Below are 261,239 nucleotides of genomic sequence, written 5' to 3'. Positions count from 1 at the left end.
ATTTTATGCACAATTATTTAAAAACATTTTCTCGCTAAACTGAAGCTGGATCGTTTCAGTCCTTTGCAAACATCCGACATTTCTCTCCCATAGATTTTGCTCTCTCTCTTTCATATTCTGTAGGTATCCCTGACTCCAGAGCTGCAGGATCCAGATTTGACACCACACAACTATTATTATTATTATTATCAACTGGTGCAATTTCATCTATCCCACTTATTTTCATAATAACCAGTCTGACAGAAGTTACACAACTGTTCCTGGTCTCTCTCTCCTCTCCTCTCCCCTCCACCCCTCTCTCTCTCTCTCTCTCTTTTCCACCCTCCTCTCTTCTCTTCCCACACTTTTCTCCGTCAAGGCAGATGGACGCCCTTGTTGAGTTTGGTTCTTCTCCAGGTTTTTTCCTTTGAAAGGGGAGTTTTTTCTCACCAAAGTCACCAGAGTGCTGCTTGTTTTGGGAACTGTTGGGTTTCTCTACAATCTTGTAAGGTCTCGACCTTACCATGAGATGCTTTGTATGATGCGATTTGGTGCCATACAAATAAAATTGGAATTTACTTGTACTTTAATCTGTCACATGTATGTTATTTGTGAAACCACAACTTACGCAGGATAAAGCTGGAAAACTCAAATATGTTTTAACATTATTTACTGTAGGTCTCTCTGGTCGCCAGGTTGGAGATGTGAAAGTTATTTATTGTGTTGAAAAGTCCCCCTGTCAGTAGAAGCTGTAATCTGAGTTTATTAGAAAGAAAGGAAAAAACACTCGTAAATATAATCAGAAGAAAAAAACATGAAACAATCGGCCAACAAAACAGCCAAATATTACATTTCCTTTTTATTATTACATTTTCTACATTCCTCAACTGTATGAGTAGCTCTCGTCATCATACTCCATCTCAATGTCATCTTCGTCCAAGAGTCCGTACTTAAACTTCCGATACACTGTCCCATCTTGTCCCATGTATATGATATCATCATCCTCTTCTTCGTCATCCTCCTTACATTCAACGATTTTGTCACTGTAGTCCCCAAACGCAGAGGCGGTGGGTTCTGGGTTGACGCCTCCATTGGAATCCAGTTTCTCATATCCTCCAGAATTGGTTTTGGGTGCAATTGCGAGGGATCTAGCTCGGGCACTGAGGAAGAGGAAGACCCCTCCACCCAAGGAGACAATAAGTAGAACACAAACCGTGATGAAGAGTTTGGGGGTTCGGCCTTGAGCCTCAGCTGCCTCCATCACAAAGTTCACGCCCATGATGCACTCGTCTGAGAAGAAGGAGATGGAGCAGAGCATTAGGTCACATTAGACAAGTGTAATTTGTGTACAGGCTTTGTTTTGCCTCTGTGAATACGACAGCCAGTGTCCACAGGCATCATGTTTTCAGGTTGTCCATCTGTCCGACCCATTCTTGTGAGAATTTTTTTTGTTGGACTCAAGGATGAACTGATTAGAATTTGTTAATCAAAGCTTAAAGGCATGTAACCACAGTGCGTTTTTCCAGTTTTTCCAGTTTTTCTTCCTTGTATGAGGAACATTATCTTTCTTAAATATTGGAAAAACCCCATGAGCCAGGAAGATGTTGACACAGTTGGAAAGCTTTCAATAAGATCATTTATAGGGAAACCATTTCTAATGGCAGAAGTCCTGAAGGCCTGTGACCAAAGACTCACATGCATGAATGCTTTATTCCAGGGAAAGGAATGAATACAGTTTGTATTCTTATGAAGAGCAAGTTGCATCAGTGAGATGACGCAACACGCCTCAGGGATCTGTGTGTTACCTCGTGAGGCCTCGCAGTCACAGCACTGCCTGGATATCGGCATGTCATCCTGGCGTTTCTCATTTCCACAGCAACTCAAGCAGCGGCCGTCGTCGGACAAGATCTGGAGTGCAGGGCACACGGTGCAATTCCACATGCTGGGACCTCGACAGTCCACGCAGGAGTCGTCACACGCCCTGCAGCTGGGCTCATCCCGCTTGGAGTCAGAGCCCTGGAGCAACAGAAGAACTAGTTATACAGCTGACTGAGCAGTGTCAACTCCACACATCTATCTCAGTGCAGCCTTTTCCAACTGCAGCTGAAGTTATACTTATAATATAGTTTGGTTTTCATGAGGTTAATGTGCAAGGTTAGTTGAATGTAAACAAAAGCACTATAGCTGTCTGTCACCTGTGAAGCATAGAGGCCTATAAGACACTGGGATTCACAGATTCCACCCATGAAAGTGTAGCCGTCATAACAGGACAGACAGGCCAGAGCGCCCTCATCTGGTGGAAAAGAGAGACGGAGAGGAATCACACGACAGGAAATAGTTTCATATGCAATCACAAGACTTAACCTGAATTTCAAAATGGTGAACAACCACAAAAACAACAGCAGACGTGTGCCATGACTTATATATGATAAACAAGACAAATAATATTATTTTGAAAGGTCTTATCAATAAGACATTATATTTATAAAAGGATACAATTATTCATTCATTAAATAAATAATAATGTAGAGTAGTAATAAAGAAAATATTAATGTTCCTAAAGTCAAATGTATTTTACCTGTGACCGTGAACCTTGGAGGGTAAATAACATTAATTCAGAGGAAATAAATGTGCATTTGTCCAGTGTGCTGTGTGAATGATGTAGAAAATGAGTTTCACTTTGTTTTCTACTGTCCACCCTATTGTGAACTGTGTGATGCTCTATTTTGTAAAATGTAACATAATCAAGAATATTTATTTTGAAAATACGAATGTATTACATATAAAATATTATCAGGAGAAAGCCTTAATTTATAGCTATGTAATAGTTCTATGTGTGATAAGTTTGTTTGGGATTTCTTTCGATCTTCTTGTGCCGTTACGTTTTGCATGCATTGGTATGACTGAGATAAAAATATCTGTTTTATGTATTTATATTATTAAAATAACAGAGATGTGATGTAACTTATTTGATTCTCCTGGTTGTCAAATGGTGACTGTGTAATTCCAGCATCTCCGTTTTGAGTCCAGACACGGACCTTTCCTACATCTCTATCTCTTAGTCCTGTGGTTTTGATTTAATGTTCATTATTATCACCGAGATCGCAACTGGGACTGAACCATGAACGTTCACTCATAAGAAATCACACAAAGCCTTTCGTTACCGTTGCAGCTCTTGCACGTTGGGTGACACTTGTAACAGTGGTTGGACCTGTTCTCTTGGTAGTAGGTTGGAGGGCAGCTCTGCAGGCACTGTCCCCACTGCCTCAGGTAGACGTAGTCCTGCCGACAACTCAGACAGTTCCTGCTACCACGACCCCAACACTGGCTACAGGAGGGGTCGCAGCGCTCGCAGACCATCGTGGTGGTGTTGCCAAAGTGACTGAAAAGGAGAGCGGATACCTGTTCAGTTTGTGATGTAGAGGAGAGTGAGAGTGAGTAACTGTAAAAGCAACTTCCAAGGTGCACAGAGGAGGAGTAAATTCTCCAGCAACACTTACTCACACCTATCTCTACATCTATCTTAGAAACACCTCAGGGCCATTATTGACTCAAAACTGAACTGTGAAGCAAACTGTGTGGAAAAAGGGAAGCTGCCCGTTTTTCCACATTGACAAAACCATGTTTCTTGTTCCATCGTACTTTCATTGAACTGTGTCTTTTTGTCTTGTGTCATAGTTTAGTAACCTTTAGTATCCATAACATTTTATTGGTATGTTTTAATGCATTTTATCATGTCTTGTCTGTGCAGTCTGTAAGTTGTCAGTCAAACGAATGCGTCTTTCCTCGACTGCAAACCAAATCTACATACGGATACAAATCACGTAACCTGAAACACTTCCGGTGTCCAGGACAACTTTGTCGTCAGGCCAATGCATTTCGACTTGTGGCCTTCATCAGGGTCCAACCTGCGTGTTCTTACCTTTCGGAGCAGGTTTCCACGCAGCTGCTTCCCTGCCTGAAGAATCCAGGTCTGCAGGTGCGACACTCCACACTGTGGCGGCCAACACACGACTTACAGCTGAAGTGGCAGCGCTCGCACACACGTTCATCCTTGTCCTCGGCATAGTAACCCACGGGACACTGCTGCACACACGTGCTGTCTGATGGACACAAAGTCAAAACACTGAAGGAGAAGTTTGCACAACATTTAATGGGAAATTTAAATGTTAGGGCTTACGGACACTTGGATGACACCACAGGAGCAGTATTGTGTGTTGTGTATTTTTTCTGTTGTTTTTATAGGTTTAAAGAAGTGGTCACCATTTACTTCAATTGTATTGGATTTGGCTGCTACACTGTTTACCCCTGAAACTCCAAGAGTGTTTTGTGGACTGAAACACTTCACCCACCACCTCCGTCGACAAAGTGGTGAGTAGAAAATGAGTGAAGTTTCATTTTTGGGTACATCTGAATGTTTGTATCATTAACGACAGATTGTTATTATAACTCACCAAAGAACAGACAAAACAAAACATAACACCAAAATCACACTAAACAATACCAATACAGAAATTACGACAACCTTGGCAACAGGCCCAAAAAACCTAATTAGGTAGCAAAGGGAAAAATAAACGAATAAACAAACAAAATAAATGGATGAATAGATGAATAAATAGCTTCAAGTAAGTTTCTTTGTTTATTATGGAGAGAAAGAAAGAGGAGAAAACTACTCTGATTCAGTTTGGTTACTTACTCAATAGGAAGTTTGGCTCTTTGCAGTTGAGGCAGTCGTCTTTGCTCGGGCCAGAACAGCGATGACAGACTTTGTGACACTGTTGACACTCCCCATTCTGGTCCATGTATGAAACCAGAGAGCACTGGTTGAACCACACACAGTGTCCACTGGCATCTGTGCGTCTGTCGGTGTCACAGCTGAGGCAGGACGAGGGCTCATGGCCTGAGCAGGTCAAACAGGACCTGTCACAGTCTGAGACAATTACCAAAAACAAACACAAACATGAGACTCAGCCCACTGGAATCCTGGGAAAGGGCAGAGAAGTTCCCAGCTTCCTTACCTCTGCATTCATTTGTGGACTTATCATAATAAGTGCTGCTGACACACTTGGCCAGACACTCTCCTTTGTAACGGACGGCTCTCGGGTTGCGACACACATCGCAGTCGTCCGAACCCGGTCCGTCGCACGAGGCGCATTCAGCATGGCAGCGCACACAGTCCTGCTGCGTCTCACTGGCAAAGTAGCCGTCAGGACAATCGTCCACACACTTGGCCTCATGGAGGAAGTAGTACTGGTCACACTCTGGGAGAGAGAGGTTCAAACATAAGGCAAGATGAGAAAAGCCAGTGATAAAAACTCAATATTCCAATCTGCACTTAAAAAAACGTTTTCTCTCATGCAGCCCAGTTACATGTCTGGTTGTGGTTTCCAACATGAAAGCCTGGATGCATTTTTATATTTCACCTTTTTTTAAATTGATTCCTCTTTCCCTGGGTCATTACTCACTTCCTGTTCATCACACCTATTCTTCATATTATTCTACACTGATATTACACTTACACATACATATTATTCTCATGCTTATTCTTCTTATCCACTTTTTACCTCTATAGCGTGATGCATTAAAATGTTATATGTGATTAACCTCAGAGGAAATAATAATAATATATCATTGCAGGATATGGACAGGTAGGTTTGGGCCAAGGAAGAACTCATTAACTTTTGGAGTAGAGGGGAGATACAGGAACAAAAAATTAACTTTCTTTAGAACAGAAAAGTTTTTCAACGATTCTGTGTATTTTCTAAGAAATTTTGCAGAGATCTTTATGGAGCCATATGTAGAGTGCTAATATCTATGATCCGATGGAATTTGGAGAGAATCCAGATAATGAAACAGCCACCAATATGTAGCTAAGATAATAGTGAGTGTCAGTATAGGTATAAGCAGTTATGACACATGTCTAATAGTTACAAATGAATATCAAGATACATTTTGAACCAGGACCAAATAGAGTGGAGGGTCCAGAATATTTTCCACCTACAATAAGATGTAGTGTTTACATTGCATTTCAGTCATAAAGATCTACATGGCTTCAGTGAAAACATTATTATTGGGCACTCAATAGTACCGTTATTAAATCTTCTATCATTAACCCTGCTCCACCCTGTGCACTTACTGTTACAGAGGCCGTCCTGATTGCACTCGTTGCAGTGAGCTGGACAGTGACGGCACTCTGCGTCTGTGGTGTAAAACCCCTTTGGACAGCTTGACCTGCAGGAACGGTCCAGCAGGAAGTAGTGACCCTCACAACTCAGACAGTGGGAAGAATTCCCACGGCAGGATGCACACTCTGGGGCGCACGGCTGGCATTCACCACCTTGGGGGAACCCTCTGGAAAAGAGGCAGTGAGGTGAGAGGATGAGATGTGTCTGACGTCTTAGGACGGTGCCTCTTCACATGCAACCAAGAGATAAAACACGACAAGCACCTTTGACACTCCACAACACACAATCCACTTTGCAGGTAAAGCCCACTCCGACAGCGCTGGCATTGCTGTGAGTCCTGGCACATGACACACCCTTCTGAGCAGTCCTCGCACAGGCTGGTCTCCTCGTTGGAAAACGTGCCGGCTGGACAGTGAGATGTGCAGGTTTGTCGAGCAGTCAGAAATGTGCCTGAAGACATTAAAAGCAAATTACACCACTGATGAAAAAAAAGTGACACCAAATTTGTCATGAGCCAACAACTTCCTCAAGTGTCCCCCCAATCTAAGACAGAGACAGAAGAGGCTTTACCTGAGGAGCAGCTCCTGCAGTCCTCCTTCCCTGCAGCAGAGCAAGTCTTACAGGAGGAGTGGCACTGCTCACACTCACCATTACCTGATGACACAAAGGAAAACAAACCACTTACTGAAAGCTCATCAGATGTGAGATTCTACCATGTGTTCCTTGTTATTTCCATGCCCCCTCTCCCCTACTATTTTTTGTACATGCATGAAAAAAATTCCCTGTGATAAAATAATAATAACATCTATTTCAAAAGGAAAACAGACTAAAGGATGAGAAGTTGAACACCTTGCAAATCACTTGCAGTATACTGTCACTTTTTATTGTTTGTGCGCTGGACGCTGTGTACAGAGCTTTTATAAACAGTCCATGGTGAACGGTGAAGTTAGAAAAGTTTGTGTTCATTCTACCTGGTTTATCTGCAATGAAGATCTTGTAGTCAATGTTTTTTAAAAGATGAAACTGAATTAGCTTTTACCTAACTGCTCTTATTTTGTAATACAGTGTGTGTTGGCTATTTCAGAAGTCTGTTAACAATACTATACACTTATCTTTATTAATATTGAACACATCGTATGTCCAAATTGCACCAAAGAATACACATGCCAAGTGTGAAGTCGGTAAAATGAATGGTTCTTGAGATATGCGTTCAAACAGACGTGTGTGGAATTAGAGGGTAGATCAACATTTCTCGTACTATTTCTGAAGTGTCTCTCGGGGCAGGTGGCCGTCTTTCTTCCCTCCGAACACTCCCCATTCTCCAGCGTGAATCCGTCCTCACAGGAGTCACAGTCGTCGTATTGTGGCCCTCCGCAGGTACGACAGGTGCGGTGGCACGGCTCACATTCCCGGCTCTCCTCATCCACAAAGAAACCTTCGTTACAGCGATCCACACATTCTCCATCTGGACAGACCAACACAGTTCATCTGTTTGCTCTTACACATATAATTCTTTTAATAGAAGACATTTTTTTGGTTGAAACTCGTACTTGGATGTTTGTGATCACATGGATCTGGGCCACTTTAAGCAATCATGCAACACCTTTGACCTTGGACAAAATGGATGTAAGCCTAGAGTGGCCCACTTGTAAAATAGCAAATGAGGCTCAAATATCCCAAAAGAAATGTGGGCCTTTTTTGGCAAACATGCTGCGCTCTAGGTACTGTGTAATCTGGATGAAAGGCTAAAGTGGCCCATGTGGTAAGTGGTGAATATGGCCCAAATAACTCAAAACAAATTCAGGCCACTTTTGGCACCTTTGGTTGACATGTGGTATTGCTATGTCTTACTTGTGGCCCAAGTGCCATTATTCCAGGCTGTATTTGGGCAGGATGTAGGACTTGTGGGATGTGAACCAAATCAGGGGCAAAACAATTTTGCCATGTAGGGGGCAAACAGATCAGGGACTTTTACAATGACAAATTCTTACCCAAATAAAATATTTTATATGAAAAATAAGATGCAGATCAGTGAAATAGTGGACGAGTCTGAAAACAACAGTGACATTAAAACAACAGACCCACCCTGTTACCAAATGTGAAGGATGATGAGTCACCCAGTAGTTACACCATAACTCCACCCAAAATTACAAACGGATCAAACGTTACCAGAGATGTAGTGTCCTTCCTCGCACCAGTAGCACTGGGACTGGTCGCAGATTACACATTGTTTGTCCTCACAGGGAGCGCACACCATGTTGCCGTCTGAACTGTAGGTCCCATCTGGACAAGACTGATGGCAGTCTGTGTTTAATCTGACAGACGTACGGACAGTTTGTCAGTATTAGGACCAATAAATATGTGTAACATGGGGAAATTCTCAACCAAAGAGACTTACTTGTAGTAGTCATCTTCACATTTGAGGCAAACAGTCTCCTGCTCTCCTGAATCCTCTGTTGTAAAGATCAGAAGTCAAGATCAGATCATGCATGTTGTGAAATCTGGATTAAATGCACAAGATGTTTAAAATCTCAAAGAAAGACAAGAAAGGGAGAGTCTACTTCATCAGATGTTGTTCCAGCGTCTGTTTAAATCAGATTAAAATATGATGCTGTAGGGTTTTACTGCATCATATTTTGTGAAGCAGCATCACAGGGATAATAATGATACATAATCCCATTTTACTGTATACCCCAGTTTATGCTCTCTACGCGCCCAAAGGCAACACAGTGATGCTCCTAATCCAGCTTCACCAGCAGGAGGCGCTCTGACAACACATAATAACTGTGTCCAGTTCAGTGCAGAGTTGAAGGGCACACTCGGATTAATCATCAACAACTGAGACCAGTGAACTGGCAAACAAATCTAGCGCAAACGTGGAAATCAATGAGTTTCTGTGGTTATTTCGGTTCACAGCCACAATGTTTCTCTGGTTTTTAAAGAGTCATAGCTGCTGGATTGTGTATGCATGTTGTACTGCAGGTGTGTGTGTGTGTGTGTGTGTGTGTGTGTGTGTGTGTGTGTGTGTGTGTGTGTGTGTGTGTGTGTGTGTGTGTGTGTGTGTGTGTGTGTGTGTACCTGTGTTGTCAGCTTGTACTGCAGGTGTGTGTTTATAAAAAATCTGCATCATGTGAGTGACAGGTTACAATATGTAAAACACTTGGATTTTTTGCCCCAGGTGTGTGTGTGTCTGTGTGTGTGAGAAATAAAGTCGTATACACTTGCAAAAGGAGAAAGTACATTTTTTTTTGTAATTCATTCCTGCAGTCAATCCAACTGGTTCCTGAGGAAGAGCCACTCTGTCATCCCTTAGTTCAACAATGTCAAAACAGGACAGAGAGCATGAGAGAGGGTTTCGACAGGAAACAGAGGGAGAGAGAAAGAGAGGGAGGAGAGAGGCAAGGGAGAGATAGAAAAGAGAGAAGGAGGTGGAAATAACTTCTAAAAAAGCCCCTTCTGCAGACTTTCCCCGGGGACTTTCATCCTCTCCAGAACAACCTCTGTCGGCCCCCACACCCCATTCCTCTCTGTCTCCTTCCAGCACCCACAACTTAACACTGCAACGGTTTGCACTTCAATGCAGTCAACAAGCCACTACCTGTGAAAGCAATTACTCATACAGAGAGGGACTGGGAGAAAGAAGAAGGTGGGAGGGACTGAGGTATAGAACAAGGGAGAGGGAGCCAGGAGCCGGAAATCATGCCTCCAGGCTGTGTCTGAAGTGAAGACAGAAAATAGCGCCCGCATAAATATTAACTGTACAAGCCAGGGAATGGAGGGGGGGGGCTCAGCAGAATTTAAACTGGCATACACATCCTGAGGTATGCACTTGTGGAATGTGCAAGCGCTCACACATTTACAGGCACTCACAAGCTATACGTTACATTAGCACCTATATATCTGATGCACATGCACATACATGCAATCACATTAAAGTGATTCACCCTTATTTCCAGTTAAATAAAAAGGAGCTGGTGTATATAGACATCATAGGGGGATGGATTTCCTCCTCAAACCGTCACTTGAGTGGGAAACGCTGATGCAGTGCATTTATCAAGAAGTGATTTCTGAAACAGATGTGAGAATATAGTGAAGCGACATATGTTCTAAAGAGCTCCGGTCAGGGACAGAAGAGCAGTGGTAGAGGTACTTAAACCGTTTACTGAGGTAAAAGTATGACAAAAATGTACTCAAGTAAAAGTAAAAGTACCACATTAACTTTTCTACTAGAGTAAAAGTAAGTAAGTACTTGCTTTCAAACACACCCAAAGTGTTAAAAGTAAAAGTACTTGTCAAACGTATCCTATTCCCTATTGCATGTCAGGTGTCTCTTCTACAACAGTGATGCTGCTGCAGCAGGAGGAAGATTCTGATGTTACCTGTCCACTCTGATTGGATCAGTGGAACCAATCACCTTTCAATATTGGGTACTTATAGAAATCTATAAAATCAGTGTGAACATGTGAAATTTTAGCGGAGTAGAAAGTACATATATTTGTTGATATAATGTATGTAGTGGAGTGAAAGTGAAATGTAAATGAATTATAGATTCATGAAAAATATACTTATGTACAGTAACAAAGTAAAATATGATTAATTATGTGATATTTTTCAAAGCTCTAGTCCATGATTAATGTGTAAAGTACGCACAGAGGCTTAAAAGCCTCTGATGACGAGATACGACTGACATGCTGCTGCATCTTATCACACACGGTCAGACTGGAGAGCTCTTTGATAGATCTCCCACTATAACACACAATCACTTCCAAAGTTCTTCTACTAACTGCTGAGTCCAACTTAAAAAAAAACCGCTGGCGACCTGTCCAGGGTGTTCCCCTCTTGGGCCATGTCAGCTGGGATCGGCTCCAGCCACCACAACCCTCAAAGGATAAACAACATATAATGAATAGGTGAAGGGGGTCTAGTTGCCATTTTAAAACCAGCAACCAGCCTGTTCAGTGTTTTCACAAACATTTAAAATGATAGTTAATGTCACATCAAATGTCTTGAATCTAATTTATATCCTCACTCTGATTTAAGACTTAGTCCCAAATTATCCAACAAAACAATGAAGACCCATCAAAACAACCTCACATTCCAGAGAGATCCTTGTTACTGTAAATGTCTGACGTGCTTTCCTTGCATTAGAAGTGCAGGGTGACGCATAGTGTAAGCATGCACGCCCACATATCAGATGCCAGTCTCAGACACCGCACGCTCTGTCTCATCTTCACTTTTGCCTGTAGCATCGCGTCAAAGGGCCAATCATCTCCCAACTCTAATTGTTCAGCCTGCAGAGTTGTGATTACTGAGAACTAGTGGCTGACAGGGAGGTTGTGGTGAGGGTGAGAGCGAAGAATGATATTCCACCCAGAATTCATAATGACTTAATAGCAGCCCATCTCCACCTCAGACTAGTTTAGCACAACAACAACTTTCTATGGTATGTCGGTAATCATCTCTGGGAGACGGATATGCTCTTGTCTTTATGACTTGTACTGACGGGGTGAGGTGAAGTGGCGCGAGGAATGAGAGTTAGGGACGACTTCAATTCTAAGTTTGAACCATTGACTGCACATAAAGACGGACGACACGTCTCTGCTTCCTCACAGAAATGAAGCCAAAATATCCCAGACAGGAACGCTGCCATCTTGCACCAATGATGTCATTTGGAGCCAGGGTCTGTGCAGTAGCAAATGGGGGATGGTCCCACCAATACAGGTGCTCAACCAACCACGAGACAGTCTCAGCTGTCAATCATGACGTTTCAACATGTTTTTAAAGAATCAAATAACTGATTAAAACCAAACTTACTGGGAAAAAATGAGCACATACATCAGAAAAAGAAAGCTTGAGATGATATGGGGGCTCAGGAGATAAAGAGGGTCATCCACTAAGCAGATGGTTGATGGGTTGATCCCTGGCACATTCAGTCTGCATTCCCAAGTGTCCTGGGGCAAGATACTGAACCAAATTGCCCCTGACAGCTGTGCTGACAGTGTATGAATGGTTTGTTATGAAAAAAGCGTGAGGCATAGAGGCGCTGTATGAATCCGTGCGTGAATGGGTGAATGCACTTTGAGGGGTTGATAAGACTGGAAAAGAGCTATATAAAAAGAGTCAATTAACCATTTGAACATTTTCAAGAAAATATATTTAACATGTACTTTTAAGTTTGGTCCATGTTCCATCTGCTAACATGGAGGAGGCTGGGTTTACAGCAGCCACCCGTCAGGGCACGATTGCGATTTTGGGGAGCCATCATGTGGTTTATCTTTATGCACAAGCTGTGTCTCGATTCAGGGGCCGCATCCTTCAGAGGCTGCATTTGAAGACCGATCCTCTCAAAGCCAACCTATCCCAGAACTTATCACTTCTCTTTGATTACAAACCATTTTTCAAAGAGGTAATGGCACCAGCAAGTGAGGAGGCGTATGATCAGGTTAAAAAATTCCTACGTTAAAAAAAACAATGGACATTAAAACTTGTCGTCTACTTGTCGTCTGTTGCTAGATCTCGGTGTGTACGGCTTTTTGTTGCTAGACGACAACAGTAAAGGCGGAACAAGCTGGTGACGTCTCATTTTCGGTTTTGGCCTCCTTCTGGGGCTGCATATTCTCCAGAAGGAGACGGACCCTGAATTTGGACACTGCTACAATCAATGGTTTTAACTTTTCATGGTGCTGAGGAAAATAACAGCAAATCTCTCTCAAAACATCATTTAGAAGTTTGGAGTTTTCGAACCCTTTGTCAGATAAATACAGTCTACATCAACAATCAACATCACTCCTGGGAAATGTGAAAAATCTTAGATGTATTCCAAATACTACAATTAAGCAAATACAGTGAAGTTTAGGTCTAAGACGGTCTATGTTGGAGTAAACACAATGTTCATTAACTATTTAACCTCTCAAATCATAATTACTTCAGTGCAGTTGTTCATTTAGGTTCATAGTATATGATGATTCATCTGCAGCAATAGAGAATATACAGCGAAGAGTGATGTGCAGCAACAATCAATGGCAGAAACATTGGTAAACACACACACACACACACACACACACACACACACACACACACACACACACAGTCAAACACCTCAAGTAGATAAATCTCTTATTAGGCGTCATGTTATGGTTACAAGCTTTTCCCAACATATCACTGTTTCTCAGTCCTGATGAAACTCACTTTGACTGCCAGATACTGTGGTGCAGCTACAGTATATATACAGTAGCTGCTACTGCATTTTGATCAATGAAGAAGGTGGAAGAGGAAGAGAGAAAGCGAGAGGTGAGAAAAAGACATCTACTCACTGCGTTCACATTGTTTACAGCCCTCGTCACAGTGGAGACAGTCCTCATCGTCTGCAACTTCACCTGATGAAGACAAAGGATGAAAGAGTGGAATGAAAAATAAATAAGACACAAGGAAGGGAAGAGAACATTAAAGAATACACAAACTAGGATGACTGCGGCTGTATGCCTCTACCAAACAGTGCAGTTTCAGGCCTAATACAACTATGACCACTGAAATCTAATCAGGTCATCTGAGAGTCTAAATGAACATTTGTGCTAAATTTGAAAGGGTTCTCTCAAAATGTTCTTCAGATAACATGTTCACAAGGGGAACAAACATTTTTCATTGAGGTCACAGTGAATTTGACCTTTTACCTCCAAATTCTAATCAGTTCATCTTTGAGTCCAAGTGAATATTTGTACCAAATTTGATAAAACTTCCTTTGAGGTTTTCCTGAGTTGTTGCGTTCACAAGACTAAAAATGTGAGGCCACTATGACCTTGATTTTTGACCTTTTTGACCTTTGACCTTTGAGATGAGCCAGATCCTCTTTTTTGTTCGTGCTATCAGGAAATGAACATGTGACACGTGTGTGTCGCGTAAGTGCGTGCTATTTAAATTAAATCAAATTATTAGCAAAGCCGGTCAAAGAAGCCCAAATCCAACCTCTGTCCACGACATCAGTTTTACCTGCTCCAGAGTCCAAGCCTGTGTCTGTGAGGCCTGTTGAGACCTGCCGACCACATGTGATATGAATTTCGTCTCATCCTCCCACTCATACAAGTTTAAATCCTCACATACATCGTTAATCTGCGTCTCACATTCAGTGAAGTCGCAGCTCCACACCTGCACCTCTCTTATCTCAAACAGTAAAAAAAAACATCTAAAACCGTTTCAGCTTTTTTCTCGCTCCTTCTTTGACAGGCATTGTCATTTTGACCTTGAACGATGATATATCCGTGCACGCCTTGCACAACACATATGCCGACATTTAGCAGGTTGTCTAATACATTTTGAATTATAATTAATACAATTCAAATTGATGTCAGTATCTTCCTTTAAATCAAAGCTTAAAACATACTTTTATCATATTGTATTCCCTGATTTGACCTTACTCTAATTTTTATTATTGTAATGGGTGATCTTGCTTGAATGTTAGAGTTAGAGTTTATGTATTTTTACTTGTCTGTTTTATTTGTGGATCACTTTGTTTTGAAAGTGCTTTATAAATAAAGATATCATTATTTTCATTCTGTGCAATATTGTTTTCCTTCTTCTAATAGTACGAAGATTCTTTCATGATAAAGTCACAATAAGAAATGATCTGAATCTCCTCTTGGATGCAGAGTTTTACAAATGAAACTTCCTGAACTTTCCAACACACTTTGATTCATTTATGAAATATTACTGGTTCCTCCAGAAGCTGAAAACTCCTCCAGTGAACTGCACATTTTTCACACCTGACACTGAAATAAAAAAAAATCTTTCAGTAGCGTAGTGGACTAGTTTAGTGAAGCCAGAGCCACAGAACAGTTTCCAGTTCTTTGGTTAGCGTGTGATTAGAGTTCTGTAAAGCTGTGGCTCGGAGCCCTGCGTGTTGGCATATTTTCTGAGAGCGTTTGAATTTTAATACTAGCTGTAAAATGAGGTCAGTGTGCTACATGTGTGTTCCCTTAGGTGACGTTTGCCATATTCAGGCCAGCTGTGTGACAGTGGGGCTGAGAAGCAGCTATTCAAAAATCCTCCTCAAACTTCTTCATGAATTCAAATTGTAAGTGGTCTGTATTTATATGGATATATATATTAACACTCTTTAGTCTTGATACCCACTCAGAATGCTTCACAGTTTTGCCACTCACCCGTTCACCCACATTCATGCAGTTTATCTATGAGCAGGACTTTCTCCATAATCCATCACTTACAGACTGAAAGGCAAAGCCGTCAGGGGCCATTTGGAGTTCGGTGTCTTGCCCAAGGACACTTGACATGCGAAATGGGGGAGACTGGGATCGAACCCGGTCGAGGACGACCCGCTCTACTCTCTAATGCATTGTCTTATTACCTTCTTCAAGGAGGTTATGTTTTCACCCCTGCATGTTTGTTTGCAGGTTGGTCTTATGTTTTTACTGTGCACTATTATTCAGGGTGGTAAATGGAGATATTCCATTTATTTCTCTCACCTGCGCTGCACTCCAGCGGGACGCACAGGCCGTTCCTGGGCTTGTGTCCTGGGCTGCAGTAGAGGCAGTGGTTTACTGCAGTACAGATGAGGCAGTCTTCAGGACAGGGCTCACACCGCTTCCATGCAGAGTGGAAGAAGCCCTCAGGACAGACATCCCGACACTGACCCTGAAAGAAGTATCTGGTCCCACCAAACTTATCTGGAAGATCAAAGGAAAATATATCCACGGTCAAAACTCTGATGCACAAAACAAATATTCGGGGAACAGCCTTGTTGGTTTGTCTGTAATTCAATATATATGATTATTGAATGATGAAACATTAACGATAACGAGGAGGTTATGTTTTCACCTCTGTCCATTTGTTTGTTTGTTTGTTTGTCTGTAAGAAATATTACACAGGTCTGGGCTGGTGTGTATCTGCTTTTTTAAATGGACACTTTCATATTTTTTATTAGCAACATCTTGTTCTTCATCACCCTCCTTGTTCACGGTTATACTCACTTCTGCAGCTCTTTCACTTTTTCGCTCTCCACAGACAGCAGGGGTGTAAAAACTCTCTGAGGTCAGTCTCAAAGATTATCTGCTCAGCATGTGTCAGTGTGTGTGTGTGCGTGTGTGTGTGTGTGTGTGACTGGCCAAGATAAGAGTGCTTGTTTTGAGAGAGAAATGACACGGGGAGAGACAGATGGAGGATCTCTTCATGTTATTTTTGTTATGTCTCATTGAACCTCAGACAGACCTGCAATTAAATGGAACCACATTTGCAAACACAGTCTGACAAACTTGCTGGCTAATTGAGAGTGGGGGAGCATGTGTGTGTGTGTGTGTGTGTGTGTGTGTGTGTGTGTGTGTGTGTGTGTGTGTGTGTGTGTGTGTAACAGAATCTCCCCAGTGTAAATACATTCGTTCTGACAGCCATAACACTGTCTGTGACGCCGTGATAAACATAGTTGTTACTACCACCTTTAGGCTGATATTTCTTCAGCTGTGAGCCTCTAATGACATCCGGGATTTATCACGTTGTTTTTTTACACGGATGAACAATGATTAAGGTTTTCTTTTTTTTTTAATGGTCTTTGGAACGGCCGATCCTTAGATTGTTAAACGTACCATCAGGTTCGATTTTTCGATCATCAAAGGGAGGAAACAACAAGTAAACAACAAACAAATGGTTGATTGCCTCCTTACACACATCTGTCAGCAGGCCCTGGCTGAATTACTGCTTTAATTAGATTCATTTACCTTTAGAGGACTGATTGGTGCAGTCTGGCACAAATGAGCCTTAGCTTGATCCATGTCGTGCTATGAAGAAGCACGATTTCACTTACATCCCAGTCAGAGCCTGATAGATGAGTTTTTAAAGGAAAACACCAGCTCACCTCTGCAAAAAGCAAGAAGCTACCTGTGCCAGCTCAGAGCATGTAGGCTTTATACTGAGGGAACACATAAGAAAGTATTAATTATTTATCTACACTAACTGGTCTCGCTTTAGCTTGTTGCAGTGGTTCCTAAACTAGTGGTCTGGTCCCCCTGGACGTTGAGTCACGGGAAGCAGGGGGGTTGTCGTGTTATTTCAATAAATCAAATACAATGTAAAACCAATTAAAATAGGCACATTTCAGCCATAATTGTTACCAACGATTTTTTTTAAATTAAGATAAATCCAAGCTAATAAAAATACTTCATTAACCTCTTTGTGATTTTTGTCCCCACATAACCCCTGAGGTGACAGTTACCGCAGGTGAATCTATTGCAAGGATGCAATACAATTTGAAAGCTTTTGGAACTCCTGCATGGCTTAAAGCAATTTGATTTAAACTATGAGCAAATTAATATTTTACCAAAATATATATTATTTTCATTTAAATGCCAGTGTACCTCTGTCACAGCTGGTGCAGTTGTCTGGTCCGTCGTCGTTACACTCGTGGCAGGAGTGGTGACAGAGGTAGCACTGCCTCCCCATGGAGTAGCGCCCTGTCTGGCAGCGGATGTTGCAGTGTCCGTCATCGAAGAACCTGTGAGGGAGTCGGGTTTGGTTCAGAATCAACGTGCAACCACAGCCTTACAGTCACTATACGTCATGCACATAATGACAGGGCTCCTTTAAAATACGCAGTAATACAAACCGGCCAAATGAAAAGTTTGAGTAATTTTTATAGCTTAAAACAAACAAACAGTTCAAAGCTATTCAACGTGTGTATGTTTGACTCCATGGCGACTAGTTAGTATCAGTGTTTGTAGAAAGCTTGAGGACGACAATCGAGAGGATTTGGTTCAATTGGATTCAGGGTCTACTGTATGTTTAGACTGTACATGAAGATGGACGACATAACGGCTCCGCTAAAGTGAAGCCAAAGCATTCTGGAGGCTGACATCAGTATAGGTCATAAACCCTGCCTACTCCATGTTAGTAGATGGGACACGGATCAAACTAAAAAGTCAAAGTGCACGTCAAATATTGAAATATGTTCAAGTTTTTCCTTTTCCTATAAGAAGCTATAAAATAGGGTGAAACGTCATGTTTGACGATTGGTCGAGCACTTTTATTGGTGGGACCTCGCAACGCCAGGCTGTGATCGCTACTGCCCAGACTCCTGCTCCAAATAAAGCCATCGGCACAAGAAGGCAGCGTTTTAATCCAGGATATTTCGGCTTGATTTCTGGATAGTGGGAGGAAGTGGACACGCGCCGTCCATCTTTACATACAGTCTATAGTGTATTGGAGTGCTGTTTGTGCACCTCCAGTGTCACTGCACCCGGTGTCAGCGTGTCAGGGGTCCTCACCGTGATGCGGGGCAGCTGGTGCAGTCGTCTCTCTCCGGACCTGTGCACTGCAGACAGGTCACATCACACAGGTGGCACTGCTTGTGTTTGCTCAGGTACTCGCCTGCAGACAGGAGTGAACAACATGACCTCACACCCGCTGACTGACAACTTCCCTCAACGACTTCTCCATGTTTGTTTTTATTTGTGTCCCAGATTCCTAATGCTTCCTACTGCTCTCATATGTCTGTTTTTTTTTTTTCTTCTCTTACTTGATTGACTTGACTTGATGCCACGATGTTATAGTTACACCAATTATAACCACCAGTCATTTCTTGTTGTTTTCACGTCACTGAAGATCTAGCTCATTATCCTCTGGCTCCCGACATCTCCTGCACAATAACAACTATATTATCCCATTTTTTTTCAGTTGTTTTCCTCCCTGTCTTGTCATCTTATATAATGTGCAAATTCATTTCACAGGTTTGAAAACATTACTCTCAGACCTTCTTTCTAATTACTGTGTGCTTTTACTAAAAACAGAGAGACCTCAAGTGGGAGTGAAGACACAGAGGAAACAAAAAAACACAAGATTTGTTTAGAGTTGCGTATGTGTACGTACGTAACTAGACCTTTACATCGGGGGAAACAAAACAACTCCTACACAAATGGCACAACATAAGAGAGTGAGTTCATCGGGCCAGGAAACAAAAGTCGACTTTTGATAATGGTGATGTACGTACTTTGTCCGGATGGTTTGACCAACGATCAACCACCTACAATGCTGTCCTCCCCTATCTGCACCACAAATCATGTGGCCCTAACAAGGTTCCCAGCTGAGAGAAATGACCCGGAAGTATTTCACTGGCCGCTATAGTTGGTGCTGTTTGACTTCTCTAAATGATGAGGAAAGGAGCTTCAGTGCTTCCTAACTTATCTCCTTTAGCGTAGGAAAAACTGGACCAAACTTTAAAAAAGAAAAGGAGAACATTTCTCAGAATTCATTGTGGCAGCCGTATTTAAAGTGATGCAACATCGTAGTTGCACCTGAGCAGAACCACGTAAATATATATATATTTTAATGGAACAGCTGTTTTATTCTCTTAGCCTGATCAAAAACTGATGTACATGCTTTTGTGAGCACCTGGTTTCTTCAGTCAGGAGTCACAGTGAACAACGAGCATATTATACAATTTAATATTTACAATATCATCATCAGAACTGAATACCACTGAAAAATATTTTCCACTCAACAGATATATAAAAGGGTCAAAAGCACCATTCAAGGAAACTCTACATATGTAAGGGTATCATTTAAATTTGTTCATTTAATTCCTTTTTATTCAATTATAGAGCTGTCAGGGAGAGTTTGGGGTTCAGTATCTCGCCCAAAGTCACTTTGGCACCTAGAATGGTGGAAATCGATTTTGTTGTTACTCCAGATGGTTAAATGTTGTCTCTATATAAACTGATAGCATCTTTTCTCAGGACGAGTAATTCTGTTATGGACACGAAACTTTTCTTGAATTGTAGTTGTACAGCACAGAGTTTGTCACTTTACCATTAAGTCTGTACATATCTTCTGTCATAAAAAAAGTTGGTTTAAAAAGTCAGTCAGAGTTTTTTCACATTATGGTTCTCTTCTCCAAACTCGAGGTCAAGAACTAGTGGTTAGGAGAGGAGATTTGTTTTTGGCTCTTCGATTGTACAACAGCCGTAGGTGGTTATATAACTTAAAGGTATCAACAGCCATTCCCACACCCTGACCCACGGGACCCCGATGAGCCAAGCTTCTTGGATGAGAGGTGACAGGTCCAGTTGTGTACGTACACATATACAACTCAAGAACCTTCAGAGATACAGATCCTCATCGTCTCACCAGCACAAACTGATTTTTATGAATGAAGCGTGAAGTTACAAAACCTACACTCAAACAGTTTGTGTGCTCGCTCCAGGACTGGGTTCTTTTCCTGCCACACTCCAAAGACATGTGGACTTGAAACTAAGTTACCCACAAATGTATTTCCTCTGGTTCACCACTGACGACTCTCTGGAGACTTTTCAGACCGTGAGCACGACAAGGTGATAAAAGATGGTTGGAAAATACTTCTCAGCATTTTACCAGATTCAAGCTTAAAAGGAGGCATTTTTATAAGCGATTACTTTTAATGGGCTGTATTAGTGACCAGGTGATGGAAACATCAGCAGATCATCAGCTCAGCTCCACGAAGGAGAAGTGAGCTTAGAGCAGAATTATCTGTTGCACATTGAAGAAACATTTTAACACTTTCAGTTGCTTACTTATCCCCTGAGAATAAAAGGACTCAGAGTCACATCCTCCTCTGTTCAATACGCTGAGATTGTGCACAGTTTTTGGAAGGTCGGAAAGTTTTTGTTGCAACATGGAGCACAGGCTGGAAATGAAGTGAGTTGGGTGCCAGAAATCTCAACACCTGGAAAAGCCATTGTTGAGTTACTGGCACTGATGAAATCGTGATCCCACTCCAGGTGGATATCTTACTAAGCTTTGCAGCAGTAAAAATCATTTTAGTAATGCGTGAAATTACAAATAAATAAATGTCGAACAAATTATATTTTTGCTTGACTTTGTCTGCATTAACTCAGGACACTAAAAGTTCCCAAAAAAAAACTCCCCAACCTTGTGCTTCACACTTGGCAGCAGTGAAAACATTGTCTCCTATCCTACCTTTGTGTTAGACAAAGGTGACAGACACTGGCTCAGGCATGAGGATTGAGCGGTGTGTGTGTGTGTGTGTGTGTGTGTGTGTGTGTGTGTGTGTGTGTGTGTGTGTGTGTGTATATCCTTTAAGGCAGCCGCGAGGTTGTCTGTTCTCTCTGCTTTCTGTGAAAAGCTCAATTGTTCCTTTCAAAACAAAAGAGCTTCTTTGTGTACAAACACAACGGGCGGTGGCTTCCCATTCAGCAGAGCTCCGCAGAAACCATTCAAACAGCTCCCAATAAACGCCGACACTCTCCTTCACGCACACAGACACATTCTTGTGCTTCTATCTTAGAGAGGACACTCTACATTTGGCAGCCCCTAACCCTAACCATCAAAACTAACTGCTTAACCCTCACCTTTACCCTAACCCTAAAACCAAGTCCTCACCCTCAAACAACCCTTTGAACAAGTGAGGACCGGCCAAAATGTCCTCACTTTCCAGAAATTCCCTCACTCCATAAGGTACAAGTACAAGTGTACACACACACACACACACACACACACACACACACACACACACACACACACACACACACACACACACACACACACACACACACAGTCTCCCCATCTTTCTGTTTGTCTCCCCCTCACTCACGCACAACAAACAAACAGGGAGCCTGTTCTCAAGGGATGTAAAGCTGCTCAGCAAAAGCAGACACTTTGGACTCCCACTGCCAGACGGGGAGAAGAATGGAGCCGAGAAGAAAGAGAGACTGTCACTCAAGGGAGTAAAAGTTTTCTGCTGTTATGGACTCGGCCGACCTTGTGAGATATCAACAGTCTACTCTCCCAGGAGAGAGAGAGGGAGAGAGGTAGAGCCCTGTTGGCAGATACCACACTGACACCCACCATACCTGGTCCCAATGCCCCCCCAGCTCCTGATGCCGTCACACAAACATGTTTACTACACATCACAGGTCGCCAAGAGACAATTCAAGTAAGCTTGGGTGGAATGATGCCTGAGACTCCACCCCAAGTGTCCCTCCGCCCAGTCACCAGTGCATCCTCCCAGACCAGCCTGACAGACACACCTTCACCTCAATTCTTTTTCTCCTCAACATCCAACATTTCAATTTCTATTCACACTTTTAAATCACGCGTTTCTCTGCCGTGGGCACAGCTAGAGACAGATTTTGGCATAATTCGTTCTGGTCCTGCTGTAACACGTGTTTCAGTCTTATTGACAATATCTCAGTTGGTTTAGAGTTTTAAAACATCTCCTATATAATGCAGGTGTATCAAGACTGATCACTGGAAGTGACAGATTTCACAGATGGCTGTTAGATAGCAACAAATAACTTGTAGATTGAAACACAACTAATGACGGTGTGGATGTTTCTTATCTGCTTCCTCCTCTAACAGAGTTGATTTTGTACATGCTGACATTTGAATTAGGCTTTTATCTCGTCCAGACTCAATTACTGCAATGCACTCCACTCCGGTATCAGCAGAGAAACATACAAAGATTACAACTTTGAGACCAAAACTCCACATTAGACCAGAACTCGCTGCCCTTCACCGGTTACCTAGAGGGTCAGGCTCCCGTCTATGGGCCTGGTCATATATTGCGATATTGGATGAAATGATACGCATGTCAACATAATCAATGAAAACTGTAAAGAAAACAAAAACATGAACAGATTAAACATTTTAATAAAGAACACTTAAGTAAAAAAAAAAGATTTTCAAAACTAGGACTTTGAGTAACATTAATAATGCATTGTCACAGATATGTCACAGGTACACAATAAAAACAGCTTTTATACGAGGGGTGTGTGTGTGTGTGCGCATGTGTTCGAGTGTGTATGTGCGTGTGTGTCTCTAATATCACACAATCTAAAGTCAATTCAAGTCATCTTAAACAATGACCCGGAATAAGATTTTGTTAAACAAAACAGGGGATTCATCAAGCTTTATTACAAATCATCAAGAACCATAACCAGTTGACAGTACAACAAATCATCTAATACTGTAAATGCTCGAGCTGCAGGTGTGAGGACCCACACAGAAGAAGAATCTTAAACATTTTGTCTTTGCCGTTCTTGGTGAGGAATCAGCAACACCAGGATGACCTCGGACTTCTCACGGGGGAAAGGCTCAGAGACAGACGGGTGGAGGAACCCGGTGTCTGAAGGGTGCCAGGCTCAACACGAGGAGAGTTTGGATTTGTGCAGAATGAATTAACATTACCAACACACTGATTGCCTCTTTGTTGGTTTTCTATTGTTTTTCTCTTAGGTTGACGGAGCACAGGTTCTACCGACAAACGTTTTTTACATCTACATTTTGGACATTCAGATTTGCACCACAACAGATTGCTTACCGTCTGACTGTCAGAGACCTTCACCTGCAGATGAAACATGATAACAACACAACACTGTCTGTGCCAATCACTGACCTTCTGTGTTGAAAGTGTGAGACAATACTTCAGTTGATATGCAATGGCATTAAAATGGAATGACGTCTAAAACCATTTCATTTAGAGAACCGTAACATGAAGGGATGCACCATTCAGATTACAAATAATTAATAGGCAAATTTCAGCACCTGGAAGGTCACAAACCAACTCACAGAAAAGATCCCTATAATACACGCAAGTTATATTTCAATTGTTTTTCCCAGTGACAGCAAGATAATGGAGCTTTAAATTGTTCAGTCACAGTAATGGATGGAATCAATACTGTTTTGTTTTTTATTTGGGTAAAGGTTTCCTTTCCAGAATCTGCACTATGGTGTGAAAAATAGACATCGGTGCATCCCCAGAACCACAAATTCATTATACCTCGCTGCAGCGTTTCCTTCCGCTGCAGAAAACTCCGGAAGGAATGACTATCGACTCGTCTTGTAGTACCTCTGGAATGAATCAATGCTGTCTGGGCTTACATCAAGAATTAATAGCATTCCTCCACACACACACACACACACACACACACACACACACACACACACACACACACACACACACACACACACACACACACACACACACACACACACACACACACACACACACACACACACACACACACACACACACACACACACACACACACACACACACACACACAGACACACACACACAAAAAACACACAAACAATTCAGAGAGGGCAGGTTCATGTTTTAAAATAAATGAAATGAGGTGATTTTGGTCAGTAACACGTGTCAGTCTTGCGATAAAGAGACACTGCGGCGTACGCAACTTCAAGTGATGGCTGATTTACGATCAATGTGTCTGAGTTCATGTTTATAAGTGTGTGAGTGGGTGTGTGTGTTTATATACTGTGTATATATATATATATATATAAAATTGTGTGAATTTCTCTTCCCTCCCCTAAACAGCCAGAATCAGCCCAGACAGACATTATTATTTTCACATTACAGTGAGCTTCTTTTTTCCTCAGACGTATATTTACAGGCGGAAAACCAGGGCCTTTCCTACTGTATGTTCACTTTCCATCTGTTTAGCGTTATCACTGGAAAGAGAGGAGGAAGAGGAGCCAAACTAAAAAACGCACACGGATGTTTTCAGAGCTTCGCAGGCTGAGTGGCTCCCGCTTTAAGCAATGCTTCCTACACTGGCAACAAGAAAAGAAGGTTCAACTATTTTGGCATCGATGCTTTGGTCACAAAATACCGACACTTTTATTTTGTTTTTCACTTTTGTTTTCATTTGCTCGTTTGTTCTTGAAATAAGTCCCAGTCATTTTACACCCCGACGACGTGTGTGTCCCAGTACAGAAAAAAAGGTAGGTTTGTTGTAGTCCTGTCATCGCACCTCCGATGCAGTCCCTTTAAGAGGCACAGATTCTCTTATAAATTATGTGACTGTGAATGAGTGGGCAGGGGGAGGGGGGCTTGAGAAGGAGGAGTGCCCCCTGTGCCCCTGCAATCCCCCCTGCACTCCCTGTACGCCCGGCGAGTGCGTCCCGTCACCCCTTCTGCGAGCACGTTCTGCAGCACAGTTGCTGCAGCACTTTCCTCTGGCAAAGATTGTTCTTTTTAACAAGCACGCAGAAACTGCCTTCCGCCCAAGATTCTTCATTTGCTTTCCACAGACCAGGAAGAAGAGATACGGGGGGGGGAGTTTGGAAGGAGGGGTGAGGGAAAACATGTGGAAACACACACACGCACAGACAAACACGGTAGAACCATCAGAAATGGTTGAATGGCAGGCAGAGCCATGTGATTGGTCAGGAGAGGATTCAGGTAACAGGAAGAGTTTTTTTTTTTTTTTAAATCCAATCACAGGTGTCGTTCATCAAGGTGGAAAATGATTGTAGTCCAGTGGAGAGATTGGATCCATGTCAGGAGAGACGGAAAACAGATTCGGGAGGGGGAAAAAAAACAGAGAGAGAGAGAAAACAAACGTCACACAATTAGCAAATTGAAGGTTTTTAAAATTCACAACTTGCTTTCATTTTGCATCACAGAAAACTTAAAGTGGACCACCGTCTGTTCACAATACCGTCTGCCAATTCTTTCATTTATCAACAGCAATTTGAGCTGCCAATCACCACCCCCACCCCCAAATATGAGCCCGGTTATGAAGGTTGGGAACAGACTGAGGGTGCACTTTGAGCAAAGTAGTCATCAACAGAAAGGTCACACATTTAAGACATTTATCTCCTCAGAACTTTCTCTCTTCATGCACTGGGGTAAATTCTCCACCACAGGTTTGTTTAAACTAGAAAGATCAGGGAAAGAGCAGCGAATCACAGGAAACTGATCAGACCCTAGCGTCGGCCGGGGAGTGGAAAAACATGCACAGATTGAAAAGGCCAGAACATAAAGCAGAGCAAATAGAACACGGGGAGGACACGTGAAAAAAATGCAAAATGTGTGAGTGTTATATGAAAATAAGAAAAGGAAAAGTAGCAGCTTCAATAAACCTTTCAGCCTCGGCAGTGGGTGACGTAAACCAGGAAAGGGGTGAGTTTATGTTAAAATAAAAAAGGTAAGAATGTGTGCGAAGGTAAATCCTGAGACAGCTTTTAGTAGTGTTACGCAGAACATGAATGAGAACTTTAGAAGGAAAACTCAAAAAGGCAAAAGCAAGGACAGAGCGCCTTCCTGCTCTGAAGCCACAGCAGATCTCTTTGAGGCATTTTAGTCCAGAAGTTAGTACAAAGCTCTGGGAGATGAAAAAGAAAAACCTCAGCTTTTACTTAATAAAGAAACCCTTTTGCATTCATTCTATTCCCTGTGGCTTGGAACACAATTTAATTTAAGTAGAGATGCAAAATAGCCCGAGTGTCACAGAGAGAGCGGAGATGTAAATCTACACCTCTGAGGATTCTGGTGCTTTGATTAGCTCGGATTGTTTAAACCACAATTTGTGAACTTTTGCCTTTAACACTTTGCAAAAAAAATACTGATGTGAATTAACTACATTATAAATTGAGAAAAAAATTCTTGCTGCAACTCGGTCCAATTAAGTGCTTGAGAAAATTCATTGAAGACCATACGAGAATGTCAATGCATAAACAATATATTCCCTCAGAGAGAGAGAGAGAGAGAGAGAGAGAGAGACTGCAACAAGTATAAAATAAACACATCGGGAGCCTTATTTTATAGATGAGAAAGCTGACAACTCACCATCTTTGCAGATGGTGCTGACCACGCAGGCTCCTGCCTCCAGATTGTAACCACTGACGCAGCTGCTGCAGTTTCTCTCTCCGGACCCCGAGCACTCGTAGCAGCTATGGTCACACCTGTCGATGGTTGGGTAGAAGAATTAGATGCTGTTCTGCTGAACTGTGATCACATATCCTCGCTGAAAGTTCTTTGAGGATAAATCTTTCACTGACTGAGCTCCATTGTTTTGGCCTGTTCAGCGTGTGTGCGCTTGTGTGAGCAACAATCAAGAAAGACCTGGAAGTTTTCAAGTTAGGTGAGAGAGTGAATTTTGAACACGTTATCACAACAAAAAGTAGGGAAGAGAAAAAATATTTGAAATAAAACTTTATGCACCAAAGGCCAAAATTTGGCATTTACCGCCCCGCTGGTGTGAAAATGGGGTATGGAAATGATCTGGTGTCAGTCTCTGAGGCCGAGGGGAGCCGACAGTGAAGCGAGGATTCGAGCGAGGTAAGGGGTCAAGCGAGCAATAAATAATTCATGGCAGGAGAGAAAAATAGCAGGGAGGCAAGTCTACCACAGGGAGCGATAAGAGCAGCAGCCAAGACGTCTGACTCTGTGGAGGAGTTTGACTGTGGGTGTGATAGGAGGCAAAGTAGTCATCAAACTGTCATCAGACATATAAAAGAAAATGAGTATGTTTGAATGAGTATGTCTGTCTCCTCACCCAGGTTCATGTTAGTGAAGCAGAAGAACTGTTTGGACAACATGTTTATTCAATAATACAGGTTCACACATGCAGTTTCATGCTTCTACAGTCAACTTCAAATGGATCAAATTCACTAGAGTAGGTTTGCTGCTTACATTTCCTCTAATTGTTACAGTCAATACCACCTCTGTTACGTTTTGAACAGAGTTACACAAAAACTACGGGACGGATTTACCACAAAACCTGTTGGAATGATGCGACATGGGTCAGGGAAGGATCCATTCAATATTGGTTTGGATCCAGATCAGAGGGCAGATGCAGGAATTTATTTCCACTTACAAACATTGCAACATTTCTCAAATAATAATGGAGCTTTCTTTAGCTAACAAATTTAGGCATGAGTGCCAATATCTATGAACAGGTGACATTTTGTGAGAATCCAGATAATGATCTTGATTTTGTGAATCAAATTAACTGTTTTTAGGAGGGTCATCTTTCCTCTGTTACTGTACAGTAACAAATATTCCTTCCACTTTTTTATAGAATGGATATTCTTTTATGGAAGACGTTTGCAGAAACCTTCCGTGCACATGGGTTATGTCTCCCATCTCAATAGATGATTAAGTGGCCAATCAGCCTTGACAGAGGTATGTGCTCCCTGAGTGTCCTTCTAGTTATTATTTGAGTCCCGGCTGTAAAAACAGGTATAAATTGTCCGTTTTATTGGAAATGTCAGCGTCTGAATCATCTTCTGAAAACTCTCTCAGAATGTTAAATTATAAAATGGACTACTGGGAAATGCAGAGTTTGTGCACTGCAGACAGGACAAGTTGTGCTAGGAGAAGGTTAAACTGGAGTTTGGAAATTTGCACAATCTCAAGATTTCTTCAATCATCTCTTGGGACTTGAGATGTAAAGGTTTTATCCCTGCGGTGCGGACGTGCTGACTCACTTCTTACAGGACCTCTGCACCTGCCCATTGTCTGAGGTCTGCTCTGACAGGTAGTAGCCGGTGCTGCATGTTGACACACACCGCCAGTCCTCAAGTAAGTAGCCCTCTGCACACTTAGTGCATGCCTCTATACCTGTGCCTGGAAGACAAGAAACACGCACTTCAGGAGATGTTGTAAAGGCATTTCAAATCAGATGATACACAAAACATGTTCTTTTATCCTTGTGGCTGCAAAACCGTTCAAGTACAAGCTGTCTGAGAGCAAATGTAACTCTATGTAACCCTAACCCCTAACCCTAACTTTTCTGGAGGGGCTGTATGTGAGAACGCAAATGTCCAAGTCACTTGCTCTGGACATTTTCAGTAACTATTCCTATCAGCCCCTTAGTAAAAATTCAGGAGGTGTGTGGGTGTGTTAATGACGAATCTAACAAGCAACAGATACAAAACTGAAACAAATAAATAAAAATAACTCGCGAAAAGAAGCGTCGAACACGTAGAAAACTCAGACAAAGATTCAAATTCAAAAGCTGTTGATGAAAAGGGCCAAAGCCATTTTCCATGTGTCATAAACAAAAGCATGATTTCCGCAGTGGGATATATACGTCATGTCCTGCCTCCAGCTTGCTCTACCCAGACGACACCCCTCGACTGAATGTTCCGGACAGTTTCCTGTTTTTGTGAACTTGTCTGACCCCCCCCCCCGATCTCCTGCTGGGCTCTATATGTGAAAGGCAAACTGTGCTTTATCGCTGGCTTTCGACTTCCTACCTGCACAGGTGGCACAGGCCCGATGGCAGGGCTCACAAGTCCGCCTGTGGCCGTTGTAGTAAGTCCCTTGGTCACAGGTCATCTGACACTTGTTTCCTTGAAGACTGGGAGGAGAAAGATAAAAAAAAGACACATTCGTTACGTCATAGTAAAACTAGTAAAGTCTTTTAAGCAGCAACATAAAGCAAACACAAGTAAGTTTAAGAGAAAACAGAAGAAAACAACCAGTTAAAGTTTGCCTGTGACACACGGCCAGCTGCTGATGTACAATGTCAAATATTTCGTAAGAATGACAGAACACTGCAGCACCGGTAACACTGTGTGGGTGTGGACGTTAGCAGCTGAACTTCAGCTCACTCTCTGACTCTTGAACAGGAATCTGACGTCTTCTAGATTCAAGTGCAATCAGAGGAAATCCTTTGCTCTCTGACAAAGACAGATCTTAGGAGTGCCAGATGTGAGGGGTCAGAGGTCAGTAAGGAAGTAGGTGCCGAGCTTCTAAAGTCACTTGTGTGAAATCCCAGCGAGGACAGGTTGGTGAGCTCGCTGCACTGAACTGAAAAACAGCTGGTCTCTGTTAGCGAACGTTTCCCAGAAACAAACTCGCCTGCTCCTCTCTTCCTCCCTGGCTCCTAACCGACCTTGAATGGTGAAATGAATGGGAGACGGGAGAGTTGTGTGAGAATGTGCGTGTCTCACTGTGGTCTCACATGGAGTACGCAGGAAATTATGGCTTACAAGTGTCTCTGCCTAAACCTCTGGCTACACTGAACGACTGAAGCCAGGTTCAAGACCACAATATGTTTTAAACGCTTCACAAGTGTTTCCTTCACAACCTATTAGAATTCCAGCACTTTGAAACGCCCGATCCTCTGTCAGGTCAAGTGTAGTTGGAGCGGTTTTAAAAAGGGCTGTTATGGAAGTGGCCAGAAAGTGAACTGGAACCTGTCTGCATGGATAACTAAACGGCTTAGATCTGAAGGCTCTTCAAAGTAGCACAACCCAAAATGGGCAACGGCTCCGCTTCTTGTGGGTCTCCGCATGACACGAGTATATGTGGGCTTTAATAAGCGAGGGTCACAGGGTGAAACTCGGTTTACTCAATTGGGTCCCGAGAGTAAAAGAGTTGGGAGGCCCCGGCCCCACTGGTTCATGCTGCAAATCCAAACCACAATGTAACACAAAGTGCTGGTCTACATTAGCAGCACCGCATTCCTGCAACGCTAAAATGTTTTCTTTTATCCACAAACCACAACAATGACAAACGCACAAAACCTGAGCTGTGTGTCCTTGTATGACAGTTAGCTGACTGTAATGATAAACCTACTGGAGGAAAGCTGTGATTTATACCAGCGGGTCTGGATGTTAAGAGGATTTTTCCAATCAGGCTACATCCACACTACGTATTCATTTGAAAATAGCATTTTCAAACTAAAACTATCTCTGTCCACACTGGCTTAGTGTCAGTGTTAATCCACATACTAACTACGCCTGAAAACACATAACACGGGACCACTCACGCACACTGGGCATGTGCACGCCAACAGTCAAATGAAAGAAAAAAAACACAAAAAAGCACCCTGAGCAACATAGACCTCCTGCTTACTCTCTCACATCCTCACACCTGGAGAGATTTGCTGCGTGAAGTGGCTGCAAAATGTCTCATTGTTAATTTCACACAGTTACAAAACCACCAGATGCAGCAGCCTCCTTTTCTAACATCAGAGAGGTGCAGGGAGAAGCTGTTTCCGACATTGAACAACCATCCCAAAAGCACTTCCTTCAACACCTGTAGAGTTCAAGCGGTTCAAACGGGGCCACCGAACAACTTTCATTTCAAAATAGCATTGAGGCAAATCCTCCAAACAAATGCTCTTAAGATGGAATGCAGAGTGATTTTAAATGTTTCTGCAGTATTTCCAGCTAAAGCATTACAACTTAAAGCACAGGCATTTCGTAAGATGTATAGTTGCAAGTTATATAGGCACAGTCAACTAAAATCAGCAAAATGTTTCTAACTTATCAGGCACTGTTCAGTGTGACTTCCAGTTTACCTCATCCCAGGTTTACATTCCGTGCAGATATTGGAGCTGTTGCACCTCTTGCAGTTCTCCGGACATCTCCTGCAAATGTTGGAATCTGGAAGACACAGGGTGAGCCGGTCACAAACAGAGGCTAATAAGATCCAGAAGTCTGGTTGCATTCGAGACGAAGAGGGGGAGCAGATGAGTAAGACAATGATGAAGAGGAGGAGAAGCGATTGAGAAAGAGCAGCGAGAAAGGTGGAGGAGGAATAAAAGACGGGAATGAGTGGGAGAACGGGGCTTATGAGGAAAACAGGAGGACAAAAGGCAGGAGGTGGGGAGAGAGATGGGGGGAGAGCGGAAATGTCAAAAGGCTAGAGCTGCGGGGATGAAAAAGAAGATTGTAGTGTTGGAGAGGGAGGATGGAATGTAGATGAATATTTCAAAAGGCAATGACCAGCTTTGACACAACGCAAATGGACACGTCTGAGTTCAGCAGCAATAAGGGTGGACGAAAAGATGCGTGAACATGATTTATTACTCGTGGGAAACTGTCTAAGAGTAGACTCTGACTATTGAGCTAAACCTTCCCAAAATATTGTTAAAACAACCTTGATGGTTTTGTATAGAAAGCTTAATGATCAGAGCTGAGAGGGGAGGAGAGTAATTTGAGGGATTGAGGGTTAAATGTTCAGGAATCTGAAAATCCTTTAGGGTGGATTCAGGACAGGTCACAGACAGACCTCCCAGGCCATATTTCCTACACCAGTCAAGAACTGGAGGCCGGAATTAGGGCTGACAGGGTAAGTTACTCATATATTTGACATGTTCACCCATTTTCCAGGGAATAACTCATGGATGTTTAGGGGGCTGATATTGAAAAGTGTGTGAAACCTGGTGCAGATCCATTTCAATTTAGATCCATTCTCTCAGAAATCTGTGAAAATGTTTTGAAATGGCTTGCTATGTTAGAGAAACAAAAATCCTGGATGCGCCCCCTAATGCGAATCCAAGCCAGAATCTAATGTGTTCTTCTTTGGGTCATGCCCCATCCCTGCACAAACTTTCATGGTGGAGTAGTTTTTGTGAGACCCTGCACACTAACAAACAAACAAACACAGATGAAAACATAGCGGAGCTAATAATCAATAAGGAAACCATGACGGAATACCAAATATAATTTTTTACTTTTTGACACAAAAGTCGGATTTAACACTTAATAATGTTGATGGCAGCACATGACCTACATCCTGCAGCCAACAGGACCCAGTGTATCATCATGTTAGCTTCTCTTAAAAAAGTTTATCTGGACCAGTAACAAACGAGTCCGTGTGTTGATAGCGGCAGGAGTTCAGCGCAGACTGACAAAGACAAAATAGACTCTCGATAGCTCATTTAACGCAACACAAAGCTCAGCAGCGCCAACATTTCAAAGGAAAGAAGTATCCACTACATCTTGGCCTGCTGAAATGTTATGATTGAACTTGGATCAAATCACATCAGATCTGCTGCCAGAAACTCTCCGAGCTGCCGGGACTCACACTGTCTTGGCTGCAAACCAATATATAGACATAATTATAAGATATACATAGTTCCAGTCTCTCATTCCTGCTTCACTTTCATCCAGGCTGGATCTCCAACACAAGACATACATTTAGTCGTGTGTGTGCGTTTCCAACATTGCACTGTGCTCATTATAAACACATGACTTCCCGTAAACAGAATTCAAAAAAAGATCCTCCTATAGATCTGCTTTATTTCACGTTAATCTGGTGAAGAAAAAAAACATCTCATTACGCCGTGGCCATGGGATACGTGAGCATGCATTTTAATGAGGTCCCCCATGTTACCAGGTTAGAGCGGACACACTGCTGGCGTGCGACACACCTCTCTGCTCTTCTAGAGAGTCGGGGTCTCTACCATTTTCTCAACGTACCGCACACTGCTCACAGCAAAATAGAATCAGAATCTGGTTTTATTCCCAAGTAGGTTTACACATACAAGGGATTTGCTGTGGTGTGTTTAGTGCAAGCATAAATATAAAAATGTAAACAGTAGCAAACAATATAAAATATATTATAGACACTAGAAAAAGGATTGTGCAATGAAGTGAAGTGTGTACAGTATGACCGATACTGGCCATGGAAAATGATCTTTCACCAGTTCAATGTTCATCTGTCCAATATGTCACAAACATAAACATTTGCAACACTTCCTGTATCTGTTTCATAGTAAAAGCACTCTTGTTTTTCTGTTCACGGAATCGATTAATTTGTTTAAACAAGGTTTTTATTGTTATTGCGGCACCTGAAGATGCACGGCTTCTTACTGTAGAGTCCTGGCAGGCAGTTTACTTGTGTATATAGCTGCACTTTTATTCAAGGAAATACAGTGATTATATCAGAAATCATATCCTCAAGTAGCAGCTCCACAGCAAACACTCTAAAATCCCAGTTTGTTTGAAATGTTGACATTGTCCTATTTATAAATGACCTCCCTCAATCTGAGTAATACACTCTGTAACACCCTCATTTGAGGGAGTTCAGACCTTGACAATATAATCGATGGACAGCAGAGTGACAATGGACTCACTAGGACAAATCAGTGTCCTTGGGTACAATGGGCAATCATGAGGGAGCCTCTGTTTTGGCTGCAGGTGCCGAGATCATTAAAGTCTGGTTTGTTGTTTGTTAAATTATAAGAAAACAGGTGCAAAGGAGAAAATTGCTATTGAAGTCAGAATAAGCTAATAAAACCCCCAAAGATGGTGTCAAGGAATGAGGAAAGAAAACAAACGGAATGGAAAGTAATTCCTGACTGCATGCTGCACAATCATGTGCACTCATTTAGATAAGAGCTCGTGCATTGTATAGAGCCAGTGCAGCCGGCAGTGAAAACGTACCGTGGTCGAGGTAGAAGCCGTCACCGCAGTTGGCCACACACGCGTTGGATCCCTCGTTCAGGTGGAAGCCGCTCCTGCATGTGGTGCACTGGTCACTACGGCTCCCGACGCAGGTCTCGCACAACGAGGAGCACTTCTTGCAGCGCTTCCTATCGTCACGGAAAAAGCCGCTGGGGCACTCAGACACACACATCCTGGAGGAAAAGAGAGAAACGAGTGTCACAAATGTGAAACACAAGACAGGGAAGATTTGTACTTTTTATAGATTTGTTCAGGTGGTAGATTACTCCGACTTCAGTCTACTCCAGCCACATTATAATAAAGACTAAATCGGCCTCTTTGTTCCACAGTTAACAACCTCGATCACACAGCTTGAATGAGCTTATGTTAAGAGGCTCAAAATGTAAAACATATGCCAGAGACCAAAACACATGTCTCTTGTGTGAGAGCATTGTGAGGTGACTCCGCTGTGTGTTATTATTAACAACAGCTCAAGTAAAACTCTGTTGAATTAAAGATGATATATTTTTTATAATAAGCTATTGAAAATGTAAATGTATTTTCCCCTGTATCAATGCACATAATTGGGAAGAGCTACAGACATGTAGGGGAGAGTGTGTGTGCCTGCCTGTGTGTGTATGCGTGCTATATGGTGAACAGGTGTAACATCTGTTGGATAAATCCACAGGCCTCCGTCACCCCACGTTTCACCCTAAGGCTCCTTTTCTAAGGTGAAAGGATCTCCGAAATCCTCAAGAGCACAAAACACACACATACAGACACACTCAAACACACACACGCACCTTAAGCCGTATTCACACACTGCAGAGTTTTCTGCCAAGAAACACATATGGCGCGTTTGAAACACATAATCCACATGTGCAGTACACACTGTGTTTGTCATCCAGTTTCCACGCAGCTCTCTGCTACACTGAAATGATTGAACTATGATTATTTCAACAACACAATGTAACGCCTACACCAGGGACAACGCTACATGTGAGAAGAGAAATTCCCTGACCATGCTGTCAGGGCAAACAGATGATTGAGACCTTGAAATTGTGGTAAAAGCTATTTAAAGCTGAATTACATTTTTTTACAATGCAACTCTGCAAGCTGCGATACTCATTTGTATTTTGCGCCATAATTTCCATAAACTCTGATTACATTTCAGTCGACAAATGAATTACTTAAATCTGAGGATGTGGCGACATTTGCTTCACAAGGATTGTAAAAAGACTTATTTAGTTGGAGGTGAAAAAGTGAGTACACCCAAAATGTCAGTTACATTCCCTGCGCATAAAGCACTGATTCAAAATGCAGCTACTTTACAAATGCGTTAAATAGACTGATACACACCCTTCCACGGTTACTGCGTGCTACTCAAAGGGCTTTCACAGTTTCACAATGACTTGTCCTTGCTGCTTCTTGAAAAAATTTATCTTTTCTTTACTCTCTTTAAATTATAAACATTCTCGTAATATGACAACTTTTTTCTCTTAATATTACGACTTCATTGTCAAAATATCCGATTTTTTTTCCTTCATCATGGTCATCGTGGTTTTTAGAACCAATGTTGCTGGTTAAATTGGAACATTTTTATTCATGAAAATAAGTTCCTTAACATTCATCTCATCACCTGAGTGTTCCTAAAATTCTGGCTGCTGTCCTCACAGGCAAACACACTCACACCTTCCAGAGTCTTTCTCACCTCTTGAGTCTAGACCATCAAACACATATGTGGGGATGTAATTATCTGAACATTAAACACCCCCACTGCCCCTCCTCTTCCCCTCCACCACTCCCCACAATCCTCACTCATCAATTGCTCCCTGCGGTGGCAGAAAAGGGCAGCGCACCTCTGAAGTGGGCTAATGATAAGGCAGCACCTAAGCTTGCACATTCACATGCACCTGCACTGGTTTGCCTTTTATTAGTGCAGAGACCCGCTGACACAAAGGCAATTACAGCAGACTTTGATCCTAATGGGCTCCGACGGGCGCACACCCACAAACACGCACACACACACACACACACACACACACGTATAGACACATCATTAACAGGGGGGAAGGGACAGACTAAACATATTACAAGCCACAGGAAACAACGTCTCTGTTATCAGACTGAAAAGGTGAGATTAATCAGGCCACCGCCTGCACGGCTTCTTTTCCTTATTCACATTACAAGCTTATCAAATAACAGGAACGAGCTGCAACCTTTGACCTTACATGGTGGAAAATGTGTCGCGGTCTGCAGGAAACAGAGCGATCCTGATGAGACGGCAGTTTTACGGGGATTTAAAATGCAAGTCTGCTGAGTTGATCCATATAAGAACCTCAGTCAAACACCCTCCTTTTATTTTTCAGTGTTTCTTTCACACGGTTCAAAAGTCTTGCTGGGATCCTGATTAATAAATCCATTCATGTAAAGTGGGCGTTTGCACTAATGTTTCTTTGAAGCACAATCAAAACTTTTGCCTTCAGCTGATTAAATCCACTTCACAGGTTGAGACCAATCAGCTCGTATTGATCCCTCTCTTCGTTCTTTAAACCATCACATGTGGTTTAAAAAAAACCGACCAGATGTACCTTCTTCAATCTGTAGATTTGTATCTCAAACACAACCTTTAGATTGAGCGAAACCATATTATAAATCATATGTACTATAAGGAAAGTCAGTTTATTTTCAACCTATTTAATTTTCATTATATCTCCTAAGATCTGGTTATCCTTACACTTCAACTGCTATAAAATAAAAAGGGATTTATTCCCTCACAAAGCACGAACACCAATTACTTTATTTCTTGCTTCTTTTTTGTTACTGGTCCAGAATAAAAACACAAAGCAAAACATAGAAATAACAATATAGACGTATTTAGAAGTTAATGTTATGGCCACAACACAGGCACAATGTTGCCTTTTTCCATCTGGGATTTTGAATAAAAATATTTCCAGAACAAAGATAATGATACAAGATCAATATTGATTTGAATTGATTAAGCAGTCTGACCTGGTGTTGTTCTTGAACTTGAGGAAGTAGTGGAGGCAGTTAATGCAGTGATGGGGTCCAGGACCCTCACAGCCGTTCTCATTGCACTCAGAGTCACAGGGGCCTGAAGACACAAAAAGAATTTAAACAGCTTAAAACTGAAAACTTTACCAATTTTAAGACTGAATGGAAACAATACGTTTCCTGACAGTGCTCTTAAATAAATGTTACAGCACAATAATTAGCCATAATCACAGGGCAGTAAAAAAACATATGCTGAGAAAAGTTATGCTATTTTACGACAAAGGAGAACATGGCTGCTGCGGCGGACATGTCTGAGTATGGCTCTGTATTTATCACTTACCATTGTACTCCTCTGTGAACTCCTCATCGGTGGGCGTCAGCATGTCTGTGGAGCGAGGCTTATCGTTGCGCAGAGATGAGTATGGGTGCACAGAGGTGCCGTACAGCACCAGCGACCACTCCTTCAGCTTGCCTGAGGAGACGGAAGAAGGAAGAATTTGATTTGTACATTTGATATGTAGCGCTCCCCTTTTCATCAAGTCAGGTCTGTGTTTTCAGGAAATATCTGTAGATCACATTACATGAAAAACCCTTAGAACTAGGCACGAGTTACCTGGGATCGACCTTTTTAGAAACTGCTGCTCTCCATTAGAGACTTTATTATGTTGTTTAATTAGTGCGTCATTCTCGGCAGATAAGTTCATTGTGTGTGTGTGTATTTATATGTGTGTATTTAACATTAAATAAGGGTGTGGGTAAACTCATGATTTTTTTTCATTAAATAAATAATGATGTTGTCGTACCAGGCACTTTCTGGCTGCGGAGTTGAGAAGGGGAGTCATAGATCTCTAGGACCCAGTCGCCTGCTGCCTTCTCTCCCCAGCAGTGGGTGGTCATAAACTCCCAGTTCTTAAAACCCTCCATGGAGTGATCAAACAACCTGCATATCAGGAATACACACACACACACACACGTAAACAAACACACACACACACGTAAACACACACACAGTATTATCCCACAATGATATCAGATGAGGAAACGGCTCAAGTGTCGCAATTGCCAGAACAAACCGTTTCAACCACTCAACCAAGAAAATCACAGCCTCTAATGAGCTGGGGACAAACACTGAAGAGGACTGTGGTTTATCTGGAGTCAACCGGGCCTGTGCACATACAGTGCTTACACCGCTTTCAGTTTGCAATCCCCTGGAGGAGGATGTATTTTGAGGAGTTTTAGCAAATCAAAATTATTGTTTAGAAAGCATAGACTAGTGAATCCACATAATGATGCTTCATTTATTTAAATGTGATACAGAAAGCTTTCATTTATCTAATTATTCAACCCTTTAATTCATCACCTCTTCTTCGATGTCACTGCAGAGAAACTGAGTTCTGAGCTACTTAAACTGACAATATAAGAACAAATACAAAATCCAGACAAACACAAATCGGTTTTATTGTCTGGTGATGTGATATGACGATTACCTGTTGGCGAGCAGCTGAGACTTGGTCCCTGAGGGTGAGGTCAGGTTGATGGACAGGTCTCCACGGCGAGGGTGTGTGATTGTAATACGCACAACCACATGCTCCAGGTAGATCACGTGGTGGTTGGGGTTGTCGGTGCATCCTGTCGCCTTGTACACAGACCGAACCACGTGCTCTGGTCGGATGGTTCTGCAGGACAGGATGGAAACCAACGAAGAAGGTAGACATTAGTAGAAAATACTAGAATGCTACTAGAATCAGCGGCTGAATATTCCTTTACTGTGTTTGCCCTTTTTCGGGGCATGAGGCTGGGGGGGACTGTGGTGGTCTCACTACATCCAGACATTCTGTCCTGTCAGCTCCTGCCAAACACGCAGTTACTGAATAACATAACACTCAATAACATGTTTCACTACACCCAGGCCCCCCTCAAAGCAATCACACGCATTTCTTTTTTGATCTAACCTAATCCAAAAACAAAAGAGCACGCACAAAAGCCCATGTCAAGGTTTTTCCATTTGTTAAACCTCAACCAGTCAAAGAAACCAAGAAGCATGAGGACGATAAGAAAGACAAAGAGCATGATTTATTCAGTCTGCTATGCAGAGCTCAGCAGTAGAACGATCGCCCAACAGCCAACGCAAACATCCAACCAGCCCTTGAATAACATCTGCACTATGATCTAATATAACAATGATACAATACCCCAAAAAAAGTCTAAACGTGGACAGGTCCGGTGCAGGGGACAATGAATACCATCTTGCCAGAGTGAGGCTTTAGAGAGTCGTACGTTACTGCTGCATGGCCGCTGAGCCAACTCGACACATTATTCACTGCAGCACTGGATTACACTCAGAGGTTATTCACTGGAGACTAGAGCAGAGCTGCTGAATTATACTTGCTGGCAATATTACCCATTAATGGATCACTATTATTCATTCTATTTCTTTCTTTGGTAGAGACTTGAAAGATAATTATCACCAGTGGCTGTTTGATCCTCTATAGGAAACTGTTATTAGATTCCCCGTTGTCAGGGATACAATCAAAGTATGATGACATGTTTAGGGACTAAGTGATAAAACGCCAAGATAATTACCAACTGGTAAAGACCATTTTGTGCATCAACTTTCTTTTTCTTAGAAATTATTCCTCACACTTTGGTCAAGGATTGAGACCAAGAGTAAAGGTGAGGGGTGGACCTATGAGGACATGACCTATTAATTCCACTGTAGAGACCACATGTTTTTGTTTACACATCGACACCAGGTCAGACCTTATTACCAAACGCTTGCTTGACATCTTTTTCGTTTTTTTACAGAAGCCTGGCAGGAGAAACTCGAGAGCTTCTTACTCGGACATTTGCGTTCTCTCAAGCAGACCCCCGAAGAAGATTACCTGGAGTTCAGTACCGGTCTGAAAGCAGTTTAAGTTTAGAAAATCATAAACAGCAGCTTTAAACATAAAGCTGATTCCTTCTAGCATGAATGCATCCATCTGAAATGATGGTTAAGCGATTGCCTCGATAGTGAGATCATTCCATGAATTATTAATTCCTGCTAAAAATACATTTTGTTTGTGAAAAACCCCAAACCCAAAATTAGCCATCGAGAAAAAAGCAATTTCCATTGGGAAATGTTGATTAAATTAGCAACACTAGTGCATCAAATTCACCTGTCAATCATCAATCAGATCAGTGAGTCAGTGTGTGAGGAGAGAAAGTGATTCATTGTTGGAAGCAGTGGGTTATGAATTGTTTCTCCATAACGCCGGCAGATAAACAATCCAAGCCACTTTCTCCATTTCTGATTATTATATAATAGAAGGTCGACCAGCCAGTTCTCGAGTGAAAAAACTGTCCATATAAACAATTTACATGAAAACCATTGAAAAAGAAAAAAATACACAAGAAAATGACACGAGCTCAAGCAGACCTGATGGAATGAATAACAGATTTTTCCTGGAGGTGGTCGAGGACTGTTTGGAGAGCGGACAGCAGTGACGGCTGGGGGAGTCTGGGGCTGATATCACAGCTCTGGCTTCTCTATGACACAACACAGATAACTGCACCGTACGCATGGGACGGAGCAGCGCAGATGCACAGCTGATTACCAGCAGTCTGATTGCACACACACACACACACACACACACACACACACACACACACACACACACACACACACACACACACACACACACACACACACACACACACACACACACACACACACACACACACACACACACACACACACACTTTTTTTTTTTCCGGTGCGTGCCCCAAGTGGAGTGAGGCGAGCGATTGCAGACAGACATTACCAAACGCAGGCCGAGGGGCCAGCCAGAGGGTGTGGAAACACTGCAGCGAGGTGACGGCTGCACTCGTGTAACGGGTTACAGTGGAGGTGGACAGCACAGGGAAATCGACGCACAATGACCTGATTCCAAAACACTTTCGTACAATCTATCTTACGATCATAAGCACGATTATACATAAATTAATGCTGGACTAAGTGGTCCATTTAGGGAGAAGATTCCGCTTTCTTACAAGCAATTTTAAAAAGTGTTACACATAAAACTTTTGACTTTTTCGCTGTTGTCACAAAAATAAAACAAAACAAAAAGCCCTCGGTCTTCCCTCTCTGTAAATATTTTTCAAGCTATTCCATGGCCATTCCTTATATCACTTCCTTAGTCTAATAAACACAGTGGAGGCTGAAATGACAAGGTTGTTTTTAAAAATGTCTTTCACGCAACAACTTTGTGAATCTCTCTGTAATCCAGCACACATTACAGTTGGAGTACGGAGCCTGACTGCCTCTGATACAAGCCGGACTTTACATAAGCCTCGTGCAGGCTGACTAGAGGGTTGGAGCAGAACAGACTGAATAACGCTGATAAATGCTGCAGTCACTGGACACCGAGCCTTCGACTGAAAGCAAACCAGTTCAGGGCCCGAGTTCAACCAACCAGCCTAACACAGAACAGTGCTCCAGCTTCCAGCTGCATCCAGAATAACAAGTTGTGAAGCCCTGGCTCTCTCTCTCTCTCGCTGTGTGTGTGTGTGTGTGTGTGTGTGTGTGTGTGTGTGTGTGTGTGTGTGTGTGTGTGTGTGTGTGTGTGTGTGTGTGTGTGTGTGTGTGTGTGTGTGTGTGTATAGTAAAGGTCTTATGTGAGAACCACCCTGCCAGAACTAATGCTTGGCCCCTATCAAGGTACAGCTTGCACAACTGCATTCTCAAACACACGCCGGTGCATAAGACACCAGGGAGAGAAAAAATGAGAAAGAAAGACAGTACAACAGAGAGAGAGAGACAGACAGACAGACAGAGAGAGAAAGAGAGAGTGAGAGATAGAGGAGCAGACTGAGACAGAAAGGGGGGGGGCGGTAGTGGTTGTAAGAGAGATCTACTAAAACCAACATATTTCATCTGTTTCTTCTCTTGCATTTTACTTAACACTGTGTTGACACGAGACAGTTTCACATTCCATCGTGTTTAAGCAGAGTCTACTACACAATATGCTTGTTCAACCACAGTCCCGTTGGAGTCCCAAAGGAAATCTTCATGTCCCGGCAGAAAATTGTATTCTTGACATACAGAGTGTTTTCAAAGTGCAGAAATAGTTTGTTAAAAGGTCTTGTCCCCGTGAACAAAGTGAGGACAGTGATGAAATAGTTTGGTGTTGAAGAACTTGACCAGCCTGCACAGATGCCTGATCCCATTCCTATCAAACATCTTTAGGATGAACTGCAAGGCCGGCCCTGTGTCACATCTCATCACACACCCTCAGTGGCTGACCTCACTGGAGCACATGTTGCTCTTGATGTGGGCAAACTGCGGCAGCCTTGTTCTCAAATGTTATCAGAGTGGAGACTGGAGGCCGTTGCAGCAGAAACTAGAATGTCACTCAGTAGAGCACATACCTCCACCAAGGCCCAACTGTCCCCTAATTTAGCCACATTTAAATTCACTAGATTTACCCAATTGCATCAGCCCCCTGAACCCGCTTGATTCTTTTCATCAAGCTCCATGACTTATTCCCTTAGAATCAACAAAATAATTTGGAAAAACACACTTTCTCGCAATGTTAAAGAAAGCAACAAAATAATTCCTAGATCTGCCCCCAAATCCACATTTAATGGGTTCTTCCTTGGGTCACCCCCCACCCCTCCACAAACTTCCATGGAAATCAGTGATATTTTTTGCATATACTGCTCGATAACAATGAAACACAGATGAAAACATAACCTGGTAATTAAAGCGAGCACATATGGGAGCTGTGTCCACATACTTGGTGAATGTGAGAAATGTCACCGCGTGTGTGCACGTGCATGTGCGTGTGCGTGTGTTCTACCTGATCTGTCGGTCTGCGCTCTCCACACACACGTGCTGAGAGGGGACCTGCCTCCATCGCTCTGCCTCCTTCACCATGGCCTCAGCGTCCATCAGACCAAAGCCGTACAAATGGCTGACTGTAGGAAACAGAGTGAAGTTGCAGCTCATCACAAGAGCCCAGAAATGATTCTATAGTGTCTGTGTAACATTAAAGGCTTTATTAAAAAATTTAACCAAGATAAAATGTTAAGAAAACAGATTAAGAATCAGGTACAAGAGCTTTGAACAAGTCTGTAATGAATCTACTATCATACCGATTTTGGTTCCTTTAGGTTATTTGGAAGTCTAAATGCGTCCAGGAAATTGTGTTTTGTAAGGTAGTTGTGTAAAGATGTAAATTTAAGGTTACGGTACAGTTCATCTAATATGAATTCCTTCCATACTTCCCACAGCCCCCCCTCAGTCCTGTTTCCCTTTAGTTCCTCTTTGAAAAAACAGTCACTTGGATAATGTCCAGGCACACTGGGCCTGCAGCCTGGCTGACCCTTAGTTCTCACTCTCTCCTTCTCTGCATACGGATTTCTCTGTGACTGTTTTGTAGTTTTCATTTAAACACACTACATCCCACCATGAATAAATGCAACTGATGATGAACTGATGTGTGTTGATGCCCAGAACCCACAGCAACATCTACGAGTTGGCACCACATTCAAATTAGTAAGTTGTGAAAACACAGAGTTTCAACATCTCTTTTATTCATTGTTGTGACAGTTTGTGTTTCCTTCACCTAAAAAACACCATCAGAACAAATATATTTTGGGTGGTTTTATTATAAAGTCTTACGTTTTTACACCTTTGTTTAATGAATTGTTTTTCTAGTGGAATAAAAAGATGTGATTCACCGCTTAATATCTGTACAAGGTCTAAAGACATTGACATATCTTAAAAATGACTTGACAAATTTACATGAGGGAAATTTATTCAGATTAAGTTAAATCAAGTTGCTGGAAAATAGTGATAAAAAAACACTTTATATTGATTAGCAGTAGTCTTAACTGCAGTAAAAACAAGAAAGGATGGCAGTTAAATCTCAGCCTCTTCGTGCATTGAACTTTAAACAGATTAAAATATATTGTCATTGTGTAGATTTACTGATTAGATATTGAACAGTGGTAAAAAGCCTAAGATATGTTAAACTGGTGTCTCTTTACAATCTCAAAAATATTTCTGGTTTTACAGCCTCAACAGCATTATAGCCACAGCAACAAATACATGTTTGCATGCATGTTCCAGGCATTACTCTATTCTGTCATATTATGGGGACTGGTCTTCCTTATGAGGACAAAAATCAAGACCACGCAATAAAAATCGTTAATTTAAAGGTGAACACATGTTTGCAGTTTAAACTAAAGTAAGGTTGGGTTCAAAGTTAGGTTTGTAATAACTATTGTTTCGAGGTTAGAGTGAATTTCCAGGAAAGAAATGTAATGTAATGTCCTCAAGGAAAGACAACTGAGTGCGTGCGTGCGTACCATTGTAACCAGCGGCGTTGGTCTTCCAGTCAGGGGCGCTGAGATGTCCGGCTCTAGAGGTCTTCACGATGATGTGCTGCACATCTCTCCATGACAGAAGAGGACTAGAAGATGAAACACATGATACATGAATTGAAATATGTCATTTATTTAACATGTGCTTAAAGCAACATATGCAAAGATTTCAAATAAACATCCACTCACACAGATTCAGTCTAAAGTCTGGGATCACTTTCCCTTTCAAGTGAACAACGAGGTCGGGTAGCACGAGAATAATGAGGAGGAAAAAATGCTTTGAATGATTTATTGTGTTGTGGAAGAACACGCAGAACCGGAGGAGAACAAAGAAAATAAAAGGAGGGGAATGGACATTAAGACATGTCTTGGTTACTCGTGTAATTATTGGGTAGAGGGAGAATAGGTGGATAGATGAAAAGGTTCAGATAAAAAGGGGAAGGGGGCTAAAAACAAAGCACACGGATCAAGATGCAGGATGAAATGTAAAACAGGGTAAAGACAACACAGCGATATACAGTAGGTGGAAGATTACTGAGAGAAAATTACAGAGAGGCAGAGGTGGAGAGCGTAGATGCCCGTTCATCTGTTTGTTTCTCTGATCTCACGTGAGATCCATTACGAGATGGCAGCCATGTGTCTCCACTGCTTTGATGTCCAAACACTACATTAAAGGGGAAAAACCAGGAAGAAGTGGGTCACCAAGTTTCCTGGGATTCCCTTCCATCTCATATGTCGGCCAGATGCTCCGCTCCCTCCCCTCGTGTCCCTCCCTCGTGTCCCTCCCTCGCCATCTGAGACCTCCAGAATCTGCACCACTCCGAATCAGTTAACCTAGAACTAACATTTTAAGTTTGCAGCCCAACACTCTGATTTAAAAATTTAAGCTGATCCACAAAGATAAGGGAGAAGTCGAGCATCAAGAAACAAGATCTGATTGGAACGCTCTGCTGAGCTGCTTCTATGAGAGCAGGTTCTTTCACAGCGTCCTCTTAAAACCAAAACACGCACGAGAGGACGTTTAAAATCCACAACATCTGGGAGAAATCTCAGAATCACACATTTATCCACTGACTTTTACAGATGACAGTTAAAAGCTCAAACATGCACTTTATTCTGTGAAGCCGTTTTCAGGCGTGAACTTGAAACCAGAGTTCGCATTTCACGTATAAAGAACAGAGCAGGAGATTGTCCGGGTCAGACATGCTCACAGCAAGTGGAAGATATCCGGAACATTTAGGCGAGAGGTGATGATTCCACAGCAGAATGCTCTGTGTTTTTGTTTGTAGCACATTAACACCGGCTCCAACTCTTATCGGCAAAAGCTCTTGAATCTCTCTGTCTTTTCAAGTTCACATCTTCGTCATGCGTCTTCTACATATTTGTATTATTATAGCTTTGTGTTTGTTGAGTGTTAGAAACTTCCTCAGCAAGGCCACTCACTTGCTGTGAATTTGCTAGAAATGTTCCTGCTGTTCTCACACGAGTGGACATTCGAGGACATTTACATTCTCACATACAGCCCCTCCGGAAAATGTCAATACTCTAGTGCGCGTCTGAAAGCAGCTTTAATGTTCTGACAACTTAATATGTACTGTGGAGTAGTACACTTACATGTGTGATATGAGTGTTAAGGGCAGGAGTTTGTCTTTTCTCCTATTTTTATCTTGTCCGTTGTACATTTTTCTGTCAAATATGTGTTTTACTTGTACGTAAGAAAAAAACATTTATTCAATACAAACTGTGATTTGACATAAAAAAAAACCTCCACTCATTAAATCCAATTGAAGAAAATACCCTGAAAATAAAGTAAAAAGCCATTTAAAGGATGGTAGCAGAGATAAGAGCTATGAAAAGTCCGAATAAATAATGTTTAGATCAATATTAATGGGCTTAGCTGTCACTGTGTAATTATGGTCCCATAAATGTTTTATGGTCATTAATTAAAAGTGGCTTTGGCATCACTATCTAGGCCATGACAGCCTACCCATAAACAAGCCAATACTAATTAATGGAGTAGCTAACATACCGAGGAAAACCAGCAGCAGATCAGGATGTCTAATGTTGGCTTTTCACTGCTCCTCTTCAGTGTAATTATGGATGAAAACACACAAAGATAAACCTCAAGGGGAGAAAGCAAATATCGCCTCAGCCTCACCTTGGTTCGAGACTTTAATCTGCATTTTCCGTTCTACAATCTGCCACCTAGGCATGAATTTTAACTCAGATGAATGGAGGAGAAGAAAAAAAAAAAATCTCCTCTCCCATCTGTCCCCGCTTTGATCGCTTAAAACCTCCCAGTAGATGAGGTTCGTATGGTGGGTTATCCTCGCTCATCTCGAGCTTATCCCTCCAAATTTCCTCACTGATGCCTCCCGTCTCCGTGTTCCCTCGCTTATTTATTTCTTTGCCTCCAAGGACACAAGCAAAAGGGGAAAGAAATAAAAGTTTGCGAAGCCCTTACTATGCTGCTCCTTGCCGTGTTAGGACTCTAGCCCATGAAGAGATAAATCACATGCTCACTTGAACATCTTAAAGTTGGCAAAATCAACAGAGAACAGAGCGCGGGGCCGTTTTCTGGCACCAAAAAAAATGACCTTACAACAGAGAGTTCTGTGAAGTCTGGCGTAATGGCTTCTTGACATGTTTATCACAGAAAGTTTGCTCGCTTTCATTCACCAGATAAGAGCAGATATGATCGGCGCTGCAGTTTGTCTAAACTGCTCCCCTCTCCCTCTTTGATGCTGTCCTCTCTTCATCTGCGTGTGCATGCATGCTTGCACGCTGATCCATGTGAGAAACTGAATGAATGGATAGAAAGAAACTGAGCATTTTTCTGGGAGAAGGGAGGAAAAGACCATTGTGACAGTGGTGGAGGCACAGCATGCAGGACAGTGAGTGAGAGGAGAGCGGGCAGGCGAGGGGCGGTGTGTGATAATCTTGTTGAGGAAACAGGCTTATTTGCCCGGCACAGCCTGGAAACCGAGAATATTTTCTACTTCGAGGATTTGAATTGGATTATCCAGGTTAAATGAAGTGACCTGGTCTAACTGAGCTGCTCGACATGTGATGATGGGGTAAAGCCCAGTTCTCTGCACCAGCACGGCACCGAGTCCAATTCATGAATTTATCACAAATTAATCACCTCAACAGGTTTCAAAGAGGAGTGGGGAGTCATCTGCTGAGCCGGACACAAAAACAGCAGAAGGGCCAGAAATGTTAGAAACCAACTGAAAAAAAATTCTCTGTCTATCTTTTCTCTTCCTACTTTCTGTCTCCTCTAGGAGAAATATTTGGCATGAAAACACCTGGCCCAGAAAAGTCTGTGCTTGTTGTAGACATTAGCTTTAAATCAAACACATCCATAGACCTGAACTTATTCTTCAGAAGATATTGTGAAACTGAGATCTAAATATTTTATTCTTGTTGCTTTAAAGCAACAAAGAATATATCATATCCCAGCGCATTGGCCACGATGGCAAATAAAAAACGGATTTTTCACAGTTTCTGAAGAGACATATGCTCTGAAACACAGTTATTATTAATATTATTAACTATGAAGAGTAAACAGGATCTTGTCTCTTGACATGATTGTGTCATTTGTGCCAAAGTAATCATGATCACTGCAGCTACATGTGGTGCGTTTTCTCTTCTCAATGGAGAGTTTAATCCTGTTTAGGTTCAAGCACAGTTCACCACTGAAGGAGGCTGATGACAATCCATCGTATCTGAAAATCTCAGGTGGAAAACACTTATTGTTTAGCAAAAGAAGGACTCAGTCTAGTGATTATCTTATTTCAAATCCACTGAAAACCCCTCTCAGACAGGTCTTGGTGCTGGAAGTCAAAACAGTCCACTGTTGATATCGTACTGGTGTGAAGAGATATAGATTTGAATAAGCTTTCTAACTTCAGCACCCGAGTGCAGATTTTGCTTTTAAAGAAACATTTGTGAGACCCACACCTGCTTTGGAAGAACCAGCAGGAGTCCTGCTTTAATGCTGACCTTTAACACTTGTTCTGAGCTGCAGATGTAAAAGCAGTAAATGACCACATCACTACACAGCTGTCCTCACTACATCACTACACAGAGTCAGAACTGACTGGAAACAGGTGTATAATGGATTATATTTAGATGCTGTGCTTTACAGACCCACAATCAAGAAGTGCATTTAAGATATGAATGTAAAAACAAGAAGTTGATCTATGAGCATGTACATGCATGTGTCCATGTACAGCACAGTCTGTAGCTCCTCTGTACATTTTCAGTGCATCCCTGCACACACGACTGAAACTAGAATTAAATGCCTCCCCACCGCAAACCTGACCATGATGTATTTTGGTAAGAAATGCTTGTCATGCTCCACTCATAGAGCAACGAGTCCAAAAGGGCAACAGGGCAAGAGGGCATTAGAAGGTAAGCGAGGGGCGAAGGGATGAAGAGAAGGGATGAGGTTAAAAGGATCTTACTTTGCCTCCAGGGCCAGAGCAATAATGGCAGCAGCCATGGGAGCCGAGGCCGATGTCCCTGTGTGGCTGTCTGTGCACCGGTGTCTCAGGTCTGTTGTGATCTGTGGATAGAGGAGAAGGGGAGAGAGTCAGAAGGGATGAAGGAGAGATGGAGATAAAAAAGGGCAGAGAAGAAACAGGAGAGGAAGGAGGAGGAGTTGGTGTCCACGATGAAAGAGGGGGAAATATTCATAAAGGCCTAAATAGATGAAAGGAGAAACGTTAAAGAGGAGAAGAGAAACAGCGACAATGACGGCAGGAGGAGAAAGAGAAATCGACTGTCAAAGGGAGACTGAAATCATGAGGATCAGGAGGATTTAGACGCAACTAACTCACATTCCAGCTTTGACACACTGCCTCACGAGCGATAACACACACACACACAAACAAACAAACACACACACGCGCACAAATCATCAGTTTACCGCAAAAATAAATGCCCCAAGGAGAGAGAAAGGACGAAGAGAAAGAAGCAAAAAGACGTAGTAAAACGTGTTGTTAGAGAGCTGTGTGTTCACTGTGTTCACTTTGACTCTGCAGACTTTAGTCGGCCAACTAGTCAAACAGCTTAACAGTCAGTCAGCCAAGAAAAGCTTAGCTAAGTTCCAGTCTGAGCCCTCATCAAAGAACCTTTCCTGGACCGAAAAGTTTGAGGGATTATCCAAAGACACACACACACAGTTTAGTAAGTGAAAGTGGTCCAATAGCATAAGAGTAGACAGGCCAGTTTGGTTTGTGCTGAAGTAGATTACACTTTATTGTTGTACTGTGTACAGAATCAGAGGGAAAGTGTGTGTGTGTGTGTGTGTGTGTGTGTGTGTGTGTGTGTGTGTGTGTGTGTGTGTGTGTGTGTGTGTGTGTGTGTGTGTGTGTGTGGTTTATTTTTTACGCCGCACTACAGTGCCTGTAATCGGGGGAAAACATCAACCTCGACTGTAGGTTCGGACATAAAGAAACAGATGCCTGTCAGGTTCAGACTGGGCTCGGTTAAATCCAGACAGAAAAATGCACCCCAGGACGCACTAACACACAAAAGACCCAGTTAATGCCACGGTGTAGGATGCTGTGCTCTTATTTGAAATTATATATCAAATATGCAACGTTTAAAAATTTTCCAGGCTCCAAATCAAAACATGGACTGTATTCAGTGTAAATGAATGGTTACCGAGGACATGGAGACGCAGAGTGGTGTCCAGGGGACCTCAGCTGAAAGTCTCTTTGTCACATATTTAAAGCTGAAAACAGGAATTTTACCAATCTGATTTCAATTAAGCACAAAATATTACAGATACGACTTGTCATGTTTAAGTGTTCTGGTTTGCGGTAAAATAATGCCACTGGTACTTTCAAGAATTCATGTGTTTAGCAGGGATCCTGGAAATCTACAACAGACGCACATAGACACACACACACACACACACACAACAATCCTCACAATCTTTCGGTCGTAGTTCTCCCCGCTGCTGTAGGTGGTGGTCAGCGTGGACGAGCACTCCTCCAGATACCAGGGCTTCCGTCCACTCTCGGCCGTGCTGGAGATGGAGATGGTGTAGATGGAGTTGGTGTAGCCGTCACAGGAGCAGTGGTCTCTGCTGCGCCCGCCGTTGCCTGAAGCCCAAACAAAGATGGAGCCACGGCCTTTCCTCCCCTGATCAGAGAAGATGCAGAGAGGACTGATGAGTAAATACGTCAGCTGCAAGACAAACATGACATCATGCACACGCAGACTGCCCAAAATAAGCTCATCTGGAAATGTGACGCATTTTCTAAATCTCAATTTTCTTTCAGTGAGAGGAGAAATTATTAAATTTCATTTCCATTAGCTTTCAGATGAAACAGGTTGAAAGGGTTCAAATAATCTCAGTGGCTTTATATGCTTGAAATGAGTCAATAAGAAAAATAGCGACTGTGTGAACTCAGGTTTTTAGAGAGGTTCGGGTTCAGATTGATGAAGCTGCATCATATTTTTAAAAACTCTATTTGAACTTTCTTTTACTGTAAGGCCATTTTCAGATCTTCGACTCCTATTTGTTTATCTTTTGTCATCTTCCTGCCTTTCTGTCTTTCTTCCAAAATTCTCAATTACTTACATCCTTGTGGTTATTGTCCTTATGCTGTATTTTATGTAACAGCTTTATACAGATAGTTCAGTCTTTCAGACTTTATTTTAAATATCATGCCCGTATCTGCCTTTGACGACTGAAAGTAAAGAGCAGCATTAGAGTCGACTTGATTGTGCACATCCATGAAAGGAAGCAAAGCATTAAAACCACAAAGGTGACATGACACAACTTACAGTGTGCATACAAACAAATAAAGTTTGTGCATTTTAACACTAGATAAGAATATGAGAATTTTTATGTACATGATTTTTACAAAGTTTTGGCTAAATCCTGCAGACGTGGACATTGTTTTAACTGAGACCAATGACACGTGCAGCCGGGCAGCTGTTTAATATTCAAATATTCCATAGACATACAGACTAATTCCAGATGTATTTTGAGGATCTTGCTAATTGGAAGGCCAGAGCCAACCCAGAGCTCTGCATCGATTTAAAGTGTGATTAAAGACACCAGTTAATTTACTAATAGAGAGTTTTAGTTTTCTTTTCCACTGGAAACCTCTCAGTCAAAATCCTATTAACTTTTTTTTTGACTTTGTACTTCAGGAATTGGCTGAGCTGAAAATGATCTACACCCTGCTCCTGGTGGAGACACACTGAGGGAATCACTGTGCTGCTGATGACCAGCTGAGTTATGAAGGCAAAGTTCAGCCAGAAGTCAGCAGAAAAGATATCTGACGATGGACTGACACTGCGAGTGACACACACACGCACACGCGCGCGCACACGCACACACGCGTAAAAGATAGAATGTAGTTCTTCAAAAGGGGCTTCTGTCAGGCAGCGATAAGTAAGTGGAGCCCCTCTGACTGAGAGGGGGATCAGACAAGAGCAAACGCTGACAGATGAGAGAAATGGAGAGCGTTTTGAAGGGCAGTTCCAGAGAAAGGACGGGACAAAGACAGAGGAAGAGGGAACTGTGAAGGACAGATGAAACACAATGTGAAACTGATTGACAGCAGTCATCAGCAAGAGATCGAGAAGAGCAAAAGGAAATGTAGAGACATGATTTATTACTCCAACAAACTGCCTATTAATACCTTTATCAATTGTCAGAAAAGTACAATGTCCATGACTGGTTAACTATTTAGGTCATTTATCAAAAGAAATGCAGATTTTCTATCCCCTCAAATGTGAGCTGCTTTTCACTAATATTATATTGTATGAATACATTTTAATTAACATTTTTCTATAAGACAGAAAGCCTAAAGAAATGTGGTGATGGAAATCACTCTTATAGTTGAGCTGCTTTCAGACATGCACTGAACTCCACATATTTAGCTGCCATTCCTCTACAAAATTGTGGGGAGAATATTTGAGTGAGCCCGTGTGAGGATACAGAAACTAAATTCACAGCGAGTGAGTGGGCGTGTTGATGACGTTTCTAACACGTGATGGATGAAAACTGGAAGAATGCCAATATCTCCATGCATGTAGAAGACACAGAGGGAGATGTCAACATGGAAAAACAACAGGATTTGAGAGCTTTTAGCGATGATGGTTGATGTGCTGTAAACAGCTAAATAATGTCATACTCTAACCATACTCCCCCCCCCTCGCTGGAATGTTCTGGTAATTTTGCTGTAGTTATGAAAACGTCTGACACGGACAATCTCCTGCTGTGTTTTTCATATATGAAAGACAAACTTAGGTCCAATTTCCAGACATACTCTGGAGTTTATGTCTGAAAAGCTATCGTTAACCTAACTCAAAAATATTCTGAATAAGGAACATAAAGATGAATAATTTCTTCTTTCCTATACAGCAGATATAGCCAGGAATCACAAAACACACCCACGAGAAAATGTTTGACAATTTCCCTGGTAAAGAAACACGAGCCCGAGTGCAGCCCTCTCCACAGCTGTCAGCGGTATCTAACACCTCTGCTGTTTGTGTCTCTGACACCGCGTGTCACATAGGTACATGTTACCCTCACATACAAACCACTCAGCTTCACAAACACACACTCACTAAACACAGGAGGACGTGCCAGCGCACACACATGCCTCACTCGCAGCCGTTGGACAGATATCTCCCTCGCCTCTGTCATCTTAAAAGGTCCGGCCTGTCAGGAGCGCTGGGGACTCTCTTCGACTCACACTACCGACCTGTCAGTCCCCTTTTCTCTTCGCTCTCTTTTTCGTCACATGCCACAGGCTCTCAGCCTCCCAGTCAAAGTGTTCAGTCTGAAAACTCAAGAGATCCATATATCGCCCACCACCTCCTCCTCCTCTTCCTCCTCCTCCAAGGTCTACATCTGCTTAATCGATCGGTAGAAAGCCAGTCGCAGCGAACTTTGCGAATGTGTAGATGTAAGCATGTGTGTGCGCATGACTTGTGACCAATAAATGACTTCACCCCTGTTAACCTCCATTATAGCTTTTCCATTCTGCCCTGCCAACAACACAGCGCCAGCTTGTCGTTATGCAAAATGAGCTATGAATATGCAAATGGGAATATCCAATATAGATTGGAGGTGCTCTCCAATGTCCAGAGGAGCTTCACGGGTAGAGATAGCCACAGAGGAGTTTGTTAGTATATAAGGGTGAAACACAGACGTCTGCTTTGAGTGTGTGTTAGCGTTTGAGCATGTGAATACTAATGTTTATTTCTATACGTGTCTGTATGTAAATGTGTGTGTATTAGTGTGTTTGTGTGCGCCCACCATGCGGATGCCATTCTCGAAGGCCTGCCTGGCCAGAGACGCTGGCCCATCCACAGTCTTTCCGTCGTCATCGGGTCCCCAGCTGGCACTGTAGATGTCGATGTGCTGCGGCTGGAGGCTCAGAGACTTGGCCTCCACCATGTCTGTTACATCTCCATCCAGCATTCGCACACCTGGTACACAAACACAGACATAATTCATGATCCAAAGTTGAATGTGTCTTCTACATGTTTCCGCAGGACTCGCTGAAAAGGTTTGACAAGTAGCCACTGGAGCTGCCTAATGCCTTGTCATAATTACTATAATAAATTCTAAACAAGCAGATTAAGTCGATAATTAGGCTAATTAATAGTTTAAGTACAAGTGTCCCACACATCTATCCATTGGATTCCAGAAATGTCTGTCTGTCAGCGAAACGCATATCTCAAGAACTGTTCATCTTATCAGCTTCACACTTGTATTGATAAGGGCCCAAGGAACCAGAGCTCTGTGGCAGCCGCGGCTAGGACTCATCAACATTAGTAATGTTGTCGATGACAATAACAGCGAGTTCATGACAACAGCAACGACAAGTGACTCTCCACTTTGGGGTTCTCCGAACTTTGAATAAACAGGTGCACAGCTGTTTGTGCAGCAGCACTGGTGCAGCTTCAGGGTTCTGTGGTCCAGCAGTCCGTCTCTAGTTGCCGCAGCTCAATTACTGCAGGTCACTTTTATACTTTCAGAAAGAAATCTGCAACCAGCATCACCAAGAAAACAGCCCATTCCAAAGGCCTGTTTGCTGCACTAGTAACACTAATATCAATACAGGTATTCAAGCATTCAGACTTAAACTTAAAATATGTCATTCCTCTTTAATGAGTACATTTGTGTAACAATGTCCTTTGAAATCTAAGCAAATTAATTTCTCTAACATGAGGTTCTTTCAATAAAGCTTCTATCACACTCAATACAAGCAGGTGGAGGCAGTCAGACATCACCATGACAACATGTCATCACAGCCTGACGGTGTGTGGGACACGATCGAATGATAGTTCTACACAGGCCGAAGAAGATCGAAGTTTTACGAACGCCAGGAAATCCAATGTTCAACAATGACAGTTCAGCGGATAATGTCAGTGTCATTTCAGATGTCATGTGATTATCATGGTTATTGAGCCGACACATATACTGTTGTGTTTACATCCTCAATCACTTACCCCCTATTCTGGCATTGTAGGCAATTCCCACAATGCAGTGGGAGTTGTTTGCAGCTGCAGCAACTTCGCCCGCACACCGTGTCCCGTGTCTGAGGAAAGAGTGAGAATGAACAGTTTACTACACATATCTGAACACACACGTTTATACTTCTATCTTAGTGAGGACACTCATTGACATAATACGCTCCCTAGCCCCTTACCGTAACCATCCAAACTGTATGCCTAACCCTAACCCTAAAACCAAGCCGTAACCCTTAAACAGTCTATTGAAAAAGTGAGGACCAGTCAAAATGTCCTCACTTTCCCAAAATGTCCCAATGCTTAAAATGGTCCTCACAAAGAAATAAGCACACACACGACAGACAACATGTGCTCGGGTGAGACGATGTCATGGACAAGGTCAACACAGGCAAATGTATACACAAGCAGTAGAGCACACACAAACCACCAGATAAAGATGCACCTTTTGAAGTGGAAAGCAAGGACACGTAAACACATCTCCACAGATAAACGTGTGCATTCCTGCTCCCAAACTAAACAGGTTAAGTGTTACAAATGTTGCAAACACTGTAAATATTCCAGCTTTTTCCTCACGGACCTGACAGAGAACGGAGGAAGAGGTAGTTCAACATTTGTGTCAGGACAAATATGTTTGGAGTTCATTAATGCCAACTGGTCCCCACATGTACAAACACACACACAAGCAGCAGCGCAGTTTGGACCTCGTTTGTAATGCGAGTGTAGCATGCAAGCAGTGTGCCCCCCCCAAGAGGACACAGACATAAACACAGAAAAACAAAGACAGAGGGGACGTCGAACATCAGTGACGAGTTAGAGTACTCACACTACTTTAACAACTAAATCTCTCTCACACACACACACACACACACACACACACACACACACACACACACACACACACACACACACACACACACACACACACACACACACACACACACACACACACACACACACACACACACACACACACACCAGGGTAACATTCCAGCAGTGGTGACAATCGGCCCGGGTCAGTGACCAGCGTAAACAAACACGAGTATGTTTGCGTCCTCCGCCTCCTCAAAAACACCACTTTCTGGATCGGAACAAACACACTCACACATGCACGCACCTCCTGCAGAGAACATCTGCATCACAACACCCCCTGGAAACAGCTCTGACCGCTGCCATGGAAACCCAGCATCTAGCTAGCGAAACCCCCCCAGGGAACACAACCACACACACAGGGAAGTTTTTGAGTCCAGGGAAGCGCTCAGACAGAGGAGAATCCATTTCAAAGTAACCTGATGGGTTCGGGTCAACATCGACTGAACAACATGATAAAAAGGTTTAAAAAGAAAATCCATCTATCAAAAAAAATTGAAGAAGTATAAGTTTCACTTGAGTAGTTCTTGCGTGATCCTTCTAACAAATTGGCAAATGCTGATGAAAACATAAGCTCATTGGCAGAGGTAAATATTCAAATTAGATTTGACATAACCCAAAGATCACAGGCATGTGGTCCCCCCCCCACCCACTTGATCCAATCAAGCACCAACCATGAAGTTTTATACCAAATCAGAGTTAATCCAGCCCGGACTGTCTGCTAGTACACGTGGGTGCTTGGGCCCCGGGGCAGCCACTGAGTGAGCGCCTACATTTGTACAGATGTGTCAACCTTCCGTTTATCCTCCGTCGGATTGGAACGACAGAAAAGCTAACACAAATCTAACTGTCTTTCAGTGTAACATATGAAATGGTTGCAAATATGTGATGGGCCCCTTCATCACGGTTAATGAGCCAAACTGCTGACTCTCTCTTTTGAAATGCTTCAGCGGTCTTCGTTCAGTTCACTTCACTCCACTAATCCATAAAATCGTCAGTCTGGCCGTCTTTTCCCTCTGTTCGTCTGTATTTTCCATTTTCTACACATCTGTGTCACAGTCACCCGGGGATCTCTGTGTTTCAGCCAGAAACCATTTAATGTTTGTGCAACACACAATAGTCAGTGGGAACAATATACACTCACACAATCTTTCAAACCCTTTGTGGTCCACATTTGTTTTTTTATAACCCAACTTATTTTGACCCAGCTTCAGCAAAGTCAAGTCTATTTTTTGAGTGCGCCTGGTATTTCTTCTTTATCTGTATTTTTACCCTGGTTGTTAATATGGTGGCCCTCTGGAGGAACATTCATAGCTGCCCAAATCTTTGAGGAGACCAACATTAAGTACCGCCCTGCAGTTGTATGTCTCCACCGTCCAGTGCAGTTTCACCACACATACTTATTTTCCCGACATATATGAGGTCACTGTGACCTTTGTCCACTGAATCTAATCAGTTTCTCTTTGAGTCCAAGTGCTACAAAATTGTAAGGAATTGAAGAAATTCACTATAGGCAGATTTGAGATATTGTATTCAAGAAGACAAAAACATGTGTTGTGAGGTCACCCTGATCTTGACTTGGACTCACAGATGAACTGAATAGATTTGGGAGGTCAAAGTGAACATTTGCACTGAATTTGAAAGGATTCCCTGGAGGTGTTCCTGAGATACTGCGTTCACAAGGCAAAACCTTTGTTTTGTGAGACCACAGCGACCAAAATCAAATCAGTTCATCCTTCAGTCAAACTGAACTGTCTCTAGATATCCTAGTAAATCTATTAGTTTGCATTTAAAACAAAACAAAGATGTCAAACACACAAACAAAGCTGTCAGAAGTTCTGTAATCCCTTTCTCTCCTATCACATGGACACCTGACTCGGACATTACAGAACGTAACACAATCCAATTTGTCATATTGTCCTTTTAAAATCTGGGGTGGGTAGGTTTGATTATCAGCAGACAAAAGGAACTTCCCTGTTAAAGGAATAGACACAGATTCATCCAAATGTGTCATTTGAAAACCACATGAGAGAAGATTTTCTTTCCTCCTGCTTCCATTCAAATTACACATAGCCAGCAACAGATTAAAATCCACAAGCATTACGTCATTCTTGTTGCCATACAACAGAAAGTTTGACAACAAACCACATTTGTCAGATGTGGCCCTGGATGGTGCTATACCTCGGAAATCTAACACACGGTGCTTCTCACCTTTCAGGCATGATGACCAGTTTTAACTTGCAGGCCACTTCACGCAAACCGGTTAACATCTATTCAGCTCCCATGAGAAACATGACCTCAGTGTTTTGATGAAACTAATATGACTTTTGTTAAAGAAGGATAATTGGTTTTAAAAAGAAACAGTGATATGAAAAGTCAAGGAAGACAAACCACACACACGTCAGAACCAGCTCATTCAGCTGCATCTGGAGGCCTCGTGTCTCTTTAAGACAATGTATTACCAGCAGGGACTGAACCACGGCCAAGACACTCGGGCTGCTGCTGCCAAACACACACCAAAAAAAAAAATCACTCACAGAGCCAAACTGGCACAAGACAAGTGCTCTCTCACACACACACACACACACACACACACACACACACACACACACACACACACACACACACACACACACACACACACACACACACACACACACACACACACACACACACACACACACACACACACACACACACACACACACACACACACAGTCTTCCAAACAGAAAAACCACAACTCGCCCACAAATGTCACAATCAAATACACTAATGTCACTCATCGCACCAACAACAAGGTCAGGGCTCAGCAAATACAAACATATTGAAGCAGCTTCTGGTAGCGGAGCATTCTGTCCGCAATCTGTGTTCATTCTGTCCAAAGTTGTGCAAGTAATCTGAAAGCTAACGGATATGGACGAAACGGACGAAACGAAGCAGTACCACCTAAAATCATAAGGGGGAGCGGTGTGGACGATAATGAGACACGAGGAAGAATTTTCAACAATGATGGAACTTTTTAAAGGAGCTATTTTAAGAATTGGTAAGAAACTACAGGAGTCTACTTAACTTCACCCGCTGTATTTACAGACCAACGCCATTTACAATGTGGCCACTTTTACCTCGTTCTTAGGAGGTACACGTTTGTTGTAGTCAGAAACTCTCAACTCTGTGCTGCCCTCTAGTGGATGTATCACTTAGCAACCATGCCGAAGTAAAGGATGCATGGAAGTTTGTGGGCAGCAGCGTTTACATCGGAAGAAACGGACATATCTCTTTTCATTCACAAGGGCAGCAAAAATTTGCCATAAAGCCTCAATTCCTAAATGAACCCCACTGTCATTAGGTCTGGAAAATATGCTTTTTCTTACTTGTTCTCATTGGTTGCGTCATATCGAGGCATTGGATCCATGTCGTTGCCATTGACATCGAAGCTCGCTTGAGGGTCCTGGAGGAGACATCGAGTTCAGCAGTGAGAATTATCAGAGGAGAGAGAACATCAGGTAAACAAGTCAATTCGCTTCAACACTACCCCTCTGCGCGCGCGCGTGCGTGCGTGTAATAGACTTGTAGAACAACAAGAAGCTTCTCTAACCCAATCAAACAGTTCACATTAGTATCACTCACAACAGTTTTGTAAATCGAATGCAATCAGGGCTAACTCAATCTGCCACAGCGCTCGCCCTCAGCATAAACAAATCCAGGCATTAAGACTGGCTAATAACAGCAGCGCCGGGGCTGCCAAACAGGGTGTGAATCGTTTTATCTGCACGGCTGATTGATGGCCTTCCCTGCAGCCTGAGGCCAAGAAGTTACTCTGACTATCTGGCCCTGGTCGGAGGCAGACGTACCTCAGCATGCTCATGAAGTTTGTAACCACAGACAAATAAACACGTAAACACAGCACACCTGCACGCCCACACGTTTAACGAAGCTTCCCCTCAGTATGTAATCCATGAGGCACGATTAAACTACAATCCCCACAGGCGCCTGGCTGGTTTTCCAAACGGGAAAGATATATAATTGGCAGCGCGTCGGGGGGGGGATCCTCCCCCAGAAAAAGCATATGTGATGTAAATCAAATTTCCTGCATTTCAACGCCATTTTACCTTTTGGACTAAGTCAAGATACATCAACATCATATGTTAGACTAGTCTACATTATTTATATTGAGGCTGCTATGAAAACCAATAATGCATCAAGACCAGTATAAAACTGGGTGGATTAGGTCAGGATATGATTATTAGAGGAATGGTTATTTCCATTTAACCCCCAGAAGTCCTGGGCTTTTTTGACCATTTTCTAAAGCCTTGGATTTCTCATTTATAATATTCCACATAAAAAATGTTTACCATGCAATTGTTATTGTTTGGCATATTTCCCCCCCCCGCACGATACTGCCTATATAAACAGACAATTCTACCTTTGACAACGTATGTCAACATATTGGACCCAAAACCTCACAAGAAACTAAATCCGATTTGGAAAATGATGTCTTTTTTTACAATAAAAACCACAAACATGCTCAACAAAGCATTTTAAAAGTTGAAAATGTAAACACAGGTGCCAAATGTGAAGATTGAATTGTAAATGTAAATTTCAGAGTGGTGTGTGTACGTGGTGTGTGTACGTGCGTACGTACGTACGTACGTACATACATACATACATGCGTGCCTGCTGCAGCACATTGTTGCTGTTGAGCTGTGTCACTCTGTCTCAGTCCGTTGACAATACAGACCTATGAACATCCCATCTCCACAGAACCTTGTGCGAACAGCGAGCTAAAGTTCGGTGGGCAGTCTGACAAAGTTATCCAACACTGAGTCACAGTTCATCACAATGTTACATACGCTGGCCTATCGATTCATATGTTAGATTTTTAGTCAGTGATCCCAGTCAAGTTAAATATCTGTTTCTCACCTCTGTAAACAAACTCCTGTGTGTACTGACAGGCTTATATATTAATCAATAATTGGAATAATTGTTAGCTACAGCCCATCCCAACATACGCGCACGTTCACACGCTCATAGCCGCCCCTACACACACATACATACACACTCACGTAGTTCTGAAAGAGGTCTGGATGGTTCCTCTCGATGCCGTCATCCAGTATGGTCACCACTACGTCTTTTCCTGTGTAGCCCCTCTTCCAAGCCCCCATGATGTTCATGTCCGACTGGCAGTTGTGGACGTCATCGTTACAGTGCTGGAGAGGCGGAGGCAGGAGGTGAGATGGAGAGAAGGTGAGCAGAGGAGAGAGAGGAGAGGGTGTGATGATTAGGTTTTAGCAGGTGTTATTCAAGGGCAGTGCATGAGTGAAAAGAAGTGACATTTAGATAAAGTAATTGCCGACATTAAATATGGATTGACTGCTGACTTTTCTCAAGTCACTAAAATCTGAGTCAAGTGCTAGAATTGGTATCCCTGTGAAAATCAATCATCTGTCTAAAGCGGTGATACTCGCTGGTGTTACATTTTCTTCGTGATTCCCATATGAGGGAATTCATGCTCCTGAATAAGTCTCTGTAATCAATAAAATTTGATTAATTTACAAAACTTACTGCTGGACAAACTAACAGAGATGTTCAACTACGGGCTATGTCAGGTAACTTTGTTAGAAATAACCAGAGGAAGCTTTTTTTTTTCTCTTCTATTTACACATCACACACACCAAGTTCAGAGAGTTCTGTCCTGAAGCTCGAAAAATATGTTTATAACGGCTGGTCAAAGTATTAGGATTTATCTGCAGTCAGTTAACAATTGACAGAGATGAGGACACTCAACCACACAGACACGCACGCACAAAGGCATAACTAAAAGAGCAATGATCTGAGGGTGTAAGCAAACACTTGTGATAAGCCTGCAAATCTCTGTTGTAGAGTAGTAGAATTTGAGAGTAACGTGTGTGTGTGTGTATGCGTGTGTGTGTGTGCAGGTTAAAACTATTTGCACAAGCTGAAATGTAGGGACACGTATATTCTTAGCAGCATAAACTTCCCTGTGACAAATACTTAGAAAGTGTCTTACCTTGACCCTAAATTGTGTTTTGTTTAAATGAAGCAATCGCAAAAATTGCATCACTTTGGCTTTTCCACTCTTTTATTCAGTAAAACACACAAATCCCTGAGCTGCACTGACCCTGCAGTAATCAGAACCATGACATGACCTCAGCCGACCTTTGACCCACAAACTGGATAAATGTGGGCAAAGAACGACACGCAACCCTCTGAAGAGGAATGGACGAGCGCAGCGCAGCACGGACAGTTTGTCTCGGACTTTGTGATATTCTTGTTTTGGTGCAGTTAACGCAAACAGAGTTTACAGTGTACTCACGATGTACCACATACTGCTCCACTTGGCGTCGTTATAGAATATGTTGCTCTGGGCCAGACTGCTGTGGGCGGGGCTTGACAAAGAAAGGGGTGGGGATGGTTTGTAATCCCTCTTGATCCTCCTCTTCACCACCTGCTGCTGTATCCACTCCACCTGAAACACAAACAGGAAACTGAGGACGCATCGAATAACAACACACACCAGTAGAATCACTTCAGAGGACGACACTCGGTCGACAGGAGGAATTACAACTAATAATGTGTTCAAGGTAACCCTATGATTAAGGTAAATACAAGGTGCTGGAAAAACCTGGGATCTCATTGAATTGTTGGTGCTGCATCTTGCTGCAACGCAAACCTCCACCACAAAATCACAATCACAATCCAGAGCCACACCGTACTTCACCTGATCACATTAGCACTTCACATTAGATTATTTTAAATCAAATTTTAAAATGCTACCCTTTTGATCTTGCTTATCATTGAGGCTGATTCTGTCTTATAAGTCTTTTCTTTTTCTTATTTAATTTTATCTAATTAACTTTTATAGCATCTTTCTCTCGCACAGTTTTTTACGTTGGTTGCTATCCATACTTGTATTGTTTTTCCTTCACCGTGTTTTTAAAGCGCGTTGGCTCAACTCTTGGTTTTAACGTGCTATATAATTATATTTGACTTGACTACATATGCCTGATTTCTTTCATTGAGATCTCTGCATTACTTCTTGAGAAAAATGTTGAAAACACTGTATCTGTCAATGTTAAAGAAAGTGAAAAACTAATTTTTGAATCCTCCTCCTTAATAGAATCAACTGTAGAGGTTAATGGTTTCTTCATTGGCTCATACCTCACCCTTCAACCAAGTTTCAAGGAAAATGCTGCAGTAGTTTCTGTGTAATCCTGATAAATATACACAAATGGACAAACAGCAGTGAAAACATTACGTCCTGGGCGTAGGTAATAAGTGAAAATATAAATGCTGTATTTCCTCTTCTTTGCCTTATGTGATGACTCACACACTAAGATAAAGACCATTCGGTGTGATTATCAGTAAATCACTGTAACAGTGTTTCACACACGAAGACTACTGAATAAAAAAAACACTGGGAGAAATGACAGCATATGAAGTACATGTGGAAGGATAAAGACGAATTGCCAGATACCTCCATCCAGAAGGTTATGCTTTCACTCCCGTTCCTTTGTTGGTTTGCAAGCAAGATTATGCAAATATGACTGAACAGATAATCATGAAACTATGGGTCAGGGCAGAACCCATTAAATGTTGCTGCAGATCTGGACCAGGGGGCGGATTCAAGATAGTTTTTTCACTTTTGTTAACACTGAGGGATTTTTCAACATTTTCACAGATTCACTGAGAAAAATTCATGGACCTTGATGGAAAAGAAAATCCGGCAGGACTCATATTTGTGAGTGTGTGCAATTTGGGGCAGATCCAGATAAAAATCCAAATCTAGCCTTGGCAGAGGTATGCGCTCTACTGAGTGCCATTCTAGTTTCCAACCAAAAGGCGCACTTCAAGTATTTTACCCTTTCCCTAATAGAGTTTTGTTTTGTTTGAGTTTCTTTCGCTTTGTCTTGTGTCTTTTCAGACACACAAACACACACATACAGACAAATGTCTCTAAGGTAACATCAGTATCTCAAATGTTATGAGCTCGTGCTTCAAGGTGCAAGACATTCTTTGGCAGGACTCTCGCTCCACTTTCAGACGGATTTCACTGTTGGAGCTGAACAAGATGGTTGGACCCATGTGCTTGGCCCAGTCAACACCCTGAAAATCGTGTGTTTAGTCTAGCAGACGTTCTGCAGACTTCATGAGAAGTACCAGCAAAGATGAAAAACTAAAATATGAGCAGGCGTGAGACTGGCACAGGAAACATGTGTTACACTGTATACGAGCAGCTGGAGAAATATTTCTGTGATGAATGACTTGGGGATTCTTCAAAAGTTTGATCATGATAACGTGAGAGTTTTACGCATTCACTTTAAATACAGTGGATGTTGAGATTAACTTCTTTTCAAAGTGTGAGTAAAACAATCACCACTCTGAATGTAAAGTGACCAGCTGCACTCACGATGAACAGACAAACTCTGCACATAAGAGATAATCAATAGAATCATTTTCAAACCGCAAAAGTGTTTTCTGCCCGTGGCTCGGTTTGCCAGACAATCTAAAGCTTTACTGAACAATGTCCGACTGCAAAGACCGAGCGATTCTTCACATCAATGCGGCTCCAGCAGACAGAGGAGAGGAGAAGAGAGAGAGGGAAAAAAGAAAAGAATATAGCTGACATAATGACTGCAGAGTGATTATCTGGTCTCATGCACTGAAACAATCTGCCAGGCTCTCCAGAGAGTTGGAGAGTGAGGCAACGAGACAAGATAAGACGGGAGAAGGAGAGGCAATGAAGAGCTGAAGTGAACGAGTCCCGGGAGAGGCATTAAAAAAAGGCTGAGCTGGAAGAGGAGGGAAGTGAAAACAAATAGCAAGAGAGGCCGAGAGAGACAGCGGGTGAAGGGAGGATAATTGATTTTATAAATAACATTGATTTAATAACTCAAGTATGTGGCTGCTTATAGATCATGAAGGAGGGAGAGAAAAATGTCTGTGGGTGTCGTAATTTAACATCCCGAGAGTGTGGAGGGGAAAAAAAGAAAGCGGAGGTAAAGTGAGAGATTAGGAGTTAAAACCCAGTGAGATGTTTTGTTTAAGCCCGAAGCTCCTCTGTGCACCGAGGTCTCAGCTCATTTCTCTCCTTGTTTTGTCAGGACCATCCGCTTCAAAGCAGCCCTTTACACACGCTATTAGCCTCAAAACAACGCCGTCATCAGGAATTGTGCGGTGAGTGTGTCGGCGCACAACCACTGGTGTGTCATTACGATTTGCATACATTATCATCGCATCAAGCACAAACTTTGATCAGCAGCATAACTCTTAACTGCTCTTGTCTGCAGTTGGATCCAAACTTGTGAGCGGTGTCTCTGGAGGAGGTGTAAGTGTGAATGCAAATGTCAGAGTGAGAGCCTACGGAATATCTGTGATATATAAATCTGATGTGAACACAGCAGAAGACCCCCCCCCACCACCACTGGATTCACTGCGAGCTAGTGGTGGGTTGATGACGATTCTAACGGAGTACATCAGGATTAAAAAGCGGAGCCACACACGTAGTAAGCAGACTTAAGTGTTCAAGAGAGTTTGTGGTGATAAGAGCCTGTGTCGATGTGTTGTTAACAAAAACATGTGATCTCTGCAGCAGATTTATTTCGTGACTTCCTAATTATTAACCATCAATACGTGGCCTCCGCCTGCTGCTCCACCCCTCACCTGTATCCTGCGGAGGATTTGGAAGCTGTTGTGAACGCGTCTGAGCAGAGAACCTCCCGCTGTGTTGTGCATGTGCGAAAGAAAAACTGCGGAGAAAGTCCGGACCCAATTCCTCAGAGTTCTTCTGCAGGACATGTCTGAAAATGGCTCAAGTCTCATGCATTCACCATTTAACAAATGTCAACACTACGGAAGTGAGGCTGCAAGACGCTGAATCTGAACCACCTGATATCTGTCCTGCTCTGCAGAGGATTAAGACCTCTATCCTTCCTGAGGGGGTGTGAAGGGATTTAGAATCAAGTATCAGAATATCGTGATCACCAAGGAGGTTGTTTTCATCTGCACTTGTTTGTGTGTTTGGTAGTTAGCAATTTCCATGACATTTTGTGGAGGGGCGGAGGTACAACCCAAGGTAGAACTTGAACTGAAGTCCCAATATTTTTCAGAAATTTTTCTTGGGGGCTGTAGGTAATGATCCGGACCTTTTCTAAAACTTTTCCTCCCTGCACAGCACAGATTATAGAAAAGAAAATCTGGTAAATGTCCCATGTGTAAGTGAGACCATGTGAGAATAGAGCAGGAAGAATGTCAAGAGAATTCACAACCAGTTAGTGGTGACATTGATGACATTCCTAACACGCACTTTTTGATAAATGAAATGTTTCTCTTCAGCCCTATTCATCTGATTACTTTCAATAGTTTTCATTCTAAAAAAGTAGAATATACTTTTGTAGAGCAGAAATACCTTGTTGTTATCAACATACATTGTATCAAAAAGTAGTCTGGAGCAGATCAGTAGCAGTAGATGCTGTACACGTGAACATAAATGTCTCATTTTCAGAATAGAAAAATGACTTTAAGCCAAAAAAATAAATTCCACCAAACTGTGGCTGATAATGTCAATAAAAATATGAAGGCAGAGGAAGTAACAAAGTCCAGAGATCAGAGAATGTGGGCAGTGTTGACATTATTATCAATACATCCTGTCAACTCAGCCAGTGTTAAATATAAATAACTCCGACTTTCTATTGATTTTTTTACTTATTCAACCATAATCTAATGATGATACAGGAACAACTGCATGAACACACACACACACACACACACACACACACACACACACACACACACACACACACACACACACACACACACACACACACACACACACACACACACACACACACACACACACACACACACACACACACAAAATATCTGTGTATGTCAAGTGTGCATGTGTTTTACTGTTCACTGTAATGTTTAAAAATTTTATCAAAAAGTTCTGGCACTATTAGTCGAAATTAATCAATTTCTTTTTGCTTATAAAGGTGGTTTCCGATTCTTACCTTTAATTTTCATACTGCTGCTTACACAGGTGGCTTTGTATTACTTTGCATGGATTCACCTTTAAATACTCTTCGTCCTCCATTTGTAGGATGACCCGAGGCCGATAAATGATATTCAACATTTTTTAGATTAATCCATCAATGAGCAATGCTATCCTTTGTAACCACTGACTGATAACAGCCCGCAGTTATCCACATCAACCCATGTCAAACCTTTGCCAATCGCTATCCAAACAAAGACAATATTGCCCTTCTATTATTGCCTATAAAACTTGCCCATGTATCACCACCTTTGTTTCGGTCCCAGTTCGCTGGCAGGCTCCGGGGCATGACGTTTGGATCAGCGCCTTTCTTTTAACTCCAGCTTGGAGGAGCGGAGGAATCATCTGCTCGCACCTGTACCTCTCTGTCGCCATCTTTTTTTTTTTTCTTCCTTTTCTCGCACTCCGGCTCCCTCTCCTATCGCTGCTTTTTTACTTTTCTTATCCCTCTCCCTCATCCGCTGCTTTCCTCGCTGCATTTCAGGTCTTTGTAGATGCCCATTTCCCTCAGAGATTGCCTGTCTCTCTCCCCTTCTCTCCTTCTCATTCCCACTCAAACCCCCTTCCTCCCTCCTTCTCTCTCTCTCTCTCTCTCATTCGCTCTCTGTGTAAGGGTTTGCAGGTGGCTCTCGCTGGCTGGGTCAGTAACCAGGGAAAACTGGGGAAGAGTTCACTTCAGTAGAACAAACGGGAACAAATTGATCCACTTTCACTGCCGTTTTAGAGACGCTGTTTTGAGCCGCGGGCAAAAGGACAGAGAGCCTGGCGTTTTAAAAGAAAAAGGTCAAAGGCTGATGTAGCAGAACACCCGACACAACCTTTGGACTGACATGAGACGCTGGCTCTTCTGCTCTCTTTAGTGCGATTCAGAGCCTCGGCCCAAAAGCGCAGCACACGGTCTTGCATCTTTCCACAGATGGTTCGGGCTCTGTGGTGCTGTGCTGGCCAGCTGTAGGTGTTCGTCTCAGGGCGTCCACTCTTAATGGTTCATCTGTTAAACTCGCTCAAGGAAAAGGAGTCAAAGGCAGAATGTAACACGTGTATCCAGGCTTTATGGAAATGTGTACCTGGGACTAAGTGGAGTCTCATAATACCTGCATGTGCACAGATTACCCCCTAAGGTCCTGACAGGTACACAAGCTCCATCTGTGTTGTCTCCTTGATGCTGCGAGTGTCCTTGTCTTCCGCACATGTTCATGGATACAGTGAACTCCAAAGGCAGTCAGATGATGGTGAAATAATTCAAAGAGCTTCAGTCAGACTTTGAGTGTTTTAACTGAATAATAATTGGATCTGAGCTCAAGTAGTTTTACTGTTACTAGCAGCTGAGGCTGGGAGGTAGAGAGGGTCGTCCACTAACCAGAAGGTTGGTGGTTCGATCCCCAGCTCCTCCAGTCTAGATTCTAAAAGTTTCCTTGTGTGAGATACTGAACCCCAAAATACTGGTGACTCTGCGGACAGTCCGCTGCACATAGAAGCACTTTATGAATGTGACCTGCTTTGAGTGGACGATAAGACTAGAAAAGCACTCAAATTTCTAAAAGCTTTCACCTCGTATAAAAATCTAAAAAAAAATTGTCATCATAGCTATGTAATCATAGAGTATTCCGGCGAAGATTCAGCTCCGGATCACACCTGGCTCTTAGTTTCCATGTGTGGCGGTAAAAAAAAAAAATTAAACAGGACGCCGTGAACAGACATTCTCGGAGGAGTTCTGCAGTCGTTTCTCTCTACTAATCTCTGCACGGACTTCAAAAAGGATATTATGAAAAAGGAGAAACAACCATTGTCTTACTCTAATTGTTGTTTACAGAAAACTTGGAAGAGGCTGGAAACAGAATTCAATCAAAGCCGACTGAGGGTACTTGAGCTCATGTCACACCAATAACTAATAACAGCGCAGAGCAACAATGAAGAAAATTAGAAAGTCAGCGGCTGTTGAAAGTCTCTTGGAACTCCCAGTTTCAATGAGTCACGGCTGTACGTCAGCAAAGCTGTGCAAGGTGCAAGCTGCTTAAGACACAAAGAGAAGATCTCCTCACTCACTGGTTTGTATGAGCAGTGATCCTCACTTGTCTTTCTCAGATTGATATGCAGGGTTTTCTGTCTTAGTCAGCCTAACAATGGTTAGTTAGACCTTCAGTGTTTGTTCAGATGCTGATTAACATCTGTCATAACTTGGACTTTGAATTCAATCTTTGAAAAAGTCTTTGAGCGGCTCATCAAGGTGAGAATGCTCGCTTTCTCCAGTGGCCTTCATAGTCATTCCCCAGCCTGGAGAGATAACTGGTCTTTGACACCAGAAGCAAGTGACTCTGCAGTTAGGTAAATGCCATAAAGCAGTAATCTGTGCTGCGCTGCATCGCCATGGTAACGTGTGTGCCAATGAGCACTGTGGATGGCAGGGTGCGCCTTTCATGGCACCGCTACACCCATCTGACTCACTCGCAAACGGCTGTCATCGTTACAAAACCTGATTGCAAAACATCATTAGCAGTGTGCGAGACTGTGCAGGTGCCAAACCGGCCGTCATGTCGATCCCAGACCCACAGACGGGTCGCGCAGATTACACTTAAAGGATAGCGACCCAGGGGGAAAAAATCAGTGACAGCTCCATTCCTCTCCATTCCGCTTTTCCCTTCCTTGGTTTCTCTAATCCATCTTTACCCTCTTCAGCTCCTCTTCACTCTCCTTCTGCTCCTTTTCCCCTTTCTTTCTTTCATTTAACCTCTCTTCTCTGATCTAGTCCTCTGAAATCTCCGTCTCGCAGCCAGCTGGCATCGGCACACAAACCTTCCACCACCATGGCACAGTGTCAGGCCTGAGAGAGCAAGGGAACCAAAGACAGGGGGGGAGCACACTGAATGCAACAGTGAGAGGGAAAAAAAGGTGGGAGAGGGACGGAAGAGGGACGGAAGAGGGGAGAAAGGGATGACAGGTAAGGACAGTGGGTGGACAAAACGAGCTGACTGGACCAAAACAAGAAAGGACAGATATTTGAAAAGCACAGTGAGCCAGAGGACAGTAACGGTGTCAGGCACCGTTTTGCTCACTCGCTGTTTTCTTCTTCCCATTTTCCCCCCTTCTTTATATAATCACAGCGATACATCATTATCATTCCTCTGCAGTCAGCATGCACAGATACAAACACATGCACCTGAATGCAGTTTTCAAACACACACACAATAAACCAGTGCTGCTGAAAGAAAGCCCTGAATGTCCAAAAAGTCAGCATTTTTCAAAATTGACATAAACGGGATATTTTAAGCTATACGGTAACAGGGTTTCGACAAAAATACATTAAGAACATTCACATGTCAAGAATGAGGCATTTCCCCAAACAAAACCATCTGAACCCATTTAACTTTAACACTCTATGTACATACAAATATACACAGTAAAGAAAAGTCTGGTGAAAACACTGTGTGCTGCTATCGAACACCATTCCCACCCCCATGATTCATTTATTTATTTTGATTAAGTTGCGGGTGGTGTGGAGTTCAGGCTTCATTAATAATGCAGCCGGGGTTTGATGATCTGGTGCAGTGACATGTGGAGCACCGACAGGACCAGAGTGAGGGTTTACCTTAGGTCACGAGCTCCTGTTTAAAGGGCCGGTTCACCCAAACTAGCACCAGAGGCTCCCCGTCACGTCATGTTTCTAGATTTCCCCTGAATGTGGATTTAACAGATCCATTTTACTGGTTTACTTTAAAGTGAGCTCGATGCAAGCTGAAACCAAATTCAGCAAATTCAACAGTATTTTTGTTTTAGGCAACTCTTCCTGGTTGTGGGGTGTAATGCATCTTACATTTAGAAGCTGTTGTCAGAGCTTTTTACTTTTTTTAAACTTATTTCTTCAACGAAAATTACACTTATATAATGTTTCATCCCCAAGCTCTAAACCTATCCATCACAACTAAAGTTGCTGGGTTTGTAAAATAGAAATGTAGCAGAACAGGCCTCATTTATCACACTTCTTCTGTCAGGACCGTGATCAGAACAGCGTGCGACGACAGGAAAACTGTGAGTCTTGCAATGTAATAGTCCCTGTCCTCATACACACTTAGTCCCTGCAATAACCCACTTGAGTGCACGTCCTGTCTTCAACAACAAGGACATGAAAGCAGAGTCATTTGAGTTGGAGTGTTAAGTGTATGTCCCACTCAGGGTTGTATACTGTCAACAGTCCATTGTCTTTTCCTTTATATGGGACTTTCTGTGGCAAATTAAAATTTACACAAATATACAAACAGGCTTGCCAGAAATTTTCTACGGCTTTCAACAAAACCGCATAATATTTACCAGCATGTGTAGTTTGATTTGGTCACATAAAACGCAATCACATCAGTTCTGTGCTCGGGTCACATGATCACCACATAGACTATGTAAAAAGACATGACGGCTCCCCAAAGGTGAAACCAAATCACCTCAATCGCCCCCTGGTGGCTGGCTGAAGTGTGGGTAATAAATCCAGCCACCTTCATGTTAGTGGATGGGACATGGACCAAACTAAATAACCCTCAGAGATGGTTTCTGTCAATTTAAGTAGATCTTATCACACTAAAATACAGTATGATCAAGTTTTCAATAAAATGTATGAACAGGTGCATTGGTAGGATCTCACTACAGCAGCTCCAAACCCCAATTGCTACTGCGCAGACTCTGGCTCCAAATTATGTCGCTGGCGGAATATGGCAGCGTTTCTATCCAGGATATTTTGTCTTAATTTCTGGATCGTGGGAGGAAGTGGAGACATGCCGGCCATCTTTATATACAGTCTATGAAATGCCATCACGTATTCATGAAAAGCATTGATGTCAAACTATCTCCAGTATCATTTAAATGCATGAGAAGGATTCAACTACTTTGATCTGAAACCTGTAATTGACAGAACCATACAACAGGCTTACCTTGGGCTCCATGGATATGAAACTATGGCGTCCACGGCTGGACAGAGTCGACCGCTTGATGGTCCGACTATGGAAGAAGTGATAGTGATCTTTGAGATCCCCGATCTGCAAAAAAAAAATATAGACTTAAGACATGTTCCATAACCCTTCCCACAACCTCACTACACATTATTAGTGTAACTATTAAAATAAAATATAATATTTTATTCATTGATTTACTTGTAGAGATGTTTCCAACATACACAGTACAGTTTGGTAAAGTCATTAATGAAAACTGTAAATGGTTGTGAGTGAAAAGCATCAAAACCTTATTACTCAAAAATTACTTTCAAGTGTTATTAAATTTCCTTAATTCAGTATTTTTCTGTGTTGTAATGTCAATTTTCAGATTCTTTTCTGTGCATGATGAATAAAGCTTTGTGAGCCAGATAAAAGGCAAAGGGAACATTGGCTAGAAAGGTAAACAAGTCAAATAAAGGCAGACAAAGAAAAAGACATGGAGACACTGACTGAACGTCAGACAACTTCACACACAGACAAAAACGACAAAACAAAATAAAGCAGCTGATTAGTTTTAATAATTGATAAAGACCATACAAGCCCTCGGATGATCAAACTGTCATGGCTGCCCAGGGTCCTGTGGCGCGTCACTGATCCATGGCTGAGCTCCACCACTACAGAGCCCATTAGATCAGCTTTCAGCTCAGTGCTCAAACACAAACACACTCTAATTCACCAACTTACACACTGATAAAATTAAGAAATGACAAAACTGCAGCACATATCAGAGGAACTGGGTAATTCACTTATAAAGCATTCAACTAATTGATATAATGGGCCTCCAGAACAGGAAGCTGCTACTCTGGATGTTTCTCATTGTGCAAACAGGTCTCAAAAGATGTATGATTCCACTGTATTTAACCTTCTTAACATCTGCACTGCCATTTTCTCTGAGAGTCAGCAGATATGGAGAAATAGTTTAACACATAGAATTTAAAAAACTCTAATCCAAACTCCAGCTTAACGTCAGACTACAAAAATGACCCATTCATTAAAAGCTCAGTGTGAGATTTGAATAGTTGTAGACGTGACAACATGTGTTTAGATGGATGTGTATAAAGTTCACTGAACACTCATTCTGGTGCAATAAGCCACACAGTGAATCACCGTTTCAGCAGAACCTTTGGATGCTGGGAATGATGTCGTAACTCAATTTGAGAAGTGAAAGCGCCTGCACTTGCTTCACAGGTTGTTGTTTTTTTCACGTTACGTTAAACTTCCATGTCACTCGATACAGAATCCGACCAGAATTGTGGAAGTTATCCTATAGTGGGGTCAGATTACCAACCGACATGACACAAGAAGACGAGAGATCAAAAACACTGCAGGATTTTTCCCTGTGTGTGAAGTGTGAATGCCATCCATCCATCAACTATATCGCTTTTCCATTGAGCGTCACACGGGGCCAGCAGGAGCCAATCCAAGCTGACATTGGATGAAAGTTGGGGTACACCCTGGACAGGTAGCTGTTGTATCACAGGGCCAACATACACAGGCTCTGGATCAGTTTTAACGATCGTCCATACCAATACTCCTGGAAACATGTGTCACATGCCCACGTACACTGGGCATGCGTGTGTCGGTGTGCGCAAGAATTGCTTGAATAATAGCTCTTCTCCTACTGCAATTGTATCATAGATAGATAGATTCTTTATTGTTCTCTTAGCATAACCAATATAGTCAGCAACGCTTGTAATTGGTTGTCCATGTTGCGTTCTATACTGGTAGCCGAGAAAGGGGGTCATGTGATAGGAGCCTGACGAATCAGTGAAGGCTATGTCATGACTGAAAAGATCCAATCAGCAAGGGGTTGTGAGTGTCTACAGCATCATTTCCAAACTTCAATCAGTTTTTGCTCGTCCAGGCTAAAACACAGTTCTCAACTATAACGGGGCCAGCAGCGTTTCCAAACTTCACTAAAACTCGTAGTAGTAGTAAAGTAGTGTGGACACCAGGCATCTCTGTAGCAGAGTTGATGAGTTTTCAAACAAAAGGTGAGGATGTAGCCAGAGACAACCATTCACACCTATGGTCAGTTTAGAGGCCTCAATAAGTCTGCATCCCAATCTGGACTGTGGGAGGAGGCAGGAGGCCCCCAGAGAAAATACACACACACACACACACACACACACACACACACACACACACACACACACACACACACACACACACACACACACACACACACACACACACACACACACACACACACACACACACACACACACACACACACACACACACACACACACACGAACCAGGAACCTTCTTGCTGTGAAGCTCCATTGTGTGAATGGAATTACAATATACACCTTTTCTGCCTTCTTACTATGTAGGCAACAGTCTTAATAAAGCAACACTGTTGAAGTGAGTTCAAGAACAACACTGGTGAAATATTTATTGCCCTTATCTGTAGTTGCATACAAATGTGGACAGATATCCTGTTCTACAATTATCAGTATCGCCACACTTCAGAATATCTCCACAAACATTCATCACCATCCTCCCAACTCCATAACCCTCCACCGCTCCAACAAGAATTCAAATCTTGAACTCTGTCCCAGGCTTAATCATCAAGTACAAAATAAATCACTGAATGTGGGTCTTCACAGATACTGGATGATTTGCTTGGATCAGAAATGGTCAGTATGAGTGACGGCTTAGATAAACGTCTCTCTTGACACTGTTCTTTTCCAATAACAACACCCTCGCTGACCTGATGCCTCTAAGAACTGATGTAGCATCAGAACAACCTGTACACATCATCTCATAACTTGTTACTGATGCAACCAGCTCCTGTGTCCATGTCTGGCTTCAGATCATCACACTCCCTCTCCATGGCTCCAAGTCCTCAACACACCAGCTTGAACCGATATCCTCGTCTGGGACCTCGTCAGCTGACTTAAACTCAATTTGGGCCAGTATCTCAGTCTGGGAAGGGGGCTCCATGGTTAAGAGGATTACCCAGAATTCTCCAACGAGGTGCTCTCTCACTCCATGCCAACTCTTTTCATCCATCCGTCCATCTATCGTCCCTTCTTTCACTCCCTCCTCCTTCCATCGCTCAGTGTGTGGTTATCTTTGTCTGTTCTCCTCTTTCTACCCTTGTCAAGAAGACTATATTGTCCCTCTGTCACATGTTTTCCATACCCATCCCCCTTTTCTCCCTTTAACTACCTTGCTTCCCATCACAGTTTTAAACTTCTTTTCTCTTGGCCATAGCATGCACTCATATCTCTGAATCATTTATCACAAACAGCCAAATCTTGATGAACAGTCCCAAGCATGTTTGGTTAAATTATACAAAAACACTTAGAAGTGTATTTCTGTACAATCTACACACAGACTCGAAAAAGCTGCAGCGATACATCTCACTTATAAAGTTTCACTTCATTATGTGTATACGTTCGTGCTGACTGATATCACGAGGAAGGGCTTGGTGATGGGATGTCAAAGTTCACATTAGGAAACCAGAGTGTTCCGTTATTACTCCCATGGGAGCAGCTTTCAGCTGACCCCCAAAACCAGGAAGTGAAGTAAAACTCTAGTATATGAGGTGTCAAAGTCCAATGAACGCTCCATATTGATATGGAAATGAGGGGGAATGGTGGGGGCTGGGGGCGACACTCCACTCCACAGGGGAATTCCTATGGAAAGGGGGGAGGACTCCACACATTAGTTCCTGTCAAAGAGAAGGGATAAACGAGGCCATTAAGGCCTGCTCTCTGGGGAGTAGGCTATAGTGGGTGGGCGGGCTGGATAAGGCGGGGAAGAAAGCAGGGGGGGTTCCATAGCTGTTGACTAGGCTACCCCACAACAACCTGTCAGAATGCCCCCCTCTGTTCCACGCTGTCTTCACGTCGAGCACTGGCAAGTGCAGGCTTGAACTACAGTGGTGTTTTGGTGGCGACACTCTGGAGCATGTGTGGGGTCCACGTTTGTACGACATGCTTCTCTTCCCCGAAAAGAACACAGGACTTTACACTTTGTCCAAACCCTTTTTCAAGAGACCAGATTAACTCCACCGTGTTTGTGGATGTGTATTTTTTACAGCTGTGGTTGAGATTTATTTTAGACTTTGCTAAGCACTGGCCCCCCCACAAGTGTCAGAGGGGATGAATACTGAAGGGCAGTTTGCTGTGGAGGCATATGCTGGGGTGGTTTTTAAATGTGCAAAGCTGTATAATATCGGCTCAGATCAGTCTAGTGAAATACTGTCTGAATATTTAAACATTTTTGTCATGTAGCGGTGCTTCAGCATTACTCAGGAATACTACGAGTACTGACAAACAAGTACAAGGTTTTATTCCAAGTGTAAACAAAAGCGCATCAGATTAGCCAGTGGGCCTATAGTTACATTTAAATAACACTCAGAGGGAGAATAGTGAGGAACATAACCAGAATAAATCCCAAATTTAAAACAATTATAAATCTGATGTTTAAAGCGATTTTCAAGTTTTCAATTAAGAGAAGTAAATATTGCAAAGCAAAACAGGATCAATCAGAGGACTTTGGCACAAACACTGAAACAAGGAGAGGGAAGAGCACGAGTTATCGGCTTGGTCTTGGACCTTTTGGAGTCAACTCCGAGCCCATAAACCAAACAGCCCCCTGACTGTCTCACTCGAGTGTCAAATCGAGGCTGGTGGATCAAATCCCTGTGGCTCCGGGACGCCAAATGCAAGTGATCCACAATGAAACCCAGCCAGGAGGCACCTGTTGTGCCGTCTCCTGCCCCGGGTCCCTCTTTGTTCCCCCGCAGCCCGTGTCCGTTTGGGTGATTGGGAGAGGAGCAGTGAGCTGCAGAGGGCTCCTGGCTCGGCTCTGCGTCCACCAACACGGACATGCGCCACTTTTGTAAGAGTTGGCAAAAGCCAGAAATCACACAGACACACGGATAGGACACACGTTTGGATGGAGCAAGAGGCGACCTACCTGTCCCATGTTCCTATAGCCGTATTTGTCCGCTATCCACTCGGCCACATCGGGTCCCCCGCCTATCCTCACTGCCCAGTGGTTGGTGTAAATCCGAGCTGTGCACGGCGGCGACGTGAGGCTGAGACTGAGCGCCAGGACGCACAGCAAGCTCCGTCTCCAAGCGGCGCTGCGGACCATCTTCTTCCCCCACTTTTAGCCCGACTCTTCTCCTCCTCCTCGGCCGACCACGCAGGCAACCAAACTTCTCTTCTCACCGAGCGAGACTCTCATAGAAACACAACTCTCCGGGCAGAAACACTGAAGAGAGGGAGAGGAGGGGGAGGGAGGGAGGAACGGAGCCCCGAAGAGGAGGAAAAAAAGAAATTATGCCTTATCCTCAAACCTCTCGCTTCCACATGGGAGAGTTGGAAGTTTGCGTCTCGCTTCTCTCTCTCTCTCTCTCTCTTTTTTCCACGGAGGAGGAGGAGGAGGAGGAGGAAGTGTCCGTGCGCCGTGCGTCTTTACGCGCGAGTTCGTGTACGTGTGTGTGCGCGCGCGGGGCTTCTCAAAGCTGATTTCTCTTCTTCTCCATGAGCCGCTCGGATGTTGCTCGCTCAGCTCATCGGGCTTTCATGCGGCGAAATGGCTACAGCGCCTCCCGACTAATAACTAGCTGACACTCCGGAGAGTAGAGACAACTAAAGCCGCGGGGTTTCCCTGCCGAGCTCCGCTGGGTCTTAAAGACACTCTCCTTGGTTTCACCGGCCCTGCGCCACAGTCGGCGGGGGGGTGGGGGGGGGCGTCAGGGGTCAGCCCCAGGGAGAATAATCCACTTCAAACCAAACTGTCTGGAATCCATTGCTGTCACATGAACTTGATTGTTTTTAAACGGTACTCTTTATTGTCCTGCAATGCACTTGAACTTGCAAGAGAGCTACAGCAAAGTGAATGTTCATGTCAATGTGGCTCCTTCCAGCAGGGAGGCAGTGATCCGATCTAGGTATTTACATAAAGCCCCTTTTCCACATGGTCAAAATAAAAAAAACACTAACATCTGGCTTTTGTCTGCAGAGGGACTGGATACAGTCGGTGTTCATCCCCTGGTTTTGACATTGGTTTTAATCGCCTCAGATCGTCAATGATGATAAGTGACAACCGGGTGAACGCGCTAATTTGACAAAACAGCGAGGTGAGAGACATCGAACATGATGAACTGGGGAAAAAAACAGAAAGGAAAACTCTTCTCCTGGCAGTGGGTAAGGAGTCAATTGCCTTTATTTAGCAGGTTTACCCACATAAAAAATACACACCTACCCACTAACTTTGGTGTAAAAAGGGTATAAGGCTACAACTTCTACATTTTAGTTTGAAAACGCATCGACTCTGCTTTAGGTTTGCCTGGTGTCCACTCTACTCCAGGGTTTTTGGCCCACTTTTAGTTTGAAAACTCCAGGGCTGTGTTTTAGTCTGGACGAGCAGAAACAGAGATGTTTGGAAAAGATGACTCACAACCGCTTGCTATTTAGGTCTTTATTGTCACAACATAGCCTTCACTGATTCGTCCGTCTCCTGTCACATGACCCGCTTTCTCTTCCACTAGTGTAGAACGCAACATGGACAATTAATTACACGCATTTCTGACCCTGTTGTCTTCGCTAACAGCTGTTGTGCAGTTAAATTCTTAGTTTTACAATGACACGACTGTTTACATGCATTGGAGACGAGCTATTATTCGAGTTAACACCAGCATGCACATGCCCGGTGTATGTGAGTGATCACATGATGTGCGTTTTCAGGTGTGTTAGTATGGAAGGGGACTCAAACTGATGCAGAGGCATGTGGGTGGCCCCACCCCTGGACCCACCCCTAACAAGTAGGGCTGGTCACTCTGGCCCAAAATGTCATCAAGATGAAACTGTTCATATGAGTTGATATTAATAATCATCACAATAAATATCACATCACAATTTCGTTTGAGTTTTCACAATCGTGCTTTTGCTCCTGAGTGTAGGTTGTTGTTTTTAACTTCTCTTTATGGGCAGAAAATGAAAAAACACTTGACAAATTAGAGGTGCACTCAGTACATATACGGCCCAGCAGTCACAATTTTTATTCTGACCAAATTGTATACAGTCATAGATACCCGCCTCCTAAATATGCCGGAATTTTCAACATCTTCACTTTTTCGATCTTGATTTAAAAGATCAGGCACATTTTGGGGACTGATATCTATGAGGTTTAAGGAGACTGTTGAGCCTTGTCGGAGATATGTGCACCATTCTAGTTCCATATGTGCTGCTTTAAAGGCTCTGCATTGAAAGACTACAGGAGAGTCCTTTTTTATTCCCGGGACAGTTTTCTTACCATCTACCACTGAACAAATGTTCACAGAAATGTTCACAGAAATATCCACACGTTGGCCTGTGTGCGATATTTTAAAACGTTTTTACAAACTGCTGCACAGGAATGTCAGTGGTGTTCTTGCCCTAATTTCACCTTTAAAATAAGTCCACCATCAGTTAACAAGTGGATGCATTACATTTGGGATCCTGCTCCCCCTTCCTACACCTTGAGATCTGCTGTTGAATGCCGGCCTTGTCAGTCTCCCAGGCAATATTGACACAGACATACCAATGTAAAGTTGGGTAAACTATGACCGCCATGCACTTAAGTCATCCTCCAATGAGAAGCAGCCACAGACATAAACAAAAAACAAATCTATATTTTCAGGAAAAGCATAGAATTATTCTTATCTCCCATGAGAAACACAGATCTCTTTCAGCTTTTCTCTGGTTGACCATTCTGTTGTTGTGACGGTCGTGATGGATAGGTTTCTTGCAGACAAGTGTGTGTCCTCTGCTGAATCCCTGGACATGAGCTTATTTCAGGTGTTATACTTTGATCCACCTCATAGAAATCCTCACTGTATGACCGGGCTACGCACCCCCCACCGCCAATTAAGTCCTCTGCCCTTCATACTGGCTTTACTGCATATTTCCCGTTAATCAGTGCAGCTCTACATGTCATGCCCCCCATCGCAGCGCAGGTCACAGCTGACTAAACGCTGTCATTATGGAATGTGCACGGTATTATCTGCAGTTGAGCCTTTCATTGAAGGCCTTTGTTGATTGATGGGTTTTTGTTTTGCTGCGGTTTCCCGGGGGGTGTCTCTGTGCACAGCGAAAACTCTGTTCTGCATGGGACACAAGTGAAAATCAGCATAATTGCACTAATTGCAGCCAATTTCTCAGTGAATGGCCCCCGCTGTCACATCCCACAACAAGCAGGGGGACAAGAACATCTCATGGTCCTCCAGATGGAGATGAAAGGGAGCGAAGGGGGGGGGAAACACAGATCGTTCCCTATTGAACTGGATGGAAGGGCTTGTAATTTCACGAAAATAAAACAAGGAGCGGAGACGAAACGCGTCCGGAATTGATTTGAGGATCCAAATCAAGCACCCAGGTCACGGGGTCGCCTGGAGCATCAGGGCCTCCCGATTTCCATTCAGGCCCAAACTGTCGCGATATCCTGTGCGACGGCCTCGCAGCCCCTCCGGAGGAGTGAACCGAGTGAACCCCAACAAAACGTCTTTGTCGACATCTGAGAGCGGAGCAGTCACGAGTGTCAACAAACACTCGGAGGAGCATTCCTGTGGGCATTCCTGTGCCTCTTCAATGCACCGAACTGGATGCATCGTGTGCTCAGGCCAAACACGACTTGGGAAAAAACGGCACACAACCCCCCCCCCCCCATGATACGACATGGGATGGAATGGAAGGCCCCAGTGAGAGACTGTTGCCAAGTAGCTTTGTTTACCGAGGGACACGGCTAATTTGTTCATTCAGTATCGAGCCCAACACTTCCAGAGGGGAACCTCCCACATGGTTTTCTTGCCCCATCAAGACAGGGGTGTTATCAAACATGTGTGGCCCTCTCGCTTTTAAATGCATCTTGCAATTACCCGTCTGCCACCGCTCCGCCTCACCTGTCATTCCCTTACTGTTCTATCATTTCTTTCTTTTTGGGCAGCATCTTTTTTTTAAATAAAGAATCTGGATCCATTCTTTTCTTTTGAGTCTGACTCTAGTTCACCTTAAAAGAAATCGATATATTTATTTGACCTCCTCTGCATCTTAACCTCTCGTCTTTAATCTATTTTTCCTCCATGCACCTTTCTGCTCCTTCACTTATTTGCTTGGGGCCATTGCTCTCTCGGTGACACCTCCCCCTCCTTATCTGTACCTCGCTCTGGGTGGGCTTCCTGGGAGTTAGGACTGACCTTTCAACTTCACTTTGACCTCCGACCTTGTTGCTGTAGGCTCCTACACTTCGGCCACAATAGCACCTGCCACTCACCCAACTTTCCATCCTCTCCCCTGCATCCCTCCCTTCTTCCTGTCACCAACGTTTCCTTCTTTACTCCCCCCCTCTCCTTTGTCAGCCACATACCAAGGTTATATGGTTTTCTCTGGGGTCTCACGCGCTCTACATTCAGCAGAGGGAGATGAGTGAAGGGGGAGACAGACAGAGCGCTGTTGTCACTTTAAACTTTGGCCCTCTGCGAATAGTGTGAATTCTGAGGTCCTCGTTCAGTTCAAAACAACTCCTCACAGAACACACACTTGTTTGCACGCCTTCCTTTATTTAGTCCGTGCACACTCGTAGATATCTGTTCCCTAAACGTGCCTCATTTCTTTTTTTTTATCAAGATCCATGAATTCTTCCCTGGGAAGATGGTGAAAAACCTTCCAATGTTAAAGAAAGTGAAAGAAAAATCCTGGTTCCACACACATAAATTTGATGGGTTCTTTCCTGACTCAATCTGCATATGTCAGTTATTGTGGAAGTGCATTCAGTTGTATATTCTGGCGTACAAACAAGCCAACAAACAGACAGGGGGGAAAACATATCTTTCTTGGTGGAGCTAAAAAGTATTGCTGTGTATGGGATGGATGCAGTATGTATATAAAGTGTATGTCACCGTTAGTGTGTGTTTTTAGTTATTGTTATATATTGCCATCTGGTGGTAATTCATATAGTTACATACTGGATGTTATTGAATGTTATCATTACTGCTATAGAAAAATTGTTTATGTTTCTAATTACATTATTCATGCAGTTCTGAGGTGAAAATAATGTATAATTCTCTCATTATACAAGGATTAAAGAAACCTCTCACTAATTCTTAATTCCTGTATAATTGCATCTCGTTCAAAACTGCTTAGCTGTCATTCTTATCCTTTTCATATTTGAACTAAAAGCTTTGCTAAGTCACTGGATTAATAAAAAGCAACACTCTGTAATATTGCTAATTGATTTTGCTAGCTTCTAATGATGGATTCACAGGAATCAGAGAGCCTGTTTCTCACTCAAGCAGAGACACCATATGGCCAACTGGCAGAAAATGTTATTTTCCGTTTCAGGTAACTTTTCTTTATAACTATTTACACCTTTCTGAATTTACAGCAAAACCTCACGCAATAATTAGAAATAAAACCATTTCCCAAAGATCCTCAGGGAAGAGTAAAATAAGGGTAGTCTTATCAGTTGAGTTATAAAGGTTCAGATTCAAACAAATCCGCCTTTTCTATCCACTTGAAGTGACCTTGTCAAGGGGCAACAGGTCATAACAACCCAACAACTAAGATAGCTTCACAACACGGTTACAGCTACGACAGAAAAGAGAACGCAGACACATAAGCCAATGGCACAATAACTGCAACTTAACTGAATGTCTAAATGTATAACTGTTTGGAATCCCAGTTTTTATAGCCACATACTGTGGATTTTCTAACAGTTTACTATTGATTGTCTTTTTTTTTTTTTTAAAGCACCATACAACTGTTTTGAAAGGTGCCATTTAAAAACATTTATCAAGAAATGAGTTTTGCACAGTCAGTTAAAATATCACTTAGTTCTTGCTCTATGTTGCAAGGGTGTTTTGTTTTACTGTTAATTGAATAAATGTGAAACTATTGAGCAGCTTCCTTCATATATTGGACAGACTTTGCAAAGTTTCTGTGATTATTTGCTCTGGGACAATGAACTCAAGTCAGAAAACTTGAGTTTAAACATCCAAGGATAAAACCTGTACACACAAACACACATACAAAAAGACAAGCCACTGTTCCAACTGCTCAGAACTTTTATTTCACAGGAAATGAGGGTTAAAATTAAATTAAAATATAAAATTTAGATGAACAGGTCTGTCTTTAATGGGGAGGTGTAGACACAAGGAGCAGGCCACCCTCCAGAACAAGGGAGAGGGAGGAGGGTTTAGGACAGGAAGCTACAAAATGTAGTTTGGGGGATGAACCGGTCATTCAAGAAGTTATATATAAAAAAAAGAGACAGATGCAGTTAGTTATTATAAACCCCACCCCCTTCTGAAATGTCCTCATATGCAATCAGTGCTGTAGCTCTCTCCTTTTCCTTTTTCTGGTTTCTTCCAGGAAGTTTTTTTTTATCGTTAATCTTCTTCACTCGCTCTCTCATCACCGTAATCCTCTTAATCATCTCATTCTGCCTTAATGTAACATCTTTTCCTGCAGTTTTGAAAAAAGTAAACAAAAAGTCCTTCAAAAATAAAATGCCACATTTCATGTTCTACTATTACATATACAGTATATATATATAAATACATACATAAATATCTTACATGTACAACCAATTTTGAAAAGGGGATAAAGAGAGAACCCAAAAGACTTATGAGGACTTGTGGAGGTGGGGGGGAGCAGGGCAAAGAGGCCCAAGGTTGCTCATTGTGAGGGTAGTGTGTCTCCGATTTGCCTTTTTCGTTTTAGCTTTAGACACGCACGCACAATCGCACACACATACACACACACAGCCTTTTGGGGAGGAGGGGGAAGGGGGAGCATTCCTCAGTTGGCCCAATAGGGGGAGCTGCCGTAGCTGGACTTGCTGCCTTGGGTTTTCTGCTGCATGCTGCTGGACTGACTGCGCTGTCCAGGACCACCCTACAGAGAACAAATAAATCAATTTCATCAATCACGTTTAAGATCAATAAACTACCCAACAGGTGTATTGAACGTGTAATATATTGATGCACACCTATTTTGTGAGACCCTGTCTTAGGATGTGATGTATGAGTAGAAACATGGGTTTACCTGTGCCTCCTGTGTGAGGTGATGGTGCAGCAGCTGGGAGTGCGGCTGTTGGTGCGGTGGCAGGATGTGCAGGAAGGGAGCAGGGGCATAGCCAGGAGCACCCCCAGGGTTCAGGGGTCCTGTTCCCCCAAGTGCTGAGGGTAGGCTGAAGGGAGGTGGTGTCCCCGTGTGGAAGCCCTGCTTGTCAAATGACTTAAGAGAACCAAGAGGAGACGAGAATAAATCGATTGCATGCATTTACAGTGGGTTTAAATAACAGAATGTAAATTTCAATATAATATATACGCAAACCATATTATTTTTTTAGTCAAATAAATAATAGATCATTCAGGTATGATAAAGACTTAATTAAGTCTAACAAGCAGAAGCACAAATCCCTCAAACTAAAACCAAGTGTCTCACCTGTGTTTTGCTGTAGATTGAACCTCCCATATCAGGTACTCCTCCACTGTTACCAGATCCTGACAGTCCTGGTGCTGAGAGGAGAATGAAGAGAGGGAGGGGGAGGAGATAAAGACAAAGATTGGAAATTAGGAGGGAAGGAAGGAAAGCAAAGAGGGGAAATAAGAAAATGATAGAGGAAAATCAAGGGGGTTAAGGGGGAAGAAGAAGAATTATGTCACTTCACTGCTGAATATCAGGCACTGAATGTTCATTTCCACTGTTAGTAGGAGGGGGCCAGCCAGTAGGAAGAAGCATATTATGTGAGGAAATACTGAGGCATGTTTCTCTTGTTTTTTCCAACCTTTGGCATGAATCCATTTATTTGCACATTAATGTGCAGTCACACACACACGCGTGCATATACACAACTCTCTCCAAAACACTCTTGAAAGGGGAATCATCTGCAATTGTGAGTACGTCCATTTTTCCCTACAGGAAAACGCCCACCAGCTTTGTGCGTGTTGTTAAATTGTGCGCGCATGTGTTGTGTGTGTACCTTTCCCTGGGCCGCTGCCCGCTGACTTGGCCTGTGACTGGGCAGAGCCTCCGTACCCTCCCTTACTGTACTCCCCAGGGTGGGCTTGAGACAGGTCATCAAAGGCTGAAGGAGGTGGAGGAGGAAGAGTACAGAGGAGGAGGAGGAGGCAGAACGAGCAGAGAGGGAGGGGGAAGCGAGTGAAAGACGGGGAACAGATGAGATGAAGAGAAGAAGAGGAAAGAGGATGGGAGGAGAAGAGAAGAGATGGGGGCATAGGAGAGAGAGGCAGTAAGGTAACCTGACTAAAATGGCAGCTGTGTCTATATTGAGCCGTGTCCAACTTCAGCAGGGGGTTTGAGCTACGCATGCAGCACAAGCAAAAAACACACAGGCCCAACTCCACACACGCATGCAGCATTTCATGTGCATGTATGAAGGGTTGGAAGATGGATTTCTAATTTGCCTCCCTCTACACACCTAATTTCTGTACACACAATCCTGTCTCTTCCACAATACCCCTTCTCGTAAAATACAGCTGGTCAAAACTGATGCTTTTGAGCACCCCAACACATTGACAGAAGTAACTTGCTACATAATCCACCATTACTTGATCAAGCCATCTCTTTCAAGTTTTAAGTGACTGGTAATATTATAGTTTGTTGGCAATATTTTGAGATGAACCTGTGACAGTCATAGTTCAAACAGTAACGCACAGGCGCCGTCCAATGCAATCAATTAAATAGCTGAAGTACAACTGCTGAATATAACCTTCATAGTTACTCAACTCTGAAGAAAATGTACTGTTAGTTGTCCATAAATAAAAAAATAAATAAATCGGAGCAGTGTCAGACACAGCCCTCTGGTTGAATCCTTGTCTCACCTGCGCCATATGCGTGCTGTCCGTAACTGGGCTGATGCTGTTGGTGATACTGATTGGAGGGGTTGGCCAGACCCATTGCAGGTTGTTTTGCCGAAGCAGGAGGCACAAAGACGGTGGGGCCATACTGGAAGGCTGAGGGAACCCCAGGCATACCAGCATAGTATGGCAGACCTGTGGGCAGTTAGAGAAATAATGCTGCGTGTAAGGAAACAGATTGCTGTGCAATTGTTTATAAAATTATTTTAAAAAGCCTTTTTCAGTTATGTTAATAATACAGTCTACCTAAACTGACTGACCATGTGTCTCAATCACTGGTTAAGTGAAAACATTATTTCGCTTGGGTTTAATTTTAAATTGAAAGTTTTCAAAATAAGAAAAAAACATAACTGGCAGAGAACTTGTTCAACTTTAATTTGAGCTTTAAGTACCATTTCACCTCTTTATAACGGTTTAAATAATAAGCCAGAAAATAACAAGAGGGAAAGTACTTAGTAAAGCTGGATTTGCATTAGGTGTTAAGTGCATGGATGAGTAACCCATATATGAAATTTGGCCAACGACCTCATCATCAAACATAAATTGGGTTTTCCTTACCAGTGTATCCATAGCCGGGAGGCAGAGGGGGGTTTAGGAAGGCCTGATTCTGTGCCTGTTGACCCTGGCTCTGTCCTGCACCCTGGCCCTGTGTTCCTCCCTGCTGTGGCTGTTGGGGCTGCGACTGCACCCCACCTGCAGACAGGCTGGTTGGTGGAGCTGGAGATGAGGAGTCATTCCTACCAAACTTTGTTGCCTCACCTGGATAAGAAATGATAGAAAATACACATTCAAATCCATTGTCATCATCAAACATTAAGCCATTAAGTACAAGAAAAAAGGTCAAAACTTCCATGGTGTCATAAATCACATTACTGCTCAAATAAGCTGAATGACCAGATGTCTATGTAGTTTTTTAAGAATTGGAGTAATTGTCTCAATTATGCAGTGTCAGGGTGGATTAGCAGCCCATCTTAAAACATAATGCAAGATCACAAGACACAACTACAATTCAATATAAAATTTGATTTACCAGAATATGGGTTATTGGCAAGGCCATCTCTTCCAGGCATAGCAGCCGCAGTACCAGGGAATGTTACACCATAATAGTCCTAGGTAGATAAAGAAGGACCAATAATTAAAATGGCAATGACAGTGCTCCCCATCTGAGGATAAAGACAAATATTGTCTTTATGACTGCCTGTTATATACAAGGAAACAGATTTGAAAGCCAACTGGTAATTTTAAAAAATACTAGAAGCTAAGTAATATGCAGCAGAGGACATTAAAGATTAAACTCTACATCAGACTCACCATGGGAAGGCGAGATTGCAGCATTTGCAAATCCTCATATCCATAGATCTGCTGTGGAAACAGACATTGGGAGAAGAACAGGTGATTATTTCATAACATGTTGGAGTTTCTACCAAGTCTCATTATTGACTGCACATTCCATTCTAGGATCTCCTCAGCGTTAATTAGTTTGACGTGTGATCAGAATCCACAAAAACACCATCACCACCCAGACTGATAAGCATTATGGAGTTAATCGTGAAAGGCAGTGAACTCAATTTCATCATTCTTCCAATTCCAACCAACACCCATCTAGATTTAGTGATACAACCCTTATTTCCCTTGGACAAAACCCAGTGGACTAATAATTTAGGAACAGGTCAAAATATGATATGGAACATTCATAGTTACCGGGTAAGCAGGGAGCAAGCCTCCAGGGCCCATGATGTACTGGTTAGCCAGGAGAGGTGGCACTCCTTGGGCCAAATTTGGAGGAGCTTTACCTGAGGAAGGAAGGAAGAGGAGGAAAAACGGACTTAAAGCGCAGTGAGAAATATGCCATTTCTACTTTAAGTTATCGTGTGATGTATATCTGTGTTGATTAGTTTTAATTAAGACAATAATAATTAATATGCAATTCATCTGTAGACTATGAACCAACCAGAAGCGGCGCTGAGCAGTGCAGCTGTGCGGCTGTTTGCAGCTGAGAGTATGGCGTTTGTGCCATTAGGAGTTAGTCCTGGTGCTCCAGATTGGTGAAGACCATTGGTGGTTGAGCTGCTGACAGCCATGGGGGCTGATAGACTGGGATTGATAATTTGGCTGGACGCAGATGAGTAGGCATGAAGGTTGACACCGCTGTTGATGCTCTCCTCATTACACATCTGTTGCTGCAGAATGAAAGAAAAGATGGTGTTATAGGAGAACCAGAAACTGTTTAAGGTCGAGGCAAGTCCAAGTGGATGTTTGTGCGAGATGTAATGAAATTCCCTGCAGGTGTTCCCGAGACATCACATTCACAAATGTGATGATGTACGAACGGACAGACATAACAAAAACACAATAGTGAAGACTTTAATTAAAAAAGGTATCTGTGCTGTAAGTGTGTGAAGTCTTGATTTAAGGCTAAAAATGTGTGTTGTGTGGTCAAAGTGACGGTGTCTAATCAAGTCTAGTCAATTCATCCTTAAATCCAAGTCAACATTTGCACCAAATTTTGAGAAATTCCCTCAAGGCGTCAGTGGAATCACATTCGGTAGATGTGTGTGTGTACAGAGACTTACTGTCAGGGAGGAACTTGTGGCGAGGGCCAATCCAGATGAGTGGGTGTTGGTCACGTGACTAGAAACAGAGTAAAGTGATTTTTATCAGCCTCACTAAATCTGATGAGGCCACAAAGGCACATCACCCAGAAAGCATAGGAGATTCAGTCAGTGATATGTCCACATTATATGATTAAGATATGTGCTTGTAACCATCATTATCTCCACACAAAAAAGAGGAAAGAGGCTAAAAGAATCTGTGTGCAATATAGTATATGGTGTGTCTGAATCATCCCACCTGCTGAGCGAGGGGATAGGTGCCAAGTGCGAAGGTGTCACTGCAGGGGAAGGGATGTGGTGACTGGGGCCGCTGTCACTCGTCATAACAGGAGACTCAGTTTTTGCTGTTCTAGACGATGATGTAGCTGGTTTGAAAACAAAAATTAGATTAATTTTGTGTAGGTTCTGGTTGATGTTACAAACTGATTATGAGAGGAGTAATACAAGAATAAAAACAGAAAATGTAAAAAAGGCTATTAGTATGTCCTGGTCTTTATCAAACCTCATGCACTTACACAAGGAGATGACTCTCTACTTCCTACCAGATGCATTTATCAATCAATACTTATATTAGATTGTATAGGCCACTCCAGTATAGTTCTCTAACTGATAAATGAGAGTACTTACTGTCCTGTGTGCTCTGTGTCTTCATCCCACTGTAGCCGTTCTAAGAAGGGAAGAAATATTTACAGACTTAGTTGTAACATTCAGCTTTTTGTCAGCTAGGATACAGACAGTTTTTTGTTTAAAAAAAAAATTATATTCAAGTCCCTTATGCATAAAGACAGAAAAAGTGTTTTCCTCACTGTGAGAGGTCCACCAACAGCTGATGGGACATCTTTGCTCTGTGGGAAGCCAAGATGAGGCGGCAGGGACCTTTGGCCACTGCTCTCCACACGGCTGGCTATGGTAGGGGCTGCAGAAGATGGAGCGGCTGCACTGGGAAGACCCATGGATGGTGAGGGCGTGGCACTGGGTAAGCCCAAAGATGGTGAGGGGAAGCTGGGATCTGAGGGTAAGCTGGGTAAACTGCTCATGTGTTCGCTGTTCACAAGACAAGAGACAGATAGAGGATTAAAGACAAACAAATATAGATAAAGAGAATATGACCAAAGCAATTCCTTATATCATTTTAGCTAATTCACTAATTTTGTCTCCATGGCAAGTCAATATTCTGCTTTTTGCCAAATCTATTAAAAACAGATATACAAAATTACAAATGAGAAACTGCACACATAAGACAAACCAGCCCCTTAAACACCAACTCATACACACCTCACAGACCCTGGCATAGAGAACAGGCTGCTCTGTGGCTGCTGTGTGGGAACAGCAGTAGGGACAGACATGGGCGATGTTGCTGCTGGAGCTGGGGCCTGAGTGGGGGCGTGTTCCCTGGGCAACTCCACTTGTGCCATGTCTGCTGTTCCACTACCTGCCTCAGACCCGAAGTCGAGAGCTCCGAACTGAAAATTCAGACCAGACATATCTGATGAGCCTGGCATCTCCACTGCTGACGACGGAATCTGGGGTGGAAAAAGACCGAATTAGGAAGAACAGGCAAAATATATTTAATCACACTGGCCATTTTAAATTCATGTAAAAATTATAGGAAGTTGTTAATTTGTACAATTCAGCAAGTTTCAGTCAAAAGTTACCCAAGATAGTTTGCTTGTCACAACTACTACAAAACTGTTCAGTCAACTAGTTTCTGTTGATATGGATATACTGAAAAGTGCTGTATATCTGTGTTTAATAATAGGTTATTATCTCAGATTTTGAGAGGTAAAGTCACAGAGTGGAGTTTACAGCTTGAGTGAACTACTTTTGTTATTTATTGTCTTACACACACACACACACAATTGTTTTGTCAATTTGCATGAATAAAAGGCCCAGATATAAGATCTTACCTTTGAGGGGGGAGGTACTCTGCGTCTCTGTGTCTTGAGCTGCCGCTGAGGGGCTTCTGTGATGGGAGGCTCCATGCCTGGCAGCTTCACTCCTGGAGAAGCTCCATCTCTTACAGGAGGGACGAAGGACTCATGACCTGAAGGAGATCAAGAGCGTCAGGCACATTCATGGTACCATGTAAATGCATACACCCAGAATCAAAGTAATTGTCAAAGCAAGACATAGTGAAGACAGTGATACTGCCATAATCTTATAGCCCAGATACTGGTACTGTCTTCACACTAATTTATTTAGCAGAGAAAGCACTGCCTTCTTTATCCATAATTGTGGGCCAAAATCTAGTATTTGTTATCAGCTCTGTAGCCATTATCTTTTCACTGTTTGCTAAATATGTCCCATCTTCTTTCATGTGGTTAAAGCCCAGAAAAACAAGGCATATGAGCATTATGTGTCAGCTTAGTCGCAGTAGGTCATGCAGCACCATCTACTTCTGCTACTCCTTTTCAACAAATCCAATAATTATAAAAAAAAAGAATTAGCAGATTTGTATTATTAAAATCATGTAATATACTATGCAGACTTTCAAACCTTCAATAGCATAAAATATTGTATAATAATAATCAAAAAATATCATAAAATAATAGCAATAAATCAGTCTGAAGTCATACCTGGTGGTGTGGGGACCTGTGGGGCATGTGACTGAGACAGGCCCAGAGATTCTGTGTTTGGGTGGATGGTGGACTGTTGTTGCCTCTGTACCAGCTGGCTGAGCACTGCTGATGGCTCTGGTTGGTGCTTCATCTCCACTGAAGAGATTGAGGGTAAATGGAAAGATGCGTTACCATGTAGCTTTCGCATTGTTGTTAACATTTAAGATTTAGTTGGCATGCCTTAAAAATCTGTGTTGGATTTACTGATATAAAACTTACTGTGATGGGCAGCCACAGGGCCATGCTCTACTCTTTGAGACTTGATGTCTAAAGGGGGAAAAGAGGCCGAAGAAGGACTTTGCATTGGAGGTAGCCCTGCATCTTTGGAAACATTACTGCTGCTGGTGGTGTTGGTTAACGTTTGACTGGCTCTCTGACCAAGCCGAGGCCCGTTGATCTGTTCTGATGTCCTGATGTCAGGCGGAGATGTTGGCTTAGGTGCACTCAGAGGGCCAAAACCAGAACCCAGGACTGAGGACTGAGAGGGGGAGAAGAAAAACAAGAAGTGAATACACTGATACCTTATCTCAGTGTGTATGACATGAAATATGCAAGTGTTTGCTTGTGCTTGCACAAGTTTAATGTGTGGCGGTCCGTACCAGCGCAGCGTGTGCATATGTGGTACTAGCAGCAGCAGCATGGGCGTAGCTGTTGGCGGTGGCATGTGCATAGCTGTGTGTTGCAGTGCGTCCATTGTGGTGGGAATTGGTAAACACCAGGCTTTGGCCCAAATCTTCAGCTGAGGGTCCATCAACTATCGCCCCCAAGTCAGAGTCCATGGAGGCTCCTACAGCCACTCCAGCCTTAGACAGAAGGCTAGCCAGGTCCATACTGAGTAGAAGCAGGTGATAAGAGAACAGGAAGTATAAGATAATTACAGAGATTGAATAAAATGTTGTTCTACAAAGTAAAGCTTGTTGTTTGCAGTGTCCTAAGTTGACCGGACTTCAGATGGATCATCTTACTTGTGTCCAGGTGTGATGGGGTTTCCTGGAGCAGTCGAGGCAGTAAATACTTTGGTCTCAGACAACTGTAAGAAATGACAGGATGTACAAACACATTTTATTAGATTGCAGTAACGCCACATTAACAACTGGCTATTTACAAATAGAAATTAATATGTTTTAAGTCAGAAGCCAGTAATAGACATTCTGCAGGCCAGTGTAGATTGAAAGAAACAAGTAAAAAAAAAAATCATAAATAAATACTAATGCCTTACATCCTCATTCCAGTCTTCTAAATTCCATTCTTCCGTGTTCCCTACCGATGCTCCTAGAAAAAGAAAAGCAGTTCACACATAATGCTGATATGTTCTCAGCAATAATCAATCACCCCAAAGCAGTGACAGAAACTATAGTTCAAAACTTCATCATCATGACATACAAATTATCAACCCCTTGAATACATTGTGTAGATTTATTTGCCAATTTCTGCTAGAATGCTCGTATTTTTTTGCTTATTTGTTTTAAGTTAAGAATTAAGTAATTGTACAATAAAAGCAGGAAATGGTATCACAAGATATTTTCTTTACTATTATTTTCCCTACCAGGTGCTTCAGCAGAATCGTTTCCGTCCCCTTCCCATGTCTCCTGGCGAGCTCCGGAGTTAGCCGTGTAGTCTGCAGGATTGAAGGTGCTGAAAGAAAAGAAAGTGGGAAAAGTGCAAAGACACGGAGAGAAGGGGGAGCAAACAGAAGAGATAATGAGTATATAGTTCCGTTTGTTGTTGCTATTGATAACATGAAACAGGCAATTTAGTTGTAAATGTTTTTTTAAGGAGGAGATTCAGAAACTGTTTTTCTACACATTTGTTTTTAAGATATGTGCTTGTAATCAACATCACCATCTCCTCAACATACTTCAGTCCTAATTTAAACTTCACACACACACACACACACACACACACACACACACACACACACACACACACACACACACACACACACACACACACACACACACACACACACACACACACACACACACACACAAAACCGTACCCCATTCCCTGGTTGGAGAACCTGTTGACACCAGCTGCTCTTCCTCTTCCACGACCCCCTACCCCTGAGGAGAAAAAAAAACAACACAATGAAATGACCTCTGCTGACTGGTCCCATTCAGCCTCAACTACTCATTAAACGTTTTGGAAGAAGGCATCTAACTCATACACGCTGTCAGAAATATATTTACTGAAAAGTAACATTCAGTCCTTGACCTTATGATACAATATCTACAAAACTATCTTTTCTCATAAACAAATCCAAAAAGATTTTACAGCTTTCAACCCTCTCTTATCCAGTTATCTACTGACAACATCCCTACACCACACACACTCAAGCAGCTGCAGGGACTATGCACATTCCACAAATGTTGAGTGCGGCAATATTCTAAATGCCTGCAGACACAAATAGATGTTGCTAGCTCCATCACCAATACATGCACAATAACATCTCAGACACCAAACAATGTTGGAATTTACCCAAATATATAGAAAGGCTTGCGAAAACAGTGTAGAGTAGTTAACCAAGCATGTAAGATATCTATAAGGCTGAGGTGTTCAATCTCAACTAGTTGCTCACCTCTGCCTCGCCCCCTGCGTCCTGCGTCGCCCCCTCTCTCTCCAGGAGCCACCTCAAACCCATTCTCCTCTATACGACCTGGGAATTAAGAAAAAATTATAATGTATATATTCTTAACAATTAACTGTGAGAAAGACTTCTGAACCATTTTTAATTAATTTGGGAAATCAAATTAACACAAATCAAGGATGCAGCAAACAGCATTCTAATGGACTGATGGAGAAACATCTACAGAATACAGGTTCTCTGTCCATTTGATGGGACTAATGCATCTATGGACCCATTTACCTTCACGCCCTCGGCTAATTCCTCTGCCCCTCCTATTGGCACCTCCACGTCCACGACTGGCCTCCCTTTCTCCTCCTTTCCTCTCTCTGCTCTCCTTTATCTCTGAGGTTCCTCCTTCTTTCCCAAGACTCCGCTTCTTCCCCACAGTCTCCCAGGAGTTCTGACAGAGGTTAACAACAAAATGTTGACTGTTACACCTATATCGTGATGTGCATTTTCTGAAATAATTTCATGGTCTTTTAGCCTGTGCATTTGTATATGAACTCTTACTGTGTCAGGTTTGTTCTCTAGCAGGTGATTGATGGCTTTGTTTACATCTTCGTTGCTATCGTGGAGGGCAACTATGCACTCATCTTGAGTCTTGCCAGTCACCTCAATCAACTGTAAGCAGTCAAAACAAGAAAGTGCATTGTGGAGTTTTAATAAAGTCACATTGTCCAATAATTCCAGGACAATATGCAGATGATTCAGAAGAGGGTTTGTCTAAATATGCATGCGCACAAACAAATTACCTGTTTGACCTTGTCTTCAAAGTCAGTATCATTTTTGTCGTAGATCACTTGGGCTAAACGAATCTGTTCTGCTGTGGCCTGATAAACAGAGTTCAGGAAGAAACAATGCAAGAGGTTAATTTTGCGATGAAGGATGCATTCGTCTAAATATTCTTTAAATGTTAAATCTATTACGGCAAATCTGAAATTAGAAAAAAATTGTCTATTTTAACTGAAAAGTCGTGGATGCAACTCTGTATGTACAATGGTGAAAACCCACCTGTATCTGTTTTTGTGGTTGTGTTGTTTGTGTGGTGCTGGGCAGCGTTCTATCCCGAGTTCCCCGGGCTTGAGTGCTGACCAGTGAAGTCATCATATACAGTATATACAAAACAATGTATGTACAAAATAGAAAAATCTGGAGGAGAGAAGAGACAAAGTCAAACACCAACCAGGTGTGAAGTTGTTACATTGCATCACAAGTACTATATCATATTGAATAAATGTCCACTGCCAGTACAGTATACTGAATATAAGCAGACCGAGGCTCTCCATGTAAGACTATAACCCCATCTGTCGCCCCCACCTCCCAGGTTAAATTTAGCCAAGCCAAGAGGGGACTGTCCTGGTGTCGACTTACAAACCCTCCCTCAGTCTCCCGAACAAAAACACCAAGAGTACGAACCAGCCTCTGTTATAGGTAGTCTATTAATTATAACAATTCTTCATCGATGTCGACGGGAGACGCCATTTGGCATTTGATTGAAGTAATAAGTCAACACAAAAGGACCATGGGCTTTAAGCCAGGTTACACCGTGTGAAGAGGAATCGAAAGCATACGCATACCATGGGTTATATTATATTACATAAACTAAGCTGGTGGTTAGCTAAGTATAATACAAGCTGGCAAGTTGACAGCATGGGGACAACACATGAGGTCCACTGGCTGTGATCGTCACTATTGTCCGACAATGGTGCGTTGACCGACAGAAAAAAAAAAAACAATACACAACAAGAACTGTTTACGTCGATTGTAGACATTGTTGAAAATGTTTTTCCCCCGGTTGTGTTATAATGTGGGCGGTGATTTTAATCGCATTCTCAAATCGGTTAACGTCGCGACAAGCTCGACGGAAACATGAGCCGTGTTGGCTAACGTTCGCACCAGCGTTAGGTCATGTAGCTCCCTTTAGCTTTAGCATGGCTAACCGCTAGTCTTTGTTTCGTGTGCGATTCCACCCGTTGAAAAGCGACAGCCCACGGAGCAGAAATTTACAGTGCGGCCTCACAGTTGGTCGACTTGACCGCTCGTGTGACTATTGTCAACACAGACCCACCGAGATATGAGCAAAAACAACAAATGTGCCGAGTGAGGACATGTACCCTTTTGTGTGAACCGAAAGAGAAATGGCAGGTATAGCCGACGTCATTAGCATGCTAACACAACTACTGCGAAAAGTAAGAAATCACGCGTCGTGTGAGCACTTCGAGCGGTCGCTGTCGAATGTCTAAGCGTTATGACCGTAATATGAGAACATGGGAGATAAATGCTGTCGAAGAAAAGGGTGGCCCGTCCACCACGCTACGACGGATACCCGCTGCATGCTAACTGACCCGGCATGTGAACGAGCCGTCCGCGTACAATGCAGCGACACAGTCCGGATGCAGCGGTTAGCTACCGAGTTAGTTAGTTAGCTTACCACCGAACGGCACGGACGGTGGCTATGGAACGACACGTTTGTTTCCCAAAACTTTTAAAAAATCCTACGATGGAACACATCGACCGTTCAATCGGCTTTAAACGAGTATTACTGCGCGTTTTTTCTTCTTTTTCTTTACCTGCTAACACGCTTCGCACAGCCAGCAGCAGCAGATGATGTCACGTGACCCACCGCGCCGTTGTTCAACGTTGAGAGACTGACACCACCAATCAGAAGCCGCGAGTTGGTCACGTGGTTCCGCGACGTGCCCCAACACGACGTCCGCGTTCACGTCTGGGAGCGCGCTTCAGTGTTTGCCAGCAATACACGAGCTCAGTTATTATACAATTTATTTTGTTTTGGTTTACTTTAGTGTTTAGTTTACTTTGGTTTAGTGTTTAGTTTAGTCTTTAGTTTACTTTAGTTTGGTGTAGTGTTTAGTTTACTTTAGTTTAGTTTGGTGTTGTTTTTAGTTCAGTTTAGTTTATAAATACAGTTACCCAATTTACAAATCCACAGGAATTAAAATACACACATTTTGAAAAAATAAACCAAGGCACACTTGCTGTAGAAAGATGAAAATGCACCTGCATGTTGCTGCACATTGTATTTTTTAATCAGAACGTATCGCCCCTGAGCCGAAGAGCCTCTTGCAGAATTTTTTTCTAACATATTTCCGAACATATCTCTGAACATACAGCATTTGTTCCAGTGTTGGCTGTTGGCTCAGTTGAGGCCACCGTGATGACATTCTTGAGTTAGCAAATTGATACATGAATTTAAACATAAAATTTGAATGCCTCATTATGAAGGCTACCACCTGAAGCTTTTTTCAGTTTTGCATTGCTGCACCACAGGTGTGCTGTGTAAAGTTGAAGTATAGGTTTGTGCATACTGTGATGGCCTCTGGCCATAGGATAGTCCTGGTTCTGCCCTGCCTGTTTCGTTCAGAGGCCCTGGTTGCCTGGCTGGAATTGGCCCCAGTCTATATAATCTGGCAGTTTCAAGATGTCTCTCTCTCCCTCCCTCCTGAAAGGCTGGAGTCTTTCAGGCTCCACTTGGTTTTAGGGTTGGTTCTGTTTTGCTTGTGTTTAGTTGGCTATGGTTACGGAAAGTTTATGTAAACTCACACCTGCAGTTACACATCATCCAAAACACACACCTCACTACTGATACTGATCAAAGATACCATGCTTTGCTTAAGTTTGAGTTAATTTCAATAAATCATTGTTTATTTAAATGGTTGTTGTGTGGACCTCCCTTCTTAGTTGTGCTCTCCAACGAGCTGGGCACAACAATACAGTTTACATCGTTATCATCGTCACACAAATTGTTGCTAATGACGTAACCCCTAAATATTATTTTGTTGACTACATTTAAGAATTTTCAGATTAATTTTGTGCAGATTTATTTCCTGAAATTAGATCTGACTTAAATGTTGCAGATTATATTCTGTCTTTCTCTTGAGCCAGTGTGTTTTTCTTTGATGGTGGTGTAATACTGGGGCGTTTCTTCTATTTTATTTGAATTCACTCTCAGCTATGCTCTCTATGGGGTTTACACGTTTTCATATTAAAAGGATGGCATTTTTCCGAGGCAAATATAATTGGGTAAAAATCATAAAACGTTTTCATAAAATAATTGTCAAATACTGTCAGAAATAAACAACACAGAGCACATCATCTAAGCCATAAATAACTTAATTTAATATTTAATTCATTCTTAAACCCTTCAAAAAACAAGCAGTTTCAAATACCCTATTGTAAACTGAAAATACACCTACCGTCTATTTGCTTTACAAGTATCACAATCTATTATCTGTAGACAACAAATGTAGCACTCAAAAACAGCCACCTGTCAAGTAAACAGCTCAGCAGACAACCTGAGCTCAAGTTTGCAGGTAAGAAAAATATTAGTTGTGTATCTTTGGTTCAGTGTATCACTGCTTCAGAGATCCAGTCGAGCTTAAACAGAAGAGCAACCCTACTCAGGCTGGGCTGGTCTTCGTCCAGGCAGAGGGTTGTGGTGGTGTGCAGCACGAATTAAGACACAAACCAGGCAAACTCAAAGCCTTGATCAAGTAAAACAAAAACAAAAAAAACTAAATACAGACATGATCAAAGCTGTCAGAAATCAGTGGAACATAGTGGACCAAGACTGGACTTGAAAAAGTACCGCCCTTTAGAAGTTGCAGCACATACAGTACATAAATAGCTGCTGTCAAAACAACTACATTTCAAAATACCAGTCATTCAAGTATCCACAGTAGTGTGACAGATATCCCTCAAAAGATGAACGTTACAAATTATGATTTAAAGTAGCAAATATGCAAATATTCTATTAAATACTATATGGTTATGAATCATCATGTCAAGAGCCCAGGGGAAGAGGAAAATAATAACCTCACATCCAAACAGAAAAAAAATACCAAACACACACACACACACACACACACACACACACACACACACACACACACACACACACACACACACACACACACACACACACACACTGGATTTAACTCACTGAATTTAGTCTTGTCAGTAAAAAATATGTTGTGCAGTTGTAAACACCATGATAGTCTTGCACTACCCGCATCCCTTCAGTGTACAGGCTTTACTTATAAATATAAATATCCCTGCTTTTTAATTTAGTTAATTCAGATAATCTGAATATTTGTATCTCCTCATAGATTGTGTGTTTGGTTAGACTGACGGAGCATCAGATATGGCTGCAGCTGGGCTCTCATGCTATGAACACACAGAGCCTTTTTCTCCATTATCTCTTCTAGCTTGTTGACGTATTCCCCGAATGCCTGTAAGACAAAGAGATGAAGAGTGAGGATATATAAAAATGTGTAGTTACTGTAAAATGTGCAGTTTAGAAAAAAGCAATTGAGGGTTTGATTTATTCGGACCATATCAGGTTGTTGGAACAGAAGTGTCCCCTCTTTATGGCATAAAGCCTCCATCTCTTCAAGCTGCTCCCAGTGGGCCTGGACAACACGACACCTGGAGTTGGATTCGAGAGGAGATGTTTTATTCAAACACATCATCTCTTGGTTGTGATCAATGCAGCATTAAGAATACACAACACCTTCTCTACATCTGTCATCAAAGAGGTCTGAATCATATGTAGGATTACAATGTGTGAACTACATCATCAATATCCTTAATAAAATAAAACGAAATAGTGAGAATTGTGTTACTTACAGCGCATGATTCAAGTCTTTCAGGGTAGACGGATGGATTGTGGGTGTACTTAGCTGATTGCTCGTACTTTCTTGACTTGGTTGGATTGCATTGTTTAAATCGCCGGAGGGGTTTGAATGTACTATGTGACACTGGTACAAGACACCTTCTGACTGTGGTGTTGAGGTGGAGGAGTCAGGTTTGCTGCGCATTTTGTGTGCACGCTCTGTTGGCATTTGTGTGGCAACATTTGGGATTAGAGTGTGCGAGCTGGATGAATGAATGTCCTCAGAGTGCCGGACAGAGGGTGAGATGGACTGCACAACCGGAGTTTGCATCGAAGCACATGTAGAGGGTTTAAGTGGGGATGCAGGGGCTTTGGGGCTAAGGACTGGCATGGTTTGGAGTTTCTGATTGTTCTCTCGGTCCTGGAGCAGCATAACTTCAGGCAGTGGAGGTTTTGTCCTACCTGGACAAGACAAAAAAATACATATTCACATAGACATTTTAAACGCTAGTTATTACACACACTTCGACTCACACTTACCTGTTCCACGAGTGTCTTTTGTCCGATCCGTGTGATTGATAGCTGTCATGGTGTCAGAGCTGGTGGAGCAGCGGGCCTTTGCTAGCGGCAGCTCCAAAAAAGAAAGATGAATATCTACATCCTCAGCCTCTACAAGCTTCTCTGTCATCTCTGCACATGTCTGTTGCTCTTTTCCCCCTTTCCTGTTGGTGTTTTTCCCCCTTTCATTCCCGAACAGACAGAGTGAGGGGTTGCTCTGTTCTCCTTGTAGGAAGGAGGATGTCGCGGCCTGTTGGTCCACCTGAAGCATCGAGAGGCTGAGGGGGTCCATTGTGTAGCTGAGAGAAACTGTGTCAGTCTCATGCTGGGGTAAAAACGGCCTTTTAGCTTTGATGTGTGGGTGGTTTTGCACCTGAGTGTAAGCTGGACTTTCAGACAGTTTGTTAAGGGGCTCCGCTGTTTTATATCTACTCTGAGTGATAGAGGTAGAGGGCGGTTGAGTGGTTGAAGGAGAGTTTGAAAAAGGGCCATTTTGCAGAGGTAGAGGCGGGATGTGGGAGATGCATCTGGTGTGTATTGATTCAAGAGAGCGATCACTTAGTTTGTGTGGGGTCGGGAGTGTGTTGACCTGTTCACAGGCTGGGGAGAGGGGTCGTTCTGCTGGAGCTCGCTGATGAGGGCTGTCTCCTTCCCAATCAGTGCTCCGCTCAGCTGGGTCATTTGTGGGATGGAATCCCTCCTCACCCCTTTGTCCTCTGTCATCAGAACAACAGCTGTAAGTCACTTGTGCCCCTGCATCAGTCGGCATCGTACCTGTGACCCTATCTTCTTGCTCTGTCTCCACTGTTGCCAACCAGGCCCACCTCCTCTCTCGCCCTTCTGTCCCAGCTGGCTTCTTAACTTCTCTCTTTAACCTTACTTCACCTGTTGGCTCCACTGACCTCCTTTTATCACTTTCACCTTGTTCAAGTCTTCCCTCTGTTCCTTCCCATGATACCAGCAAGTGATCGCCAACACCACCAGATTCACCACGGGCGTGATTGTTATTGCAGCTTGGAGAGAATTCAGTTTGCAAGTGAATCTCACCACTGGGAAAAGGCCACTGTCCTCTGTTAGCATCAGCTCTAATCTGAACTCCAGCTCGGTACACATCTAAGACATCTTCCACATCTTGATATGTGAGGGCAGAAGCTGACAGTTGGGAATCCTGTGGAAGAGGAGAAGAGGATAATGGAGAGACAGACGGTGAGAGGAGATTGGCAGACGAGGAAGAAGATGAGGACGCAAACTGCTGTAGCTGCTGGTGATACATTCTCAGATGTCGATGCCTCTCCTTATCCTTTCCATCAAACATCTGTAAATCTCTTTCCCTTAGCTTTTCTACTTCACTACCCATGTCTCTACTGCGCTCAACTTGCCTTCGCTGTTGTAACCATCCTCCTTCCTCCACTCTTCCCCCTTTCACAGGGCTCTGCTGGTTCTCTTTTTCTCTTTTTCCAGATGCCCTTTGAGTTAAAGAGTTTTGCACCTCCCTCTTGTGACGCTGCTCATCTGTTGGCGGTACCAACACCAGCCCTGCCCGGACATCATGGTCGCCTCCCAAGTGTCCGTTAATTCCTCCGCACATTTCATTTTCTCTTCTCCTAACAATTCTTTCACTTGCTTCATGCCTCCTATGCCTCGTATCGCCCGGTCCCAGCCAGCCTCTAATCGGTGTAACATGTTCAAGACCGATCCCTTCTCCGCCCATTGCACTTGTTTCAGCCTTCCATCTGCTGTTCTTGGGTGTGGAGCAGAGATTTGTGTCCCCTGTGGACGACCTGGTGTTTGGTGAAGTGGGAGCAAAAGCCTCTGGTCGTCTCCCTAACTTCTGCTTTTTAGGGGGACTTTTCCCTCGTGGGCCAACACTGCTGCCACTGCTGCTGTTGGACAGGTTATGTTTAGGGGAGGGCATCGTCTTGCCCCTTCTTCCTCCTCTTAGTCCTCCTTGTCCCCTCAACTCCTTCACCCTTTAAAAAACGAAGTAGATATAGCATCTCAAGTAATTTTAGTCACTGTTCATCACCACTATAGCCCTGGGTACAACCATGGAGACATAAACACTATATTTAAAACCACTATGTAATTTAAGTAAAACAGGATAAAGGAAACACACACACACACACACACACACACACACACACACACACACACACACACACACACATCCATACATGAAAATTGACTGTACTGTGCATCCAAACAAACAGCTGCAATTTAGAATAAATTATGTTTTTTATATGTCTCTACAGGCACTCACCGATCAGCATATCTCAGTGTATTAAGTGTGTGTTCGGTCGCTAAGTTACCAGGTGAAATGTTGGCAATCATGCACGTCATTGAATCACCAACAAATGAGTCTTTCAAAACCTAGAATGAGAACAAAGTAGTAAGGGTTTTATTCATCAAGCACACGATCATTAACACTATAAAGAAATGTAAAATATTGTAGTTTGGTCTTATTACCTGAGTAAGTTTGCTTTGTCTGAACGGTGTGTGTGATTGCTCTTGATCAAGGGACCGGATACATTCTTTAAGCTGAGAAAAAAAGAAAAACGTATTAATGGGAAGGAAAATAAAATCCCACTATACATTTGCAATACCTTCAGACATTTTCACACATGAAGAACGTAGCAGGAGATTGTCTGGGTCACACATTTTCAAACTAACAGGAAAACATGCAGGTGAGGTATATGGCGCCTGGGTTTACATGCAGGAGGCAGGACATAACATATAAATTCTGGAAATCTAAAAGTTTTTGTTCACAGCACATTGACACAGGCATAAGCCGTTATCACCAAAAGCTCTCAAATCATGTTGTCTGTCCAAGATGACATCTTCATTGGTGTAAGACGAGAAAAGAGAAGCTGTATTTCTTCCAGTTTCACGTGCGTTGTGTGTTAAAAATGAACACATCCTCTTACTTGATGTGAATTTTCACACAATTTTACTAGCGGGCTGGCAGGAAAAATTATCCCAAAAATATCCAGAGTGCAGAACATTTTTGAATGTGGCTTATGTGAGATCTCTTGAGTGTGTCAGCATGTGTCTGTGTGTGTAGCTTACAACCAACAGACTCTGGTTGATCTCAGCTCCTTCCATACGGCTCTGCTTGTCTGGGTCTTTGGTATCCGATGCCCTCTCACTTCCGGCCAGGTCCACAAACCACATCCTACAGGCACACACACACACACACACACACACACGCACGCACACACACACACACACATTTTAATAAAGTAATAATTCAACCTGCTACGTAATAAACGTATTATTAAAAAGTGTTTAAGGAGAAAAGAAAAGCAATTAGAAAAGAGTGTACATGATAATAGCCCACAATATGATAAAACACATGGGATGTTGACACTAACCTGCCTCTTATCTGCTGGTTTGGACTTCTGAGCTGAATCTGAAGCAAAGCATGGGATCGAGAAGAAAGTGGATTTACTCCGCTCATCCCCTGCGTGCGCTCCTCTGTACCCTGTGAAATCACCTTTTTAAGGAAGACAGGAGGAGGAAGAGGGGGGAGATTGAGATGTTTTAAGAGATTGTGGTGGTCACGATATCAAACAAATAAGAAAAATCAGGCACAGATCAGCAGTCCTGATGTGGTAGATTTAATCCACTGAATAGCACATACGTTACTATTGAGTGATTTAAAGCAATAAAATATAACAAGCAATCTTGTCATTTTCAAAAATCAGTTAGAATGCGAATAAAGCCTAGAAGAACAAGTATTTCTTGATCCTCTGTCACAAGCAAGACCGTCAGCCATGACATTTTATTTGTCTTTATTAAAAGGTAGATCTCTGATTTTGGAATCAAAGCATGTGTTCTAAAGGATGGAGTGCTGATCAGAGCACCAGGTCTGGACAGTGCAGCACGGATATGAAGCTATTTTAAAGAAAGAGATGAACCTGCAGCAGGGAGCTGACCGAGTCCACCCTGACGTCACGCAACCCTGCAATGTGAACCACCTTCTGTCCATCCTCCCTGGCGAATAACCTAGAGACAGATGAACCGAGGGTGAAAGAATAAAATTAGTTTTTTATATTACTACTAAAATTAAAACGAGAACATCCTGTTTCCCTTAAATGATGATGATGATGATGCTGCTAAAACTGCATTATCCTTAAGAGAAGACTAATTGTTAAAATCATATAGAAAATTCTAAATTCATTATTAACAAGTATATTGAAAATGGTGGCTATAACACAAATAACCAACTAATAACAGTTACTTTCATATGTACCTTCAAAATATATTATATATCAGTGTACACACAAACCTTTTCCTGTGGTCCAACAGGTCATACAGCTGACCACAGTAAATCTCAAAGAAACTGACATACACCAGCAGGGGAGAGAGCATGTGTGAGGTGGACAGGTGTGCAAAAATGTCCCGGACTGCAAGTGTGTACAACCCTGGTCCCCCGGCGGATGAACCCAACATGGTGTGAGTCTTCCCTGCACCTGTCTGGCCATATGCAAAACAAGTGGCCTTGCCTCTGTGGAACGCACAAAGTAAAAATATATTTGTTAGGAGGCACAGATTCTCAGAGACACAGAGCAAGCAAACAGAAAACTGGCTTCAGGACATTTGGGTGGGAAGGAATGGAGTGTGACAACATATACACCTCAGGTTGTAGCACTACATCAGTGCCAACCTACCCATTGAGCATGTGCTGCACCAGAGGATATGCTGTTCCTTGATACACCTCCTCGTTGGAGCTCTCCTCTCCAAAAACCTGGTCGAAGTAGAACCTGTGCTACAGGGACAACACAGCAAGGTAGCCTTACAAAATCGGAATAATCCACCCTTACAGTTCCAGTATTTCATGAAACTGAACATCATTACCATTTGACGTATGACTATAGATATATGATCAAAAAAATGGATATATGATCTCCACATCTACCTGTAGTATGTATTGTGTGAGATCCACCGCTTCTTTGCTTTCATGAACAATAACACACTCTCCACCTGAAGTTGTGACAACGTCTGCTTCTCCTCTCCTGCTCTGTGCACATGTCAGAGGTCTCTTCCTCACGCACACGCTAATCCGCTGCTTCCCTTCTTGCCTGGTACACACACACACACCAATCACAGTCAAAATTAGGATTATCATGTCAAAAGTAAACAATGCTCTTATGCAAACTTTGTGCAAATGTCCTAAAACAAAGAGACACAATCACATACAGTATGTAAATCGTCAAAAAAGTTGAAGATGCACAGGAAACCTCTCCTCACTGCTTGTGTTGGAGCCATTAGTATACTTTCATGTTCAGGAAATGCATTTAACATGCTGCACCTGTACATGTCTCCACTGAGACATTCATTTGCTAGTCAGGAGCAAGCAGTGAGGACAACACAAACCACCTCCACTCACTTTTTGTGTGGAGCAGGAGGGGAACTCAGAGGTAGTCCGTAGTTGTAACCAGTGGTTCTCTTTGATTCATAAATGGGTGTTTTCTTAGCCATGGATCCTGAAGCCGTGAAACTGTGTATTTCTGTGGGAAGATTTTCCTTCTTAGAGATTCTTTTCCTCTCTTTGTGCCCAACTGGTTTGCTGTTAAACGTCTTTGATGCCACTGGTGCAGGCCTGGGTTTCTGTTTGTGGAAGGAGACAAACTTTGGTGATAATAGGGTGTCAGAGTTCTGCACTGCAATTCCTCCGATGGTGTCTCTCCTTGTGTGTTGATTTGATGGACGACTATGTGCATCTGTCCTGTGGTTGTTGTTCTCTTTGCAGCCACATTTCACAGCTCTCCCACTGTCGAGTTCAAGCTGCAGAGTTGTGGCTGACCCTCTGCACTGGACTGGTACATCATTTCCCATATGACTGGTGCGGACATGAACAGAGCCTTTGGGATAAGAAAGTTGCTTCTGATGATGATCAATGGTTTCACAACCAAAATCAAGCCGTCTGCGAACGGGACCTCCATATCCATCATAAGTAAAACTACTGTCCACTACACCATAGCCTTCATCCCCACCATCAGCACCAAAATCATCATAACCATCTTCATATTCAAGACTCTCCAGATCGAGAGTTTTGATCATTTGGACCAGATGGAAGAGTCGAGTCCTTTCCTCCATAGTGCGGATTCCCAAGAGGGGATAGTCCTCCATGGTCAGTGCTGAAAGGTGGACTGCACGGCAAACACCCATGGAGGTAAACCTGACAGCAGAGAGAGGGGGAGAGTCAAAGGAGGGGAATACATCACATTTTGGATGTTCTGTGGGTGAGTATTCTTACCTGGCATAGTGGTGCTGCAGCTCAACCGCTCTCAGACACTCATTCAGGCAAAGTGTCATTTCTTTCCCTTCCTTTTCTCTCTGTTTTCCTTTGTCTTTACTCGACCTACCCCGGGAGTGGCACACATGTCGGTTTAGTCTCTCCATCGGTCGGTCACAAAAAAAAGAAGCATGCAAAAACTGACAGTGCTACTGAAGCGATTCTCTGCAGCAGGCTAAACTTGAATAAAACCAAATAAAATCAGAAACACTACACGAGCTCCCTACAGCAGCCACACCACCTTTCACAAGACCATGTGTCCTTGCTGTTTTCCCTCCCTCAGTGATTTCTGTCAGAGACTGATGGCCAATGGGGGGGTCACTGTGTCATAACTACCACACTGCACTGTTGGGGGCACAGGACACTGGTATGATGCTGAAATTTGACACTTGGTAAGGATAGAGCCGGGGCAGCAGGGTGCAGTCATGTCACACATTTCTGTATCCTAGCAAATATGATAAATATAGCAGACACAGGCATGCAACTGTTGCTTCACTGGCTTCTACAGTAGATTGGCTGGCAGCTGTAATAGTCCTGACACATGAAACTTGAGTGAGATCCTTTTATATCATGACATATTTTTATAATATTTTATACAGATTTTATCCTTTTTATTTATTTTGCCCCTATTAATAAAGTTACCTCTTTCATTCTAATCTTTTTAGTATCTTTTATTTAGCTTGAAAATAGTTTTAAACTGCTTTTTTATTTTAGTTAGATAGTTAGTTAGTTAAACTTGATTTCAGACACGTAAGTCCATATCAGTTTAAAATATAAAATAAATGAAAAAATACAGCAGAAAACTATAGAGTAGCATCTTCACACTTTACAAGCACATTGGAATTAAAACACATACAGAGCAAGGGCATGTCATTGTGGGTAATTCCCTGTTGGGATTTCATGCTCTGTCTGATGTCAATTCTCCAAACTGAATTACAGAGTGGCTGCAGAGCATAAAGTAAAGGAGAAGTTGTTGTTGACACCTGTCCAATAGTGTCACTGGAGCAAATAACCCACAAAACAAAATAAAGAAAGGATAAAGGTAACTGCCTGAATCTAAGTATAGCTAAATAGTTTTTAAGTATGAACTGGCTAAAATGTTTGTAAAAGGTTTTAAAAAACTGAAAACTTACCAGATTCACTGCAGACTTGTTTAAAAGCAGCCACACAGGACAGTTTGGACAGTGTTTTTATCTGAACGAGCTAAGTGAAGAAACAAGAAGCATTAATTTTTCACAGAGCTGTTAGCTTGAGTGGTATCACCATTTCCGTACACGGTTGGTCTCCATGGCGACGACAGCGGTTCTGTGGAGTTGTGTTTTCCCACATGTGAAGTGAACGCACGTCCTGCTGCAGCTCATCTGACGTTTTAAATGTAAAGAGACAAACAGTCGCTTACCATCCAGTTCAGCATGAAGAGAGAGATAATCCCTCGGAGGGTTTAATGCCCACAGACACAAAGCCTCCTCACACTAACCCTGTTAGACATTTGTCTCCCTCAGCAGGGCGAGTTTAACAGCAGCTCCCCCGCGTGATCATATTACCGCTGATATGCATGAGGAGACTATGCCTTCACTGATGATGTCAAAAGCATATATAATTAACATTTGAGTATTAATTAGAATACGTGTACCTCCGTCTACTATCATCAATGAAGCTGCACCAAATTCCACACACCCAGATATCAGTCCCTCAAACAGGCCTGACTTCTGTTTCTTCTATATACACAAATTATTCCCTGGGAAATGTCAAACAAACATTCTATAAGTTAAAGGTTCAGTGTGTAGGATTTAGGTGAAAAGGATCTATTGGCAGAAATTGAACATAAAATAATCCTAGTGATTTTTTCACTAGTCTGTTTTATCTAAATTGTATGAATTTGTGTTTTCTTTTCTCTAGAAGGGCCCCTTTATATTTAAATACTTTATATTTAAAGGTCATTGTGACTGTAAATGTCACTGTGACTTTTGAGGGTCTGTAGGAAAAAGTTATCTGTGTGGCCTTTAGTTCTGAGAGAGGAGGGTTAATACATTGACAGGATTTTTGTTGGAATTATCATGACACCTGAGCCAGTATCCAAATAAATGATCTGGGGATGAAAGAACAATTAAATACGTACTAGAGGGTCTACTTTATAGAAAATATGTTTTATTTAATTTTTAATATTTTTGTCAAATCCAACTCTTTACTTTATTTACATGTGTCCACAGTGTGGTATTCACACCACACACTTCCACTTATTTACAAAATAAGAGTCACGGATATACCGGGAGAAGTTACCACGAGTAGCTTTTACTCTGAAGGAGAGCGGTCTCTGTTTCCGTCTCTGGGTTTCCTGCTTGGTTTTAAGTGTCTCTTTGGGAACTAGCAGGAGAGAAGAACCCTGCAGGATGGTTTCTGCAGAGAGGACAACACGAACATTCAAAGAGACGAGGTTTGTAGAAACAATGATTCACAAACTTAAGTTAATAACATCAAGCCTGTGATAGTGACTGATCTCAGCGAGGAACTCAGCTAGTGCTAATGTTATGCTATGGTGTAGCTTAGCATCAGTCTCCTGAGTTATGTTAGTAAACAACAGTTAGTTATTGTGACAGATGTAGTGAGACTTCATCTAACGTGATATTTTGATGGTGTTTTCATTCGTCACTTTGATTCTCCATGACGTTAAACTACACTGTTGTTATACTTATTGAATTCATGCAGTAATTACTATTTAATTACAATTACAACTTCATTTGACACATGGAAATGTCTTCTTCGGTTTATAGTACCCTCCTTCACCCAAGGCGCCAAATTACACACTTTCCTACAGCACAAACTACTAAAAATATAGATAATAACTCTCATATAGAACAAATAGAACAAGAACATGCTAAGAACATCCACGTCACAGAACATACAAGTCTCAGTTTTACCTCAAGGCATGCTGGGAGTCCTTACCCATCTCCCCCCAACATGCTGCAGTATTATTAATGTGATTATTTTGTCAAAACTATATATCATATACTTTAAATTGATATTGCAGATACATACATACATTTTGTATACTTGCAATTAAAGAAAAATGCATATAGTAAGTTATGGAGGGGGGATTTCACAATTCAATTTTTTTTTTAAAGCCACGTGGTAATGAGGAAGCTGAAGGAAATGAACAGGATTGAGACTTTTTTGCATAAACGTAATCACTACAATCTTCCTATTTTGCGATTAATCATAAATTACTTTAAACTATAATGTTATTCATTAACAGGAAACCAGCCGTAAGAAGTGAGCACCATGTCCTCTAAGGAGGAGACTTCCTCAGAATTTCAGAATTCCTCGTCCCCTCCATTGCTGTCGTCGTCGTCCTCCTCCTCCTCATCACCTCCCTCCGTGTCTCACTTCATTGGGAAGAAAGAGGACATCGTCAAGGCAGGACGAGTGACCAAGCTTGTGAATGGATGCAGAGATGTACTGGTCCTGTTCCACCAGGGGCAACTTCATGCTATGGACATGCGCTGCTACCGTAAGTCTTAAGCTCTGAGCTGTTTGTGTTAACATATCAATCCTCATACTTCTTTGAGTGTGATTTTTCAATTTTGATGCCTATTTAGTCTGGCTTTTATGTAGTGCATTATATTTTTGTTATTATATTTATTTTTTCGGGATTATTATTTATCTTATTCTACTGTTTCATTATTTTTTATTTTAATGTATTTAACTTTTAGTATATTTTCATAATAATTTATTTTATGTTGTACATTTTTTATTGTTTTACTGCTTGTTTTTTTATATATATATGTTAATATCTTAACCTCCTTTAATTGTTGTCTTTATTGATTGGTTTGATTTGCATTAGTCTCTAAATCATAATGTTTAACTCCTTTTAAATACACTTTTAACGTGTCATGCACCTGTTAAGCACTTTGAATTGCTTTTGATTTGTTTGAAAGGTTCTGTATGAATAAAGGTTGATTGATTGATTGGACAGTGACACTTGTTTTCCAGATTCAGGTGGTGCGTTGCAGCATGGAGACATTGAGGTGAGTTTCCTACTAATCTGAATATTGAAATATTGGAATGCTACTAAATGTTATCTTTCACTATCACCATATGTCTGTGCCACCATTAGGAGTTTAATGGACGACTGTGCATTGTGTGTCCGTGGCACAAGTACAAGATCACACTGGCAGAAGGGGAAGGGCTGTACCAGGCTGTAGACGATCCTACAGTTAAACCCCTGAGAACACGTTGGCGCTCCAAGGGTGTCAAACAGAGGATTCACAAGGTCACAGAAGTCCACGGCGATGTATACGTAACGCTTGATGACTCCATCGAGGCCATTGAGTCAGACACCTACCAGACTGAGAGATACAGGACTGTCTTGTTAAGGGCCCAGCCAAAACCCAAGCCCAAGAACTAGCCAGATACTGAAAGAGTCATTGATTATACAATCACAAATACCTGAATAAACAACCGAAAATACCTGAATGTTTCAAGGACAATATAGCACTTTTCCAGTCTTATGGATCATTCAAAAATACTTTACAATACAAGTAGCATTCACCCATACTGAGCATTTATATGCAGCACTTTGTCTATCATTCCATTCACACACTGTTGGCACAGGGGCTCAGTATCTTGCTTAAGGAAGGCCGACTGGAGGAGCCTGGGATGGAACCAATCACATTCTGGGTAGTGGTCGATCCTCTCCACCTAGTGACGAACCGCCCTCCTTACACTGCAGACATTGATCAAATCTGTAAATATTTAATTTATAAATGTCTGGCATTTATCAATGGGATATTGCTATTTGTATTGATTAAATGATTTTGAAATATATTGTTTATTTTTGATAGAAATTATGATTGTTTTTATGCCACCACAAGTTTCTCTTATATAGTTGATGTCCTGATCAGATTTTGTCATAACTCCTTACAAAATCTCTTTATTAAAGTTCCCTGTGAAATACTCTCTTCATTAGTTCATATTAACTTGTGTGTTCTTGAGCAGTGAAATGACTAAATGGATCCGCTTGTTTGTGGCTGGTTCATTATGGTATTTGGTTCCATCTTATCTAACGTGAGGATTTCCTGCTTTTCACTCTCACATGTCATTGTTAGTTGAAACCCTTTGGGTTTGTAGCTGTTGACCAAACAAACAACTTGAAGATGCTGCTTTAGGCACTGGTAAATTATAATCTGTGTTTTAACAATTCTTTGATTAATGAGGGGAAATAATCTGCATAGATGTATATTACAGTTAAGCATTTTTATAATGTGTATTTAGAATTATAGATTATAGATTTTATATTACAAAACATTCCTTAACTTTCAAGGCCCTGTACAACCAAACAGATGTGTCAGTCACTGTGTAAATTCAGGTAAATGTACATAAGTACTTTTAAAGGGCACAATACATTTCTATTTATTTATTACTCTAGGAGAATACTTTGCGGATGTATCATTGGTGCGGGGAAGGGGCTACGTTTTTTTGTCCTAAATATGATCCATATGGATTTTTGTGATGTTTTACGAAGACGTTCTGGAGATAAGTTTTTACTATATTTGTTTCAATATGTCCGGAGAACTAGCATGATGGAGATGATTTGATACATTAGTTTCTTTTTTTTATTATCCCCCCCAGACCTATTGATTTATTTACACAATGTAGAGTGATCCTGGTCCACACTCCATACCAGTTGGTGGCGGTATTGCTAAATAACGTTGTTTGACATACGCAACAAAACAAAAAAGAAGAAGCAGAAGAAGACAATAGCGGAAGTATACTAGAGAGTTTCTGCAGGTGTGGAACATATTTTGAAACTAAACTGAGTGTGTGTTCAGTAATGAAGTTGATAATGTCGGAATTTAAAGGTATAACGTGTAAATCTTCAAATCAAAGATGAACGCCAACACGAGATAAATCTCCAGGACAACGGCGGTGTTTTACTTTGTTGTTCTCCCTCAGTTCCAGACTTAACATCCTGCTGGGATGGCTTCAGGTAAAGTTGTGTGTTTTGTGTTGTGCATTTAAAAGTGTCAGTGAGCTGCTCGGCTAAGATGCACATGTGTCCGCAGAGGATGAAGCCAGTCTGCTGGTCATCGTCGTGGACGTGAATCCGATATGGTGGGGCCAGCAAGCTCAACGAGAGCCGCAGGTAAATACCGTTAGCTGTTAGAGTGTGTGTGTGTGTGTGTGTGTGTGTGTGTGTGTGTGTGTGTGTGTGTGTGTGTGTGTGTGTGTGTGTGTGTGTGTGTGTGTGTGTGTGTGTGTGTGTGTGTGTGTGTGTTGTTAAAGTGCGGAACAACAGCCCCTGTCCTCCTCTTGTCTTCGCCCAGTTCACCTTGTCCAAGTGTTTGGACGCAGTCATGGTGATGGGGAACTCACACTTGGCCATGACCAGGACAAACAAGCTGGCTGTCATCGCAAGCCACTGTCAAGACAGGTAACTTTTACACTGGAGGAGAAGTAGCTGTACTTCAGTACAATCTGAAGGTACTTGTACTGTGCTTGAGTATTTCCATGTTCCATTTTATTAAAGTAAAAACGAGGAGTGTACTCTACCAACGCAACAACAGTCCTTGTATCAAACCACTTTTAAATTCACTAGATTCAAGTTTTTATATGGACCTGCACACACTCAACAAGTATCAGTTCACTGAGTTTTTTTCATCAAGATCCAAGAATTATCTTCTGAGAAATCAACCAAAATGTTTAAAGGTGCTGCATCTCACTATATAATAGAAAGTGGAAAAAACAGGATCTGCTCCCTGACCAAAATTGAAAGTGTTCTTGCATGGCCCATACTGCAGCCTTCCTCTAAGTTTCATGGTAATCCTTTTAGTCGGGTTTCCTTAATCCTGGTAACAAACAAACAAATGCAGATGAAAACAACCCAGGGCAGAACTTGCAGTGTTTTGCTTTTTTGTTTTTTCTACTCTCCTTCCTACTTTTGCTTCTAATAGTGTACATTCACATGGTTGTATGGTACTTTAACTTATAGTTTTGAATATGACTTCTTCCACTGCCAGTTTCCAGGATTGAAGTGTAAGTGTAGGCTGTCATCCTAAATGTTATGTTTTGCTCCTGTTGCTGCTCACACACTCAACTGCCCCACTTGCTTTATTTCAGTCACTTCCTGTATCCCTGTAAGAGCTGGAGAGGCGAGGACAACTGTGGGGAAGAGGCACCCTCCAGTGGGGATGGAAAATATGAACTGCTTGCAGTTGCCAACAACCTCATTGCTGAAGAGATCAAGAATGTTATGTCAAAAAGTAAGTATTATAACTTAAATGTCTTTGCTGCAAACATAATGTACTATTATCTTCATTGTAAGATGTTTACTGACACTGTGAGCTGCTGCCGATCCGTGAAAGCTCATGAGGCGCTTTGTGTGATTGTAGCTGAAGTGCAGGGGAATTCAACGGACACCATGTTGGCTGGATCTCTTGCCAAAGCTCTCTGCTGTATCCTTTCATTGAAACCTCTTCAGATTTAAGTTTTCATCTGAAGGGTGAAGGTTTGGACAAAAGAAATACTGTTGACTACAGCTTTACATGATAGCAATTATTTGTTTATGTTAGTAGGAATATAACAGTGATATAATGGTCTCAATTAATTGGTTTCTTTTCTGTCTTTTATAGTAAAGTCTATGATCTATTGTTGCTGAGAAGTGTCTTGCGCTGGTTGTATTTGAAATGTGCTCGTACTGTATGTGTCGGAGGAGGAGTTGTCTTTTAAAAATGCAGATTTTTCCTTGCTTGAAGATCACTTTGCTTGTCAAGTTAGAAAAAACTGCAGAATTTGTTTCTGTATGTTGAGTGATGCAAAGCTGTTTTCCTTTAACATTTTGAATATTCAGATATTCACAGGGTGTCCAAGGAGCTGGAAGGTAATAATTATTTTTAAATATCAACCTAACATTGCTCTTCATTAGATATTTTTCCCTTCAACACACTGAAATTCATTTTTTCTTTTTATTAGCTGTGCAGGATATCAAATCAAGAATACTGGTAAGCCTCAAATAGTCTAATGAAACATGAGTCTTTTGTTCACCTCACTGAACACAGCTTCTCTGCTCATTTGACTTCCCAGGTGATAAAAGCCGCTGAGGACTGTGCCCTCCAGTACATGAACTTCATGAATGTGATTTTTGCTGCACAAAAGCAGGTAAATGTAGATCTTGCCTCTGTTATTTCATGGGTAAACATGTTTCCTTTATTTTTAAGTGGCTTTGTTTTTGTTTTCTCAAACAGAACATCTTGATCGATGCCTGTGTATTGGACTCAGACTCAGGTCTCCTTCAGCAGGTACATTTTTACAGCCGCACTGCAATCTTAAAGCACAACGCCACATACTGTCCCATCGCTGAACCAGACAAGAGTAAACTAATAGATGCACCATTCCAACCTTTTCAGTGATGATAACTTTAGTTATCAGCTGACACTGGGAAGGACAGATTCTGATCCCAACGTTAAATCAAGAAGTTGTATGCCTCACTGTGTGCAGGACACCGGGATCATTGTTGGCAAAGCAAACGTGAACTACATACAAACTGCTGACCCTTTGTTTTTAGGTCCCGTCATTCTATGTTAGCTCTCCTCTTAGCAAAACATACACACACAAGTAGATAGAAACAGAAAATAGATGGACTCTATGATCACAGATGTACAATCCAGCTGTTTGAGTCGGTTTCAGGACCAGCGCTTCCCTATAAAGGAAAACCAGGGATGTGATCATGATGTGACTGTTTTGACTGTATTTATCTGTTCTAATCTGTACAAAGTAGTTTATTTTACCTTCAGCTGTTCCGCTCTTTTCAGGCTTGTGATATAACAGGAGGATTGTACCTCAGGATACCACAGAAAGTTGCCATGGCACAGTATCTTTTAGTGAGTACACAGTTGTGTTTTTATACAATTCAGTGAGAACAGTTTGTCTTTTTTAAATGTGAAAACAAACCCCTTTTTGTGTTGTTGACGGTGTTTTCTTAGTGGGTGTTCCTCCCTGACTCGGAGCAGCGTTCCCAGCTGGTCCTGCCCCCGCGCGCTCACGTGGACTACAGAGCTGCGTGTTTCTGTCATCGCAATCTCATCGAGATTGGTTATGTGTGCTCCGTTTGTCTGTCAAGTAAGTTTCATCCACGAGAAACGAACGTGTGACCACAAACTTTATAATTCCTCTAAAAGCTGCAGTTAGCATTTGATTTTGTGGTGATGTTTTCTCTTGTCTTATTTTTAAGTATTCTGCAACTTCAGCCCCATCTGTACAACCTGCGAGTAAGTATTGTTTTTTTTTATTTACACCACCTTTAAATCTTTAATACAAAACATTTCCTCTGGATAGAATTTGTATACACTGGGAATCATGCAATGTGATTTCAAACCTATATTTGTGTGCATTAATATGATTTTAAATACTTTTCTTGTAGGACTGCCTTCAAAATTCAACTTCCACAGATGGTCAAGCCCAAAAAGAAGAAACTCAAGATGCTGTCATGATTTTTGCTGGGATTTCCCTGAGTTCATTTCTGTTTTTATACTCAGATTGTACTATTTGGTTTGGCATAGATTTGTAACAAGCTTCAATGAGGCCCTAGAAATGTCTTTGAAGCAGCACAAACATATAGAACATGTTAACTTGACCCCCATTGACTGTTAGTACACATACAGGAAAGCCAATACTTGATCATTGCAGTCTTATCCCACGAGAATCAAGTTCAACCTAACAGATATTTCAACTCTGTTTACATTATGAATATTTAACACATAAAACTATCAGTCACACATTTGAATCTAAAACATTTGTTCTGCTTTTTGTGATTGTTATTTATAATGACGGCTATAAAATGCACAAACTGTTCACTCAGTCTACAAGATTACTGAGTTAATGCTTTGGAAAAAAGTGACATTGTGCATTTTTGTGATGTTAGTTTTCTTTTTAAATAAAACAAGTGTATTCTTCCATGTTTTGTTGCAGTTCTTTTTACCATTATCATGCAATCAGTATAAATAGCTGCTCGCATTCTTTGGCTCTTTTCAGATCAATTATAATCTGTTGAGGTGGAAGTATTTGACTTAATGAGTTCAGTGAATTGGGTTAATTGTTCAAACAGGTGAAGGAAGATTACTGGACATTTTGGAAATAATTCATCTTACCAAGATTCTCTGATTTGTTGTTCTTGTGGAACATCAGGTGTTTCATATCTTTACTAAGAGTTGAAAATAAGCCTTCATTGATGACAGTAGGAGAGCTTCAAAGGTATTTTCAGGTTTATATTTATTCAGGATACTGATTCTCAAACAGAAGCACAGAAACACTTTTTTTGAAATATCCGAATCTGAAAGCTGTCCTTGTGTAAAGCAAATGGTTTCAAGTTATAATTAAGATGAAAACTGAAGCAGATGGAAAATTCTGGGGTATTTACAAATAACATTTGAAACCATCAAGTGGTAACAGGCGGTGGGAAGAGTTTCACAATGATCACCGACGGATTGGAACAATGTTGCATCTGAAAGAAAAAGAACAAGAAAAAGATTGTGACTGACGTGAACCGCTTAATACTTCCTAATACATACAGCTCTTTATAACATGTTAAGGAGAATGTACAAGAGTGTTTTACCAGTATCACTATCGGGCAACGTACAATGTGCACAAAGAGAAACATTTGTTTCACTGGAAGCTTTTCAGCATCTTCGATCATGTGTCCTCACTGTTTTCAAATCGTATAAACACAGCTGCTCTACTAGACTCTTCCATCTGTGCCAGTCCAAGCACGTGACCATGATAATGTCTGCAACACTCACCCCAGCAGACCTCTGCCAGACCATCGCTGTGGTGTCAGGCTCATCTGAACTTTGTGTTCATCCCGGATCACTGAGACACGTAATGGTTTCTGTAGATGGAAATGACATTGCAGTTTACTATCTCGTTAAAAAGTGTTCAGCAAGACATGTCAAGATATGGCAAGTCAAGGCCAGTGCTACATAAGGCTGGCAAATATTTTTAAAAAGTATGTATCACACAATTACAAAAAGATGTGATAATTCTGACACAAAACTGTCAAATTTAAGTGTTACATCATTATAGGACAAAAATCTGGTTTATAAATATGCATTAAAAAAATTCTATAATCAACAATAAAATACGTGGATGACTTGTGCAGCTTACCCCTTCACTGTGCTGTACCACAGCAGCGATATTCTGGAGGTTCTGAAAGTTCTCTGTGGTCACTGAACCAAACTCGATGACTTCATCACCAACTCTGAGCCCCTTTGGAAAGAAACAATTAGTTCAATCACAGGTACAGATAAGTTACTTTTGAAGTCCTAACTTTTTTAAACCTTTTATGGTTTATCTACAAACAAGTGTACATCACATTACTCACAGCTCCAGAGGCAGGTGAGCCTTGAGTCACAGCATCCACAAGCGCGAATGGAGAAGGCAGCGTGACCTGCTGATCCATTGCCTCCCCGTGGGCCTCCACCTCATCATGTTCCCGCTTGGATTTCTCTCGAGCATGCAGCTTGTGCAGGGCTTCTTCGATCTCTGCCATGATGGACTTGTGATCATTCTGTAGGCCTGGAAGTAAAGGCATTATCTGTAAAATAACAGCAGCTCAAAAGGAAATCATGAAGAAGTTTGTTTATGAACTGAGAAATTAAATAAAGCAGAGCTGCAATAATCAGGGAATTCATCACTTAACAAAAGATTAAAAGTACTCAGAGTCAATAACTGGTTTCAGTCATTAATCAAGCAAAAATGATGAACCTCCCTCGTGTCAAGCTTCTAATCTGATGTCATTTTCTTCATTTTTATTATTGAAATTACTGAAAATCTTTGGGTTTTGGTTGGTCAAAACTAAATATGAAAATAAAAAGTCATGGGTGTGTTGTCCCCATTTGTGCTGAGTGTTGTACTGGTGTCTGTGCTAAGTTTAAATTCCTGCTGCTGCTGCGTCGGTGAAAAGAGTATTTGAGGTGTACTTTACTTTTCAGTTTGGTCCATATCCCATCCACTAACATGGAGGAGGCGCCATTTATGACCTATACTGCAGCCAGCAACCAGGTGGTGATAAACATGCTTTGACTTCACCTTTGGGGAGCTGGCATGTCGTCCATCTTTGTATACAGTCCATGTTTATAACTAAACCCTGTACGATAACAACCTGAGCGATGTTATCAGAAAACCACGCCTCCGTCGCCTAAACGATCGTCACACTTTCATAGTATTGTTATGTTATCATTGTGTTGGCAGGTGGGCTGTGCTGCTCCATGGGAAACCCAGTTGTCACCTGCAGCCACAGAAAACACTGGAAACAACAACAAACAAGCAGCAGCTTACATGAGATGTTGTGTCTTGCTGTTCTGATCTGGTAAACATTAACATCTGCCCGGGGGAAGCCCTCCTCGTCAATCAGGGGCCCTTCAACTCCGACACCTTGCTGTGAGCACACAGCGAAGAGAAGAACAACAACACAGGGTTTAGCTAACCACAGCCTCAGCTAGCCTCGGGTTAGCTTTGTTGCTACGTTGAGTTGGTCTGGAAAGCGGACTTACGTCTTCTAACACGTCGTAATACGCTTTTATCTGCTCCTCGATGTCGTCTTTCTTCTTCATGAGGCTTTTCACATCGTCCATTGTTGTTTCAGAGTTTCCAGACGTGTCTCCCACTGTCATCTTCATGGCTGCGCGACTTCTGGTGACGCAGCTTCCGGGACAAGAGCGAGCGGCTTCTTCTTCTTCTTGTTAATAGCAGTTTTAATACTTTGCTGCCCTCAACTGGTCTATTAAAAAAAGAAAGTCTGAAATCTAAAATGTTTTTCTTTACGTGCACAATTTAAATTAGAAAATTTAAAAAATATATGTTATATATATATGTTATATTTAGCACTTGTGCAACGACTGACTTCAATTTGACTTCAGCTATTGCTGCTTAAAGAGATATTCAAAGATATATTAAAAAATACACTGGTTATGTGATAAATCATGTATCTAATCTATGGTTTCAAATTTTTTTTTAAATTCAAATACCTAGTTAGAAATTCTTTATTTACATCTATACCCCATCCTTCACTGAAAACCCCACTAACCAGCCTTCAAGTTTCCTCATCACACTCATGTAAATTGGACCAGGATTAACTTCATAACTTGTCATAACACACGCATCCAGCAGATACAACACATTCCTGAGTTGAGGGGGACTTTAAGCACCATCAAATGATAAAATATTCACATGTTTATGCTAAAAAGTCATTATTCAAGAACACATGCTCATTAGTTATAAGCAATGAGCATTTAACAATTGCGATACCAACTTTTTACTATTTGACTCCTGGTCGTCTTTACAAACAAGTGAATCCCAAAAAACACCCTCACACACACAAAGTCATCTTTCAAGTCAACTTTATTTTATTATTGGACATAATATTTAATCATACCATAAGACTCCTAAATTTCTTCAGACACCTTTCAACAGTTGTTAGCAACACACAACCACAACCTGCACACGAATACATCTGGTGGGATGTGTTACACATTGTTTTGTATCACATTCTTTTCATCTATGAACAGACAGTGAATGTATCATATTGAAAAGTTACACAGCTATGAAAAACATGGTTTATTAAAATACACCTCCTGACTTGTAGTGGTCAACAACTGTCATCTAGCATTTTTCTTTTAGAGAATTTTTAACTTCACAGCAGTTTTCTTCATATATATAGGCACATAGTGAATGTTATATAAGAACCCTTAAAGTGTTAGGTGACATCCCTAAGTGCTGTACCCTGAGTGCTGGCTACAAACTGGAATGTGTTTTAATGGCCTTCATCCTCAACCAGCAAACAAATACAAATCATTTTTTAACACCTGTAATACCTATTGCAAAAAAGTTTCCTTCACAAAGTTTTCCTTCATCTGGCCTAGAAATCCCAGCTCCCTACAGTCGAAACCCGTGCAAACATGGCATTGGAATATAAATGTTTGTTTTATATCCTACATAATAGGTTAGTGCTGATGATGAAAAAAGAGTCAAGTGTCAGATTAGGTGTTTTTGTTATTGTTGCTAACAGTCGGTATCTTTTGGACCTGCATGTAGATCAGCAAGCACCACCACCGACTGGTCTTTGTCATCCCCCTGAGGAGGCGCATCATGAGATGTGGATGAGAAAACGTTAGAGAGCACAGCCTGAGCTGCTACCTCCTTCTGTACCAGAGCAAACTCTGCTGTTGCCTCATCCAGTTGGGAATGAACTGCTTGAACCCAGTTCTGAAGCTGAACATTAAGAGAATCCATCCCCTGGTGCAGCTTCTCCTGTCGGCCTTGTAGCTCCTCCAGGAGGTGTTTTGTGTCACTGGTAGTCTGCTGCCTCTTGATTCCTCCAGAAGGAGCACGCTGATTCAGCATGTAGCTTTCAAACTCTTCTGGACTGAGGTTTAGTGCCGGTCCATCCAGCTTATCAATGAAGGCCACAGCACAAGACTGAAACAGAGAGCGTGTGATCAACCAACTAGCTCCTCATCGATACATTTCTGTTTTAAATGCATCAGTGTTGCAATATTTACAGAAACACTGCTGAGATGTTGGAAATGATGACTCAGTCGCCCACATTCACTTCCATTCATTCACACTTGACTCGTCTCTCTCATTGGTTCCACTCAGCTAATTATTATTATTCATTTGATAATTATCAGGGTGGCACCGATTATGTGATGGTTAAATCCGCCCCAAATTCCTGTAGTCTGAGCCCATCTAAAGCAACTACTGCAGGGTAGACACTCCGCTTCCACTTCACACAAGCACACACGCCCAGTGTAGGTGAATGGTCATGTTATAAGCGTTTTCAGGTATGTTAGTATGGACAGAGATTACTTCCCGAGTCAAAACACAAGTTTGCTGTCTACTTACCAGATTTGTGAAATAGTAGCCACTCTCTCCTGCCATCAGACTGTGAGGGAGACCAAACCGAATCACGTATTGCATGTTAGAGTGTAGCCGGGGTGGGTTGGCCTTCAACACCACATAAATCAGTCCTGACAGGAAGTCATCTGCATTAGCAGGTTCACTGCTTGAGTTGGAGAGTGCCTCGAAGACATGCTGACTGCATTTGGACACACAGGCAAGTTTGTCCTGTGGTGCTCGTTTGGCATCCATTTCAATTATGGCTGTTGAAAATAGTCAAAAACAGCATATTAGACCATTTCAAAATGTTTCCAGCATATGTGAAACTTTCTCTCACAGCTAAACACAAAGACATGGGTGTGGGGAAACAGCTTAGCTGTGTCAAACCCACAAAACCAGCTCCTCTAAAGCTCACTACTTAATAACAATGACAATGCATCGTTTTACAGTGAGTTACTTAGACTTATATTTAACAAGCAGACATAAAAGTAGTACCAATCTTCTCATCTAGCTCTCCAACAGAAAACTAATATGACCTTAAACTATTCCCTCCAGCACTGACACTGTGTATCACCTGTTATAGCAGGCAGAAAGGGGTCGCTTGTAACCGCAGTCTTTTTATCAGGAAAAGGAACACACAGCATCTGCGGCGTAACCCAGTTCAAGGAGCTGCAGAGTAAAGACATTAGGTGTCAAACAGTCATCACATATTTTATGTTTTGCTACAACAGAACTGACTTGTATATAAGAGTTACCGTATTCTCCTCTGGAGAGCCAGGTCCTTCTGTTCATCATCACAGCTGTCATGACAGAAAACCCATTTGTGCAACCGTGTCATGATTAGCTTCTCTACGTGCTCCATTATCTGAGTGACCTGAGCCTCAGGAAGACCTGAAAGAAAAAATAACAATTCAGGAGTCTCCATTTCAGATTCTTTTCAGAGTTAACAGCCCCAAAAAAGTGTGAACCTGAACTGTACTCACTGTTAAAATATTCTGCAAATGACTGGTAGAAATCCTGCACGAGGTCCGACTGTTTCTGTACCGGCAGATCCTGTGAAGATGATGAGAAGCTGTGATCATAAAAGCTCGGACATTTCAAAGAGAAGAAGTGTAATGTTAATCTTTTAAACAGATACTTACATGGTAAGCCTCCACTGTGTTGAGAAAAGCTGTGCATCGGGACTGCAAGCGCTGGGAGGAAGGGCTCCGTAGTATTTTTAGGAAGCCGGTGAAGTCCCCAGGCTCAAGGCTCTGGTACGCTTTTAACGCATTTGTTTGGCTTTCAGAAGACTCTAGAGGGAGGCAGAGTGGATGTGACTCCAGATAAATAAATGAAAACTGAAATATGGTTCAGAATGAAGAGGGGAGATATCTTGGTTCATTTGTTTACAGCATTACCTACAGGTCGGTTTTGCTTTGGGAACATACAGTAATGAAGATGCTACACTACCCACATATACAGTATGCACATGGAGCCTCGCTGTACATCAGATAATGAAGGGACACAACAGCTTTTTGACATATTTTGCTGTCGGTACATTAGTGCAACGTGAGTAGAAGAAGTCCCTGATGTTTTCTAGCATGTTCATTTCCAGAGTCATGTGTACCTTGACGTTTTGGAGGTGATGGGCTTCCCCAGAAGAGTCTCTTCATCGTGTTAATCCGATGGCCTTTCTCGATGCTTTTCTTCTCCTCGAATTTGGAGAAGGTGAGAGGAGTGCCGTCATTTCTGGGCCTACAAGTAATAAAGGAAGACAGCTGTATTAACAAAGAATCACAGATGAATCTGTTCATATATATCAGCTATGTTTTTTAATTTTTTTGTCAATAGTAGACATTACATATCCAGTTGGTGCCAAAAGTACTAACTCAAATTAAAGCATTATACAGTTATTGTACTTTCATTTTCTCATTGATATATTTAATTGATATGTATATCCTATCATGTGTTGCTTTTTAACATGCTGTGACAAGAATCCGACTTTGCACTGACACCATTACGTCGAGGTCTGTGGTGGTTTTACCTCGTGTCTTGTCTCTGGGCTCCAGCTGGACGGGCTTTCTCTCTCCAGCACTTGGAGCAGAGGCCTTGCCATGCAGGGTTTCCATAATACCCACAGGCACTCTTACAGAGCAGCTCCTCCTTAGAAACTCGGATTCCTCTTTGCTTGTCGGTCCACATCATAGAGCACTCACTTATACTACTCCCACCTGTTGGATTATAATATTTCAACAAAAAGGTTTTTACCATAAATTCCACATAAATATACATACCATATACTTAGGTCTAATATAATTCCTCTGAAGAGTTGGAGTTTAAAAAGGGACCTTGTTGTCATGTGTTTTTGACTACAGGGCCTGAAATCTCAAAAGCTCAGTGTTCAAGGCCTGGTTTTGCTATATTTGGCACATAACCTCAGGCATGTTTACATTGGACAAGGACACTCAATAATGCAATACAGCATTAAAACCCAAGAAGACTCATTTTCAATGCCTAACCTCATGATTGCTATATATTTTTGTTTGTTGTCTGTCCTTCTGCCTGCTCTTATTGATTTTTATTTAATTTGTATTTTCTTCAGTTGCCAGATAAAGTTGTTAATTATTGAATTTGTTTGTTTATCTGTCCATCTTCTGGGTCACTGCTCTTATCGCGCACCACCAGAGACACATTGGATGCTTTTCTTCTCCTTATCTAAACCCCACATTCAGTTGTCAGTTTATTAGGTACACTTGGCTTAAACTAATGAAGTCTAATAGAACACCTCTCAAACAACATAAACATTTAAACTGAACATTATAATGGAGGCTTTATTGTAGGACAGGTGTATTAGACTGTATTAGATTTAGCTCAGTGTACCTGATAACGCAGCAACTGTATTAAATCCAAAACACCTCATTGTATGTTATCAGGTGCCATGTCAGCGTTAATAAAAGTAGGTCCCAAAAAACACTTTTAGTTTCCATTCAGGCGAGGAAAAGCTTTTTTGGTTAAACTGGTTTAATTCGACTTCCTGTTGAGCTCAAACACTCACTTGATGGAACAGGATAATAAAGCAGCATTTCCTGTTGGACCTCATGACCTGTCTGACACTGCTTACTTCATCAAGATGTGGAAACTATTCTTTGAATATATGAATGTGAACATATCTGCCAAACTATGTAGAGCTTTTATATGAAGCAGGGGGGTTGATAACTAGGACGGCTGCCATTGTGATACTTTGACAGATTTGCCTTTTGGTTTTCTTTCTCTTTCTCTTTTCTTTTACATACTGGGTTAAATTTCAAACCCGAAGAATGATTGTGATAATGATATTATTATGATTAGCAAAACAACACACTTGACTGAAAAGGGAGCTAAAAGTGTCTTTTGATGGTTGTTTAAATTGTTCACTTTGAGATATTGACAGATTCTACTACAGCTTGAGTAAACAATAATGAAAAACATCTGACAAATAGAATTATCATCTGTATATTGATACTTTTTGTCAACACTTTTTGTTAATATTACCCAATTAAATAAAAAATAGAAAATAAGCACATTTTCACTCAAATAATTCAGACACTGCTAATGTTTTTTTAAAGGAAACTTCACAATCCTTCCCCTTAATCTTTCATGTAGCTGCTTAAAAGCTTTTAACGTCCATTAGGACATTTTTGCTGGAACTTTTCTGTTGAGCCTCGAATCAAATTAAAAAGTTGTCATTGTTTAATAGTGAAGTTCCCTCGGTTTGTGTGTGAGTGTTGTGTCGCAGCCTGTTCAGAGCCCAGCTGACTGTCAGCTGAGGGGATTGGAGATAAGAACCAGTCGCTAACGTTAGCTAGCGGCTAACGCTACAACAGCGACAAACTCACAAAGACACGATCACGTCCATTAAAAAAAAAACCAGCTCACCCGTCAGCTGGTGAAACCATCATCAGCTTCTTCCTCATCTAAAAACACGTTTCCCTCGTTTTGTGGCGTCGTCACCGTCACAAACTCCTCGTGATGTTCGCAACAACGCGGATAATCCTCCAAACCTCCGTGAACCCGGCGCGAGTGACAGCAGTTGTCAAACGGAGGTCGAGGAAAACAACTCAATAAAAAAAGTTGAGCGGCTTAAAGCCATAGACTGTATAACGCTAAGGGAGAAAAAGTGACGTAGACTTTTCAGACCGGAGCGACGGGAACAGTGTGGAGGTTTGGTTCAAGTCACCAGCGACGTTTCCACACGGTAACGACTTTTCAGATTAAAAGTATCGCGACACGAAGAACTGACTCCGGGCTTCAAACACGATAACTTATAAACGATGATCCATTTACCTCTACGTTACACGTACCACATCACATCCAGTGATCACAGCGAGTGTCCCGCATTCTGCTCATTCGAAACCTTTATTTGACTTTTATTTTGAAAGCAGTCTAACTTGACCCTGTAAACATTGCGCTCTGGTGGCCATCTTGTGTAACTACACCATTGTGGTATGATAGTGATTTTTAATATTCTTATCTATCCATTGGCATTTTTTAACAAGTGTCCGTATCAATTATATTAAACAGTATTATAATGTTTATATTAGACTTTTCAATATTATACTTAAAGCAGGTTTGCCCGTCATTTTACTGCTCATATACCAAATAGATTTTCTGCAGAGCATATGTCTTATGTTGTAAATATTGAATATAGTGTCCTTTACATGGCTTTAGACGCAATGGTAACGTCCTACATACTGTTCTTTGTCGGCTGCCATCTTTTATGTGCACGTCAACTTCTGTCACAGCAACCTGAGCCTGAGCTGACAGGTACCACTGTCTGAACTCGCGTCTTGCCTCTTATTCACCTAATGTATTTAAAACACGTGTGCTTTTTAACACTGAAGATTGTTTTGTTTTTATGTAGACAATTTCCAGAGTGCAAACATTTACAAAACCATTGAAACATACTAATAGGTATCGTAATATTTGTTATAAGGGATTTGATAACTACTGGTGACAGTAACAGTATGGCAAAATTTCCGGTAAATACAGTGACCAAACTGTAGTCGAAAATCTAGAAATAATTATTGTTTTTGTCATATAAACTCTTCGGTTGAATCAATAAAGAGGATTTTAATACTCTGTACAGTAAAGCTAAGTCGTGTTGAAAGCCAACTGTTTGTTTTTTCTACGTGATAAACATATGAATAGTCAGGTATTTATTTTAGGCCAAACTTTTAAATGAAAACTTTCATTAAGGAAAAGTTTTGTTTGGCTCAGTGGTGCTTTTAATTTGAAAAGAATCACCGGAAACTGCGTTTTGGCCTCGCCCGTTCTCCGTTGGTTTGTAACTAGGCAACGAGACGCTTCACGTTCACGTTACAGATTGTGAGTTTTAGACCAAACGGGAAAAGTAAAGGATTTTAATTTCCTTTTCAGTTTTAGTTGTTAGAAATAGGCAAATTATACAATTATACGGAGGTGATTTCAGATAATGACATTGTGACATTTGATAAATATCGTAATTTAACGACTCTTTACCAAACGGTAACTAGCAGCAATTTAGCGACCTCAACTTGACAGAAGAAGAGATTCACGAAGTCTTAAAACGTGAGGTGTGGTCAGACATCATGTCAGATGCTGAAGCTGAGGAGATCGTCACAAGCTGCGGAGAGGAAATACATCAATCACAGGATGGTGATGATTATGATGAAGACGAGAAGAAGGAGAGGAGGAGCAGTGATGAAGCTGAGGAGAGTGCAGGGGTCAGGGGAGAGGAGAGGGAGATGACCGGGCAGTCTCCAGTCTACAGTGCAACCACTGACACGCTTTTCTCAAAATCTCACACCAGAACACATGCACTGGTCAGTATGTTTTTACTTACTTATTTATCCACCTTTGAGGTCCTTTTGAGATACAATATCTCTTCTGCACAGAGCGCTGGTCCAAATGGGAGACAATGTAGTAAAAAGGGTTTCATATCAGGACAGATGTACACCACAAATATACAAAGACACAGCAAACAGTTATAAAACAGAGCAGTCATAGAATTGTATGGCAAAAATGAACTCGGGGAAAAGAAATATGTTAAAAGCAATGATTTGTTCTGTGTGCCGAGTTCAGCTCCTGGGACTTAAGACTGAATTTAAAGCCTTTAAAATACTAGGTCAAGGAAGTTTCATGAAAAATGTCCACCTCAAAAAAAGGTTTCCCGAAAGATAAAAATGATAAAGGTTTTTTTTCTATCTATCCAGTCACTGGAATGGGTCATTGGGATGACTCCTGCACTTCCTTGTATCAATATTGCTGTACATGGAGTCATTGTCAGTTAACTGAATTCATATAAATACTGAAGACATGAGAATAAAACTTGATTAAAAAGTTGTGGGTCAGTAGCTGTTTGTTGTGTAGAGCTTTGTTTGTTATTTGTGTAGTATATGCACTGATGCTTTTACACTATAGAAGTTTATAACTCATAGAAAATATTTTGAAGTTGAAGGAGTAACAACAGGTCTATTTTAAATGTTCTTATGGATGTTAATGTTTTTAACTAAGAGTCCTTGGAGAATGCCTATGAGATCCTGGCATAATAAAAACATTTGGGCCAAAGTCAACTAATGACAGTAAATAAAACTTTAAATGGTTTCTATGCAATTGGAAAGTAACATTGTGTGAGTCTCTCTTTGCTGTCTTGTAACAAAAAACACTGAATACATTTATTCAACCTAGAGAGAATAAATATAAATGGAGAGAGTGCCTTTTCCTACCGTTACTAAAAACTTTGTTCCTTTGTGGTATTTCCACCTACTTTGGTACAGTTGTAGTCAATACATTGCTACATGAGCAGTGGCATCTCTGTGCATCAATGCTATCATGGAGTTATTCACAATCTTGTGTAGAATTTAAGGCAAGGATAACAATGTACATTTCTCCTTTGGTTTATCACAGTTTACTCAGTCACACTGTAACTGGGAAAACAGTCTTTGAGTTCTTACCTTTTGATAGACACCAAGATCATCCATATGGATCTGATAGATGTGGAGCTTTTCATTTCGAGTCCAACCCCCGGAGAGCTAACAAATTAACTAATAAACTTTCATGAACCAGTATCTCATTGGATAAATCACAAACAGCTTTAGTTGCTCTTAGACAGTGTGGCGGCCAAACCACACAGTTTGGGGGCATCAAAGGCAGCTGCCTCTAAACAGTGTGGCAACTGTGACAGCTGCTTCCAAACTGTGTGGCAACTGTGACAGCTGCCTCTAAACAGTGTGGCAACTGTGACAGCTGCCTCTAAACAGTGGCAACTGTGACAGCTGTCTCCAAACAGTGTGGCAACTGTGACAGCTGCCTCCAAACAGTGTGGCAACTGTGACAGCTGCCTCCAAACAACTGTGACAGCTGCCTCCAAACAGTGTGGCAACTGTGACAGCTGCCTCCAAACAGTGTGGCAACAAAGGCAGCTGCCTCCAAACAGTGTGGCAACTGTGACAGCTGCCTCCAAACAGTGTGGCAAAAGAGGCAGATGCCAAACAGTGTGGCAACAAAGGCAGCTGCCTCCAAACAACTGTGACAGCTGCCTCTGAACAGTGTGGCAACTGTGACATTTGCCTCCAAACAGTGTGGCAACTGTGACAGCTGCCTCCAAACAGTGTGGCAACAGAGGCAGATGCCAAACAGTGTGGCAACAAAGGCAGCTGCCTCCAAACAGTGTGGCAACTGTGACAGCTGCCTCCAAACAATGTGGCAACTGTGACAGCAGCATCCAAACAGTGTGGCAACTGTGACAGCTGCCTCCAAACAGTGTGGCAACAGAGGCAGATGCCAAACAGTGTGGCAACAAAGGCAGCTGCCTCCAAACAGTGTGGTAACTTCGACAGCTGCCTCCAAACAGTGTGGCAACTGTGACAGCTGCCTCCAAACAGTGTGGCAACTGTCACAGCTGCCTCCAAACAGTGTGGCAACAGAGGCAGATGCCAAACAGTGTGGCAACAAAGGCAGCTGTCTCCAAACAGTGTGGCAACTGTGACAGCTGCCTCCAAACAGTGTGGTAACTGTTACAGCTGCCTCCAAAAACAGTGTGGCAACTGTGACAGCTGCCTCTAAACAGTGTGGCAACTGTGACAGCTGACTCTGAACAGCGTGGCAACTGTGACATTTGCCTCCAAACAGTGTGGCAACAGAGGCAGATGCCAAACATGTGGCAACAAAGGCAGCTGCCAAACAGTGTGGTAACTGTCACAGCTGCCTCCAAACAGTGTGGCAACTGTGACAGCTGCCTCTAAACAGTGTGGCAACAGAGGCAGATGCCAAACATGTGGCAACAAAGGCAGCTGCCTCCAAACAGTATGGCAACAGAGGCAGATGCCAAACAGTGTGGCAACAAAGGCAGCTGCCTCCAAACAGTGTGGTAACTTCGACAGCTGCCTCCAAACAGTGTGGCAACTGTGACAGCTGCCTCTAAACAGTGTGGCAACAGAGGCAGATGCCAAACATGTGGCAACAAAGGCAGCTGCCTCCAAACAGTATGGCAACAGAGGCAGATGCCAAACAGTGTGGCAACAAAGGCAGCTGCCTCCAAACAGTGTGGTAACTTCGACAGCTGCCTCCAAACAGTGTGGCAACTGTGACAGCTGCCTCCAAACAGTGTGGCAACAGAGGCAGATGCCAAACAGTGTGGAAACAAAGGCAGTTGCCTCCAAACAGTGTGGTAACTTCGACAGCTGCCTCCAAACAGTGTGGCAACAGAGGCAGATGCCAAACAGTGTGGCAACAAAGGCAGCTGCCTCCAAACAACTGTGACAGCTGCCTCTGAACAGTGTGGCAACTGTGACATTTGCCTCCAAACAGTGTGGCAACTGTGAAAGCTGCCTCCAAACAGTGTGGCAACAGAGGCAGATGCCAAACAGTGTGGAAACAAAGGCAGCTGCCTGCAAACAGTGTGGTAACTTCGACAGCTGCCTCCAAACAGTGTGGCAACTGTGACAGCTGCCTCCAAACAGTGTGGCAACTGTGACAGCTGCCTTCAAACAATGTGGCAACTTTGACAGCAGCCTCCAAACAGTGTGGCAACTGTGACAGCTGCCTCCAAACAGTGTGGCAACTGTCACAGCTGCCTCCAAACAGTGTGGCAACAAAGGCAGCTGTCTCCAAACAGTGTGGCAACTGTGACAGCTGCCTCCAAACAGTGTGGTAACTTCAACAGCTGCCTCCAAACAGTGTGGCAACTGTGACAGCTGCCTCTAAACAGTGTGGCAACTGTGACAGCTGACTCTGAACAGCGTGGCAACTGTGACATTTGCCTCCAAACAGTGTGGCAACTGTGACAGCTGCCTCCAAACAGTGTGGCAAAAGAGGCAGATGCCAAACAGTGTGGTAACTGTCACAGCTGCCTCCAAACAGTGTGGCAACTGTGACAGCTGACTCCAAACAGTGTGGCAACAGAGGCAGATGCCAAACAGTGTGGCAACAAAGGCAGCTGCCTCAAAACAGTGTGGTAACTGACAGCTGCCTCCAAACAATGTGGCAACTGTGACAGCTGCCTCCAAACAGTGTGGCCACTGTGACAGCTGCCTCCAAACAGTGTGGTAAATGTCACAGCTGCCTCCAAACAGTGTGGCAACTGTGACAGCTGCCTCCAAACAGTGTGGCAACAGAGGCAGATGCCAAACAGTGTGGCAACAAAGGCAGCTGCCTCCAACAGTGTGGTAACTTCGACAGCTGCCTCCAAACAGTGTGGTAAATGTCACAGCTGCCTCCAAACAGTGTGGCCACTGTGACAGCTGCCTCCAAACAGTGTGGTAAATGTCACAGCTGCCTCCAAACAGTGTGGCAACTGTGACAGCTGCCTCCAAACAGTGTGGCAACAGAGGCAGATGCCAAACAGTGTGGCACAAAGGCAGCTGCCTCCAACAGTGTGGTAACTTCGACAGCTGCCTCCAAACAGTGTGGCAACTGTGACAGCTGCCTCCAAACAGTGTGGCAACAGAGGCAGATGCCTCTAAACAGTGTGGTAACTTCGACAGCTGCCTCCGAACAGTGTGGCAACTGTGACAGCTGCCTCTAAACAGTGTGGCAACTGTGACAGCTGACTCCGAACAGTGTGGCAACTGTGACATTTGCCTCCAAACAGTGTGGCAACTGTGACATTTGCCTCCAAACAGTGTGGCAACTGTGACAGCTGCCTCCAAACAGTGTGGCAACTGTGACAGCTGCCTCTAAACAGTGTGGCAACTGTGACAGCTGACTCTGAACAGTGTGGCAACTGTGACATTTGCCTCCAAACAGTGTGGCAACTGTGACAGCTGCCTCCAAACAGTGTGGCAACAGAGGCAGATGCCAAACAGTGTGGTACTGTCACCTGCCTCCAAACAGTGTGGCAACTGTGACAGCTGACTCCAAACAGTGTGGCAACAGAGGCAGATGCCAAACAGTGTGGCAACAAAGGCAGCTGCCTCCAAACAGTGTGGTAACTGACAGCTGCCTCCAAACAATGTGGCAACTGTGACAGCTGCCTCCAAACAGTGTGGCCACTGTGACAGCTGCCTCCAAACAGTGTGGTAACTGTCACAGCTGCCTCCAAACAGTGTGGCAACTGTGACAGCTGCCTCCAAACAGTGTGGCAACAGAGGCAGATGCCAAACAGTGTGGCAACAAAGGCAGCTGCCTCCAACAGTGTGGTAACTTGACAGCTGCCTCCAAACAGTGTGGAAATGTCACAGCTGCCTCCAAACAGTGTGGCCACTGTGACAGCTGCCTTGAACAGTGTGGCAACTGTGACATTTGCCTCCAAACAGTGTGGCAACTGTGACAGCTGCCTCCAAACAGTGTGGTAACTCAACAGCTGCCTCCAAACAGTGTGGCAACTGTGACAGCTGCCTCTAAACAGTGTGGCAACTGTGACAGCTGACTTGAACAGTGTGGCAACTGTGACATTTGCTCCAACGTGTGGCAACTGTGACAGCTGCCTCCAAACAGTGTGGCAACAGAGGCAGATGCCAAACAGTGTGGTAACTGTCACAGCTGCCTCCAAACAGTGTGGCAACTGTGACAGCTGACTCCAAACAGTGTGGCAACAGAGGCAGATGCCAAACAGTGTGGCAACAAAGGCAGCTGCCTCCAAACAGTGTGGTAACTTCGACAGCTGCCTCCAAACAATGTGGCAACTGTGACAGCTGCCTCCAAACAGTGTGGCAACTGTGACAGCTGCCTCCAAACAGTGTGGCAACTGTCACAGCTGCCTCCAAACAGTGTGGCAACTGTGACAGCTGCCTCCAAACAGTGTGGCAACAGAGGCAGATGCCAAACAGTGTGGCAACAAAGGCAGCTGCCTCCAACAGTGTGGTAACTGACAGCTGCCTCCAAACAGTGTGGTAAATGTCACAGCTGCCTCCAAACAGTGTGGCCACTGTGACAGCTGCCTCCAAACAGTGTGGTAAATGTCACAGCTGCCTCCAAACAGTGTGGCAACTGTGACAGCTGCCTCCAAACAGTGTGGCAACAGAGGCAGATGCCAAACAGTGTGGCAACAAAGGCAGCTGCCTCCAACAGTGTGGTAACTTGACAGCTGCCTCCAAACAGTGTGGCAACTGTGACAGCTGCCTCCAAACAGGTGGCAACAGAGGCAGATGCCTCCAAACAGTGTGGTAACTTCGACAGCTGCCTCCGAACAGTGTGGCAACTGTGACAGCTGCCTCTAAACAGTGTGGCAACTGTGACAGCTGACTCTGAACAGTGTGGCAACTGTGACATTTGCCTCCAAACAGTGTGGCAACTGTGACATTTGCCTCCAAACAGTGTGGCAACTGTGACCGCTGCCTCCAAACAGTGTGGTAACTTGACAGCTGCCTCCAAACAGTGTGGCAACTGTGACAGCTGCCTCCAAACAGTGTGGCAACAAAGGCAGCTCGCAAACAGTGTTGCAACTGTGACAGCTGCCTCCAAACAGTGTGGAAACAGAGGCAGATGCCAAACAGTGTGGCAACAAAGGCCGCTGCCTCCAAACAGTGTGGCCACAGAGGCAGATGCCTCCAAACAGTGAGGTAACTTCGACAGCTGCCTCCAAACAGTGTGGCAACTGTGACAGCTGCCTCCAAACAGTGGCAACTGTGACAGCTGTCTCCAAACAGTGTGGCAACTGTGACAGCTGCCTCCAAACAGTGTGGCAACTGTGACAGCTGCCTCCAAACAGTGTGGCAACAGAGGCAGATGCCAAACAGTGTGGCAACAAAGGCAGCTGCATCCAAACAGTGTGGTATCTTCAACAGCTGCCTCCAAACAGTGTGGCAACTGTGACACCTGCCTCCAAACAGTGTGGCAACAGAGGCAGATGACTCCAAACAGTGTGGAAACAGAGGCAGATGCCAAACAGTGTTGCAACAAAGGCCGCTGCCTCCAAACAGTGTGGCAACAGAGGCAGATGCCTCCAAACAGTGTGGTAACTTCGACAGCTGCCTCCAAACAGTGCTGAAACTGTGACAGCTGCCTCTAAACAGTGTGGCAACAGAGGCAGATGCCAAACAGTGTGGAAACAAAGGCAGCTGCCTCCAAACAGTGTGGCAACTGTGACAGCTGCCTCCAAACAGTGTGGTAACTTCGACAGCTGCCTCCAAACAGTGTGGCAACTGTGACAGCTGCCTCTAAACAGTGTGGCAACTGTGACAGCTGACTCTGAACAGTGTGGCAACTGTGACATTTGCCTCCAAACAGTGTGGCAACTGTGCATATGCCTCCAAACAGTGTGGCAACAGAGGCAGATGCCAAACAGTGTGGCAACTGTGACATTTGCCTCCAAACAGTGTGGCAACAGAGGCAGATGCCAAACAGTGTGGCAACTGTGACGGCTGCCTCCAAACAGTGTGGCAACTGTGACAGCTGCCTCCAAACAGTGTAGCAACAGAGGCAGATGCCAAACAGTGTGGCAACAGTGACAGCAGCCTCCAAAAAGTGTGGCAACTGTGACAGCTGCCTCAAAACAGTGTGGCAACAGAGTCAGATGCCAAACAGTGTGGCAACAAAGGCAGCTGCCTCCAAACAGTGTGGCAACTGTGACGCCTCCAAACAGTGTGGCAACTGTGACAGCTTCCTCCAAACAGTGTTGCAACAGAGGCAGATGCCAAACAGTGTGGCAACAAAGGCAGCTGCCTCCAACAGTGTGGTAACTTCGACAGCTGCCTCCAAACAGTGTGGCAACTGTGACAGCTGCCTCCAAACAGTGTGGCAACAGAGGCAGATGCCTCCAAACAGTGTGGTAACTTCGACAGCTGCCTCCGAACAGTGTGGCAACTGTGACAGCTGCCTCTAAACAGTGTGGCAACTGTGACAGCTGACTCTGAACAGTGTGGCAACTGTGACATTTGCCTCCAAACAGTGTGGCAACTGTGACCGTTGCATCCAAACAGTGTGGCAACAGAGGCAGCTGCCTCCAAACAGTGTGGTAACTTCGACAGCTGCCTCCAAACAGTGTGGCAACTGTGACAGCTGCCTTCAAACAGTGTGGCAACAAAGGCAGCTGCGTCCAAACAGTGTTGCAACTGTGACAGCTGCCTCCAAACAGTGTGGAAACAGAGGCAGATGCCAAACAGTGTGGCAACAGAGGCAGATGCCAACCAGTGTGGCAACAAAGGCAGCTGCCTCCAACAGTGTGGTAACTTCGACAGCTGCCTCCAAACAGTGTGGCAACTGTGACAGCTGCCTCCAAACAGTGTGGCAACAGAGGCAGATGCCTCCAAACAGTGTGGTAACTTCGACAGCTGCCTCCGAACAGTGTGGCAACTGTGACAGCTGCCTCCAAACAGTGTGGCAACAGAGGCAGATGCCAAACAGTGTGGCAACAAAGGCAGCTGCCTCCAACAGTGTGGTAACTTCGACAGCTGCCTCCAAACAGTGTGGTAAATGTCACAGCTGCCTCCAAACAGTGTGGCCACTGTGACAGCTGCCTCCAAACAGTGTGGTAAATGTCACAGCTGCCTCCAAACAGTGTGGCAACTGTGACAGCTGCCTCCAAACAGTGTGGCAACAGAGGCAGATGCCAAACAGTGTGGCAACAAAGGCAGCTGCCTCCAACAGTGTGGTAACTTCGACAGCTGCCTCCAAACAGTGTGGCAACTGTGACAGCTGCCTCCAAACAGTGTGGCAACAGAGGCAGATGCCTCAAACAGTGTGGTAACTTGACAGCTGCCTCGAACAGTGTGGCAACTGTGACAGCTGCCTCAAACAGTGTGGCAACTGTGACAGCTGACTCTGAACAGTGTGGCAACTGTGACTGCCTCCAAACAGTGTGGCAACTGTGACATTTGCCTCCAAACAGTGTGGCAACTGTGACAGCTGCCTCCAAACAGTGTGGTAACTTCAAAGCTGCCTCAAAGTGTGCAACTGTGACAGCTGCCAAACAGTGTGGCAAGTGACAGCTGACTCTGAACAGTGTGGCAACTGTGACATTTGCCTCCAACAGTGTGGCAACTGTGACAGCTGCCTCAAACAGTGTGGCAACAGAGGCAGATGCCAAACAGTGTGGTAACTGTCACAGCTGCCTCCAAACAGTGTGGCAACTGTGACAGCTGACTCCAAACAGTGTGGCAACAGAGGCAGATGCCAAACAGTGTGGCAACAAAGGCAGCTGCCTCCAAACAGTGTGGTAACTTCGACAGCTGCCTCCAAACAATGTGGCAACTGTGACAGCTGCCTCCAAACAGTGTGGCCACTGTGACAGCTGCCTCCAAACAGTGTGGTAAATGTCACAGCTGCCTCCAAACAGTGTGGCAACTGTGACAGCTGCCTCCAAACAGTGTGGCAACAGAGGCAGATGCCAAACAGTGTGGCAACAAAGGCAGCTGCCTCCAACAGTGTGGTAACTTCGACAGCTGCCTCCAAACAGTGTGGTAAATGTCACAGCTGCCTCCAAACAGTGTGGCCACTGTGACAGCTGACTCTGAACAGTGTGGCAACTGTGACATTTGCCTCCAAACAGTGTGGCAACTGTGACAGCTGCCTCCAAACAGTGTGGTAACTTCAACAGCTGCCTCCAAACAGTGTGGCAACTGTGACAGCTGCCTCTAAACAGTGTGGCAACTGTGACAGCTGCCTCTGAACAGTGTGGCAACTGTGACATTTGCCTCCAAACAGTGTGGCAACTGTGACAGCTGCCTCCAAACAGTGTGGCAACAGAGGCAGATGCCAAACAGTGTGGTAACTGTCACAGCTGCCTCCAAACAGTGTGGCAACTGTGACAGCTGACTCCAAACAGTGTGGCAACAGAGGCAGATGCCAAACAGTGTGGCAACAAAGGCAGCTGCCTCCAAACAGTGTGGTAACTTCGACAGCTGCCTCCAAACAATGTGGCAACTGTGACAGCTGCCTCCAAACAGTGTGGCCACTGTGACAGCTGCCTCCAAACAGTATGGTAAATGTCACAGCTGCCTCCAAACAGTGTGGCAACTGTGACAGCTGCCTCCAAACAGTGTGGCAACAGAGGCAGATGCCAAACAGTGTGGCAACAAAGGCAGCTGCCTCCAACAGTGTGGTAACTTCGACAGCTGCCTCCAAACAGTGTGGCAACTGTGACAGCTGCCTCTAAACAGTGTGGCAACTGTGACAGCTGACTCTGAACAGTGTGGCAACTGTGACATTTGCCTCCAAACAGTGTGGCAACTGTGACATTTGCCTCCAAACAGTGTGGCAACAGAGGCAGATGCCAAACAGTGTGGCAACTGTGACATTTGCCTCCAAACAGTGTGGCAACTGTGACGGCTGCCTCCAAACAGTGTGGCAACTGTGACAGCTGCCTCCAAACAGTGTAGCAACAGAGGCAGATGCCAAACAGTGTGGCAACAGTGACAGCAGCCTCCAAAAAGTGTGGCAACTGTGACAGCTGCCTCAAAACAGTGTGGCAACAGAGTCAGATGCCAAACAGTGTGGCAACAAAGGCAGCTGCCTCCAAACAGTGTGGCAACTGTGACGGCTGCCTCCAAACAGTGTGGCAACTGTGACAGCTTCCTCCAAACAGTGTTGCAACAGAGGCAGATGCCAAACAGTGTGGCAACAAAGGCAGCTGCCTCCAACAGTGTGGTAACTTGACAGCTGCCTCCAAACAGTGTGGCAACTGTGACAGCTGCCTCCAAACAGTGTGGCAACAGAGGCAGATGCCCAAACAGTGTGGTAACTGACAGCTGCCTCCGAACAGTGTGGCAACTGTGACAGCTGCCTAAACAGTGCAAGGGCGATTAACAGTGTGGCAACTGGACATTTGCCTCCAACAGTGTGGCAACTGTGACCGTGCATCCAAACAGTGTGGCAACAGAGGCAGCTGCCTCCAAACAGTGTGGTAACTTCGACAGCTGCCTCCAAACAGTGTGGCAACTGTGACAGCTGCCTTCAAACAGTGTGGCAACAAAGGCAGCTGCCCAAACAGTGTTGCAACTGTGACAGCTGCCTCCAAACAGTGTGAAACAGAGGCAGATGCCAAACAGTGTGGCAACAGAGGCAGATGCCAAACAGTGTGGCAACAAAGGCAGCTGCCTCCAACAGTGTGGTAACTTCACAGCTGCCTCCAAACAGTGTGGCAACTGTGACAGCTGCCTCCAAACAGTGTGGCAACAGAGGCAGATGCCCCAAACAGTGTGGTAACTCGACAGCTGCCTCGAACAGTGTGGCAACTGTGACAGCTGCCTCTAAACAGTGTGGCAACTGTGACAGCTGACTCTGAACAGTGTGGCAACTGTGACATTTGCCTCCAAACAGTGTGGCAACTGTGACATTTGCCTCCAAACAGTGTGGCAACTGTGACCGCTGCCTCAAACAGTGTGGTAACTTCACAGCTGCCTCCAAACAGTGTGGCAACTGTGACAGCTGCCTCCAAACAGTGTGGCAACAAAGGCACAGGGCTCAAACAGTGTTGCAACTGTGACAGCTGCCTCCAAACAGTGTGGAAACAGAGGCAGATGCCAAACAGTGTGGCAACAAAGGCCGCTCTCCAAACAGTTGGCAACAGAGGCAGATGCCCAAACAGTGAGGTAACTTCGACAGCTGCCTCCAAACAGTGTGGCAACTGTGACAGCTGCCTCCAAACAGTGGCAACTGTGACAGCTGTCTCCAAACAGTGTGGCAACCTGACAGCTGCCAAACAGTGTGGCAACTGTGACAGCTGCCTCCAAACAGTGTGGCAACAGAGGCAGATGCCAAACAGTGTGGCAACAAAGGCAGCTGCATCCAAACAGTGTGGTATCTTCAACAGCTGCCTCCAAACAGTGTGGCAACTGTGACACCTGCCTCCAAACAGTGTGGCAACAGAGGCAGATGCCAAACAGTGTGGAAACAGAGGCAGATGCCAAACAGTGTTGCAACAAAGGCCGCTGCCTCAAACAGTGTGGCAACAGAGGCAGATGCCTCCAAACAGTGTGGTAACTCGACAGCTGCCTCCAAACAGTGCTGAAACTGTGACAGCTGCCTCCAAACAGTGTGGCAACAGAGGCAGATGCCAAACAGTGTGGAAACAAAGGCAGCTGCCTCCAAACAGTGTGGCAACTGTGACAGCTGCCTCCAAACAGTGTGGCAACTGACAGCTGCCTCAAACAATGTGGCAACCTGACAGCTGCCTCTAAACAGTTGGCAACTGTGACAGCTGACTCTGAACAGTGTGGCAACTGTGACATTTGCCTCCAAACAGTGTGGCAACTGTGACATTTGCCTCCAAACAGTGTGGCAACAGAGGCAGATGCCAAACAGTGTGGCAACTGTGACATTTGCCTCCAAACAGTGTGGCAACAGAGGCAGATGCCAAACAGTGTGGCAACTGTGACAGCTGCCTCCAAACAGTGTGGCAACTGTGACAGCTGCCTCCAAACAGTGTAGCAACAGAGGCAGATGCCAAACAGTGTGGCAACAGTGACAGCAGCCTCAAAAAGGTGGCAACTGTGACAGCTGCCTCAAAACAGTGTGGCAACAGAGTCAGATGCCAAACAGTGTGGCAACAAGCAGCTGCCTCCAAACAGTGTGGCAACTGTGACAGCTGCCTCAAACAGTGTGGCAAGCACTTAACAGTGGCAACTGTCATTGCAAACAGTGTGGCAACTGTGACAGCTGCCTCCAAACAGTGTGGCAAAAGAGGCAGATGCCAAACAGTGTGGTAACTGTCACAGCTGCCTCCAAACAGTGTGGCCACTGTGACAGCTGCCTCCAAACAGTGTGGTAAATGTCACAGCTGCCTCCAAACAGTGTGGCAACTGTGACAGCTGCCTCCAAACAGTGTGGCAACAGAGGCAGATGCCAAACAGTGTGGCAACAAAGGCAGCTGCCTCCAACAGTGTGGTAACTTCGACAGCTGCCTCCAAACAGTGTGGTAAATGTCACAGCTGCCTCAAACAGTGTGCCACTGTGACAGCTGCCCCAAACAGTGTGGTAAATGTCACAGCTGCCTCCAAACAGTGTGGCAACTGTGACAGCTGCCTCCAAACAGTGTGGCAACAGAGGCAGATGCCAAACAGTGTGGCAACAAAGGCAGCTGCCTCCAACAGTGTGGTAACTGACAGCTGCCTCCAAACAGTGTGGCAACTGTGACAGCTGCCTCCAAACAGTGTGGCAACAGAGGCAGATGCCAAACAGTGTGGTAACATCGACAGCTGCCTCCGAACAGTGTGGCAACTGTGACAGCTGCCTCTAAACAGTGTGGCAACTGTGACAGCTGACTCTGAACAGTGTGGCAACTGTGACATTTGCCTCCAAACAGTGTGGCAACTGTGACATTTGCCTCCAAACAGTGTGGCAACTGTGACCGCTGCCTCCAAACAGTGTGGTAACTTTGACAGCTGCCTCCAAACAGTGTGGTAACTGTTACAGCTGCCTCCAAAAACAGTGTGGCAACTGTGACAGCTGCCTCTAAACAGTGTGGCAACTGTGACAGCTGCTTAACAGCAAGACATTTGCCTCCAAACAGTGTGGCAACAGAGGCAGATGCCAAACATGTGGCAACAAAGGCAGCTGCCAAACAGTGTGGTAACTGTCACAGCTGCCTCCAAACAGTGTGGCAACTGTGACAGCTGCCTCTAAACAGTGTGGCAACAGAGGCAGATGCCAAACATGTGGCAACAAAGGCAGCTGCCTCCAAACAGTATGGCAACAGAGGCAGATGCCAAACAGTGTGGCAACAAAGGCAGCTGCCTCCAAACAGTGTGGTAACTTCGACAGCTGCCTCCAAACAGTGTGGCAACTGTGACAGCTGCCTCTAAACAGTGTGGCAACAGAGGCAGATGCCAAACATGTGGCAACAAAGGCAGCTGCCTCCAAACAGTATGGCAACAGAGGCAGATGCCAAACAGTGTGGCAACAAAGGCAGCTGCCTCCAAACAGTGTGGTAACTTCGACAGCTGCCTCCAAACAGTGTGGCAACTGTGACAGCTGCCTCCAAACAGTGTGGCAACAGAGGCAGATGCCAAACAGTGTGGAAACAAAGGCAGTTGCCTCCAAACAGTGTGGTAACTTCGACAGCTGCCTCCAAACAGTGTGGCAACAGAGGCAGATGCCAAACAGTGTGGCAACAAAGGCAGCTGCCTCCAAACAACTGTGACAGCTGCCTCTGAACAGTGTGGCAACTGTGACATTTGCCTCCAAACAGTGTGGCAACTGTGAAAGCTGCCTCCAAACAGTGTGGCAACAGAGGCAGATGCCAAACAGTGTGGAAACAAAGGCAGCTGCCTGCAAACAGTGTGGTAACTTCGACAGCTGCCTCCAAACAGTGTGGCAACTGTGACAGCTGCCTCCAAACAGTGTGGCAACTGTGACAGCTGCCTTCAAACAATGTGGCAACTTTGACAGCAGCCTCCAAACAGTGTGGCAACTGTGACAGCTGCCTCCAAACAGTGTGGCAACTGTCACAGCTGCCTCCAAACAGTGTGGCAACAAAGGCAGCTGTCTCCAAACAGTGTGGCAACTGTGACAGCTGCCTCCAAACAGTGTGGTAACTTCAACAGCTGCCTCCAAACAGTGTGGCAACTGTGACAGCTGCCTCTAAACAGTGTGGCAACTGTGACAGCTGACTCTGAACAGCGTGGCAACTGTGACATTTGCCTCCAAACAGTGTGGCAACTGTGACAGCTGCCTCCAAACAGTGTGGCAAAAGAGGCAGATGCCAAACAGTGTGGTAACTGTCACAGCTGCCTCCAAACAGTGTGGCAACTGTGACAGCTGACTCCAAACAGTGTGCCAACAGAGGCAGATGCCAAACAGTGTGGCAACAAAGGCAGCTGCCTCCAAACAGTGTGGTAACTTCGACAGCTGCCTCCAAACAATGTGGCAACTGTGACAGCTGCCTCCAAACAGTGTGGCCACTGTGACAGCTGCCTCCAAACAGTGTGGTAAATGTCACAGCTGCCTCCAAACAGTGTGGCAACTGTGACAGCTGCCTCCAAACAGTGTGGCAACAGAGGCAGATGCCAAACAGTGTGGCAACAAAGGCAGCTGCCTCCAACAGTGTGGTAACTTCGACAGCTGCCTCCAAACAGTGTGGTAAATGTCACAGCTGCCTCCAAACAGTGTAGCCACTGTGACAGCTGCCTCCAAACAGTGTGGTAAATGTCACAGCTGCCTCCAAACAGTGTGGCAACTGTGACAGCTGCCTCCAAACAGTGTGGCAACAGAGGCAGATGCCAAACAGTGTGGCAACAAAGGCAGCTGCCTCCAACAGTGTGGTAACTTCGACAGCTGCCTCCAAACAGTGTGGCAACTGTGACAGCTGCCTCCAAACAGTGTGGCAACAGAGGCAGATGCCTCCAAACAGTGTGGTAACTTCGACAGCTGCCTCCGAACAGTGTGGCAACTGTGACAGCTGCCTCTAAACAGTGTGGCAACTGTGACAGCTGACTCTGAACAGTGTGGCAACTGTGACATTGCCTCCAAACAGTGTGGCAACTGTGACATTTGCCTCCAAACAGTGTGGCAACTGTGACCGCTGCCTCCAAACAGTGTGGTAACTTTGACAGCTGCCTCCAAACAGTGTGGCAACTGTGACAGCTGCCTCCAAACAGTGTGGCAACAAAGGCAGCTGCGTCCAAACAGTGTTGCAACTGTGACAGCTGCCTCCAAACAGTGTGGAAACAGAGGCAGATGCCAAACAGTGTGGCAACTGTGACATTTGCCTCCAAACAGTGTGGCAACAGAGGCAGATGCCAAACAGTGTGGCAACTGTGACGGCTGCCTCCAAACAGTGTGGCAACTGTGACAGCTGCCTCCAAACAGTGTAGCAACAGAGGCAGATGCCAAACAGTGTGGCAACAGTGACAGCAGCCTCCAAAAAGTGTGGCAACTGTGACAGCTGCCTCAAAACAGTGTGGCAACAGAGTCAGATGCCAAACAGTGTGGCAACAAAGGCAGCTGCCTCCAAACAGTGTGGCAACTGTGACGGCTGCCTCCAAACAGTGTGGCAACTGTGACAGCTTCCTCCAAACAGTGTGGCAACAGAGGCAGATGCCAAACAGTGTGGAAACAAAGGCAGCTGCCTCCAAACAGTGCTGCAATGGTGACAGCTGCCTCCAAATAGTGTGGCAACAAAGGCAGCTGCCTCCAAACAGTGTTGCAACAAAGGCAGCTGCCTCCAAACAGTGTGGCAACTGTGACAGCTGCCTCCGAACAGTGTGGCAACTGTGACAGCTGCCTCTAAACAGTGTGGCAACTGTGACAGCTGACTCTGAACAGTGTGGCAACTGTGACATTTGCCCAAACAGTGTGGCAACTGTGACATTTGCCTCCAAACAGTGTGGCAACTGTGACCGCTGCCTCCAAACAGTGTGGTAACTTGGACAGCTGCCTCCAAACAGTGTGGCAACTGTGACAGCTGCCTCCAAACAGTGTGGCAACAAAGGCAGCTGCGTCCAAACAGTGTGCAACTGTGACAGCTGCCTCCAAACAGTGTGGAAACAGAGGCAGATGCCAAACAGTGTGGCAACAAAGGCCGCTGCCTCCAAACAGTGTGGCAACAGAGGCAGATGCCTCCAAACAGTGAAGTAACTTCGACAGCTGCCTCCAAACAGTGTGGCAACTGTGACAGCTGCCTCCAAACAGTGGCAACTGTGACAGCTGTCTCCAAACAGTGTGGCAACTGTGACAGCTGCCTCCAAACAGTGTGGCAACTGTGACAGCTGCCTCCAAACAGTGTGGCAACAGAGGCAGATGCCAAACAGTGTGGCAACAAAGGCAGCTGCATCCAAACAGTGTGGTATCTTCAACAGCTGCCTCCAAACAGTGTGGCAACTGTGACACCTGCCTCCAAACAGTGTGGCAACAGAGGCAGATGACTCCAAACAGTGTGGAAACAGAGGCAGATGCCAAACAGTGTTGCAACAAAGGCCGCTGCCTCCAAACAGTGTGGCAACAGAGGCAGATGCCTCCAAACAGTGTGGTAACTTCGACAGCTGCCTCCAAACAGTGCTGAAACTGTGACAGCTGCCTCCAAACAGTGTGGTAACTTCGACAGCTGCCTCCAAACAGTGTGGCAACTGTGACAGCTGCCTCTAAACAGTGTGGCAACTGTGACAGCTGACTCTGAACAGTGTGGCAACTGTGACATTTGCCTCCAAACAGTGTGGCAACAGAGGCAGATGCCAAACAGTGTGGCAACTGTGACAGTTGCCTCCAAACAGTGTGGCAACAGAGGCAGATGCCAAACAGTGTGGCAACTGTGACGGCTGCCTCCAAACAGTGTGGCAACTGTGACAGCTGCCTCCAAACAGTGTAGCAACAGAGGCAGATGCCAAACAGTGTGGCAACAGTGACAGCAGCCTCCAAAAAGTGTGGCAACTGTGACAGCTGCCTCAAAACAGTGTGGCAACAGAGTCAGATGCCAAACAGTGTGGCAACAAAGGCAGCTGCCTCCAAACAGTGTGGCAACTGTGACGGCTGCCTCCAAACAGTGTGGCAACTGTGACAGCTTCCTCCAAACAGTGTGGCAACAGAGGCAGATGCCAAACAGTGTGGAAACAAAGGCAGCTGCCTCCAAACAGTGCTGCAATGGTGACAGCTGCCTCCAAACAGTGTGGCAACAAAGGCAGCTGCCTCCAAACAGTGTTGCAACAAAGGCAGCTGCCTCCAAACAGTGTGGCAACTGTGACAGCTGCCTCCAAACAGTGTGGCAACAGAGGCAGATGCCAAACAGTGTGGCATCTGTGACAGCTGCCTCAAAACAGTGTGGCAACAAAGGCAGCTGCTTCCAAACAGTGTGGCCACTGTGACAGCTGCCTCCAAACAGTGTGGTAAATGTCACAGCTGCCTCCAAACAGTGTGGCAACTGTGACAGCTGCCTCCAAACAGTGTGGCAACAGAGGCAGATGCCAAACAGTGTGGCAACAAAGGCAGCTGCCTCCAACAGTGTGGTAACTTCGACAGCTGCCTCCAAACAGTGTGGCAACTGTGACAGCTGCCTCCAAACAGTGTGGCAACTGTGACAGCTGCCTCCAAACAGTGTGGCAACAGAGGCAGATGCCAAACAGTGTGGCAACAAAGGCAGCTGCATCCAAACAGTGTGGTATCTTCAACAGCTGCCTCCAAACAGTGTGGCAACTGTGACACCTGCCTCCAAACAGTGTGGCAACAGAGGCAGATGCCTCCAAACAGTGTGGAAACAGAGGCAGATGCCAAACAGTGTTGCAACAAAGGCCGCTGCCGCCAAACAGTGTGGTAACTTCGACAGCTGCCTCCAAACAGTGTGGCAACAGAGGCAGATGCCAAACAGTGTGGAAACAAAGGCAGCTGCCTCCAAACAGTGTGGCAACTGTGACAGCTGCCTCTAAACAGTGTGCACAGAGGCAGTGCCAAACATGTGGCAACAAAGGCAGCTGCCTCCAAACAGTGTGGCAACAGAGGCAGATGCCAAACAGTGTGGCAACAAAGGCAGCTGCCTCCAAACAGTGTGGAACTTGACAGCTGCCTCCAAACAGTGTGGCAACTGTGACAGCTGCCTCTAAACAGTGTGGCAACTGTGACAGCTGACTCTGAACAGTGTGGCAACTGTGACATTTGCCTCCAAACAGTGTGGCAACTGTGACAGCTGCCTCCAAACAGTGTGGCAACAGAGGCAGATGCCAAACAGTGTGGCATCTGTGACAGCTGCCTCCAAACAGTGTGGCAACAAAGGCAGCTGCCTCCAAACAATGTGGCCACTGTGACAGCTGCCTCCAAACAGTGTGGTAACTGTCACAGCTGCCTCCCAACAGTGTGGCAACAGAAGCAGATTACAAACAGTGTGGCAACAAAGGCAGCTGTCTCCAAACAGTGTGGTAACTTCGACAGCTGCCTCCAAACAGTGTGGCAACTGTGACAGCTGCCTCTAAACAGTGCTGAAACTGTGACAGCTGCCTCCAAACAGTGTGGCAACAGAGGCAGATGCCTCCAAACAGTGTGGTTTCGACAGCTGCCTCCAAACAGTGCTGAAACTGTGACAGCTGCCTCCAAACAGTGTGGCAACAGAGGCAGATGCCAAACAGTGTGGCAAACAAAGGCAGCTGCCTCCAAACAGTGTGGCAACTGTGACAGCTGCCTCCAAACAGTGTGGCAACAGAGGCAGATGCCTCCAAACAGTGTGGCAACAGAGGCAGATGCCAAACAGTGTGGCAACAAAGGCAGCTGCCTCCAAACAGTGTGGCAACAGAGGCAGATGACAGGTGACATTGCCTCCAAACAGTGTGGCAACAGAGGCAGATGCCAAACAGTGTGGCAACTGTGACAGCTGCCTCCAAACAGTGTGGCAACTGTGACAGCTGCCTCCAAACAGTGTAGCAACAGAGGCAGATGCCAAACAGTGTGGCAACAGTGACAGCGCCTCCAAAAGTGTGGCAACTGTGACAGCTGCCTCAAAACAGTGTGGCAACAGAGTCAGATGCCAAACAGTGTGGCAACAAAGGCAGCTGCCTCCAAACAGTGTGGCAACTGTGACAGCTGCCTCCAAACAGTGTGGCAACTGTGACAGCTGCCTCCAAACAGTGTGGCAACAGAGGCAGATGCCAAACAGTGTGGCAACAAAGGCAGCTGCCTCCAAACAGTGCTGCAACGGTGACAGCTGCCTCCAAACAGTGTGGCAACAAAGGCAGCTGCCTCCAAACAGTGTTGCAACAAAGGCAGCTGCCTCCAAACAGTGTGGCAACTGTGACAGCTGCCTCCGAACAGTGTGGCAACTGTGACAGCTGCCTCTAAACAGTGTGGCAACTGTGACAGCTGACTCTGAACAGTGTGGCAACTGTGACATTTGCCTCCAAACAGTGTGGCAACTGTGACATTTGCCTCCAAACAGTGTGGCAACTGTGACCGCTGCCTCCAAACAGTGTGGTAACTTCGACAGCTGCCTCCAAACAGTGTGGCAACTGTGACAGCTGCCTCCAAACAGTGTGGCAACAAAGGCAGCTGCGTCCAAACAGTGTTGCAACTGTGACAGCTGCCTCCAAACAGTGTGGAAACAGAGGCAGATGCCAAACAGTGTGGCAACAAAGGCCGCTGCCTCCAAACAGTGTGGCAACAGAGGCAGATGCCTCCAAACAGTGAAGTAACTTCGACAGCTGCCTCCAAACAGTGTGGCAACTGTGACAGCTGCCTCCAAACAGTGGCAACTGTGACAGCTGTCTCCAAACAGTGTGGCAACTGTGACAGCTGCCTCCAAACAGTGTGGCAACTGTGACAGCTGCCTCCAAACAGTGTGGCAACAGAGGCAGATGCCAAACAGTGTGGCAACAAAGGCAGCTGCATCCAAACAGTGTGGTATCTTCAACAACTGCCTCCAAACAGTGTGGCAACTGTGACACCTGCCTCCAAACAGTGTGGCAACAGAGGCAGATGACTCCAAACAGTGTGGAAACAGAGGCAGATGCCAAACAGTGTTGCAACAAAGGCCGCTGCCTCCAAACAGTGTGGCAACAGAGGCAGATGCCTCCAAACAGTGTGGTAACTTCGACAGCTGCCTCCAAACAGTGCTGAAACTGTGACAGCTGCCTCCAAACAGTGTGGCAACTTGACAGCTGCCTCCAAACAGTGTGGCAACTGTGACAGCTGCCTCTAAACAGTGTGGCAACTGTGACAGCTGCCTCAAACAGTGTGGCAACTGTGACATTTGCCTCCAAACAGTGTGGCAACAGAGGCAGATGCCAAACAGTGTGGCAACTGTGACATTTGCCTCCAAACAGTGTGGCAACAGAGGCAGATGCCAAACAGTGTGGCAACTGTGACGGCTGCCTCCAAACAGTGTGGCAACTGTGACAGCTGCCTCCAAACAGTGTAGCAACAGAGGCAGATGCCAAACAGTGTGGCAACAGTGACAGCAGCCTCCAAACAGTGTGGCAACTGTGACAGCTGCCTCAAAACAGTGTGGCAACAGAGTCAGATGCCAAACAGTGTGGCAACAAAGGCAGCTGCCTCCAAACAGTGTGGCAACTGTGACAGCTGCCTCCAAACAGTGTGGCAACTGTGACAGCTGCCTCCAAACAGTGTGGCAACAGAGGCAGATGCCAAACAGTGTGGAAACAAAGGCAGCTGCCTCCAAACAGTGCTGCAACGGTGACAGCTGCCTCCAAACAGTGTGGCAACAAAGGCAGCTGCCTCCAAACAGTGTTGCAACAAAGGCAGCTGCCTCCAAACAGTGTGGCAACTGTGACAGCTGCCTCCAAACAGTGTGGCAACAGAGGCAGATGCCAAACAGTGTGGCAACTGTGACAGCTGCCTCCAAACAGTGTGGCAACAGAGGCAGCTGCCTCCAAACAGTGTGGCAACTGTGACAGCTGCCTCCAAACAGTGTGGTAAATGTCACAGCTGCCTCCAAACAGTGTGGCAACTGTGACAGCTGCCCCAAACAGTGTGGCAACAGAGGCAGATGCCAAACAGTGTGGCAACAAAGGCAGCTGCCTCCAACAGTGTGGCAACTGTGACAGCTGCCTCAAACAGTGTGGCAACTGTGACATTTGCCTCAAACAGTGTGGCAACTGTGACAGCTGCCTCCAAACAGTGTGGCAACAGAGGCAGATGCCAAACAGTGTGGCAACAAAGGCAGCTGCCTCCAAACAGTGTGGTAACTTCAACAGCTGCCTCCAAACAGTGTGGCAACTGTGACAGCTGCCTCCAAACAGTGTGGCAACAGAGGCAGATGCCTCAACAGTGTGGAAAGAGGCAGATGCCAAACAGTGTTGCAACAAAGGCCGCTGCCGCCAAACAGTGTGGTAACTTCGACAGCTGCCTCCAAACAGTGTGGCAACAGAGGCAGATGCCAAACAGTGTGGAAACAAAGGCAGCTGCCTCCAAACAGTGTGGCAACTGTGACAGCTGCCTCTAAACAGTGTTGCAACAGAGGCAGATGCCAAACATGTGGCAACAAAGGCAGCTGCCTCCAAACAGTATGGCAACAGAGGCAGATGCCAAACAGTGTGGCAACAAAGGCAGCTGCCTCCAAACAGTGTGGTAACTTCGACAGCTGCCTCCAAACAGTGTGGCAACTGTGACAGCTGCCTCTAAACAGTGTGGCAACTGTGACAGCTGACTCTGAACAGTGTGGCAACTGTGACATTTGCCTCCAAACAGTGTGGCAACTGTGACAGCTGCCAAACAGTGTGGCAACAGAGGCAGATGCCTCCAAACAGTGTGGCAACAGAGGCAGATGCCAAACAGTGTGGCAACTGTGACAGCTGCCTCCAAACAGTGTGGCAACAGAGGCAGCTGCCTGAACAGTGTGGCAACTGTGACAGCTGCCTCAAACAGTGTGGCAACTGTGACAGCTGCCTCCAAACAGTGTGGCAACAGTGACAGCTGCCTCCAAACAGTGTGGCAACAGAGGCAGATGCCAAACAGTGTGGCAACAAAGGCAGCTGCCTCCAAACAGTGTGGCAACTGTGACAGCTGCCTCCAAACAGTGTGGCAACAGAGACAGCTGCCTCCAAACAGTGTGGCAACAGAGGCAGCTGCCTCCAAACAGTGTGGCAACTGTGACAGCTGCCTCCAAACAGTGTGGCAACTGTGACAGCTGCCTCCAAACAGTGTGGCAACAGAGGCAGATGCCAAACAGTGTGGCATCTGTGACAGCTGCCTCAAAACAGTGTGGCAACAAAGGCAGCTGCCTCCAAACAGTGTGGCCACTGTGACAGCTGCCTCCAAACAGTGTGGTAAATGTCACAGCTGCCTCCAAACAGTGTGGCAACTGTGACAGCTGCCTCCAAACAGTGTGGCAACAGAGGCAGATGCCAAACAGTGTGGCAACAAAGGCAGCTGCCTCCAACAGTGTGGTAACTCTGACAGCTGCCTCCAAACAGTGTGGCAACTGTGACAGCTGCCTCCAAACAGTGTGGCAACAGAGGCAGATGCCTCCAAACAGTGTGGTAACTCGACAGCTGCCTCCGAACAGTGTGGCAACTGTGACAGCTGCCTCTAAACAGTGTGGCAACTGTGACAGCTGACTCTGAACAGTGTGGCAACTGTGACATTTGCCTCCAAACAGTGTGGCAACTGTGACATTTGCCTCCAAACAGTGTGGCAACTGTGACAGCTGCCTCCAAACAGTGTGGTAACTGACAGCTGCCTCCAAACAGTGTGGCAACTGTGACAGCTGCCTCCAAACAGTGTGGCAACAAAGGCAGCTGCTCCAAACAGTGTTGCAACTGTGACAGCTGCCTCCAAACAGTGTGGAAACAGAGGCAGATGCCAAACAGTGTGGCAACAAAGGCCGCTGCCTCCAAACAGTGTGGCAACAGAGGCAGATGCCTCCAAACAGTGAGGTAACTTCGACAGCTGCCTCCAAACAGTGTGGCAACTGTGACAGCTGCCTCAAACAGTGGCAACTGTGACAGCTGTCTCCAAACAGTGTGGCAACTGTGACAGCTGCCTCCAAACAGTGTGGCAACTGTGACAGCTGCCTCCAAACAGTGTGGCAACAGAGGCAGATGCCAAACAGTGTGGCAACAAAGGCAGCTGCATCCAAACAGTGTGGTATCTTCAACAGCTGCCTCCAAACAGTGTGGCAACTGTGACACCTGCCTCCAAACAGTGTGGCAACAGAGGCAGATGCCCAAACAGTGTGGAAACAGAGGCAGATGCCAAACAGTGTTGCAACAAAGGCCTCTGCCTCCAAACAGTGTGGCAACAGAGGCAGATGCCTCCAAACAGTGTGGCAACTGTGACAGCTGCCTCCAAACAGTGTGGCAACAGAGGCAGATGCCAAACAGTGTGGCAACAAAGACAGCTGCCTCCAACAGTGTGGTAACTCCGACAGCTGCCTCCAAACAGTGTGGCCACTGTGACAGCTGCCTCCAAACAGTGTGGTAAATGTCACAGCTGCCTCCAAACAGTGTGGAAACAGAGGCAGATGCCTCCAACAGTGTGGCAACTCTGACAGCTGCCTCCAAACAGTGTTGCAACAAAGGCAGCTGCCTCCAAACAGTGTGGCAACAGAGGCAGATGCCTCCAAACAGTGTGGTAACTTCGACAGCTGCCTCCAAACAGTGTTGCAACAAAGGCAGCTGCCTCCAAACAGTGTGGCAACTGTGACAGCTGCCTCCAAACAGTGTGGCAACAGAGGCAGATGCCAAACAGTGTGGCATCTGTGACAGCTGCCTCCAAACAGTGTGGCAACAAAGGCAGCTGCCTCCAAACAGTGTGGCCACTGTGACAGCTGCCTCCAAACAGTGTGGTAAATGTCACAGCTGCCTCCAAACAGTGTGGCAACTGTGACAGCTGCCTCCAACAGTGTGGTAACTTCGACAGCTGCCTCCAAACAGTGTTGCAACTGTGACAGCTGCCTCCAAACAGTGTGGAAACAGAGGCAGATGCCTCCAAACAGTGTGGTAACTTCGACAGCTGCCTCCAAACAGTGTTGCAACAAAGGCAGCTGCCTCCAAACAGTGTGGCAACAGAGGCAGATGCCTCCAAACAGTGTGGTAACTTCGACAGCTGCCTCCAAACAGTGTTGCAACAAAGGCAGCTGCCTCCAAACAGTGTGGCAACTGTGACAGCTGCCTCCAAACAGTGTGGCAACAGAGGCAGATGCCAAACAGTGTGGCAACAAAGGCAGCTGCATCCAAACAGTGTGGTATCTTCAACAGCTGCCTCCAAACAGTGTGGCAACTGTGACACCTGCCTCCAAACAGTGTGGCAACAGAGGCAGATGCCTCCAAACAGTGTGGAAACAGAGGCAGATGCCAAACAGTGTTGCAACAAAGGCCACTGCCTCCAAACAGTGTGGTAACTTCGACAGCTGCCTCCAAACAGTGTGGCAACTGTGACAGCTGCCTCTAAACAGTGTGGCAACAGAGGCAGATGCCAAACATGTGGCAACAAAGGCAGCTGCCTCCAAACAGTGTGGCAACAAAGGCAGCTGCCTCCAAACAGTGTGGTAACTTCAACAGCTGCCTCCAAACAGTGTGGCAACTGTGACAGCTGCCTCTAAACAGTGTGGCAACTGTGACAGCTGACTCTGAACAGTGTGGCAACTGTGACATTTGCCTCCAAACAGTGTGGCAACTGTGACAGCTGCCTCCAAACAGTGTGGCAACAGAGGCAGATGCCAAACAGTGTGGCATCTGTGACAGCTGCCTCCAAACAGTGTGGCAACAAAGGCAGCTGCCTCCAAACAATGTGGCCACTGTGACAGCTGCCTCCAAACAGTGTGGTAACTGTCACAGCTGCCTCCCAACAGTGTGGCAACAGAAGCAGATTACAAACAGTGTGGCAACAAAGGCAGCTGTCTCCAAACAGTGTGGTAACTTCGACAGCTGCCTCCAAACAGTGTGGCAACTGTGACAGCTGCCTCTAAACAGTGCTGAAACTGTGACAGCAGCCTCCAAACAGTGTGGCAACAGAGGCAGATGCCTCCAAACAGTGTGGTAACTTCGACAGCTGCCTCCAAACAGTGCTGAAACTGTGACAGCTGCCTCCAAACAGTGTGGCAACAGAGGCAGATGCCAAACAGTGTGGAAACAAAGGCAGCTGCCTCCAAACAGTGTGGCAACTGTGACAGCTGCCTCCAAACAGTGTGGCAACAAAGGCAGCTGCATCCAAACAGTGTGGTAACTTCAACAGCTGCCTCCAAACAGTGTGGCAACTGTGACACCTGCCTCCAAACAGTGTGGCAACAGAGGCAGATGCCTCCAAACAGTGTGGAAACAGAGGCAGATGCCAAACAGTGTTGCAACAAAGGCCGCTGCCTCCAAACAGTGTGGCAACAGAGGCAGATGCCTCCAAACAGTGTGGTAACTTCGACAGCTGCCTCCAAACAGTGCTGAAACTGTGACAGCTGCCTCCAAACAGTGTGGCAACAGAGGCAGATGCCAAACAGTGTGGAAACAAAGGCAGCTGCCTCCAAACAGTGTGGCAACTGTGACAGCTGCCTCCAAACAGTGTGGCAACAGAGGCAGATGCCTCCAAACAGTGTGGCAACAGAGGCAGATGCCAAACAGTGTGGCAACAAAGGCAGCTGCCTCCAAACAGTGTGGCAACAGAGGCAGATGCCTCCAAACAGTGTGGCAACAGAGGCAGATGCCAAAGAGTGTGGCAACTGTGACAGCTGCCTCCAAACAGTGTGGCAACAGAGGCAGCTGCCTCCAAACAGTGTGGCAACTGTGACAGCTGCCTCCAAACAGTGTGGCAACTGTGACAGCTGCCTCCAGTCAGTGTGGCAACATAGGCAGCCACCTCCAAACAGTGTGGCAGCAGAGGCAGATGCCAAACAGTGTGGCAACAGTGACAGCTGCCTCCAAACAGTGTGGCAACAAATGCAGCTGCCTCCAAACAGTGTGGCAAATGTGACAGCTGCCTCCAAACAGTGTGGCAACTTTGACAGCTGCCTCCAAACAGTGTGGCAACAGAGGCAGATGCCAAACAGTGTGGCAACTGTGACAGCTGCCTCCAAACAGTGTGGCAACTGTGACAGCTGCCTCCAAACAATGTGGCAACTGTGACATTTGCCTCCAAACAGTGTGGCAACTGTGACAGTTGCCTCCAAACAGTGTGGCAACAGAGGCAGATGCCTCCAAACAGTGTGGCACCAGAGGCAGATGCCAAACAGTGTGGCAACAAAGGCAGCTGCCTCCAAACAGTGTGGCAACTGTGACAGCTGCCTCCAAACAGTGTGGCAACTGTGACAGCTGCCTCCAAACAGTGTGGCAACAGAGGCAGATGCCAAACAGTGTGGCAACTGTGACAGCTGCCTCCAAACAGTGTGGCAACTGTGACAGCTGCCTCCAAACAATGTGGCAACTGTGACATTTGCCTCCAAACAGTGTGGCAACTGTGACATTTGCCTCCAAACAGTGTGGCAACTGTGACAGCTGACTCTGAACAGTGTGGCAACTGTGACATTTGCCTCCAAACAGTGTGGCAACTGTGACAGCTGCCTCCAAACAGTGTGGCAACAGAGGCAGATGCCAAACAGTGTGGCATCTGTGACAGCTGCCTCCAAACAGTGTGGCAACTAAGGCAGCTGCCTCCAAACAATGAGGCCACTGTGACAGCTGCCTCCCAACAGTGTGGCAACAGAAGCAGATTACAAACAGTGTGGCAACAAAGGCAGCTGTCTCCAAACAGTGTGGTAACTGACAGCTGCCTCCAAACAGTGTGGCAACTGTGACAGCTGCCTCTAAACAGTGCTGAAACTGTGACAGCAGCCTCCAAACAGTGTGGCAACAGAGGCAGATGCCTCCAAACAGTGTGGTAACTTCGACAGCTGCCTCCAAACAGTGCTGAAACTGTGACAGCTGCCTCCAAACAGTGTGGCAACAGAGGCAGATGCCAAACAGTGTGGCAACAAAGGCAGCTGCATCCAAACAGTGTGGTATCTTAACAGCTGCCTCCAAACAGTGTGGCAACTGTGACACCTGCCTCCAAACAGTGTGGCAACAGAGGCAGATGCCTCAAACAGTGTGGAAACAGAGGCAGATGCCAAACAGTGTTGCAACAAAGGCCTGCCTCCAAACAGTGTGGCAACAGAGGCAGATGCCTCCAAACAGTGTGGCAACTTCGACAGCTGCCTCCAAACAGTGCTGAAACTGTGACAGCTGCCTCCAAACAGTGTGGCAACAGAGGCAGATGCCAAACAGTGTGGAAACAAAGGCAGCTGCCTCCAAACAGTGTAGCAACTGTGACAGCTGCCTCCAAACAGTGTGGCAACAGAGGCAGATGCCTCCAAACAGTGTGGCAACAGAGGCAGATGCCAAACAGTGTGGCAACAAAGGCAGCTGCCTCCAAACAGTGTGGCAACAGAGGCAGCTGCCTCCAAACAGTGTGGCAACAGAGGCAGATGCCAAAAGTGTGGCAACTGTGACAGCTGCCTCCAAACAGTGTGGCAACAGAGGCAGCTGCCTCCAAACAGTGTGGCAACTGTGACAGCTGCCTCTAAACAGTGTGGCAACTGTGACAGCTGCCTCCAGTCAGTGTGGCAACATAGGCAGCCACCTCCAAACAGTGTGGCAACAGAGGCAGATGCCAAACAGTGTGGCAACAGTGACAGCTGCCTCCAAACAGTGTGGCAACAAATGCAGCTGCCTCCAAACAGTGTGTCAAATGTGACAGCTGCCTCCAAACAGTGTGGCAACTTTGACAGCTGCCTCCAAACAGTGTGGCAACAGAGGCAGATGCCAAACAGTGTGGCAACAGTGACAGCTGCCTCCAAACAGTGTGGCAACAAAGCAGCTGCCTCCAAACAGTGTGGCAAATGTGACAGCTGCCTCCAAACAGTGTGGCAACTTTGACAGCTGCCTCCAAACAGTGTGGCAACAGAGGCAGATGCCAAACAGTGTGGCAACTGTGACAGCTGCCTCCAAACAGTGTGGCAACTGTGACAGCTGCCTCCAAACAGTGTGGCAACAGAGGCAGCTGCCTCCAAACAGTGTGGCAACAGTGACAGCTGCCTCCAAACAGTGTGGCAACTGTGACAGCTGCCTCCAGTCAGTGTGGCAACATAGGCAGCCACCTCCAAACAGTGTGGCAACAGAGGCAGATGCCAAACAGTGTGGCAACAGTGACAGCTGCCTCCAAACAGTGTGGCAACAAATGCAGCTGCCTCCAAACAGTGTGGCAAATGTGACAGCTGCCTCCAAACAGTGTGGCAACTTTGACAGCTGCCTCCAAACAGTGTGGCAACAGAGGCAGATGCCAAACAGTGTGGCAACTGTGACAGCTGCCTCCAAACAGTGTGGCAACTGTGACAGCTGCCTCCAAACAATGTGGCAACTGTGACATTTGCCTCCAAACAGTGTGGCAACTGTGACAGTTGCCTCCAAACAGTGTGGCAACTGTGACAGTTGCCTCCAAACAGTGTGGCAACAGAGGCAGATGCCTCCAAACAGTGTGGCACCAGAGGCAGATGCCAAACAGTGTGGCAACAAAGGCAGCTGCCTCCAAACAGTGTGGCAACTGTGACAGCTGCCTCCAAACAGTGTGGCAACTTTGACAGCTGCCTCCAAACAGTGTGGCAACAGAGGCAGATGCCAAACAGTGTGGCAACTGTGACAGCTGCCTCCAAACAGTGTGGCAACTGTGACAGCTGCCTCCAAACAATGTGGCAACTGTGACATTTGCCTCCAAACAGTGTGGCAACTGTGACATTTGCCTCCAAACAGTGTGGCAACTGTGACAGCTGCCTCCAAACAGTGTGGCAACAGAGGCAGATGCCTCCAAACAGTGTGGCACCAGAGGCAGATGCCTGCAAACAGTGTGGCAACAAAGGCAGCTGCCTCCAAACAGTGTGGCAACAAAGGCAGATGCCAAACAGTGTGGCAACAGTGATAGCTGCTTCCAAACAGTGTGGCAGCAGTGACAGCTGCCTCCAAACAGTGTGGCAACTTTGACAGCTGCCTCCAAACAGTGTGGCAACAGAGGCAGATGCCAAACAGTGTGGCAACTGTGACAGCTGCCTCCAAACAGTGTGGCAACTGTGACATTTGCCTCCAAACAGTGTGGCAACTGTGACATTTGCCTCCAAACAGTGTGGCAACTGTGACAGCTGCCTCCAAACAGTGTGGCAACAGAGGCAGATGCCTCCAAACAGTGTGGCACCAGAGGCAGATGCCAAACAGTGTGGCAACAAAGGCAGCTGCCTCCAAACAGTGTGGCAACTGTGACAGCTGCCTCCAAACAGTGTGGCAACTTTGACAGCTGCCTCCAAACAGTGTGGCAACAGAGGCAGATGCCAAACAGAGTGGCAACTGTGACAGCTGCCTCCAAACAGTGTGGCAACTGTGACAGCTGCCTCCAAACAATGTGGCAACTGTGACATTTGCCTCCAAACAGTGTGGCAACAGTGACATTTGCCTCCAAACAGTGTGGCAACTGTGACAGCTGCCTCCAAACAGTGTGGCAACAGAGGCAGATGCCTCCAAACAGTGTGGCACCAGAGGCAGATGCCTGCAAACAGTGTGGCAACAAAGGCAGCTGCCTCCAAACAGTGTGGCAACAAAGGCAGATGCCAAACAGTGTGGCAACAGTGATAGCTGCTTCCAAACAGTGTGGCAGCAGTGACAGCTGCCTCTAAACAGTGTGGCAACTGTGACAGCTGCCTCTAAACATTGTGGCAACAGTTACAGCTGCCTCCAAACAGTGTGGCAACTGTGACAGCTGCCTCTAAACAGTGTGGCAACTGTGACAGCTGCCTCTAAACAGTGTGGCAACAGTGACAGCTGCCTCCAAACAGTGTGGCAACTGTGACAGCTGCCTCCAAACAGTGTGGCAACATAGGCAGATGCCTCCAAACAGTGTGGCAACAAAGGCAGCTGCCTCCAAACAGTGTGGCAACAGAGGCAGATCAAAGGCAGTTGCCTTTTATTTTCAGCTTTAGTCTGAAAATAGGAAAATTATACAAGAGTTGTTATTGTACAGAGGTGATTTCAGATTATGACATTGTGACATTTGATAAATATCGTAGTTTAACGACTCTTTACCAAACGGTAACTAGGATAGGTAATTTAGCGACCTCGAGTTGACAGAACAAGAGATTCAAGTCCTAAAACGTGAGGTGTGGTCAGACATTATGTCAGATGCTGAAGCTGAGGAGCTCCTCACAAGCTGCGGAGAGGAAATGCAACAATCACAGGATGGTGATGATTATGATGAAGAAGAGAAGAAGGAGAGGAGCAGCAGTGATGAAGCTGAGGAGAGTGCAGGGGTCAGGGGAGAGGAGAGGGAGATGACTGGGCAGTCTCAAGTCTACAGTGCAACCACTGACACACTTTTCTCAAAACCTCACACCAGAACACATACACTGGTCAGTCTGTTTTTACTTATTTATTTATTAACCTTTAAGGACCATTTAAGATACAATATCTCTTCTGCACAGAGCCCTGGTCTAAATGGGAGACATTGTAATAAAAAAGGGTTTCATATCAGGACAGATGTACACCACAAATATACAAAAACACAGCAAACAGATTTGAAACAAAGAGCAGGCATAGAATCGTATGGCAAAAATGAATTATGGGAAATTAAATATGTTTAAAGCAATGACATTGTTCTGTGTGCTGAGTTCAGCTCCTGGGACTTAGGTCTGAATTTAAAGCCTTTAAAATACTAGGTTAAGGAAGTTTCATGAAAAATGTCCACTTCAAAAAAAGGTTTCCTGAAAGATAAAAATGATAAAGGCTTTTTTTCTATCTATCTAGTCACTGGAATGGGTCATTGGGATGAGTCCTGCACTTCCCGTCTTCAGTTTGCAAGACCACGATCAGTTGGTGATTCTCTACGCTGGAGCTCATATCGGGATCATCTACAACCACACGTCAAAGTCCCAGCACACACTCCAGGTACAACAAATCTCCAGCAGAGACAACTCCTTCAGAATCATCACCACAAGAAATCTTGGAAGATAATGATATATTTTGATGAATGAAACATGCAGGTTGTTAGTAACAGTTTATATACTTACTGTAATAATGTTTTCAGGGTCACTGCAGCCCCATCTCATGCATGTGTGTGAGCGAAGACAGACGCTGGGTTGCAACTACAGAACGGGGCCAGAAAAGCCTGGTGATGATATGGGACTCCTATTCTGGGTAGCTCTTTATCATTCTTACATTAAGGTAGTTTTGTGTATTTTACCTTTGCTCTTGATGGTAACCACATGTATGATAATTATTTCAGAATTCCTGTGCAGACCTTGTTCGACTGCCACCCTGATTGTGGTGTCGTTGCAATGGCGTTTTCAAAGGACACAAAACATCTGGTAACCCTCGGGGCTGAAGACGTTCAAGTGAGTATGATGGCAGGTTTGAATGGACAGATGCGATCGAACATTTAAAAAGAAAATCCTTTGTGTTCTTTGTTGATGACCAGGAGTGTTTCAAGGGACTTTGTGGGCTTTTGGCAGAAAAGATGAGGTCTTGTCAGGGGGTTTTCTGACCGGGGTGTCATTGCAGTTCTCCTGTACATAGCCAAACAAATCATTTAAGGAGCTTCTCATTAAATTGTTGTTGCTGTGTAATGTAACTAACGTATTCTGCAATTCTTGGGTGCCCCCTCTCAGCTTGGGGCACCAGGCGATTTCCTGCTCTCCCCATCCTGTTGCAGCGCCCCTGTTGATGACATATTATAACCAAACACTCTAATCTCACTCAAATGCTATGTCATGAATTCATTATGCATTTTCGAGGTTTAATAGCATTTTGTGTTAAAAATGAAAAGAATGATAGCATGTAATCTTCTATTAAATGGTCGACATCTCAGAACTGCACTCTGCACAAAAACAGTTTAGATTATTATTGTTTCTTGTTGGATTCGACAGTATGAAACATTAAATGTTATTGAATAAAATCTACATCTGTTAATAAAGTGTTAACCCTCTGACGATCTTTTCCCAGTGTTTGTGTGTTTGGGATTGGACGAATGAAACGGAAAAGCCTTTATGCTTTACTGAAATCAATCCTAAGCACGGTTTTCAAGTGAGTCGTTTTGTCTTCTTCTAACATTAAATGGATAATAACTTAATGGAGAAGCCATTCTGAAGATCAAATGTTAAATGTTGGATGGTTTTTCAGGAGCACATCATTTTCAACCAAAACGATAGCAGTCAGCTGCTCACCAGCAGTGAAAGCCAGGTGCTACTTTACAGCAGGGTAAGTCCAGATGTTTCTTTATATTGAAATCTACAAAATACGGCTGTGAAAAATGTGTGTGTTTATTGCATCATAATAAATCATCTGCTCTTTTTTCAGGCTCAGGGAAATCTGCAATACGTTGCCCTGAATTTTAAGAAGGTAAAAATAAATATAAATTTGACACAGTAGATGTTAATGAATCGTTATAGATATTTTTTCCGTGCCTTTTTTTTAGAGATATTTTACAGTTTCATCTCGTCACTTCTGCAGATCTGTGCCGCAGCCACCGGTGGAAGTGATGCTTCTGTATCAGCTCCGTCTCCTGCTGACATTTCTCAAACTGTCAACAAGGCTGCCAGGTTTCCGAATAGGTCTGTGTTTCACTGTCGGAAGCCTCAGGTCCTCGCTGCCACTGCAGCGGGGGGCCTTGTGGTCTGGGACGTGATGAAAGACATGAATGCAAACCAGACTGTCCCTCGAGACCGAGTCAAGGTCATTAGGCTTCAGAAAGATCCGATCACTGTTCTCGCCGTAACTGACAGGTAGCCAGAGACCGAAATAATCAATGATGCTACCTTTTGATTGTTGCTTGTATTTACTTGGTCTCTTTGCATTTCATAGCTGTATAGTAACCGGTGACAATCAAGGCGATATCAAGTTTTATGATGACGAATTCCAGCTTGTCATGTGGTACGACGAATTCAACCTGGATGCTATTGTGTCCATTTCCTTTTCCAAAGAGTGCACAGAGGGGTATTTGAAGGCCTGCACTCTGGAGGCCAAACCCTTCATTTTCAGGTATCAGAATAACAAATATATGTTTTTACTCTCTACTGTTTTATGGATTTTATCCAAGCTGACTGTTTCCTTTTCTGCAGGAACTTTGTTGTGTCCACAGTCAGTTCGAAAGTAGTACATGTGAACACACAGAAAAGCATCCAACAGATTTTGCTGAGTGAGGACTGTGACCCTGTACATGCAGTAGCCTGTCACCCCAAACAGCCAGCTGTTGCCATGGGTAACCACATGGGCGTTTTAAAAGTGTGGGATTACAACAACAAAGTGACCATCTGCAGAAGGGTCTTTGCGACAGAGAAGCAGATTCAGTGTGTTACTTTTGATCCTCAAGGTGAGTCATATGCTTAATCAATGTATTTGCAACTAGAATGTCACTAGAATACTGAGAGCATACCCACGCCAAGGGCCAACAATCCCCTCTTGAGTCCACATTTAAATTCACTAGATCACAAAATCTCACACGCTCATAAATATCAGTCCCCTAAATATGCCAGATTTTTCCATTGACAATCAATGAATTATTCTCTGAAAGATCAATGAAAATGTAAAAAAGTAGCCCCGTCTCACAATGTTAAAGGTCCTGAATCTGTCCTGAATCTGCCCCTGATCTGGAGCTGCACCAACATTTAATGGGTTCTTTCCTGACCTGGACCACATCCTTCCACCAAGTTACATGATATTACATCCAGTATCAAGCAAACAACATAAGTTCCTTAGCAGAACAAGTAACAAACTCATGTTAAATATAACCTGTGTTTCCATGCTGCTGCTTGAAGTTGCAATTTTTTTTCATTAGATTCTGCAAAAATACAATGTGTCCCTTTTTTGTCACTGAACAGGATCCTACCTGGCTGTTGGCTTTGGCAGCGGCGCCGTTCACATACTGAACCCCAGCACTTTGAAAAGTGATCCTGAGGAATGTTTCCATTTTGCTAAAGATGGCATCCTTCACATCACTTTCTCCTCTGACTCAAAGTATCTTGCCACTGCAGTGAGTCCTTTTCATTATCAAGAATGTAGTTAACAGCAGCGGTTGTGAACTAGAATTTATGATAAAGTGCTGGCCTATTTTGTAGAAAATGTATTTGAAATTATTATTATGGATTCCAAATATGTAAACAAAAATTAAGACTTTTTATAAGGTTTTATGTTCTTGTTCACTGTTAGGATGCTGGAAAAGCAGTGACAGTGTTCCGCCTGCAGGCTAGAGAAGGGTCTTCACCTCGTTGGATGTACCTGGGCAGATACCGCTCCCACTACAAGCCCATCATAGACCTTCTTTTTGGGGTTCACCTGGACAGCACCCAACCCAGACTGCTATCTCTGGGGATGGACCGTCGCCTGGTGAGTCTGCTGTGACTGTGGACTAGCTTTGTGTTGTGTAATACTGTTTTCTAATCTCTGTGCTTTTGTGGACCTGAATAATAGGTGGAGTACGACTTGGAAAACTCTGAAGTGAACCATCTCCTCATTTTAAGCTCTGAGCGCGTCGAGCAAAGTGCTGTGCCAAAGTGCATGACTTGGTACCCCCCGTTGACGGCAGAGCAGTTTCTTCTCATTGCCTCAGACCAGTACAAGATCAAGCTTTTCAACAGCACGACCAGGATGTGCAGGTCTGTCAAATATACTGTAACAATAAGATTTTCCTTATCTGACTGTTGTCACTGGCATTTAATGGAAAATGTTGTGTTCTACAAAAACAGACAGACTCTCCTTGGCCCAACATACGACTCTCCCATTAAGAAAACAATGGTTCTTCCCAAGTTGAACGAATCTGAGACAAACTCATATTACCTGGCTTACATCACAGAGGACAAGGTCAGTGCTAGAATTTGTTAGTAATAATTTATCACTCTCCTTATTCTGTTTGTATTAATTATCAATAAACCAGTTATTTAAACATCAACATGGGTCTCAGTCTAAAATAAGACAAGATTTCTCCTTAATAATAAACTTAGGCTTTTATTTTATCTTATCAACACAGACAAGTCATTGTTTATGTCATACTTATCATTTTGATAATGTTTTGGAAATCCTGGTAATTCACACAGCTGATAATATCACTAAGTGTGATATCTGTTCTCTAGGTGGGTCTCCAGATTTTGCCTGTTGACGGGAACCCCTACAAGTCCAATGCTCGGATCTGCCACTCGTCAGGGGTGTCTGCTTTTGCCTGCTCCTACGACGGCCGATTTGTCTTCACTGCAGGCGGATCTGACTGCACTGTAATATCATGGGAGATAAGCTTAAAGTAAGATTTAAAACATACCAACCACGGTAACCAGAGGAAAGGAATGAGCAGTGTAATCACGTTTCATTAAAAATGGGACCTCTCTCTTGTTGTGATGCAGTGCTTTGGAAGCAGCGGCCTCATTGGGTGGAAAGGACATGGCACCTTTTTATACCCTTTTAGAAGGAGGGAGAGACGGCAAGTTCTACAGGGTGAGTCAAACGTTTACCTTGTTCTCTAAGCTGATGAGTAATATGTGAACAGATTACCTGAAATAAGAAGCATGTGTCCTATTCCCTGATATATATTGTCATCAAGTTACGAATTATATTGTTTCACATGTTGATTTACTTAGCGTTAAAAAGATTGTACAGATCAGTAACCAGTGCTGATGGAGCACGTTTTCTCTACACAGTGACAGATCAGTGGTGCCTGTGTATTATACCTCCTGTATAAATCTTCCATCAACTATTTCAAATCAGTTTGTTTTGATGGTGAAATGATAAGTTCAACGTTGTCATGCGCAATTGTCTTTTAATTTGTATGGATGGGTGGATTGGTGGAAGAATTATATTATTGATTGTCATGGAAGTGTAAAACTATGTAGTTGACTGAAAAGGTGATTTTAACTTCTCCTCGAGTTATGAGTGTATAACAGTCACTTCTGATACTATCTTAATCCCAGATTCTAAGTTTTCTACGTTTTTCCATTTGTAGGATATCGAGGACTTTTTCTATTTCTGCCAAGTCCGTCATCAAGGCACTGACTCAATGGAGAAACGTCAAGTGTCGACCAAAATCCACCTGTCTGAGGTCCCTTCTCTGATGAGAGCATTGACATATTACCTTACAGAGCAAGAGGTAAAGTCAATGTAAATTAATCCGACAACAATAACATCACATAAATGCAGTTTTACACCTCAGACCTGCAGATTGCTGTTTTATTTTCCCTCAGATAGAAGACTTGCAAAATGAGGTCAAGTTCAGCAAGTATGCAGAAACAGGAAAATATGTGACTGACATTGACCTGGAGGAGTTTATCAAACTGTATATCAACCATCGGCCAGCCTTCGGTATTGATAGACATCAGCTCATCCAAGATTTCCATGTCCTTGGTAACCAGGACAGTACAGGACGGCCCGTTCTGCAAAGACATAAGCTGCTCGAATTTCTGCAGGCTCGAGGTACGCTGCAAGCTCCTCCCTCTGAACAGGGTTTGTTTTTCTGTTTTCAGCTGTGCCACTGACACGAGACTGAAAAAAGAAGCCATCCTCTGTTACAGTTTCTATGTACAAAGCTTATGTTTCTTCTTCAAGTCCCACACAGTCATAATTCTGATACTATCTTTGACAGGAGAACACATGACAGAGGATGAGGTGGCAGAGTGTTTCACTACACTTTTAGGTGTCAATGAAGAAGAAGAAGATGAAGATGAAGATGAAGATGAAGATGAAGAAGAACAAGAACAAGAACAAGAAGAACAAGAAGAACAAGAAGAACAAGAAGAAGAACAAGAACAAGAACAAGAAAGAGAAGAAGAAGAAGAAGAAGAAAAAAGAGGAGGAAAAGGAGGAGTTGAACATTCTGACATTCATAAATCTAAAGGTATGTAAAAAGACAAAAGTCCCCCACTACCCCAAAGTTAATAATACACATAACAGCAAAAAAACATCATCACTTTACGGTGTATGTGTGTGTTTGTGTGTCTGTGTGTCCAGGTGGCGATTCAGAATATTCTTTGGAGTGTGCAATTCCAGAAGTGATATCATTGGAGACATTCACAAGTCACATCCTGGGCTTCTCATCCCCAATAGAGGAGAGTGGCAGATCCTCGTCTTCACACTGATGAAAGCAACAAACTATCTGCTCGTTCAGAATAAGTGGTGTTGAGGACGACCCTCAGACTGTTCCCTTCCCTTACATGCCCTAATACATACTCTGGCATTTTTATGTGTTTGATTTTGAATAAAATATCAATACTAAGTCAGATGTTTTTTGTAAGAAATATTATAGCTGAAAATTTTAAACTAAAGTAAGAATGTGAACACTTACTGAGTTTTTGGTTTTACTGCTTAAGTTAAGGATTGGAACACTTTTCCCACCATTGGTTATTACAATTTCATTTCTTCATACAAAAAAATAAACACCATCAATTACATCTTAGCAAAGTCACTGAAACATTGTTTTTTAAATAAGAGAGACAAAACAACTTTTAAATACCAGACTAATCTGGACTGGTCTCTTAATTTATACCAGTCATATATTTCAGGGGAAATTTTACTGCACATTGAGTACTTTTTAAAGGTTCAGTGTGTAGAATGTAGTGACATCTAGTGGTGAAGTTGCATGTTGCAGCTGAATACCCCTCACCTCACCCTCCCCTTCCAAACATGAAAGAGAACCTGTGGTAGCCTTCAGTTGTCATAAAAACTCAAAAGGTGTTTGTCCAGTCGGGGGCTACTGTAAAACACATGGCAGCCTGCGTAGAGAGGACCAGCTCCATGTGTAAATATAAAGTATTTAAATATAAAGGGCCCATTCTAGGGTAAAGAAAACAACAATTTGTACAATTTACATGAAACACACTAATGAAAACATCCCTAGGATTATTTTATATTAAATCTCTGCCAACAGATCCCTTTCACAAAAATCTTACAAACGGAACCTTTAATACTCAGATAAGCTACTTTTCTACTTCAAGTGAAAAATGTGAATGCAGGGCGTTTACTTGTAATGGAGTACTTGTACTTCAGTAAAGGATGTGAATAGTTCATCGGGCACAGTTTGTACACTGCGGTCATTGAGCTTGTCGGTGACGACATGCCGATCCTCGCTTGTTTGGAGTCTTTTGGTGGGTGGGGCTCTGACGCTGACCAATCAGAGACGCCTCAGCACAGGAACTTCCTGCTCCGGACGGACAGGAACAGTCAGCTGGTTCCTGAGACCCTCCGCAGCACAACAAGTGAGCTGGAGCACTAATGTCTGACAGAGGAGTTTAAGCATGAGGAGACCGGACCGGGACTCCACGACACGGCCGCAAGTTGACGGACCTTGAATGAAGAGTCCGCCGCCTCGTTGTCACACCTCATGAACGGAATAGTTGCATTGTCCTAGCTCGCTGGCTAACGTTAGCTATTTGTCTGGAGAGTTGCCGACATGGCCACTGTGTCTCCGCGGCAGAAATACCGTCGCCCGCCGGCGAAGCAGGGGCAGGACGACGACTCGGACCTGGAGGAGACCCACCCGGGGCTGCGGAGGACGGACGGACTGGAGACCCAGATCATCCACAGCGGACACTTCATGGTGTCGTCGCCCCACATCGAACACCCGCCGAAGAAAGGCTACGACTTCGACACGGTCAACAAACAGACCTGTCAGACGTATCACTTCGGGAAGGCGAGCACGTCGCACTTCTCCATAGACGCGTCTCTCACCAAGCTGTTCGAGTGCATGACCCTGGCCTACAGGTGACTCACTACACACAGGAACACCGACTCTCTCTCCTCTGGGTCCAGACATGGGACATTACAGTCACGAGTCGTCTCTTCCTCTAACTTCCTGCCTGGTTAAAATACTGCAGTTTCGAGAGAAGTACTCAGACATTATTGCATTAGCAATATTAATACCATCACCACACTGTGGGGAAAAAAACACATCAACAGCAAAACATATGCATTCAAAATGTCACTGAAGTAGAGGAAAAGGATTATTATGCTTATTATTTCACCATTGAGATAAAGCAATATATTGTTGAATTTCAGGTAGGATATAGTTTTGTCTCTACGTGGGAAGTTTTAAATCTCATCTGATTTAAGGCGAAAATATAGGGCTGGGCAATAAAATAATATCAATAACTATTTCAATATCATTTGATAACACAGGTCCGATAAATATTGATACATTGCTTGTTCATTGTGCAATGCAGAGTACACATACTAAAAACGTTGGAAACCACGGGATTATGCATCATGTTTCATAAGCGGATCATATATTTTGAGTGTGAATTTGTATTCCCAAAATAAGTAGTCGTGTAAACTATGATAAATAGTTTAAATACATGTACAGTAATAAAGTTTTCCTCTGAAATATAGTGGATCAAAAGTTGAATAGAATGGAAAGAGTAAATTCATCACTCAAGTCATTTAGTGTGGGACTCTGAGGACATGACCTGGTGGACTCAGCTCACACATGCACTTGAAATACAGATCTTTGTACTAACTTAGGTTGGAATGATTTAAACAAAGAACTGGGATCAATGTATAATCTTTCTGCAGCTTTGAGATACAATAAGCCGCCAAGAGAGTTTCCATGTGCCTTGCAGAAGCTGCTGTGGGCCGTGTGTGATCTCATCAGACAGATCCAACACCATTCTTTCTCTCAGGACAGGGGAAATAGTCTTGTTTCACGACGGTGCTCGGTTATCGCCGGCAGGCACAACTCCAGACTTGTTAAGTGACATTGAAACAGAGGTTGTTGTTGTTGAGCTTGTGAAGGTGAACAGACGTGTGTAGTGATATCTCTCCATCACTGTGTAACAAGCTATTTAGAGAATTTTGGTCATTAGTCCAAATTCAATTTTAGAGTGTGTGAGAGAGGATTGTCACTGGACATCCCAAACTTACTCTTTTTATTTCCGAGACTGGTCACCTGCACAAATATATCAAATTACCGTCTCCTCTGGAAATGTGTCACATGGATATAGTTACAGATAAAGATCAATTTAAATCAGTCAATTTAATTTTGTTATTGTCATTTAGTCTAGATAAAAGACTTTCTAGCACTCAAAGGAATGTCTTCAAAATCTTTTACTCAAACTACGTAATAATATTTAGTCTATAACTATGTTAAACTCAGAGAATGAGCACTTCATTGAAAGGCTGCACAGCAAATGTTAAGAATTTGTATTTGATTGGTAATGATGTCGTTATCAAACCCTTATGACAAGAGAAATAAAATTGAGGCTTGATATTTAACAGTTTAACCACAAACTTTATTACAAATAACTATGAATACATAGAAAACACAAATACAACCAAATAAACATTTAAAACGTAAAATATAACCTAAATGCACATATTTTCTGCATTGTTTATTAAGGTAAAGCAGTAACATTGTTAAGATATAAACTATTTGCAAATAAATTTGGGTTCAATGCAGTTGATGTGCAGATGCTAAACACAGATATGAAGAGGTAGGTTGTAACAGAAATATGAGGCGCATATTACCCATGGTTCTCTGTTTACAGCCGTAGTGTTGCTGAAGTGTTGATGCAGAGCCTGTTGTTCAGAGGATTCCCTATGACTTAGCAAATGGCACAAACTTGGACTGGTCGTAAAGACTTTTTATAGACCAGGAAAGCACCACTACTGTTACTGCTGTTGTCACTTATACTGAAAGAAGTGGCTGGTATTTTTAAACACCAGAGAGACTTCACTCACAGGAACATCGGTGTGTCTGCAAAGTTTTCCTTTACAACACTGACTCTTCTCTCCTCACGTAGCTACTTATTGGAACAGGTTTATCTGCTCACACGCTGTACTTTTACAGAAATAAGCACACAATGAATCATGACAAGAAAAAATGGAAAAGCCAAGGCAGGAAGGACAGACTGTGAGAAAGACAGAACAGGAAGGATGGACAGAGGGAAGCCATGAGCCTTTGAGTTGTGACAAACATGGACTTTATTCATGTCATTTGACCTTTTCAGAGTCGGTTCTTACTATTGTTGTAGGGCAGCAGCATTAATACAAACTCAGCTGTTTATTATTTCCTGTTGACCCTCCTGCTAAAACAGAACTGTTTATTTGCTGTCATTGAACTGACTGTCCAGGAATGTCTGAGTGCTGATATCATAAATTGCACATCCTTTGGCCATTCGAGTGCATGCTGATGACTTCCTCCAACGTCCTGTTGTTTTACATTTTAGTTGCATGGCACACGTGTGTGAGGAATGAGGATCCTTCTCTGTTAATTTATTTGAACACATCGTCTCCATATTCAGGGTGTTAGACATCATTTAACTGTATTTATACAAACTTTTCTCTCTGTGAAATTTTGATATCTAGACTTTGGGCCATGGTCAAGCATCAGTATTAATGCCAAAATCATGTCTGTAAGGTGACATTAGTTAAGATTCTGACACTTCTTTCTGCAGGTGAATATAGATATCATGATAGAACCAACCTTGTTTTTTTATGTCTGTATCCTGTACAAGCTATGCTATCAACAAAGGGGCTGTTCCTCTGATAAGAGAGATCTGTTATCTTTGAGGGTTTTTGATTGTTTACTTGTTGAAACACTGCGTATATGTTTCTTCGGGTTAAACTATCACCTTTGTATCACCGTCTCTCCAAGTAATTTTCATTATTATTCATCTTGCCTTTTCAGTGGTAAGTTGGTTTCTCCCAAGTGGAAGAACTTCAAAGGTCTAAAGCTGCTGTGGAGAGACAAGATCCGCCTCAACAACGCCATATGGAGAGCCTGGTATATGCAGTGTAAGTTCCATACGGTATCTCTCATTTATTGTGCACATGTCTTGATTAGTATTTCGATTAAAGTGACTTGAATTGAGTACTCGACTTTCCATCAAACTGCAGCATGCATGAAGACATCAGGAACAGAGCCCAAGTATCTGTTGTCTGAAGGGGAGAGGGTCATAAATCTGATGTAGTTTTTTAGAATCATACGTCTACATTTCAGCCAATGACGACAGATGCCACAAAGCATTATATGTCCTCTCAGGTCACAGTAAAGTGTGTGTTTGAACCCAACCAGAGCCCAGTGTTTTTCCTGATTACAGGGCCGTGCAGCTAAAAAAAAAAACAGTACATAGGCCAGCCAACATGACCGAACCCAAATATCATTTCATAGTTTTTGTGAATGACCCCACTCGTCGGATCCCGATGTGTCACCTTTATAATTTCTGAAAGTATATAATTTCTGAAAGTATCCACACAGTGTTTCAAACTCGCTGCAGTAGTACTGGTTTGTTTACATGCCACGAGCAGTTATGTGAAAGTGACTCTCAGCAACTCTCATTCCTGTCATAAAAATAAACACAAACTAGGTCAAGTTTTTCATGACCCGATGACCTGCTGTTCCACATGTCAGCAAAGACATTCCAGCTTTGTCACCAGGATAAAAATTTAGGAACAGTGCATTTCTCAGCTGTGAATGACTCTTTTGTTCTACTCTAGATGTGGAGAAGAGGGATAATCCTGTTTGTCACTTTGTGACTCCCCTGGATGGAAGTATGGAACTGGATGTCCATCGTCCTGCAGAGGTAAAGACAGAAACTATGCAGTGGATGAAAAAGATCCCAAATCATCCTGCGGATTGTCATATGTTTAGTCTCTCAAACCACTGCTTGTACTTTAGCTTTATGTTTCACTTGTCACTTCCTTTTCTTTGTGCTGTGTTTGTTAGGGACTTTGGTTTAGTTCCCATCTCTCTCTTTCTTCTGCAGGCCAATGCCACAGAAGGGAAGTGTTGGAAAAGAAGAATTGAAATTGTGATAAGAGAGTATCACAAGTGGAGGACATACTTCAAGAAAAGGGTATTATTCTGTTTGGTTTTTTTATTGATGTATTGTAATATTTTAGTTTTTTTGTGAATATGTTCTGTTTATTTAATGGTTTGTTAATTTTGTTCATAGTTGCAGAAGCACAAGGATGATGACCTCTCAAGCTTGCTCAAGGTAAGCAAAACTGCATCATGCCCAACCCATAAAAGTGCTGCTATAAATAATCACAAGCATTACGATCAGCTTCTGTTTAACCGGATGTTGATACTAATGGAAATAACCCATGCTAACACAGTCACCTTCACAGTATTGATGTGCTTTTTAATCAAAGTACTTTTGTTCGACTGAGATTTTGAGAATACAGTTGTAATTATAGGAGAATAAAATTCTAATTGAGAAAAAAGTCATAATATGAAGAGACTCAAGTACGAGCAATATTTATATTTGGAGAAAAAGAAAAATGAACAACGTTTGAACAGCAAGCAGATGTACCAGCAGTCGAGCACTATCAAGCATTTCCTTCGAACAAAAGAGGCAACTTCCTCCAAGACTGTGGTTCTTTCTTTTGAAAAGACAAAGTTTCTTGCATAATCTTTTCAAACGTTAATACTTACGATCACATGGTGCTGCTGTGCGTATAACTTAACAAAGTATAACTTAACAAGATGCTCCACATTCCACATCTTAATGCAAGTAGCCCTAGTACTTCATTCACTTTTGACTGCTTACACCTAATGTTCTAATTGTCTAATTACCTTGTGACTTGCTAACAAATTGTGTGTGTGATTGTGTGTGTTTGTGTGTGTGTGTGTGTGTGTGTAATTGCCTGGCTTGTTGGTTGCAACTTGATCACTCCAAGGGGCCAGAGGAGCAGTTATCGCTGTTTGGGGAAGTCTCTCCAGACATGCTCCGTGTCTCCTTTTATCAGGATGAAGAGGCCTTTGCACGCCGCGTGCCTCGTAAGCACATGGACACACCTGCGCCCATGGAGATGGACACCCTCTTTGACATGGATGTTCTGATGTCTGAGTTTTCGGACACGTTGTTCTCTACGTTGGCCTCGCACCAGCCCCTAGCCTGGCCCAATCCAAGGGAGATCGGTGAGAAAACATAAGCTGTCCATATCTGAAATCACGTCCAGATTTGATTTTCATTATTAACCCTGCTTGGGGCTGGATTCCAGCAATATGTTATATGTCTGTCAAAACACATATATCGCATATGTCATCTCCCTTCTCTCCCTACCTCTGTCTCTTTTACTTTCACAGCCCATGCAGGGAACGCAGACATGATCCAACCGGGACTGATCCCCTTACAGCCCAACCTAGACTTCATGGACTCATTCGATCCACTGCAAGGTAGAGAAGTACAGCACCAACCTTAGCTGCAGCAGTACTGCACACACACTAATGGTGCACATTGTGCAGGAATCAAGCGCACATGTTCTAGTAACTTTGCTGCAGCTTAGTCTAACAAAAACAGTAGTGTGATTTTACTAACCTCTAGCTAACATAGAGACTCTTGTTCCAGACTTATTTCACAGCCTCCGTCAGCCCGTCTTCCCCTCTGTTTCCCTCACTGCATCATCTGTTACCCCTCTATCCAGCAGCAGTTCTCAGTCACAGGTAAACACCGACCCATGGGACAGTCCCTAACACACACCACCATGATGAGCGTTTGTGCAAGGACTGTGTTATTCTTCTTGGTTGTTCTGGTCAATTTATGAAGATTTTCACCACATCTTCTGCCGTCTTTCTGTCTTAATGTAGTTACAGAAACTAAAATATTACTAAACTTGTGACGGATCACTTTTCATACATGACTTACTGCTCAATCTGCTTAACATCAAATTTAGATCTCTTTATAATTTAACATGTACACAAAATCTGCCTCAATCATTTTGCTTCTCTGTCATTCTGTTCTCCCAGAAGACATAATTAGTCATTGATTATAATATCAGAGTTTCTGTTCTTTTCAGCTTGAGCATACATCCTTGTAGAAGTAACTCTCTATTTATTTGTTTATCATCCCAAACGCCTATTTTGACAGGATGTTGATGAAGTAACGCTCTTGTTAATTGACACATTTTACCTAATAGAATGATCAAAAAAATCTATTCCAGTTCACTGGAATCCAGTACAGGAACTTATAGTAATGATTTCTCTCGTAATTCTCAGTGGAAGAAAGTAACTGAGTACATTTACTCTTTAAGTGCTGTACATTTGAAGTAGTTTATTTATGCTTCTTTATTATAAATTATCTGAATGCCACCACTATACCAACTTTTTTTCCACCCTAAATAGAAATCTATATTGGTCTTTCGAAATGAGTCTTTGGCTACAAAGCAGAGCACATTGTTTAAAAAAAACAAAGACACATGTCAAACAATTAAAACAGGTAAACACAATAAATATGATAAATACAACAAAGAAGTGAGCCTTTAGTAGTAAACCTTTGTGTAAGTTGTGCTGGAATAGTAACAGCTCGTACATACAACTTTATTTGTTTAGTGGGATGACAGGAGGTGGATTAAAAGATCACTGGAAGGTGGTTTTTTTTGTTGCTGTGAGTATCCAGTATCCTGTAGATTTCATTTGTTAAACAAACAGTGTGAAGGCTCTGCCTGAAGTGTGTGCATAGAAAGACACATCTAAAATATAAAGGCTAGTTCAACCCCAAGATTCGTCCACAATTCTGCCAATCTACTCTCTACACTGCTCGTCTCATCAGGAAAAACTAGTATTTACTAAAATAGGTTGCAGATGTAAATGTTAAGCTACAGTGTCATTGTACAGCCATAAAAGTCAGTTATTAATTAATATTTGGTTGAATAATGAATATACTTCTAATATTGACAAGGAAATAAACCATATAAAAGGTTTAGAATGTGTAGAATCTGAGACCTTTAACTGTCATATTCTCATCAACACAAAAGAGAAAACCCGACATGAGTTTACACAGAACTTTCTCTCTTCAGTATTATATTGATGATTGTTTGTTCCCTTTTACTTTTTTGTCCCTTACCAGGCCCAGTTAATGTCCTCCATGCAGCTCGCAACCAACAACATCTCCCCTCCTGGCCCCCTGCCCCTCCCCTCTCCCATGGTTAGTCAAACCAGTCGACCAGGTGGTTGTGGCGGTGATGCTACCTACGTTCAAAACTACATGCCCCTGTTTCCTGGGCAGGTGGAGCCCAGCGATCAAGCAGTAGTTTCTTCCGTCTCTCAGCAATTATCCCATGATCCTCTGTCACAGTGCCTACCAGGTCAGGGCATGGCCTCAGAGCAGCCCATGGTCCCCTCACACTTGGACAACACCTCTGTGCTGGATGAGGCTGTGTCACCCTCTGTGATCACACACATAGCCTCCTCTGTTGTCACGCCCAGCGACGGAGCCTCCACCATCAGCCACGGCTCAGAGTATGGCTCCATATCCACACAACCTCCACCTCCTCCGTCCCAGCTCCAGCCGTTGGCTCCATTGCCTGCCACTCCTGGTCAGCACCCTCAGACTTTTGCCCTGCCTCGCCCCTTTCAGTCATCCAGTGCCAACAAAGTCCGCCCTGTGCAAAGGATTGCTCCGGCCAACACCCTCCCCCCTCCCCACCTCGTCTTCACAGGTCTGCTTTTTCTGATCTCGAGATCAACATGTTGATTTATTGTTTGGAGAACTTGTGCGTTTTAACATTTTTGTTCTGGCTTCAGAGCTGTGTCACTTTAACTTAATTCACACAACATAGAGCTGAAGCCTTTCGTTATATTGTATATCTTATATTGATTTACAGTGAAGTCCACGCATATCTGAGTCAGTGTAGATACAGATGGACAACATGACAGCTCCTCAAAAGTGAAGCCAAAGCATCTTGATCGCCCCCTGGTGGCTGGCTGCAGCATAGGTCATTAACCCCATGTTAGTGGATGGGACATGGACCAAATTACAAAGTCAGAATACACGTCAAACACATTTTTCTCATAGATGCTTCCTGTCATTTCAGGTAGTTCACACAGTAATCTATGTTAATTTTTCCAGTAAAAAACATGGTCAAATGTCATGATTGACAGCTGAGACTGACTCACAATTGGTCAAGCTCCATCCCTGATTACTACTGCTTCATTTCAGGATAGTGGGAGGAAGTGGAGATGTGTCATCCAGCTTTATCTACAGGCTATGACAAGCACAAAAGAAAACATCTGCCGGTTGATTTTAAATTGAACTATACCAGTATTAGTATAAAGTGAGAAAATAAACTCTTTAGCAAACAGTGTAGTTATTGCGATCTATAGTTGACACCCCAGGGGTCGTAATCTCAAAAACGATAGCTCATATATGGATGTTCCTATATGTCTGCACACAAAACTAACACTGTAGCGTTGTACTGTCAATGTTCATCCTCAGCCCCTTACTCAGGTCATGCCAATGCTGTAATTGTCACACCAAGCCTGAAAGCAGATGTGGTCCCTAATACTGGAGTAGTCATCGCTTCTTCTCATCTAGGAGGGGTACGTCTTTTCTCTGCTCCATCAGTTTCATTCTCACTGTTTCATTTTATTCTTACACCACAGTGGGTCTTAAAATTCCATACTTAAAAGTAACCAGTACAGAACCGAGATGGTCAGTTACAAAGTGAAGAAAGGTCATATTTTATTGTAGCAGTTCTTTGTCTTATTTATTGTCTTGTTTGTTCTTTCCGTGTATCTCAGCCTCCTGGATTTCACGTTGTGTCTCAGATGCAGAAGTCTCCCCAACCGATTGTTCCCAAACAAAAGTCTTGTTCTTCCACCTCCAAAAATCAGGAAGCCTCCTCTAGTGCCGGTGAGAGTTCACTCTACCCCGAAAGTAAATCGTGACGACGAACCCACCACATCGTAAAAAAGTGTTTTCGTTTTTTCTTTTCAGTTCACAGTCAGCCAGGACCAGGTCAAGGGACATCATGCGTGTTGGATCAAGTTCCCAGTCCCCAGTCACTTATCACCAGCAGAACAGGGCTGGTTAAGAACGAACAAAATCAGGTTTGTGTGTTTCTTTATTTGAACAGTTTGCTAATGGTAAGGCAATATTTTTGTGAGCATATTATTACTTGAACGTTATAAATTACTTTATATGTTAAGGCCTCATATTCTAAATACAAACAATTCACCCTAACCTACCCTAACACATCATCCCACCCTACCCTACAATACATCACCCTTCGCTACCCAACAACCGACCATACTCTACTCTACTCTAGGTAAGTGTTTGTGTAATATTACCACTGCTGTTGTGTTACAGAGCCGGAGGACAACACACATATCTGCTGAGCAAAAGAGACGATCAAACATTAACATTGGCTTTAAAACACTCTGCAGCCTGGTTCCCACTCTGAAGATGCAATCATATGTAAGTCTGTGTACTTTGTGCTCTTCATAAAAATATCCATAATAGATTCAGCAAATCCCCATTTTGGGCCATGTTTATGCACAGGATTTGCTTAAAGTATCGGGGAAAATATTTGTTTCATCATCTGACTTCCTACCATATGTATTAACTCTTTGTCTTTAGATCAGTAATGCAGTCACATTGCAGAAGACGGTGGAACATGTTGGGAAGCTCCAGCAGGAGAGGCAGCAGCTGCAGGAAGAAGTCAGGAGACTACGAGAGGAGATAGAGGAGCTTGACACGTCCATTAGGTACGTTAAAAAACATCTCACTCTTTTAATGATATACACAACACACAGCTGTTTTACATATGTCTCTTGTCACTGCTTTACCACAGCCTTTGTCAGAAGCAGCTGCCTGAAACAGGGGTGCCAGTCAAGCGGCATCAACTGAGCCACATGCAGGAAAAGTTCAATGAATATGTGAAGAGCCGCACTCTTCAGAACTGGAAGTTCTGGATCGTATCCTTCTGTGAAAGAGCTCTGACACGGCTGCTTCTTAATAACATTGCATTTGTCTCAATCTTTAGTATAATTGATCCTTGACTGTCGATGATTTCAGTTCAGCATCATTATCAAGCCTCTCTTTGAGTCATTCAATGAGATGGTGTCAACTGCAAGCAGAGCAGAGCTGTATCAGACCACAATGCAATGGCTGGATCGTCACTGTTTGCTTCCGGCTCTCAGACCTAGTAAGTAAAAGACTATAGCAGCTTTTAAACATGCACTGAAAAAGTTGGAGATTATAAATAGAACAGAGAACAGAACAGCTGGGGTTTTTTTCCAACTGGTTTTATTTCAAGCTTTGATTCAGAGCCTGTTTTTAAATATCTACCATTGCTCATGTGCCACATTAGACTTCAACCTCTCACCCAGTTGTAGTGTTGAGCTGCCTGAATAAAGTGCATGACTATTGTGTAGCACTGTAAGGATACATAGCAAGACAGTTAGCTTGGAAAATGCTGTGTTTTACAGGCAGGGAACAAGGATTAAATTGTGATTTGTTGTCTTTCAGTGGTGCTGAATACCCTTCGCCATCTGAGCAAAACTACGTCCATCCTCAGTGATCCGTCCCTGTTGCCTGAAAAAGCCATGCAGGCGGTTACAGAAAGAGATGTGTAGCTTTCTCTCAGAGGAGGTGAGGTGAGGTGACCTAAACTCCACCTGAACTGTTTCAACAGCAGTCACCGAAGTGGCCCGTCACTACTCTGCCTTAAAGCCGCTCAGCAGCGAGGTCACCACGTCTTCCGCAGATCCACGACTTCCCGTGATAAAAGCGGGCCAGGTCTGAATTACTTTTCCCGGCTCCTGGGATTGGTTTCTGCATTTGTTCTGTTGTACATTGATTCTTGGGAATCACTCACACAGGAGCCGTGCTTTCAACATCACTTTCATAAACACTGTGGCTTTAATTACAACTTCTTTCACCTACTTCAGGTGAAGAGCTTCTAAATACTCTAACGAAAGATGGTACTTGTGGTTTTGCTTTTTGAACAATAGTATATTTTAAAATTTGAATTCTTTTACTATTTGCAGACAAAGCATTGTATTAAAAAGGGAAATATTGAGTGATTAATTTCTTGCTCTTTCTCAGATGTATAGAAAGTATGTAGATATGATATGGGATGTATTCTTATATTTATTCAAGAGCGTGGTCTTTCACTTTGAGAGCAGGACGTACTGATTTGACGTTCAAATTTTGTAATGCACTGATGGTAACACACTCACAACGAGGGATAGACAATTCCATATGTCGACACTGCACGTGGCATTCTATTAGATGGGGAATTTGACAGACACACATTCGACACACGAAAAAATGCAAGTGCAGAGGAGAAATCCGAGAGCAGACGTCTGAAGCAACATGAGTGCGAGGAGAAGAGCTGAAGCTGACGCACATGAAATCTGAGTGCAACCGCACAGTTTGAGCACAAGCAGAGCAAATCCAAGCAGGAGCAATGCAAGCGGTGTGCAGGGTTTTGAGTAACAGCGTAATAAAATCTGAACCTGAAATCAATACGTCCTGCTCTTAAACTGAAGGCCTCGCTCTTGGGTATAGACAATAGGAACAGTTTGTATTATAGTTTTTTTTTTGGAGACTCCACACCAGAATGTAGGGGATCGCCTGAAACATCACCAAGCGGATTACTCGTGGGCTTCTCTTTACCTAATCAATACCAAGAGAGATGAGATGATTTTCTCAGGTGAATGTTGTGTTGCCAGTTAACAGTCGTGGATGTCTGGTGGTTTTTCCGTCCATGCTGAACTTCCTCCTTCATACTTTGCTTGCTCTGCCCATTTCGAGTGAGACAAAGCAGTCACTTTGAAAACACGGCGTTTCTACTGGGCAGGTCACAGCATAATGGAGCAATATTACTTATAGCCCTCATAGGGAGCATACGTGAAATAGCAGTACAGGCTATAAATAGACTATTCGAATGTTTAGTGTTACAAGATCCTATCTGAACGCACAGTAGCTGTCTTTTCTTTCCTTTGTCGGTCACTCAGGGCTTCGCTGGTGAGCGTATTCATTTTCCCGTTCAGCTATCAACAAATCAAATCTGTTTCTTTCTCGGCAGGAAGATGTTTTTCCGTCAGGGTACATATCACATTACATTTTTTTGGTGTGTATAGCTACACTCATTTCTAATGTCTGTGTTTATAGCGGTAACAGGAGAAAAAAGACCAGGAAAATATACAGCACACTTGAAAAACAAAAGCCATATCAAAGCATTGTTTACCTTCTTATTTGTCGCATTGCTGACATCATGTTTGACAGAGCACTTTGCTCTGTTAAGAATCAGACACAGATTGAGTCAGCGTGTGTGACATTCACCAGCCTTTAGGTCAAAGTGCCTTTTCCCTGTGATCTCCTCAGCGCTCCTCAAGGCAGACGTAGACTTTCTGACTTTTCCTTTTCTTTTTCCGCAGAACAACTTAGTTTTCACTCGAGCTTCACCATAGCAGAAGGCGCCACTTTTATCAGACGAATGTGCAGCTTTTATTTTGTTCTGTCTTTTATTGCGGATTCCAGGCGTCTTATGATCAGGTTTTCCTTCTCAAGAACATAAAAATAATTTAGCAGCCGTTGTACAGGCGGCTCGGTTTACAGTCACACCGAGGAGGCAGTCGTCACAATTGCAAACAGTCCATCAAATCATAAAAGGTTATATTCACCAACAATTATTTATTACTACTGTAAGAAAACACAATGCACCTCTGAATGCAGCTATGCTTGTCATGTTTGAAAATTAAAATATTTGTTTTTTGACTTTTTTGTGATTGTTTTTCAAACATGTTCCACTGCAGCTTGACATTTGTCTTGTGATTCTTTTTTTTTTCTTCTTTTCAAATCATTCAATGATGTTTGTCGTACCAGGTTGGATTTGCAACGTTTGTTTGCTGTTTCTCTCTGGTGGTTTTTGTAACAGGTGATTTACAGAGTGTGTATCACTGCAGATTAGTTCTTTCCAAATTTAGTATAGTGTTTTAAGACGTAAAATTATTTTCTTATCCTGCATATTATGTGTCGTGCCCCCATAGTTCCAAATTTTTTTTTTTTAGATGCCTCAAATAAATCTGAGTCACAATAAAAGCAACAACAAATGACAACTTTGACTCCGTATTTCTTAATTTCGAATAAATACCACTTTGTGTATAGTCCTGATGATCAGATAAGTGGATAAGAAACCTGAGGTGTCCTCCACAACAAAAATGTGTTTTTTACCAACTTTATGGCTATTAACATTATATAATTGGAATAAAAAGCACATCCAGTAGAAAAATCGTTTGATGCCTGCTGAATTAACAAAACATTAGAACATGAGAAAATCTGCATGTTGCCATTGTATTTTCTACATAATTTTTCTATGTATATTTTATTATTATATCTACTATGGTCTTGCTGATACATCACATGATATGTTCAAAATGGATTGTGTCTCCAAACATCCCTGACAAATGAGTTTAGTGCTGTAGGTGTGTGGATTTTCTCCTTTTCGGATGTTTTGGGATACAGTTGTATTTATTTATTTAGAGTAACAACACACCGTGAAATCAAAGGGTTGCTATGCTCAACTGGTCTGGAAGCTGCAGCAGACACATACCTGTATGTATGTATGTGTGTATGTATAGACCTGTATTTGTATAACATGTCAATGTGCTATACTCAGAGGTGAGTAGGTCGGCTACTGGCTACCCAACGGCAGCTGAGGTGATGGATCATTAACATGTAGCAGCAAAAAATGGGGAAGGTGGTGGGAGGTGAGCGGCTGCTCCATGATCTCCTTCACAGAGAGGCAGGAGATGTTGGTGCAGCCGGCATGACACAGACTTGATGACTAGTTCCCAGCAGCGAGTAACAGCCAGGAGGCGGGGAGAGAAACAAAGTGCTTCGTAGGCTCCATTTTAGATTTTACACACAAAAACATGATTCGCTTATAAAACACAAATTCTTTTAATGGCTAAATCCACCCGGTATATGAAGCAGTTAACGTTATCCTCAACCTCTTATCTACATCATGATCTGTAAGTGATTGACTATTTCATATCATAGTATTCATCAGGATTCCCTAAGTGAATATTTTGAGTTAGCCACTTGTTCCTTGTCCCATTAAATACTCTGACTCTAAGTATCTCCCTACAGTTTACCAATGCTCTACAAAGTGGAAGGTGGTCGTTTTAATAAAACCTGTATCAGGCTTTAACTAAAGACACACCATCCTTCTGATGGTGCCTAAACTGAATAACTGTAAACTGCAATTATTCCTCCAAAAGATGCAGAGTACTTCATTGAAAATCAAAGCGATAACTGTCAATAAAGAGTTTGCCGCTCTCCACTGGAGGATGTCAAGGCCCCGACAGGTCCGTAGGCTGCTTGTGCAATGACCAGGCACAGGAAGATGAGGACTATCAGTGACGTGAAAGAGCGCACACACACACACACACACTGAGGCATAATCTGCAGTCACAACTTGAGGGTTTGAGAAGAAAATATGGAAGACAATCCTTTATTATAAATAAAATAAATAGCATATAATAGATATAGAAATCTTTAAATTAAAAAACAATAAATAAATAGATACATTTTTAGTTGTCCCTTGAACAGTTTCTGAAATGCTCCACCCATCGCCTGGAAGAGTACAGGATGCTGAGACCCATTACTTTCCTAGCGTAAACATCTGGAATCTTTATTTCTCTTTTTGTGCATTCTTCCACCTTTACAGTGGGTTTTACAGTGGGTTTTACAGTGGGTTTTACAGTGAGTTTGAACTGGTGAAAAAATACGTGGACGTGATGGTTGATAGACTTGAACTGCTTAGTCAGATTTGTGGTGATATTTGGCAGGTAGTTTCCCAGGTAGTCGATGATGGCACAGATGGAGGCCTGAATTTCTTCTGTGGTGTTTCCAAACGTTATTCCATCAGAGAGCTCCAAAGTGTTTGACGTGTATACGATCGGTGGAACCCCGTTTAATATTGTTTTGACCTGCAGAGGAAGCGACAGTCAGCATGACAGAGTTGAGAGTGCAGAGCATTAGGGGCAGCCAATGCTTTAATGGGGCCCCAAGCTGAATTTAATTTGGGGGCCCCCACTGCCTTGGTGCAGCTGATATTTTCAGACATGAACTCTGGAGAATTGCGTCTGGACTTTCTCCGCAGTTTGCCGTTCACACATGAACAATGCAGAAGAACTCTGATGCATTCACAACAACACAGTAATCTCTGAAGCGCTCAGGTGAGGGCTGGTGGAGCAGGAAGAGGCAGGATGGAATATTTAAATTCCACAGCTGAGATCACAAGTTTCTGTTTACAGCACGTCATGACTTCTACGTGTATGGCACGATATTGTCATCCTGAGATATTTGTTTTCTTTTCATTTTTTAGCCTGTCATCAACACGTCTCCTGCTGTGTTCTCACATGGAGATTATCTGGAATTCATTGCATGTCCGCAAGTAGCTTTAGTGATTGATCATTCACACATTTACTGTAAATCTAATACGCATCACGCTTGTTAACATAATATTGCATTTTGTATAATACAATTTACATTATACTATATTAAATATTCAAAAAGCTTTGACCTTTAAGTTATGTCACAATAACTGATTTTACCACTGAATACACATCATATGAAATGGAATTAAAAAAAATTGTGAAAACAAGATTAGGTTATTCAACGTCCGAGCCCCCTACACTGCAATGCAAATTTGATGAACCCAAGTATGATGTGTTTACTTACATACTCCTGTTCGGCCTTCTGAAGATTACCAAGAAGTAAGCCAAAGTTCTCCAACTTTTTACAAAGTGCCCTGTCAAGCGGTTGCATTACCACAAAGGAGACGTGCATCATGACGATGCAGGAAAACAGGAGCTCTGCAAGAAAAATGCACAAAAATATGACGGCGTCATCATCTGCATAGTGATTTAACAGGAATCTTCATCAAATAAGTGGAATAAGTATCATCGAGTCAAAACTCCAGATTACACTGAGACAGAATAAAAGAGGCAGCTTTCCTCCGGACATCTTAGTCCCACGGAGTCGCCACAGACAAACAAGCTGCAGAAACATGTTCACGTTTCAATCTTTTCCATAAACTCTTATTTGCAATCCCTCAAAAATGCCTTACCCTCCAGAAAATAAAACTAATCTAAACGATTTAGCATTGATGTTAAATCAGCTTACCTTTAGCAAAAGACATGGTGTGATTTTGTTAAGTCAGTGCCCCTTCGTTAACTCACTGTGCTTATATAGCCAAACACGGGATTTTTTTGTTGCATGCCACCTGGTGTTAGATGACGCCTGAGTGGCATTATCATCCAAAGGAATCATGTTGTAATTATTTCTATTTTGCAATCGTAAGTCACTGTTCACCACAGAGGTTTGATGTGGGAAGGTGGGGCAAACTGTCACAGTCTTATCTGATATGATGTGTGATGTGTCCGTAAAGCGTCATTTGCCCCAGAATGTTCAACCCACACAACCTGAGATACAGAGGTGTCCTGGAAATTATTATTGTTATGATGCAGTCAAACTTTTAAAGAGCACATGTTCTCTCTTATGTTAAACCCTCAAGGTGGATGTCACTCAACTCTGTTTCTTTCAGAATCATTTTACTTTCCTCTTTTACACTTAGTGTTACCAAAGATTTCCTCGACTCACAAAGCGGGAAGTCACAGTCAGTCAGCCTATGTTTTCTAAAATGAGATGTTGAAAATACATTGCTTCTCTGCAGCCTGCTCAAATCCAACACTATTGTGTTTAGATTAAAACTCTGGTTTTGTCTATTTCCTGTATTTCTTCTGGAGTTTCCAAAGACCTGTGAAGACACTGATGATGCCCGGATTGTCTCTGTCAAGTAGCACTACTGTGGTTTGTTGGTGTGTTTGTATGTTTGTTTGATTGTGAACAAGATTGATTACACAAAAATAACTAAGGTGATTTCTATGAAACTGAGAGGAAGGATGTGGTATGGGTTAGAGAAGAACCCATTACATTTCGGTGCAGATCCAGGAATTATCTTTTCACTTCCTTAACATTGAAAATAAGGCATTTTTCTATATCAAAAAAAAATCTGGCATATTTACGGGACTGATATCTATGAGTGTGTGAAATTTGGTGCAGCTTGATTGGAGGACTGTGGGCCTTGGCAGAGGCATGAGCCTTTCTAGTATTTAAAATAATGTTACATCAATGTGGCTTTATTTGGGTCCAAACCCCGAAACAAAGATCATCACTTCCATCCGAACTAAAAGGTCTCAACTATTCAATGGATTGACAATTGTGGTTTTTAAGGAAAATATCTTGACAACTATTTGGTGGAGTGACATCACGTTTGATTCCAACATGTCTCCTTCAGCATGAATTTTCGTACTTTGGTGATTCGCAAGTGTTAACCTGCTAACATGCAAATACTGATATAGTAAACATGGTAAACACTATATCCACATGTTAGCATCACGATGAGCATGCTGGCCTGGTGATGTTAGCACAAATGTGGGCTTAAAGCCCAAGACTCTTGAGCTTGTTTATTACATTGTCTGAAAAATAATTGATGTTATGGCATATAGCATAGCATAGCATTGGATAGGGTGCCAGCTACTTAAATGGGTTCAGTTGGACACCTTTAAAAAGTGTACGTTTATTTTTTCCAAAGCAGAAATAATGCCATTGCAGAGCAAACGCGATTCAATTGGTATTCACATGTTTCTAAAGCACATCTACAACATTAAAAACAATCAAAGACTCATATTAACAATAACAATGTAAAAATAACAAAAGTAGTTAATAAGATAGAATAATTAATGGAATACTGAGTGAAATTAGGCTAAAGTCACAAAAAATGTGGATGGTGTCAAGTTAAAAATCTTTGGCCATGTAGAAATAGTTTAAATGATATTTTGACTAAAACCTCACATTTATAGCATTTTAATTAACTTTTTGTCATCTTAAATTTCTAATGCTGATAGACAATGAGCAGATATTTCATGTGTAATACAACCCTGGAGCAGAAACAAGTTTTTCACCTGCGCAGACACTGAGTCCTGACTGGACGCAGTGGTGTGGGCCACAGCTGTTACCAGGCAACCAACAACCATTAGCACACAAACACTGGGGCCCATTTTTTCCTGAAAGACAAACCGAACCCATCCGCAGACACTGTACTGCAGATACTGGGACGAACAACTGCTGATGATGAGTCCACACACACTCTCTGCTGTGATAGAGAAGCACATCCGCCAGCTGTGTCTCACTGACTTTCCCTGTGGACGTGGCAGCTTGGTGAGTTTCTTCAGTTGGAACTTGGTTGCATGTCTATTTATCACAGCAGCATGCGTTTTATTTTAGATATCAATGGACGTGGTGATTGTGTTGTCAGAGGAAGACGGTGGACGGTGCAGTGGAGACAGAGACAGAGGAGACAGACTCTCTCCTGGATCTGCTGATCTGTCCTCACTCTCCATGGTGGCACGATGCATCATGGAGCCCTCAAGCTCTGACCCTGAGAAAACTGGCCGTGCTCTCACCTGAACGCCTCCACACCGACTTCATTCACAAGTACTTTACTACGCTACGCATCGTGGACGAGGATGTAAGTAACTGTTGATTTTTACAGTTAAACCCAAAATTTCATTCATTCTTATTCAGTTCATTGTCCTGTTCTCATCTGACCAGGCCTCAAGCACTATCACAGTATTTCAGAAAAACAGTTAAAACATGAATAAGACTTTTTTACATTCAGTCATTCTCGAAAAATCCTATTGACTCATTAAAAGATTAATAAAAAGTATTTTATTACTTTAATATACACTGACATTCTTGCCTCATCCCCAAACCCATGATTTGATATACCCCCTCCAAAATCTCATGGCAAGCCAAAGTTTCTACTTTGAAGGGGTTCCGATAAAAGTAGAGCGTCTACTCAGTAACTATCACTTTGGTACTACAATCTGTTCAATGTGCTCCTAATACTGACAGAAATATGCACAGATGAATAGTGGAAACTTGTGGAACATGAACAAAATGTCACAGTAGTAATATTACAGAAACATATATAAACAGACAGTTCTTATTCACACCTGGAGGCTTTTCTTTGCTCTTCCAGGACGCCAATGGTGTTTATAACAATCTCAAAACGGCTCCTAAACCCAAACATCTGGCTAAGATGACCCCAAATTGTTAGTTAATGCATCCTCTAAAATACCAAAATGTACATTTAGGTGCAAACATTTTTATGAGGTGCTAAATCCCTCCATACATTTACACAGAGTAAGGTCAAGCGCTTAAAATATTATTGGGAGATCACATTTTCATCTTGTCTGTGGGTCCCCTGGTGGCTGAGGGGCTCTGTGCAACTACCTGATTCCATCCATCTACTTCAAAACCCAGAGGGCAAAGGTTATTCATTCTTAATGCTTTGACACAATGAACAAACTCGTGCTGCAGGTGTCAGTCGTCGATGGCGGCCTGTTGAAGTTCTCAAAGCTGGAGGAGCTGGTGCTGAGTGCCAACAGAATCTCAGAAATCCCTGCAGACAACCTTCCCTGCACTTTAAAGGTGAGTCGCAGTCCTGCAGCGGTGTCGACGCTCTCTGCAGCTTATCAGATGACATGAAGTCTCTGCTGCAGAAGTCAATCAATGGTCATTAGAAACAGAATCATGACTGTGGTTAATGTCTGAAATCATTGTGAAGTAGTGATGATGAAATGTTTGGTTGTTTTCTCTCACAGGTTTTGGAGCTACGTGCTAACCGGCTGTCTGCTCTGAACAGTCTCACCAGTTGCACCCCCCCCCACCTGTGGTACCTCGGCCTCGGCTCAAACCGTCTCGGTTCCTGTCAAGACACCGCTGATCTTTCTGGAAGACACTGGTTAGCAAACTCACATACGGGAACTAAGATGGTTTTTGAGAGATAAACCAAAAGTAGGTCAAATGAAAATACCGCTACGTGCGTTCATCAATGCCTAACTGAGGCACTTAACTAATTTTTTTAAATTTTTTATCAGGCGGTCACATTGAGATCAAGATCTCTTTTCCAAGAGAGGCGTGAGAACCAGAAACATTCACAATCAGCAACAAACAATTAAACACACGCAACAACAAAACAACACAATACAAATAAATTAATAAAAAACAGTCACGAGATTCATAAAAAACATCACATAGTAAATGTGAGCGATGAATGAATGAATGAACTCAGCAGTAAATTCATGCAACTCATTATTTATATCATATTTATTTAGTCAGTCAGTCAGTTGTAGTCAGTTTATATTTCCAAATATATAATTATATAAAGAACCAAGAATATTAAGTTTACTATCACTGGTATGTGGAGAAGCTTTTGAATTATCGGAACTACCAATTAATTTAATGTCAACCAACTAGTCGTCAATGACACTGTGGTGTTTACACACACACACACACACACACACACACACACACACACACACACACACACACACACACACACACACATGTAAAGACGGTGCCTGTCTCTGACCTCCAGGCCACAGCTGGTGTGTCTGGACCTCGGTGACTGTGAGTTTGAGGACCAGAGGGCCCTGCTGAGTGCCCTGACCACGCTCCCCTGCCTCAAGACGCTGGTGCTGGAGGGAAACCCCTTCACCCTCGCACTCTCGTACCCGGGCCTCACTGTGGACACTCTGCCACAGCTCTCCTGCCTGGACGACTCATGGATCGCTCCTGAGGAAAGACATCGCTTTAAGGGCCTGGCCAAGCTGAGCGGTGAGTCGCTGTTCACATGGGCTCCTGTTTCTTTTTAGATTCCCCGGTAAACAGCTACTTACAGTTTATGTCTGGCTCATTTCCTTGTGAACAGATGTGACTGTGGACCAGGCCTCGGTCACAGTGAGAGTGGGCAGAGTGAAGGGAATCCCAGACCCACTGATGAGTGTGGATGAAAACGCTCCTGACTTCCCTGTTGTCACCTACAGCTATTTTATCACATACGAGTTCCTTACTGATCAAACCCCTGTTGACCTGGTGACGTATGCTGCCTACACGGCCTCTTAGTCTCTCTCAGTATTCACAGGCTGCATGTTATAGTTTCACTTTTGTATGTCTTGATGTTCAACTGCCATGTACATTTCATTAGTCATTTATTACTTGTTATAACTGATCCATTTGTCTGTACGGGGTTTGCAGACATCCCTCCCTTAAGCAAAAAAAAGCAGCAGAGTTCGAACTTCCAAGGATACAGTTTTTTTAAGTGTGAATTTCACTCTTTGCCAAAGAATCCTTCAGCAAGTAAAGGGTAAAAAAACAAAACACCTCCATGAGTGCCATGTGTTGGCAATTCATTTCTTTGGAGAAGAACAATAACACCAACTCACTCCTCTCTCAGTGAATAAATGGAAACATGTGTAAGGCTTTCAGATAAATTGGAAAAAGAATTACCACCCTGCAGTTCTATGCCTCCACCAACCGGTGCACTTCAGTCTACATACATCTCTTTTCTTCCAGACTCATATGAGGTCACTTTGACTGAAATCTAATCAGGGAATTTCATTATGTGGCACAAACATTCACTTGGAATCAAGGATGGCCTGATCAGAATTTGGTCAAAGGTCCTCACCAAACACGGTTTGGGCCTCTTGAACGTATCTCAAGTCTGCCTTCAGGGACTTTCTTCAAATTTTGGACTATTCCTTACATTACATTACATTTCATTTAATTTAGCTGATGCTTTTATCCAAAGCGAATTACAATAAGTGCATTCAACCATGAGGGTACAAACCCAGAACAACAAGAATCAAGTGAGTACAATTTGCTTCAAGAAAGCCAAACTACAAAGTGCTACATGTAAGTGCCATATATATATTTGCCATATATTCAGACAGAAACATCACTGGTTTGTGGCGGCACTAAACCGCTGTGCGATATTTCTAATTTAAAATGTAATCTTCCAGTGAACATTAAAAACACTGTAGAATATGAAAAATGTGGAGTTTAGATTTGGAATGAACTTGAAGTGGAATGAAGTTAAAATACCCAGAAATAAACATCTGTTCTTTTTACATGGTTTAATTTACAGAAAGTTGCCAGTGAGTCTAAATGTGACACAGAGCACGTGACAGAGGACGACTCCAGTGACGCTGACCCACAATTAGATAAGAATTGTGAAAGAGAGAAGTCTGCACCAGACACTGGAGAGTTGAATCCTGAGGAGGCCTGCTGCGATATTGCACCTGGTAATAACGCCTGCCTCATTTGACCTGCGCAGCTTTCAGACCCACGGACGAATTATTCACTGCACAACCGCAAACACCAATACAGCTGAAGCAGATCAGAGCTTGTCATCAGGAAGGGTGGAGAGAAAGAATTGTAAGTTTTCAGAATGAGGTTTGGGTTCATCTAACTTGGTCACGTATTCGTGTAACTGGGATGGTAACTTTGTTCTTATCAGTTTACACAGAATTGACAACTTCAAAGACAGTCAGAACATCCGGCGGAGAATTGTACCCACCCTGAACCTGATGACTACACTGATCACTTATCAGCTTTATCATTTGTAACTTTCCATTTTGTATACGTGCAGTATTGCGTGCAAACGTTTTTCCTCTTCCACAGTGTCGAGACACAGCACGTCAAAGCTGACCTGGTCAGAGCACATGGACTTCAGTGACACGCACGTTCACACGGGCAGGGACCTGGGAGGCTTGAAGAAATTCCTCAACCGAGGACTTTACCTCAGGGTTGAAGAAGAAAAGGTTCAGAAACTGGGGGGTTAAACATTAAGATTCAAAAAATGTGTCAGGGCTGTTATTCTGACATGAGATGTTGTAGGTGCTGTCATGGCCCGCGGCCTCTGAAGATGTCGCAGTGGCCAAACCGGGCCGACCTGTCAAAGAGAAGAAAGGCGGGAAAGAGAGAGAAGTGAGATCAACGTTTAGTTTTTCTACTGAATCACAAATAAAAGATTCATGAGCTGATGGACCTGATGATAAGTCTCAAACAGACACTGTGAACAGACACATAGAAATCTATGCCTGATACTATGGCAACCAATGTTTTTTTTTTCTTTAGAGTTTTTTTGTATCTTCCTGAGAAGCACTATTATTATTATTATTAATTATTATGATTATGATTTTCATTATTTGTACAGTTCCTAAGTAAATGTGGTCAAAAACATACAGTAAGACCACAGTCATTACATCTAATGCTTTGATATTAGTGCTATTGATTGATTTGACTGTTTTACATGTGGTGTGTGTGTGTGTGTGATAAATTCAGACTATATCCAAACGTATTGATGACACATATCTTTTGTATCCGCGTCAGTCCCCAATCAAATCTGGTTCCACCAAAGACAAGTCTAAAGACAAGAAGAGGAAGTCAGTATCGGAGCTGGTCCAGGACGCCCCCGTCAGGAGAAGCCTCGTCTCCGTCCACGTCCCCCTGCAAAGTCTGGTCAGAGGAGATCGAAAGGTCGACGTCCTCTGTGACCTCGGTGCCCTGCACGCAGAGTCTGTGGTTGAAGCTACACCAACATGTGAAAAGGCAAGTTTACATGTAAAATAGGACTTATGACGTAACACAGAGAGCTGTCTATGAAAGGAACAGAAAGTATTAGAGCACACACCTCTGCCAAGGCCAAACCATCCTACACATGATTATCTCCTTCTAGAAAAAATATAACAGAAAAAAAGAAGTGGTCTGATGAGCTCACCTAATGTATTCATCATAAAACACAGGTAAAGAAAGTGGGGGGAAGAAGCCCTTTCCAGGCCCAGGCCTCATCCCTTTCACTGAGTTTGGTGGAAATTGGTTCGGTAGTTTTTGTGTAATCTTGCCAACGACGACAACAACAAACTGCTAACAGGATTCTAAACCGACACAGAGACTTACATCATGTGTGCTGTGTTTGTCACTCATCTGTAGGATCTGGAAAAGAAACTCAAAGAGGAAAACAAGAAAGAGGACAATGACTCAAAGAGGAGAGGAGGCAGTGGAACAGCACAGAAGAACACGGCATCTTCAAAAGGTTGAGTACATAATCCTCTAGATAAGATTCATTTTTAAATAAAAAACAATAAAAGATGTATGAAAAAGCACCAGATCTCACCACTTAAAGAATCAGAGCTGATGTTATTCTATTGTCGGCCTTATTAAATAACACAAGGTTTATATCTTCTTATTATTGAGAAGAAGGTACAAATGTGAGACAAATCAAAAGTCATTATTTCCTGGGTCATTTAACGGTTTTTATTCCAGTCTGCTTCACCTCCTGAATCCTTTTTGTGTGTGTTGCTGTGCAGGTAAAGGAAAGGCCGGGAGGGAGCGTGAGGCGGACGTGGTCCCCGCCTGCAGCTCCGTGTGCGTCCGCCTGCAGCCAGCGACAGTGGCGCTGAGTGTGGAGCTGGAGAAATGGGAGTCTGAGTCTGAAGCTCGCGGACTCCTGCACACAAAGCAAAACCCCAAAAGCGCAGGGACCGGAGGGTTGAATTGAATTCCATATTAAATCTGTTCTATTTGACAATGGGCTGCAGTCGTTGTCCTCCTAAGACCTTTGTGTATGGGTTGGTCTTCTTAAGCTCTTCATTGAAAGCAAATACATATGATTTAGCCTAAAACTGAAAGGTAAAGGAGCATCCACACAATCTGATTTCACTGTGTTTGGAATATACAAACTAGAATGGCTCTACTCGTATACCTCACAACAGTCCCCTTCAATTTTACCAAGGGGCACCCACCCTAAATATGTCCGATTCGTTTTCGTCAAGACCCATTAGTTATTCTCTGGGAAAATGTTAAAAAGTGTTAGAGAAAGTGATAAACAGGTGTTATAGTTGCATCAACACAGATCAGCTCACAATTGCTTTATATCCTAGCTACTAAATGTTTATATTCTGAAGAATGACAAACAGGGACTTTTAATTGTTACTCAAACCTGGAGTACTACTGGTTAACATCATTCATCAGTGAATGTGAACACAAGTACTCTTTTACATCAGTGTTTATGGCATCATGCTTTGTTTGATGTGTTGCTATGTGGCTGTGATCCTGTTTCTCTTCACTTTCATGTGATCGTTACTAGGGTTACTACAACACCATGTGTCGGTCGGTTTGTAGTAATTAGAAGGCTGTTTTTAGAAACTTCAATCTCCTAAAATTATATGGTCCTGTTTATTGTATACTTTTGTTATTTTATACCTCACACACACACACACACACACACACACACACACACACACACACACACACACACACACACACACACACACACACACACACACACACACACACACACACACACACACACACACACACACACACACACACACACACACACACACACACACACTTCCTTGTACTAATGCACAAATACTGTTTACATACTCGTGCAATCATTCTGTGTCACTGTACTTTACTCAAGTACATTTCTCTACAAACAATATCTCCTCTGCAGTGAAAAGTACATTATGTTCTTATTCTCTACATTTATTAGATTTTTTTCCTTTTTAATTCTATTGCCTTTTTATTCTATCGTCTGCCTCATTTTTACTAGTGAATTTCCCTGGCGTTGGATCCATAAAGTTTTATCTTATCTTTAGTCGGTGGGTCCTCGACACTGTAATATTGTGCTTAAGTGGTGTAAATGTTTCAAGATGTTAAATCAAATAACCACAAACTGATTTACATACAACACTGGGTTTACTACAGAAACCTGTCTCGGTGTAAAATATTACACCAAGTCACATGTAGTGCATGGGGATCATAGTACTTAACAGGACTTCTAGGCAACAGGGTAACAACTATAAAGCACAGGCCGCGCACAGAGCACAATTAAAAGAGGTTTGATTTTTAATTTATACATAAATTTCTTTTATTTTACACAGATATTCAAAACATTTTTAAAGAAAGTATTTTATCGTTTCATACAGAAATGATCTTTTAATAGCAAAGAAACGCTTTGGAAAAGGCCATTTCACTGGAGCTGAGGGCCGACAGCAAGTGAGAAGTGCTTCTTTCTTACCATCATCCTCTTAGAGTCAAACAGCATTGGTTCCACTCCTACACTTCAGGCAAGACCGAGCAATAACCCCCCTTTCACAAAATGACACATACTATCAAACCAGTAAAGAGTACGTAGTATTTCCAGGCATAAAAAAATAAACTATAGCTCACCCTTTTTTGCACAAATTGATAATTCTTTTTAATCAAGTAATTTACAGTTTCAAATAAAGACCTTTAATGATAGTATATTATCTTTGTAACACCCTCCCCCCGACAAGCTGTGCAAACAATGTTAGGATATTGATAAATTAAATGATCCGTAGACCATCGCTTCTCCCACAATAATATGTCCACCCACAAGATCCCGTCACTCACACAAACCCAGGAGATCCAACCTCTCTCCTCCAAACTCACAAACACGGTTTTTTTTCTGGATGTCTGAAGGATAAACTGAGGAGGCCGTTCACCTATAAGACCGCTGGAGGGCTGGTGTGGACAACAAAGACGCTTTGCAAAAACAAGCACACTGAGATGCACACACGCACAAATTAAAACCCCAAAAGGACTGCGTTATCTAACACCATGTGCAAATAGAGTGTGATTGTGCGAACGAGGGTTAAAAAGGCTTTAAAAGGTCTGATCGTCAGTACAGGATTCGGTCCAGTGGCCAAAGACCTCACAGATGTCACAGTAGGCCCGATCCTCCTTACAGCCGTGGTAGGTGGTGTGTGGGGGCGAGTCGGGCATCTGCATTTGCGTGGGACAGTCCTCGGTGTCGTGGAGGTCGAAGCAGTCGCAGATGTCACAGAACAGCCTCGGGGGCACCTTCTTCTTCACGGGTTCCTGTCCGTTGCTGAAAGAAAAGAACCAATCAGAGTTTGCGTTATTGTCAATGTCACATTTTGGAGCAGCAGTAAAAGAAGGACTTCCTCCATTATCCAGTCGGATATAAAGTTCATTTTGTTGATTTATTGAACACTTTAGTAATGTTTATTCATGTCATCATTGATGTGCACGGGCCTTATGCGTGAGAAGGTCTGCAGTGAGTGGACTTACCCGTCGTAGTTATCCAGCTCACTCCGATTATTCCCATTGAGAGCAGCCTCTGCCATTTTCTCCAGCTTGTCCTTGAGTTCCTTGTTCTTCTTCTGGAGGTCGACGATGACTGAATTCAGGAACTCAATCTGCAAAGGGGATGTGGAACAGTAATATCAATGTTGCTGCTGCCGCATCATAATCCATTATACAGCATTTACACATTTATCATTTTTTTCATGAATTGTGTTATGTGCCAAGGACTAAAGATAATAACTTCACTAAATCACCCAAATAATTAAACCAATCTTAACCTACGATCGTGAATTATAATTGTGAGTTGTCAACCAAAGAAAAATGGAAGCTTGGAATCAGTTACTAGTAGAGTCTGTAAAATTCATGATGAGGTAAAGTGATTCTTAACAGATGTGATGTCTGCTGAGCATCTACTGTATGATCGCTGACATTTTCACTGAGAATTGTATAAAGAAATCAAGCTTGATTTATCTTTGGAAGACAAAACACAAGAGCCACAGTGACAGTGACAGACATGCACAAGTGAAGCTGATGGAAAACATCCACAAACCGCTGCCTGATGGTTGTGTATCATTGCCAACATCAGAGACAGGGCAGAGGAGAGGAGTTGGTATTTAAGAAAGAGAAGAAAACAAACGAGATTCAAATTAGGACCCACGCACTGCTGCACACTCAAGTCATCACCGACACAGATAATACAGTATAACATATGATTATCAGCAGTCTGGAGGCGAGATGTGAATGAAGGTGGTGAGACTGATGGTTGAAATGTTTCACTATAACTGTGACACCATCTCATGAGTCGTTTCGATCGTCCCCGTGACGAGTTTGATGTGCTTTTAATGAAATTCCAATTTGGACCCATGTCACCTCCGTGAAAACATTATACTGTAACGGCTGAGTCAAAAGTGTATTTTAAACTCCAGCCTACTGCTACATCGAAAGCAGGATTTGTTAGTAAAATGACTGCGTAAGCAGCACAGTCATTTCACAAACAGCAGTCAGGAAGTCTGTTTCCGTGCACCTGCCGCCAAATATGATAGAGATGAAAAGGAGACCTGGTTATTGTCTAAGCAGAGAAACAGCTACGGGCAGGGCAGGAAAGCATCTTTACACTGAGCGCATAAATTAAATGAAAAACACACACAGCCCATCATGCCCTATGATTGGTTTTATTGCTATTCAGGTTTAGTGCAGCAGTAAACGCACCTGACTGTCTGCAGTGTCCTTATCCTCCCTTGACTGGTCCGAAGCAGCATCACCTGGGAAAAACATCAAGAACAAGAATATGTAAAAAGCAGGAGAAGGCTCGATAATTCAATATTCACCTTTCAGAGAAATGACCTTAGTGCAACCAGACAGTGTTTCCTCTAGGCATGTCTTTGTAACCCCCCCTTCCCCTCAATAGCCATTTTGATGGGTCTCCACATTGATTTGACATTCATACAGTTTAGGCTTGTGTGCTGCACATAAAATTGTTGGAAAAACAGATGAGCCTTTACTGTACCAGGGTGGCCCCGCCTGCCCCCATTGGCAGCGCCCCTGCATTGAGGTGCGTTGCTCAGTGCAAGTCAACAAGTGAATCTGCTCCTCTGATCTGCTCTAATCACTGATCTTCATAATAACCTGCTGAATAAGTATTTATGTTCCTGGATCAGTGGGGTGATGCTTCTTCTGCAACAATGAAGTTAAAAAAAACACTGCGTGATCATCTGCAGGAACAACTTCTCTCCCGTCTGCAGCCTGTGTGTGTGTGTGTGTGTGTGTGTGTGTGTGTGTGTGTGTGTGTGTGTGTGCACAGTATTGTACATGTCCTTATAACTTCTAGTTAGAGTTTCTGTTTATTGCTAATGTGCAAAGTGAGCGCAGACCAGAGGGGAAGTGGGGAGGGACTCTGACTCGGTACAAGATAACTGGGCTGAATGTGCGTCTGCCCTAATGCTGAAGCAGTGGTGGTGATCGGAAACCCTGAGGGATATTTGCAGTCGGCTTGAGTTAAGCCCTGTGTCACCTGACGAGTGGTTGATGTTCTCAGGCCCTGCAGCCAGGTCCTTCTCCAGTCTCTGAACACGCTCCTGTAGATTGGCCTTGTCCCGCTCCAAGGCCTGAATAGTTCCCTGCAGCGCCTTAGCCGAGACACTTTCCCCGCGCAGTGCAGTCAGCTGTGAAGACAACAACACATGCTGCTCACTACAATGGTTACATTTCTTAGACAGAAAAGTGGAATCCCTCATTGAATGACGATTACAGACAATAGTAACATAAACATATCTGATTCATGTGTGAAATTCATGTGTAAGTGGATGTGACACTTTCCAACAACCTTCAAAGGCCCTTTGATGTCAGACAGGCTGTAGCATCCTTCATAAGCAAACTCAAAATGAAACGGGGACACAGTGTTTTTGACCTAGAAGTGATGTTGCTGTTGCAATGTGGTAAATGTACAGGATCAATAGTCCTTTCATTTCTTTAGCAACTGTGAAAAGGAAATGACGCTACAAGCTACATGTGGGTTTAAACAGGTATATCCTGTCACTGGCCGTGGGAAAGCAGCTGAAGAAATCAGAGAGGAGGGTTCATACAAACTATTTCACGGTTTGGGATCAATAAAGTACATATATCTATGGAGGTAAAGCTTCACCCTCTAAACGTTTCAGTGCAACTCTTCGACAGAAAATGGTGGATGATCTTTCCGGGTTGGGGCTGCGTTGCTGCCCAAAGTGAACATAGTTTTATAATCTTGAAGAACTGGGTACACCCAGAACTGGCTGGAGGGATTAACACATCCTGACCTGGCAACGCTTCAGATCCCCCAGGAAGAGCTGGAAAGTGTGGCTGGGGTGAGGGACATGTGAGATACCCTACTTAGCCGGATTAGTTGAAGACAAGGTGTCTGCCCCACAGTCTTGTCAATAACCTTCCAAACCAACGGACAATAAGAGCATACCATCATGCATTCGATTCTCACCTCGCTCCTCAGGTTTTCCACCTGCTGGTCCTTTTCTGAGATTAAGGCACTGTTTTTATGGACGGACTGTTGGAGGGCGGCCTTCTCCTTGTCCAACTGCTCCTTCAAGGTGCTCTCACTGTCAAATACACAATAACAACTAAATCTCAGAGATACAGACACACAACAACTCTAGTGCCCATCTGAAACTAACATTATTGGGACATTGTGATATGAAAATGACGACACGTTCAGAAATTTGCATGGAAGAGACATTTTTGGTACAATTGCTAAAATAGTGATAGCACGATGACAAAAACGTAAGTACGTATGTATATCATGCTTTGCCCCAATAGTCCTAACATGATGATGACTGACATCACAGAATATTAAAAGGCATAGAGTACCTGAAGGCATTAATTGGCAGGCTTTGAAGGAAAAGAACAGCATGACATAACAATCGCTTGATTACTGATGCATTGTATGTTAACAAGTGTCACAGAGATAGAACAGGCTTTTAAAAAAACCCTCACACATCTGGGAATATGCAGACGTCAGAGAACCTGATGACAGTGCATCATCTCACCTTTGCTTCAACTGTCCCAACTGCTTTTTGAGTTTTGTCTGCCCATCTTTGAGCTAGAAAGAGAAAAAGAAAAACATTGTTCACATTCTGTCACAGCCAGCAGATGAACGACTGAAACACAAAACGATCCGATGTTTGTAGCTTCGTGTGTGATTGTTTAAAATAAAGACGTAAAGTGTTATACCTTCGAGACATCACTCTGGTCTCTGTGTTTGTTATCCAGCTCCTGAGTCAGCTTGTTGTTTTCATCCTGCAGAGTCTGCAGGGACTGCGACTTCACAGAAACCGCCTCTTTATGCTCCTCGCTGAAGAAATACAAAATATTAGAAACACCTTCACCCATGTGTCTTGATTTCCTGTAAGTCACTAAATATATCATACTATTCAAAATTTTATCCGACAGATTTTTGTGTCAAACGCCAATGTTGTGGATACACTCACATTTCCTTGCACAGACTCTTGATCTTCTGACTTTCTGTGTGAAGCTGATCTTTGGAAACTTTCAGATCCTCTTGGTGCTTGGAATTCTCCTTTTTCAGTGTTTCCAGCTGAACAACACAAACGTATTAATACGGCACGGCAAAGACTTCCCCTCACTCCATTCATCTTACATGTACAGTATTAACATTTTCTCCTACCTGAGTGTCCGTCTCCTTTTGGGAGCTGCGCAGCTCGACCAGCAAAGACGTGGCCTCGTTCTTCTCCTGAATCAAACTGGCCTTCTCTTTAGCCAGCTGTTCGAGAGCCTCAGCAGTCGTGCCAGAGGCCTCTGTAGCCTACACAGTGCACGAGCAACATGTTTAATAAGAACAACAGTTCCACAGTAAGAGCAGCAAATGCACCTACGATCCTCAACAAATCAGGACCAGGACATTGCTGCTCAATTGATGAAGCTACTCATGATTCATCATTTGATTTCAACCAATGATCTCATTTAATAAATTAACTTCATTCTTAAATAAATTTGCTCTGAATCACTGATTTACAATCACTTATCCAAATCTCAGTTCATTGTAATTTTTTAAGAACAACCAGAAGCAGAAGGTTAACAATAGAAATTTTACTATGAAGACGATGATTAGTAGAAGCTCTACAATACTCTACAACCTGTGGCCTCAGAACGGATCCCCAGATCAACCCAGTAACTTGTGTAAGAGCCAGTCTAAAAACAACTGGCAGTCTGTGTAGGATTCACTCAAATTTAAAATGGTGGTAGGACAAAATGTTTTGGAGATTTTTTAAGCCCAAAAACATAATGAATGAATGTCGCTGTAAATCGATTCCTGCAGCTTAAATTTCTACGAACAAATACTAATGAAATCAGCGATATCTTGAGATCTAACTTTCTAAGTGGGTGTATGAACCTCAATTATAACATTTTATGAAATACGAAATGCTAAATGTTGAGTGTGATCACCTTAGATCTACATACTCAAGTAGCCAAGAAGAATTTCACCTAACGTTAGATCACGTTATAAGCCCACAGGCAAAGGCTGGGAGCTAGGGGGTAACAGACTGGTTAGTAGATGGAAGATGAAAGTTAGACACGAAAACAAAAAGGATAGAGGAGAGGGAGACCAACTAGCAGGCGTGCAGTGAGAAGGTGACATAGCCCCAGCCACTCTAAACTGTGTGTGTCAGTGATTACTACTGGAGGAGGAATACCTCAAGCTGCTTAGAAATGACATTTTTTAGTTGGGACTCGAGCTGCCTGACTTCCTGGATGGCTTCATCTCTCTCCACCTGCAGGGAATTCTTCTGGGCTGTTAACCCTGAGACGCTGGAGGAAATCTCTTCTTTCACTGCAGCAGAAGCTGATACCTCTGCGACGGCATTCCTGTACTGCTTATCCAAAACTTCTTTATCGGTTTGTAGGGCCTTGACGTCAACCTCCAATTGTTTCTGGCTAACCTGCAACTTCTCCAACTCTTCGAGCAGCCTTGATCGTTCTGTGAGCCAATTTTCTTTGTTGGCATGGAGAGAAGAAACATCCTGCTCTACTTTACACTGTGCAGCTAGAAGGTCCTCTTTCTCTGTGGTCAAGAGGGTCATCTGTTTGCCCATCTCCTCAAGCTTAGATAGTAACTGCTCTTTATCTTCCGTCAAGTGACTGGTTTCTTTCTCTCGCTGCTTCAACTGTGTTTCCAAAGCCTCCTTATCCACAATAAAAGACTGGTTTTGCTCATCAGCATTCTTAAGGTTTGAAGAGATCTGTTTATTTTCTTGTGTAGCTTTGGACAATGTTTTCTGCAGTTCATCGATTTGTTTGGAAAGACCATCCTTATGGGACATCTCTTTCGTCCGTTCACCGGATTCAGCTTGTAGCTGGGTCTCAAGGAGCTGCTTTGCATCTGCCATCGATTCAGTCTGAGCTTTAAACTCTTGGATCTCCTGAAGCAGCCCCTGGTTCTCTTTCTGCAGAGACTGCACCTTCTTGTCAGCTTCAGTTTGCAGCGACTGCAGACGATGACCATTTTTCGTCAGGTTATCCAGCTGTTGCACAAGTTCTAAATTGGTCTTCTCAAAATCCATTTTTAATTTACCATGTTCTTGAACAAGTTCACGTTTGCCCTTTTCAAGATTTTCAATATCAGAGTTTTGTTTCTGCAGTTCATTCTGTAGTTCAGCCTTTTCTCGTTTCAAAGAGGTCACCTCCGCTTCAACTTCATCTTTTTGCCGTTTGTTTTCCTCTAGCAATGTTGATAGATGAGATTTCTCTTGAATGAGGTCGGCATTAGATCTGGAGTAACTGTCCATCTCGTCCTTAGTTAAACGAACATCACTAGCCAGCTTATCACGCTCAAGAGAAAGAAGACTTTTCTCAGATAAGGCCTTGGTTTGTTTCTCCTCCAGCTCTCCCTTCTCCCCTGCCAAACGCTCATAATCCATTTTCTGCTGCTCTAGTGCTGAATCCAGGCTCATCTTTTCCTTTCGAATAGCATGCAGAGACATCTCAGTTTCAGAATTCTGAAGACGAAACACTTGCCTCTCTTGCTCAAAGGACGATGATACTTCTTTGAATTTCTCATTGGCCTGAAACTGTTGTTCTGTTGAGGTTTGAAGCTTTTCCTTTATTTCTTCCATCTCTCTGAGGAGCTCTTCCTTCTCGTTACAGACTTTTCTTTGGATCGCAAGCAGGTTTTCTTTCTCCTGCAGAAGGTGAACTCTCTCAGAATCGGTCACCTGACTGCTTGTCTTGAACTCCTCCAGCATCTGGCTCAGGCTCCTTTTTGAGGCCTTCAGTTCTTCACATTCACGGATAGAAGTCTCCAGGTCTTTCTTTGTAACAGCAAGCTTATTCTGGAGCTCTTCCTTCACTGTCTCCAGGTTCTTTTTATCGCACACAGAGGCACTGATCTCAGAGGACATCTCCACCTTCTCTTTTGTCAGTGTTTCTGTGAGTGCCTGCAGCTGGGTATTCTTCATTGTAAGATCTTCTTTTTCCAAGTTCAAGGATTTGAGTTTTTCCTGCAGTTCAGCATTCTTAGCATCGAGAGACTTTTTGGCATTTCTAGCAGCATCTCTCTCTAAAATGAGATCGTCCTTCTCACACGTGAGCTTTGACCTGCTTTCGTTGGCGTCCTCTTCAAGCCGGCTCCTCTCTTTACAGACCTTTTCATAATCCTCAAGCAGTTGCTTCTTTTTAGCCTGTAGTTGCTCAATGTCCTGCTGATGCTTTAGGAGCAAGTCGTTCTTTTCTGCATTTTGCTTTTGAAGCTCCTCGATTTGGGCTATTTTTTCACCTTTAGTACGCGTCAGGTTCTTGTTTTCAGTCTGCACTTGCTGAAGAAGATCTCTGAGCTTCTCCAACTCTTTGTTCAATACAACCCGTTCCTCATCCGAGCGCTTGTTGTTGGTGAGTAACTCTTCTTGACGTTTTGAGAGCTCATCTCTGGTTTTTAGCAGTTCTTCATTCCGGAGTGAAAGCTCCTGGTGAGTAACCTCAAGGGCAGAGAGCTTAGTCTGCAAATCTGAAAGCTGTGTCTCCAGTTTTCCTCTCACAGCCTTAACATCCTCACTTTCCTTACACACCTTTTCCAGATCTAGGCTCTGCTTTTCCAGTTTTTTCGACAATTGTTCAACATCATGCTTGCAGGTGTCAAGCTCAGCAGAAAGGCACAGGAGAAGATTAGGATGAAGGGGGGAAAAGGTGGGGAATATATGTACAGGGAAAAGTAAGATGAATATAAAAAATAAACCAAGCAGATATCAACATAAGTGATATGCATTTGAAAAGGTTAAGCTGCAGAAGCATCAAAAACCTCAAAGACCACACCACAGCTTACACAAAAACGATTTAGAAAACAAAAAGGTCGAACATTTTCACTTCAGCCCATATTTACTTTACATATATTAATTACATTAATGCCAAATATGGCTGGCATGGAAACATAGAGTGTATGATTTCTATGTAACTTCCACCAGTTTATACAGCACTTCTTTAACTACCAAAGATCCACATGTATTTTCTATGTGTATTATTGTGTCCTGGATTTTCTTTTATAAATAAACGGACACAAACTCTAATCTTAGTTTGTTAGAAAGTGAAAATGTTCTACTTCAAGGTAAATGCAATGCCAGCAGGGGTACATATAGTTGAAGTGATTACCACCAGAAAATGTTAATCAATAGCTGAACACAGTTTGTAAATGTTAACTCAGGCTACATCAATAATAATAATACGTTTAAGTTTTAAAACTAAAACGTTCTCCATCCACACAAGTGTTTTAGCCTCGCATTAGTAATAACCCTGTCCATACTAAAACAACTGACCATTCATGTACACGCACAACTACGTACATGTTTGCCAATGTGAAGAGGAAAGCAGATTGTCTACTCTGCTGTTGGTTGCTTAGTTACAGAAAATTAAAAACAACAATGGTGACAAGTATGATGAGGTAATTATTTTCTTGGACTGACGACAATTGGACAACGTGGAACTGTTACCGACGTCTAAGTGTCGGTAACGTTTTGCCTTCACGTCTGGTAGTCGAGCTCTGGTGTCTGCGTCAACATCTGTTTCTGCTCGTCCAGACTACAATGCAGCCAAGGTACTTTTCAAACTAAAACGGGGCCAGCAGTGTTTTCCAAACTTCTTGGTTTTAGGCACTCGCAAACTCTGGAGTATTTAAAACTAAAACGTAGTCGTGTGTAGCCACAGTTTGAACTGAACAGGAATCATACCTAGTGCGTAAATATCTATTTGGCAGCCACAACAAAAACAATGTTCTTCCTACTGTGAAGGGTTTATTTGGCTTGCCAGTAATCAGAAATTGTTTTTAAATACAGGAAACACATTATATTATAAGGTGTACCCCTGCAAGCATATACACCATTCAAAACAGAGCTAAGATGAATGTGAAAAAAAAGTTATTGTCTTAACTGTTTGGGGAAAATGAGCAACTTATCACAAATAATGTTTTTGATGGTAATTAAAAGTGAAAATGATGTTGAAAATATACATTCATCACTGATGTTAAATGAAGACAGTAATGGTAACAGTTTCAAATACTCCCCCATAACTTTGCTGTGGAGCTTTCTGTGTTTAAAAGTATAAGATCTGGGCTGTGTTTGAAAATCTAAACTGTAAAATGTATTGGTGACATTCTTCCTGATCATTTAAATGATCAAACATATGTAAAATAAGTGATGTAGAAGACATCCATTTTTACATTAAATTAGAGCTGGCACAATATCAGATTGTTATTACATGATTATGGCGGCCAAAAGAATTCCTGATAACAATAGTATCACAATATTTACAGAAAATATGATAAATAAAAAAGCAAATAAACAAAGAAATAATGCTATTAGTCTATTTCAAATGATCTTGTGCTCAAAATACAATGATTTCCATGATGGAAGGTGGTCAGAGCCACAGATAGCCCAATGACGATGTTTGCCTCATTTCCTACTAATGTATGAATTTAGTATTTGACTTATAATAATAACCATAAATAATAACTATGATGTTGGAGTATTTACCATTTGATTACTACTTCACTGCAGAAAGAAATGAGTTATTTTTTTCCACAATATTATGAGTATTGTAAACATTTTATCAATATTTGATATTGAAAAAAAAAAAATCAGTTATCGCCAATGCCGGTATATTCATCCCTACATTACACTAGTGCTTTGCAGATAGTTAAAATCATGCTTCAACTAATGTGTCTGTGAGCGTGTGTTTACCTGAGCCTGTTCCTTGTATGGCTGCAGCTCGGACACCAGCTTTTTCAGCTCCTGGGTTTTGTCTTTGGAGGACGAGAGCTCCTGCTTCAACGTTTCCACCTGACTCTGCAGCACGTCAAGTTCCTTCACGTGGAGCTCTGAGGCCTCAGAGAGGGATTTCTCTTGAGAGGCCTTCAGCTCCCCAACCAGGGTCGCACCCTGTTTAGCAGTCTTCTCCTTGAAAGCAGGAAACAAAAAGGCAATAACTAATCAAATTACAACATTTATTGTGTTTTGAAGCAAATAGTGACTGAAGTACACACCTGGTATTTTAAGTACTCAAGGATTTCAAATTTGAATATTCATAATGTTACCAACAATTCTAAAACACCTTTTTTGTTAGTCCACAACAATACTAACCAAGCTATCAATTTTTTCCTGAAGGTCTTTCATCTGAGAGTTATGTGCATCGTTGCTCTCTTTCAGCTCCTGCTCTTTGCGGGAGAGTTCCTGCTGGAGTTTTTCATCCAAGTGTGCAACCTTCTCCTTCTCCTCTGCAAGTTGACTCTGGAACTCCTCAAGCCTCCTGAATGACAACAAAAAAACAGTGATTGAAAAATGGTTGGTGATGATTAATGATTGGTTAGATAACTGAAGAATAAAAGGACTACAGCATGGAATAAAACAAAAGCAAGAGATTTAATAAGTGTCCAATTGTGACATGACATAATGATATGACAAAATTTGTTTTTGGTGAAAGTGATGCTATGGTGTGTTTCTTTCCAAGCCAGAGGTTGGAATTTCCCAGTTGAAACTTCAGATTTCTGATGTCCAAGAGTTCAAGCTAGTGTTGTTTTTGGCTTCAACTGTCAGCAGTGCAGCCTCCTTGGATTCATATGATAGTGTGTTAATTAAATAAACGCAAATTGAATTCTGGCAAAGAATCTTTGAGTTCTTTCTTGTAAATTTACCACTTTCTCATAATTTCAAAATTCAGTTTATTCTCAATAAGCTCCAAATGTCTTTTAAATCTACACAATAAACCATGTGGTCTGAAATGTAGCACAGGATCAGGAAATAATAAAGTGCGGTACCTTTCTTTCTGTATGAGGTCTTCATTCATTTTGGTCAGTTGTACTGAGCTGTCCCCAGATGCCGTCATCACTTCTGAAATGTCCTTTTCCAGCTTGCTTTTGTCTTTTGAAAGCTGCTCCAGCTTTTCATCTGCAGCATTCAGCTTCCTCTCTAGCCCTGATTAAAGACAAGATGTTAGTTTGTTGGGTCTGAAGGTTTAAAAAAACTGTTCACATTAAAGTCTGAATAATCTCACCGGCGAGTTGACTTCTCAGAGACTCTGACTCTGTGGTCAGGGATGTGCACTGCTCTTCCTTCTTATTAAGCTTCTCAAGGGTTTCTGCAAGAAGAAACACGTTTAAAAGAAGCAGCAGATGACGGGGATGATGGTAAAATGAAGGAAGAAAACAACGGTTATTGGAATAAATAAAAATTGCTTTTATCATTTACCTTGCATAGATTTAGCTGATTTTGTCTGCTCCTCTGTGCTTTCAGCCAACTTTTGTTTCTGTGGGGACATTTTTTAGATATGATGTTTCAGTAATTAAATATTTACAAATCAAAATTTCAGGAGTGTGGTTCAATGGTTGGTACAGCATTTGAAATATGCTAAGTCATAAGTCCAACTGATACATCAAACAAGCTGTTTTTAGTTCAATGATACCTCAGCCGACAAAACAAGTAAAGAAATGCCAAAGACATTATTTAGGTAGTTTAGAAACACCGACAGTGACTTGGTTTTAACACTGAACATCAAAAAAGACCAATGAACCCTAAAGCAAATGAGGCACTTTATCCACATCCATATTTAAGCCACCAGCCTCACCAAGCCTCCAAGTTCTTGTTCAAGGGTGTCGTTGTCCTGCTTCACAGTGGTCAGAGTCTGCTGTAAAGAGAGGACTTCCTTCTGTTGACCCTCCAACTGAGAGCTCAGCTCACTAACCTACAGCACATTTTGTAAAAAGAAAATACAGAAACATTGAAGAAATATGTACATTAAAACATGAACAAAACAGTGGGTGACAATCATTGTCTGGCAATATCATACTAACTTGAGAAGTAGGAAAAGGAAACCACGGGGCTAATGACATACATGACAACGGAGAATCAAAATGGTAGGGAGGAGGATGTAAAACCCACCTTGGAACCCTGGTGGTTTTCTTGGCTCTGAACCTTCTCTAACTGACTCTTCAGGGTCACCACCTCCTGGCTACCTTGTGCAATTTTGCTGCGCAGAGCCACCACTTCTGCCATCTGGTCTTTGGTCTGTCTGTCCTTGTCTTGGGCCTGTTGTGCCAACACTTCTTCTTTCTCCTCAAGCTCCTTAACCCTAAGTTCGGCAGTATGAAGCTTTCCAAGGACATCCTCCATCTCCACAAGGTGCTGCTCCTCTGTTTTGTCAACGCTGGACCGTACCAACTCCTCCAGTCGCTCCTTGTCTTCCGTCAAAGACAGCAGCTGTGCTTTCAGTGCCCGTGTCTCCTGAGTCCAAGCTGCGGTGTTAGCATCATGTTTGGCTCCCGCCTCCTCCACAGCCAACTTGTGCTCTAACTTCAGTGTCTCAAGTGCACTTTTGGTTTCTACAAGCTCTTCTGTCTGGGCACCTGCACCTTTGCTGAAGGACACCTTCAACTCCTCTAGGGTTTGCTGGTGAGAGGCAACAGAAGACTCCAACTTGGAACGCCACAGTTCAGTGATGTCGGCGTTCTCCTTCTCAGCTTGGCTTAAGCGCATTTGCACCTGTTCGTTTTCACCAGAGAGCCTCACAGATGTGGCCTGAAGCTGAGCAACTTCCTTACTGTGGATCTTCTCTTGAGCATCTTGCTTCTCCTTGTATGTAGTCAGCTCTTCTTGCTGTTTGGCTTCTTGGGCAGCCAACTGATCCCTCAGAGAGTGTATCTCTTCCAGGAGAGGAGAAAGAGTAGAGTCCCCAGAGCCCGGCTCGGTTCCCAGGCGCAGCTGCAGGTCAGCTACCTCTCTTGTACGCAGTGTAAGGTCCCTCTCAAGATACATTACACGGGATCTTTCCGACACAGAAGCAACCTTTAAAAGCAGAAATCTTGCATTTAAATATGTGTATCAATGACATACTGGACCTGTGTGCACAAAAGCAAATTATTAAACTTAGACATACTTAACGTTTACTAAACAAATGAAAAGATATATGCTAGGAGTATGTAATAAAGTGCTTGGTAACAGTAAAACTAATCATTCTTGGGCATAAATTGATCAATTTATTTACTCACTGATGACAGTATAAATTACTGATACAAAAAACATGTTATACTGACCCCTTGTGGCAATTAAATGTACAAATAATGGACGTGAACACTGACAAGCATGTATGGGCTACAGCACTGTGCAAGATATTTTTTTTAACTCTTCATCATTGAATTAATGCCATTATTGGCCGCATGATTGAGGAGAACTAAGAAGCCTCTCAGGGAGCAATGGCATGGCATTTTTTTTCTCAATCTTGTTTAATAATGTTCTCATGGATCTCCTTAAGCTGCTTCAACAGAATACTTTTCAGCTTGGTTATGATTGGTTAGAACAGATCCCGTAAAAACTATGGCCCTCATCTCCATGAAACTATAGAGACCGTATTTTACTGATTCTTCATGAAATTATAATTCACTAGGGGAACACATGGATGCATTGCCTGGCAGGTAGAGCAAGTTTAAGACTACCAAAATGCAGGAACACCATATAAGCAGGGCAAATGGATGCTGGGTAGGACTGGGAGACATAGGATTACCAAACTAATCAATAGCAACTGAATAGATGGGAATATGGGGGACGTTTGTCTGTCAGGTTAAGCAGTGATACCAGTAAAGCAAGTGCGAGCTCAGGTTGAGTAACTTACTGGAGAATAGTACAAGTAAAAAAGAAAGCTGGAAAATACATGTGGTTATTTGTTTGACAGTTATGACCGAAATGTATGGCTTTCAACATAAAATAATTTTAAGTGAATCAATATAAATCTGCATTCTGCATTAATTGCGATGCAGAATTTGCAAATATAACTTGATCGGCGCTTTTAAACTAACTTAACATATGTATTTTATTATTTGGATTGTTTGATTTCAAAGCAGGAGTATGATTTCTGGTAAAATGCATTTGAAGGGTTCATCACCACCAGCCCATACAAAGCATAGCTCCAGTTACTGCTCGGCCCCTCTCTGTAGCCACTGCAAATTTTGTTGGCCACTATCCCAAGGCCTTTTCGAACGCAGCACGCTGCAGCGCGGAAGTCATTACCCTAGTGTCTTCTAACTCTCTTTGGAGTTTCTCAGCTTTGGTCTTTTCAAAGAGCAGGCTCTGTTCAAGCTCCTTAATGTGGGCATGCTCCAGTCTGGTCTGCGTCTGTTAGTAAACAAGGAGGAGAGGAAGAGAACACACCAGTGCCACCATCACATGCCAGCCCAACACAGACAGAGAGGGAGGGAGGAAGGGAGGGAGGGATGGGACACAGGGAGAGAGGATAGAAGGGTTTGGACGATGACAGTGGTGATAGTGTGTGTTTATGTGTGTGTCTGTCTTTGTGTATGAGTATTTGGGACTGTTGGGGAAAGGGTAGTGGGTGGAGGTGGGAAGGGGTGGAGGACGAGTGGAAATGGAAGATACCCCATGCAGAGCTCTCAGGCTGAGCCATCAACAGCTGCATATAAGGAACTTTGTGACAGGAATGGTGGGGAAAACAAGACAGGCAGCAAAAGAGGGAGGCATGTGTGTTATGGATGAGTATGTTGATGGAGGCATTTTATAAGTAAACCATGCAAAATCGACACCTGGTGAACAAAGCATGTTGACTGTTATCATACATAGAAAATTTGATATTGTGGTTCAAGCCAGCAAGTGCAGGATAATGACTTCACCATGTCATTGAGAGAAAGCAGTGATGGTAGTTTCTTGAGCCCTTTACTTCATATTTTAACATAAGGTTAATGGATTATATCATAAAGGAGTGATCTAATGTTGTGGATTTGTTAAATCATTTTACCTCATTCATGGTTTAGTTTTTTGCTGCACTGAGCAAAATATCGTACATATTACTTATGATTTATTATCAACATTATGAGTATTAGAACTGTTTTCTCTCTTTGGTGATAAGGCCATTGTCCACACTGTATAATGTAAGTACCATATAGGAAACCACCAGTTATCAGACCGCCACGTGCAGGATTTAGAAAAAACTTTACAAAAGTCAATCAGTAACACAGAAGCATGAGGGGCTCAAGAAATAGAAAGGATTCCCATTTGACCTCTAGGTATTGTGTGCTATAAATAACGGTCTTGTGATAACTCAATGTAGCATTTCCTGCCCCAATTCTGTACTTCTCATCTTACATGTTACCCAGTGTATGTCAACTTAAAGTTTCAAATTGAAAGGGGAATAACACCTATTTAAATGTTCGTTATTTCGGTTTTCTTGTATGAGGTCTTCAGTGGACATAGTCCAACAAAACTGATTTACTGCATTCAAGAGGTTAATGAATGAAGCACGGAAGGGTTGGATTGTAAAACTATAACAAATCAAATTTGGGTTTAACTGTACATTATATTTTTTGGGAACTCTGAATGTAAAAATGACTTTAACTGGGCTCAGACTACAGATTATCTGGTAGTGGGAGGGGTTACAGAGCCATTCTTAAACCAAACTGTCCGCAGAATCATTGGGCCTGCCCAAAAAATGACCAAACATATTTCATATTTTGGATTTAAACATGGGATGATTACATCAGTACTTGACGAGAGAAACTGCAAAAGTCAATGAGAGAGACAGAGAGAACAGAGCAGCCGACGGTGCTGCCAAGCAAAGATATACATTCTGAGGCTAACGCCAACTTGTCTACTGCTGTTGACAGACATTATAACTTAGACCTAAAAACTCCTATTAACCGCGTCTCTCCGACATTTTCTCATAAGGACTCATTTAGCCTTCTGCTTTTGTTTATTAACAATAGAGCAAATTGTCGCTCCGCTCCACTCTCAGGTTTTCAAAACAGCTGCAGTCTGAGCCCAGCTTTAGCCCTGTATTCACCAACTGTGAAACTACATTATAAACCATAATGTAGTCTGGGAAATGTATCCTTGTACAAAATTTACTTTTAAATTCATAGGCTGAGTATTATTCCCCTTTAGTTGTGATGGGCAGACTGAAATCAAGTCTGTGACTGGGCAGTGGAATGACAAGGGAGCATCTCCAGTGGTTCCATTCTGAGCACTGGACCAACATGAAAAGACGAGGACGAGAAGGAAGAAGAAGCAATGACATCACATCACTGAACAGAGAGGCACTGAGGGTTATAGCACAACATTAGTACACCTTCAACAAAGCATTTTTGAGTTTGGCCTGTTTGGAGCGTTTTGGGTTGTTTTTGGTGTATTTCAAGCTACATGCAAGTTTTGAATGTATCCACAGCTGTGAGTAAGTAATAAACTGTTAGTATACGTGTTTGACAAGAAGATAAAGGGGTACTCTAACCCTGTAGCCCTCATTTTGAACATCTATTTTGAGCTCAGATGCCTTTGTGGTAATTGAGGTGGTCCCTTGTGTAGCACTGTGGAATAAATAAGAAATTCTTTGATCAAATATGAACAGAGATAACACTGAGCCCTAATAAACTGCATATCATAACTTGTTATGAGATTATGACTCACTTGAGAACAAGACAATGAGTAATCAGCGTCTACTGGGTTAAATTACTGTAAAATAATATGTGAGGAAAAAGCAATACGCAGGCCCCTTCGTAACAACAGGACAATAAAAAAAAATGGTAGAGTTCCCTGTACATATATCTGCATTAGTCCTTCCCTGGGGAAAAAAAACAAAAAAACGAGAATAATAATTCCCTATTAACAAGATAGGTTAGGTGACCACATGAAGCCTCATAATCCCTCCCACAATACATTTGACAGCACATCATCTAATGCAAGATGAAGTCAGTGTCAAACTGTCACTGCAGATACGCTGCAGAGTGGGACGTTCTCTAGAACTAACACGAAGGAGAGATAATGCAAATCATGCTCTGTCTGGACTTGACTGTAGCACTGTGACTAGATATACCCAAAAAAATATTGTGCTGTCTTCAATTCTATTAGACCTGCAGCCAAGAAACACTAGATGTAAACCCAAAAAAATCCACTTTGTTGTCAGGGATAAAGAATAAAGGTTATGTGAACTGTAATCCTGAGATTGGACCAGGATGCAAGGGGACTGGAGTACCTGCTGCCTCTGACTTAATATTAAAATGTGAATTTTAAATTAATGGAACAAATGTCAAGTTAAGCACACAAATACTTATTTTTATTCAATAAAAATAGTCATGTATTTTTTGCAGTCTGATTCAATAATACTGCATTTGCTTTTAAAACACAAATCCGTCACAATATGCAAGTTGCAATGGTGTGAATTTGTGTTGTGCATTTACCTCCAGATCTCCTTTGGTAATACAAGCTTCTTCTACACGGAACTGAAGGTCCTCCACTTTCCTATTTAGCAGGGAAAAAAATCCTTAATCAAGCTTCTTCCCTTTTAGTTGATTCACTCGGTACAACACATAATATTTGGGATATCACGCCCTCGCATGTCCTGACTGAAGACACCTATATTTACGCCTTTAAGGAAGATGACGTGTGACAGCGTATGTGAGGCTCCTCCCGCACATATAAACGTCCGCCGACAGTATTTCTTCAGTTATTACATTCTTCACCTCACCTTGGGCTAACTTATCTCGGTTTTTCAGGCGACTGCCAGCTCGAAGTTAGCTTTACTGCTCTTGTTGGTGTAGTTGACTAGAAGCCAGTAGTTGACTGGAAAGTGTTGCTTGAAAGGCGTGAATAGAGGTGTCTTCAGTCAGGACACTCAAGGGCGTGCTAACCCATACATTATGACTCGTACCTCGTTCCTCTCCTTCAGGATACAGATGTTATAGTCATAAGATTTCGTTTTTGTTTCAGGTTGATTTGTGGAGAGAAAGATTAAGACGAAGTAGAAGTAACTAGCAACATGATCTTAGCTGTCATTTTCTTTCTCAGCAAACTGACTATAAAATGTGGGCTAATTGAGAGTATGTCATGGGTGATCTGATGAATCTTTGACTTGTTATACCACAGAGAATCCTTACCTACGCTCCTCCTCCAGCTGATTCAGTAGCTCCACTTTGTCTTTGTCTGCAGCTTCTACCAAGGTGCGTAACTGATCCATCTTAGTCTCCATCTTCAACAACAAGGTTGACCATTGGATACAAAATTTATACAAATGACATGGCAATAAAGAGGTACTCTAATTCTAAACATGGGATTAATGCAAACTGATTCTAATCAACCACTGTGTTGCTGACCTGCTCGTGGTCATCCCTGAGCAGGTTAATTTCTTGCTCCATCTCTCCAACATGGCTTGTGGCCTTGATGACCTCAGCTCTCTCCATGTCCCTCTCACCCATGAGCTGCTCAATATGTTGCTGCTTCTCCTTCAATGCCTCCTGCAGGGCTGTAGTGCCAGAAATCTTTCGATTATACCGTGATGATGTCTCTGTCAGCTGTGGGGAGACAGAAGAGAAGCACAGCCAGACAGGTGAGAAAGCAAAGATCAAAACAAGTGCATGAATACAACCTTTTATTATTGTTGTCTTTGAGTGTGGCTGTGTCTCACCAGGCCTGTGCGGCTAGGTTTGGCGCTGACAGAGGATGCCACGGAGCTCATGCTACTGATGGAGGAGGCACTGGGGCTTCTCTTCAGCCCTGATGGTGTGGCCACTACTTTCCGAACTGTAGTTTTTGCTTTGGCTGGCGTGGTGGAGGGGAAGCCGATGCGCGTGACTTTGTGCACTGGAGCAAATAAGCCATACTTGGGTTGGCACTGAAAATATCTGGGGATAACAGAATTGAACACAATATTGATACTGGAAGTGATAGTGCACATGTGGATGACAAGTAGAACAACTTCTCTTCTGGTAATTTAAAAGAACTGTGGCTTTTGTACCTTGTGCCTGCCACTGCCCCGTCATTCTTTCCTAAAGGCTCGTCCAACTCCACACCGCACCATTCGCCTTTGGCAAAATCTGTTTCTCCAAGGAAACGTACCACCCCTGCCTTTGTACCACCAACCTGAGAGGGACATAGTAAACATTAGCCATCATTGAATCCCTTCAACAGATAAGAGAAGCCTAAGGAGTAATCAGCTTTGCCTAGTAATTAAGTGAGATAATTCCATCAAAGCAACTGAAACAAATATGTGCAAGCTTGAAACAGAATGTCAACACGTGAGACACAGTTACAAAGGTTTACATGATACTACATTTGCAAGTGGAGAGCACATTTCCTCTGCAGTCCAATAGTCATGAGTAACACTTCCTCTTTAAAATGTGTTACACACCCTACTGGCTAAAGAAAGGGAGAAAATAGGAAATCTGTAAGGAGGAAGAGGGATGCTAATCAAGATATAATCAGGAGTGCATCCGGATGGTGACTGCACTCAACATTTTTAGCAACAGTACTTCCATTGACTCAGAAGAGAGAGTTTCTCTGAGTTTACTACATGGAAGGAGAGGAAGGTTTACTGAGTTATGTGATGCTATACAAGCATTGTTCTCACTAATGCTACTGGTGCTAATACACAACGCTAGAGCTTTAGAGTTCTGTCACTTAGCTTAAATATGTAAAAAGTGTCTCTTAAATAATGCAAAAATATTTACCAGTACACGGTCGCCCATCTTCAGTTCCCTTTCCCCCTTCTTGACTGATCCCGTCTCTGAGAGGTTGGAGACAGATTCACTGTTTGTGCGCACAAGGTTTGTAGCTGGCGTAGCTGGTGTCGCTGGCGTAGCTGGTGTCGCTGGTGTAGTGGTGGAGGGCTTCTTGGCTGCTGGGGTAGTAGAGGGCATCATGGATTTTGCGGCAGGTGTATGAGAGGCTACGCTATCAACGGAAGGCGTGGGTGATGTGGCGCGGGAAGGCGGTTCCGTCAGAGTTCCATTAGACTCCCCCTCTGTGCCAGACAGCTTGGACGGGCGGGTGAATATACCTCGCAGGGCTTCGCACTGGAAGTAGCGCACCCCTGCCACTGACCCGTCATTCTTCCCAATGGGCTCATCCAGAACAATCCCAGCCCACTGCCCTGGGGCAAACTGTGTCTCTCCCAAAAACTGAATGCAGCCTGGCTTATTCCCGTTCACCCATACCCGCTCCCCAACCTGGAAGCTCTCCTCAGCGTTTTGGGCATCTCCTCCACTGGCAATTGCAGCTGATTTGTCAGCTGCAACTTTAGCTCCTGCGGAAATAGAAAGAAAGAGAAAGAAGCTTTTTTATTTTTTAAAGCCAATAAGTAAATGACAAATGTAGTTTAAACCGTCATGTTTTAATGTCCTTATATAGCTTTAAAAGATAGTATCTGTGAACTTTGAGTGGCTACAATTATCTTGTAATAGTTATGTGTTCCCAAAGTCAACAATCAATCGCCATGCTTACAATGTCGCTATGTTTTACAACTGATAAAATTCTAGAGTGAGATCAATCTAGACTAAATATTAGAAAATCTGTTCTGACACAGATCTCTAATTTTGGCAGGATACTGATGTACAAGCTGCAATGCCTAGATCTCCTTGATGCCCTCCCTAATGCAAGCACAAAACAGTCACTTCCTATTAGACTGTGAGCTCCATCCTGCAAAGCAATGGTGATACAAAAAAAATAATTAAAAAAAAAGGTTTTTAATCACTTGGGCTAGGGAACTTTTCAATCTTATATTTTCTATAAAAGCATGTTGTGAGAGAATATTGTGACAGATTAAATACTGGAGATCACATAGATTATAAAAAATATGGGATTTTTCCCTTCCTGATACCGTTGCTAACGTTTTGTGTGCAGTTGTATCGGGATTACATAGATGCCTGTAACTGCATTGGAACATCTCTAGGGCAAACACTTTACTGCCACACCATTAGATGAAGAAGCTGAGATACCGGAACACATACCTGCGCTGGGGTTGGTTTTGGGGGCTCCTGTCCCAGGTGGCCTGGCTATCTTGCTGGGCCCTTTGATTCCACTGGCCTTAGCTGTGCTCATGTTTCCTCCTGTGATCTGTTCAACCCACAAGGCTTGTGTCCGTCAGTGGGTACAGACTGATCCCAGACCATCAAAACTACTGGTCGCAGTTCTGTGATGGCGAAGTCCTTCTCTCCGCACAAAATCTATTTACAAAAAATAAATAAAAGGCAACAAAAAAAATGTATTTAACCAAAAGAAAAAACAGGAAAAGGGAGGAGGGGAAGAAGTGGTGCTAACAAAAAGGACCCTGTGTGGAGAGGAAAAAAAAGAAACATTACTTGACTATGTTTAGACCAACTCATATATTTTAACCCAGCACCCTAAGAAGCAGTTATAGCTAGTTAACGAAGAATCACATTATTAAATCAAGTTAATTCATTGTTATAATAAATGTACTATTGGATGACTTTTGCATAAATAACATTTAACATGATATAAAGTACAGATATGCCTTTAAGGCAAGCTCACTGACTTTGTATTAGTTGCTCTGTTAATGGAGGCATTTTGTTTCTGTTATGACAACAAGCTCCTCAGCCCACAACACGTCACACTCACAGACCTAAAAATACCGTCAGAGGCCATCCAATATGTTGTCAATGTTAAAGCCTTCATGATCTTCTGAATAGCTTATCATCTGTGACCTTTTCCACAATATAGACAGTACCACACACACACACACACACTTTCTCTCACTCAGTCCATCATTATGATATATTAAACCATGTTAGTCTGGCTGGCAGCTTTCTCTAAAATGAGATTACAGTGGAAACACTACCAGGACTACCAGCGGATTATCCTGTCAGATCTCCTCACCACAGAAACCGATTGGCTGAAGGGCTGCTGTTCGAACAGTCTCCCTGTTGTTAGGTGCTGATATGGCTGAGTGAGGCATCGTGTTTGGGTTTTATTGCCTTCATTGAATAAACCAAATGAGCAAATATACTATCAGATCTGTAGCATCATCTCTTCTCAGCAGGAAAGGTTCACAGGAAACTTTGTGTGACGAGACTCAAAGCAGTAAAAAGTAACTACACACATGCAGCCTAAAGCAAGGAAGTACTACTTTGTCAACCACATGACCCAACGGTTACTCCACAGTTATTAAGGGAACTGCACTCTTGTTGTAGTCATCAATGCCTGGAGGCTCACAAAATACACTTTTACGCAAGCTGTATTACAACATTATATATGATAATGAGTATGTGAGGTACAGAAGACAAACAGGTTTTCATATTAGTCATGATGAATTTATTGCGGTATTTGCAAATGCTTTAAGAAATAACAAAAATGTCCTGCATGTTTTTCTAAACAAACGGAACTTGATCGAGATTTAAGGGGATTTGCCAGCCCTTTAAATTCCTCTTACTGTGAAATGAATCTATAAAGCAAACCCATGACGATATGTCCTTGCCCTGCAAAGTCAAACCATTTTGAGTCAGCTGAGACACTTGACCTCACACAGGGTAGAAATTCAATATAGAACTTGTTCAACGGCTTCACACAAACATACCTTTCATTCCTGAAAAGCCCTAAGAGCTACAGTACGGAGCTCCACCAAAACAACCCAGAACCGACACTCTCTTAACACCCTCCAAGATATTTCTCAGCAGAGAATGAAGAGTGGCCATCAGCAGACACGACCTAGTTTGGATATAGTGCTCCAGTTTTCCCCTGCTGTGCCTTTGAATGATACTCATTGGTACCCTCAGGTCAAGAGGAGGCCTGAGAAGGAAAGCACTTGAATAGTTGAAGACTGTGTGGTGGAAAACAAAAGGATATCAAGAATCATATGCGTTACTTGGCACATTGTTTCCACCCAACGTTAAACAGCAGAAAGATGTGGAATGAGAAAACCACCGAGCTTTGGCGTTACTGTCTTGAAAGCATGAACAGCGGAGGTTTCAGCTCCGATTGGTGAGCTGGTGCAGTCAGACGAAAATGATCCACTTATTCTGGAGACTTTCCCACTGCAGTAATGTTAATCTTTTACCACTGACTCTCACTCTAATCTGGATCCAGGAAAAAAGCCAAATGCTAATGTTTTGCATACGTTTAAGATAATTAATCTGCTGCTAAATCTTAAAGTAAGATTCTTAACTTGATTAAACTTCAGTACTGGGTTTTATGCAAATCCCATGTTGTCTGGTTTTATTTTTTTCTGATATAAATGGATAAACAGGAAAAAACATAGCAGCCTGTAAAGCAGAACTGAGAACTTCTCAAATTACAGATATAATACACTTCCATATTCATAATGTCAAAAGTTTACATGCTATCTCTGTTTGAGCAATTGACAAAAAAAAAAACTACACTGACGATTTCACTACCCTCTATCATAAAAGTATGCTGGAAAATAATCCCTTGGGAATAAAACAAAATCTATCAACAGATGAACATATACTCCCTTATATTTAACTAACTGACTGTCCACAGTCTCCAGGGTACGATACTACCACCCCACATATTTCACTGAGGCATAACTTGCTGACAACACAAGTGTGAAACCACATATGATACAGACGTAAACAAAATGTTCATGTGTTGATGTTTTGCAAAAACAGTAAAAGCTCTTTCAATTTCAGCCAAAGTATTTTTTAACAGAGGGGAAAGTGTCATTGGCTTCCATTCCACGATGACTACAAGAATACTGAAGCAATAAAAACATGGTTTCCTTGAAATGTTTTACAGCTTTGACCAAGCCTAGCTATTGAGGCGTCCCTGTGAAATTCTCCTTCACACGCAGAGCGAGCAGGACATCTTTTATCTGAACAGGGACCTTGAAAGTGTACACTCAAATAGTTTTCAAAGAAATGGGGGAAAAAATACACCTCCTTGTCTTCAGAAGTGTGTATTCACTGACGCAACCTCTACTCCTACACTGGTGCTTTTGTCATCATAAGGCCAAGGCTGTAGTAGCAAGCTGTGGTAATTCCTCTTAGAGGAAACATCTGTTAGATTGATTATGTAGGCCCCTGCTAGCACTGACAGAGGAAGGTGTAATAAAGCACCAACAGGACACAAACACAGAATGAGTCTGACACATCCTGTATCCACAGTGTTCAATGTTTTGAAGTTAACAATCTTCATTGACTAAAACCGGTATTGAACCTACTTTGCAGCAAGTAGGCCCATATATCAACACATCCCTGTACGCCAGTGTCTGGCTCTTATTATTGCACTCAGACACAGCAGAGAGACCTGAACTAGTAAATACATGTTGTCAAAGTTTCCTCTGCAGCCCCAATCGAAAATTCAGACCTTCCAAAAAGTAATAAAGCCTCCTCAACTATATCAGATAGTTGTTATTCCATAGATGTATTTTAATATTATACAAAGTTGTTTCTTGTTCCGTGGGTATGTGGACAATTTATAGAAGACTACAGGTTTCTCTTACTTGCCCAACAATGTAAGCCATTCTTTCACATACAGGTATTCTTCAACTGCCTCTTTAAGAAGTTAGAAGGAATGTGACACTTTCAAGTAATATTGCATTTCTATTTAATAAGACTTGTAGCCTATCAAGCTAATGTCGGTCAGTCCAAACAAGCTAAACTGCTGGTTGACTTAAAAAAACAGAAAGGCTGCAGCTGGGGCTGGACGATATGGCCAAATATCACAGCAAGATCAAAATGTTCATACCAGCCTATATCGATAATTATCACGAGAAAAGTCACACTATAAATTATTTTACGTTTAAAGAGAAGACAAGAGAATGACAAACATTTGACAAACAGCTAAATATTCTATCTGAGGTAGATCAATTACATGTTAGACCTCCTCACTGTGCTCGCACCTTGCATAAGCTACTTACATGGAAGTGGACATACAGCCACAACAAGGAGGTTAACACAACAGAAACTGAAGAAACAAGTTAAAGAATGGTACAGAAATATACAGTAAATACTTGGAAACACTGATGACGTGAGAGTAGGTTTGGTTCTATATGTTGCAAACAGAACAAGTAGTGCGGAAAGGGAACAAAGTAGTGCAATGGCATACACACTAAACAGTGGGCTGCAATCCACTCATTTAAAGCAAGTATGTAGACAATTTATATATCCCTGTGAAGTTTATAGGATTGTCTGACCTACCCACAAATGGGAGTCGTTCTTTATATATAATTAAGACGTTTGTAGACTAGTAGAGATACAAACGTGGGGAGGTCAGACTTCTGACTATCAAGCTCATGTCACACAGTCCAAACAAAACAGAAAAGGCTGAATCATAACACGCACTAAGTCACAACCATAAACAGCCAGTGTCTAACGTCCACTGACATTTTACACTGTGTACTAGTAAAGCAAGTTGTCCAGAGGACTGGTTCTCCAAGGGACTGGTCGATCGACTTTACCCCGCCTTGTCACGTTCCCCCCCGGCTAACGGACTGAGAGCTGTCGATGAGGTGGCACTTCAGCTAACAGGGGAGTCTGAATTTTTACAAAAAAAACATGACCAAGACAGCTCAACTCACCTTATCAGCGGATTCTGCGCCGATAACCACGAATTCAAACTCTACACCCACATGTTCAGAACAAGCCGCAGACTGTTTAATGCCGCTGAGATTAGCGACTCAAACTAATTCCCCGAGTCCAAAAGTCTCCGCAATGTCACCGGAGCTCCAGCAGAGCACACTGCTGCTACAAGTTGGGAGGCGGCGGCACAACACGTTGATATTTCGGATCAGATCACCTGTCAATGTGGCCTGTCGGTTTACTGATGTCGCGATGCGCAGCCACAGTTCAACGTTAGCTTTAAATGTTACCACGACAGGGAACAGGCGTGATTAGTCCGCTGACGTTAGCAGCGAGGCCCGGGCGATACCGGTGGTGAGGCTCCAGGAGAAGGGCTCGTTCGTTAGCTAGCTAGCCGAAGTAACGACTGCACTACGGGAGCAACTTCTGGCCAAACGCGGCGTTTCCTGGTTGTATCGGCAGCGGAATGACGAGGAAGTTTGCGGGAATGCGGCGGGAGCTAATACCGACCTGATATGTGTCTGCGCAGCTTTCGTCTCCCGGCGGGGGGGGGGAATGTCCACAGCTAGCAGGCTAAGTGGAAGAACCGCAACGACGACCGCGGCTCGAATCCCACACGAGCAGGCACAGCCCAGCGCAGAGCCCAGCGTCAACGGAAGGTGCTGCCAAAGATGAAATGCTCGGTGAGATGGAGCTCACCCCGCCCGGAACAATCCAGAGACAAGGGGACTTCACTGCTACAAAACGAGGAAAAGCACTGGCTGAAGTGTTGGTTTGTTCCGCAGGTGGAGTTTATACTGAGTGGTTTGGTTCCACCGTGTTGATCAAACTGTCGAGCAAACACATTTTTTTCTTCGGATTGGACCAAGTGTAAAACCAACATTGATTCAGCTCTGATTTTTTCAGAGAGGATTCAAACATTACGATCACAAAACTAATCATTAGAAATCAGAACTAAATTCCCGAGGGAAACATGAAAAGAGTTTTGAGTTAGATTTTCCTCTTGTTGAATATTAAGACAGTAACCCGTAGCTTAGACTGTAGTTTAGTTCAAACAATGAAATGTAATGAAATTAAGTGTGAGGTGTGTGAGAAGCCAGTTAGGGTTGAAAATCACACCCAAAAATAAAAAAAACACAAAACATACAAAAATCTTCAATATAGAAAATTTGATATATAATAGAACAAAAAATCCTGAGATGGAAGAGGATATGCTATGAATAAGATATTCTACATACATATAGTTTACACACATACATATATCTTTTATTTATGTCATGCCAATGCTTTTTGTCCATCCCTTCTTGGGATTGCAAGACATCTGTAACATTTACAAGCACATACATCTTCTGCCAGTATTCAGTTTCCAAAATGTGGCGGAAAAGGAAATAAAGACTTCTTTTTAACAAAAGGCCCGAGAGTATTGATAATCATTTTCACATGACTTTGTAAGAGGTTAAATAACTGATATATATCAGTCTCTCTGAGATTGTCAGAGTTCAGCACACCCAGACATACAGTGCATTATATCTACTTGCAGGCGTCTATATTTGCATAAATATGTATGTAGGTGTGTGTAGGGGGCGGCTGTGATTCAGTGTGCATCATGTATGTACAAGTCATTAACAAATCTAGAGTGCAAATATTCTACATGCATGGGAGTGTCCACTGTATGTACCAGTAATTTGACTGAACAGTCAGATTCACATTCACTATGTGGGGGAGTTCTCATCTTTTAAACACTAAACAATACACTTGTCATGAGTTTATTTGAGTCTATAATTGAACAATTCATGGCGTTGATAGTGTTAAGAAGGTAACTTCAGCTATATGAACCAATGTGATGAATTTTATACTAAAGACAAAGATAAGATGAAACTTTTTAACCTCATGGGAACTAAATTAAAATTGTTTCAAGGCAGATTTTCAGTTACATGCAGTTTCATGTGCATGCTGTGCAATGATCAATAAAACAAGGGAGCGAACGGATTATAAAAACACGGTCAACTTGTTCACTGACACAAAAATACAGCAAAATAAAAAAGCATTGACGCAAGCAAGTTTACTTGAAGATTTTAAAGCAATTCAAGTAGGACGAAAATAGAAAAAGCCTTTTAAACAACATATGAAAATTAATACAGATCATGATATTGCCATTTTACAAATTTTACAATAAATTCAACAGCCGCAGTTACACCACTACTTTAAAAAAATCAGAGACTAATAAGTCAAAATCTACAAACCACTGCTGTTGCATCATCTGCTACCGCCCCTCCCACATTGTATGTTTAGAATGAATTTTAACTTAACTTGGTACAAAACAATAAACTGCTAAAAAAGACATGCTTGATAGGCTGGGGATGAAAATGAAAATATTTTTTGGGTTAAAAAATAGTCATATCCATGTGTACAAATCAAGACAGTAAACTTTTATTTTTTCTTTGCCAAACTTCGAGGGGAACCTTTAAGCAAGTCCCTGATTTTAAGGTAGGTCCCTGTGGTTTCAGCAACTTCAGTGAATTCTGGTGTATCTTCAAATGGAACAATGCCAGCAGCAAACTTGCTGCGGTGAGGAACAGCTGTTATCTTCTCAGTATGCTTAAGAGAAGAGTCATCGTCAGCACCCCTGTTAGAGAAATCTGGATCAGGGCTCTGCGGGTTGTTATCCTGGGATTTGACAGGACCAGGACTCTGAGGGCTGTCGTCTTGGACTTTGAGTGGTTCGGGGCTCTGAGGATTGTCATCTTGAGATTTGACAGGACCAGGGCTCTGAGGGCTGTCGTCCTGGGATTTGACTGGACCAGGACTCTGAGGGCTGTCGTCCTGGGATTTGACTGGACCAGGACTCTGAGGGCTGTCGTCCTGGGATTTGTCTGGACCAGGACTCTGAGGGCTGTCGTCTTGGGATTTGACTGGACGAGGGCTCTGAGGGCTGTCTTCCTCAGCTTTGACTGGACGAGGGCTCTGAGGGCAAAGTTCTTGATTTTCTGGTTCCCTTTGATTTTTACTACTTTGCCCAGTTTCTACAGGTCTCCCTGTGTCTATTGCTTCTTCAGCCTCTTCTGTTTCTGTGTCTACATGCACAGGCGTGGACACGCTCGGTGAACTGGGTAAAGGTGTTCCCATAGTAGGTGTGTCACAGTCACTATTTGTGGCAGTGTCAGCATTTTCTAGAGCTGCCCAAATCAGCCTCTGTTGCTCCTCCAGTTCCTCCAATGTCAGCTCATCATCTGTCCCCTCCACAGTATCATCAACTACGACCCAATTCTGCCCTCGCAGAGCTGGAGAACCGTTGTTGGGAGTAGGAGGAGGCGTACCTTTCGGGAGAGGAGGGGGAGTGGGTGTAGCTGGAGGGGTGCCCATGGGTAAAGGAGGAGGTGAACTGAAGCAAGGAGATCCAGGGGGCAGCGGTGGTTGGAACTGGAAGTCACCTCTGCGACTGTTATATGGTGTTCCTGGATCTGAAAGAAGAGATTTATTAAGTCACTACAAGTTTAAAATATGTACAAACAAAGAAGCAGCAGATTGAAGTATTTCTGTGTATATCTGTATTTAAGATATAACTTAAAACATAATATTTGCTTCTTGCAACACAGTTATGTGAAGGAACAACTAAATGGAAACCAAAACAGTATTTTGTGGATCAAACTATAAAAAGTGAAGGTCACTGGATTTTGGAATAAAGCTCAAGAAAATTACATATTACTGTTAATTTATTGAATTTTGTTTTCTGGACATTTAAGACTCATATGTCCGCTGAAAAAAGTTACTAAGATTAACAGTTACCTGATTCAATATCCATATCTGAGCTTCTGCTGGAGTTCTGATCAGGACTGGGCCTGTTCTTCTTCCTCTGCTGTGGAGATGAATCCGATTCATGGCGCCTCTTGTTGCAGGTGGCACCAGGCTGTAGGCAACGAAGAATGACATTTGGAATGAGATTATTTATGGACTCTGCCCAAAATGCAGTCATCACACACTAATCCTAATCTGATAGAGTGCCAATGTAAGAAAGATTGAGGCTACAATGACAGACAAGACTGTGCATTCACATTAGTATGATTGGGTGCCTGAGTGGGATTATTGTGAATGGACATTCACTGAATGCGGACAGACCTTTATGTAAAACAGAGTGGCAGACTGAGTCCACCCATCACACACATATAAAGTGTAATTTATTTTTTATCCTCCAAGCGGATACAAGAGCTGGGTAAGAACACTAATAAATATTGTATTCCTTAATTTTCTATACAGTATGTAATTTTGAGTAATATCAATATAGTAAGCAAAATTGTTGACTTTGTATGGTTTATTTCCATGTTTTCTAACAATGCACCAAGAGCAGAATTCATGTCTGAAAGGGACAGAAATGGCTGAAATATCTATTATGTACATATAATAATCCTACAGTCCTTATCAAACATTGGAGTTTCTATTGAAAACATGTCTTTCATTGTAACTACAGTGGAGAATAAGTGTAGGTCTGACTAACAAGATCCCAGGTGTTTTGTCAAGTGTTGACATGCAAATTCCAGAACGTTTGGTTAAATTTGCCAGATTTTCAAATAGGAAGCTGTTGATACAGGTAGCCAGGAGGAAACACCCAACCACAGAGAGATTAAGATAATTACCATAGGAAAGTTGTTGGACAGGTACGCTGCATAGTTTTGCTTCATATGGTTGCTCTGCACTGGAATTGAACCATACTGCATGAATTCCTGGAGGTCAGAAAGAAAACGAAAGTGTGAGGTGCACAACTCTGACAGTAAAAAGGTCCTGCTGTGAAAATGCATTAAAACCACATTTATGATGCCACCACTTCTAACAGACAAAATCATTTATACTGACATGTAACACAAAATTATTCTATTCAATGCCCATAAATTCAAGTCTCTTAATTTTTTGACAGGAAGAAATAAATAAAATGAATTATTATAACCTAAAATATACAGTAAATATAGCTGATATTTATAGATTTACACAATTTGTGATACATTCAAGCAAAATATTTGAAAAAAGTTGAAATAATGTTAATAATAGTAAGAATCTGTATTTGTATAGCACTCTTAAAAGTGACTAAAAAAAGAAATAAGACAAATAAAAACAGTATAAATAAATGCAAATCAAACATTCCCAAAAGCTTTGAGAAATGAACCGTGGTGTCGGACTTACATCTTTCATTTTGTCTGGTGCAGGTACATTGAAGCCAGGGAAATCTTGTAGTTTGGAAACATCATAAGAGTTGTTTTCTGGCTTACTATTCTCCGTTGTATTGCCATTATTTGAAGCTACAAAAGAGGAAAAACATCATAGATTAAGCTATATTTCCGTACATTTTAACACCACCCAAATGATTTGCAGTAGTTTATTGAGTACTCATTGGAAACACAGTTGTCAGTTTGATTTACAAAATACCATTACCATCGTAAAGCGCTAAGCCAGAGTTTTCCATCTCTGCCTCTTTGAGCCAACCTGGAGGGTAGCCGAGCTGCCTCATGCGATAAATCAGAGGAGGAAGGGTGTTGCCATCAATTCCCAGTGCTGCCAACAGCTCCTCGCTGTAAGTGAACAACAGGGTGAAAACACTAAATAATCTAGATTTACTTTTACTTGTTCCAACAGAAACTACATGTGATTCAATTAAGATCATTTCTGTTCAGTGCAAAGTAAAAGTCCTGCCTCATGACTCCAGGCTTGTATTTCGCAAAGCGCTCCTCCACTTCATCAGCGTGGTAGCGCTGGTTACTCTGCATGGACTGGTTGCTGTTTTGATTGAACTCTTTTCTTCTCTCATTGATTGCAGCCATGTCTTTAGGCTGTGGAGATGACCATATCAAAATGTAGTTAATCAAGTTATGACTCTTGAGTTTAACCCTGGGTTAATGCCATAATAATGACTCATCCCTCTCACCTTGGGACAATCTCTCAGCTGATGACTGCTGCAACCACAGTTGAAACACATGGACTTGGATCTAGAATGAAAAGATCAGTGAATGGCTCATTATACACTGCGACTAGACAAAGCAAGTCATAAACACCAGATGGAAATTAAATTAAGCTTCTATTATTAATGCCAGTCATACCTTTTGTCTTTCATTTCGATTTCCTGTCCATCTGTTCCGACAACTTGGTTAAAAACCTGGTGATAGCTTTGCAATAATTCAGGAAATTTTATTACATTTGCCCATACTAATGAAATATCAAATTATATTGTCTACTTAGACTCAGCAGCACTACATTTTAAAATAAGAACATATTAAAATGAATAATATTAATAATAATGACACCTTTCCCAAACTACAATATTCCTCTCCCTTGCTGAAATCACCTGTGGAGAACAAATACAGGGAGTCAATGTTTGACACGGCACCATCTTAAAGATACGTTGGAATGTCCCACCCATCTGTCATCTGGGGGCTTTCATTGACCAGAGGCTGCCCAAGTTTATCAACGCTGAAAGAAGTGAAATATAGCACACTTCCAACCACCTACGACAGAAACAAAAAATCTTTTTATATATGTTGCATTACTCAAACCACTGAGATACCATTCTGAAAAATACCCATACATACTCACTTTAAAGGCGTCCGTTGTTGTTTTTACATTGCTGGAGGATGACCTCGGTGGATCTTCATCCATAGCAATAGCTGAACTCTTTACAAAGGAAAGAACAATTATTTCCTTTTTCCTCTACATATATAACCTTGTGGATATTAATAACAGTAAAACAAATTCTGGGTAAATACCTGAGGTTTGACATAAATGGGGGATTGTTTCTTTTCATGTCCTGGTCTCTGGTGCTTCAGTATCACATTACAGATGCCATCTTCAATCTCTTGACGACACTGCCTAAATAACAGATATTAAATTGTTGTGGTTTTAGATTTATCATGATTACTAGTGATTTGTTTCAGTAATGGATAAGCGGAGAGGAACACACACAGTCCAGGAAGGGAATAAATAAGATGCCATTTAGTCTTATTATTCATCATAAGAATAACTAAAACAAACATTAAATTAAAAAAAATACTTAAATCGCTGTGAATAACGTAATTTAAAGATTTCTTTAAAGCTTTATTCAGAACGAAGACAGACATGGTTAAGTTCACTATGCAAACAAATAAATCAAGTTATTACGGTAGCCCTTACGTGCCAATCACAAACAAACAATAATAAAAAAATGGCAAATAAGAAAACACAAATGACAAGAAACAAAGGAAAATAAATGAAGAGGGATTTGCTATTGTGTTTTGTGATTTGTACTCGTGATTAGCACTTCAGGGCCACCGTAGATTAATAACAATGAAACATTGCTCACTTTGAAATACCGTTGTTCGCATAAAGGATTTGAAGAAGGGGTCCGTCGGTGTTGACATCTTCAATTGTGATGCCGCTGTAGAATCAGAGGGGAATTAGCATTAGCGGTGAGTGATTAGCTTTACTTGTATTACGATTAACCAAGTGTCAGTCCGTTACCTCGGCCGTGTGAGGACATTCAGCTTCCTCCTTAAAACGGTATGTGCGCTGTGGGTTAAGGAAAAGAGACAAAGAAGAAGAGGAAACCATCTGTTTTGGTCCCACACAACGGCTAACGGCTAACGGCTAACGGTGCTAGCAGAGCCCCGCTAGCGCTACATCCACAGAGCTAGCACACACAGCGCGGATCGGACAGAAGGATATTCTCCTCGGTGAGTCTCTGGATGGAGTCTTCGCTCTCCTCCAGTCTGCCCTGGAGCCGGCTCGTCTCCTCCGGCTCATCGTCGTCATCTGTGAAGCGAATGTGTGTCGGTACCGCTGGTGCGGAGTCATCGAGCTGCTGAAAGAGTTCACTGTCCCCGAAATCTACGTCCGCCATTTTTCCCCCAGCTCCGCTACAGAAGGGCCGGAGTTCAGAGGTCAAAGCGGCGACTCTGCGCATTCATTGGTCCGCACAGTGTCACGTGTGGAGGAGACGCGCACGTGATTTGACAAATAATCCGTGGGGATGTTTTACCCCATAGTGGTGTCTTCCAGGTTACATGAAGCCTACAGGCGGATACAGGCTGCTTCAAAAGATCTCCACAAACTACAGAAAATTAAAGACACGCATATTTCCACCACATTTTTATCAAGAAGAAGACCACACAGCCAATATGCTTCATCTCAATCAAGTACAATTTTGCATTGACCTAAAGTATCAGTGCTAATAAACATGTTATAACAGCATCAGTCACAGCAGACATTTTTCGATTACTTTACTTTTGATATAACTTTAATTACATTTTTTTAAACTTACACTTTCACAGTTTTGCAGAGTGTTGGTGGTAGTTTTACTAAAGCAAAAAGTTTTGAATGTCTCATCTGCCATCATGAGCTCCTCTTTGGTCTGCAAGACAACGCTGAGGGGTTAATATTATCTCTCTACATGTTTCTACCATAGACTGGTTTCTACGGTTGATGGAGCTGTGTCTGTAGCAGCCGCCTAACTTCAGCACTTTGACAGTGTGCAGACCAAATACCCGGTGTTTCTGGGGAACAGGGCAGAGCTGAGAGTCGGTGTGAAGCATCGTTTGCTTCCAACAATGTCCAGCAGCTCATCTATCCACCTGACGCTGCCGCAGTGGGACGGGGGCTCGAGGAGAATCCGCTTTATTTACTTGGTGGATGTGACATCGTTCAGGCTGACAGAGAGTCCCCACAAGGTGAGACAACTGCACACTGCAGGCTCTTATTGTTCTTATAGCAACTACATGTGTTTTTATAATCACACCCAGCTAGAGGGCGCTATATGGATACATACATCTTCATAACTCATAACATAACTTAACATAACATAACTCATAACATTCATAACATACATCTTCATAACTCCAACCAAAACAAAAACAGATGGTTTGAAATTGTATTTTGACTAAATGTGTCAGTTTCACACAGAATATTGAAAACATGTTTTTTTGTTCGGTATGAATGTCATTTACACAAACAGTAACTTAAAGGGATACTTCACCCAAAAATGAAAATTCACTCATTATCTACTCACCACTGTGTCGATGGAGGTGGTGGGTGAAGTGTTTGAGTCCACAAAACACTTGAGGAGTTTCAGGGGTAAACAGCGTTGCAGCCAAATCCAACATCTTAAATCGTGACCAATTCTTCAAACTTAAACAACAGAAAAAAACCATAAAATGCCTCCATACTCCTCCTGTGGTGTCATCCAAATGATCAAAAGCCCAGACGTTCAAATTTGACTCGAAACTGTGTCATTTACACTGTGTTTTAGCCCAAATGTCCTCTGTGATCTTACATGTGGCTTATGGATTTGTATTGGATTTGGCTGCAACGCTGTTTACCCCTGAAACTCCTAAATTCATTCATTTTTGAGTGAACTATCCCTTTAATAAGAGTTACTTGTTAATGGAAGACTTCGTAAGGAGGTGGCCTCATAGTTCACGTGTGTTTCAGGCTCCGGTGATTCCTCTGTATTTAGGAGCTGATGTCTTCTCCAGCACTGACGTCCGCACAGAGAACCATCCCAGATACCACGCCAAGTTTGCCAAGAAAGGACTGGCCACCAAAATACACTTTTCCTCAGGTAGATGACATTTATCTATGTGACCTACACCAGTGCACACACATACACTGCCCTCTCACACCTAACGCTGTTGTCTCCCATCCTGGCTTGTTGCAGCATTCAGGTTTCAAGGGTTGAAGGTACCTGCTGCAAGTAACTGCCTCTGGTTCTACAGTATTCAAGGGCTTTTTCGTGTAGCCTTTGAGATGTACAGTAAGCAAGAGCAGCTTGCCGTGCTCGAGAACTTCCAGGTGCAGTACTGTTCACATTATGCATGTGTCTGCGTGGTGTACATGGTTTGTTTATTTATTTTATGTCCTTTCCTTCGTAGGATGTTTGGAAATCGCAAATAAATGACAGCCCTCTGAAAATGAGTTACAGCCTCAGTAGCCTGCTCGACTTTGCAACACCCAGCAGCAGGTGTGAGTCAAGAAATAAGGCATCACCACCTCAGCATTGCAAGGTTGGCAGGGAACTGGACGCATTAGTCAGTGACACATCAGCAGATCACGCTTATTGCTCTTTTCCCAGGAAGAGCTTGCAAACCGGGCCAAGACAACAAGTTGTATCCACAGTGAAGCAAAGATTGCACAGCTTGGATGACAAACTCTCCTCTGAGACTCACAGCCACACAGAACATCTGGAGACTGTCTTGCTACTTTTGGAGAACATTGATCGGCTCGTAAATGGGAATCTAGAGGAAAAGGATGTGACTGAAACGGTGTTGGCCCTGCTAAAGGCTAAAAACTGGGGCTCTGTATACTCAAGTTCCCTGCTGAGCTGTATGGGACGATGGCTGGGCCAGCAGTTTCATGCAGCCAACAGTAGCATCAGTCAGAAAGTGGAGGGCTTTAAAGTTCAGCATATTGAGCGAATAAGTGACTTGCCCCCTGCTGAGGAACTAGCCACAGAACTATTCCCAGAGGCCATGCAGACACTGCTGCTTCACTGGATGGGGTTGAGTGAGGAGTCCACTCTGGAGAAGAGGCACAGTGAATATCCAATCCTGCTCCTTATCCTGGAGTTTGCCAACCACAACCTGATCACTGGTGTGGCTCACGTGCTGTACTCCAGTCTTATATGTAAATAAAGACGATTTCCATGTGGGCGTCCACAGAAACACTTACGATTCAACTCAAGTTCCAGTGCTCTAATAAACGTATATTTTGTATGTGAAATTTACAAGACATTCTCTTTTATGTGGCACATACCATTTCACTTTGGTTTGGTAACAAGTAGGATTATTTGACTTTAAATAAAAACTTATTTTTGGTGTTATGTCATTCTACTAAATTTTTATTATAACAAATACTTAATTCAACACCAATTTGATTCCAATGTTTTATCCTTAAGGCCAAGCCCTTGCAAAAGAACCAACTTCATTTGAACCAAAAATGTAATGACCCATATACACATCACAGGCAATAAATAAATGAATGAGGTGAGGTATGAAAAACCTTACTCAACACAAAACTAATTTATTTCAAGAATATCTGAAATGTGATTACTCTTCTTGGACCTTCCTCCATCAGCTGTCTTGAGACAAATGCGTACCACAGCCCACAGTTAGTTTTTCCCCAGTCAGTAGAAATGAAACCATTCTGTTAATGACACTGGCCTCAGAAGCATTTATCTAAATGGATGGAAATAGTTTTCACTTGAACCACATTATAATCAGTTTTTGTTCCAACAATCACATATCAATATATTTCAGTTAAAAAAAAAAATCTAACACATCATTCAAAACAAAAATCTAATTCTAACTAGCATCAGCGAGTCAGACTGATGCTTCCTTTACAGAAGATGTACAGATGAATCATCACTGAGACAAACTCAGTGTCTGGCTATTTACATTATAATAATGTTCCAATACAGGAGATGTTTGTCCATAAATAAATTACAGATTCAGAGCAACATCCATGCAAGCTTTAAAGCTAGCGATGAATTGGTAGTCCTACATGACCAGATGAGCGACACTGACAGTCTAGGTTTGGCACTAGATGGAATCCATTCCACGTGAGAATGAGGACGTGAAGCCGAGGCCCATTCCCCTCTGGGTGTGTGTCTGAGACCGGGCCATCTCATATTGTACGTCAAGGTTCCGGAACATCTCCTCCTGTTTTTGCAGAGTCTTCAAGCCGTCCTCGTTGAGTGGTTTGGCAACTTCGGCCTCGTCCTCATCCTGTAGAGACAGAAAATTATTTTTAACTCAGACGCAACAGGTTGGAATGCTGAAAGTTATAACTGAGGATTTCACTGATGTATCAAACACACTGAGATTAAGTAAAGTGACATTATAATACTTACTTTAATACCCATTAGTTTGCGAAACTTTACGTTTTGGTCCTTGTTTCCAAAGTTTAGCTTCTCCCACAGCTCAGTCGTCTGGGACTTGTCCTTAAAAATTAAAAATACATCAGTTTCTAGAGTATAAGCCTGTTCAGACAACTTGAGGAAGCCAAACTGGGCTTGCATTCCACTGGGGGATAATTGATGGCAAAATCAAGTCTTACTCTTCCTTCCTCCTTCTTTCCCTGCCATAGCATCTTTCTCTTTTTCTCCTGCTCTGCAAACTTCATAGGATTTACAGCAGATGGGTTGTAGTAGCTCGGCACAGCAATACCGGTCTCTGCCAGAGTTTTTGCTTGTAGGGCTGCCATCTGTGCCGCCATGGCAATCTGAGGCGTGACCTGCGTCCCAGAGGCCAGGAGAGCCGCCACATTGATGGCAGGGTTTGAAGCAGCAACTGCAGCTGTTGCGATAGGCGCAGCTACTGGAAACAAAACACATGGAGGCAATCAATACTTGAATGCAGACTTAACTCAAAATTTCGAGGTTTTTCAACACAACATACACTTCTCACCTGCAGTGATGTCCTGCGGTGTCTCCTGCTGCTTCTCAGACATTTCCTTCTCCTTTTGCTCCTGTAGTTTCTTGGCTCGCTCCAGCCTGGAAAGGAAAAGAATGAAAAGAATGTTACGCAGCTTGTTTACAAATGATTATGATAATAATTTGCTCAGTGTATTGAACTTAAAAGTGATATGTGTGGACCTAGTCTATAAACAAACAAAAATAATCATACTTAAACATGTTATAGCCATCAGCCACTGACAGCCACATCACATTTAAATAATGATGTTTTTATTCAACAAGGTATAGTTAAGAATTTAAATGAAGTGAGGGGAGAGAGAGGAGCAACAGTCCCCAGGGCAACGTGCAACAGAGTTCCCCGGCCAGAGACAAATTGTGGATGTTGAAATTACATGGTCTGTGTCTTAGACACCTACATCACAAATCATTTTCCCTTTTTTTTGTTCTTGTTTTCCTACCAATGTAATTTCCTTTTATGAACAACAATGCTCTCTGGCATGTGCAACATAGATGACAAGTCTGATTACAGCCACAACCAGTGGTCAGAAACTTATTTGAGTAACTCGAAGAATGAATGCTTCGATTGTTGCTGATGACAATGAGCTTTACGTTTATGTTTTTTTGGTTCCATTAATGCTACCTAATCTCTGCTTGGCCACAAATTTATTCAAAAGGTCAAGGCGTAATCAAACTACAGAAAGAAGCTTTGCAGCCACAATTAGTGAGTTGCAACAGGAACCACCATCAGCAGCAGCCAGTTCAGAATGACCAGTCATCTATATTGTAAATGCCCTGTAAGCTGTTGCCTTACCTTCTGGCCAGGGCCTCTTGTGCATCCATAGCTGTGTTTCTGCCCCGCAAGACGGGTGGGTTAACAGACCTGCTTCTGCTCTTTCTGCGCACTTTTTCAGTCCTTTTCTTCCGCTCCCTGTTGGAACAACCCAAATAATTCAATGAACATTATGTTCATGTCATGTTGAATGGTCAACAAGGGGGACAAAAGTTCAAACACATGCTCCTAATGTAAATTGAGCCCACCTGCTCTTACTGCGACTTCTACTGTGATGACGGTGTTTGGTCCTTGAACCTGAGCGAGACCGTGCCTTCTTCTTCCTGTCCCGGCTGCGTGACCGCGAACGCCGTTTGTCCCTACTTCTACTGTGATGCCGCCTGAAAGTAAAAAGATTCAGCAACATGAATTAAATCATTAGGGAAAGGATTTAAAGTGCTACAATTATTTTATCCATTAAATGCTACCAGAACCACGATAATTTTTTCTCTTGTATAATTTAACAGGTCAAAAGACTTAGTTACTGACCACACTAACCTCTCTCGTGAGTGTGACCTGGACAAGCTCCGGCCTTTGGAGGGCCTCCTGTCTTTGCGTCTGGATCGCTCCTCTCCATTCTCTGAAGACAGTCTCTCTTGTTCTTGCTGCTCATCTGTTTTTCGTTGTGATTTTGACGGCTTCTCGGAGTCTCTCTTTCGTGCCTGTTTTAAGAAGAAGTTGTCTCTTTCAGAAAATGCAACAAAAAGAGTTAGTACCATGACTACAGCAGAAGGTAAAAATGTTGAAGTGCTGAAAAAAAAAAAACTTATGATTTCAAATCCATTTTCCATTTTAACATATAAAAGTCAAAAATAAAGAGTCTTTCTCAGAACATGATTACTACTGTGGACATTTCTGTGATACAGACAAATTTGACTAACATAATTAAAGAGAATTAATCTAACCAGCATGTTTGGAACTTCGCTTGTTTCAATAGTGAGCATGCAAACCTTAAGATCTGATTCTGAGGGAAGACTTCACGGTAGTTTGTCAGTTGAACCGGATAAACAATTCAATATGGCCTAAATACTTTGAACTTGAACCTACTGTAAAGTGGGAATAGGGATGGGCATCCAACTTACTTTTTACAGCTTCTCTACTTAATGTCATCCAAATCACACAATAATAAATTAGCATGAAACACATTGGTAAACTTCCTCAAATAAAAATGTGCATTTAGAAAATGTATTTTGTTTCCAGGTTTATTCTACTCAAAGGCAGCCTCACTGTTTATCTCACGTGAACATAATTTAGACCATGTTCCTATGAGATAAATAGCTGTTACTGTTCTCTTTAGAAAACGAATTAGTTTTTACAAGACTGAATTTTTTATATTGGCTACGTTTAAAAAAAAAAGATTCCATCTGGATTCATTAAAAGATTCATTTGATTAGTTATGCCCATCCCTAGATTCAAGAGTTAATTCCAAATAGTGAGAGACAAATAGGAGTTTGAATGGCAGATAGTTACCTGTCCCAGTAGTAGACATATTATTTTGCTATGTCAGCAGGGTCTTCTGTTCAGTCTCTTCGTGCATTAGCACGCTGAGTATGATTTATTGTAGAAATGTTATCATGTGATCTACACACAGGATGTCACAAAAAACTAAAAAGAAAAAAAATCTACTCTTTCTTTAATATGGTTACAAATAATGACACATATCCAAGGATGAAAGCTTCCATTGAGATATGTCTGCATAAGGAGGGTAAAAAAAGACCATCTCCATCTATTTCTTTTGTTCTAAAATTTGGTTATTTTAACATATCCACCATAATAAAAACATACTCACCTTGACCTAAAACTAACTAAGGCTAAAACCTAAGGCCTTCAAATTCACATGAAATGTGTTTCTAATCATAGATATTGACTTATCATTTACCTCTTTGCTCCTGCTGCGACTCCGTCTGTATTTTCTGTCACCTAAAAAAGGTAGAAAGCCGACTGTTGACAAATATACACTTATATTTACAAGCAGGATTAGGAAGAGCGCATTTGGACAAATATACAATACAGACTCAATGTGGAGTATTTGAAGCAGCTAGTTGACTAGATTTGGGAATAGTTTCAATCCTGTGCACTAATTAAATGTGCACTTTATTCTAGAAGAATATGAGAGATTTGTGCAAGTAATTGCAGTGATCATACTGAAACATGTTAATTTAGCTGCATGGTAATAAAACAACCACAGTCACCTCCCAAATATTGGTGTGCTTTCATTTTTGTGGCCAAATCAGAGGGTTCATCTTGGGGCCATTTTCAGTGTTGTCTAGATACATTTACTGAATACTAACGTTTTCGGTCCCTGGATCTTGACCTTGACCGCGAATGGCGGTGTTTGGAGCTTCTGGGAGATCTTGATGACTCCATGCTGCGTTTTTTTCTGTGGTGAACTGGGGAGCCTGTTCTGGTCATGTCGACAGAGTCATCACTTGCCTACAACAAATGAATGAGAAAAACCATGGTCAGCAAAATCAGTGTAATGCAATATGCTCAGTGATATATACCCTCCCTAAGGCTGCGTGGACGTCAGCAAGTTTTATTTTGTTGTTGAATCATGACAAACGAATATGTAAAGATGTATTTTAACGTCACTGAACAAATTAAATCAGAACTAGTATTAATCCCTAGTACTGAAATATGTTGATTACTCTGCATCTGATTCCATTTCAGAAATTAATAGTTTATTTACTAAATTTATAAATTTGCTCATTGCCTCTGCCAAAGAAGTAATGTTTTTTTACCTCGTCCGGTGGTTTGTATTTTAGTACTGATCTGGATCAGGGTGCGGATCCAATATATTTTTATTATTATTATTCACTTTCTTTAACATTGCAACATGGGGTTTTTCCAGGGAATAATTAATGGGTCTTGATTTAAGAAAAATCAGGCACTTTGGGGAAATGATCTCTATGAGTGCATGAAACTTGGTGCAGCTGATTGAATTTGAGGGGACTGTTTGACCTGTGACACGCTCGACTCGATGCAGTACTACTCTTTTTGATTTAAATGATCCCTCTCTCTTTTACTGCCACTTGCTCATGTTGATGTTTATAGGGCGTTTCATGGCAAGTAGTTCTGATCATTTACCAATTGAGTTTTAAAGATCAGAACAGATTCAATAATTATCTGATTAATAATGTCTTCGTGTCCACTTAGTAATGTTTGATGCTGAGGGTTTAAAGATACCTCTACGTCTTCCCCTCATTCCAATATACCTGTAATTTAGAAAGCATTTATATCAACACACCACTCGGCCCATTGAGACCACTCATCAGCAAACTGAAATTAAAAAAGAATCAAATTGAAATGGTTTTAAAAAGGATGGGCTGCAGTGATGTATGAAGAGTAATTAGTTATTTATGAATTCTATATGGAGACAGTTTTTGTTGTCCGTCGCTCGGCCTAGTGACGATCAGTTCTCTTCAGCTTAATGGAAATCATGTGAGATTCATGTCAAATCATTGAATTCTTGTTTAAACAACAGAACATTGACTTAAACCGAGAGTTACAACAATTTAGTTAACGGGCATGAGTGGTTATTATACAATGAAGGGTCTTCACAATATTAAGTGTTTGCTGCTGGTTCCTCTTTGCTGCGCTACATCGAAATACGACTTACGGTGGATTAAGTGTCATGACTTTAAAGCAGAAATAAACACACGACTATTAAAGATGCCGTCTAACAACATGCATGCACTGTTAGCAAACGAGCTAGCCAGATAAGCTACGTCTTCTTCTTCGTCCACCATTCATACTTCCAACACAGAACAATTCAGCCCTGGCTCGGCTGCTAAGCTAAGTGATGCTAACCGCCATCTTTAAGTGACAATATATTTTTTAACATCGATATAAACTGACAGCGGCGCTATTCGGATGTGATCACAGTCACACGCGTCTTGTTTGTGTGCATGTGATGGTACTTACCGACATGATTCTGAAACACACCGTGTATGTAACGCCGCTGTTTGATTGACCGTGCACACGGACACGGAGAGATATCTACAGCTAGCAGCTAACCGCTAACTGCGATGTGCGGCTCAGCTAATTTGACCTTGGGTTGCCAGGTTTAGACTCTCGAGACTCAGGGAAACCGCAAACAGCTGTTGAGCCCAGAAGGAGGGGAGCAAACAAGAAGCAGAGGAAATACTTAATCATAAATAAACGAAGATTATTCTACTTCAGTAAAATCGGTTTATTCATATTTAGTTAAATAATACCTACAAATAATACGGTGTTACATTTGTACCACTGTGGTGGCTGAGTTTTGCGAGTTTGATAAAAATAGATTATTGAACTACGCTGGTATTTCTTTCTGAAGTTGGATCAGTAATAAAAAATAATAATTAATTGTTGGTGAAGGAAAGAACAGTGATCGTTAAAAACACATAGAAAATAGTGCAACAGACGGAAAGGTATCCAACCTGGCAACCCCACGAGAAATTTCTGAAACAACTCGTCCCCTCTGTGTGGAGCGCAGCGACTCATTCCCGTATTTTTGCTTGTCAGGCGAGATTATTTATAAACCTTGCACAGCCAAAACATGTCGGATCAATAATATATATCGGGATAAAATCAAAGATCGATACTAACAAAGTAAGCTTTACTCGGGCTTCACTTCTGTCTGTCCTTGTGAAAAAGACGCACCCGCCTTCGAAGCCTTCGACGGAAGCTGCGGCTGGAAGGCAACGCTGAGGGAAAACTTCTACCGCGGACCCACAACAACCCGCCAAATTACAAAGTGAACACAGGTGAGTTATGAGGATTGTGTTTCTGTCATATTTATCTGCGTGTTCACGGTGAGTCACTGAAAACTGTTCCTACACGTTAACCCGCATATGAACCGTTACCCGCAGGTCTCAACAGTCTGTCTTCAATGCTGTAGGTTTGTACTTCTCGTCTCAACCGCTAGCATTAGCGTTATCACAACATTGAGTCGAAGCTCAAACGCTACTGTGACACTAGATGCTAACTTAGCTAGCCCTGTTAATGTAGCATTCCAAGTCACATTCCAAGTTTAACAGCGGAATAAGAAACGGCTCCGTTTTCTTCCGCGTCAGGTGAAGCTCAGAATGGCGACGTGGAGCGACGTGGAGCTTCTGACCAGCGAGGACACGAGCACGGTGCGGTGTTTGGGGAGCGTGTCCCGGGAGGAGGGTGGCAGCGGCTTGTACCAGGTGGACACGCTGGTCAAGATCTCCACTGCCAACGAGGTAACGTCTCATAACCACTACAACACGAACTGTACTCCACTAGTAAAGCCCATCCTCATAAAGCAGTGATCACTGACTGGGTGGACATGCTCTCTCTCTCTCGCAGGTGCTCACGGATCCCTGCCTCTCCTCCTCCAGTGGTTCAAACTGGAGCATCGTTGTTGCTGACAAGACAGTCATCCTGTTTGACCAGAGTTATCAGACCATCCTGCTGCTGCTTCACTTTGGTCTGCATCATTGATTTCATGCTCACACCCCCTTCTGCATGTTCACACTGTTTTACCATCTGACTTGTACTTGTACTTTACATCAGTGTTGACAATTGATGCAGCGTTCTCCCTCTACTCCACTGCAACTCAGAAGGAATTGTTTTACTACGTTACATATGTCGGACAGCTTTAGTTACTTCTCAGATGACAGTGACAGCCATGGGCTCTCAAAGGGAGAAGGCTCTGTGAGAAATACCAAGGGGTCCCCGGCAAAAAGGGAAATCATTTGCTTTCACTACAATTTCATCCATACGTAAAACTCTGAGTGAAGGCATGACTGTCCTGAATTTCATACACTTCCTGACAGAAAACATCTCAAACCCCAAATCCTGTGAAAAGGGGGTCAAGTTGATCTAGTTTGTGTCAGTTAACTGTGTTTGCAAGTAATGTATTGATATTAAACCTGTATCATGTTGTTATTGATGATTCTAAGGTTCAGTCACATGCCAGACTTCAGCATGTCTTTCCAGCAATTAGACATCTCACAGTAATTACTGTTGATTAATAACCAAGATTTATTTTTCAGAAACTGATGTGGACGCTATTGATGCGTGTCTGGATGGACAGTTTCTGGTGGTCTGTGAAAGAAATGGAAATCTTCATTTGATCCATGTTCCCCAAAAGAGAATCCTTCTCACCAGGGTATGCATGTTTTTTTAAATATCTATAAGTCCCACTAAGATTACACTGTCTGACCTTATATTGTTATATCCCCATTCTAACTGAATTCACCTTCAACACTTGAAGTACAATAGTCAGCAGTAACAGCCCTGATAACTGTCTTTTTCTAAGGTTATTTTATACTTATGTGTTGTCCTTTTTGTGATTTTCTGTGTTTGTAGGCTTTGGTAGAGAATCCATCAAGTGGAGAAAAGAAAACATATCGCTATCTCATCATAGAAGAGGACAAAGCATCCTTAGGTGAATTTTATGAATGGTTATGAGAAGAATCTTTTGTTACAGATGACTGCATAATGTATGTGTGCGGAAAACATGAAGGAATTTGGAATTCATTCTCTAGCTGTTGTACAGTGTTGGATTTTTTTAAAGTTGTGAACTGTGTTTTTCTGGTTGGCAGGGATGTACCATGTTTTCCTTCTCATTAAGGATGGGTTTTTCCACATCACAAACCTTGCTTTGGCAAAGATCGAGAAAGGTATCAAAATATTAGGCACAGTCGGTTTACAGTTTTCTTGGAGCCACTTGATTTTTTACCTAATTAAAATGTATTTTTCTTTTGCCAACCTAGCCATTGAAAAAATGGATTTGGGAGCATTGAAAGAGGTAAGTTATGACAGTCTTCTTTCTATATAATGGTTAATTACATTTCTTTTTGAACAGCACATAAATAATCACTTTTTCCCTTTATGCAGCTTCAGTCTCTCATCAAGATAGACTTCTGCTCCACTGAGGATTACCATGATGAGGGCTGCTGTACTGCAGTGATGTATAATGTGGGCAATGAAATCCACTTACTGATTGGGGTCAGTGATTTTATAATTTATTTACAACCTGCCATTATATGTTGGTTACATGTCAATGAAAACATTCTTAAAGGAACAAATACAACAAATTCTTCTTCTTGTACCATGATACTACAAATATTTATTGCTCACTTTATTTTAGTCACTGCTCATACTGTGTCATTTCTCTGCATTTCATATTGGACTAAAGTCTGTGGCAGTGCTCACCTTTGTATAAAACCTGTCTAGGAATGGTATTTACTCCTTACATAAAGCAGTAACATTATTATCTTCAAAGGGGGGTAAAGAAAATGTTGTGACTCACTGGATGATGGACCCTCATCAGGCCAAGATGAGTCTTGCTCAGTCCGTCAACAGTAACTTAATTCCAGGTAAATTTCTGTAAATATCGCAGCTACACATTTTTAATGTTTCATTTTGTGAGACGCTGAATATTTATTATTATCATATTATTAACATTTCTCTTCTGGAATCAACAAATGATGATTGTGTGGAATCAGCTTTTTGTACATGTGCACTACAATTTCAAGTGTTAGGTTAAAGAAAGAAGTAATACAGAAATACAAAATTTAAATGCCAGAGTTGTGATATAACAATGTTCTCTTTATGTTTTAAAGGCGTGAGAAAAATGGTGGTGGTGGAAAATCTCTTGTATCTTCTTGACACTGAGGTGAGTTTAGTGGTGTCTCCATGTTATTGTTTGATATACCAGTAGATGTTATTCAATCATAAAGTACTTGAAGTTTACATATAGATTTCCTAATGTTTTTTCTTTGGTTTCAGGACGTCCTGAGTCTTTGGGACCTGCATTTCCTCGTCATGATTCACTGTTGGCCTGATCTTGTCATTCACGACTTTGAACTCACCACTGAATGTGGCTCTGCTTCTATGGTGGCGTATGTATCAGTGTTTAATCACATACTGTTGCTGTTGATAATATACAGAGGGCAGTGCCTCCTTTTAAACAACGCTAAAAGAAGTAAATCACTATGTTTGTGTAACAGCCAAGACAAGGGCAGCATGAAGATGATCGCACTGACAAAGCAAGACAGCAGTCAGGTATCAGTACAACTCCTCCTTTTCAAGAACGTTTAATGAATATTGTATATATTGTCTTATATATTACTCTAAACTTGATCTGCTGGTTAAAATTTTTTTTTAGATCAACTCGCTACAAATTCGATTTCTGCCCTCCATGACGATTTGCTACTCTCTGGATGTCTCCTCAGTCTCTTGTCTTGTCCAGACAAAGATAAACATGGTAGATGAAAAAACATAATTGAATTATGATATGTATGGATTTTCCTTGTGCTATTTCTTTTTGTTGAAATTGCTGTTAATTTAATTAAATTGCTTTGTCCTCTGATTTCAGGACACAATTTATTTAGTTGAGGGGATTTGTGAGAACCCAGAAAGGTAGGAAATGTTTTGTGTGATTAGTATGAAGTTAAGCCACAACTCGCATGTTCAGGTAAATGTTTTAAAATCATCAATGGTCTTTTTTTTTTTTGTTTAAATAGCGAAGGAGAGAATATATCGTCTGTTGTTGTCAGATGCTTCACAGAGGCGTTGCCTGAAAACAGGTATCTAATTTTACTACATAGACACATACACATACATTGCTTCAGTAACTGCCGATGTAATCAGATTTTCTTGACTTTTCTGTTATTCCCAGACTAAGCAGACTTCTTCACAAACACATGTTTGAAGAGGCTGAGAAGTTTGCCATCACATTTGAGCTGGATTTAGAGGTTTGTGTGTCTGTCTTGTAAAGTGTGACAGTCATGTGATGGGGGCTTTTTGCCCTCGGCCCTGAGTGTTCATTAGGGTAATATATGTTTTTACTCTTTGACCAAAGAAGTGGGATTTTTAAAGTAGAAATACTTTACAAGTAGTATTATTACTGTAGAATAGAGGTGCAGTGGGTGATCATTTCCAAGCCTAACCTGGGCTACACACAGCTAACTGTCCTGTTTTTGTTCAGCTTGTTTATAAGGTGAAGCTCGACTTTGTGCTGGAGCAGCTGGCCTCTGCATCGGTGGGTGGATATGGACAAAATGTGTGGTCTGAACTTGTGGATGAGGCCAAAACCAACCTGATGAAGATCACAGTGAGTGTAACATCGCTCTATTTGAGCTGTCTCAGTATTTGATCTACTCTCAGTTTCCAGTGTGTTGATTATACAGAACATTTTATTAGTGCCAAGTATCAACCTGCTTCTAAATAGAGGTTCTTTTTTGCGCTGCCTAGGATGAGCAGTATGTGGTGGAATACTGCCTCAAGGCGCCATGGCCAACCTTTGACACAGCAGAGAAGATGCTGAACCACGCTGCCACACGATACTCGTCTTTACAGATCCAAGAGGCCTTGGCCAGACTGGCAACGTTCTGTAGCCTCTACAGCCCGGACAATTTCAAGTAGGTTCAGTGGCCAACAGTTTGTTTTTGGGCGGCTGTGAATGGGGGAAAACTACTTCTTTGAGGGGCGGATAAGACTGAAAAATCACTACGAAAGTGGTCCAATTACCATATGTTACACAGTAAAAATGTCTGTATTGCAGTTTGTCCATTTATGCACATTCATTTGTGACCTCCGTATGCTTCTCTGTCACCCATAGTGGCATTGCCTGGATCGAGTTTCTGAACAGCACTGACATTTTAGGAGACATTCTGACGCACTTAAGAGAAGGAGACATGAAGGGTGCTCAGCTCCTTTGGCTCAGATATGAGGTAATAAATGATTAAATCATCAAAAGGACTGATCAAAGTTCCCCATTATCATTGTTGCGTATATACACTACAACAATAATGCTGATGCTTAAATTCGATCCTTACATCAATAAAAATGGCCAAACAAACAAAGCAAATTTTTTGTGAGAAACATTGTAGTCTTGTGTCAGTTGTGATGTTGTTTACTGTTGTGTTTTGTGACAGGGTCAGGTTGGATTGGAGTTTGATGAGCGCCAGCTTGAAGCTGTGCTCAGTGCCATCCCAGAGGATGTGACGTCCCAAGACCTCTGTCCATGGTTTAGGACAGTTGTTGTTCCCTTTGTGAGGAGAGCTCTCCCAACAGGACAAGTACGATATGTCCCTTCAAGCATAAAGTACTTGTCTTCACCATGTGCTCCTATGTTTTCAGTAGTAACATTTATTGTCTTTATCATAGAGAATCCTGGCAAGATGGCTAGAGCAGAGGGCAAGGAATCTGGAGCTGACAGAAAAGGTAAAATGAGAAAGCAGCAGCGATTATCCATGTTGATTTGGACGATGCAAGAATAGCAATGCAAGCTAAAAACATAGATAATAATAATTAGTGAAGTAAGGGAACGTACTGTTTATCAGTTGTTCAAATCTTTCTAGATTACTGTATTTTTTTCAATGAGTTGTGTAAAACACAAAAGCTTTGAGTCAGTCACCTTAGTCAAAACAACAATGATGAATGTAACTTGTTTTTCCAGGGAGCTTGGCCACAGAACGGGTTCGACTTGGCTGTGCTTGGACTGCCCTCTTTATGGACGTGGATGAAATCTGTAAGTTGGCCACATTTCCTGTATGTGCTTTGAATGACAGTTTGTACTCTCAGTTATGATCTCCCTGTGAGCATATATGTAACTGAATAAGCAAGACTAAATTTGTTTCATTTTTTTTATCAGGATGATAATTACGATGCAGAGGAGATCGAGAATCTCAAGTCCCTGGTGTCGAACCTCCGTCAGCTGCTGGACCTTCACCGTAAATATAGCTGCAGGCTTTCACTTTCGGTCTTTGAGAAGGTGTGTCTTTTATTAGTGGTGTAATCTAATTACACCTGCGCTTCAATTAAATATTTAGCAAAACTTACAAAAGTGGATAAAATAGCAATGAAAACTAAGTCAGTAAATAATGTGCGTCTCGAGATTTTAGTAGACATCTGATGGGGCTTTCACTTTTATTAGAAATTTCCAACATTCAACCAATTGTGTGGGGAAAAGTTTAAATTCAAACTGTAAATATACATCAGACTATCTAAAGTATATTTGCCTTATAATCCAGCAGAGGGCGCTCACTATCATTTAAAACATATTCAAACGCCTCATGTCAAATTCAGTCAAACTTGATTTTTGAAAAAAGTGACAGCCCTAACATCTGACTAGAGGTATCAAATTGTATCACGTGTTTTTACCATGTTATTTCATAAAATCAAAAAATCAAATGCGAGCTTGTTGCCATGAATCACATCATATTGCAAAATGTTCAGTTTTCACATATAAAAATGGAGCTATATTCTTAGTACATTTTGAGTTAGTTCTGTGTTGTTCCTACTTCAAAACCTTTCTTCTTTTGTGAATTTGAAAGGGAAGTGAACGGAGTGTCGCGTTCTTCATGCTGGACAAAGTGCTGGCTCCAGAGCTGATCGCTGCCACAGTGGAAAACAGCATCCTGCCCTATGCTGAAGAGCATGACATTCCTTTTGATGAGCTACTTCTGCAGTACATCAAGGTAAACCTCCGCCACAGCCTAACGGGTGATTCCACTTTTTATTTTCCTAGTGTGCAATGACACCTTTTTTTCTCCTCTCAATCTCATCTTCACTAGGATCTGCTGGAGCGCTGCAGTTCTCAGACCACAACCCTGTTCACAGAGTGGGAAGCAAAAGCAGTGGCTGTACTTGGCTGTATGACAGATACTGATGTAGGTTTCCCAACAACACTTCACTTACAACACAGTTCACAACATGCTCAAGGTTCATGAGCGCAGGTATTTGAGTTGAAAACCAAACCTGCCTTAACAGCAACAGAAAAGCCAGAAATAAGATGGAGAGAAACGTTTACGTTCCAAATCTCACATTATTGTATTTCCTGTCAGCTGATGGTGGATGCTGTGCTGGAGATCATGCAGAAAGCTGTCGTACCCTGGAGTAATGTGGTGGAAAAACTGGTTCAGCAGTACCTTGAGATGGATGGACCAAAGTATGTTTGTTTTCTTCTCACCTTGAAATAGTTACCTTTTAATGTGACAAATGAACCATCATTTATTTATAAATGTTATACATACATTTACATACATTTATATGATCTTCTTCCGTCTCATTTACTCTCCAGACAAGAGCTTCTAAAGGAGAGCTACCGTCTGATGGAGATAAGGAAACTTCTCCGTGGCTACGGGATCCGTAACTTCAACCTCTCTAACAACACTCAAATTTTGGTATGTTTGATTTAATTAATTAATTATGAGACCTTATGTTATACCTGACTATACATTTTCTGATTCCTATATATCTTCCCCAGACACTGATTAGATACATCCTGAAGCAAGACTTGCCGATGTCTTTAGAAGACTCCCTGACACTTGCGGAGGCTTACAAACTTCCAACCTCGCAGATAAATTATTTGTATCTCATCCAGCTGATTGGTCAAGGCAAGGTATGTTGATCGGTCTGGAAAAATGATATCACCCAATTTTATATTGTGTATCTTTATTTTAATTCTTGGCATGTCAGTAGGACGTTTTATTATAATTTTTTTTTTCTGTTTGCAGACTGAGGAATGCATGACGGTCCTGAAGAGGCTGACGTCTGCAGAAGCAGAAATTGTGTTTGAGCGTCTCACGTCCTGGGCCAGGCTGCAGCTGGAGGACAAAGCCCACATATCTGACGAGGTGAGGGGAGGGACAATGGTTTGTGTCTGAAATAAAAGTTGATTTGCATTTTAAGTAGGTGTATACAAGGCTCAATTTTGTTCAAGTAGATTCAATTTAAAGACAGTTGAGTTCATACTTGGTTATTTTTTAATCTGCTTTATAAAACTAAAGGGTTAGGGTTAAGGTTGTTCTTGCTCAGAAGCAAATGTTACTTCAATGTGGCATCTCTGCTATGGCTGACAGATATCTGATCTGATGTACCAGGATTTTTCCTGTGTATCTAATAAAACAAAACCCATGTGCTCACATGTTCACATACACAGCGCAAATATGCATGGAAGTAGATCATACTTTAAATGTTCACCTCAAGATGTGAACATAAAAAGTAGAACAGCATTATGGTGACCGTAGTGTTCATTCTGGCAGTTTATACATCTGAACTTTCTCTTGGCCTTGCCTTAACAGCACAAGAAGCATAAGATGGTCATAGCTCAGGTGATGGTGGAGGCTCTGAAATACCTGCACATCATCCAAAAACGTAAGTATTCACTCAACTCAATTCTACAACATGAACAGCAGGGGGACACAGGGAGCACAGTCCGGCACACTTTGAAACCTAATCATTACATAACTGATACTGATGCTTTAGGAACGTGTTTTTTTTTTTGCTATCTGGAGCAGTAAATCATCAAAGCTATTTAAAGCACCTTTTGTATTCCTGTCATCTGTAATGATATAAAAACAGCAATGATTGTCTCAAGACAGCTTACAGACAAAAATTAGGGAAATAAATCTTAGAAAAGTGGATCTGAACATCTGTTTCATGTCCTCTGCAGATGATGCTCTTAAAAGCATGGAGTGTGAGAACAACCTCATCATGTTCAAGGCGATCGCTGACCTACAGGTGACCTGCTGTTAAGCAATGTTTTTAAAATGTTATTCTATCTGTTCTTTCGTTTTGTGTTTAACCTGCAGCCTTTTTGTCTACTTCTCCATCAGGAGGACTTTGATGTTTTCTTCACGCCATCTAACTATGAGGATCCAAACATCAGAAAACAAATCCAGGACCATCACATCACAGCCTATGAAAACACTCGTGGTCGCCGTTCATCTAAGGGGAAATCTATGACAACTCCGGTTGTGGCTAACGATCCAGATGGCAAAACCAAGACGATATCCACAGAAGCTGGATTACGTCGTCTAGGAAGACAGCTGCAGCGCACTGAACAGGAGCTCTGGTCTGACTTGGCCCTGCGAGCGTTGAGAGTGGGCAAGGTGGACAAGGCCCTCAAGATCCTCAGGTTTGCACATGTGGATGCTGCACCATGAGTATGAGTATGAATGCGGCGGTGGGAAACAGTTAGGGCTAGTAATCTTTCCACCTATGTTTTCTGTATATAATATTTAAAGTGCTTCAAGGTATTTGGAGAATCTCATGTTTCTTTTTTTGTTATGTTGTGTCTACAGTGAGCTGTATGAACACCACTGTAACACCAGCACAGGGAAAGTTTTGTTCACTGCTGCCAAGACGTTATGTCAGATGTTTGAGGCAGATGTGCCCATGGTGCTTCCTGATAACACAGACTTGCCAGCAATCATCCATGATCTGGCCGGTCAGGCCATCACAGTGTGCCACTCAGGTAAAGAACACATAACAACAATGTTCTCGTTGTGCGTGCGGCTGCGTGCGTGCAGCTTTGACCACCTGATGGTGTTCCGATTTTGAAGGTGTTGGTTTAATCACGTGCAGTGAAAACTGCTTCAGTTTCAAATGACATAAATATAATCACTCTTCCAGATTTGCTCCTGGACTGTCTTGAGCTTTGCAAGTGCACACGGATAGCCATGGATGTCTATCACCAGTGTCAGTTATCAGACAACTATGGCTTTATAGCAAAGGTCAGTATCTTATCTTTTCCCAAAGAATAACAAGTTACTTTGCTTTTACTTTATTTCAGTCTGGTTATATTTATTTCGGTCTATGCACTTTCTTTAAATCAACCATAATGTTTTACTTATTTTTAATTGTTTATGAACCAGGTTTATGACATGGTGGATTTAGACAGAATTTCAAGAGTTAGTTTCTGCATTCACAGTAAGACTTGCAATATAATATACATATCTTAAAAGTTAAATATTTGTCCAAAAAGAAACCAGCAAGAAAATGATGTCATATTAGTACATTCAATAAATGTTTCTTTGTCACAAATCAGCTGACTTTGTATTTCAACTGTGTCATATCACAGGATTTGACCTTGGAGGCAGAAAAAGATCCACATTCTCAATGGAGTTTCCAAGACGTTTTTAACGAAGACTGCATTGTTCTGGACCCAGTGTTGGTGCTCCCTGTCCAGTATGAAATTACCAACTGCCTGCTGCCGATATCTTGGGGTAGGAAGATGCTTAAATGTATCATTTATTTAATGTCCTTGTTAGGATATCATCACTTTAGGCATACTGCAGCTGGCTGGTTTAATCCGTTGCTTCCCCTTCTTGCAGATGCCAAACTTCACCCACTGGACTGTTCCTGTCTTTCCCACTGCTCATTTGAAGATGGTAGGCATTCAAATACATTCTTCCATTTTCTTTCTTCCTAAAGTTGTAGTTTTGAATGTTTACCTTGTGTCTTGTCTGGTCCCACATGTAGGTTCAAACTACCTGCGGCCCCTCCTGGGCCCTCTAGCCAACATGTTACAGATGTTACAGCAGTGCAGTCAGCTGGAGCTGGCTCTCAGAGTGCTGGTCAACTCGTATGGCAGCTGCCTGCAGCACGTCACCTCCAATGTTATGGACATAAAGCTAAGCATGCAGGTATGACTGCAACACGTCCGGTGGTGCTCTGAATGCTAGTGCTATTATACCCTTATAACATCCTCGTTTGTTTTTCAGCTTTATGATACCCAAGAGTTTAAGAAGTACAATATATGCCTGAATGATCTCCAAAAGTCAACCACATCCTCTCTAAATGCTGTGGCTGTGGCTCTGTTGAACAAGGTGTGTTCTTTTCCAGTGTCATGAGAGTAGAAGCATATTCACAGAATGTTTGTGCATTTTTAAATAACTATATCTGTATTTTCTATGTGCCGCAGGTGTTCAACTGGAGAGTGGTCGATTGTGATCTTGCCATTGGACTCTGTACGCTGCTCTCCAAAGCAGAAGTCTTCAAAACACTGTGGAAGGTTATTGACAACACCTGGCAAAACTACGACAAAATCCTGGTAGGCCAGATGCTCACTGTTCTTCTTTATGTGCATGTGTATGTGCAGTTCTCCATCCTTGTTATACTCGGCAAATCTAATCAGCGGCTCTGTCTTGATTATTTCAGGCTGTGGCAAGAATCGGAGCCAATCTCTGCTGCTTGTACAATGAGCCAGAGGAACAAGAGAAGTTTCTTTCGGTCATCACTGACGCTGACTGGGGCATCAAGCTCGGAAAATTTGAGGTAATACAACTTTTTGGCCAAGGGCAGTCTGATCAGAATTAACGTTTCTATAGAATTAGTGAATCAATATATTTTGTATTTCCCAAGGGGCTGGCCCTCCTTAATGTCTTTATCAACATGTGTACCCTTACTCTGCTGCAGATTTCCATCCAGCCAGTGTTCCGTCAGCAGCCTGAGATGAAGAGTAGTCTGATCCCTGTCCTGGTGAAGAACAGGAGAATTACTCCAGACATTATTCTCCAGTACTGCAGGTAGGCAGCTCACTCTGCATTGTCATATTTTCAGTTCATTGCAATGTGGAATATAAAATGTATTTTTGGGTCCAGACTGTGCTAAAAGTCTCTTGCGTATATCTGCAGCACTTTTGGTTTGGACCGCGACAGTGTCATCAACCAGTACATCACCACCTTACTGCTGCTCCAAGAGGACGAGGAAGGTGCTGGTGACCCAGGTGCGGGACAGGTGGAGGTGCAGCCTCTGTGTCCTGCAGATGCCCTGGAGCGAGTCCTGCAGATAATCCCGATGTTACACAGCACCAGCAAGCTGACTGAAAGTCTCTGTGCTGCCCTTGTCAAGGTTTGAGCATTGAAGAGGGTGGAATTAGAAGAAGGATATTCAGAGTAGCTTCTCATTGATGCGAGGGGTGTGAGTTAATGATTTTTAAAGAGAGAAATGTTTTCAAATTTAAGATTGGGATAGAATTTTTTTTTTTTTTTTTTCACCTAGATGCTGATTCAAGAAAAACATAAAACAATCATATTTAATTAATAGTCATTCTTTAAAATATAGAAATACAATTATCCACAATGGCAAATAGATGCAACACAAGACTGTAACTGTTGTAATATCAAATTCTGTTCTTTCCCAAACACAATTTAATATGGCTATTCACAAAATGCCTTTCTCATACAGCTCAGCCCTTACAACTATGAGAGGATTGAAGTAGTGCTGAAGATCATACAGGCTGCAGATGACAATGTCACCAGCTTTTCTTTAAGTCAGGTAAAAAAAATGTACTTTTTACATTAAGTAGTTCATTGTTGTTATTATTCCACAGAGTTGTAAACAATATATTTTTAATGCCCAGGCCGTGGCCCTCCTTCAGCACCTGAAATCCTACAAGCGAGTCGCCCCTCCATCAGACATGGAGAACACATATCTCCTGGAAAACAACCTCCTGCCAAACCACCTTTCCAACAGCAGACTGCCCTTCCACCTGCTGATGCAGACCAAACATTACTGGAAGATCATCTGTGAGTCAGAAAATGTAGTCGTCCGTCCTTCTGTCTGTCCCATTGTCCCAAAACGTCATGAAGGCCTTGAGAGAATTTCTTCAAATTTGGTTCAAACGTTCACTTGGACTCAAAGATGAACTGATTAGATTTTGGTGGTTAAAGGTCAAGGTTACAGTGAACTCATGTTCTTGTGAACGTGATATATCAGGGACATCCATAGTGAATTTCATTACATTTGGCACAAACGTTCAACTGGTTTCTAGGAATACCTGATTAGATTTCAGTGGTCAAAGGTCAATGGTCACAGTGACCTCATGAGTCTTGAAATATACAATGTATGTAGACTGAAACTGCACTGAGTGGCAGAGGCCTACGATCACACGGCGGTAATTTTAGTCTTATTTTTATTCTCAAGTATTATTGCTGACAAACTCAAATTACTCTTGTGATGAGTAATCTATTGATGTTTTTAGATTTGCTCTGTTTACCTCTTGGCATCAAGTCAGAATTACTTCCTTACTTTCTAATTTATTTAACCACCGGTAAATCAGTCTGCAGTTGTGTTCCTAAAGTGGGTGATAGATAGATTCTAAACATTTCTCTTCATTGTCAAGCCTCTGATGACAAGATGTTTATTTTTATTGTTAATATTTAAATGTATTATTAGTTAATGAGATGTGTTAAGCCTGAGGAAACTAAACTACTTTTCTGTTAAGGTCCTGAGCTCAGTGAGGAGACCTTCCCCACTCTTCTTCTGATTAGCAAACTGATGAAGGTACAGCCCACTCCCCTAACATGTAGTCTTTAAAAATCACAAAATTTTAAGATTATTGTCCATTAGGTTTGACTGTTTTGGAGTTTATTCATACCTTCCTGTCTCTTTCCAGGTGAGCATTGACAAGTTATACATGTCGTCAGCGAACCATGTGTTTGAGAAGAAGATGAAGCCTCTACTCTTAGAGCAGAAGAAAAAAGGTCAAAATCAAGGCTACAAGAAGGAGACCTTCAAGGTGGCTAAGACCATGATGAAGTACATCCACTGCATCCAGAGCCCAGAGTGGGCAGCTGCCACCGCCCACAAAATCACCCAGGAACTGCCACCAGGTCTAACCTACAGATCAACCACTACGCTCCACAGCTCAGTATGTTTGTATATATGCACTCAATTGTTTTCTCCTCTCTACAGGCAACGAGAAGGCTCATTCACTCAGGTTCTGTTTGGGTCTCGGGGATGCATGGCTGAAAGATCCAAACCTTGAGGTCAGTATGTGTTTTTCACCTGGAGAAAATTCTCTCTCTATCTAGGAAATGTATTCATGTACATTAGTTTGTTTTAATCTACTTCCCCTGGATCCCATGCAGGAGTCAGCGCGGGCCCGAGGGGAGACCTTTCTTTCCAAGCTGAAGCTGCAGTTCCAGCGTTCGGCCACTGAGAATACGTTGATTGCCAACCAGCTGAACAGCCCAGAGCATCTGAAACTGACCGGGATGCCGGCCAGGCTCATAGTGGCCCTGTATGAGCACAGCAGCGTGGATCTGCGCTACAGAGAGTCAGGAGGTCAAACTTATCCTGGTGAGTACACTTAAGTTAAGAAGCTAAAGTAAAGTTCCACAATGTGATCAGCTTTATTCTCTTATGAGCTCAACACCCACATAAGTCTTTTTAAGTCCATTTTGCTCTTCTGCATTCCATGGCACTGACCCGTTTGCAATAAGCTATAAATAGTTTTCCACTTAACCTCTCTGCACCATACTTCCTCAAAAGGCATGATGAAATTGTTTGGTATGCTGTGACCTGGAGGAGGAAATAAACAATGTGGGATCTTTTTTAAACTGGATCCTTCGTCTTTGTCTCAGACATCCACACTGTGATTAAAGAAATAGCTGCAGTCAACAACGTGGATCTCCTGAAAATCCGAAACATGATGCTGGAAAAGTGGATCTGCAAAACAGGCCCTGTTGTTGCTAAGGTTTGACAGGCTTAGCTCATCCCTTTAGCAACGTTTCATTCACTACTACTACAATTTAATTTAGATTTTGTACATTTTTGACAATTGTTTTCTTTAATAAAGGATATTGGTAATCATGAATGTGTCAGCAACATTGAGGAAGACCCAGACTTAATGAGGTAATGACATCCCCGTTTTTGTTTGCAGCACTTTGCATCTGATTACCCTCTTGAATTACTGTTTATTATCAAAAAAGTGTAAATATGTGTTAAATATTTTTATTGAACTAAAAATTGAAAGTATTAAGGTCACTTAAAGGGGGAAAAAATCAGTACAATTATTATATTACAAGAATAAAGTTGTAATTTTAAGACACATGCCATTTTAGAAGAGGGAGATTAGAAGATCAGCTTGTCGCCTGTGTTAAAAAAATGAATGTGGAGCCTCTTGTTAAATTCTACTTTAACTGAGTCTATTCTGACGAAAAACCACACAGACTTGCAGGAAATGGCCTCTTTGGTGGAGGAGGAAATGTTTGTTAGTGGTCGACTGTGATCTTATCGTTGTTACATCTGTGAGATATTTAAAGAGGATTTTTAGTTTAGTTAGTTGGACTTTGGATCCAGAAGGAGTGGAACTCCAGAAAGCATAAGTTGTCCTTGCTGGTTATTTCCTAAAAAAATGTATTTCATATTTAGATTTTTTTTTGGTTACAACTTAATTCTTGTTATCTGCTTTTTTAAATGTCCTCAGGGTGGTGTACATGCTGCATTCTTTCCCCGTGGATGAAGCCGTCCGTCTTCTAAATCCTATCCTATCTGCTGAAACCTGGGTGAGGAATACATCACAATTGAGTCGGTAACAGTTAAAGATTCTGGAGAAAGTGGCTTCTATTTAATTTTGGATTTTCTCCTGTAGCCCCTCAGCACTTCTGGGCCTCGCTTGACCTTCTGCCATCGGACTCGAGCGCTGCTTTGTCTTGTTCGCCTCGTTGATGCGGATACGCTGGAGGCTCGGCTACAGATCCCTAGGACCAAAATCCAGTACGAGGCCATGATAGCTATTAATCAGTATGAACTTAAGTTAATATGAATCAGGTTTATAATCATCCATTCTTCTGTATTTCATATCTCACGCAGCTTTTACCTGAAGTGCTACATCTTTGTCTCTCAACTGGAGGCATTAAACATCCCCTACACGTTGCAGTCTTTCCTCAGTAGTCCCAAAGAAGGCTTAGTGAAAGGGCTGTGGAAGAATCACAGTCATGAGCCACAGGTACTGTCTCTTTTCTCCATTTTTAGATTCGATATTTTATAAATGTTACAAGCATCACACAGGCTGTATGCAGAGAACCTAAAACACCTTTGTGCCACCCGGTTTCAGGCGGTGCGTTTAGTGGCAGACCTGTGTTTGGAGTATCAGGTGTATGACCCTCAGCTGTGGAACAGTCTGCTCCAGAAGCTGCTCAGCTTCAACTTGGTACAAACTCATGAGCCTTGATTTATATTAACTCTAACTCAATTCTCACTCATTTGTGATCTCTGTCTGTAGTTTGTTTCTAGGTGTGAAATACAACTTTCATGTATTTATTATCTCCCCTCAGATCAGCCACCTCCAGAGGGTGCTAGAGGCAGTTGTAGCTGTGCCTGCACTGTGGGAGGTAAGGTTTAAAACTCATATGTTGTTTTCATTTTCATACATAATGTTAAATGTATATATTAAATATATGACTTATCACTAAAACAAAACACAAGAAACATAACTGACGCAACCTGCACCAGAAGCAGTGCTCAGATATACGCCTGCCTAGAGCGGATATGTTTGTTTTATCAATTACGGTTTTGTGGCCTGGGTGAAACCAAGAAAGATGCCGTCAAACAACTCGTTTCTTCACCACTAAACCACCGGATATCCTGTTCCAACATATGATGAGCCAAGCGTTTTATGAAATTTTTCCTTTTGTTTCTTTGATGTATTTATTGAATTATTTTATTCTCGCCCCAGATAACTAGTTTCTCCAGGACTTGGAGGAGTATGATACTGGCACCTTTTGTCTCAGGTACTAGATTTATAACTTAAATTCACCTCTATTGACAAACAACATGGATTTACTTTTTAATCGTACAACATTCTGGTAAAAGTACATAATTTTGTTAGGCTTCAATTTGATAATGTAAATGTTTTCACTGGTCGGTAAATCTCTGAAATGCTCCTCATTGTGTCATCTCTTTTATTTTGGTGACAGCTTCTGTTCCCCTGAGTCCTGATCAACAGGCAACACTCTACAGGACCTTTGTTCTCCTCCTCAAGTAGGATTTAGTTATGTTCTGTTAGTTATATCTCCCAATGTAAAAAAATTAATTAGAACAAAACTAATCCTGGATCTTCCCCCTGATCAGGATCCTTGCCTGAATTTAATCAGGTCTTTCTCAACCCATGTGTCATCCTTCCACCACGTCTCCTAGAAATCCATTCAGTAATTTTTGTGTAATCCTCTTGACAAACAAACAAACCAACAAACAGACAGGGAAAAATGTAACTTCAAAAACAGAGCTAACAAATTCCAGTATATCAAACCTGGCTGCATGAAACATTTGGAAGAGACCTTTATTAATTTATCAAACATGGCAGCGATGACCTGAATAATGTGTCATATTTACTCCAGTTGTGATGTCGTCTTTCTTCCCAAGGTGCCCCTTCCTGTTGAATTTGGACCTGATAGGAATTGCAAATGGCTTTGCACAGTTCAATCTGCCCGCCTTTGCCCTGGGAACTCTCCTTCTCATCCCCTGTGCCAATAAAAAGGCCCAGCAGATCCAGGTGAGTACGTCCATGTCAGTACAACATGTTAGAAATAACAGATTGGAAGAACATTAACTTTTAAATGTAAACACACACTTTGAGCACCTGTGTGTTTTTGCTGCTTGCAGGGCTTTCTGTCCGTCTGCAACCCAGTCACCGTCCTTGAGCAGGTGGAGGAACTTATGAACACTGGTGAACTGGCTGGAATCCCCTCACAGGTTTGAGCTTTATTTAGGTTACATGTGTATTTAGACTCTTTGTGCCACAGAAGAACCGACATGTCAACCGTTATCAAGCAGGGTGACTGCAGGTCCTTAAGTCTTAATTTTACAAGAAAATGCCTTAAAAGTTGTTTTAAGGTTTTAAATTCAATTTCACAATTAAAAGGCCTTAAAAAGTCTTACATTTTTGTCCGTTTCAGAGTACACACAGAGTATGTTGCATATGTGCCTATAGCAGTGTCACATGTTTCTGTGTAGGTGTTAAACAGGAAACCCAGTTCAAAGCTTTTGAAGGTGTTAGCTTTATTGCTTGCACTAAAATCTGCATTCGTTTCTGAAAATGTATAATTAAAAACCACACTTCATGCAGAGGTGTGTCTGTGTGAGTGGGTGTTTGCTTGTGTTTCTGAAGTGATACGAGACATCCAGTGCCCTGAAATGTATTTGCATTGTTGCTAGCTTTATTGCCATTTCTTTTTATTTCAATTCAACTGTTGCATGATTACATCACATGACATTATTGTCTTTATGACTCCTCAGATCAGGGAAACTGTTCTAACTTTCATCAGCCAAAATGGGCAGCACCATAAACTGATGAAGACCAAACACTTCAAGCACCTGAAGCAGCTCATGGTGTTAAGTGGCCACCCAGAGCAGGTGAAAGACCTGGTGGACTACCTGATCAGCCAGAACTGGTATGTTTTTTTGCTTATTTAAATGTTGTCTCCCTCTGGCACTAAATATCACAGAGAAGCAACAAACATCTCTGATCTGGCATACTTTTAATTTAGTCTCCAGTGGCTCAGTGTTGGGGAACTTTACTTCCTGCTCCAACTTTCAGACAGTGTACAAAGTTTGGACATGTGTCCTTTTGCCCAAACACAGTTTTTCAAACTGAATTTTGTCACTTCTACAACCAGTTTATCCCCTGAAGGTAGGAAAACTGTACCAGCTGTGTTCTGGGAGTTCTAACTGAGCTATAATGATGTTTAAATATTTGGTTTAATTTTATGTAAATTTATTTGGGGTTTTACAGGGCTTGAAACCTAATGGTGCTCTAGTCAAATGTGACTGCAAACTGACACCTGGTGTCTGAGGATCTTTGACAGAACAAAACCTACATTATGCTTCTGACCTTTTCAAATGTATGATGCGAGTTCTGCACGTCAACTTCTTTTTATATCTGCTCTTCAGTCAGGATGATGCTGATTCTCTCGTTCGTGAGTACATGAAGCACAGAGAGCATCAGGGAGGGAAAACGCTGACAAACGGCTCCCCGTCGCCAAGCTGCATGAAGGTAACCCGAGCCAGTTTAACCTGGGACAAACACCACGACCATAACATTAAACTGTTATTCATGTGTGGCATTAACACTGTTATTCCACGATCACATCTCTGTGATTATCAGTGATAAGTGAAACACAAAAATAATTCTGCGATTCTACTTTTGGTTTTCAGGAGTTTCTCCAAATGCAGAATGGAGTTTCAGGATGAGCTGGATCGATTCTTTCAGCTGTACATTGTATCATTTATCATTTACTTGGTCCATCTGGAGCAGAGACGCAATATTTGCACTTAACATTTATCTTTGAATTGTTCATGTAATATCTGAATAAATGTCTTTCATTAATGACAATTGTGTGTAGAAATTCTTGAAACAAGTTTAGAAGCAGCAGCAGCTCCTGGCTGTTTTATATTTATAAGCACTTTATTAGGAACTCAGTACTGTTGCTGGCTACAGCCTTCAATCGCTTTGAAAAGCTCAGTTATTTGGAGCATGGATTCCACAGGATGTGAAAACATTTCTTTGACATTTTGCTTCCTGTTGTCATGACTTGTTTCATTTCTGCAGATTTGTCAGCCGCATCATGCAGGGGTCTCCCATTTCACCACATTGATTCAGATCGGAAGTTAACTGAACTCATTAGTCTGTGGCTTGTCAAGTTCATGAAACCAGTGAAAGTCGATTCTGCTGACACAGAGGAAGATGTGTGTAGTTTTCCGTCTCGTGTGGTTGTATTTGGGATTTACCTTTCTGGGAAACTAAAAATGAAAGGAGCTGCTCAAACTAAGGAGTATTAGTCATCTACATACATTTCATCTGTGTGTGTTATTCATGTGAAGCAAGTTATTAAGGAGGATTTGTTTCACTTAGCATTAAAGATTTATCTTGATATAATCAAGTGCATGACAACTAACCAGGGAAAAAATTATTTTTGAAAAAATTATTTTTATCTCAGCCAAGGAGATTATGTTTAACTTGTCAGTTATCAGTTTGTCGGCAGCTGGATTCTTTGTCAAGGTATATGCTCCACTGACTCCCATTCTAGTTTTATATTGGACATTTAAGATTTTTTTTTTCTCTAATATACTAATATTATGTAATGTAACAGCAGGATGCAAGTTAAATGTGAGTTTGTTTTGTTTGGTTTATGGATCTCAATTCTTGTGGTGACTTCTGTGTATTTAGTCTGTATAAACGCTTACATGTTGAAACCACATGAAAATAAGATGAGGATAAAAATCTTTATTTCTCATTCCAGCATCGAAGGACAATTCGTTGACCAAAGAGGAAAACAATAAATCTACAGATGTTTTTTAAACCAAAAATCTTTATATCTCATATTTATATATATAACAATTAAATGTTTTTTCATAATTATGGTATAATTTTCTTGTAATGCCGAGATTATATTTAATTCATATGAGATCATAAAAATGAATCAAACTTTTGGGGGGTTTGAGGTGTAGTTTGGTGACAATATGGCAAAACAAATTATTTCACTGTTTCACATAGCAGTAAAGAAGAAATATTTTTTTTAAAGTGCAGTTAATACATAGAGAAATAAGCCTTCACATCTTTTCAAGCAACTGTGTAAGGTTTGGAAGATGAAATAACATGATCTTCCTTTCACAAATCACAAATGAGACGTTCAATTGTTCAGTTTGACACATTCATGGTTTTGCTGCCAGTTTTACTTGGTGTGGTGTGAACAGAAGCTCATGGAGTGGATGTGAGTCCATGTTGTTCTGTAACAGACATGATTAAAGTCTCCTCTCCATGACCCCTGTAAAATGTTTAATCTTTTACAATTACCCCAGAATACGACTTGTAGCAGAGGTGGATAACGGTTTTGCTTGAACAAATTATTTCATAACTTAACATCAGAATATGTGTCGAAAAGAAAAGCGCAGTCAATTTGTATTTGATAAATATAAGAAGTAAAAGTTAAATTTTGTTGACGTGATAACTTACAGAGAAATGTGAGACTTTTGATCAAAACCTTTGATTTCCTTGATCGTCTCTGCATGATCACAGCTGGCTGAGTGAGTGGGAGCCGGTGTCTCGAGTTTTCTTCCCTATGCTCTCAGTCTGCTCTGCTAGGGGCAGGTGAAGCGCTTTGCGGCAGATGTTCTTGAAGGCAGGGCTGGAGAAGTAGTAGACCACGGGGTCCAGCGCGCTGTTGAGATAGGTCAGACTGATGGAGATGTAGAATCCACTGGTCAGTTCCTCCAAGGCGTCACAGACTTCCGATTTGGGGCGGGTGCTGGCCACCTCACTGGTCTTGAACCAAATCACCACCTGCGTGATGTTGCTCGGGAGGAAGCAGGTGATGAAGAGCACCACCACCAATATCATGAAGCACAGAGCCTTCTTGATCTTTGCATGCTGGGCCAGCTGTCTGCCTCTGAGGTGGCTGATAATGTGGATGGTGCAGTAGAGAATCACAAGCAACGGCAAGTAGAAGGAAAAAAGGAACTCAAACTTGTGCCAGCTCATATTGTTGAGGTGGTCGGCCTCCACCATGAAGCTTTCACAGTACGTCCTGTTGGCATCTTTGGTAGATTGGATGAGATGTTCTGACATGAAGATGTGTGCAGTCATTACAATGGTGACTAACCAGATTCCAAGTGCTACTAGAAAGGCTTTGAAGACACTCAAAGAGTTGATGGCATGATGGGGATGCACAACACGCATGTACCTGTCCACGGCGATCGCCATCAAGAAGAAGACACTTCCACTGCGATTCATAGCCAGCATGAACAGGCAGATGTTGCAGAGAGCCTCTCCAAAGATCCAGTTGAGCCCGTACATGTAGTAGGTGGCACGGAACGGCAGAGCCATGATGAGCAGAAAGTCGGCCACCGCCAGGTTGAAGAGCAACACCGTGCTGCTCTTCCAGGGCTTCAGGTGGAAGCAGAAGATCCAGAGGGCCAGACCATTGCCGAGGATCCCCAGAATGATCTCTGTCACCAACAGTGGAGGGAGGACTCGGATCAGCAGAGTTCCATTAAAATGGCACTGCATGTTGAGGTGTGTGCTGTCTCTCTGGCTGCTTCAAAGAGATTACCGCTTGTGGGACTGTGCAATCTCTCAAAAGAAGCTAGTTTGTGGGTTTTTACAGGAAGTAGTCCACGAAGCTTCTGCTTTCAGCTTTCACACATCTCTAATAACTCTGAGGCTTTAGGCTGAATATGCCGGGCCAACAGGAAAACAACATTATCACTTCACGCACATGCATGTGAGAAACAATTTAACCTTAAACCTGGTATAGAAATCAATATTGAGCTGTATACCTCAAAGCTTTATTTTTTATTTGGATTAACACATACAGTATAAGTAAACTTCGAGTTTGTTCCAATGAACATCGACAAGTTACATCAACACAATTGATCGCTTTAAGTTGAAAGAAAAATGTATTTGTGTGTTAACAATTAACTTTGCAAGATGGGGCGTTTTTCCATATATTTGCAAATTTCTAAAACGATAATACAGAGATCTTGATCAGGCACGTTTCAGGGACTGATATCTGTGTCTGTGTGAAATTTGTGTGGCTTGATTGAATTAAAGGGGACTGTTGGGCCCCGGCGGAGGTATGTGCTCTTCAGAGTGCCATTCTCGTTATTCTATTCAATTCAGTTTAATTTGTAAAGTGCCGAATCATAACATACAATTTCTCAAGGTGGAGACTTTAATGTATAATGAAACCCGACCGTTCACACGATGAATAAGCCTGATTTGCAGAACAAAAACTCCATGTCGGTGTATTTTTAATCGACTGTACTTCTCGTTTCAAGTGTTTCAAATATAACTCTTCCGAGAAACCTACTCTATTTTGAATGAAGTTAACACATTTAAGTTGGTTCCAGATGAAAAATCTAAAATATGTATTTAATGTACTTGATAAGGTAATTCACTTCCTCTTTGAACAGCTGCAAAGCTTCAGGTGGAGAAAATATGGAAATCCAGCTTGAAGCATCAGAAATAACCCATGAGAGAAAAGGGGGTTTCACTACATATTTCAATCAATCAGCCTTTATTTGCTCCTTGCTTCGGAGTTGCAGCTGTGACAAAGTCTCTAATGCAAAAATCATAGTTTAATTTCATTTGTCCAGATTCTTTCTGTGTTGCATCGAGGAGTAAATAAATGGAAATGTATCCATATTGCACTTCCCCAGTCTTGTCGATCACTCAAAGTGCTTTACAGTACGAGTCAAATTCACAAACTACACTTTTTTGGTCACACATCATTCTTACACTGTCAGCACAGCCGTTAGGGAGAATTTGGGGATCAGTATTTGCCCGAGGGAACTTCAAAACCCAGACGAGAGGAATTGGATAACATACCGCAGACTTTCTGGTTGGTGGACATCCCATCTGCAACAGAGCGGATGTTTCAGTTCCATTCAGCGACTCAGACAGAAGGACTGAAGAGAAATGTTCAGTCTGAATAGCAGGCAAAGTCAAAATATGTGAAAAGCAAGTTCGGCACAAACTAATCTTTTAGAAAGCGATGGGACACGTTCTGCAGAGTTATTATTATTATTATTAATATTATTGTTGCTGTTATTAACAGTGTCAAGTAGTCATACAGGATCATTCATGCAGTTTATCCTGTAATGACAGGAAGCCTCAACAAAAAAGGGTTAAGAGGAAGCTCCCTCTGATTATATGTGATCTACTGCTGTCTAGTGGATAGCATTTGAAAATGCTGCTGGTAATTTACAGCTTGTTGGAAGTTTATCAGGTCAAACTGGGTAAAACTATCACAACACATTTACTGTCATGAAGGTTTGAACGTTCAATATGTGTTGACTCTACCGTGCGTCAATCTGGGGGCTGCAGCTTGTGTTACTACTGAACTGTGTTGTGAAGCAAGAGCTGTCATAAACATTAAAAAAAAATATTGAGTTAAAAGGCAGAGTGACTCATAGAGATACAAGAGTCATAGGCTCAGAAGTGGGAGGGTGAGTGAGGAGGAGAGGCTGTAGGGGCCATGTATTTGCTGGACCAATGTTACTATATATAGTGCTATACAAAAGCAAGTGTTCACATGACTTCACAATCATGTCACGGCCGTCAATCAGGTCGTTCGTATGTGGATGTGACGAGCAGCTTCGCCAAGTCGGAGGAATCTCGGCCTGCAGGGCTAACGTGTCCTTTTGTTCCCTTTTCCTGTTGTCCCATCAGTCTTTGTGTTTCCTTCACCTGCATACCTGCAAACAAAAACATGACGGCCTCGCCTCCACCCGGCGCAATGAAGATGAAATTCCAGTCTCGCAACCTTGAGGAGGACTGAACACAGACGGAGCCTGAATGTACATAAAAAAGAACACTGATATTTCAATGGAAATCAATGAAAACTAATTATATGGAACACATTTAGACTATCACTGCTAACTTTGTATCTTGATTGTTTGAAAAAATTTTTTTTAAAGTTTTGTCTGAAGTTATCTAATGCTAAAAAATGAAGGAAGGAGTGATTGAGACGAACAAATCCGGTTTATCCACATACCATAGTCACATGGTTTGACAGCAAAGGTGAGTCAAGTCGGGCAAAGTGAGAGTCGCAAGTCATCGTGGTAAAAAACCCATCATCTTTGACTTGGTGATGAAGAGAAATATGTAACGATACATGATAGGATACAATAGGGTACAATAGGATATGATATGGTTCAATATGGTGCGGTGAGATGCGATGATGTGAGTTCCCTCTGTGCCTATCACAGTCCAAGTCAATGCATAAACTGCTGTGATTAAGATCTGTCAACATATTTCCATTTTTTTTTTCTTCTTTTGATTGTGCAAAAGATGGGGCCACGATAATTGTTTCTGGCTCACATCCACAAAAGGTGCATTTGACGTCAATGTCTGTGGCTTTGGGGTTTATGTGTAGATTGCATTGTACCCAAATGACGGCACATACTGTGATTTGAATCCAGGGGCGATGGTCCGGGCATTAGCCTCCCAGCTAAAATCTGATTGGCCCCTAAAGTGCCCCCTGTCTTTTTTTTTTTAATAAACCGGTCACTTACAAAAAATACTAACAATGAATACGACAATTTGATAAGAACTTTTATAGTCTAAGCTTATTTGAAGTACACAATGTACTTGACTAAGAGCTAACGGCAAACAAGGAATGAATAAAATGTGCAACCTACTGAATCAGGATTTAAAACTCAACAGCAAAGTAATAATCCAGATTAATTTTCTGATTTGAGATTTTGATTGTCAGCCATAATGTCGTAACCATTCAAAGAAGACGCACCACAAGCCACGAGCTTGTTAAACAGAGTTAGAGGCTCCTGTACAAGTTTGTATATTCATTATTCAAGGAGAAGTACTACACTACCCACAATCCTCAGCTGTAGTAGCAATGTCGCTGATTGGTGGAGATCTTCCCTTCACTCTTAGAAAATAATTATGTCTCATAATCGAATGTTTCATGGTCTCAGTTCGTCGGATTGCGTTTAATGAGGATTATCTGAAACATCAGTGGAGAAAATAAATAGGAAATTTACTAGAACCACAGCTGTTGAGTGGTGCTGAGTCACTGTTGGCCCCCTTTTATGGCCCCTGATTTGAAAAAAAAAACTAGATCCGCCCCTGTTTCTAAACTGAACTGTACTTCCTGGTTTGTGTCGTCACTGTTTGGCAATGACGGAATTGGAAA

General features: G+C 42.7%; 16 protein-coding genes and 1 non-coding gene across 43 annotated transcripts; 7 read left to right on the top strand and 10 right to left on the bottom strand.

The window, feature by feature from the left end:
• Positions 1 to 24,180: 24,180 nt before the first annotated feature.
• pcsk5b (proprotein convertase subtilisin/kexin type 5b) lies at positions 24,181 to 77,497 on the bottom strand. Of its 2 annotated transcripts, none has more exons than XM_035165891.2 (21): positions 76,834 to 77,497; positions 71,839 to 71,943; positions 62,189 to 62,341; positions 60,918 to 61,061; positions 59,226 to 59,302; positions 54,966 to 55,054; positions 53,767 to 53,939; positions 50,415 to 50,627; positions 48,941 to 49,041; positions 44,457 to 44,560; positions 42,944 to 43,061; positions 38,591 to 38,779; positions 37,907 to 38,043; positions 37,444 to 37,575; positions 37,101 to 37,203; positions 34,089 to 34,282; positions 31,217 to 31,301; positions 29,163 to 29,266; positions 28,392 to 28,530; positions 26,749 to 26,864; positions 24,181 to 25,198 (listed from the first exon to the last, which is right to left on the bottom strand). In XM_035165891.2, the coding sequence occupies exons 1-21, from the start codon at positions 77,011 to 77,013 to the stop codon at positions 25,083 to 25,085; spliced, it is 2,772 nt and encodes a 923-aa protein (XP_035021782.1). In that variant the 5' UTR covers positions 77,014 to 77,497; the 3' UTR covers positions 24,181 to 25,082. The 2 variants fall into 2 exon arrangements, with proteins under 2 accessions (XP_035021782.1, XP_035021783.1); XM_035165892.2 differs by having other exon boundaries at positions 24,181 to 25,189.
• Positions 77,498 to 82,945: 5,448 nt separating this feature from the next.
• On the bottom strand, positions 82,946 to 96,343 carry LOC118115665 (ubiquitin-associated protein 2-like). Of its 4 annotated transcripts, none has more exons than XM_035166974.2 (29): positions 96,210 to 96,343; positions 94,651 to 94,788; positions 94,392 to 94,469; positions 94,150 to 94,260; positions 93,880 to 94,039; positions 93,592 to 93,669; positions 93,013 to 93,076; positions 92,560 to 92,648; positions 92,233 to 92,285; positions 91,979 to 92,043; positions 91,613 to 91,844; positions 91,233 to 91,491; positions 90,972 to 91,109; positions 90,303 to 90,439; positions 89,671 to 89,918; positions 89,202 to 89,439; positions 89,023 to 89,062; positions 88,634 to 88,760; positions 88,357 to 88,414; positions 87,735 to 87,963; positions 87,485 to 87,576; positions 87,095 to 87,145; positions 86,814 to 86,892; positions 86,342 to 86,542; positions 85,748 to 85,918; positions 84,886 to 84,990; positions 84,348 to 84,421; positions 83,946 to 84,137; positions 82,946 to 83,795 (listed from the first exon to the last, which is right to left on the bottom strand). In XM_035166974.2, exons 2-29 carry the CDS (start codon positions 94,744 to 94,746, stop codon positions 83,700 to 83,702), a joined length of 3,561 nt encoding a protein of 1,186 aa, XP_035022865.2. In that variant the 5' UTR covers positions 94,747 to 94,788; positions 96,210 to 96,343; the 3' UTR covers positions 82,946 to 83,699. The 4 variants fall into 4 exon arrangements, with proteins under 4 accessions (XP_035022865.2, XP_035022867.2, XP_035022866.2 ...); XM_035166976.2 differs by lacking the exon at positions 96,210 to 96,343 and adding an exon at positions 96,071 to 96,179; XM_035166975.2 differs by lacking the exon at positions 96,210 to 96,343 and adding an exon at positions 95,985 to 96,014.
• LOC118115705 lies at positions 92,787 to 92,867 on the bottom strand. The gene has a single exon (XR_004697600.1). It is a non-coding gene; the product is annotated as a small nucleolar RNA SNORD121A (small nucleolar RNA).
• A 1,409-nt stretch (positions 96,344 to 97,752) lies between the features above and the next one.
• LOC118115664 lies at positions 97,753 to 107,622 on the bottom strand. Of its 3 annotated transcripts, XM_035166972.2 has the most exons (16): positions 107,527 to 107,622; positions 107,261 to 107,330; positions 106,089 to 106,193; positions 105,219 to 106,010; positions 104,748 to 104,910; positions 104,500 to 104,597; positions 104,118 to 104,336; positions 103,747 to 103,834; positions 103,201 to 103,322; positions 102,896 to 103,001; positions 102,296 to 102,367; positions 102,090 to 102,199; positions 99,812 to 101,799; positions 99,286 to 99,733; positions 98,991 to 99,084; positions 97,753 to 98,888 (listed from the first exon to the last, which is right to left on the bottom strand). In XM_035166972.2, exons 3-16 carry the CDS (start codon positions 106,145 to 106,147, stop codon positions 98,760 to 98,762), a joined length of 4,488 nt encoding a protein of 1,495 aa, XP_035022863.2. In that variant the 5' UTR covers positions 106,148 to 106,193; positions 107,261 to 107,330; positions 107,527 to 107,622; the 3' UTR covers positions 97,753 to 98,759. The 3 variants fall into 3 exon arrangements, with proteins under 3 accessions (XP_035022863.2, XP_035022862.2, XP_047197455.1); XM_035166971.2 differs by lacking the exon at positions 107,527 to 107,622 and having other exon boundaries at positions 107,261 to 107,501; XM_047341499.1 differs by lacking the exons at positions 107,261 to 107,330; positions 107,527 to 107,622 and having other exon boundaries at positions 106,089 to 106,697.
• A 798-nt stretch (positions 107,623 to 108,420) lies between these two features.
• LOC118115045 (Rieske domain-containing protein) lies at positions 108,421 to 111,089 on the top strand. The gene is made up of 4 exons (XM_035165960.1): positions 108,421 to 108,561; positions 109,381 to 109,635; positions 110,118 to 110,152; positions 110,242 to 111,089. Exons 2-4 carry the CDS (start codon positions 109,407 to 109,409, stop codon positions 110,530 to 110,532), a joined length of 555 nt encoding a protein of 184 aa, XP_035021851.1. The 5' UTR covers positions 108,421 to 108,561; positions 109,381 to 109,406; the 3' UTR covers positions 110,533 to 111,089.
• A 772-nt stretch (positions 111,090 to 111,861) lies between these two features.
• On the top strand, positions 111,862 to 116,077 carry gtf2h3 (general transcription factor IIH, polypeptide 3). Its single transcript, XM_035165958.2, has 14 exons — positions 111,862 to 111,914; positions 112,080 to 112,113; positions 112,190 to 112,269; positions 112,451 to 112,557; positions 113,244 to 113,386; positions 113,516 to 113,578; positions 113,974 to 114,003; positions 114,096 to 114,124; positions 114,207 to 114,281; positions 114,368 to 114,421; positions 114,935 to 115,003; positions 115,106 to 115,241; positions 115,354 to 115,390; positions 115,543 to 116,077. The coding sequence occupies exons 2-14, from the start codon at positions 112,104 to 112,106 to the stop codon at positions 115,610 to 115,612; spliced, it is 903 nt and encodes a 300-aa protein (XP_035021849.1). The 5' UTR covers positions 111,862 to 111,914; positions 112,080 to 112,103; the 3' UTR covers positions 115,613 to 116,077.
• Positions 116,078 to 116,373: 296 nt separating this feature from the next.
• On the bottom strand, positions 116,374 to 118,845 carry psmd9 (proteasome 26S subunit, non-ATPase 9). The gene is made up of 6 exons (XM_035165959.2): positions 118,670 to 118,845; positions 118,455 to 118,554; positions 117,499 to 117,692; positions 117,282 to 117,383; positions 116,918 to 117,006; positions 116,374 to 116,622 (listed from the first exon to the last, which is right to left on the bottom strand). The coding sequence occupies exons 1-6, from the start codon at positions 118,793 to 118,795 to the stop codon at positions 116,595 to 116,597; spliced, it is 639 nt and encodes a 212-aa protein (XP_035021850.1). The 5' UTR covers positions 118,796 to 118,845; the 3' UTR covers positions 116,374 to 116,594.
• A 653-nt stretch (positions 118,846 to 119,498) lies between these two features.
• On the bottom strand, positions 119,499 to 125,278 carry LOC118115042 (rab5 GDP/GTP exchange factor). The gene is made up of 9 exons (XM_035165957.2): positions 124,911 to 125,278; positions 123,040 to 123,226; positions 122,623 to 122,750; positions 122,156 to 122,307; positions 121,997 to 122,066; positions 121,769 to 121,904; positions 121,588 to 121,682; positions 121,020 to 121,276; positions 119,499 to 120,593 (listed from the first exon to the last, which is right to left on the bottom strand). Exons 2-9 carry the CDS (start codon positions 123,198 to 123,200, stop codon positions 120,177 to 120,179), a joined length of 1,416 nt encoding a protein of 471 aa, XP_035021848.1. The 5' UTR covers positions 123,201 to 123,226; positions 124,911 to 125,278; the 3' UTR covers positions 119,499 to 120,176.
• A 1,058-nt stretch (positions 125,279 to 126,336) lies between these two features.
• cfap251 (cilia and flagella associated protein 251) lies at positions 126,337 to 164,003 on the top strand. 2 transcript variants are annotated; one of them, XM_035166332.2, is made up of 20 exons: positions 126,337 to 126,835; positions 157,562 to 157,702; positions 157,842 to 157,951; positions 158,040 to 158,148; positions 158,756 to 158,836; positions 158,933 to 159,010; positions 159,110 to 159,151; positions 159,263 to 159,534; positions 159,614 to 159,790; positions 159,871 to 160,121; positions 160,630 to 160,781; positions 160,958 to 161,134; positions 161,219 to 161,403; positions 161,494 to 161,608; positions 161,878 to 162,041; positions 162,142 to 162,232; positions 162,738 to 162,881; positions 162,976 to 163,204; positions 163,374 to 163,625; positions 163,739 to 164,003. In XM_035166332.2, exons 1-20 carry the CDS (start codon positions 126,602 to 126,604, stop codon positions 163,864 to 163,866), a joined length of 3,132 nt encoding a protein of 1,043 aa, XP_035022223.2. In that variant the 5' UTR covers positions 126,337 to 126,601; the 3' UTR covers positions 163,867 to 164,003. The 2 variants fall into 2 exon arrangements, with proteins under 2 accessions (XP_035022223.2, XP_035022222.2); XM_035166331.2 differs by lacking the exon at positions 126,337 to 126,835 and adding an exon at positions 156,624 to 157,167.
• A 930-nt stretch (positions 164,004 to 164,933) lies between these two features.
• Positions 164,934 to 178,227, top strand: LOC118115010 (MLX interacting protein). Of its 4 annotated transcripts, none has more exons than XM_035165871.2 (17): positions 164,934 to 165,487; positions 168,408 to 168,514; positions 169,217 to 169,302; positions 169,486 to 169,575; positions 169,675 to 169,716; positions 170,471 to 170,642; positions 170,811 to 170,900; positions 171,073 to 171,167; positions 172,570 to 173,161; positions 173,938 to 174,041; positions 174,243 to 174,354; positions 174,439 to 174,551; positions 174,811 to 174,918; positions 175,081 to 175,208; positions 175,295 to 175,418; positions 175,519 to 175,648; positions 175,972 to 178,227. In XM_035165871.2, exons 1-17 carry the CDS (start codon positions 165,177 to 165,179, stop codon positions 176,076 to 176,078), a joined length of 2,511 nt encoding a protein of 836 aa, XP_035021762.2. In that variant the 5' UTR covers positions 164,934 to 165,176; the 3' UTR covers positions 176,079 to 178,227. The 4 variants fall into 4 exon arrangements, with proteins under 4 accessions (XP_035021762.2, XP_035021761.2, XP_035021760.2 ...); XM_035165870.2 differs by having other exon boundaries at positions 170,402 to 170,642; positions 173,950 to 174,041; XM_035165869.2 differs by having other exon boundaries at positions 170,402 to 170,642.
• Positions 178,228 to 183,493: 5,266 nt separating this feature from the next.
• LOC118115287 (leucine-rich repeat-containing protein 43) lies at positions 183,494 to 190,541 on the top strand. Its single transcript, XM_035166365.2, has 12 exons — positions 183,494 to 183,738; positions 183,836 to 184,048; positions 184,903 to 185,013; positions 185,187 to 185,326; positions 185,963 to 186,201; positions 186,296 to 186,459; positions 187,511 to 187,667; positions 188,047 to 188,186; positions 188,263 to 188,352; positions 188,758 to 188,976; positions 189,358 to 189,460; positions 189,735 to 190,541. Exons 1-12 carry the CDS (start codon positions 183,649 to 183,651, stop codon positions 189,923 to 189,925), a joined length of 1,857 nt encoding a protein of 618 aa, XP_035022256.2. The 5' UTR covers positions 183,494 to 183,648; the 3' UTR covers positions 189,926 to 190,541.
• Positions 190,542 to 191,272: 731 nt separating this feature from the next.
• Positions 191,273 to 218,534, bottom strand: clip1a (CAP-GLY domain containing linker protein 1a). 10 transcript variants are annotated; one of them, XM_047341296.1, is made up of 28 exons: positions 218,315 to 218,534; positions 213,260 to 213,579; positions 211,982 to 212,556; positions 211,270 to 211,394; positions 210,940 to 211,156; positions 210,629 to 210,826; positions 210,413 to 210,504; positions 209,717 to 209,777; positions 206,544 to 206,648; positions 204,423 to 205,325; positions 204,109 to 204,225; positions 203,733 to 203,790; positions 203,539 to 203,622; positions 203,303 to 203,459; positions 202,629 to 202,794; positions 202,230 to 202,445; positions 197,703 to 200,156; positions 196,676 to 196,813; positions 196,479 to 196,585; positions 196,222 to 196,342; positions 196,038 to 196,090; positions 195,859 to 195,879; positions 195,473 to 195,590; positions 194,516 to 194,666; positions 193,714 to 193,766; positions 193,055 to 193,060; positions 192,490 to 192,617; positions 191,273 to 192,286 (listed from the first exon to the last, which is right to left on the bottom strand). In XM_047341296.1, the coding sequence occupies exons 2-28, from the start codon at positions 213,348 to 213,350 to the stop codon at positions 192,061 to 192,063; spliced, it is 6,741 nt and encodes a 2,246-aa protein (XP_047197252.1). In that variant the 5' UTR covers positions 213,351 to 213,579; positions 218,315 to 218,534; the 3' UTR covers positions 191,273 to 192,060. The 10 variants fall into 10 exon arrangements, with proteins under 10 accessions (XP_047197252.1, XP_047197255.1, XP_047197251.1 ...); XM_047341299.1 differs by having other exon boundaries at positions 213,260 to 213,475; XM_047341295.1 differs by lacking the exon at positions 218,315 to 218,534 and adding an exon at positions 217,804 to 218,298.
• Positions 218,535 to 219,865: 1,331 nt separating this feature from the next.
• On the bottom strand, positions 219,866 to 225,711 carry zcchc8 (zinc finger, CCHC domain containing 8). Its single transcript, XM_035165758.2, has 14 exons — positions 225,485 to 225,711; positions 225,281 to 225,323; positions 225,123 to 225,197; positions 224,551 to 224,653; positions 224,381 to 224,458; positions 224,189 to 224,292; positions 223,888 to 223,953; positions 223,716 to 223,776; positions 223,484 to 223,620; positions 223,226 to 223,362; positions 222,977 to 223,092; positions 222,436 to 222,522; positions 221,591 to 221,711; positions 219,866 to 221,265 (listed from the first exon to the last, which is right to left on the bottom strand). Exons 1-14 carry the CDS (start codon positions 225,657 to 225,659, stop codon positions 220,235 to 220,237), a joined length of 2,334 nt encoding a protein of 777 aa, XP_035021649.2. The 5' UTR covers positions 225,660 to 225,711; the 3' UTR covers positions 219,866 to 220,234.
• A 394-nt stretch (positions 225,712 to 226,105) lies between these two features.
• On the top strand, positions 226,106 to 228,536 carry si:ch211-110p13.9 (uncharacterized protein LOC562347 homolog). Its single transcript, XM_035165765.1, has 4 exons — positions 226,106 to 226,485; positions 227,246 to 227,375; positions 227,472 to 227,605; positions 227,686 to 228,536. The coding sequence occupies exons 1-4, from the start codon at positions 226,366 to 226,368 to the stop codon at positions 228,442 to 228,444; spliced, it is 1,143 nt and encodes a 380-aa protein (XP_035021656.1). The 5' UTR covers positions 226,106 to 226,365; the 3' UTR covers positions 228,445 to 228,536.
• Positions 228,537 to 228,629: 93 nt separating this feature from the next.
• On the bottom strand, positions 228,630 to 235,130 carry rsrc2 (arginine/serine-rich coiled-coil 2). 5 transcript variants are annotated; one of them, XM_035165759.2, is made up of 10 exons: positions 234,979 to 235,130; positions 233,346 to 233,487; positions 232,934 to 232,974; positions 231,553 to 231,716; positions 231,264 to 231,395; positions 231,037 to 231,153; positions 230,218 to 230,303; positions 229,868 to 230,127; positions 229,662 to 229,751; positions 228,630 to 229,536 (listed from the first exon to the last, which is right to left on the bottom strand). In XM_035165759.2, the coding sequence occupies exons 1-10, from the start codon at positions 234,982 to 234,984 to the stop codon at positions 229,351 to 229,353; spliced, it is 1,224 nt and encodes a 407-aa protein (XP_035021650.1). In that variant the 5' UTR covers positions 234,985 to 235,130; the 3' UTR covers positions 228,630 to 229,350. The 5 variants fall into 5 exon arrangements, with proteins under 5 accessions (XP_035021650.1, XP_035021651.1, XP_035021652.1 ...); XM_035165760.2 differs by having other exon boundaries at positions 229,868 to 230,124; XM_035165761.2 differs by having other exon boundaries at positions 231,106 to 231,153.
• Positions 235,131 to 235,489: 359 nt separating this feature from the next.
• Positions 235,490 to 254,920, top strand: kntc1 (kinetochore associated 1). Of its 4 annotated transcripts, none has more exons than XM_047341438.1 (62): positions 235,490 to 235,802; positions 236,112 to 236,264; positions 236,371 to 236,491; positions 237,060 to 237,175; positions 237,376 to 237,454; positions 237,612 to 237,689; positions 237,783 to 237,817; positions 237,907 to 238,017; positions 238,295 to 238,388; positions 238,635 to 238,687; positions 238,801 to 238,913; positions 239,022 to 239,076; positions 239,180 to 239,278; positions 239,390 to 239,433; positions 239,538 to 239,600; positions 239,693 to 239,768; positions 240,002 to 240,127; positions 240,268 to 240,434; positions 240,635 to 240,746; positions 240,951 to 241,094; positions 241,183 to 241,239; positions 241,475 to 241,546; positions 241,670 to 241,789; positions 242,352 to 242,495; positions 242,592 to 242,687; positions 242,862 to 242,965; positions 243,098 to 243,200; positions 243,284 to 243,418; positions 243,534 to 243,653; positions 244,101 to 244,173; positions 244,472 to 244,539; positions 244,635 to 244,936; positions 245,103 to 245,275; positions 245,434 to 245,534; positions 245,882 to 246,026; positions 246,135 to 246,191; positions 246,283 to 246,446; positions 246,525 to 246,629; positions 246,725 to 246,853; positions 246,961 to 247,077; positions 247,219 to 247,328; positions 247,437 to 247,653; positions 247,990 to 248,079; positions 248,165 to 248,330; positions 249,029 to 249,087; positions 249,200 to 249,416; positions 249,499 to 249,572; positions 249,675 to 249,885; positions 250,170 to 250,282; positions 250,385 to 250,440; positions 251,015 to 251,093; positions 251,180 to 251,304; positions 251,401 to 251,536; positions 251,645 to 251,740; positions 251,865 to 251,921; positions 252,266 to 252,320; positions 252,507 to 252,570; positions 252,952 to 253,081; positions 253,192 to 253,281; positions 253,825 to 253,979; positions 254,479 to 254,581; positions 254,743 to 254,920. In XM_047341438.1, the coding sequence occupies exons 2-62, from the start codon at positions 236,124 to 236,126 to the stop codon at positions 254,776 to 254,778; spliced, it is 6,651 nt and encodes a 2,216-aa protein (XP_047197394.1). In that variant the 5' UTR covers positions 235,490 to 235,802; positions 236,112 to 236,123; the 3' UTR covers positions 254,779 to 254,920. The 4 variants fall into 4 exon arrangements, with proteins under 4 accessions (XP_047197394.1, XP_047197393.1, XP_047197396.1 ...); XM_047341437.1 differs by having other exon boundaries at positions 235,490 to 235,850; XM_047341440.1 differs by lacking the exon at positions 235,490 to 235,802 and adding an exon at positions 235,811 to 235,932.
• A 607-nt stretch (positions 254,921 to 255,527) lies between these two features.
• On the bottom strand, positions 255,528 to 257,617 carry LOC118114962 (hydroxycarboxylic acid receptor 3-like). The gene has a single exon (XM_035165767.2). It carries the CDS (start codon positions 257,591 to 257,593, stop codon positions 256,598 to 256,600), a length of 996 nt encoding a protein of 331 aa, XP_035021658.2. The 5' UTR covers positions 257,594 to 257,617; the 3' UTR covers positions 255,528 to 256,597.
• Positions 257,618 to 261,239: the final 3,622 nt, after the last annotated feature.

This window comes from Hippoglossus stenolepis, chromosome 9 (assembly GCF_022539355.2).
Source record: "Hippoglossus stenolepis isolate QCI-W04-F060 chromosome 9, HSTE1.2, whole genome shotgun sequence".
Taxonomy (NCBI): Eukaryota; Metazoa; Chordata; class Actinopteri; order Pleuronectiformes; family Pleuronectidae; genus Hippoglossus; species Hippoglossus stenolepis.
Note: the sequence above shows the minus strand (reverse complement) of the source record. Positions and strands in the feature narration are given on the sequence as shown.

What these genes read in the sequence shown, in the direction of transcription:
- clip1a (XM_047341296.1), bottom strand. Translation starts at nt 213,350, where the DNA reads ATGAGCACAGCTAAGGCCAGTGGAATCAAAGGGCCCAGCAAGATAGCC. An exon ending in AAAACCACCAGGGTTCCAAG is followed by an intron (nt 204,226 to 204,422) that starts GTGGGTTTTACA and finishes AATGTGCTGTAG; the next exon opens with GTTAGTGAGCTGAGCTCTCA. An exon ending in GACCTCATACAGAAAGAAAG is followed by an intron (nt 202,795 to 203,302) that starts GTACCGCACTTT and finishes GTTGTCATTCAG; the next exon opens with GAGGCTTGAGGAGTTCCAGA.
- cfap251 (XM_035166332.2), top strand. Translation starts at nt 126,602, where the DNA reads ATGTCAGATGCTGAAGCTGAGGAGATCGTCACAAGCTGCGGAGAGGAA. An exon ending in AGTCCCAGCACACACTCCAG is followed by an intron (nt 157,703 to 157,841) that starts GTACAACAAATC and finishes TAATGTTTTCAG; the next exon opens with GGTCACTGCAGCCCCATCTC. An exon ending in AGGTGCTACTTTACAGCAGG is followed by an intron (nt 159,011 to 159,109) that starts GTAAGTCCAGAT and finishes CTCTTTTTTCAG; the next exon opens with GCTCAGGGAAATCTGCAATA.
- si:ch211-110p13.9 (XM_035165765.1), top strand. Translation starts at nt 226,366, where the DNA reads ATGTCCAGCAGCTCATCTATCCACCTGACGCTGCCGCAGTGGGACGGG. An exon ending in TGACAGAGAGTCCCCACAAG is followed by an intron (nt 226,486 to 227,245) that starts GTGAGACAACTG and finishes CGTGTGTTTCAG; the next exon opens with GCTCCGGTGATTCCTCTGTA. An exon ending in CAAAATACACTTTTCCTCAG is followed by an intron (nt 227,376 to 227,471) that starts GTAGATGACATT and finishes GGCTTGTTGCAG; the next exon opens with CATTCAGGTTTCAAGGGTTG.
- zcchc8 (XM_035165758.2), bottom strand. Translation starts at nt 225,659, where the DNA reads ATGGCGGACGTAGATTTCGGGGACAGTGAACTCTTTCAGCAGCTCGAT. An exon ending in GCGAACAACGGTATTTCAAA is followed by an intron (nt 224,654 to 225,122) that starts GTGAGCAATGTT and finishes TCTGTTATTTAG; the next exon opens with GCAGTGTCGTCAAGAGATTG. An exon ending in ATCGAAATGAAAGACAAAAG is followed by an intron (nt 223,777 to 223,887) that starts GTATGACTGGCA and finishes TTTTCATTCTAG; the next exon opens with ATCCAAGTCCATGTGTTTCA.
- LOC118115665 (XM_035166974.2), bottom strand. Translation starts at nt 94,746, where the DNA reads ATGATGACTTCACTGGTCAGCACTCAAGCCCGGGGAACTCGGGATAGA. An exon ending in AACCACAAAAACAGATACAG is followed by an intron (nt 94,470 to 94,650) that starts GTGGGTTTTCAC and finishes TCTGTTTATCAG; the next exon opens with GCCACAGCAGAACAGATTCG. An exon ending in GGGCAGCGGCCCAGGGAAAG is followed by an intron (nt 84,422 to 84,885) that starts GTACACACACAA and finishes TTCTCCTCTCAG; the next exon opens with CACCAGGACTGTCAGGATCT.
- LOC118115287 (XM_035166365.2), top strand. Translation starts at nt 183,649, where the DNA reads ATGATGAGTCCACACACACTCTCTGCTGTGATAGAGAAGCACATCCGC. An exon ending in CCTGTGGACGTGGCAGCTTG is followed by an intron (nt 183,739 to 183,835) that starts GTGAGTTTCTTC and finishes TTGTGTTGTCAG; the next exon opens with AGGAAGACGGTGGACGGTGC. An exon ending in ACCTTCCCTGCACTTTAAAG is followed by an intron (nt 185,014 to 185,186) that starts GTGAGTCGCAGT and finishes TTTCTCTCACAG; the next exon opens with GTTTTGGAGCTACGTGCTAA.
- kntc1 (XM_047341438.1), top strand. Translation starts at nt 236,124, where the DNA reads ATGGCGACGTGGAGCGACGTGGAGCTTCTGACCAGCGAGGACACGAGC. An exon ending in TGTATCTTCTTGACACTGAG is followed by an intron (nt 238,688 to 238,800) that starts GTGAGTTTAGTG and finishes CTTTGGTTTCAG; the next exon opens with GACGTCCTGAGTCTTTGGGA. An exon ending in TACAGCCCGGACAATTTCAA is followed by an intron (nt 240,435 to 240,634) that starts GTAGGTTCAGTG and finishes TGTCACCCATAG; the next exon opens with TGGCATTGCCTGGATCGAGT.
- pcsk5b (XM_035165891.2), bottom strand. Translation starts at nt 77,013, where the DNA reads ATGGTCCGCAGCGCCGCTTGGAGACGGAGCTTGCTGTGCGTCCTGGCG. An exon ending in GCTCTGGCCCTGGAGGCAAA is followed by an intron (nt 44,561 to 48,940) that starts GTAAGATCCTTT and finishes TTCATCTTCTAG; the next exon opens with TCCTCTTCTGTCATGGAGAG. An exon ending in CCGCAGCCAGAAAGTGCCTG is followed by an intron (nt 37,576 to 37,906) that starts GTACGACAACAT and finishes CCGTCTCCTCAG; the next exon opens with GCAAGCTGAAGGAGTGGTCG.
- gtf2h3 (XM_035165958.2), top strand. An exon ending in ACTCAGGTCTCCTTCAGCAG is followed by an intron (nt 114,422 to 114,934) that starts GTACATTTTTAC and finishes CGCTCTTTTCAG; the next exon opens with GCTTGTGATATAACAGGAGG. An exon ending in CCCATCTGTACAACCTGCGA is followed by an intron (nt 115,391 to 115,542) that starts GTAAGTATTGTT and finishes CTTTTCTTGTAG; the next exon opens with GACTGCCTTCAAAATTCAAC.
- LOC118115045 (XM_035165960.1), top strand. Translation starts at nt 109,407, where the DNA reads ATGTCCTCTAAGGAGGAGACTTCCTCAGAATTTCAGAATTCCTCGTCC. An exon ending in TATGGACATGCGCTGCTACC is followed by an intron (nt 109,636 to 110,117) that starts GTAAGTCTTAAG and finishes CTTGTTTTCCAG; the next exon opens with ATTCAGGTGGTGCGTTGCAG. An exon ending in TGCAGCATGGAGACATTGAG is followed by an intron (nt 110,153 to 110,241) that starts GTGAGTTTCCTA and finishes TGCCACCATTAG; the next exon opens with GAGTTTAATGGACGACTGTG.
- LOC118115664 (XM_047341499.1), bottom strand. Translation starts at nt 106,234, where the DNA reads ATGGAGAGACTAAACCGACATGTGTGCCACTCCCGGGGTAGGTCGAGT. An exon ending in GTGCAGCACATGCTCAATGG is followed by an intron (nt 104,337 to 104,499) that starts GTAGGTTGGCAC and finishes TGCGTTCCACAG; the next exon opens with AGGCAAGGCCACTTGTTTTG. An exon ending in TGTTCCAACAACCTGATATG is followed by an intron (nt 98,889 to 98,990) that starts GTCCGAATAAAT and finishes TTTGTCTTACAG; the next exon opens with GCATTCGGGGAATACGTCAA.
- rsrc2 (XM_035165759.2), bottom strand. An exon ending in AAGATCCAGGGACCGAAAAC is followed by an intron (nt 232,975 to 233,345) that starts GTTAGTATTCAG and finishes TACCTTTTTTAG; the next exon opens with GTGACAGAAAATACAGACGG. An exon ending in AGGTCACACTCACGAGAGAG is followed by an intron (nt 231,396 to 231,552) that starts GTTAGTGTGGTC and finishes TTTTACTTTCAG; the next exon opens with GCGGCATCACAGTAGAAGTA.
- LOC118115010 (XM_035165869.2), top strand. Translation starts at nt 165,177, where the DNA reads ATGGCCACTGTGTCTCCGCGGCAGAAATACCGTCGCCCGCCGGCGAAG. An exon ending in ACCTCTCAAGCTTGCTCAAG is followed by an intron (nt 169,717 to 170,401) that starts GTAAGCAAAACT and finishes GATCACTCCAAG; the next exon opens with GGGCCAGAGGAGCAGTTATC. An exon ending in TTAAGAACGAACAAAATCAG is followed by an intron (nt 174,552 to 174,810) that starts GTTTGTGTGTTT and finishes GTTGTGTTACAG; the next exon opens with AGCCGGAGGACAACACACAT.
- psmd9 (XM_035165959.2), bottom strand. Translation starts at nt 118,795, where the DNA reads ATGAAGATGACAGTGGGAGACACGTCTGGAAACTCTGAAACAACAATG. An exon ending in TGGTACAGCACAGTGAAGGG is followed by an intron (nt 117,007 to 117,281) that starts GTAAGCTGCACA and finishes TTCCATCTACAG; the next exon opens with AAACCATTACGTGTCTCAGT. An exon ending in TCTGGCAGAGGTCTGCTGGG is followed by an intron (nt 116,623 to 116,917) that starts GTGAGTGTTGCA and finishes TTTTTCTTTCAG; the next exon opens with ATGCAACATTGTTCCAATCC.
- LOC118115042 (XM_035165957.2), bottom strand. Translation starts at nt 123,200, where the DNA reads ATGATGTGGACCGACAAGCAAAGAGGAATCCGAGTTTCTAAGGAGGAG. An exon ending in GCCCAGAGACAAGACACGAG is followed by an intron (nt 122,751 to 123,039) that starts GTAAAACCACCA and finishes TATTACTTGTAG; the next exon opens with GCCCAGAAATGACGGCACTC. An exon ending in GCTCTCCAGAGGAGAATACG is followed by an intron (nt 121,683 to 121,768) that starts GTAACTCTTATA and finishes TTTACTCTGCAG; the next exon opens with CTCCTTGAACTGGGTTACGC.
- LOC118114962 (XM_035165767.2), bottom strand. Translation starts at nt 257,593, where the DNA reads ATGCAGTGCCATTTTAATGGAACTCTGCTGATCCGAGTCCTCCCTCCA.